At 46.4% G+C, this 277,282-nt stretch overlaps 1 protein-coding gene across 1 annotated transcript; it reads left to right on the forward strand.

The window, feature by feature from the left end:
- The first annotated feature begins 48,088 nt into the window (after positions 1-48,088).
- On the forward strand, positions 48,089-207,848 carry LOC144823647 (nicotinamide N-methyltransferase-like). Its single transcript, XM_078682335.1, has 3 exons — positions 48,089-48,270; positions 135,627-135,834; positions 203,592-207,848. Exons 1-3 carry the CDS (start codon positions 48,117-48,119, stop codon positions 204,031-204,033), a joined length of 804 nt encoding a protein of 267 aa, XP_078538461.1. The 5' UTR covers positions 48,089-48,116; the 3' UTR covers positions 204,034-207,848.
- The last annotated feature ends 69,434 nt before the right edge of the window (positions 207,849-277,282 follow it).

The following is a 277,282-nucleotide window of genomic DNA, read 5'->3' on the forward strand; positions in this document are numbered from 1 at the left end:
AGAGTAGCAGTCAAACAGAGTGGCCATTCTTTCAGAAGTACCGCAGTAATTCTTCCTGGCAGAGTCAACAGATCCAGAAGTGTTCTAAAGAGTTGGGGTCTGAGGTCAAACATTTATACCTGGTGCCCACTTTAAAGTGGAGGATGCTTCCAGAGGTTTCCACCCCCTAAGATATTAGGCACTCCCTTCTTCTCTGTCCTGGTCCCAGCTTGTCTTTGTGAGAGTAGTCAGGCAGAGGTGAAAGTAGGTAGCCTGATGCTCTGTGTGCATCCTGTGAGGAAGGAGGCAATCCACTAGAGAGCAGTTTGCTGTATACTGATGTTGCAGAGTCTACTGATGAAGGTGAGGTGGGTTACAGTGTTGAACACAGTAGAGAGGTTGATGAGGATCAGAGCTGCAGTCTCTAAATGGTTGAGGAGGTTTAAGATGTTGTCTGTAGCAGCAATCAGAGCAGTCTCACTGATGTGGTTGGCACGGAACCCTGATTGGGAGTCTTCAAATAGTTAGTTGTGTTCCAGGTATTTGGTGAGCTGTTGGTTGATAGCTTTCTCAAGTACTGTGGCAGAATAGGGGACCAAGGAGATTGGTTGATAACATTTGAGTTCACTTGGGTCGGTGGACGGTTTCATTAGGAGGAGTCTGACTTGTGCGTGTTTCCATCTGTCCAGGATGGCTGCTGGGTGATGGAGGTGTTGGTAATGCAAGTGAGTTCTGTGCTGACTGGGGTGGTTCCGAGGTTAAAGAGATGGTAGGGGCAGGGGTCAGTTGGTGCCCCGGGTGGATGGAACACAAGATGGCTGTGGTGGTGAGGGTAGGGAGCGGAGACGAGGTGCTGATCATTCGTATTGTGTGTTTTGGCTGGTCGAGACTGTTGAATTTGATAACAGTGTGTTTGGGGTCGAAGTTGTTGTAGATGGTCACAATCTTGCTTTAAAAGCAGTCCAAGATGGTTTTGCAGAGTTATTAGGAGGGGGAGGGGTGGATTGTGTTCTTTGTGGCTGCAGGTTTTGAGAATTTCATGACTATTTTGAAGAGTTCTTTTGTGTGGTTGGCTGCTGTGTCGATGCAGGCTGTGATAGCTGCTTTCTTGGCTTTCTTGATGCACAGGTGGTATTTGCTGAGGACTGCTTGAGAGTAACTCAGTCAGAGGGGTTACTGGTGGTGCGCCAATGTTTCTAGAGTCAGTAGCAGTTGTGCTTGGTGGTTCTGAGCACTGTGGCGAACCAGCCAGCTTGTTGTGAGGTTTTGTGGGTTTTTTGCCGAATTCATCAGGCAACTCTGTTAGCGCATTTGTTGAACCATGCAGAGAAGTGCTGAATGGCCTGGTCCAGGTCTGATGAAGCTTTGGGTTGGGGGTTGCTGCCGGGCTGTTTCCACTGTCTCAGTTAACATGCCCCAGCTGTGGTGGGAGGAGGTGTGATGCATTGTGATGGTATGTTGAGCGTTGAAGATATTAAAGTGAACACTTGTGTGGTCCATCCAGGTGAGTTCTGTGACATGGCTGAATTTGATTCTGTTGCTGGAGGTAAAAATAGGTTTAATATGTATCCGGCTTTGTGCATAGGTTTGGTCACCAGTTGGGCGAGCCCAATGTTTTCTCTCTTTCAAAACCTTTCTGCAGGGTTTCCTAAGGTGCCTTCATAATGGTAGTGGTAGTAGTAGCAGGCTAGTGCACTAACAGGAAGGCAGAACATGCAAGGTCCCACATTGGTGAACTCTAACTGCAGAATTAACTAAAGGATTATCTGTCACAGACAACTAGATTGAAAGAAAACACTGAGTTTTTAGGGCATATATATATCATAACTTTAGAAAGACTGAGACTAATCTACCACCATGACACATCAAAGAAGACCTGATATTATACCAAAACAAAAATTTGCAATAGTTACTTCTTATGAGCATTGAGAAACTAACATTTAATTAATCCTTGAGTCAAGAGAAGTCAGTTCAGAGTCAGAAGTGGACAAGGTTAAGTGTTTAGGCAATACACTGCCTGAATGATCATGTTGACAAATGATGTTCAATTTCTAGAATATGGATCATTTTATGTGTGGGTAAGTGGGGTGGTGTGGGCTATTGTTAAGGTAATAGAAGATTCTGCAGTGAGTTGGTGTAGCTTTCACCACATTCGTCCCACCAAGGGTATGATCCAATAATGGTGTAAATTAAGTCTCACCTCCATAAATCACACAGCCTGGGGGAAGACGGTTAGGAGTTTGATGAATAAATTGGAAAGGGGATTTGGGGAAAGGTGTGACAAAGACAAACACTGTTAAACAACAATACTCATCAGTGTGACAATCAACACATCATCAATCTGTTGTGGAAGGAAATGAAGGAACGCCACAGTTCAGGTAAATGCAGTGCAAGCAGTCATTCAGCTCCAGAGACCCAAGATATTTCATTGCTAAATATTCTGTCATCTAGGTTTGAAAAATCTAATTTATGGAGGAGTGAAGTGAACCCACACAGTTCCAAAAATTATGATTCCTAATTGAAAAATGATACTGTAATGACAAGTTGAGATTTGCATCTGCATTATTCTCAGAATGTCCATCACTCTTGGTTTCCTGTCCAGCCTGTTAGTGTAAGCAGGAGTGTTATGGAGCTTTCATCATTCTTGCAGGAGAAAAGAAAGCCTGCGGATTGAAAAATAGAAACAATATGGTAGAGTCAAGGAGAATGACAGAAGGTAAGCTTCAATGGAAGTGTGCCAAGAAGACTGAGAGGCAGAGTAAGAGCATAGGCTGCTGAATTCACTTTCTTTTATGTCTCACATGCAATTGATTAACTGAGAAAGGCCTGGGCGTAGTTCGCAGAGTTTTGCTACATGAAGCTCTGCGAAGTTTCAAAAAACTCTGTGGAGTTCCGCGAGTGGCGGAGTGCAGTGCAAACTGCAGTTTGAGTTGGTATTTCTGCCACGCATGTACAAATTCTACCCTAGTGGCAGCTCGAGGTTGCAAACTTACCGTTCGCAATCAGAAACGTACTGTTCGCAATCGCGAGAGGGGAAAAAACTCCGCTGCATATCACTAAGCAGACTTTTCTGCACTTCGCCACCTCCGCGTAGTACTGAGTGCAGAAAACTCAGCAAACTCCGAGAACAGAGCGAAGTTCACCACCCAGGCCTATGAGAAATAAGAGCAATATACAACCAATCAATGAAATTAGCTGCATATATCAGATTTAGAAATCTCACTATCGTCATCATAACATGTAACCCAGTACATGCGTCATGTGATGATGTGGCATCACAAGTCTGTCTCCGGTTATAAATAACAGGGACCCCAACAACAACCAGATAATGGGAGTTTGCCATTTGAGCCAGCACATACAATCAGCAGCATTTTCCAAATCAACACACCTCTCTCCAGTCTACAGAGCTGCGAATGCCTCAGAGTCATCATCATCATGGTTTCCCTTTGAAGTCAATACCTTTCTTCTTCTGGATGTTGCGGTAGTCCCGCTCTGTGCCCTTCCATCATCCTCCTGACTCTGAGCAATTATTCATTCCAATTCTGTCCTGACCTGAGCAAGATAGGCCTGTAGTGCACTGTTGTAGAACCAGAAAATAATTATCTTCCTTACTGCACACTGGTCCATCTCCAATCTGGCCATACATGTCACGTAAAATGGTGGGGCTGCATAAGTCAGACACAAAAATAACGTTCCACCAGCTATATCCTTTTCTTCAAAGCAGTTCAACAATAAATATTCCATGGTGGCCTACTCAGTCAGTGGCAGAGAAGTAGAGTTCATCCTTACACTCAGGTGGCTCATCCAGGGGCTGGTCAGCTAGCACACTTGAGTCTGACCACTCACCCTCATCCTCCTCCTGTGGTATTTCAGGAACAGTGTGACTGTGTTATATGAATTGGTGGTTAATTTTGATCATGGTCGAGCTCTCCACATTTTGAGAAGAGAGAGTTGTACTTCTCACTGTGACAACTTCATCAGCTGCACTGAAACAGATACACTGGCTACCAGACAAACCAGATACTTTTTTTGCAGTGGACTTAAGACCTGCCACTTGAAACCAAGTCAATGCAAAGGTTGGTGCTGGTTCTTCTGTTCCTGTTTTTGTGACTGTTGCCAGTGTTCTTGTTACTGGTGTTGGCTGCTATGAGAAAATAGGACTGTCCTCTCTGTAAGTGGAAGGTGGCACACCTGAACCTCTACCTGGGAGTGGGACTCAAATTTCCAGCTGTTCTTCTTCAAGGTCTATGACTTGCTAAACAATACCCATCTTGTATTGTGAAACATTCCCTTCTGAAAAAAGAATGAATGTAGCCAGTATTGTTTTGTACCATGAATCAAGTATTATGGCACAGATGTACTCTCTGGATGGCACAATGTCTCTTTGCAGCCTTGTTTTAACAGCCAAGTGAAAGATTAAGCTTTCAACCAAGGCATGAAAATCCCTGTTTTCATTTACTACCTGTGAACCTTTCAGACACTTTATTTAATTGGTCCTATAACAGAAACAACAACAGCATAGTGTGGCCCATTGTATTAGCATCCTTGCTGACTTCTACTGTGAAAACCTCAAAAGGAAGAAACATATGTGTCTGGCATTTTACTAGGTCCCATTTGTCCACCTCTATGGTCGTGCTGTTCCTAGTTGCATCCCCTCCTCTTTGAAGAACATATTAATTGATCAGTTTGTACTGCTCAAACAGACATTGCAACATGTAATAGGTTAAGTTCCCACATGTTAGCACCTCCTGTATGAGGTTATTAACTAGTACTTTATTAACAAGCTGAATGATCCTCAACTGCTTCTAGGCTTTAAAAGAATGGCTGAATTGAAAGCAAAATGCTGCTGCAGGTGGTCATTGCGTTGCTGACTATATGTTCTTTTATGAGAAAGTCCTGCACAATCAGGTAGATGCAATGTTCTAAGCACAGGGCCTTGTAATAGCCACCATCTGACATGGCCTTTACTGTATTACTGTCTTTGTCCATGGCAACAAATCCAGTTCTCAGACCTCTGGGTTGCAGCCATTCAAATGCCTTGTTGTTAACCCCTTCCACGCTCATGACGAGCTGGGCTCGTCATGGTGTAGCCTCCTCGCACGCTCATGACGAGCCCAGCTCGTCATGAATAATGGAAAATGGGCAATCCCAGCACCGGGGGGGAAAACGCATAGCAGCCAAGTGGTTAAAGTCTTTCAAGATGTGTACAGAAGTATGGGAATTCCCCATGGTGATCATGGCTACTGTTGCATGCCACTGAAATATCTTAAGTGCTGAAACCTGTAGGTAGCTGCTGCCTAACCCTCACAGAGGAGATCAAGTGTGTAGTGATACACATGTAATCAGTCGCTTGACAACTGATATACATATATGTCATGCAGCACATCTTGATGAAACGCTGGAACAGCAACTCTGACAAAATAGGCCCTGTTGGGAACCTTCAATTTAGGGCAGATGGCCTCCACAAATTCTAAAAAACCCACTCCTTTCACAAAAGAAAAAAAGGTGAGGTTAATTGCTGATATTTTAGCCAGATTCCCATTTTACAATCATGTTGATAGGGTCCCTCCTGCCTAAATATGACATTAAAAGTTGCCTGGATTTTTTTCTTTTCTGGTGCCACTGAAGCAGGCAACTTCTGGAGAGAAGAATCAGCAAGGAAACTCAATTTATGTCTTGGGGCAGTCACTGTATGGTGTTGCGTCTCGATCTGACTCTTGTGCCTATTTGAGGTTGCTGATGCGAGTATTACTGGGGCATTGCTGGGGATAGTGCTGCTTAGTGTAAATATGTCAACTTCTTTTTCCTCATCACCTTCACCTCATATCATAATTGAAGCAGATTCCCTGCTATCATCACCTTCACCACCACCACCTGTAGCTAGTTTTTTCAACGTGCACCTCAGAGTGAATTGTGTGCTGTTTTTTCATATGGGTTGCTTGGCCTCCAATACCATATTTCGAACTAGGCTTACCTCAATGAACATTTGTGCGGCAAATGGAGAAAATTGCAATGTTAGCATCCTGCTTGCTGATCATAAGGAAGTCCAAAACATAGGAGCGGGTACTGACGGTGGTGGCGGTATCAGTGCCACATCCCTCAGAGCAGGTTGAATAGGAGGGGTAGTGTTGGTCTCCTCTGGGCCAGCTCCCATTTCAATGACTGTCTCATCCTCCTCACCCCCTTCCATAATTGTAAGGCTTTCGGGAACTTTCCTTTTCCCTTGACTCTCCTGGAATTTATCAGACTCAGCTGGAGTCAAATCCATGTGCAGATCATCAGAAGGTGGGCTTAGAGATGATGGTGGAGTACCCTTCCTTTTTCTTGCTGGAAATCTGGAAGCCATTGATTCCAGAATAGGAGGTTCTTGCTCAACTGGAAGCTCAACCTCCTGTTCTGCTCCTACTTCAGCAAGATTTACTATTGCTGACTGCGGGTGTGGCTCAGTATCCTGAGATGATTGGGTACTACTTTACGAAAGACATACATCCAATTCATATTCACTGCTCTCTGGCATCGCCAAGATTGCATTGTCTGCCTCGCTGACAGACATGGGTTGGATTGGATTGGATTGGGGTAGTGCTGTTGATGCGGAAGTGCTGCTCCCAACTTGCTTCCCAGAGGCCAGTGTGGCAGGCAGACCTTCCCTGAAAAGGTTGTGGTCAGCATACAAGTAGTTGAAATCTACTTCTTCTTTTCCTCGCTGGTCACTTTCTTGGCAGCACCTTACTTTGGGACCACCTTGAAGCTGTCAGATGGCACTTATCTGTAAAAGTGGTAGAGACTGGAGGACTTAAGTCACAATGCTGTATGGTCACGACACTTTGTACAGGCCTTCTCTCCAGCAGTACTGTGGGTGAAGTCTCTTGTGCACCTAAAAGCAAACAAGCAAGAAAAATATTTAGTGAACTATGCCATTGTAGTTGTTTCAGTTTAAATTTATACAGATAAAAATAATAATAGGATTGGTGAATGAGTTACAAGCATACTTGAGGTACTTGAATGACAACCCCTACAAAGTTAAGCTGACAATGTCCCACCACCACGAACACATTGACTTCCTAGATATCCATTTCTTCATCAAGGATGGACAGATACACAGCACCTTATTCAGAAAAGCCATTTTGTGCAACAGCATATTACATGCGACGAGTGCACATGCCAGCTCAGTCATCTTTAATATCCCTTATGGTGAGATGGTCGGAACACGACGCATCTGCAATGAGGAGAAAGGGTTCAGAGATAACATCACAGACATTATACAACATTTTGCCAATAGGTGCTACAACCACCACAGCCTCAATAGAGCTAAACAAAGGATACTCGACCTCCCGAGAGCTGACACCCTCCAACTCACCACCCCCAAGAACAGGAGTTGTGGGCTAACTCCAAGCAGGAACAGAGATAAGCTATCTTTCTTCACCAACTACACTGCGCATAGTGATAAAATCTTTAAGGCCTTTAGAAAATACTGGCATCTACTGTGGGATATTCCCTAACTGCGTCCCTTTATCTATGAGAAGCCCACACTTGTTTACAGAAGAGGGCGCACACTGAGGAGAACTCTATGCCCCAGTTATGTCACCACAAAGCCCCCCACAACATGGTTACCCTCAGCACCCATTGGGTTTTACACGTGTACTACCTGCAACGTTTGCCCTTTTGGACAGAACAAACTTAAGAAGTTTTGCTACATCACTACCAGAACACACAAGATTAAGCATTTCATTAATTGCAACACCTAATACGTGGTGTATACCTTGGAATGCCCCTGTGGAATGGTATATGTGGGCAGCACGACACAAAGTCTTAAGAAAAGAATACAGGAACACCGCCGTGCACTCATAAACAACGACACCAGATACCACATGACAGAGCATATTTGTAACACATACAGTGGTAACAACACATTCAGCTTCTGCGGTATAGACCACGTACCACCCAGTAACCGGGGGGCAACAGAGAACTCATGTTAAGCCAGATGGAATCCAAATGGATCTGTAGACTGCAGTCCGTTTCCAAGGGACACAACACAGACAATGAGTTTCACTACTTTTTGAACTGACCCCCCTCTCAACACAGATTGCCACGATAGTTTACATAGCTGCACACTTGAGAGAAGTTACTTGCTCCCTGTATTGGCATTGCCTCTGGACCCTCACTTCCCACTCCACGTGCAGAATGTCCACCCAGCCTGGCTAGAACCATGTGTGCTTCCACCCAGGGAGAGGCTACTTGCTCTCTATGATGGTTTTTTGCCTTTTGCCCTAGACCCACACTTCCCACCTCATTAGCTGAACCCCCAACAGCTCGGCTCGCATTATATTGTTTTCCACTCTGGCAACCCATGCAATCCTTACTCCCAACTGTCCCATTACGCCCAGGACAGGTATAACCCATTTTGCTGGAGGCCCACACAACCTGGCCCGCACTACAGGGCTTTCCACCCTGAGGGCATCCATTGGGAACACCCGCATGGAATCCCTTACTTTATTCTGTCTCACGAGGCATAGTACATGGGAGCTTTACCACACGGTACCGGCGTATGTTTGGGCTTGGAACCACTGGGTTTCCCCAGACAGCCCTCATTGCAGTATTTGTTAGTTTTGCCTTCAGCGGTGTCTCCACCCTGGCCGCACAAATTGGTTGGCCCCACGTTACAATTTTCCCATGTCCCTTTTATTATACAGGGCACACGGTCTTAATAGGCTGTACTACCAGCTCCTGCCCATTTTCTTTATGCACGCACACGCCTGCTCTACCAGCTTTACCATTGCTTGAGCCTGTTTGCCCAATTATATTACTTTGCCCTTTTTCTTCCTGTTTACTGTCCTTGACGGAGTCACACTTTTCTTAGTCACGGCGAACCATCGATTAAGCCTACTTTACTTCCAGGCCTTATTTATCGTTTAATGCTTCACCCCAGCGCCCTGAGGCATTCTTTTATTCCTTTTATTCATTGCGGTCAGACCCGCTTCTTTTAATCTTTACTTACAGTTCATTATCTTTGACAGTTGTACCCCCTCACAGTCTTTTTTCCTTTCCATCACAGCGATCTCTCTTTCAGGTTGCTTAGCAACAGCCCATGGGAGAGCTTTCCTTCCCGCACCGATGCCATGACGTCACTGAAACGCAGGACCATGATCTCTACTGGATTTACACTGATTGGCCCACGGCCAATTGAGTCTGTCTTCATGCATTACCATTTAATTTTCGTGCGTTCTTCAGTTTCCTTAAATACGGCTCCCCGGGCCCTCCTAGGCCTCGCTGTATGGGTAGCTGAGACACCGAGACCTACATCTCAGGTAAGCGCATAATTGTAGCTTTGCTAAACTTTGCCCCGGGGAGCCCTCATCTCCTTCTTCCTTATATTTTACTTCCCACTTTTCGTATTTAGGATGATTGCACCAAGATTTACTGTCCCCGGTGCTGTGCTGTGTTATCCACTTTTGCTCGACCTGTGCTCACCACATCCATTCCTGCATGTGAGCGATGCTTCCTCACAACCCTTTCAGCCGTTTCACACACACGGCCACAGAAAGTGTTTTCTTTCTTATACATTACCTCCTATCCTCCCAGACCATTGTTACCACCTTCGCGCGCACACTGTCTCACACAGTGTTTCCCATTCCCACACTGCCTGACGTCATCCCACCCACGGCTTTCCACATCGCTAACGCCGACTCTGGCCCATCTCCTCTCCCCTTTACTACCGGGAGTGTTCCTCCCACCTCACTTCCGCATCCAGCGGATTTGGGCACCTGCCGTGACCTAACCTCTTGTTGCACATGTCAGGCCCTGGTATGCATCATGGTGCATCGTCACTGGATCATACACAGGTCTACACGGGTCCTCATTTTCTCCCTCCCCAGCGCAACCGTTTATTCCTTTATTTCCGCTCACGGGACAGGCTGCCCTTCTACTTTTATCACTCTGGCCATGACCCTTGCCCTTTTGCCCCCTAGCCCAGGGTCGGCACGAGGCATGGGCAGTGTGGGCAGCTGCCCAGGGCCTCGCGCTCAGGGGGCCTCGCGCCCCTGTGAAAGGTCACACTTCCACAGCCCACCACAGGGCCCCCTGCCTCACCTGATTACATTACGAGTGGGGGAAGGTACAACCAGAATGGGGGACGGCACAACAGCTGGGCCAGCAATTATGTTGGCTCACAATGTCAGGGGCAGGGCAGCGCCTCTGTTAAGTACCGGCCATTATCGGCGCTGTTTGTGCATTTTGTATCTAGGCAACAGAAGCCCTGGTCATGCCCGACGGGCAATGGGTTACAAGGGCTGAGCAAACAGAAGTCCTACTGAACTGCGAGTGTTGGGTACAGCAGGGAAGCAGTGATTGTAGTAGATGGTTGCACTGGATGAACACAGTGAATAACACACAGAGGATTTCTATCAGGCACAGGCTCGCAGGTCCTGACAACCCCCATACATTCAGCTTCTTATAGTGCCCAGACCTCTTCAGCTCTGGAGAGTGTCCAGTCAGAGCGCCGCTTCATGTGTCCATCCAGCCCCAAGGCTTGAGCAGTCTGATTTTGTTGAGAATCACCTTGCTTCTGATATCGCACAGGTTTTATGCCCCTGATATTGTTTAGACAGGTGGTCTTCTTGATACAACAAAAAACTTGAAGGTCTAGAAGAAGCTGAGTAATAAAGCCTACCACAGGGAAAATACAAAAAATCAACTACCACATTGTGGTGAGACACTATCAGGTACTTATATAAGTCCTATCAGCCCACCCATATGGCGGAGCCTCGTCATATAGGACGTCTTGAACTAGGTCTGTGTGTCCAAGCCCTGATGTAGTGGCTTTCTATCACTAGGCCATAGTTCAGAGGATAGATGTGTCCTCACCACAAGAGGTGCCGATATAATGCAGTGCAAAAGAAATGAAAATGTGGTGGTGATTTAAGATGACGGTCAAGGTAAAAAAAAGGGAGTTTAATGGTATTCACCTGGACGTCAGATTAAAAAACAGTGTGATGACAGTGTGAAAATATCACTGTACAGTATGCTTGGAAATTATTAAGGCCAACATGTTTCTGCCGTTAAGGTGGAAGTTCACCGGCATTCTTCAGGGCCAAGCTGACAAAATAGCTACTGCAAATTACACCATTCTAAGTGTTGACAATAAAGAGTGATGAAGATAAATAAATTAAACCAGATTCAGTCTAAGAATTATGGGTGTGGTAACATGGGACCACCCTACCGTGTCCTCGTTATTGATATGTGTGTCGAGGAGCCTTTCCCTGTAAAGATCAAAGAAAAAACTGTATCAAAACACGAGTAACAACTTATGTTCCTGTGATAACATAAGCTGTACGCTCACTGTGGTAGACAACAAAACTCAGCATGCCAGTCATACCTCTGACGGCAACAATGTTCTACATGCGCTCTAAAGGTCGCATACAGCTAATCTGTAAACAATGAATGAATGACTTCAAATGCACTTACCCAGCTCTGTGTGGGAAGATAGCCTCACCTCACCCGGCAACGGCTCGGATAATGAGGCCCCGCTCTAAACATATGAATAAAGACAATTTCAGGGAGGTAATAATTGTCATATTCATTGTCTATACAGTATATGTCTTTAAAAACTCGGTTATCAGATTCGCCCTAATGGCGTCCAACGCAATGAGGACCAGAGTAGTAGCCACACTCGGCGCCAAAGCTTCCGTTCCCCATCCTCTTTTTTAAAAATTGTAAGAATGTTCATTACAACTATGCAGCATAAACTCTATTTGCTAATCATGTGGCAAGTGTAGTGGCCACCATTGGTTATTAGTTGACTGAGCAGTCCTTAGTTTACTTTTAGTGACTATTGGTCCCTGAAAAGAGGTCTGTACAACAGCCCAGTTCTCACGCTTAAGCTTGGAGCATTTAGATGTAAATTTGAGAACAAAGATGGTGCTCCACTAAGCAGCACCATTCACAACAAACAAGCAAACCCGGCAAAAGCTCTTACCTATCCGTCGGTACCTCGCGGCGTGATCCTAAGCCGAATGGGAGGCGCCGACGGAAGGAAGGGCAGGCATTTTTATAGCGCCACTGATTGATAGTTCAGATGATAATACTCAACACCTGTCGGGGAAATCTAAACTCCGGACGGCGCCACTAGGATTCAGTGATGCGCTTGGATTGCGCATGCGCACTCTCATCTCCACTGCCTCAACAACGAGGAAGACGCCTCACACTCGCGCGTGCGTACTCTGTGTCAACCCGGTGTAGAGTCGCTACTATCCCAGGCTAGCACCGGGTGGCGGATACGCCTTGCATTTACACATTAAATTCAGTGACGGCACAACGTCGCGTCTACCCGAGCTAGTCCTGAATGACACTGGTCGATAGCTCATGTCTGTTGGCATCAAATCAGTTCACCCTACGCCGCCTCGACCTCGCGCATGCGCAGAGTGTGAGAGCAACCTTAGAGACACTACATATCTAATACAAACAAGGGGAATAGAGGAATGTTCGCAAGATCAATCCTTCTTACTCTTAAGTAACACAGTATGGTTTTTAATAAACTCAGTGTGTGCTCCCTGATATTAAGTTGATGTTTAGCAGGGTCAGGATTCAGATACTTTGTAATTCCCACATGCTGCTTACTCTTGTGTCATCCTATATCGGTGGTCTGACTGGACCGTGAAATGAGTGTTAGGGTGTCAAGGGGTACTTTATTCTCTCAGTAGACCTGGACAAGATTTATTAGTCTAATCTCCCTCATGAGTTACGTATCGTCCTTGATCGGTAGTATGGTTGGATCAGGAGATTCTATCATGAGTTCTCAGGACTCCTCTCTGCGTATATGTACTTGCCATAACTATAAAATGACTGTTACGGTATCCAGGGGTACCTGATACTCTCAGTGGGCCCGAGAAGATTTACTCATCTAGTCTCACTCAAAAAGGGGGGGGTTGCTACAGTAGATGATAACTGGTTTACAGTACTCGTCCAAGAAATATTGTATGGTAAGTATGCACTTCAGATTGAAACCCAGGGTATGTTATCGTTCAGCCCCTTAACGTCGGTCTTAAGTTTAAAAATCCAACGTTGTTCTTTTATGAACAGGAACCGTGAGATATCTGTTATGTGAGCTGGAATAAATGGCTGTTCCAATACTACCCAGTTTAAGTCATCCGCCTTATGTTTCAGTTCCAAGAAGTGGTTCGTTAGGCAGGTAGATTGTTTGTTGCAGCGAATGGTGCTCTTATGCTCGCTGATGCGTAGCTTTATCTTTCTGGTAGTATGGCAGATGTATTTCAACATGCAAGGGCACGTGATCATATAAATCAGCTTCTCTGAGTTGCAATTCGTATGGGTGTTCAAACGCCACAGTCTGGTTGTTCCAATGTCTATTGTCAAAGTCTTCTGTGTTTGCGGACAGACAGTACATCCTCCGCACCGGACTCGTGTTCCAAAGAGTGTTGACAGTTTCTCTTCGTTGAATTTTAAGTCTGGTATGCACCAAATTGTCCCTAATGCTAGGGCCTCTCTTGTAAGCAAAGAGAGGTCGAGGGACATCTCCTGATACCGTGTTCAATATCTTCCAATGTTTCAGGACTATTTTTTTAACCCCATTAGACAGGGTGCTGAAGGTATGTACCATCGTCATGCGATCATGAGGTGTCGTTGTTCGTTTGTGTTCTATAAGCGCATCACGGTTGTTGTTCGACGCTCTTTTGTACGCCCGCCGCATCAGATGGTTGGGATAGTGTCATTCTTTAAGGTGCGCCGCTAGCTCCTTTGCATGCTGTTGGAAAAGCGTACTGGAGGAGCAATTTCTTCTCACCCTGAGAAACTGGCCGACCGGTTAGTTGTCCCGGAGTGATTGAGGATGGAAACTTTGGTATGACAGCAAAGAATTAGGTGCTGTTGGCTTCCTGTACAATTCACATTGTAAGCCTCCTTCTCCTGGGAATATTAAGATGTCTAAGAATGGGAGCTTTTCTTTACTGTATTCCATCGTGAATTTCAAAAATTGATTCTGTGAATTGAGCCAGCTGTGGAAATCCATCACCTCAGTTGAGGAGCCTCTCCAGATCACTATCACATCATCAATATATCTTTTCCACAGCAACACCTGATTGTAATAGGGGTTGCTGTGGTTGAGGACATGGTCTTGCTCAAACTGATCCTTAGTCACTCCGGGACAACTTACCGGTCGGCCAGTTTCTGAGGGTGAGAAGAAATTGCTCCTCCAGTACGCTTTTCCCACAGCATGCAAAGGAGCTAGCGGCGCACCTTAAAGAACGACACTATCCCAACCATCTGGTGCGGCGGGCGTATAAAAGAGCGTCGAACAACAACCGTGATGCGCTTATAGAACACAAACGAACAACGACACCTCATGATCGCATGACGATGGTACATACCTTCAGCACCCTGTCTAATGGGGTTAAAAAAATAGTCCTGAAACATTGGAAGATATTGAACACGGTATCAGGAGATGTCCCTCGACCTCTCTTTGCTTACAAGAGAGGCCCTAGCATTAGGGACAATTTGGTGCATACCAGACCTAAAATTCAACGAAGACAAACTTTCAACACTCTTTGGAACACGAGTCCGGTACGGGGCCATTACCCTTGCGGAGGATGTACTGTCTGTCCGCAAACACAGAAGACTTTGACAATAGACATTGGAACAACCAGACCGTGGCGTTTGAACACCCATACGAATTGCAACTCAGAGAAGCTGATTTATATGATCACGTGCCCTTGCATGTTGAAATACATCGGCCATACTACCAGAAAGATAAAGCTACGCATCAGCGAGCATAAGAGCACCATTCGCTGCAACAAACAATCTACCTGCCTAACGAACCACTTCTTGGAACTGAAACATAAGGCGGATGACTTAAAGTGGGTAGTATTGGAACAGCCATTTATTCCAGCTCACATAACAGATATCCTCCAGAGTACTGTAAACCAGTTATCATCTACTGTAGCAACCCCCCCCCCCCTTTTTGAGTGAGACTAGATGAGTAAATCTTCTCGGGCCCACTGAGAGTATCAGGTACCCCTGGATACCGTAACAGTTATTTTATAGTTGCGGCAAGTACATATACGCAGAGTGGAGTCCTGAGAACTCATGATAGAATCTCCTGATCCAACCATACTACCGATCAAGAATGATACGTAACTCATGAGGGAGATTAGACTAATACATCTTGTCCAGGTCTACTGAGAGAATAAGGTACCCCTTGACACCCTAACACTCATTTCACGGTCCAGTCAGACCACCGATATAGGATGACACAAGAGTAAGCAGCATGTGGGAATTACAAAGTATCTGAATCCTGACCCTGCTAAACATCAACTTAATATCAGGAGCACACACACTGAGTTTATTAAAAACCATACTGTGTTACTTAAGAGTAAGAAGGATTGATCTTGCGAACATTCCTCTATTCCTCTTGTTTGTATTAGATATGTAGTGTCTCTAAGGTTGCTCTCACACTCTGCGCATGCGCCAGGTCGAGGCGGCGTAGGGTGAACTGATTTGATGCCAACAGACATGAGCTATCGACCAGTGTCATTCAGGACTAGCTCGGGTAGACGCGACGTTGTGCCGTCACTGAATTTAATGTGTAAATGCAAGGCGTATCCGCCACCCGGTGCTAGCCTGGGATAGTAGCGGCTCTACACCGGGTTGACACAGAGTACGCACGCGCGAGTGTGAGGCGTCTTCCTCGTTGTTGAGGCAGTGGAGATGAGAGTGCGCCTGCGCAATCCAAGCGCTTCACTGAATCCTAGTGGCGCCGTCCGGAGTTTACATTTCCCCGACAGGTGTTGAGGATTATCATCTGAACTATCAATCAGTGGCGCTATAAAAATGCCTGCCCTTCCTTCCGTCGGCGCCTCCCATTCGGCTTAGGATCACGCCGCGAGGTACTGACGGATAGGTAAGAGCTTTTGCCGGGTTTGCTTGTTTGTTGTGAGTGGTGCTGCTTCGTGGAGCACCATCTTTGTTCTCACATTTACATCTAAATGCTCCAAGCTTAAGCGTGAGAACTGGGCTGTTGTACAGACCTCTTTTTAGGGACCAATAGTCACTACAAGTAAACTAAGGACTGCTCAGTCAACTAATAACCAATGGTGGCCACTACACTTGCCACATGATTAGCAAATAGAGTTTATGCTGCATAGTTGTAATGAACATTCTTACAATTTAAAAAAAAGAGGATGGGGAACGGAAGCTTTGGCGCCGAGTGTGGCTACTACTCTGGTCCTCATTGCGTTGGACGCCATTAGGGCGAATCTGATAACCGAGTTTTAAAGACATATACTGTATAGACAATGAATATGACAATTATTACCTCCCTGAAATTGTCTTTATTCATATGTTTAGAGCGGGGCCTCATTATCCGAGCCGTTGCCGGGTGAGGTGAGGCTATCTTCCCACACAGAGCTGGGTAAGTGCATTTGAAGTCATTCATTCATTGTTTACGGATTAGCTGTATGCGACCTTTAGAGCGCATGTAGAACATTGTTGCCGTCAGAGGTATGACTGGCATGCTGAGTTTTGTTGTCTACCACAGTGAGTGTACAGCTTATGTTATCACAGGAACATAAGTTGTTACTCGTGTTTAGATACAGTTTTTTCTTTGATCTTTACAGGGAAAGGCTCCTCGACACACATATCAATAACGAGGACACGGTAGGGTGGTCCCATGTGACCACACCCATAATTCTTAGACTGAATTTGGTTTAATTTATTTATCTTCATCACTCTTTATTGTCAACACTTAGAATGGTGTAATTTGCCGTAGCTATTTTGTCAGCTTGGCCCTGAAGAATGCCGGTGAATTTCCACCTTAACGGCAGAAACATGTTGGACTTAATAATTTCCAAGCATACTGTACAGTGATATTTTCACACTGTCATCACACTGTTTTTTAATCTGACGTCCAGGTGAATACCATTAAACTCCCTTTTTTTACCTTGACCGTCATCTTAAATCACCACCACATTTTCATTTCTCTTGCACTGCATTATATCGGCACCTCTTGTGGTGAGGACACATCTATCCTCTGAACTATGGCCTAGTGATAGAAAGCCACTACATCAGGGCTTGGACACACAGACCTAGTTCAAGACGTCCTAAATGATGAGGCTCCGCCATATGGGTGGGCTGATAGGACTTATATAAGTACCTGATGGTGTCTCACAACAATGTGGTAGTTGATTTTTTGTATTTTCCCTGTGGTAGGCTTTATTACTCAGCTTCTTCTAGACCTTCAAGTTTTTTGTTGTTTAGGTATTGTTCAGTATGGGTACTAACTTGAATGGTCGGTAAATATAGTCCCTTTGACCCTCCTCTGAAAGTTGTTTTTCCTGTCTTCTTGATACCACAAATGCGCTCTGAACATGTTATTAATTCAGACACGTTTTTCTCTTGACATTGCACATACTCCTCAGTTCATTTTTCTGCTGGTTTCGCTCAAGCTCAGTTTCTTAGTGTTGTTTCGGCCCACTCAATCCATTCATTAGTCCAGGCCTCTGGTGTCCAGCATGGGTGCAGGAAGGCGGGGTGCATGAAGGCTGAGTGCAGGAAGGCTCGGTGCCGGAAGGCTGGGTGCAGGAAGGCTGAGTGCAGGCAGGCTTTTGTTAACCTTCGAATCTTGATAGGGCAGTGTCTCTAATCTTCATTGAATACAGCTAAAGTTTAGGAATAATAATGCCTGTGACATACAGTGATCGATACATTCTTCCTAGCTCAATAAATTAAAAGCAATTAATTCATTTATGCAGAAACACTATCTGACTCATACTGATCTGACACAGGGGGGCAGTATTACATACAAAACATAAAAATATTTACCGTTCTCGTTGCCATCTAAGCTAGGTACAGCTACCACTTTATTTTCTGCCCACTATTGAAGAACACCCCTTCAACTGAGGTTTTTTTGTTGGTTTTTTTTGTGCACTCTGATGAGCTCTCAACAGTGTCTTGGGAAGTGCCTTGTTACTGTTTGAAGGCCCATGGGAGGGGGCCCCCCTCCCAAGGCCTTCAAGCACTGGATCGAGCTGCAAGGTCATAGTGTGGGGGCCACCTTCCCTGGGCCTTGTAGCCTTCGGTGTCTGTTTCAGAAAGCGCAGCAGGAGTGTAAATTTTAAGCAGGACTCATTCATATATTGGTGCTACATTCGGCAAGTCAGTAAAGGTGGCAATGTATGCCTCTATTGAGCCTGTCCTGGACTACAATATGGTTATCATCTTTGTCATGGCAGTGGGCTCCGTAGCCGGAAACAACGTTCATAAGTTACTAGTAGAACGTAACAGCACCTTGCCGTTTAAGTATAGTGGACCTTTTAAAACAGTGCTCTAAGCTTTAAATTTTGAACTGGGGCTTGCTTTAACATCCTTGGCTACCATGCTCATTCTCCGCCCACAACAGTTTTCAGCTGTGCCAGAGACTTTTCAGCATTATTATATGTATCTTTTGGTGACAAACATCCCCGTGATTCAAATACGTGTTCAGTAATATCCAAATTGATCTTTAGTGCTTCAACATCAACCATATAGTTTTAGAATGTAAATATTTTATTTTTTACTAGATAGTTCGAACACCTTACGTCCCAGGTCTGATGCCTTGGAGATAAGTATGCATCTGGATGCTCTCCCATGATTGTGTTGTTTTAGAGCTGGAATTTCGTTGACACAGGCCAAATATACAATGAAGTGTCTCAGTTAAATGTAGTGATCTTTGAATCCCTGGAACTGACCAGGGTAGTACTGTCTTCTTGACTCCACATGTTTTCATGTAAAAACACACCACTGTGACTGGGTTTGCGTATTATGGGTTATAAAAACAAGCATTGGCATAGCTAATAGGTCTTGCTTTTGGGACCTTCTAAGTATTTAGTTATGCAGCACAATATCTTTGGTGCAACCACATCAACTGTTGCATGACTAAACACTTATAAGGTCCCAAAGGCAAGACCTATTGGCTATGCCAATGCTTGGTGTGGTTGTGTGTGTGTGGGTGGTTGTGTGTGGGTGGTTGTGTGTGGGTGGTTGTGTGTGTGTGGTTGTTTGTGTGTGGTTGTGTGTGTGTGGTTGTGTGTGTGGGTGTGTGTGGTTGTGTGTGGTTGTGTGTGGTTGTGTGTGTGTGTGGTTGTGTGTGTGGTTGTGTGTGTGGTTGTGTGTGTGGGTGTGTGTGGTTGTGTGTGTGGTTGTGTGGTTGCGTGTGTGGTTGTGTGGGTGTATGTGTGTGGTTTGTGTGTGGTTGTGTGTGTGTGTGGTTGTGTGTGGTTGTGTGTGTGTGTGTGTGGTTGTGTGTGTGGTTGTGTGTGTGTGTGTGTGTGGTTGTGTGTGTGTGTGGTTGTGTGTGTGTGGTTGTGTGTGTGTGTGTGTGGTTGTGTGTGTGTGTTTGTGGTTGTGTGTGTGTGTGTGGTTGTGTGTGTGTGTGGTGTGTGTGTGTGTGTGTGTGTGGTGTGTGTGTGTGTGTGTGGTTGTGTGTGTGTGTGGTTGTGTGTGTGTGTGGTTGTGTGTGTGTGTGTGTGTATGTGTGGTTGTGTGTGTGTGTGTGTGGTTGTGTGGTTGTTTGATTGCAATATTTCCTTTTGTCTGGATATTTGCTCACCTGTTTTCCATCCCCTCTACTTTTTGTCCATGTTACTGATATCCACATTAGTTAGCTTCAGTGATGCCAAATAAGATCAATAGTACTGTGATGTTACTTTCTGTGATGTCACTTCTAGTGACGCAATATTCAATTAGGGGGGCCTCACATCTTCCCTTTCGCCCTGGGCCTCAGAAGGCCTAGGACCGGCCCTGGATGCAAAGCGGGTCGCGCCTTCACAGTCATACTTCTTCCCAGGCTCAAGGGCTTCAGCCCCCCCTCCTCCCTCATTGTGTCTCTCAGCCCGGGCTGCTGCAGTGTAACTCGATCTGCTATGGCTCGGCAGGGCAGTGTCTGGAGTCATCTCCAGCACACTGAGTTTTTCACAGGTCTTTAAAGACCATTTGCATATTTACATGCCTTTGTAAACTGATTACAGAGGCTTAGTTTTTTCCTGGTTTCAGTACCCCCTGGGCCCCCACTGTGCCTGTTCCTTACATTTGTACTTTGCAATTACTGCTGTAGTGTGAGAATGCATTTAATGAAAAGGAATACAAGCATTTGCAATGCAATAGGTCTTGCATTAGGAAAGTTTGAGCTATTGGTATTGTAAATGACCCATTTTTTATTTATGTGTTGGTTTTGAAAATTGCGAAATTAATAGCTTTGTCATTTACAATGCCAATAGTTTTAACTTTTGCAAATGTGACACCGATAGCATTTGTAATGCAATATGTGTTGCATTTACGTGACTTAGATGTATTGATATTACAAATAACAATGGCTTTTAATTTTTTCAAATAATTAATACTTAAAAGTTATTGTAATTTATAATGGCAATAGCTTAAACTTTTGTAAATAACTTTTCTAAACATTATGTTCAGTGTATTTTATTGTGACAAAAATCCGAAAACAGAAGTGAAATATTAACATCTTTTTGTGACATTTGTAATAAAGCTTGAAACATAGAGAGGACATATTTGAAACTGATGCTTGTGGATGCCTGATGCTTGTGGACGTCTGATGCTTCTGGATGCTTGTGGACGTCTGATGCTTCTGGATGCTTGTAGACGTCTGATGCTTCTGGATGCTTGTGGATGCCTGATGCTTGTGTATGTCTGATGCTTGTGTACGTCTGATGCTTCTGGATGCTTGTGGATGCCTGATGCTTGTGTATGTCTGATGCTTGTGGACGTCTGATGCTTCTGGATGCTTGTGGACGTCTGATGCTTCTGGATGTTTGTGGATGCCTGATGCTTGTGTATGTCTGATGCTTGTGGACGTCTGATGCTTCTGGATGTCTGATGCCTGATGCTTGTGGATGTCTGTTGCTTGTGGATGCTTGTGGACATCTGATGCTTCTTGATGTTTGTTGACGTCTGATGCTTCTGGATGTCTGATGCCTGATGCTTGTGGATGTCTGTTGCTTGTGGATGTCTGTTGCTTGTGGATGTCTGTTGCTTGTGGATGTCTGACGCTTGTGCATGTCTGATGTCTGATGTTTGTGGATGTCTGGTGTTTGTGGATGTCTGATGTTTATGGATGTCTGATGTTTGTGGATGTCTGAAGCTTGTGGGTGTCTGACGCTTGTGGGTGTCTGACGCTTGTGGGTGTCTGACGCTTGTGGGTGTCTGACCCTTGTGGGTGTCTGACGCTTGTGGGTGTCTGACGCTTGTGGATGTCTGACGCTTGTGGATGTCTGACGCTTGTGGAAGTCTGACGCTTGTGGAAGTCTGACGCTTGTGGAAGTCTGACGCTTGTGGATGTCTGATGTTTGTGGATGTCTGACGCTTGTGCATGTCTGACGCTTGTGCATGTCTGATGCTTGTGCATGTCTGATGTTTGTGGATGTCTGATGTTTGTGGATGTCTGACGCTTGTGGATGTCTGACGCTTGTGGATGTCTGACGCTTGTGGATGTCTGATGTTTGTGGATGTCTGATGTTTGTGCATGTCTGACGCTTGTGCATGTCTGACGTTTGTGGATGTCTGATGTTTGTGCATGTCTGATGTTTGTGGATGTCTGATGCTTGTGGATGTCTGACGCTTGTGGATGTCTGGCGCTTGTGGATGTCTGACGCTTGTGGATGTCTGACGCTTGTGGAAGTCTGACGCTTGTGGAAGACTGACGCTTGTGGAAGTCTGACGCTTGTGGAAGTCTGACGCTTGTGGAAGTCTGATGTTTGTGGATGTCTGATGTTTGTGGATGTCTGATGCTTTGCATGTCTGACGCTTGTGCATGTCTGACGCTTGTGCATGTCTGACGCTTGTGGATGTCTGACGCTTGTGGATGTCTGACGCTTGTGGATGTCTGATGTTTGTGGATGTCTGATGTTTGTGGATGTCTGACGCTTGGGCATGTCTGATGTTTGTGGATGTCTGATGTTTGTGGATGTCTGATGTTTGTGGATGTCTGACGCTTGTGGATGTCTGACGCTTGTGGATGTCTGACGCTTGTGGATGTCTGACGCTTGTGGATGTCTGATGCTTGTGGATGTCTGACGCTTGTGGATGTCTGATGTCTGATGTTTGTGGATGTCTGACGCTTGTGCAGGTCTGATGTCTGATGTTTGTGGATGTCTGACGCTTGTGGAAGTCTGACGCTTGTGGATGTCTGACGCTTGTGGATGTCTGGCGCTTGTGGATGTCTGACGCTTGTGGATGTCTGACGCTTGTGGATGTCTGACGCTTGTGGATGTCTGACGCTTGTGGATGTCTGACGCTTGTGGATGTCTGTTGCTTGTGGATGTATGTTGCTTGTGGATGTATGTTGCTTGTGCATGTCTGATGTTTGTGCATGTCTGATGTTTGTGGATGTCTGACGTTTGTGGATGCCTGACGCTTGTGGACGCCTGACGCTTGTGCATGTCTGATGCCTGATGCTTGTGGATGTCTGATGTTTGTGCATGTCTGATGTTTGTGGATGCCTGACGCTTGTGGACGCCTGACGATTGTGGAAGCCTGACGCTTGTGGACGCCTGACGCTTGTGGACGTCTGACGCTTGTGGACGTCTGACGCTTGTGGACGTCTGATGCTCTGGATGTTTGTGGATGTCTGATGCTTGTGGATGTCTGATGCTTGTGGATGTCTGATGCTTGTGGATGTCTGATGCTTGTGGATGTCTGATGCTTGTGGATGTCTGATGCTTGTGGATGTCTGTTGCTTGTGGATGTCTGTTGCTTTTGGATGTCTGTTGCTTGTGGATGTCTGTTGCTTGTGGATGTCTGTTGCTTGTGGATGTCTGTTGCTTGTGGATGTCTGTTGCTTGTGCATGTCTGTTGCTTGTGCATGTCTGTTGCTTGTGCATGTCTGATGTTTGTGCATGTCTGACGTTTGTGGATGCCTGACGCTTGTGGATGCCTGTCGCTTGTGGATACCTGACGCTTGTGGACGCCTGATGCTTGTGCATGTCTGATGCCTGATGCTTGTGGATGTCTGATGTTTGTGCATGTCTGATGTTTGTGCATGTCTGATGTTTGTGCATGTCTGACGCTTGTGGATGCCTGACGCTTGTGGATGTCTGACGCTTGTGGACGTCTGACTCTTGTGGACGTCTGACGCTTGTGGACGTCTGACGCTTGTGGATGTCTGATGCTTCAAGATGCTTGTGGACGTCTGATGCTCTGGATGTTTGTGGATGTCTGATGCTTGTGGATGTCTGATGCTTGTGGATGTCTGTTGCTTGTGGATGTCTGTTGCTTGTGGATGTCTGTTGCTTGTGGATGTCTGTTGCTTGTGGATGTCTGTTGCTTGTGGACGTCTGATGCTCTGGATGTTTGTGGATGTGTGACGCTTGTGGATGTGTGACGCTTGTGGATGTGTGACGCTTGTGGATATCTGACGCTTGTGGATGTCTGACGCTTGTGGATGTCTGTTACTTGTGGATGTCTGTTGCTTGTGGATGTCTGTTGCTTGTGGATGTCTGTTGCTTGTGGATGTCTGACGCTTGTGGGTGTCTGACGCTTGTGGAAGTCTGACGCTTGTGGAAGTCTGACGCTTGTGGAAGTCTGACGCTTGTGGATGTCTGACGCTTGTGGATGTCTGACGCTTGTGGATGTCTGACGCTTGTGGATGTCTGATGCTTGTGGATGTCTGACGCTTGTGGATGTCTGATGTCTGATGTTTGTGGATGTCTGACGCTTGTGCAGGTCTGATGTCTGATGTTTGTGGATGTCTGACGCTTGTGGAAGTCTGACGCTTGTGGATGTCTGACGCTTGTGGATGTCTGGCGCTTGTGGATGTCTGACGCTTGTGGATGTCTGACGCTTGTGGATGTCTGACGCTTGTGGATGTCTGACGCTTGTGGATGTCTGACGCTTGTGGATGTCTGACGCTTTTGGATGTCTGTTGCTTGTGGATGTCTGTTGCTTGTTGATGTCTGTTGCTTGTGGGTGTTGGACGCTTGTGAATGCTTGACACTTGTGGATGTCTGATGCTTGTGGATGTCTGATGTTTGTGCATGTCTGATGTCTGTTTGTGCATGTCTGATGTCTGATGTTTGTGCATGTCTGATTTCTGTTGCTTGTGGATGTCTGTTGCTTGTGGATGTCTGTTGCTTGTGGATGTCTGTTGCTTGTGGATGTCTGTTGCTTGTGGATGTCTGACGCTTGTGGATGTCTGACGCTTGTGGATGTCTGACGCTTGTGGATGTCTGTTGCTTGTGGAAGTCTGATGCTCTGGATGTTTGTGGATGTGTGACGCTTGTGGATGTGTGACGCTTGTGGATGTCTGACGCTTGTGGATGTCTGACGCTTGTGGACGTCTGACGCTTGTGGACGTCTGACGCTTGTGGACGTCTGACGCTTGTGGACGTCCGACGCTTGTGGATGTCTGACGCTTGTGGATGTCTGACGCTTGTGGATGTCTGTTGCTTGTGGATGTCTGTTGCTTGTGGGTGTCGGGCGCTTGTGGAAGTCTGACGCTTGTGAATGCTTGACACTTGTGGATGTATGATGCCTGATGCCTGATGCTTCTGGATGTCTGATGTTTGTGCATGTCTGATGTCTGATGTTTGTGCATGTCTGATGCCTGTTGCTTGTGGATGTCTGTTGCTTGTGGATGTCTGTTGCTTGTGTTGTCTGAATGAACCCGTCTGGAGTAAAATTAACATCTGACATTATTCACATCAAATAATCAGAATTCTCTTCTCATGATTAGTTAGCTAAAAAAGCTCACTCTTCTGTTCTTCGCTGCTTTGACTCACCACATTTTCGTTGCATTGATAAAAGGCGGAGACAGAGGAAGATACCAAACTGAAACTCTCACATCTCTGTTTTTGGAATTGTCTAGTTTTGATGCCAAATTTTAGAGTATAGGTATTTATCTTTACACTTAATTTGCTGCATTTTGTCTATACGATTTAACAGCTCTGCAGCTGCAGGCCGGCAAAGGAATCTGTTTATTGAAAGTATATCTGTATTCTATAAGCCGTGTCTATCTTTATTTTCGGAGTTTTCACCATTTGTTTTATGCCTCCTATTTTAATTACAATCATTGTTTAACTCTCACCACTCAACACATACAATATATTTTAAATTAATATGCCCTCAATGGTATGTATTTCACTTATCTAAGGCATGTTGAAATGTTATTGTGTCCCAGAATCCTCTGAATGTGGTGCCTTGGAATTCATAACTTCTCATCGCCGTCCAATCTCCTTTACGTTCCAGACAGTGGATACATCTGCCTTTCACATAATCACCTGAGGCTGAAGGTCACATACAGACTTTGGAGAAAAACACGGTGTAATTGACGAGAAGAACCCGATTGCTCCATGTTATCCCCAAAAAATGCAAATTGTTATTTCCCCGCACCTGAAGTTCCCGGGACCCTGGTAACCGTAATTTGAGGCCCCGAAAATAGCTGGGATTTTAACAAGTCTACACGCAATGAGGGCCTTTCTGTATGCAAAGTTTAGGAAAGGGATCGTGGATTTAAAATTCAAATATTCTGTTTATTGACGTAAATACTTTAAAATGTGTTACAGAAAGATGCATCCTGATGACAGTCTATGGCAGTGTAATTTTTTTTCTCACCTTTTACCGTTGACAACAACTCACACCTGACGCCTTGAGTGGCGCATATCCGAGCTTTTATTTAATCCAAAGTTTAAACAGCGGAATAATATTGAATAAACACCTCGATCTGGGCAGAATCATCAAGGCGCATTATCTTCGGGAATAGTAGACAGATCGGGATTGGATATTTAGTGTTTCAGGCCGCACGCAGTCTGTGAATGGAAAGTGATAAAAACAAGCACGAATCACGTGGTGTCCAGTTAACCAATAGGGTGTAGGGTCTCGAGGGCGGAGTGAAACGGCGCTTGGTAGGTCCCGCGGCAATCAGTGATGTCAGGAGAGTATTTCGGTGTCTGCGAACCTTGGAGCACGTCCAGTAATGACCCGTGAGTACATAGAATGGGGGTCTTGTGCGTGTGCGTGTGCATGCCTGCGCGTGTGTGTGTGTGTATGTGTGCGACGGCGGGGGTGTCTCTGTATGCGTGCGTGTGTGTATGTGCGCTCGTGTGTGTGTCTCTGGTGAGGTAAGGGGGGTAGCGTGTGTATATGCAGTGTGTGTATGCAGCGCATGTGTTTTATGCGACGGCGGGGGTGGGTTCTCTGTAAGTATGGGTGCGTGCATGGGTGCTCGTGTGTGTGTGTGTCTCTGGGTATGCGCATGCGTGTTGGAGCTTCCGAGGCAGGAGAGGGGCACAGCGCCGTGCGCGCCCACGAGGTGCAATCTGCGCTCGTGCATATTTCTTGTCCACATTCCCAAATACGGGTGACAATAGGTTTCGAGCCAGACACAAGCAAGCTTCGCTTGCTTGCATGTCTAGGCTCGACCTAATAAGAAGGGTTGCCTCAAGAAAAATGCCTGCCTGCTTTTATTAAAGAGCCTGCAAAGACCTCCTCTTGACACTAAATAGACTACAAAAGTATCTATGCATTAGTTAAGTGACTTTTCTGTCTTTTTTCTCTTTGTCAGTCAGTGATCATTGAGACAGCCCTTGAACACAATTAAAAGTGCTTTCCATTTATATTTGTTGTTCGAAGTATGCACAGATAAGTACTTTAAATACAGCTTTAGGTGTCTGCTTATTTTTGTACCGACTAGGCCATCAAAATAATCTGCTGTCAACCCTAACCATAGGACTGTAATTTTTTTACAGGATCAGCACATTATTTATTCCCTCCACCCTCGATCCCCGATTAATGTTACAGTAGTTTAACTTAGATATTAAACCCTACGTTGCCTTCAAAAACATGCTGAGTTACTTCAAGTGTATGGAAATGCACCCTGCATTCAGACAACTCGCTCCTCATTCTCGCCCTTCACTTTCACGCTCACCCTACACTTACACCGATCACCATGCACTCACACCATTCACCCTGCACTCACAGTAATCACAATGCACTCACAATGCACTTGCGCTGTTCACCCTATACCTCACCCTGCAGTCACACGAGTACACTACTCATCCTGCACTCAAGTGACACTTCACTCACCTGACCCCCTCACTGCTTAATAAGCAACTCACTCAAACAAGCCCATCAGTAATCATACATTCATTCGTCCCATTCTAAACATGCATCCACACCCAAATTCATACACCACCTCACTCACCCTGCAGTCACTCCTCTTAACCGGTTGTATGACGTTACAACGCATGCCTTTACAACACATTTTTCACAACGCAACATCCTTTACAACGCATTCCATTACAACCCATGCCATCACAACGAATTGTCTAAAACTACCTTTACAACGCATTCCATTACAATACATACTACTTTACAACGCATACCATTACAACGCATGCCATTACATTGCATGTATGGTAAGTATTGGATAGTATAGGGGTAAAAATTACTATTCTAACTCCAGGGGGTGCAACAGTAGGGTAAGTGTTGGATAGTGTAGGGGTAAAAATTCCTATTCTAACTCCAGGGGGTGCAACAGTAGGGTACGTTTTGGATAGTGTAAGGGTACTATGTGTTGTAATGGTATGCGTTGTAATGGTATGCGTTGTAATGACTGCGTTGTAATGACATACACTGTAATGGTATGCATTGTAGTGTCATGCGATGTAATTGTTGCGTTGTAATGGCATGCGATGTAAGGGATGTTGCGTTGTAATGACTGCGTTGTAATGGTAGTGCGTTGTAAAAGTTGCGTTTTAAAGGTTGTTTCCCGCAGAGGGTTAATGTGCCTGCTACAAAGAACGTGTGCCATGCAGATCACAGAACTGAGTGTGAGTAAACTATGAAAAGCGCTATATAAAAATGAAATGTTTGTCAGAAAGGTGCTATAGAGAGATGAGGTGCATTGTTAAAGTGAGAGGTTGAATGGGGAGTGTTTAGATGTTGTAAAAAGGGTGAAAGAAAATGGCCTGCAAAGTGAGAAGGATCCGGGGTTAGGAGAGAGGGATGAAAGGGAGGGGGTGAGAGGAAAGCTGCATGGGTAAACTGCTTAACTCTGCACAAAACCGCCAGGTTTTTAAGGGACCCCTGCCTCTCCTGGCCAGGGCCAGGTGAGCTTTTAATGTGGCAGCACGTATTCCTGTGGAGTGGAAGGCCCTTCTCAAAGGTTGACTAGAAATCTTTCTGATGTTAATTGCTGTATTTTGGTCATAAACGGGTACTGATGGGGTGAAATCTTTCCTCCGTGTTACTGTGTGTAAAAAATGTCAAAATAATGAAGCAATGCTATCCTAAAATACGCGGCATCACATAACATCACTTACATTTTCTTCTCACACAATTTAGTCAAGCCTGTCGGGTAATATGTCCTCACTTGCCTCATAATTCTAGTAGCCCTGCCTACAGGTTTAGAAATTTTTGTCAGGAGGGGGCCCTTGCGCCTCAAAATGTTGACAGGGGGGATCTCGGCATCCAAAATTTTGAAGACCTCTGGATTAAGGAGTATCACTCCAAGATGGCCGCCACTTTGAGGATGTTTTCCCAAGCAAGCAAAGGGAAGCCAGCAGATGACGAGCTTAATGAGAACTTGTTACAGAATTAATTACCAATTAAGTAGAGTATAAGAAGAGGGGCAAGCAGCCTTCAGAACATCAGATTGAAAAGGAACACGCTTCAGGATGGTCCACACCAGGGATTTCTCTTCCAAGTAAGTAATTCCAGTAGGAAAGGGAGTTAGATGAAAGGTTTCTTTCACTTTAACCAAAAAGAAATTAGATTAAACTGACAGTAGGTTCCTTTTTTTCCCTAGTTAAAGGCTCCCAGACCAGGAGAGACAATTTATAAGAGGGAGAGTGATTAAATACCTTGGCCATCTTTTAAAGAAGGTAACTTGATGGATTAATGTAACAACCAGCAAGGATGTGTTTTTTTAAGTAGGAGTGTACACACAGAGGCAATAGCAATATGTTTCCTGTTTCCAATTTCTTGGAATTGGAGTCAAAAAGACCAGAAGGAAAAGATTGTTTATAGACCCGTCCTGCGCCCAAGTCTTATCTTAAGTGGAAAGGGTAAGATAAGAAATGCAGAACTATAATATATAAAGAATAAGGCAATAAATAGTATAATTAGAGCAAAATACATCTATAATATGCTTCTTTTTTAACAGTATTGACTCAATAAGATTGAAACTGACACATTGGATTATATGAGACTCTGAAGCCCATTGATAAAGGCAGGAGAACTCAACTATCCAGGTAGGCATAAGGAAAGAAAGAACTATAATAAGTTGACTTTCTCCTATGAGTGACTTGTACTGCATATGCATATAGCAACAGAAGCAACAGGACATAAAAGAAGGAAAGGAGATAAAAAGTATTTTCTTTTGTCTTAGTTTTTCTTCTAATTTATATGAACGAAGAACCCAAGCGAATATTCAAGAACCCAATTAAAGCGGTTTCTACACCCAGTCTAATAAGGTATATCGAAACAGCATTATTAATACGTTTTAAAAAAATGGGATAGTTCTAGTAGTAACAACCAGGCCGTCTATTGAGGTTACCAAAATCAGATCGTTTTTGGATTTTGGATTGTGTAGAAATAAATTCTTTTTGAAAAAACCGCAATATGTGAAGAATAATGAACGATATTATAATGTAACAATCCTTTTGGGTAATGCAGAAGAGAATCTTGTGGATGGGTTGGAGAAAACTCTGTAACTTAGATGTTTGAATCAGGAAAAGACCCTGTGACTTAGAGCTTTAATGTGAATTTCATTGTATAGTAATATGAACATTAGGTGAAAAAAGAGATTAACACCATATTTATGCTCCCACTTAGATGTTTAAATTTGAAAGTATAGTCCTGAAGAAGGTGACGATCTTCATCTGAACACCAAAACGCCGCGTCGACAGAACTTTTTTAACAATTTTGTATTTTATTGTAATTGATTTATTTTTATATTATGAAAATTGATATGTTTGTAATGATGTGTTATGTGCAATGAATTCATGCTTTTTAGCAAATAAAATAGATAATGAATATACTCTAAATGTCCGGGTTTTTCCTGTTTTAATTGTTATTAATGTTGTTTTGAAATACAGAATAAATTCCTTTTTGGTAACCTACTTTAGACCGATTTTATAAGAAATAGAATGGTAAATATCTCACATTAAGAACTGTAAGAGGCACTTAGCCTCATTTTGTACAAAAGCAGGGAAAGGGAGCTCTTTCATTTTTGTAATGCTGCTGACATACTCCTGTCAAGTAGTTGGATACAGATGTGTGGCTCATCACTATTTGACTTCATACCCTTCCTTTCATCCCTGTGCCTATACATGGGTTGCCTTGCTATCTCCCTGATCTGTTGCACTGAGGTGACTGTGGTTTGACTTCCCTCACTGTGCCAGCCATGTGTGGTTTGATAGGCTGAGGGTGTTGTTATATGTTCCTTCTCTTGCATGTATTGTACACATGCTTGGTGGTTAGGTCATTGGCCTTCCATTTGTGTGCAACTCACTTTAGGTTTCCTATTTGTTGTCCTCCATTGCTGCTGGCATGTGGTCTGTGTATGTGGGTGTGTGTCGGTGTGGGGTATGTCTGTGTGACTTGGCAGGCTGTGTGTCCAGTTGAGGGATTGTTCATCATCTGTGTGTGTGTTCATTCACTCTGTTGTTTGTTTCTCCTGTGGATATATAGGCTTGTCATCAGGTAGATGTGTCATTGGTAGGCAGACGCTGCCCTGAAGGACCTGCTTCTGTTGGTCCCATTTTCATGAGTTTTACTGTTTGGTTCCTCCCTGGGGGATATGGTGGATATGATTAGGTTACTCGATTGTTTTTGGCTCCCTACCTCCAGACTTTTTCATTTGTGAGCCCCTGCCATTTGCAGCCCAAAGGTGGGAGGCACTTTTAGCCCTTTGTCCAGTTGTGGCTTGTCAAAGGGGTCTCTGGAGTTTACTCCTTCTTGTGTCTGGTGAGGAAAGTTTCCGGGGTTTTCACCCGGTATTGGATTTGAGGGGGTGTATTCTTTTCTCCCTCTGATTGCATTTGGAATTCTCTCTTTATGGGACGTCCTTCCATTACTGGTTCAGCGGGTTGTGCAGGCTTCCTTGGATCTGCGGGATGCCTACCTCCTTGTGCCCTTCCGCCCTTCTTCTCTGTGGTCCTTCGGTTTTGCACGGGGACATGCACTTCCGATTCTAGATTCTCACCTTTGGTTTGTCTTCTGCCCCAGGGGGTTTTGCGACGGTGTTGGCCCCCTTGGTTGGGATCCATCACTGGGAAGAGTTTCCGGTGTTCCATTCCTTGGTAACTAGCTGATCCATGCCTCTAATTACTCTGAGGGGACTGGTCCTGTCTTGCAGGTTTGCTAGGGCCTGTCATGAATCCGTATATCTCAACACACTAAGCTCTAGAAGAGAGCAGTTTATCCCTTCAGAAAACCCACCCCTGTCCCGTGCATCCAGCACGCCATAGTGAAAGGTATGATGTTTTGATGTGACTATAAATATCTCCTGTTTATTTTTATTATATGTATCATTTGAACTTTCCTACTCACGGTAAATTGCTGTATCGAGGTCTGATGTATAGCATTGCCAATTACTGTGTCAAGTCCTGATGTATAGATTACTAAGTAATAGCGTTATTTAATTCTGGGGATCCGCTCTGGGAAGCTTATTGCTGACTAACAGCTTGGGGTAGACCGGCAAGGTAAAGAACTTTCCAGAAACGCACACGCACGCAAAGAAAAGGTGCGCGGTGCGTCATCATCTCTCGGGTGTGGCTCGACTATAAATAGCCACACCCAACGTTTCTCGACGCTTTGCCTTCCGCCGCCCTCGAGAGGAACTCACCTTAGAAGAGCCCTGGAAGCCTGATCGCCTGCCAACGCCCAAGACACCCGGATTGGAATCCTTTTCTTCTTCACGCAGCGCTGCAAGAAGAACACGGAATTTAAAGCTAAGTGAAACCTTTTCTTATTGTTACAAGGTGCCCAACGCAAGCAAGCAGAAATTTGTTAAAGACTAAGAAACTTACCTGAAAGAATATCCGAAGACATTTGTTGAATCTTAGTAAAGGAGATATCCTGACATTTGATTTCCTGAAAGAAACAAAGAGACTTTGAGATTAATCAAAGAGAAATCTTGGGAAAAGAACATGTGATGTTATGTTTCTTTATTTGCTTTTCTGTTTAGTTTATATTTCTACTTAGGTTGTGAAGAACGAGAGAGACTTGAATGAATACATAGAGTAAGTGATACCAAGAGCTGTAGATAATATGATGTGGTGTAATGCAACAATGGAAAGGATAGTAACTTATTCTTTATGTAATTATATTCTTTAGGAGTACCGAAACTACCCATTTGGCCTCAACTCTCTCGACAACAACCCACACAGATACAAGACTCTTCACAACAACAACACGGACGCGACGCTTAGCTTCGAAAAGTCGCAGGTAGGCTCTCTTAGGGTATAACGAAAGAGAACATTATAGAGTAGATTAGGTGGTGTTTGTTTACAGGAGAAAAAGGGTAAAAATTACAAAAGTTTTCTTTGTTGCCTCGCAGGTCGACAACCAAGGAACACGTAGCGTCCCCGATCCGGCCTACCTCCCTTTTTTCTATTTAACTACCTAAGTGTACAAATAAATCATTGGGTGTTGCCTAGAATTCGGGGAAGTAGGTCCATAACGTCTCTGCGAAATCCATCTACAAGCATCCTACAGGTAAGAGTGCTTGTAACCTTGACAGAAGGGAAAGCCCACGACAATTATTTCGCCCAGACGTTATGGATTCTTCCACCTCGATTTCTCTGCAAGATATAGCAGATATGTTAACTGCTATACAAACTGAAAATGCCGCACTTCGTAGAGATGTTACTGTAATTCAAAACAGTATTCAGTCTGGCCCTAGTACTTGGAATTTTTCCCCAACTCAGAGATCAGTATTGAAACCACCAACTTTCCAACCAGGACTTCAAACCTTGCATTCTAGTTCCCCTACAGCACCAACTCAGATTCAAGTGGTGACTCCTGTACCAGTTCCCTTAGCACAACCAGAAAGATTTTATGGGGACAGTAACAAGTTTTCAATCTTTTTAAATCAATGCCATTTACATTTTATTGCCAAACCCACAGCTTTTCCTGATGATTCCTCTAAGATAGCTTTCATTTTATCCTATTTAGGAGGAGACGCGGCCCTGTGGTCAGTACCGATAGTAGAACGTGATGACCCCATTCTTTATGACCTTAGGCGTTTTAAAAACACAATGAAGAAATTGTTTGCTAAACATGTTTTTGTTCAATCTGCAGATCATGAACTACTTCATCTAAAACAAGGTTCATCAGACTTACTACATTATATATCTCAGTTTAACAGATTAGTAATAGAAGCTCGTTGGCCCGAAGGTAAGAGGGTTTCGCTCTTTTATAAAGGCTTAAAGGATGAGTTAAAAGATATGATCACACAAATTTTAGATCCACCTGATGATATTGAGGAGTTCATTGATCTAGTGGTAAAACTAAATCATCGTTTGTCTGAACGCAGAGGGGAAAAAGGAAAATCTGAACAAAAGCTATTTTCTTTCAAAGATAGAATCAGTGTCAAGACAGAACCAACACCTAAGGTAGATTTAGGATAACCTATGCAGATAGGTACCATCAAAGGACCTCTAACTAAAGAGGAAAAAGTCAAAAGGAGAAAGTTAAATCAGTGTCTCTATTGTGGAAAACCAGGACATTTCGTTAAAGAGTGTCCAGTACGCCCAAATAAACCTAAAGGAAAAAACATTGAGGTAGGTTTAGTTCAACAGTCGGAAAAATAACTGGCTCGACAAATCAAGAGGTCAGATTGTCGAGTATGTTATCTAGTTGGCCTCCACGACTCCAGATGTAACTTCTCATCATCTCAGTATAAAAATTTCCTTACAGTCTCTTTCTAGAAAAGAAAAAGTTTGGTCTGTTGACGCTTTGATTGACTCAGGGGCAACAGGCAATTTTATTGAGCACCCAGAGATAGTTAGAGCAGTTGACGGTAAAGAAATATCATCGGGACTAGTTCAATTTCACACTGAGACTCTTCAAATGACATGCTTAAACAGACATAAAGAAAACATTACATTTGACATCATTGATGCCCCTCAATTTCGTTTGATTCTAGGAATACCCTGGCTCGTAAAGCATAACCCCAAAATTGACTGGGTGAAGAAAACAGTACTATTTGATTCTGAATTTTGTCATTCTTCTTGTTTTCAACCCCAAACTTCAGAGTTACTAATACAAGGAAGTAATTTTCCAATTAACTCAAAGAGTGTATTACTATTGGAAGGAGTCCCAAAAGAATATTCAGATCTCCATGATGTATTTGATAAAAGAAAGGCCAATACCCTACCAACACATAGGGATTTTGATTGTCGAATAGATTTAGTGCCAGGGGCTACTTTACCATGTAGTCGAATATATGCTCTCACCGAAAAAGAAAACGAACACTTGAGGGAATATTTAGATGAGTATCTAGCCAACGGTTTTATTCGACATTCAAAGTCACCTGTATCCTCACCTCTCTTTTTTATCCCTAAAAAGGGAGGTGAATTGCGTGCTTGTATTGACTACCGAGCTCTAAATAATGTGACCATCAAGAATACATATCCACTTCCACTAATTCCAACCTTAATGGACCAATTGAAAGATGCTACCATTTATACCAAATTGGACTTACGAGGAGCCTACCATTTGGTAAGGGTTAGAAGCGGAGACGAATGGAAAACTGCATTCCGTACCAAATTCGGTTTATATGAGTATCAGGTCATGCCATTCGGACTCTGCAATGCGCCAGCAGCTTTCCAAATTTTTATAAATGAAGTTTTAAGGGAATTTTTGGATATCTGTTGCATAGTTTACATAGATGATATTCTCATCTATTCTAAGAACACCACTGAACATGTACAGCAAGTAAGAGCTATTCTTCGAAAACTTCTTGACAATTCCTTGTACATAAAACTAGAAAAAAGTACTTTTCATACTACAAGAGTAGAATTTCTTGGGTATGTTTTAAGTCCCAAAGGTATTGAGATGGATCCAAAGAAAATTCAGGCAGTTGGAATTCCTAGAGGGCTTCATTCCAGCTCACCTCATATAAAGAACTTGGTAAGCGTATTAAATTTACCAATTGCTTCTACCACCTCAACATGTCGTGTTATTACTCTTCTTGACAATTACGTTTGGAACACATCATAATACTGTCCACCTCTAGGAATTCCAAAACATGTCCCAAATTTCCACACTGTGGTAGTCACAGCTGGGAATAGTATTTATATGTCTAGGTCTACATCACGGTAACAATCCCTTTCCTGCAATTTGCGCATTTCTCCCATTTTTTATAAATGTCTATCATATTGAACTTGGAACTATCTGTATCAGTCCTCTCAAATCACAAACTTTTGTAAATAAGATGTATTTCAATATGTGTTACAACAGTTTTTTTTATAATAATTTAGTATATTTAGTGATAACTGTTGTATTTTAGGATGTATTCTAATACCTTTCGTTGGTTGACCATAGATTTTAGTTTTTGTCAGTCGTTGTTTATTGGGTTAGTCTTATTCAGTCTATTGTGATCACTTATGTCTATACGTGTTATGTTAAATGTATATTTATGTATATATATGTTTGTAACTTTTACAGCCCTGACAAAGTTCCTAAAAGGCAAGAGGAACGAAACGCGTTGGCTGTGCCTATGCTTCATGAACACTTTTTTGAATAAAGAAGAAGACACTTTAAATTACTATTTCTATTGACTTTATTTGAGTGCACCTTCCATTTTGTTCTTTGCTGACGAACATCTTGGGGCAGACCGGCAAGGTAAAGAACTTTCCAGAAACGCACACGCACGCAAAGAAAAGGTGCGCGGTGCGTCATCATCTCTCGGGTGTGGCTCGACTATAAATAGCCACACCCAACGTTTCTCGACGCTTTGCCTTCTGCCGCCCTCGAGAGGAACTCACCTTAGAAGAGCCCTGGAAGCCTGATCGCCTGCCAACGCCCAAGACACCCGGATTGGAATCCTTTTCTTCTTCACGCAGCGCTGCAAGAAGAACACGGAATTTAAAGCTAAGTGAAACCTTTTCTTATTGTTACAAGGCGCCCAACGCAAGCAAGCAGCAATTTGTTAAAGACTTAGGGCCCGATGTAGGTAATTTCGATGTCCCTACTCTTAAATACCGAATCATACCGATTCGGTATTTAAGAGTAGGTAAATATGAAGTAGGCAGATGTAGGTAAATTTTCTTTTTAAATTACTGAATCTGTATGATTCGGTATTTACCGATTCGGTAAATACCGAATCAGTATTTGCCATTGATTCCTATGGGCCTTGAAGCCCATGGGAATCAATGGCAAATACCGATTCGGTAATTACCGAATCGGTAAATACCGAATCCTGCCAGGGGGAACAGGGTGTCACTTTGACACCCTGTAGCACCCCAATGTCAGGCTTGTGTGCCATGTGGCACACATACATGCCCTAAGGGCATGTCTGTGTGCCACATGGCATAGGTGTACATGCACAGATGTGCATGTACACCTGAATTCGTTATTTACCATGCAATAGTATTACATGGTAAATAACGAATTCTGAGGGTCCTGTGGCACTGTTTAAAGCGCCACCTACATCTGCATTTACAGATTCGGTATTTTTACCGAGTCTGTATTTACCAATTCGGTAATTTTACCGATTCGGTAAATACAGATTCGGTAAAAATACTGAATCTGTAAATACATGCCCCCTACATTGGAAAAGGCATTTACCGGTCGGTAACGGCCGAATTCGGCCGTTACCGACCGGTAAATGCCTACCTACATCGGGCCCTATGAAACTTACCTGAAAGAATATCCGAAGACATTTGTTGAATCTTGGTAAAGGAGATATCCTGACATTTGATTTCCTGAAAGAAACAAAGAGACTTTGAGATTAATCAAAGAGAAATCGTGGGAAAAGTACATGTGATGTTATGTTTCTTTATTTGCTTTTCTGTTTAGTTTATATTTCTACTTAGGTTGTGAAGAACGAGAGAGACTTGAATGAATACATAGAGTAAGTGATACCAAGAGCTGTAGATAATATGATGTGGTGTAATGCAACAATGGAAAGGATAGTAACTTATTCTTTATGTAATTATATTCTTTAGGAGTAGCGAAACTACCCATTTGGCCTCAACTCTCTCGACAACAACCCACACAGATACAAGACTCTTCACAACGACAACACGGACGCGACGCTTAGCTTTGAAAAGTCGCAGGTAGGCTCTCTTAGGGTATAACTAAAGAGAACATTGTAGAGTAGATTAGGTAGTGTTTGTTTACAGGAGAAAAAGGGTAAAAATTACAAAAGTTTTCTTTGTTGCCTCGCAGGTCGACAACCAAGGAACAGGTAGCGTCCCCGATCCGGCCTACCTCCCTTTTTTCTATTTAACTACCTAAGTGTACAAATAAATCATTGGGTGTTGCCTAGAATTCGGGGAAGTAGGTCCATAACGTCTCTGCGAAATCCATCTACAAGCATCCTACAGGTAAGAGTGCTTGTAACCTTGACAGGACCTGATCCTTCATGGGTCCACATGGATTCCAGTCTGGAGCTAGCCCCTGTCTTGGTGTTCATGGGTGTCTCCTGGACATGGTCAGGGGGTGGTGTTCATGCCTGTGGCCTGGGGGCATCCTTGGAGAGGGATATGGGTGGTCTCCTGGCCTTGGTTTATGCCCCGTCCGTCAGAGGTTGAGAGTGAAGGGGTTGATGTCGGCATATGTCACTAAGCATCTCCTTCTATACCAGTTGGTATACTATCCCTGTTTGGCTACTTGTTCCACAGATTGCGTCCTGACAGCGGTTGTGTCTCTGCTGATTCAGTCAATTCGGGGTTGGTGGTTGGTGGACTCATTCTCTACAGGGTTCTTCCCTTTCTGGTATACCCTTCCAGGGTGGTTTCATCGGAAGCCAGCCTGTGGCACTGGGGAGTGACGTTGGATTCCCGATCTGAGCTGGGTCAGGGTGGTCACCTGTCAGCGGGTTGCTGGTCCACTTTCTGGGACATGTAGGCCATTTATTTGCCCTAGCTTCAGGGACTTTGTGTTCTGGTCCGGACCGTCATTTGGGTACGATGGCCATGCGGCCCTCCCACCGCCTGATCTCGTCTACTCTCAGGGGATGATCTTGTCGGGGCTGGTAAGTTCCTGGATTTGGGACCACCTAGGATTCTAGGGTGCAGCAGGCTTTTGGTTAGGGGCTACCTCGAGTTACTGGGGGGTTGCGAGGTTGGCTCCTTTTGGCTACCTGCACTGGTGGTTCTGTCCCAGCCCGGGGTGAGAGTTTTGTCACTCAGGCAGTTTATCTACTGGGGTTGGGGAACTGCTCGGCGGATCGCCTGTGCAGGTTCTTTCCTCCCATGTCTTCCGTCTCACTACCGAAGGCTGTGTTCCATCTGTTGCCAGCCTGGTTTGGCTACGCGACGGTGGTTCTGTTTGCTGTCCAGTTCTTGGCTCACCTGCGTCACTATTGCCCTCTCCTCCCGTGCACAGGGCGTGGTGGCTGGATGCACTGTCATGCCATTATTCGGGATCCCTGCTTACGCCCTTTCTCTGCTTCTTTTGGTTCTCCTAGTTCTGCACTGGATTCACCAGGAGGAGGTGTTTGTTCTGTTGGTGGTTGTCCCGCTGGGGCCTCTGCACTTGGTTTCCTTCCATCAGGGAGTGCTGGGTGATCCCGGATCTTCCATTCCCTTTGCGAGTCCTCCGCTTCCAAGAGGGGTTCTGCATCAACTTCTGGCTTGTATTGTTGAGCCTTCTGTCTCTGGATTTCTTCCTGGAGGTGGTGGGGTTGCTTCAGGGCTCCTGTTTTCCGGCTGCTCTTCTGGATTGTTTTCTCGCCTTTGAGGGTTGTTTTCCCGTTGTTGCGTTTTTCGGATTGGCCTCTTTCTCTGTTTCCCATTTGGATGTTTGATTTCCTTTCTGATGTCTTTGCCTCCCCTTCAGCTCTTCAGGCTCAGTGGGTGGCCTTGCGGGCGTTCCACAGACCTCCGTTGGTGGTTTGGAAACTTTGGTGGCCTGGTTGCTTCAAAGTTGTTGCCTGCAGTGTCCTTGGGCTTTGCCTTCCGCCTTCCTGTGTTCTTCCATTGGTGTTGCGGGCCCTTCCAGGGTATCCTTTTGTGCTAATTTGTGTTCCATGGCTTTCTTTTTCCTTGCCTTGCTGGTGGTGTTTGTGGTGACCATCGTCTCGGCTGGGCGGAGTGGGGAGCTGGGTTCTTTTGCTCTCTCCTCAGTTCTTGCGGGTCCTGTCTGTCCTTTTTGTGTGGCGTTGGGGTCCTGCGTTTCAGACTTGGGTCCCTTTTGTTGTTGACCCTTCCCAAGGGGTTGAGTTGCTTCCTTAACCTCCCGTCCTTGGGTCTGGGGTAGTTTCTGTTCTCGCTGATTGGTTGTTCATTGAGCGGTGTTGCTGTGTTTGGAGCGGACTGGGGTTTATTGATGGTGTGTCATCTTGTTTGTCACTTTTGGCCCTGTCCATTCTGTTGATTTGACTTCTCTCTCCTGCCTGTGTTGGTTGATTACGTGGCCTCTCGTGCTGGCATCTGTGGCACAGGATTCTGTGGTGTCTGCCCTGGGGCGGGTTGGTCTCCCGGGAGGTCTGTCTGTCTCTTGGGCCTTTTTCTGTAGCGTCTCTACTGTCTGTAGGGCTACTGCCTGGTACTCACCGCACCTGTTCTTGGTTCACTGCCAGGTGGTGTTGGGTAGTCCTTCCACAGGGGGATTTGCTTGGCGGTTCTCCTTGTTGAACTTGCCTTCTGTGCTTCCTCTTGGTTGCTGTTCAACTGTTTTGTTTTTGGATTATGCCTACTTGTTTTGCTTTGTCCCGTTGTCTGTGGTTTCTTGTAAGTTTACATGAAGCTGCTTGGCTTGGGTATGTGCTCACTACGTAACTCTGGTGGTGAGGAATACTTACAAGGAGATAATGCCCCAGTTACTTACCGGTAATCTTTATTACTCCGAGTATTGTCTTCCTCACCGCAGGAGTTCCCATCCTTCCCTCCCTGTTCGGCTATCAGTTTCATGTGGTTCTTGGAGCTTGGTAGTTCTACAGGAAGTGTGTTGGGTCGCCCCTCCCCTTATACTGGGTCATGGGTGACAGTGGTCAGCCATGTTGGGGAGGGATTGGAGGCACGGGATGCTAATTTGCTTTGTATGGTTCTGGTGTGGAGCTAAATCTCACTACATAACTCGTGTGGCGAGGAAGACAATACTCAGAGTAATGAAGATTACTGGTAAGTAACCGGGGCATTACCGCACATATAATCGAGGTCTGCAAACCTCACATACCCAAGTCATAAATAGCCACATGTGCAGGCTTCTGTTCGGTTGGCCAATTATATATGGCAAGTTGTGAAAGCCTCTGCATTTGTCCATCATATGAGCAGCTGATATGGGCCCACTACTACAAGCCTCTGACATATTCATATTATATGGCCAACTGATATCAGCCTAGTGCTTCAAACCTTTGGCAAATGCATATGTTTTGGACAATGAGAGCCCAGTAGTGCAGGCTTCAGGCATATGCACGGTATGTAATCAAGGAACAGTGGTCCACATTTTAAATATGTTTACATTTAATTTTCAGGGATAATATAGCGTTTTCCATGTTTAACACAGCAACAGCGCACTAGTATTGCTGTAAATATTGTCTCTGACGCCCTCCCATTTCTCATTTGAGAGGTGCTGTTTTGGTCTCAAAGAAACTTTTTATGGAAGTTACATGAAACATAAACACAGCATGTCTCTGTAAAATGTCTGTAATATACTCTCACATATCACCCACATTAAAAAGGAAAATGGTATTCAAAACAATTTGTTTAAGAATTAGTCAGGGTAATCCGGGCAAGACTCTACAGAGCTAACTTTATGAGAGTGCCCCCTGAAAGGCCGGGGGCCCTGTGCCAGAGCCCACTTTAAAACATCTCCACTCCCGTGTGGGCCAAGGGTGTCTGACTCTGTCGGTGTAGTGCTTCTAAAAGATATTCAACAGCATGAGCACGAGAAAGGGTACCTGAAAGTACAACTAATGTAAGAAGATACACAGATATGTACTGCAAACAGTAAGCCAAGTCGATGGAGGGAAACTGAATTAAAGGGAGTCAGAAAGGGATGGAATGAAAAAAGGAACGAATTGGAAGCATAGAATGCGAATAGAGATAGAGACCAAGCGAGCGAGAAGAAGACAGAGTCTGAAAGAGACAGTCAAACATGAAGAAGAGAAAGGAATTGATGTACTAATATGGATGAAGACAGAGCAAGTGCTAGGCAGGGTGTAAGCAAAAGAGAGAGCTAGAGACATATGGGAGAAAGAGGAGAAGATCTAAAAAGAGGGAAATGAAGTAGATCTGTTGAATAAATTGAAGTTGGTGAAAGTTGAGCTGGCAAAGAAAGACATATAGACAAAAGTGGATGGACAGGCACAGTAAAAGGGGCGAATACTCAGGAATGGAGGCGAAAAGTTTTTTATTGTTTTGCTAATAACAACATTTTTGTAAAGAATATGCCCTCTTTGATCCATTGGAATTTGGGTTAAAAAAACAATGACACTCATGGCGTGGTGTGCTCTGGTTTTGCATGGAGCAAAAGTTGTTGGCTAGATCAAATGATGGTTTGCCTTAATCGCAGGGAAAAATCAGGGAAAAATGACCCCGACATCACCCATGGAAACCAAGGTTACTTACTTACTGATTTTGACAAAGATCAATATATAGGGACGCTGTTGTGTATTTACTTGATGACTTTACATCAATCAATCAATCAATCAATCAAGGATATTTATAGAGCGCACTACTTACCCGGAGGGTCTCAAGGCGCTGGGGGGTGGGGGTGTGCTGCTACTGCTCGAAGAGCCAGGTCTTCAGCTTCTTCCTGAAGGAGAGGTGGTCTTGGGTCAGGCGCATGTCGGTCGGGAGGGAGTTCCAGGTCTTGGCGGCCAGGTAGGAGAAGGACCTTCCTCCTGTTGTCGTTCTTCGGATGCGGGGGACGGCGGCGAGGGCGTGGCTGGCTGATCGGAGATGTCGTTTGGGAGCGTAGAAGTTGACGCGGTTGTTGAGGTAGCTCGGGCCTTGATCGTGTAGGGCTTTGTGTGCGTGGGTGAGGAGACGGAAGGTGATTCTTTTGTTGACGGGGAGCCAATGCAGGTCTCTCAGATGTCCGGAGATGTGGCTGTGTCGTGGGATGTCGAGGATGAGTCTGGCTGAGGCGTTCTGGATCCGCTGGAGTCTCTTCTGGAGCTTTGCGGTGGTTCCGGCGTAGAGGGCGTTGCCGTAGTCCAGTCGGCTGGTGACGAGGGCCTGGGTGACCGTCTTCCTGGTCTCGGTGGGGATCCACCGGAAGATCTTCCGTAGCATGCGCAGGATGTTGAAGCATGACGAGGAGACGGCGTTGACTTGTCTGGTCATGGTGAGGGAGGAGTCCAAGATGAAGCCCAGGTTGCGTGCGTGGTCTGTCGGTTTGGGTGCGTTGCCCAGGGCGGGGGGCCACCAGGAGTCGTCCCAGGCGGAGGGTGAGGATCCCAGGATGAGGACTTCCGTCTTGTCTGAGTTCAGTTTCAGGCGGCTGGTCGTCATCCACTCGGCTACGTCTTTCATCCCTTCGTGAAGGTTGGCTCTGGCGGCGGTGGGGTCGTTGGTCAGGGAGAGGATCAGCTGGGTGTCGTCAGCGTAGGAGATGATGTTGAGGTTGTGTTGGCGTGCGATGGCCGCGAGGGGGCTCATGTAGACGTTGAACAGGGTGGGGCTCAGTGATGATCCTTGAGGGACGCCGCAGATGACTTCGGTGGCCTCTGACTTGTATGGTGGTAGGCGGACTCTCTGTGTTCTTCCGTCGAGGAAGGAGACGATCCATTCCAGGGCCTTCTCCTGGATTCCGACGTTGTTGAGGCGCTGCACTAGGGTGCGGTGGCAGACAGTGTCGAATGCTGCGGAGAGGTCTAGGAGGATGAGGGCCGCTGTTTCTCCGTTGTCCATCAGGGCTCGGATGTCGTCGGTGGCAGCGATGAGGGCGGTCTCGGTGCTGTGGTTGGCCCGGAAGCCTGACTGAGATGGGTCGAGGGATCCAGTCGTCTCGAGGAAGGCTGCCAGTTGCTTGTTGACGGTCTTCTCGATGACTTTGGCTGGGAACGGGAGGAGCGAGATGGGGCGGTAATTCTTGAGTTCGGTGGGGTCCGCTGTAGGTTTCTTTAGCAGGGCGCTGAGTTCTGCGTGCTTCCAGCTCTCTGGGAAGGTGGCGGTGTCGAAGGAGGTGTTGATGATGTCCCGCAGGTGGGGTGCGAAGACAGCGTTGGCCTTGTTGAAGACGTGGTGAGGGCAGGGGTCGGTTGGAGATCCGGAGTGGATGGAGTTCATCATGCGGACGGTGTCTTCGGTGCTGATCGGAGTCCAGGCGCGGATGGTGGTGGTGGGGGGCGGTGGTTCGGTCATGGCGAGCGTCGGTTGAGCGCTGAAGCTGTTGTGTATGTCCGCGATCTTGTTGTGGAAGTAGGAGGCGAGGGAGTTGCAGAGGTCTTGCAATGGGGTGATGTCGTTGTTTCCGGCGTTGGGGTCGGAGAGCTCTTTCACGATGTTGAAGACTTCCTTGCAGTTGTGTGCGTTGTTGTCCAGCCGGTCCTTGTATGCAGTTTTCTTGGTGGCGCGGATCAGTTGGTGGTGTTTCCGGGTGGCAAGCTTGAGGGTGGTCATGTTGTCCGGTGTTGGTTCCCTTCTCCAGGCTTTCTCGAGGGCTCGGCAGTTCTTCTTGGAGCTCTTGAGTTCGTCGGTGAACCATGGGGCCTTCTTGCTGCCGGGTCTGCTGGGTGGGGTCCTCAGTGGGGCGAGTTCGTCCGCGCAGCTGCTGATCCACTTCGTGAGGTTGTCGGCGGCCTGGCTGGGGTTCGCTGAGCTGGCGGGAGGGTGCTGGCTCAGGGAGGCGGCGAGCTGGTCGGCTGTGATCTTGTTCCAGTTTCTTCGAGCAACCGGTTGCTGGTGGTGGTGGATCGTCGTTTTTTTGAAGGTGAAGTGGACGCAGCTGTGGTCCGTCCAGTGGAGTCTAGTGGCGTGGCTGAAGGCGATTTCTTTGCTGGATGAGAAGACGGCGTCGAGTGTGTGTCCGGCGAGGTGGGTGGGGGTGGACACCAGCTGCTTGAGTCCGAGGTTGGCGAGGTTGGCGAGCAGGGTGATGGTGTTTCGGTCGTTGTTGTTCTCCAGGTGGAAGTTGAGGTCCCCCAGGAGGATGTAGTCAGCGGAGGGGAGGGCATGTGGGCGGACGAAGTCGGCGATGTCCTCGCTGAAATGAGTGCAGGGTCCCGGGGGTCGGTAGATCAGGGTGCCTCGGAGGGTGGTGTTCGGGTTGGTCCGGATCTGGAAGTGCAGGTGTTCGGCGGTTGTCAGGGTGTCGTCGGTGTTGGTCGTGATGTGGATGGTGTCCCTGTGGACGATGGCGATGCCTCCTCCCGTCTGTTTGATGTGATCTTGTATCCGTCCGGGATGGCAATGGCGATGTCGGGTGCTGAGGAGTCGTTCATCCATGTTTCCGTGAGGAAGGCAACGTCAGGAGCTGTGGTGTCGAGGAGGTTCCAGAGTTCGATGGCGTGTCTGTGGACGGAGCGGGTGTTGAGCAGGATGCACTTGAGGTGGTTGCTGCTGGTGTTCGGCTTGGCGGGTGCTGGTGCGAGGCAGGTCCGGATGCAGGTGAACTTGCAGGCGTGGCAGCTGAAGGGTCCGTGGGTCTGCTTCGGAGTGGCTCGGTAGCATCTGTGGGTCCCGCCGGAGTTGAGTGCGATGAGTGTTGCGGCGTCGTAGGACAGTCGGGTCGTCTTCCGTCGGTGGGGGCCAGGGGTCCTGGCACTGGGCGCGGTCCAGGCGCGGACGGGCGCAGACGGGCTTACCTTTGGCGCGCCTTCGGCGCGCAATCGGCGCGCCCGCTGCGCGTGATCGCTGCGCGTTCGCACGGTCGCCATATATGGCGAAGTGCGAGGGAGGGCGGAGCAGCTGGGAGGCGGGAGCGGGGAGGGTACAGAAAGAAAGGGGGCGTGGTTAGCGGCGGTGGCGGGAAGCGGGGAGCGGGTGGGAGGAGACCGGGGGGAGCGAGAATCAGGCGACAGAACAGTTAAACAACAAACAATAATACAATTTCACAAAGCAAGGCAATACAAATGAGCAAAGGCTCTTAAGCAGAGGGGGACACAGCAAAAACGGCAGCAGGTCAGGCGAGCACAGCGAGACCACGCCGCTCGGTGGTAGGGGGCGTGGTCACACGGCGGCGGCCGAGGCAGACGAGGCAGGCAGGCGGGAAGCGCACGCAGCAGCTGGTGGCCGTGCGGCGCGGGGGGTGACCTAAACATCATTACGGAAAGGCTAATCCAGTCACGTGCTTTTGTTTTAGTAAACTGTGTAATCTTGTTTAATTAAAGTGAACCAGGATTACAGATCCTACAAAGTAAAGGGATGTTTAAAAAAATCCAAGGTTAGAGTCCTGTCTTGCAGGTTACAAGAAGTCATTCAAATCCCGTATAAATAGGCCACGTATGAAACTGCATGAATGCCTTAGCCATGCCTCTGAGCACCATAAGTGGTGGGCATGGTGAAAAAAGCAGGCTCATTAGATCAGGTGTTCGTAATCAACCCAGCTGCCCACCTTTCCAAAATTCGGAACTGGTGAATAAGCCACGTGATTAGTTTGCGGAACCCTCTTAACATGGTTACCATTGCTGGGGAAACCACTTCCTTTGTAACTATACTACACCTGACACTGTAAAGCCAATGTCCTGATCACAAAGTAGATGTTATTGTGTGTAGAATTTATTAAATGTGCCTTATAATGTGTGTTATGGTTATTGTATAATTATGTACTGTAGTGCTTCTTAACTACTTATGCAATTATAGTTTATTTCACTCTACCTTACCCTTACGTTGTGGTCTCCCTTCCTTTGTTCCCCTTCCCAATTGTGATTTATTTCATTGTTTTTGAATTGTTCCCCTTTTTCTAATAATCTCCAGTTGAGACATTGTTTTTGTTGCCTACTTCGCCCAGTCTCACCTGGGTTAACGGGCCTGACTCCTGTTAATTGTTACTCTGATAGTTAGCCTGAGGCATGGACCTCAACCATGCAGTTTTGGGGAGGGGTTGCAGTCCATGTGCCTCATTATAAGGCGGGAGGCCATGGCATCTAAATTTGAATATTTTACAAACAAATCCAGCCCAATTAGGCAATGAGAATCATTCAATAATGGAGCACGAGGCCAGCTGCCTGTCCCACCCAGTTGATGTATATCTAGTTTGTGTTGACAAAAAGACATGCAGTCACAATTCTATGACCTAATTCCCCCACCCCTTACCCGGCTAAGTATGTGCGGTTAGGAACAGGACGTATACCTACTGGTCGGCATAATTTAGTAACAAGACCTTCCCCCAACTCGTGATTGAAGCTGTAGCTGGATTTGTTGGCTAGCACTGCTTTATTCAAAGATGAGGAGAATTGTGAACTCAGAGGTCACATACGTTTTCTTTGCAGTGGTGTAACACAGGCCCCTGCAACCACGGCGTTGGGGAGGGGGTTGAGAAGCAGGGGGCCCCCTCAGCACACTACTCTGGCCTGAGAGCTCCGGATTAAATCCGGAGCAGTGGCCCCTCCATAAACCTCGGGAGGGGGGTTGCAGGGGGGTGGGGGGGGGGTCAAGTTTCGTTACGCCTCTGATTCTTTGGCTTTCACAAGGCCCATCACAAGCCTGGCAGAGTATTAATGATCCATTTCCAACCCTTATGAAAGGCGCTTTGAGTTTTTGTTTTCGATATTTAAACTAACACAGTGGAATCTGTATCCGACTTGAAAGATTTCTGTGAAAAGGATTTGATACTGAGAGCTCATTTCAAATGTACTACAATCTACATTCTGATGCATATGCCCAGGGCTGTTTTTTTCCCTTTCGAACTGGAAATTCTGCATAAAATCTTCTCATAAGGGAGGGAGCGAAATGGCTGCTTTTACTTCTTATTTTTATTTTAGCAGGTTGAGTAAACTTTACGGTTTATTTAACTGTTTCTGATTTATTTTATTACATTAATCATTATTTCACCACGTTTCACTAGTTCGGTGTCGTAATGAAATATCCTCTTAATTTGGTGGCATGAACCTTGATTCCTCTCTGGTAAACACCCAAAAGATGTTACCCCATGCAATCATATTGGATACAGTCATTTATTATAATTGTGCCACAAAATAATACATAGCACTGCCAAATAGAATTGGCGGTGTGACTATGTATTCAAGTCAATTACTTACCTAATCTGAACATAGTTAGGAGGTTCCATCACGGCTGTCCCCGTGTTTACAATAATGTTTTGTTTTTCCCTTGCTAGGATGGGTCTTTAAGCTACAGATGAACACACATCAAAGCTAAAACAAGGAATGGTAGAGCATATTAGTGAAATGACACAATGAGATATGATTTATTTGACATTTAAAAAAAATATGATTTCTTCAGTTCTGTTTAGAGAGCAGCAACCAACCTTCAGTATAAAAGATAAATGAGACGTGCAAATGAAATAAACTGAGAACTACTGATGCATATAATAATCATCAATGAAAATTAAGTGCAGCACTTTGATCATTCTCCTGATCGTTTTATTCACTTACTACCCTTGATGTCATGTTGATGCAATTGGGCACAAGAGATGTACGGAACACAAGGGCAAAATTAGGTGGATGTATAGAGCATTGTTTTCAATATACAGTCCAGCTCAAGTTTGTAATCGTGCCTAGCTTCCCCCTTTGTCCTGGCGCCATTAGACGGACCTCTTCGCTGCACGAGATCGGCTGCCTGTCCTACCCACTGATTGCAAAACCAGACTGCATTACCCAAAAGCTATTTCAGTGACTTAACTCTCCACGTCCCACTAGGGTGCAGTATGTGTACCGAGTCAGCAATTACTTGGCCTAACTCGTGATTGAAACAGTTGCTGTGTTTTTTCTGGCTCGCCTCACTTTGCTCAAAGCAAAGGAGCATTGTAAACGGAGTGGTTACATAAGCTCCATTTGGCTGCCTCCACTATAAAAGGCGCTGTATGAGATACAATTTCCTCATTTTGTTCCAGATATTGAAGCTATGGAATCCGTATCCGACTTAAAAGATTTGTATCAGAAGGAGTTTGATACAGAGAGATTTTTTCAAACCTACTACAATCCAAACTCTGAAGAATATGTCGAATATCCCATTTTGACCTTCATACTGGAAAATCTACATAAAACGTTCTCATCAGGCAAGTAGCAAAATGAATGCATTGATTTTGCAATTTTATTTTAGCAGGTGAATGTGTGCACGTGAATGCGACATTTTATTTAATTGTTTCAGAGTTATAGTGTGCGCACAACTTGACACTTTTTCTCTCCACCCAGCTCCACTTCCCATCATCCTTCACCGCCCAGGCCCCTGTCATGCCCAAATACGGTACTAAGCCCAAGGAATCACCAGACCAGTTATTAGTGTCCAAGGCGTAGAATTTATTCAAATCAAAACATGAAAATACTCCACCATCTACTAGGAGAGTACCATTATCCTACTTGGATATATATATATATATATATATATATATATTCACTGAAAAAACCATAGGTTATAGACCATATATAGTTAGGAATTAGCATTTACAAAACCTTGAAAATTCACTGAAAAAACAATAGGTTATAGACCATATATCGTTAGGAATTAGCATTTAAAAAACCTTATTTTACTCACACAAAACCATTGAAATTCCATATATAGTTAGTTGCACTAACTATATATCGCGCACCCGCAATCCACTGCTGATGATGTCACATATTACATCATTCATGATATGGTCAGTGACATCACTGATGACATCACTGATGACATCTCAAATGACATCACTGATGACATCACTGATGACATCACTGATGACAACATCCAGTGACTGTATGTTTCTGTAAAGTTAAAATGTGTCTTACATATTGAAGAATGAGTGGAAGTATAAGTGTCTGGACAAAGGATTTAGTAGGTGCATGACTGAATGTATGAGTGAGTGATTAAATGTGTCTCACTGACTGCATGGGTTAGTGACTAAACTGTCTTAATTTGTGCATCATTATGTCTGTTGTTCTGTAAACTGCTGCATGTGTTGATCAGTAGCTATATGATTAACTATATGGGTTACTGATTGATTGTCCAAGTATTTGTATGGGAGACTGAGTGTGTGTGTGGCTGGCTGGGAGGTGTGTGACTGTGCAGATCAATGTGTACTTGTATCAATGATTGTATAAGAAGGTAAGTATGTGTTAGTATATGTTTGAAAATGTAAGGTGCTCTATGTTTAACTGTATAGACAAGAAAATGGAAGTGTCATTGATTCTTTACAGGACTGACTAGGTGTGTGAGTAACTCCATGGATGAGTGGCAGAGTGTGAGTGTCTGTATAGGTGTATGAGTGCATATGATAGTGTTGTAAAGATGAGTGATTGTATGTATGAATGATTGTATGGGTGAATGAGTGAATGTGCGTGTAGACATAGGAATCAGTGAGTGCGTATGTAGTAACTAGTATTGGTGTGCCAATGGTTTCAAAAATTATACTCTGTATTTAACACTGGGTGAAACAGAGGTTATATTAAAATGTGAGGAGATGCATTGTATTGTCACATGAATGATATCATCAGTGATGTGGTCATTGATGTCAAATGAGATGTCATCAGTGATGTCATCAGTGATGTCATTTGAGATGTCATCAGTGATGTCATCAGTGATGTCACTGACCATGTCATGAATGATGTAATATGAGACATCATCAGCAGTGGATTGCGGGTGCGCGATATATAGTTAGTGCAACTAACTATATATGGAATTTCAATGGTTTTGTGTGAGTAAAATAAGGTTTTTTAAATGCTAATTCCTAACGATATATGGTCTATAACCTATGGTTTTTTCAGTGAATTTTCAAGGTTTTGTAAATGCTAATTCCTAACTATATATGGTCTATAACCTATGGTTTTTTCAGTGAATTTCAATGGTTTTTTAATAGCAAATATCATAAGCTGTCGAATGTCAAGTACGTGGTAAGTAAAAACATTTTCGTGTTTATGCACACTGATCTGCTTTGAATGCTGCCCCCCCCCTCATTTCTATTAGGAGTACTCTCTCTTTGCAGATAGTGAAATGTAGTTAACGCAGGCCTTTGCCCCCGTTGTAATACGTCGTGCCTGCTTCTCTCTCCATTTGATTGATTGTTATCCAAGCATTTACTGTTTTAGAATTGGTTCTCTTTGGTTCATTCTCTATTTACAAACAAACACAGAGTCGCAATACTCTGTTTAGTCTTTGCAGATAATGAAAAATCGTGTAAAAAAACAAAAGGAATCGAGCAAAATCAGTAGGCCACTAATGGGATCTCTTTTTGACCTCGCTAAAATAGAAACATTAGGAACAACCCCTCATGACAAATACGAAACTAGTCAGATGAACTGAACTCCACACCATGATGGCTGCAATACAGCTCGGCACCGCCACCCACCCCGCCCAAAATAACGATAAAGAGCGGATGCCATGATTGCTCGCGGAATGGCCACGACGGAGCTACGAAATGGTGGTGCTCTCATGCTAACCCCAGCTTCGGTCTGAAACATCCAGAAACACTGTAGACTACCAATTCGATCAGTTCCGGTAGCGCCCCAACGTAACCCGGTAGAGAAGAACTAGCCCTCCCCTCTTTAACTGATGGTTCTTGTTGCCTGTCCCTTCTGTTGTCATTTAACAGAACTATTTAGCCTGCTGAAAGGGGTTGTGTTCCGACCGCTGGTTGGTGGAGACATTTTGACTATATTCTGGACCTGCGTTGTCGCGTAATGCGTCATATGACGCGCCGCGTTAGGGCATCCGGAAGTCATCCGGGGCGCGACGCGCAGCGCGTAACGTAAGCATAACAGGTCATGTGACTTGTTAATAAAACTTTTCATTGGTTCATTTTACTTTTCTTATTCTAATGATGAAAGGCTTGGTCATATGACCTAAAAATTACGCTTTTTATTACTTCCGAACATTATTTTTTCTTAAATATATATTATAATGTTCCAGGCTAATGTACTTTCCCGGAAAATTTACAACTGTCCTGCAAGTAAAATATATTCTTTTTTCGAGAAAAAGGGCGTTTCTTCGTCCCATGACGGAGCCGTTGAGCAAAAGAGGGTCGACCTGCTGTCTTAGTCGCCGATACGCCTGAATATGAGATTCTTATCGATCACTTTATGTTGCAGGAGTAGAAAACACAACAGCCCTTGACCATTTATCTTTACTGCGTTCCTGCGTATTATACCTTTTACCCTTTATGTAATTGGTCTGCTTTATTTCACTTGCCTTTTACTGATTCTAAAACAGTGACTATTATTAAAAACTTTACCAATGTATATACTACTACCATGTTTTCTTTTAAAAACCTTTATTGTGAAAATTTCATTATACAAATACGAGCCTATAACCACGTGGGCCGGCCACGGAGCAAACTGTAATCGTATATGATGAGTAGACATTTACACTGTAGAGGAACGTAATGGGCGGGCCATTAGGTTGCAAGAACTAAGGTGTCTAACAGTTGCGGAATCGGTGGACGTACATTTTATAATTAAAATACGACAGGGCCAGTTACAATAAAATTATCTAGATATACATTTGCGGGCAAGTACCATGGGTGACGTTAATTCGAACTTTCAATAGTACAGTAATCAATAACACATCAGAACTTAATATCAATAGAGATGTCGAAATATTCAATCAATTCTCGTCCCCGCCCGCCATGTGCTTCAAAACTGCATACGTATCTCGTGATATCAAGGTTGTGCAACGAGTACACAACAAGGAGTTACGAGTCCCATTTATTCCGGCGCCATTTTGGGCGAGGACGGGCAGGTCCAGGATATAGTCAAAATGTCTCTACCAACCATCGACTATGATGATGTTCATATGCTGTATTTATTAGAGTAACACTCATCTGTCCACATGAAATTAATTTACCACAATCTAAACATGTCATTTTAATCTTTCCAAAGTTCTTCTAAATATTTGGGACCGTTTCACTTGCCTCTGATGCTGTCAGTGCCACTTCTTTGATGAATGTACTGGCAGGTCGGGGGTTCTCCTCCAAATCTCTCTTTTATGCAGCACTATAATTAATTGGTGCCACCTCTCCATATGACGATGCATGGTATAGTTACCATAACTATATTTTTTTTCGGTTCCTCTGGAGAGTACATCGTGGCAGATGAAGCGTGTAACGTACCGGGCATTTACCTTTTTTTGCATGTAGAGGAAAGGAAAAAAATTTGAGCGTCCGAGTTCTAAGGTGTCCCAGGGCCATTTTAGTGGACCAGGCCCCAATCCAAAGAACAGGCCGCCATTTTGAGAGTCCTGTTGCAGCCGCCTGTCGCTGTAGCATCAAGAGCGGCCGAAACTCAGCTAAATGGCAACTGAAACGGTAAAGGGGCGCCCCACTACAGCAGACGAGCCTCCACCTAGGAAGGCCCGTTCACGCCGCCTCCCCCCCCCCCCTTTGGGCACCCCACGCCGTTATTCGGAGCAGTATTGTAGGATGGCCACACCAGTGCGGCAACTTGCTAGACATCACCTCGGTGGTAACCGAATCTCAGCGCCTTGTGGTGTCTTCTATTCAGAAAATATTGTTGCGCTGCCTTTGGCCCCATTCGCACATCGGTCCGCTACTGACGCCACCTCACAGGCCAACGGGGCGCCCCACGCCTACTTTCAGCATTGTAGGATGGCCACACCAGTACGGCAACTTGCTAGACACCACCTCGGTGCCATCCGGATCTTGGCATCTCAGCGCCTTGTGGTGTCTTCTAGTCAGAAAATATTGTTGCGCTGCCTTTGGCCCCATTCGCACATCGGTCCGCTACTGACGCCATCTCACAGGCTAATGGGGCGCCCCACACCGACTTTCAGCATTGTAGGATGGCCACACCAGTACAGCAACTTGCTAGACACCACCTCGGTGCCATCCGGATCTTGGCATCTCAGCGCCTAGTGGTGTCTTCTATTCAGAAAATATTGTTGAGCTGCCTTTGGCCCCATTCGCACATCGGTCCGCTACTGACACCATCTCACAGGCCAACGGGGCGCCCCACGCCGACTTTTACCATTGTAGGATGGCCACACCAGTGCGGCAACTTGCTAGACACCACCTCGGTGCCATCCGGATCTTGGCATCTCAGCGCCTTGTGGTGTCTTCTATTCAGAAAATATTGTTGCGCTGCCTTTGGCCCCATTCGCACATCGGTCCGCTACTGACGCCATCTCACAGGCCAACGGGGCGCCCCACGCAGACTTTCAACACTGTAGGATGGCCACACCAGTGCGGCAACTTACTAGACACCACCTCGGTGCCATCCGGATCTTGGCGCGTTGTGCTGCCTTCGGCCTATTCGCACATCGGTCCGCTACTGACGCGAACTCACAGGCCAACGGGGCGCCCCACGCCGACTTTCAGCATTGTAGGATGGCCACACCAGTGCTGCAACTTGCTGGACACCACCTCGGTGCCATCCGGATCTTGGCGCGTTGTGTTGCCTTCGGCCTATTCGCACATCGGTCCGCTACTGACGCCGCCTCACGTGCCAACGTATTTTCTCCGCATTTTATCCCCTATGCCGCATAACAGGTCATGTGACTTGTTTATAAAACTTTTCATTGGTTCATTTTACTTTTGGTTTCCTAATGATGGAAGGCTTGATCATATGACCTAAAAATAACACTTTTCATTGGATGAAAACTTTTTTTTTTTCCCAAACGATGAAAGCCCCACCTTGTTTCTGGATGTTTCAGACTGAAGCTGGCGTCAGCATGAAAGCACCACCATCTCGTGGCTCCGTCGTGGTCATTCCGCGAGCAATCATGGCAGCCGCTCCCCACCAGAAGCCTGCAGGAGTCGGGGGCCCCCAAAACTTTTGTTGAATCCTCAAGGCGGAGGGGACGCTTTCGAGAATGGGGTCCAAGACCTAGCAGACAAGCGTCCGATTTCCAAGATGTCCCAGGGCCATTTCAGTGGACCAGGCCCAAAAAGGAAAGAGCCTGCTGCCATTTTGAGAGTCCTGTGACAGCCGCCTATCGCTGCACCGCAAGAGTGGGCGCAACTCAGCTGAATTGCGGCTTTTGACACAGTGGACCAAAAGCTGACGGAATGGCAACTGAAACGGTAAAGGGGCGCCCCACTACAGCAGACGAGACTCCACCTGGAGAGGCCCGTTCACGCCGCCTCCCCCCCCCCCGGGGCGCCCCACGCCGTTATTCGGAGGGCGGCAACTTACTGGACATCACCTTGGTGCCATCGTTCTGCTGCCTTGGAACTATTCGCACAACAGACCGCTACTGACGACCCACCCCCCGCGACGCCCCACGCCGGATACCAAAATCAGTGCGGCACCCAGACAACATCACCTGGGTGACGTCCAGAAATCTGGACGTTGTGCTGCGTTGGGACTATTCGCACAACCGACCGCTACTTCCTTCTTTTTCCCTAAAAATGTTTAAATGTTTTTACTGTTTTTGTTTTGTTGTATATATTTATAAGTTATTAAAGTTTTATAATCCTACTACTTTGTTGGAGTGCTATATATTTTTAATGTGACACATAATTGTAAAAACTTTGATGTACAAAGAGTCATCCCTGGAATCTTCCGCTTCAGGCTCGGTCCCCTCCCCAATCACAATACAGGATGGTTTTCAGATAGTAGGAACGCGTGTGCTGTGACGGATCTCATCGAGTGTGGGCCTTGATCTACTATAACTCCTTTGAAGAGCGGTGATTCTTTACAGCTGGGGCCATAAACTACATCTGCAGGACTAGCTGATAGCCAAGGACCGGCCTGGACAATCGGACACAGAGGAAAAGGAGTGTCAGAGGGTGCGGTAGTGAATAGGGCGAAAGGGAGGTGTCGGGCGGGCACAGGGTGTGATTCTCAGGGAAGAGCAGCGCAGATGGGGGGAGGTTTATTACCCATGCATAAGACAGAGAGCGGGGGTGACCAGTGCCTGAGGGAGATGCTTGCGAGGGTGGGGAGCCATGCTAAGGATCGACAGCGTGCAGAGAGTGGGTCTGGTCAAGGCATCTAAAATGACTGCCGTGCACGACAAAAGTGTGGCATTTGAAAAAAGGCAAGATGGCGCAGACAATGTTTTTCAACACTTCCTGATTTCCTTCGAATCGAACGTTAACAGACGTTGGGGCATATTACCAAAGTTAAGCGATATTTATCCCTAACGATGCTTAGCAACAAATTTTTTACCGCTAAGCATCCTCAGAAATTATCGCAGATAAACCTTGCTATTATCAACGTTTATCGCAAATGCGATAAAAAACCACCGCAATGCATTTATATCGCTGAAAAGTCAGCGATATTCATGCATTACCGAGCTAATGCTCTTAGCCATGTTATCCACCTCCCATTGGATAACATGGCTAAGAACTGCTCAGGGCAGGTGTTACTTTTTGGAGATATTCGCGCTTAGCGCGAATATCTCCAAAAGTTGGTAATAGGAGATAGCGATGTTAGCGACTCTTTCCAGTCGCTAACATCTTGGCATGCCCACTTTGCATGTCATTAGTGATAAATATCACTGACATGCAAAGTGGAGCCCAAGATGGTCGCTATCTCCTACTAGCGGTCGCTAACTGGTGTTAGCAACAGCTAGGTAATACAGAGATAATTTTATCTCCGCGAAGCGGAGCGCTGTTACAGATATATATCTTTTTTTGAACGTTAATTTCTCAAAATCCACTGAAGCACATATATTGAGACATAGCAAAGGCACATCGGGCTACCAGTCCCTACAATTTTGCCAAGTTTCGTGCAAATCCATTCAGCCGTTCGATTATTATTTATTTATTTTTTTTGCCCCGCGGGGTCCTTTTAAAACCTCCACACCAAACCTAAGAGGTCAAGGAAGATCAACTATGCCCCCTTATGGTCATTTGCCCCTTTGCTTTGGCCTCCTCTTGTCTCTCGATCCTACTGAGAGACAAGATGGCGGCCGCTACGGACTGTTTGCAATGTTTACAGACGCCGGAGAACCAATCAGCTTCGCAAAGCTCCGTAACGCGAAAAGTACGCGAAGCGGAGCGCTGTTACAGATATATATCTTTTTTTGAACGTTAATTTCTCAAAATCCACTGGAGCACATATATTGAGACCTAGCAAAGGCACATCGGGCTACCAGTCCCTAATTTTTTGCCAAGTTTCGTGCAAATCCATTCAGCCGTTCGATTATTATTATTATTTTTTTTTTTTTGCCCCGCGGGGCCCTTTTAAAACCTCCACATCAAACCTAGGGGGTCAGGGAGGATCTACTATGCCCCCTTATGGTCATTTGCCCCTTCGCTTTGCCCTCCTCTTGTCTCTCGATCCTACCGAGAGACAAGATGGCGGCCGCTACGGACTGTTTGGAATGTTTACAGACGCCGGAGAACCAATCAGCTTCGCTTCACAAGGCTCCGTAACGCGAAAAGTACGCGAACTGGAGCGCTGCCCGGTCCGCTGTTACAGATATATATCTTTTTTTGAACGTTAATTTCTCAAAATCCACTGGAGCACATATATTGAGACCTAGCAAAGGCACATCGGGCTACCAGTCCCTACAATTTTGCCAAGTTTCGTGCAAATCCATTCAGCCGTTCGGGCTAAAAGTGAGGCCAACCGCCCTATGGAAAACTCAATGTTAAAAACACGTTTTGGGACCCCCCTTTTTTCTCGGCCCCCCCTTGACGAACCCCCCCCACATTTTCAGGGGCTGCTCAGAAACAAAATGTTCCATTTTCCTGACAATTTCAGCCAATTCCGTCCACAAACGCCAAAGTTATCAGACATAAAATTTTCAAAAATCCCATAGAGAAAAAATCCTAACTATATATACCTACTGGCGACCGCCAGTAGGTAATATATATATATATATATATATATATATATATATATATATATATATATATATATATAGATGATTACACATAGCATCACACTCCGTATCCTATTTTGATATATATATGATTATCATGGCATCACACTCTCATGTCAGTATCATTGTAAGGCAGTAAGGAATTAAGAATCACTTTACAGTTAATCATTGTATCAAGTTGACCATACACTTGAACGCTCCACTGCGCACATTGCGCCGTCAGGCCCCAATGCGCTACAGCAAACAATTACAAATTGTTGAAAATTACATCTTGAAATCCAGGACACCGCATAGCGCACCGGCCCGCTGGGGATACCTGAACACAGGCAGCCTCCCCAAGATTGACCTCAGTCCATAAGTGGCAGGTTAGGGCAGTAGAGTCAAGGACCACCGTCAGGCCAGTCCCTCCTCCCCACCAACCTAAAGCACACTGCAATTTTACCCCCTCCTGGGGGTCCCTCCAGGCACTGAATCGCTATTGTTGTGTCTGCCCCTTTGTTGTTAACTGTCAGCGTTCCGCCCCCAGACACGCTATACTGCCGGATGGGTGGGTGGTTGTTGACGCTCCTGAAGCTACCTCGAGAGGGTCCCGGGAGACAAAGAGGAGGAGGCCCAAGACGTACCCTCTTAAATAGCCCCCATAAGATTCTGTTTCCTTTTCGTCAGAGGGTCCATCCCTGTTCATAACGTCACCCACAGTCCCCCACCTCTAGCCTACAAGGAGCTCAGCTTGATCCCATGCCGCAACTAAGGGCGCCCCTCCTCTAGTCGTGGGGGGAGCCTGATCATTTCCTTGCAATTACCATTCTTATTTCATCATGTTTCATTACTGCATTTTCATGGACGTAGATTCACAAAATGCTAGGGATTGTGGAAGTGACTTCACATGCCCTTTGACCTTCACTTTCAATCACACATACACATGCTTACACACACACACACATACTTATTCACACATATGCAATACTTATTCACACATATGCACATTTACACATACACACATATTCTGCCTACACACACAGACATTCACACACTCTCTTCCATAAACACACTCAAAACTGCTAGCAGGCACATGACATATATATCTATATATATTTATGAGCATTTTTTTGCTTACCTACGCTGCCAGTGAAAGTCAAATTCCAGCTATTTGTAATGCTATTTTTATTAAAGTAATAGCGAATAATGTGATATTATTCACTAGTAGTATTATAAAAAAAATTGACAAAATACAAGGAGAGAAGTCCCCGTTGACGTTCATAAGGACAAAAAGCTTCTGTTCCTGGCACTGATTTTGCCATTGGGTCGCAAAGACACTGCCATGAGTCACAAGGGGCATGCCAGGGGTCGCAGGTGGGACCTCTGATAATCCCTAATGTCGGCCATATTGTAATTAAATATCCTCTTAATTTTCTGGCTGGATCTTTGATCTGTCTCTGGTTTTCACACAGAAAGAAGTGACCCATGCAACCAGATAGGATACAGTCATTTACTATCATTGTACCAAAAAATAATACATAGCCTTGACAACTGGACTTGGTCATGTGACTTTGTATTCAAATCGATTACCTCATCTGCCCAAATGTTTGGAAGTCCCAAAACGCGGGTTCCATGTTTGCAATAATTTGTATTGTTTTTTGGCCTTGCTAGGATGCGTTGTCGTGTTATAGATGCATACAAATCAATGCTGAAAAAAGAACTTTAGAGCATCTTAATGCAAATACACAGACAGATAATGATATTTTTGGCATTTAGAAAGAAATATGTATCCAGAGCGCTGTTTGAGGGCAGCAGCTAGTATTCAATTACTGTATAAAGGTGAAGGAGATAGAACGATCACATGATATAGACCTTTTCCTGCCAATTCTTAAAATTGCACTTGTGGTTATGAATAAGTGGGGAACCACTAGCTGTCTTCCTGCATGTAATATGTATGGGGGAGCAGATGTGCGAAGCACCAGTACAAACTGCTATGGATATGGGCTCTGATTCACAATAACTTTTATGCAGGCACTTTTTAATAAAGGGCACTAAAAGGGCCATAAACTGCGTATGTGAACACGTGCTGCAACACATGGAAATCACACCTGTGAAAACCCATTCATTTATTAGGTCTCGCTTGCGTTGCAGCTCATGCGCCGCTTGCTTGCGAGATCTATAGTCGTCGGTTTTCTGTCCGGTTTCTTTGAAAGTGGGGTTGGTGACCACCCTGTCTCAGTTAGGCCCGCCCCTTAGGACTCGCCTGCGTTGCAGCTCATGCGTGCTCGCTTTGGAAGTGGAGTTGCTGAACTCCCTGTCTCCCTTAGGCCCCGCCCCTTAGGTCTCGCCTGCATTGTAGCGCATGCGCAGCTCACTTGCGAGAGCTATAGTCGTTGATTTTCTGTCCGGTTTCTTTGGAAGTGGGGTTGGTGACCGCCCTGTCTCCCGTAAGCCCCGCCCACTAGCCTAGCGGTGCAGCGCATTCGCGCTGTGTCTCTTCACGTTGTGTCCTTGTCTCCAGTACCCCTTAGTATAATATCATTATTATGCCGTCCGTGTTTTTTTGCACCTCCATCCACCCGTGAAATTCTAAATCTATTAGCGCATTCGGGAAACCACCTCGACAGGAAGTAAAAACCACGCAACAACACTGAGCACCACGCAGAAGCTGAGAGCACAGCAGCGTGTGCACGAGCCCACCTAAGTGCCAGTGCACTTCATGCCTCATCATCATCTGAGAAGGGCTGACTTGGGAGGCGGGTGAACAGGGTTCACCTCCTGTTCAGGGCAGTATGAACCAGGGTTCACCTCCTGTTTAAGGCAGTATGAACCAGGGTTCACCTGCTGTTTAGGGCAGTATGAACCAGAGTTCACCTCCTGTTTTGGGCAGTATGACCCAGTGCCTCTGTGCACCTTCTCCATTTGCGACCCTGACAGTCTCCTGGTTACTATCAGAGTATTTTATGTTTAAGGCTTCTCTTCATTCTTCCTTCTGCTCACTGCTCTCTTTGTTATGCACAGTGCACAATTTCATTGGTGATACTACTGTGTGATTCATTGTCCCTCAGCTGCTGCATGAGAGCCCTGGTCTGTAGGTCCTGTCTCTCGAGTTCCTTGTTATAAGGAGGCTTTCAGGAACAAAGCACTCAAAATGATGTCCTTTAAAAAACGACTTAATCCAAAGAGAAAATTAATGAAACAACAACTACACTGTCCTCATTATTACCCACTGAAAGAAAACAACAACTATTGGGGAACCCCGAGCACCCAATCTTATAATAAATAAAGGGTGAGTGGAGCCTCAAGTGTACACTCACTAGAAGAGTGACGTCATCCAGCCGCTGCTCATTGGTCACCACTCCTATGAATGAGGTGGTTTCATCGGTTGGTAATTCCACTTTGGCTTAAGCTCTGTTGCAGACCACAGGAGCATCAGCCTTTATACTCACTCTGCTGTGCAGGGATGAGCCTTGACTAGGGCTAGGGCCGAGGTCTCCTCTTCTGTTGTTGAGGTACCTAAGCCAGGGTTTTGCTGTTGAGGCACTTATGCCCAGGTTTTGTTGTTGAGGCACTTAGGCCAGGGTTCTGCTGTCGAGAAACTTATGCCTGGGTTCTGCTGTTGAGTTTAGGGCTGGATTCTGTTGTTGAGGCAATTAGGCCAGAGTTCTGCCGTTGAGACACGTAGGCCAAGGTTCTGCTATCGAAGCACTTAGGCCAGGGTTCTGCTGTTGAGGCACTTAGGACGGGGCTCTGCTATCAAGACACTTAGGCCAGGGTTCTGCTGTTCAGATACTTAGGGCCGGGTTCTGATGTTGAGGGATTTAGGGCCAGGTTATGTTTTAAGGCACTTAGTGCCAGGTTCTGCTGTTGAGGCACTTAGGGCAGCCATTAGGTCAGATGCAACCAAACCGCCTCTTACAACCATGTAGCAAAGACCGCCCAAATAGCACACACTATATGTTTTTGAAAACCTACGCGCATAGCTGACACGTTTTTTCCCATTGTGCGACTTTGCAATTTTTTCACTGTGCTTAGGTGTGACATTTCAGTGCCTTTTTTCATGACACACTCGGGTAAACATTTTATTGTCGTAAAATGCAGTTGAATTAAAGTTATTACTACAGTCATTTAAGTTACCACTGTTTGTGACACTTGTGAAGTAGAAAATCCCCTAAAACAGCCCTTCGCTTGACATGCATCCCATTTCAAGCTGGATGGTTCTGGATTATTTTGTGAAATATCAACAAAGAAAGCATCTAAAAGCAGCATTTAAATGTGTCCTAAATCCCTCATGCTATAAACCTTACCCGCAAATGTTGCTTTTTGCACCACTCAGAAAGGCTTTGGAGGGCTGTCCGGGCCCAATGGCGACAGCCCGTTCTTCACAGCCTGGGTAAATACAATTCCGGGCACCAAATGTGGTCTTGTGACCACGGCTGTATGACTCACCACTCAGGGGTAGAAGCCAGGCTGAGAGGCGCTGCCTTTGGACATGGGGGAGGTGAGAATTAAACTTTTGGTACCTTTGTGTATGTGTTTGTCTGGTGGCCCGAGAGACCGAGGGAAAGAGAGAGCTAGTGTGTGTGCAGGTTTTTTTTAATTTGTGTTAGCTTTTTATATAGGACTGTTCTCAACTTTAAATCGTTCAACCAATTGAAACACACACAAGCATTTGCAATGCAATTGGTCTCGCATTTACACAAGTTTGAGCTAGTAGCATTGTAAAAGACAATAACTTTTATTTATGTTTTTGTTTTTAAAACATAAATAAAAGGCATTGTCATTTACAATGCCAATAACTCAAGCTTGCGTAAATGCGAGGCCTATTGCATTGCAAATGCTTGTTTGTATTGTTATCGTTGTGATCGGAAACTCTGGGTCTGGTTTCCGTAAAGTGACAGATGGGCGTCAAGTGGGAATATTTTTCGGCTCTTAAAGGTCGAGGTACAGGCTTTACCAATGCTTTTTATTTTGTATTACTTTTGATAGGCAGTTCCAGCATTTGACTGCAAAGGGAAGGTGCAAGTATGATAAGAAGTCAATGCAGAGACCTACACTTCATTTAATGTAGGGGTGGGCGTAACTCGCGTGATACAGCATGGAGTAATCATGCAGAATTAGTCAAAAATTCAGCAAGATTATACAGATTTGGCCGGATGATCTCACTGCAGTCTATTGGGTCTCCATAACGCTTCCTCTATTTACCCCTTCTGCTCTCTCCCTCCTCCCCACTGCCGCTTGTTTCCGCTAGCCGTTCCCTCCTCTCTGTGCTCAGCTCATCATTGTTTGGCATTTGGCTTTTTTTCCAACATTCCAGCTTTTTATTCTGTTAAGCCAGACTTTCCTTTCCTGTTTAGTTAGTGATATACCATGACTAACCATTTTTCTTCCTGTTTAGTTAGACTTGTGGGGGCAAATTTACAACCCCCTCGCGTCATTTTTGTGCCGCTATTGCGTCACTTTTTGTGATGCAGCAGCAGCGTAAAAATTTCGTCCATTTATAGCGTGACACATCTAGAGAGATGCGTCACGCTGCCGTCCCCTGCATTGCTGGACTTGCTTTGTGCTTGCAACACAACTCCAGCAATGCATGACTTTTGCATCAACAGATGCGTCAGAATTTCTGAAACATCTGTCAATGTTTGCGCCATGGTGCACTGTATTGTAAATACAGCACATCCATAGTGGCGCAAGGGTTTCTAATGGTGGCACAGGGAAAGTGACGCATCTAAGAGATGCGTCACTTTCTTGTAAATCTGCCCTGTGATTTTTATATCAGCCTTATTATAGTTGTCTCTGAACTCTTTTGTTTTGCTGGATAGCGAGCCGGCCCTAAGCTCGCATTTTCCACCGGTTCTATGCCTCCCGCTTCCCACCACCCAGCCCCCGCCCTCTCCCAGGACCTACGTAATGGATGCCGCAGTGCAACCCCATTGAACAGGACCTGTGACAGTGCCCCCGCTGAGTCTAGCAGGTCCCCCTGACTCTGCCGCTGCTTAGCAATGCCACTCTCTCCCATCTCCCGACTGCTGCTTGCCACCGCCGGCCGCTCCACCCCGTGCACACAGCCTTGTATGGTATTGTTTTCCAACATTACAGCTCTTTAACCTGCTTAGTCAGACTTTCCTTTCTTGATATGGTAGCAATATACCAGGACTAACCATTTCTTTTCCTGTTTAGTCAGCCTTGTGTTTTTTACTTCAGTCTTATTATTGTTGTCTCTGTTCTCTTTTGTTTTGTTGGATAGCCAGCGGGCCACCTAACCACTAATGTATCGTGCTGTTTTCAGAGGCACCCGCTTGCCTCCACCTACATCCCACCTCTCCCAGTACGTACTTAATGGAGGCCGCAGTGCAACCCCATTGAGCAGGTCCTGTACCAGCTCCCCCTCTGCAGTCTAGCAGGTCTATCTGACACTGCCATTGTTTACCTCTGCCACTCTATCCCTCCTCCCTGCTACCACTTGCCACCACCAGCCGCTCCAGCCCCTCTGTGCTCAGCTCAGCATTGTTTGGCATTTAGCTTTGATTTCCGACCTTACAGCTGTATAGCCTGCTAATTCAGACTTTCTTTTCTTGTTCAGTTAGCAATATACCAGGACTAACATTTCTTTTCCTGTTTAGTAGGCCTTGTGCTTTTTTTTTATAGCAGACTTATTATCGTGCTTCTGTTCCCTTTTGGTGTGTTGGATAGTAAACCAGTCCAGCTCACCGCTCACTTTTCCTGATGGTTTCTGAGCCTCATGCTTCCCGCCACACAGCGCGCACCCCGCCTCCCAGGACTTACTTAATGAAGGCCAAAGAGTGACTCCATTGAGCAAGTCCTAGGCTAGCTCCCCCCACTGTAGTCTAGCGGGTCTCCCTGATGCTGACACTGTTTACTGCTTCCGTCTCTCACGCTGTTTACTGCTGCTTGCCGCTGCCGGCCGGTCCTGCTCGTCTGCACTCAGCTCAACATTGTTTGGCATTTGTCAATGTTTTTCGACACTACAGCTGTTTAGCCGCCTTGGTCAGACTTTTCTGTTTTGTTAGCCATATACCAGGAACTAACCATTTCTTTTCCCATTAAGCCACCTCGTGTTTTTTTTATCAGCCTTAGTGTTGTTGCCTCTGTTCTCTTTTATTTTGTTGGAAAGCGTGCCAGCCACCTTGCCGCTCACATATCCCACCAGTTTCGAAGCCTCCAAGTTACGAGCACCCAGCCCCACCCTACTTAATAAAGGTCATAGCGTGACCCTTGAGCAGACATTCCGAAGTTGCACCAAAAAGATGTCTGTCTGCCCCCATCTGCGCACGTCTGTGCCTGGACTGCACCCAGTGCCGCAAACCCTAGTCCTCCTGCTACCCAGAGTAACTCGGCTGCAGAACTCCGGGACATGGACCCCACACGCCATGACAACAACTCCTGCATCACATCCCCATGATCAACGGTAGGACCGTATACCTGCTACCCATGCCACTTCACGTGAAACTCAGGACCTCAAGCCTGCACCGAAAGCCTCTCCACACCCACACCACCGACCGCACCCACCACAAATGTTTTCCAATGCCTCCTGCTCAATGCCCAATTCCTCTGCAATCACACCACCAAAATCTGGGATACCATCAATACCTTCGCCTGATGTAATCTTCATCACAGAGACTTGGCCCAACCCCTCCTCCAACCCTGACATTACCACCAAAACACCCAATGGATACAAAATGGTACACGAAGAACACACCACAAACACAGAGGAGGCATTGCCATCATCCACAAAGAAGCAATTTGTTGCCGCTCCACTGATGATGACATCACACCCAGTATGGGACACCTCAACTTCCAACTCCAAACTAACAACAGAATGACCATAAGAGGCACCTTCACCAATAGACCCCCAGGACCACGGCACGGCTTCTGTTATGCCATCACCGAATTCATCACCCCTTTAGTGATTGACTCCAAGCACTACATCTTTCTCTGTGACCTCATCTATGCCTCAATGACCCAAAAAACACCAACACCACCAACCTTCTGGTGAACTTGAGAAACATCGGACTCAACCAACTGGTCACCAACCCCAACCACATTGCTACCCACATGTCAGCATACCCTATCTTCATCGCCAGTGCCAGAATCAAGTACAGTTATTTCATCAAACTCACACGGTCTGACCTCACCAACCTCAAATTCACTATCACAGGACCCACACATTCCATAACCAAGCACTCCAGTTTCTCCCACCGGAGCTGGAACAAGTGACAGGGACCCAATAGACGTACACTTCCAGCACCAGCCAGCCAGTCCCTGCAACTAACCTGGAACAGGTCGACCAGAACTTTGCCGACTGGGTCAACAACTGTGCTGACAGAGTGGCCCCCCATCAAGACAGCCAAGTCCAGCAGACCGACCAAACAAGCCTGTTGGTAGCAGAGATCCAACATACCCAACCACCTTGAAGTCAGCCCTCAACATTTACCACCAATACCTCAAGGAAATGAAATAAGACACCCTGGAAGACTTCATCGAAGGAAATGGCAACAACAGAAAAGAACTCTTCACCATCGTCTGACAGTTCTCCTGCCCATTAGCCACAGAGAACACAATCCCCCTTCCCAGGAATTCTGCAACACCCTACTAAGCTACTTCAACAACATGACATCCAGCATCTACCGCAACTTAGAATCCCAACACACTTACCACAGCAACCTCCTCACATCAACACATGCTACCCACAACCACACGTTCAACACATGCGAATAGCTCACCACCCAGAACATCACTGCCATCATAACTCTATCCACGCTGTAGCATCTATGGACCCCTGCCTCATCACATTTTTAACCTGGGAAGCAAGAAAATCAGTGCCAAGCTCACCTCAATTCTCAACTCATCCATCTCCATTGCTGCATTCCCTGAAGGATGGAAGCAGGCAGAGGTCATATCCCTCCTCAAGAAACCATCTGCCAACCCCAGTGAACTCAGAAATTACCACCCCATCTACCTGCTTCCCTTTCCTGCCAAAGTTCTTGAGAATGCCATCAAACCCCAGCTTGCCAAAAACCTGGAGAGACACAACCTGCTGGATGTCTCCCAATCCGGTTTCTGTGCCAACCACAGCACTGAAACCGCCCTGATTGCCCCCAACGACGACATCAGAACCTTTCTCGACTGAGGTGAAACAGTAGCCCTAATCCTCTTTGGCCTCTCAGCTGCTGTCAACACCGTATTCCACCACATCTTCATCAAGAGATTCCACCATTCGAGATCCAAGAAGACACCCTAAATTGCATTGCTTCCTTCCCCACTGAACGTACCCAGAGATACCACCTACTGCCTTTCATGTTTGAACCTAAGAGCATTATCTGCAGTGCCTGAATTGAAAAGCAATTTGTATTGCGCAACTAAAACCCAAAGGTATCAAGGCCCCTATCAAAACAGATCAAAAAAGGCACAGCACATCTACATATAGGTCTGCACAAAAAGACAGGTTTTCAGGGCATTTCTAAATAGCTGAAGGGTGGGAAGAGACCTTAATTCCAGTGGGAGGGCGTTCCACCACTTAGGTGCCAAGATGGAAAAGGCTTTACCACCCCATTTGGTTCTCCGAATACGGGGGACTGATAAAAGGAGTCTGTTAGAGGAACGTAAGTTCCTAGAGGGGCTGTAGCGGGACAAAATGGATCCAATTCCAGTGGGGGTGCCTTTTGCTAAAGCCCTGTAGGTCATGCACATGGTCTTAAAAAGTATACGGTATTCTAAGGGAAGCCAGTGAAGCAATTTCCTGGCAGAGGTAGCCGAAGTGCGCCGGGGTAGATCCAGAACGAACCTGGCCGCTGCATTCTGGACCACCTGCAAGCGCTGCAGCGGACTTCTATTCAGTCCCGCATACAGCGCATTGCAGTAGTCCAGCCGTGAGCTGATGAGAGCAACAGCAAGTTGTTTCCTTGCTTGCTGTGAGAGATAATGCCTAATCTTCCTCAGTATGTGAATAATACCCCAACGGGTAGATACAGTTCTATTGACCTGTTGGCACATACTGAGGCTGGAGTCAATCACGACCCCTAGGTTTTTTGCAGACGAAGCAGGAACAGGACTAATCCCTCAGCCCCACTCTGTTCAACATGAACTTGATGCCACTAGATGACATCATCAGAACTCACAGCCTTAACATAATTTCCTATGCTGATGACACCCAGCTTATCAGGTTGCTCTCGGAAGACATCTCAACCACTAGAACAAACGTCCACAACTGCATGACAAGCATTACTGACTGGATGAAGACCAAACACCTGAAACTCAACACTGACAAGACAGAAGTGCTGATCTTCCAGAATAACACCTCCTCATGGAACCAGACCTGATGGCCCACCAAACTCAGGCCCTCGCCCATACCGACAGACCTCTCCCACAACCTCGACCTCATACTGGAAAACAAACTCACCATGAAATGCCAAATCAATGCAGTCTCCTCCACCTGCTCCTAAACTCTTTGGACGCTGTGAAAGATCTTCAGATGGCTCCCCATCAGCACCAGAACACTGTCACTCAAGCGTTAGTCACCAGCCAATTGGACTACGGCAGTGGTTCCCAAACTTTTTTGACCCGTGGCTCCCTTGACCTAATTGGCAGTTGGCCGTGGCTCCCCACCATTTTTTTACCCGCGCACCGGGGTGCCACAGCGCACCCTTTGGGAACCACTGGTCTACATGAAGAATCAAGCCTAGACGTGATGAAGGATTCAGAGAGTAGCCATCACTGTCATAAAACTTTATTTGCAATCACAAATATATTATAAAGTACATCTCAATGCATACATAGAGTAGTATAAAGCACTCCCACTAAAAGTAACCAGGCTAGAGAAAGGCTCAAGGAGCTCTGTGGCGTTACAAGAAGTTTACGTGAGGTGGGCTTTGATCATGGGTATCCGCAGAAATGTTTTCGGGGGGGGGGGCACATTTTTAACTTCATCATCATCCCCCTTGCACCCTTTCCCCCTCTACCTTACACCCTTCTCCCCCTTCCCCTTGTACCCTACTTCACCTCAACCTTGCACCCTTCTCCCCTCTGCCTTGCACCCTTCTCCCCTCTGCCTTGCACCCTTCTCCCCTCTGCCTTGCGCCCTTCTCCCCTCTGCCTTGCACCCTTCTCCCCTCTGCCTAGCACCCTTCTCCCCTCTGCCTTGCACCCTTTTGCCCTCTACCTTGCACCCTTCTCCCCTCTGCCTTGCACCTTTCTCCCCTCTGCCTTGCACCCTTCTCCCCTCTGCCTTGCACCATTCTCCCCTCTGCCTTGCACCCTTCTCCCCTCTGCCTTGCACCCTTCTCCCCTCTGCCTTGCACCCTTCTCCCCTCTGCCTTGTACCCTTCTCCCCTCTGCCTTGTACCCTTCTCCCCTCTGCATTGCACCCTTCTGCCCTCTGCCTTGCACCCTTCTCCTCTCTGCCTTGCACCCTTCTCTACCTTGCACCCTTCTCCCCTGTCTTGCACCCTTCTCCCCCTCCCCGTGCACCCTTCTCCCCTCTGCCGTGCACCCTTCTCTCCTCCTCCTTGTACCCTTCTCTACCTTGCACCCTTCTCCTCTCTGCATTGCACCCTTCTCCCCTCTGCCTTGCACCTTTCTCCCCTCTGCCTTGCACCCTTCTCCCCTCTGCCTTGCACCCTTCTCCCCTCTGCCTTGCACCCTTCTCCCCTCTGCCTTCCACCCTTCTCCCCTCTGCCTTGCACCCTTCTCCCCTCTGCCTAGCACCCTTCTCCCCTCTGCCTTGCACCCTTTTGCCCTCTACCTTGCACCCTTCTCCCCTCTGCCTTGCACCTTTCTCCTCTCTGCCTTGCACCCTTTTCCCATCTGCCTTGCACCATTCTCCCCTCTGCCTTGCACCCTTCTCCCCTCTGCCTTGCACCCTTCTCCCCTCTGCCTTGCACCCTTCTCCCCTCTGCCTTGTACCCTTCTCCCCTCTGCCTTGTACCCTTCTCCCCTCTGCATTGCACCCTTCTGCCCTCTGCCTTGCACCCTTCTCCTCTCTGCCTTGCACCCTTCTCTACCTTGCACCCTTCTCCCCTGTCTTGCACCCTTCTCCCCCTCCCCGTGCACCCTTCTCCCCTCTGCCGTGCACCCTTCTCTCCTCCTCCTTGTACCCTTCTCTACCTTGCACCCTTCTCCTCTCTGCATTGCACCCTTCTCCCCTCTGCCTTGCACCCTTCTCCCCTCTGCCTTGCACCCTTCTCCCCTCTGCCTTGCACCCTTCTCCCCTCTGCCTTGCACCCTTCTCCCCTCTGCCTTGCACCCTTCTCCCCTCTGCCTTGCACCCTTCTCCCCTCTGCCTTGCACCCTTCTCCCCTCTGCCTTGCACCCTTCTCCCCTCTGCCTTGTACCCTTCTCCCCTCTGCCTTGTACCCTTCTCCCCTCTGCATTGCACCCTTCTGCCCTCTGCCTTGCACCCTTCTCCTCTCTGCCTTGCACCCTTCTCTACCTTGCACCCTTCTCCCCTGTCTTGCACCCTTCTCCCCCTCCCCGTTGCACCCTTCTCCCCTCTGCCTTGCACCCTTCTCCCCTCTGCCTTGCACCCTTCTCCCCTCTGCCTTGCGCCCTTCTCCCCTCTGCCTTGCACCCTTCTCCCCTCTGCCTAGCACCCTTCTCCCCTCTGCCTTGCACCCTTTTGCCCTCTACCTTGCACCCTTCTCCCCTCTGCCTTGCACCTTTCTCCCCTCTGCCTTGCACCCTTCTCCCCTCTGCCTTGCACCCTTCTCCCCTCTGCCTTGCACCCTTCTCCCCTCTGCCTTGTACCCTTCTCCCCTCTGCCTTGTACCCTTCTCCCCTCTGCATTGCACCCTTCTGCCCTCTGCCTTGCACCCTTCTCCTCTCTGCCTTGCACCCTTCTCTATCTTGCACCCTTCTCCCCTGTCTTGCACCCTTCTCCCCCTCCCCGTGCACCCTTCTCCCCTCTGCCGTGCACCCTTCTCTCCTCCTCCTTGTACCCTTCTCTACCTTGCACCCTTCTCCTCTCTGCATTGCACCCTTCTCCCCTCTGCCTTGCACCTTTCTCCCCTCTGCCTTGCACCCTTCTCCCCTCTGCCTTGCACCCTTCTCCCCTCTGCCTTGCACCCTTCTCCCCGCTGCCTTCCACCCTTCTCCCCTCTGCCTTGCACCCTTCTCCCCTCTGCCTAGCACCCTTCTCCCCTCTGCCTTGCACCCTTTTGCCCTCTACCTTGCACCCTTCTCCCCTCTGCCTTGCACCTTTCTCCCCTCTGCCTTGCACCCTTTTCCCCTCTGCCTTGCACCATTCACCCCTCTGCCTTGCACCCTTCTCCCCTCTGCCTTGCACCCTTCTCCCCTCTGCCTTGCACCCTTCTCCCCTCTGCCTTGTACCCTTCTCCCCTCTGCCTTGTACCCTTCTCCCCTCTGCATTGCACCCTTCTGCCCTCTGCCTTGCACCCTTCTCCTCTCTGCCTTGCACCCTTCTCTACCTTGCACCCTTCTCCCCTGTCTTGCACCCTTCTCCCCCTCCCCGTGCACCCTTCTCCCCTCTGCCGTGCACCCTTCTCTCCTCCTCCTTGTACCCTTCTCTACCTTGCACCCTTCTCCTCTCTGCATTGCACCCTTCTCCCCTCTGCCTTGCACCCTTCTCCCCTCTGCCTTGCACCCTTCTCCCCTCTGCCTTGCACCCTTCTCCCCTCTGCCTTGCACCCTTCTCCCCTCTGCCTTGCACCCTTCTCCCCTCTGCCTTGCACCCTTCTCCCCTCTGCCTTGCACCCTTCTCCCCTCTGCCTTGCACCCTTCTCCCCTCTGCCTTGTACCCTTCTCCCCTCTGCCTTGTACCCTTCTCCCCTCTGCATTGCACCCTTCTGCCCTCTGCCTTGCACCCTTCTCCTCTCTGCCTTGCACCCTTCTCTACCTTGCACCCTTCTCCCCTGTCTTGCACCCTTCTCCCCCTCCCCGTTGCACCCTTCTCCCCTCTGCCGTGCACCCTTCTCTCCTCCTCCTTGTACCCTTCTCTACCTTGCACCCTTCTCCTCTCTGCATTGCACCCTTCTCCCCTCTGCCTTGCACCCTTCTCCCCTCTGCCTTGCACCCTTCTCCCCTCTGCCTTGCTCCCTTCTCCCCTCTGCCTTGCACCCTTCTCCCCTCACACTCTCCAACATGCAGCTGTCACGAGTGACGACCCCTCAACGAGGAGTGAGGCAAAGACAGAAGTTGGCAGAGTGCGGCTGCATCAGGGCATAAGGCATCCACCCAACGCTCTCCACCAGGCCTCTCACCCTGCACACACCCAATGCTCTCCACCAGGCCCCTGAACCTGCACCCACCCAACGCTCTCCACCAGGTCCCCCACCCTGCACCCACCCACCCAACGCTCTCTACCAGGCCCCTGACCCCGCACCCACCCACCCAACGCTCTCCACCAGGCCCCCCACCCTGCACCCACCCAACCAACGCTCTCCACCAGGCCTCTCACCCTGCACGCACCCAACGCTCTCCACCAGGCCTCTCACCCTGCACACACCCAATGCTCTCCACCAGGCCCCTTAACCTGCACCCACGCAACGCTCTCCACCAGGTCCCCCACCCTGCACCCACCCACCCAACGCTCTCTACCAGGCCCCTGACCCCGCACCCACCCACCCACCCAACGCTCTCCACCAGGCCCCCCACCCTGCACCCACCCAACCAACACTCTCCACCAGGCCTCTCACCCTGCACGCACCCAATGCTCTCCACCAGGCCCCTGAACCTGCACCCACCCAACGCTCTCCACCAGGCCCCCCACCCTGCACCCACCCACCCAACGCTCTCCACCAGGCCCCTGACCCCGCACCCACCCACCCAACGCTCTACACCAGGCCCCTGACCCACCCACCCAATGCTCTCCACAAGGACCTGACCCTGCACCCACCCACCCAATGCTCTCCACCAGGCCCCTGACCCTGCCCCCACCCACCCAATGCTCTCCACCAGTACCCTGATCCTGCACCCACCCACCCAATGGAGGTTAAAGACAGTCATTTTATGCGTATCTGTGCTCCCAGAGAGAACACTGGGATACCGCCACAGGTTTATTAAGCAGCACACAAACACCCTCTCTCTCTCTCCCAATCATTAAATTATTCCACCATTTAAAGAATCCAAAATATATGTCATCATTAATGTGATTTTTCTGCCTGATAATGGACTTGGTACAACGTTGCACATGAATTTGAAAAAGCCGTCATAACAGGAACATTCGTGAATGTCATTTGACAGTTGAAAAGTTTTCCCCTTTTTCTGTGTTTTGGCTGGCTGGATTTTTTATTTTTTTTTGCTGCAGATTTATATAGCGCAAACTCGACCCGAAGAGCACCAGTCACATTACACAAGGAAAAAATAAAAAAATTAGTTTCATTTACTCTTTCAATGCTATTTGCATCTAAATAACCGAAGGTGATCATGACTCCACAAGGAACATGACCCCCTCCTGTGCTGCAACACCTTCCTTTCTGCCACTGACCAGCATCTCTTTCACAGCTCATCAGCAGCTGAAAGAGTTGATTGCCTTTTTAATGGTTAGAACTGCAAGGCGCCAAAATGCGGGATTATGGGCATCATCTTTTGCCTTTGAGTCAGAAGTGCCTCAATCTTCATTGGCAGGCGGGCCTCACAGCTATGTCTGTAGCCGAGTCCTGAGTGCGCTGTATGTGCACCCCCCCCCCCCCCCCCCCCGCCGCCGTGATGCTCTGCTTCAGAAAGGCAGAGACCAGGGACAGAGCAACCTATTCATCACGGAGGCGAGGGGCGAAAGTGACACATTCTTAGTTTCCCACATTGTGCGCGGCGCCCCTGGCTCCTGATAACGGCGCACCAGGGCGCCGCGGCGCACAGTTTGGGAACCACAGGACTACGGGAATGCACTTTATGCTGCAATCACCACCCAGCACCTACAGAGACTCCAAACGATACACAACTCAGAGGCCAGACTCAAACTCCCTAAGTGGACCCATATCACCCCCACCTTAGGAGCCTCTACTGGCTCCTGGTCACGAAGAGATGCCAATTCAATATGCTGGCCCACACATACAAAGCCCTCTGCGACGGGGACCAGCATACATCCACTGCCGCCTGATCTTCCACCAACCATCTGGGGACCTCCGATCTGCCTCAATTGCCCTCAAAACACACACCCTCATCCACCACAACTACCAGGTAGGGCGCTCTTTCTCCTACCTCGCCACCAAGTCGTGGAACGACCTGCCCCCCCACCTCCTAACAGCACCTTCTCTCACGGAAATCAGAAAGGGACTCAAGACCTGGTTCTTCTACTGAGCCCAGCCACATCCTAGCATCTGGATGTTCTCACGGGTGATTAGTTGAGTTCCACAAATACTGATTGATTGATTGAGAATTGTGAGAGAAGAGTAAGCCATCATTAAGCAATATTTTCTGAGTACAAAAATGCCCTATCTCATCGAAAATTAACAGAAGGATGCCTTTTTCGCTAAGAAATAGCAATAAATGTCACAAAACAGGAACAGCGAGCCCAAGCATCTCCTCACCCTCGCTAAATGTGCAATGGGAAAAGATTTTCCCCTAACTTACTCCTGACATTTAGAGCTAGTTTCTAAGCGAAAAAATGCACCCTTGCATTCAAAATGGACTTGAGGATACATTTTACGCTCAGAAAATAGTGCTAACTACAACATAACATTAACAGGAGCATTAGCAGCAGCTGGGACTCACTAAATCTGCTTTTGTGGTAGGATTTATTCCTCAAAATTACTCCTAATTACACAGGTAGGCTTAATTGTGCTAATATTTGTAATTCCACCCTAAAGAGTAAAGCTGAATTACCAAATTTATTCTGATTACTCCAGTGCAATTGACATTCCTCCCAGGCCTCACTTAAAGCACTGGAATGAGGGAGATCGCAGAAGCCGGTGAAAGGGAAGAGGCCCCTTCTCTGCCGCTAAAATGTCCACATAGAGAGGAAAGAGCAGAGTGGAGGGGAGTGATGTGCAATAGGGCCTCACATGGCCAGCATAGAATGAAATAATAGACTGAGGGTTCCTGCTCAATTCTGTAATGCAGTGCGTAGCCCTAAGGGACAACATGGGGTTTGATCAGTCTGATCACAGGGTTAAGGCAAGCAGCTCTCTTGTGATGCAACGAATTGACCCTACAAAATGATCTGGACATATTTACACAGTCTGCTAGATAGGGGATGGTATGCAGTTCCACACAACACTTTACAAAGGAGGAAGGGAGGAACATGTAGAAGCAGGGATGAAGCAAGGCAAAACATAATCCATTGGAGTACTGAAGGATAAAGAAAGACAAAAGCCATTCAATTATAATTAGGCTTTCCTGTTTTCAGTTTCTTTTTTTGGTAAATTCTGGTTGGGTTTTTGCAGTGTTTTCAAAATCTTAAAAAACAGTTGTTATCAGTGGTTACACATTTTCGCGCCACTAAAAACAACAGAAAAAGTGTTTTCCCGGTGTTTATGGAACGTTTTGCTTTTATTATTGCTTGCTTTCTGCACTGAAAGAACATGGTATAAAGATAGTGTACTTATAGTGTATATGAGGTCCAAATAGATTTTTGCAAATTAATCTTATTGTAGTACACCATACAATACTTCTTCAGTGAGTCTTTGTGTCATGTGCGCTCGCTCTTTCCTTCCCATATAAACTTCTGTGAAAAGGCCCTCTCAGCATTCTTAGCCCATTGGGCTGAGAACCATCAGCTAAGGGACACAGTTGGGATGACTCTTTCTTTGATGCCACATAAAGCACGGAATGATAAGTATTTGCGTTTTAGTCCCTGTGCATTAGAAACCAGTGCACCAGAATGGACTAAAAAGTCAATAGCATCCCTCATTAACTCTTAAGATTGTAAAGATACTTTCAGCATACAATCTAACAAGTGGTAGGGATCTACTACAGGAAATCACTTCAGCTCGGGTATCAATTTTGACAGGTCATCACACAACTTTTTTATATACGTAGCTGAATCACTGCAAATACAAACAATATCACTCCAATCTTTGTCGAACTTGGAAAGAACCTTTTTTGCAGAGCATTACAAGTGACACTGCGTTCCATGTTTTCCAAAGGTCTGGTGTCATGTTTTCACCACTATCCCAGATGCTTGGTGATATATATACTTGTCACTATACCTTGCATTAAATGTTTAAAGCTTAAAGTGTTGGCAATTCACCTACTATCAATACTGACCCACTAGAAACTATGGTCTGATGTATTAAGGGTTTTTACCCATTCTCTGTGGGTAAATGTGATGACACATATTAGGAAAGAGTTTTTATGAAACCAGCCATTGAACCTATCGGTGAAAGAATCAAATGCAGCCAAAATATCAAATATGAGTTTGATATTTCCTGATTCTCTAAAGTTTATAAAATAATTAAACTAGACCTAAAACAAGAAACTAAACCCTGCATCTTTAGACCAAAGGCCACAAAACTGCAAAAGTAAAAGGAAGAAAGAACAATATTTTAGTGGCATCCCTAAAGAACAAAACTCAAGCAGAATAATGTTAGCCAGTCTTTCTTACTGCTACTTGTATAACAAAGTTACATTGTATTGACCCATTCAGGAAGAAAAAATGACTTTAACTCTCTTTTTCTTTTCTTTGAATGGCATTTAGTTTGTGGTTGTCCAGGTGTTTTTTCAGTGTTTATATGTTTTCACCGGTGAGGGCTATTTTTCTTTCAGTGGGGTTTTGTCAGTTATTATAGGTTTAAACCTGAAACCCCACAGCCTAATTATAATTAAGGGGCTGGGCCACAGCCACCTATATGTATTGTATTGTTCACAATGAGTGTTCAAATAGAGACAACTAAAGCTCTCTGTAGATGAGGTCAAAATACTGCAATCACAAAAATGCTGAGACTAAAAAGGTTTACTGAGTGAGCTACAGTCTACTTTCCTGAATTGGGATCACTTAAGATCTCTACAGACCAGACTAGGAATGATTCCAGATAAAACTTAAAACACAGGCCCACACATGCAGCAAAGAGTATAGATAACTTCTAGGATGAATACTATATAAATGTCCACTAGGGAATGGAAGAAACCTAAAACAATTCCAAAAGCGTGAAACCATTAATTGAAAATACTGTGAATTCACAGGGAGACTTGTGTTAGACTTGGCATCTCTTGCGTGTTTCCCTGAGCTTTTGCTTTCTGACCTCCCGGTTTTGACTCTGTTTTTGCTGGCATAGTGTTTCTGCGCACTTTTCTCACTGCTGATCAGTGGTAAAGTGCAAGTGCTCCTGTGGTAAAATGTGTTATGGATTGGTGTTTCCATGATTGGCCTGTTTGATTCATGTGTCAGTCCCTAGTAAAGTGCAATGCGTGTGCCAGGGCCTGTAAATCAAATTCCGTTGGTGGGCTGCAGCACTGGATTGTGCTACCCACACGAACGGCCGTAAAAGGTAACTCAGGCTGACATCGCAGAGCCTGTGTGCATTCTGATGACGCCATGTCAACTGGCAAGTGCCCACACATGCCAGTCCCCAACCTTCCCTTTTCTTATATGTGCGCCACCCGTAAGGTAGGCCCCAGGTACCCCTGTGGGCCTGGTGCAGTGTATGTGATAGGTAGGACATGCCCTGGTGTGCGTGGCTGGTCCTGGTAGCAATTCAGAGCCCATTTAGTTTCTCGCTACTGCAAGGCTACCTGTTCCGCATAGGACAGAATGGAAGGTTTGTTTATGAAATCTTATGAACATAACTGGCCAGGGGAACTAGGTAAGAAAATAAAGTTTAGTATACCTGAACTCAGAATCTAAAGATGCATCTTTTAGAGAAGTGGATTTTTACGTTCTGTGTTTCAAAAAATACCACTTTTAGAAAGTAGGTAATTTCTTGCTCAGTCATCCTGTGTGCATCTGCTGGAATGTGGATTGCCAGTCTAGGTTATGGATGACAGAAGGCTGGGGAACAGGAGTGGCTCCAGATAGTCTAGGTGGGTCAGGAAAGGTCTAAATAGACATGGGCTGTGAGGGGGGAAGAGGGAGGAGATTTCCTGGCACCTCAAAGCTGTCTCCACCACCTGCCAGAAAGTCACACCAGATAAGGCAGAACTGGTTCTGGCTGGGCACAGACATTCTCTGACTAAGAGATCAAAGGATTTTGGGATAAAAATATTGGGGCCCAGACCCCTGAAACTTGAGAACTCTTTTGGATCAAGAAGACTGCCAAGAAGAAGAGCTGGAGAAGCTGTGAGGAGGAACTACCACTTTGCTATGGGCTTTGTTGTATTGGCCTGCAGTGGCTGCTTCTGTCTTGGGCAGTGAAAGGACATGACTGAACGTTCTGCAATCTACTTTTGTAAGTTTCTCCAAGGGCTTGAGGTAGAGCTTGCCCCCTGTTCAAGAAGTCTCATGAACAGCAAAGACTTCAAGCTCTTCTGCCCTCATCACTGGGGACTGTGTGTTTTGTGCTGTAACAGAAGAAAAGCAACCCGACAACATCTACGACGTCGCTGGCGACTTGGTGTCCTGAAGGCACCGCAGAGGGCACCGTCGCAATGCCTCACCGCAACCCTGATCTCACCGATGATGTCTGCTGATGCTGCCACCGAGCCACAGCTCGCACCGCGACCTTTGGGCAGCACACTCTGCACTGCCTCACTTCACAACGGCGCCTTGGTATCCCTGGCGAAGCCGCTCCATGCTGAAATCTAAGCAGCTGCTTGCACCGTGGTTCGAGGGCACCGCTCATAAAGTTACATGACGCACCGCACTCATCCTACACCGCAACCTTGGCCTCCCGACGCCGGCTCCATCGACTACAGTTCGTCAGCTGACGTCAGCACTTTAGCCACGATGCTGCCGCTGCTTGCACCATGACCTGCCAGCATCGTGACGAGCACTGCCTTCACCTCGCACTGCCACCCTGGTCTCACCGATGTTGCCATCGCCACTGAGCCGCTGATCGCACCGCGACCTGCGGGCACTGCACGCTGCACCGCTGCACTTCGCACCACAGCACTTGACACCTGCCGACACCAGCGCTCCTGACTTCATCAGGGAGGAGTTCGATCTGCAACACGTGTGACTTCAAGGACCCTGGCGACTCCTGCACCGATCCCCGGAACCGACGCCTGTAGATGTCTTGCTTTCGGAAGCTCAACGAGAGGTCGCCGACACCCTGCATTTCTAAAAGGTACAGTTTGCGAGTCTTCCCGACACCACAACTGGCCCACAATGCTGGGGTCAGCCAGAACTGTTTGGATTTGTTTGTTCATGACACCACAATAGCCCTGGATGGAGTTATCAACATCAAGGAGCTGTTTCTCAAGCATATTTTGATAACTGAAGATTTTTAAGTACTGTATTGTAGATATAAGCACTGTATCGTGGAATTTTATCATTTTTGGTGTTGTCTAAAGTATATAAAAATATTGGATATTTTTCTAAACTGGTGTGGTGTTCTTTTGGAGTGCTTTTCACTGTATTAGTGTTGGTTACGTGCAAATGCTTTACATTCTGCCTCTAAGATAAGCCTGACTGCTCGTGCTAAACTACCAAGGGAGTGAACAGGGGTTATTTCAGGAGCGTAATTCCCCTATCCTGACTAGAGTGTTGGTTTCTGCCCGACTCATGCCCTAGCCTACCAAAAATCCCATTTCCAAAATTGGTTGTCAGCGGTGAAGATAGGACTTGTCTTTGCACTTGACTTACAGTGATTGGTGCGCACCACTACCATATCACAGACCATTACGTGCCACATACTGGTTGTTTCTCTTTTTGGCCTATTTTTGATCTTGCCAGTTTGAACTTGCTACTTCATCATGCCTGAATCAAGAGCATCATCTGTCACATCCCTGGAAATTTCCTTTGAGGATGATAGGTTGGATTCCTACAATGTTAAGGAATTACAATTTTTGCAAAAAACCTAAAAGTCCAAGTCAGAGGCCTCACTAGGAAGGAGGAGCTACAAAAGGCACTGAGGGCCTGGGTAGCAGCCAGACATGCCAGTGAGCAGTCTGAGGATCTCAGTGTAGAGGCGTTGGAGCCTTTTCCTAGGGTGGATGTGCTTTTGGGAGGGGGGAACCCTCCAGGCCAAGCAGCAGTGGCCTGTCCCCAGAAGAACTGGAGGACAGGCGGGAAGCAAGTAGAGTTGCAGTAGAACTGAAGAAGCTTAAGTTAGCCATGGAGGAGAAAAGGATGATAGAGCATGAGTTCAGGATAAAGGAGCTTGATCAGAGGCAGACAGAATTGTGCACATCCCTAAGAATGTAGGCAAGGAATTCAAGAAGGAGAATGACATACAAAGGTGGTTTCAGGGTTACGAGGCAGCAATACACAAGGGGTCCCTGGTGAGAATTGGGGAGCAGGAGCAAGGGATACTTTAATAGCTTTAGGTAAGGGGTATCACCTCACCTATGCTGACATGAAGGACTCCCTTCTCACTAAGTATGGTCTCACTCCTGAAAAGTACAGGGTTCAGTTGAGGTCAAGTAAGAAGTCTGATTCCAACACTTGGCTGAAATGTGTGGGTGTGTTTTGCCGGTCACTGGATGGCTGGGTGAAGGGTAGTAATGTGACATCAGGCAACATTTCATTGCATAGGCAACAACATCCCTTTAAAAATCAGGCAACATTTCATAGGACACTTCAATGTAATACATCTCTTAGACACGAGGTTCATTAAAATGCATAAACTCCTACTTAAATGGCACATCCAACAACAGGAAAACGGTTCCCTGCTACAGGGCAGGTTGTAAAGAACTCTTTAGGCCCAAAACAGTCAACAATTAGACTAATGCCTAGTTCAAGGAGCCTGTGGTCACTGTACCTCCAGGTCGTCTTTATCAGGTTAACTAGGGCCAACTGGGCCCAACTACAGTTCCCTGAGGGGGGGGGGCGGTCGCGGGGATGCCTCATTGCTCACTTGAGGCCCCGCTTTCACTCCAGTCTTCTGCCCTCCTCCCTGGGGGTATTACCTTGCTCTTCGGCCTCTTCGGAGGCTTGTGCAAGTTGTGGGCAGGCGGGGGTGGGGGGGACGGGTGGCTCGCGCTCTCTCGGAAGCCCCCTCGCCAGTATTCCAGGCCTCCTTGTGGTGTCGCGGTCACCCCGGGCTGGTACCGGCTAGTGGGGGGGTCTCTCACCCTCTGTGGAGCCCCGTGCTGTTATCGAGCCGGGCCCGGGCCTTCTGGGGCTTCCTCAGCCTCAGGGCCAATCCGGGAGCAGTCTCGTGGGGGAACGCCCGCAGCAGCCAATTACAGCGCGGCCTGCGAGGGCTGGGCAGTCTGGTCCAATGACTGCGCAACTGGCGGGCGTGCCCTGTGACGCGGCCGACACCCCCGTCACTTGATGGTGGATTCTGGCTTCCTAGGCCGAGCGTGGCCTTCCTCGGTACTGCGGCGGCCCTCTCCTGGCTCCGGTGGCCACCATGAAGGATGAAGGCAGCAGCGGAGTCTTCGCTAATGGGGCGCCGGGGCCGTGGCAGTGGTGACAGGCCCCCAGGCGCCTCCCACGTGGCAGCGCCGCACCGCCGACTTCCTTAACATGGCGCCGGGGCCGCAGCGGTGATTTCAGACCCATGCTCTCTCCTCCCCCAGTGCCAGGGGTTGCAGTGGTGATTGACACACAGCACTTTCACGGGCACAGCGCTGGTCAGGTACTGGGCGGCGGCGGTAATTGGCAACATCGCTTATCAGGGGCAAAGCGCTTAAAAAGCACAGCACTTGAAGTAGTACAGCGTGGTTGGGCACAAAGGCATCCTCCTGCAGCTGCCGGGATGGCAATAGCGCTTTGAGCAGCGCAGCGCTTTGGGAGAAAGCAATTCAGGTAGAACCCAGTTCTGGGTAGTCCAGGGCAAGACAGCTTAGGCAGGACAGCACGGGGGGCACAGTACTGGCAGGGAAACGCTTGGATGGTGCAGCGCTGTTACCTGGTTGATCCCCCAGCAGTCCTTACAGTAGATAGGTGCTTCCTTGCGGCACCTGGTAGTTTCAGCGCCCTTCTGGTGCAGTTTCTTGGGGGAGGAAAAGGGGGGTTGAGTAGGTGGCTCAGAGGTAGGATGGTTTCTCTTTGCTCAATGGAGGTGGTTCCCTGGGTTTACCAATGCTGGGCCAGATCAGTGGTTTGGCAGAGTCCTTCACCTAACTTAGAAAGCAGTGCCTAGGCCCAGTCAGTTCCAGTGGTGTAGGTTCCTCCCCCTAGGCCCAACCGCCTAAACTCATGCAGAGGTTCCCCTCGGTTCAGTGATGCCCCAACTGACAGGCAGATTTCCCTCCTTTCCCCTTATACCCTGAGGTCAGGTGACCAGTCTCTGAAGGTGGCAAAGAGTAACCCCTCCCCCATTCCGGAAGGTTCCATGAGCTTCCACATTCTAGGCAATAGGCAGAAAAGGCGGGATGGCAGTGCTACTGTGTCCTAATGTCCCAGCCTGCTCCGGACTACTAGTGTGTGTGTCTAAAAAGAGCACTCTGCAGTAGCAGGGGCCTGTGGCAGCCATGTTGTTGGGAGAGAGCACCTTCACCTCAGCACTGTTTGGCAGTGGTAAGGCACCCAGAGACCTAGGTCCAACAAAAAAAGATGGTGGAAAAAACAATGCAAAAGGGCAAAAAAACGGGGTAAGACCACCCTAGGGCTGACAGGTCTATCAAGGACCTTCCTACTGGGTCTGGCTCATGACGTGCCTTTGGCAGGACATTTGGGGCAGGACAAGACCTTTGACAGGCTTGTCTCCCACTTCATCTGGCCCCAAATGCGAAGGCAGTCAGATAGACATTGCTGGTCTTGCCCAACTTGCCAGGCAAGTGGTAAGAGTGGAAGGAAGGTCAAAGTTCCTCTCTAACATTTTCCAGTTGTTGCGACACCCTTTGAAAGGGTAGGGATGGACATTGTGATGCCCCTGGATCCCAAGACAACCATTGGCAATAGGTACCTCCTGGTCTTGGTGGACCATGCCACCCGGTACCCAGAAGCGATCCCTCTCAGGATACCAATGGCGCTGGTGGTGGGCCTGGCGTTAATGGGGATCTTTTACCGAGTGGGGTAGAGAGATTCAACCAGACCTCGAAGGGCATTATTAAGGGTCTAGCAGAACCCATGAGGCATAAGTGGGATGTCCTCTTGCCGTGCCTTCTCCTTGCATACAGGGAGGTACCACAGAAGTTCCTTGGGTTCAGTCCCTTTGAGCTTCTGTATGGTCACCCTGTGAGAGGACCTCTGAGTTTGGTGAAGGAAGGCTGGGAGGCAGCTCCCAGTAAAGCTCCAACGGATGTGTTTAGTTACATGCTGGCCTTCTGAAGCCAAATTGCCCGCTTCAGGAAACTCGCTCAGGCGAACCTGTTATGGTATGTTATGTTAGTTAGGTATATATAAAGCACGTGGCTACTCCCGAGAGTGTCCCAGCGCTAAGCAAAGAACCACATAACAGGCAAAGGGAAAGGGACGCGGAAACAGCCAGCAGCTGAACAAATTACAGTTGGAAAAGCCAAGTCTTGAGCCTTTTCCTAAAGGTAAGACAGTCCTGAACCTCTTTAGGGTCGATGGGGAGGCCATTCCACAGACAGGAGGCGTTAGCCTGGAAAGAACGGCCACCAATCCTGGCGAGGGAGACCTTCGGAACAGGGATGAGAAGTTGAGAGGAGGATCTCAGAGTACGTTGGGGAATGTAGTGGGGAAATCTTAGTCCAAGGTAAGGAGCTCCAATCTGATTAAAAGCCTTAAAAACCAAAGTTAAAGCTTTAAATTGAATTCTCTTCTGAATAGGCAGCCAGAGTTGGGATGATAGCATAGGAGATACATGAGTCCTAGGCGCTGCCAGAAAATTTGCCCTGACCACTGAATTTTGGATAACCTGCAGGCGAGCAATTAGATAGCTGGGAAGTCCCAGGTACAGAGAGTTAGTGTAGTCCAGGCACAAGGTGACCAATGCCTGGACAATGGTTTTTCTGTGAGGGACAGATAGCAGAGGCCAAAAAATCCGTAACATTCCTAAAATCCCAAAACAGGTCCCTGCAACAGATTGGATCTGGGGTCTCATAGAAAGCGTAGCATCCAGTCTTACTCCGAAATTCCTAACCATAGTTACGGAAGAGCTAGGGGAGATAGATTCTGTGGCCACCAGCTAACCTTGATTACCAGACCGTCAAACTTGCCCCCCTTCTCACACGTGAACAACAGCTGGGTATCGTCATCATATGATATAATTTTAGCCCGTGTTGTTCAGCCAAAAGTGCAATAGGGGCCAGATATAGGTTAAATAGAGTTGGGCTTAAAATAGATCCCTGCCTGACCCCTAAATTCATAGGAGGAATATCAGCCGAAAAAGAGGGGGACCATATAGTCTGGTGGCGATTAGTGAGAAAAGACCTAATCCATCTCAAGGCCATGCCACCGACACCACCCTCCGCTAGTCTTTGAACCAGAACCTACAAGCAAACCAGGAAGTAATGAAGAAGTGGTATGACCAGAATGCCGAATTTCAACCAGGGGAAAAAGTGTGGGTCATGGCCCCAGTGTAACCATGTGCCCTGCAGGACAAGTGTACTGGGCCATTTTAGGTGGTAGAGCGCAAAAGTGGTGTCACCTACCTGGTGTATTTGCAGCCTCCAAGGAACCCTTTGAGGGCCCTCCACGTAAACAGCCTCAAGCCCCACTTGAAGAGTTCTGAAGTGAGCATGCTCTTGGCAACAGATGATTGGGTGGAGGAGGAGAGTAAGCCTCTCCCTGACCTCCAGTCTACCAAGGAGGGCGATGGGTCAGTGGAAAGTGTGATCCTCTCCTCTACACTGACCACAGAGCAGCAGAGCAACTGTCACTGGTTGTTTGGACAGTTTGCCCCACTTTTTTACCTGCCCCAGGCGTTACTCACTGGCGTACTTATTACGTGGACACCGGTGATAGCCCTCCTGTGAAGCACAAGATTTACAGTTTGACTAACCAGGTCAAGGCCAGCATCAAGGAGGAGGCCTCAAAGATGTTGTTGTTAGGGGTGATCGAGCCTTCCAACAGTCCTTGGGCCAGCCCAGTGGTCCTGGTCCCAAAGGCAGCTGCACCCAGGGTCACTCCTGAACTGCGGTTTCGTGTGGACTATCGTGGGCTCAATGCCTTCACCAGGACTGACGCACAGCCCATCCCCAGAGCCGATGAGCTCATTGATCAGTTGGGAGCTGCCAAGTTCCTCAGCACATTTGATTTAACGTCTGGGTACTGGCAGATTGCCTTGACCAATGTGGCGAAGGAAAGTTCAGCATTTACAGCCCCAGAAGGACATTACCAGTTCCGGGTGATGCCCTTTGGGTTGAAGAATGCCCCTGCCACCTTTCAGAGGTTGGTCAACCAGGTGTTGGCTGTTCTGGAGGATATCAGTGCCGCCTACCTGGATAACATTGCAGTGTTCAGTTCCAGCTGGAAAAAACATGTGTAGCACCTCAGTGAGGAGGGCATAGACCAGCCTGTAGTCTTCCTTAGCCGGAGACTACTCCCCAGGGAACAGAGGTGGAGTGCTACAGAAAGGGAAGTTTTCGCTGTGGTCTGGGCACTGAAGAAGCTAAGACCATACCTGTTTGGGACTCACTTCCGGGTTCAGACAGATCACAGGCCCCTCAAATAGTTGATGCCAATGAGGGATGACAATACAAAACTGCTGAGGTGGTCCATCTCCCTCCAGGGAATGGACCTTACGGTGGAACACAGTCCTTTCACAGAAGATGGTCTGCCCAGGTTCTTCCACCTTAGTGAAGAGAACTCCCAGTAGGGTGGGTAGTTCTCCCTACTTTCAGCTGAAGGGGACATGTGTTAGACTTGGCATCTCTTGGCATGTTTCCCCTGAGTTTTTGCCTTTTGACCTCCCGGTTTTGACTCTGTTTTTGCTGGTGTAGTGTTTCTGCGCACTTTTATCATGCTGATCAGTGGTAAAGTGTAAGTGTTCCTGTGGTAAAATGTGTTATGGATTGGTGTTTCCATGATTGGCCTGTTTGATTTATGTGTTGGTCCCTAGTACAGTGTACTATGTGTGCCAGGACCTGTAAATCAAATGCCGTTGGTGGGCTGCAGCACTGGATTGTGCCACCCACATGAATGCCCCATAAAAGGTAACTCAGGACTGCCATTGCAGAGCCCATGTGCAATCTGATACCGCCATGTCAACTGGCAAGTGCCCACATGTGCCAGTCCCCCACCTGCCCTTTTCTTACATATTCGCCACCCCTAAGGTAGGCCCCATGTACCCCTGTGGGCGTGAATGTGAAAGGTAGGACATGCCCTGGTGTGCGTGGCAAATCCTGGAAGCGAATCAAGCCCATTTAGTTTATCGCTACTGCAAGGCCACCCGTTCCCCATAGGACAGAATGGGAGGTTTGTTTATGACATCTTATAAACATAACTGGCCTGGGGAACTAGGTAAGAAATAAAGTTTAGTATGCCTGAACTCAGAATCTAAAGATGCATCTTTTAGAGAAGGTGATTTCCTACGTTCTGTGTTTCAAAATACCACTTTTAAAAAGTAGGTATTTTCTTGCTCAGTCATCCTCTGTGCCTCTGCTAGAATGTGGATTGCCTGTCTGGGTTTTGAATGACAGAAGGCTGGGGATCGGGAGTGGCTCCAGATAGTCTAGGTGAGTCAGGAATGGGCTGAATAGACCTGGGCTACGGTGGTGGTACAGGGAGGAGATTTCTTCACACCTCAAAAGGCCTGGTCTACCTCTGACGAAGCGGTCTCCACCACCTGCCAGGAAGTAACACCAGAGAAGGCAGACTGGTTCTGGCTGGGCAAAGACACTCTCTGCCTAAGAGTTCAAAGGATTTTGGGATATAAATATTGGGGCCCAGACCTCTGAAACCTTAGAACTGTTTTTGATCAAGAAGACTGCCAAGAAGAAGAGCTGGAGAAGCTGTGAGGAGGAACTACCACTTTGCTGTGTGCTTTGCTGTGTTGGCCTGCAGTGGCTGTTTCTGTCTTGGGCAGTGAAAGGACTGGACTGAACTTTCTGCAATCTTCTTTTGTGAATTTCTCCAAGAGATTGAGGTAGAGCTTGTCCCCTGTTCAAGAAGTCTCAGGAACAGCAAAGTCTTCAAGCTCTTCTGCACACAGCAATGGGAACTGTGCGTTTTGTGCTGCAAAAAAGAAAAGCAACCCAACGACGTCTACAACACTGCTGCCGACTCCGTGTCCTGAAGGCACCACAGAGGGCACCGCCACAATGCCGCACCGTGACCCTGGCCTCACTGACAAAACCTGCTGGTGCCGCCACTGAGCCTCTGCTTGCACCGCGACCTGTGAGCACCTCACTCCACACCGCCTTTCTTCAAGACAACGCCTTGGTATCTCTGACGCCGCCGCAACACACCGAAATCTACGCCGCTGCTTGCACCGTGGTTTGAGGGCACGGCTCGTAAAGTTACACGTACCGCCCTCATCCCGTACCGCAGCCTTGGCCTAACGACGCCGGCACCATCGACTCCAGTCTGTCAGCTGACAACAACGCTTCAGACACGACGCCACCGCTGCTTGCACCGTGACCTCCCAGCACCGCATTGAGCACCGCCTTCACCTCGCACCGCGATCCTGGTCTCACCGGAGACGCCATCTGACGCCGCCACTGAGCCGCTGCTGGCACCGCGACCTGAGGGCACCGCACCGCTGCACTTCGCACCGCTGCACTTCGCACTGCAGCACTCGATGCCTGCTGATGCCAGGGCTCCTGAATTTATCAAAGAGGAGTTTGTTCTGCATCGCGTGTGACTTCAAGGGCCCCGACGCCTCCTGCACCAACCTCGGGAACCGACACCTGTGAACGCCATGCTTTTGGAAGCTCAACTAGAGGTCGCCGTGCCCTGCCTTTCTAAAAGGTACTGTTTACAGGTTTTCCCTACAGCGCAACTGGCCCGCAATGCTGGAGTCAGCCAGAACTGTTTGGATTTGTTTGTTCATGACGCTGCGATAGCCCCAGACAGAGCTATCGACATCAAGGAAGTGTTTTTGAAGCATATTCTGATAACTGAAATTATTGAGCACTGTATTGTGGACTTTCATCGTTTTTGGTCTTGTCTTAAATAAATAAAAATATGTGATATTTTTCTAAACTGGTGTGGTGTACTTTTGTAGTGCTTACACTGTATTACTGTTGGTTATGTGCAAATGCTTGACACACTGCTGCTAAGTTAAGCCTAACTGCTCGTGCCAAACTACCAAGGGGGTGAGCAGGGTTTATTTGAGGAGTGTAACTTCCTTATCCTGACTAGAGTGGTGGTTTCTGCCCAACTTTGGCGCATGCCCTAGCCGACCAAAAATCCCATTTCTAACAACTTGTATATCCATAATTTATGCACGTGCCATGTTAAAGGGCTGGGGGTATGAATGACACTATATGGATTGTCAATACTGCTTCAGAACTGCCAGAAGTGCAAGTGGCGTGGTAACGGGGCGGCAAAATACCCCAATGCCTGCATCCCACTCACTCCAGTGTATTGGAAAGTGCACATCAGGTGTGGGAACTAAGAGGCATATTTACAAGGGCATTGCTCCACAGGAATGTCACTTTTAACGACGTTGCTGTGGTCTACTGTCCTGCTCCATATGTACAAAGTAGCCATAAGCCAATTTTTTGACCTAAAACCTCCTTGTAAATATGGTACACTTTCATGCAGATATCTGCGTGAAAAAAGCATGCAGTAGGTGTTGCTGTGGGTGTTCCACCCCAACACCCTTTGCTTTTTGAGGCTGCCCCAGATTTACAAGGATGTGTAAATCTGAGGCAGCACCAAAAACTAAAACCATTCAGGAGCAGGCCTTACAATGGCAATAGAAGGAGAAATACAATTTATTTCTCCTTGTTTTTGCTTTTTATATGTGTGCTGCAGAGCACACATAGAAAGACCAAAATGCCAGGAATTATTGTTTATGTGAAGGGAGGGACATCACAGTGCATGACACCACGGCACGTGACACCACATGTGGCATAACAGGAAGTGGCAACACAACCGATGACCTACCAGGAAGTGTCATCAGAACTTAAGACGTCACATATGTTTAGCAGGTTTATCATAATTACATTTGAGCTCATTACAATATATATATATTTTAAAATCTTTTTATTAACAGCTTAGGAACCAGTGGCAGTCAACACAGTCGTACATTATGGTTGTTTAAGCGCACCTTAAATAGCACAGAGTTTACAGATTACCATCAATATTAGAGTGAATACACCAGCATTTCATAGAACAACTTACACTACTACCTCTATTTCTGTGTGTGAGGGTTGAGGGGGCTCCCATATGTTGCCTCTGTACTCGATCCACTTGGACCACACCTCCTCCCATTTTTTGGGGCACCCTCGTGCCATGTACACAGTCTTCTCCTGGAGCATGCACCAGTCCATGTCCTTTTTCCATGCACTGATCTTCGGAGGCGTGACTGCCCCCCAAAGTCTAGCAATGTTGCGCTTCGCCACTGCTTGTCCAAGCGTAACCCATATCCTCCCCTTTGCTGGCAGGTCTGTTGGCTCCCAGACGTTCAAAAGGCATCTCTTAGCCTCAAGGCATAGCTCAACCCCCCACACCTCTTGCATACAGCGTATCACTCGCCTCCAATAGTTCTGTAGCACTGGGCATTCCCACACAACGTGGAAAAAGGTTCCGACCATTCCGCATCCCCTCCTACAAAGCCCCTCTTCCCTATGTCCCATCAGCTTCAACCTAGTACAGGAAATATGTACCCGATGTAATACTTTGAGCTGGATGAGTCTTAGCCTGGACGATATAGCCACCTCCTTAGGGGAGGCAAGCGCACTCCTCCACTCCTCCTCATCAATCTCTAAACCGTCAGCCTCCCACTTCCCTTTGTTCCCCAAAAGAGGGTCTGGAGAGTTGTTTATTAGTTGTTTATATGTGAGGTAGATCTCGTGCTCCAGTAGGAGTCCATCTAGCAGTCTATCCTCCAGAGGGGAGGCTTGTGGGGGTGTGGTACCCGGTGGAATGTTCTTCTGAAGGGAGTGCCTGACCTGCAAGTATCGGAAATATTCCGTTTGTGCGAGTTCATATGTGTCTTGTAGTGAGGCGAAGGACTTGACCCCGTCCGAACTCCAAAGGTCTCTAACTCGGGAAATACCGATTAGGTCGCAGTTCCGGAACCCTTTGGTGCGACCCATGGTGCCCAGCTTCTCAGAGACCCAGAGTGGAGTGGCCGTTGTGAGAGTATTGAACCATCCCAGTTTCCCCTGAACTATGTGCCATAATTGTACCGAGTGTTGAGTTGGCCCCGCAAGCGTGTACCTGCCGGGTTTTGAGTATAGTGCCACTTCAAAATTCCCCCCGGGAAGAAGCCACCTGTCCATTCCGTAGCCCGGGTCATTACCGTCGCAGTATGTGCCCTGGTTAATGGTCGAGAGGTGTGCAGGGACAAGGAGTGCTATCCCCCCATCGAACCATCCCAGTGTTCCCTTTTGCAAGGCTATCCTAGGTGTGCCGGACCAGAGGAGATCTCTTTGTGCAGCTTCGACAGCTGCAAAATACTACTGTGGTACCAGGTCAGGATAGTTTTACAGAGCATAGAGGAATCTCGGCAGCACCATCATTTTAAAAAGTGCCGCTCAGCCCAGCAGGGACAGCAGAAGTTTCTGCCAAGTCGCGGAGTCATGTTTAAGCCGCTGAAGGGGCAGGAGAAAATTCCTACCGTACATGGTGGTCTTGTCTTTGGAAATAAAGATGCCCAAATATTTAAAACCCTCTGTGACCACGGTAATCGGGCAGTCTCTGGGGGGGAACGGGGGGTCGCCGTGGAGGACATATAGGAGAGATTTGCTCCAGTTAATGCTCTAGCCCGAGTTCTTCCCAAAGTTAGTGAAGAATAAGATGTCCAGGGCCACCATGAGGTACCTCCGAGGTCGTGAGAGGTAGAGGGGTAGGTCGTCCGCATAGAGCGAGATCCTGTCCTCCCAACCGTCCATCCACCAAAGCCTTTTTAGGGACACGTCCTGTCTGATCCAGGCTGCGAGCGGCTCCAGGGAAAGGGCGAACAGGAGAGGTGAGAGTGGGCATCCCTGCCGCGTCCCTCTCTCTAGGACGAAGGCCTCCGAGGTTTGATTATTGACGGTGACTTGAGCCAGGGGTTCTGAGTAAAGGAGACACACCCATTTGATAAAACTAGGGCCAAAGCCCAGTTTGTGAAGCACTGCCATCATGTAGGGCCATTCCAACGTGTCGAATGCCATAGTGGCATCAAGGGACACCACTACCACGTCTTCCTGGAGAGTGTGACATCTTCCCATCACTCCATTGAGGCGACGGAGGTTGAGTGCTGTGTTTCGGTGGGGCATGAAGCCCAATTGGTCCGGGTGGACCAACGTGGTCAAGACTGGCTGGAGCCTATTAGCCAGGACTTTGGCCAATATTTTGGGCTCCGCGTTTAGTAAAGATATCGGCCTATAGGAGGCACAGGACTCTCTGGGTTTCCCCTCCTTCAGATTGGCCACAATAGTGGCCAGGCGTTGATCACGCCGCAATACCCCCTTCACCTTGCTTTCCTCGAACATTCGTTTGAGGTAGGGGCTAAGACCATCAAGCTTAAGCTTGTAAAGCTCAATCAGAAGGCCGTTGGGCCCATGAGCTTTACCGGGGCGAAGATCCCTAATGGCCCGCTCCAGCTCTGCCGGGGTGAGCGGCGCCTCCAGGATTTCTCGCTCAAGCACAGAAAGAGCTGGCATCCGATTGCCAGCAAGCAAGGCCACAGAGTCTTCCTCTGGGCGGTCAGATCCCCTGCTATATACCTTCTGAAAGTGCAGTGCAAATTCCGTGACTATCTCACGGGGTTCAGTGACAATGGTCCCAGAGGCAGTCTTAAGTTCAGCCACTACTTTGTTTTCCTGTTGTTTTTGTCGAGCCAGGCGATGAGCTTACCCGCCTTATCGCGTTGATCGTATTTTCTGCCCTCCCTGTCTCTTGCTAAAGTCTATCCTCCTCTGTGGCCAGAGCCTTGTATTCCCGTGTCTTAAGGAGCAGCCGATGCTGAGCCCCGGGGTCTCCGTCTGTATGCGCCGCCTCCTCCAGTGTCCTAAGGTCAGTTTGAATGGTCGCCATCTGCACCTCCCTGTCCTTACGCATGCCGGCAATTGCCGACAGGGCCTCCCCTCTGAGGACGGTCTTAAAGGCTTCCCACAGTACCACCGAGGAGTCAACAGATACGTCGTTGCTCTAAAAATAGCGATCTATCGAGAGAGTGAGCGTCTTTCTAAGGTCTTCGTTACGAAGATACCAGGCGTTAATAGGGGCAATACACCCTTCACGCCTGTTCCCGATGGTAAGGTGAGCCAACACCGGTGAGTGATCCGAGATACCCCTAGCTAAGTGTGTAACATCTTGAATCGTGGTGTCGTGATGCTGGAGAGTGAGAATACAGTCTAACTGGGAGAAGGAGCGGTGCGGGCCTGAGAAGAAGGTGTATTGTTCGTCTGTCGGGTGTTTAAGACGCCAGATATCAGCCAGACCGAATGCCTCTATGAAGTCCGCAAGCCATTTACGACCCTGTGGCATGTCCCTGGGTGGATGTCTGTCCAGAGTCCCGGAAACAACAGCATTAAAGTCGCCCCCCACAAGGAGTTAACCGTCCGGGAGGGAAAGGAGAAGCTTGCCCAGGTCCTGGTAGTATTGGGTTTGAAGACCAGGTGGGATATAGGTAGAAACAAGGTTTAGCCTGCGTCCCTCCCACTTCCCCAATAAAGCCGCAAAGCGACCCTGCGGGTCAGTTTCTGTATGATCTATGAGGAGGGGAAGAGTAAGATGGAGAAGGATTCCTACTCCCCGGGACCCCGAGGTGAAGCCGGAATGAACCGCCAAGGTGTATCCACATCTATTTAGGGCGTGGCAAGTGTTACCCAACAAATGGGTTTCCTGCAACAGTACGGCATCAGGGAGGTGGCGTTTAACCACTTGCAATACAATGGTTCGTTTAAGCTTGTCCCCTAACCCATTAACATTCCGGCTCAGTATCTTGAGGCTCTTATCCCATCTCTTGGCCATACCCACTTCTAACTCAGGAAACGGCCCTGCGCATTCTGCTGCCTCTCACGAATCTGTACGTATGTTCCTTGTGTGACCATACCAACCTACTCCCCCTACCCCCCACCATCCCTGACCCCCCCCTCCGCCCCAAACAATATGCAAATAAACATCCATACATTTCTGCTATGACCCTTCCAAACGTCCCCTCCTGCCCGCCACACCCCCAATCCCCCCTACCCCAACAACTGGTCCCCAGTGGTTCCTTCTGGTCCAACGGGACTCACCTCACCCCTGAACAATCCTCCCCCCACCCTGCTCCCTACTCCGTAGGCTTCAAACTACCCACAACCCCAATTAGCAGAGCGCCTTTCGCCCAACCCCAACTCGGGAGTGAGAAAAACCTCCCCCTCCCGCAAAAACTGCAGCCGGGGTAGTGTGTGCCGGCCCCAACTCCAGCCGCCGCCCGACCCTGCCCCCTACCCCTTTCAGTGCCCCCTAGCTGTGAAGTACTCGAGGCACACTCAAATAGTAAAGGAGGTAGAGGGCAGAGGTACACTCAGCACACAGCTAGTCAGTAGTCCGCAGTCCCCCAATAGCACATTATACATTACAGTTCAGCAGAGTCCTCGTCCTGTGGTCACCATTTTCAATGGGCTGCATTGTCACGGATAGCCACCCACCTGGGGCTGGCCAATCTAGAGCGCCACGAATGCTGACTCTGGACATCCACTTCGGATCTGTCCGCCGCGGACCCAGGCGAGGCGACCCGAATCTCCCTTTAGGAGCCACGTTCCTGCTGTGATTGCCCGGGTGGAGATGCTCTATCAAGCTAGTTCTGGACCTCCGCTGGCATGGTGAAGAACAGGGATTTACCTCCCGCAATGACCTTCAGTTTGGCCGGGAAGAACATCATGTATTTGAGGCCTCTTTCATGGAGCGCCGCCTTCACCCCCACAAAGGATCGCCGTTCTTGCTAGACTTGGAGCATGACGTCGGGGAAGAAGCGGATCACGGCCCATCATGTTGCAGGTCGCCTTTCGGCCTTGCCGCCTGGAGGATGGCGTCGCGGTCCCTATAGTTTAGGATTTTAGCAATGATAGTCCTGGGCGGCGCCCCCGGCTTAGGCTTAGGGACCGGCGCGCAATGGGCTCCCTCAACTGTAAAAATGTTAGACAGACGCTTTGGCTTGAGATGGGCGAGGACAAGGTCCTCCAGGAACAGCTCTACGCTGGGCCCCTCCATTCCCTCCGGCACTCCTACCACTCGAATGTTGCTCCTTCGGGCCCTTCCTTCCTGGTCCTCGAGCCTGAGGGCCATCCGGCGGTGCTGGTGCAGCAATTCATTCACCCGACCTTCCAACACTTTCGAAGAGGCGTGAAGTGATTTAATCTCAGACTCGTTGGATTTGGATCTCTCCGTTGTCTTGCCCAGGTCCGCGCGGTGGAGGTTCACTTCTATGGAGATCTTATCCATTTTTGTTTCCAATTTGGTGCCCAACGCCTGGATCGCCTCCATTATGGAGGTCAGGGACGGCTCCTTCTGGCCAGCCTGGTAGCTCATAACAATATTAAACAAATTAGATTTTGCTCTGGGTTGTGCCAAAAAATTGACGCAAACCTGACACAACATCTGGGCCTCAACTTAATTATATATTTTTTTAAACTCTGCAACAAAGAAATTGCCAAAAAGGAGAAATGTGGCAGTTAATCTGTTATGCTTAATTGGCTGCAAAGTCTGTATTTTAAAATATCGTATGAGGTTCAGGCACCTGCTGCAGCTATCTTTGTGTGCCAGCTTAAGCTCAGGGAATAATCATAATGGTAAGATAACTCTGGCGGATAATGCATTTGCTGGAGAGATCTGTGTTTTGTCTAGTCCCAGTTTGACTCAAAGTAACATAGAGAGTTATTGTCTCCTGAAAAGCACATTATGTAAGATAGAGATGAGCGATTTTTATATTATGTAAATGGGTTGGTGGGTTACTGCTTTTAAAACCAAGATCCTTTTTTTTACTTTTACTTTACAGTTCATAATTTGTAATCCTTCTAATATAGGACAGTGAACTACGATAAACATGTGACTCCTACACCTCACTGTCTTATGTAACACCTCCTGTACATTGATTTACACCCATATGATTTGTTATCAATATATAATGTGTATGTGTGATGTAAGGCGTTTTGATACCCTGCATTTGGATGAGTTGCACTAAAGCACTATAAAAGAAATAAAACAAAATAATAGCATCTAAATTGTTATTTGTGTACATACTGGGACAGACCAACACACTGAGATTCTTACAGTGTTTGCATATCTCTTATATACAGAAACTGAACAAAGTCAAAAAGGTGCCCCTCAAGTGAAGTGATAAGCTCTGTGCCTTTTCCCCCTATATTACATTTAGGAGTGAGACACCAGATTGTACTGTTCCAGGATACTCAACAAAAAGAAGCCTGATCGTCACTTAACTTTGGCATTTGTTATGGACAAGGTGAACTCCTGCACATTGCTGCTTGGAACAAAAGCAGACAACCTGCAGGCGCTGCTGAAATTGTCCCAGTGTCTTAAAATTACACTAGGACAAGTTTGGTGTATTTCTGTGGGACAGCACCCACCCTGTGAAAATCTTGGGTAGACACCATCTACCCATGTGTACCTCCACTTGTGCCCTGCTTCAGGGGTTATGTGCATATAGCACGGCCAGAGGGAGACAAGATGCGCTGGACATTTGCCACCAGGCTCTGTATTGAAGCCAAAGTTCGGCAGCTGTTAAGACTGATATCCCCCTGCTCCCTCCCTGTGAATCTGTTTTCTTTTTACCCTAGCTGCTAGTGCAAAGGAGGCAATGGAATCTACTAAAGTGTCAATGCAACTGTGGAGAACACCGTAAGCCCTGTGGATGATCTATAGGGCTGGAGGCTGGGGCTGGGGTGAGCTTCGAGTTGACAGATGCAGAGGCAGGAGAAAGGAGATTGGTGCTGACTCTCTCGTGTGGTTGCATGCTCTATCATTTTGGGGATTATTGCTTTTTGAAGTTCCTTTATTTCTTCTCCTAAAAGTGTCCTTTGTGAATTGTGTACTCCTGTTTTAGCTCAGACACCTAGGTTCCTTGTGTTAAACTTTTCTCGAGAACGTCCGCCAAAATGGAACCTACTTTTGATCTCTGTGGTCTGCTTAGATACAGTGTGTTAGAGTTGGTAAGGGTATGTGAAGAGAGAGACATAGAGGTGGGTGAGTCGGACACCCAGTCCAAACTGAGGGACAGCCTGATCCTATGGCAAAAGGGTCAATGGGATCTTGAGCGCAGTGAGGAGGAAAGGGCCCGGGCCGCACGCCATGAGGGTGGTGGGTCTGTGGGGTAGCCCTGAAGAATCTGAAGAGGAGGAAGAACATGTCAGTGCATGGACGCCAGTAGATAGCGAAGACCCAATAGATAGGGAGTCCTTTGCTGGGTCCTGTGTTGGAGGCAGTGCCACATCCCTGTCCCTGTCCCCAGAGGAGTGGAAAGATAGGAGGAAAGAGAGGGAGCACCAGCTGGCTTTGGAACAGCTCAGGTTAGAGCATGCCAAGGAGATGGCGCAGCTGGGTGTTAAGAAGCAACTGCTAGAGACTGAGAGGGTCATAGCGCAGGAGAGGATAGAGGAGGCTGAGAGGGCCTTCACCAGAGAGAAATTAGCTCTGGAGGGTAGATTATCCCCTGCGCGCAGTTATAATTTTCTGGACTCCCCAGGGAGGGTTGAGTCCAGTGGTGGCAGCTATATAGAGCCCAGTGCAAGAAGTCCCATTCCCAGTTCCCAAAGTATGGTACCTGTTTACCAAGAAGAGGAGTTAAGGTTGAAATTCAGGGGCAGTAAGAAACGGTCTCACCAGGATTGGGGGGAGGTTGTGGATGACTGTTCAGATGCACTGGTTGTTTGGCTGGTGACTAACCCGGACCAGAAGAGGTATGGAGTAACAAATATGTTTCTCAAAGAGCAGTTGCTCAGTATTTGTTGTCCAGGGTTGCGCCAGCACCTATTGAGGTTTGAATGCTTTTGTCCTTGGGAGCTTGCAGATGAAGCAGACCACTGGGAAAAGGCCAGAGGTTCTGCAGAGTCATTGGTGAGTGATTCCAAAAGTAGTGGTTCAGGTATCTTCCAGCCCAGCGTGGTGGAAGAGGTTCAGAGTAGCCCAGCTAGGTCCCAGAGTAGTGAGGAGGGTGTATGGGCTCACGACCTGTCTCAGTGGAGCAGGAGTGAGTGTGTGACCGAGAGTCCCCAGATGCCCGTAGCCCTGTCTCAGAGCCTATTTAAAACAAGAACTGACAGGAGGGAAATTTATGCGCAAAATATAGTGTTTTCTGGTGACTTTCAAGTAAAGAGAAGGTTATTCTCCTCTTAAAGAGAACACAATCCATTAGATACTACTCTACAAAACCTTTTTTGTTAACTTCCCTGACGAAGTCCTTAGGCTTATTAGCCGGCCGAAACACGTGTTGGCAACAAATTGTACATTAAAAAAATGATTGGAAGAAGTGTGCGTTGTGACTGCATATGAACTGTTGAAGAAATAAAGAAGAATATATTTTGAAACTACTTCATTGGAAAATCAGTATTTGTGATTGGACTTTATTGACTTTTTTACCTAGACTTGCTCAGGTTGAGAACTGTTGAGCTGTCTCAGAGCCTAGATGTTTCTTAAGGGAACACCAGGTTGGGGACCTAGGCAGTCCTGTTAGTCCATTTGAGGAGGATCGCCTAGTGTATAGAGGACCTGGAGCGTCTGTAAATAGAGCTCCAGTGGTTCTAGTGTCCGGCAGTGCCACTCCAGTTGGGAGGGCACAGAAGTCCGAAGTGAGGAGTGAATGGGGGATGTGTTCCCCAGTGGAAGAACCAGTGGACCAGGGACTAGCCAGTTGGGCTAGATTCCCTTGGGGGGACCCGGGTGACACCACTTCTGTTCTGGGGCATCTTCGCGCACTGTCAGATGGACAGGGGACGGGAGATCTGCACCAGACAGACAGTCACACAACATATGAGTCATGTGTTAGCATCAGGGGGATGGTGTGTAAGTCCCCAGAAGTCCTGGAGTGCCAGGCACGTATTCCGCCAAAGGTTTTCAAACAGAGGTTGGAAGGTCAGGTTCAGGATCGCCTGACCTGAAGGGTAGGACGTCTGTAACTAGCGTCCTGACCGGTTCATCTTCCAGGGGTACCACTCCAGTTGGGGGGTGCAGAACTCTGGAAGGGGGTGCAGAGGGTGGAAGAGCCCGCCTCTGACCCCGGTGCAACCTGAGGGGTTAAACCCTAGGTTGGGAAAGTGGTGTTCTAAGGGTGCCTCTCAAAGGAGGAGGAACCCTAGAAGGAGAGCTAGGGGGAGGAGAGCCTCCCCGGTGACTCCTGGTCCACCTGAGGGTGTAGACCCTAGGTTGGAGAACCAGTGGCAGTCTAGCCTTGTCCTGCAGAGAGGAAGAGTGGAGAATGTCTACTATGTGCCAGGGGTTACTACCCCCTGCTCTGCGAATAGGCAAGGACCAGTGGCACCTGGGTGGCCCAGGGCCTGGTCCTGGCCGCGGACAGCTTGGGAGTACCAGTGGGATAGCCCAGTTGTTCCAGACAGTGTTCTTAGAAGGAACCCCATGGGTTCACCGTGGCATAGAACAGGAGGGTGTCCCTGCAGTTGCGGGCCCGCGTCCGTGTTCTATCACCCAAAGCAGGGAAGCCCATCATGGTGGTGATTGGTCTAACCTGCGTTTTAGCTGGAAGGGGGTTGTGTTGGACTTGGCCCTTCTGGCAGGTTCACCCCTAACCTTTTTGCTTTTAATTGTGACTTAGTGTTAGTGGTAAAGTGCGCAGAAGCCAAAAATCACTGTGTCCCAGGGTAAAGTGCGTACATGTAGTGAGGTTGGCCTGCCCTCCCATAGGAATGCATGGGGAATGTATGTGTCACTGGTAGTTCCTGATGCGTGGGGAGTGCAGGGTCGAGTTTGGTTTGTGCGGACTTGTGTGATTAAATGCTGCGCGATGATGTGTGCGGCATAAATGTGTCTAGTGCGGAAGTGCCACTTCTAGAAGTTGGCCTGTCTGTGTAATAAAGGTGAATTCCCTGTCTGGCTTGTAATTGTCTGGAGCTGGCTGCTGAGCCTGGCTCCAAGAGTCAGGATGGGTCTGGCCCGGTGGTGAATAGGGAGATTGACAGCCAGATGGGTGGGAGGAGTACACCAGGGACCTGAATAGGGATGGGCTTTCCCCACACAATGCTGGCTCCACTCCCTGTGGTGTGACTGATGACCCTAGCCTGACTAGTGAATGGGGAGAGGGGCTGAGCATAAAAGAGTGCTCCAAAACCAGCTGTGACTGGTTTCCCCCCACCCTGCAGCCTAGACAAAGGAATTCTGTGTATAAGACGGCGCTGTGACCCCATGAAAATGTTCTTCTCCTGATCCTAACTTGAGGGGGGCCTGCTGCTGCTTCTGGGTGCCAGGAGGACCGCCTCCCTGCCTGGAGGACCCTGTGAGCTGGCCCCTGGGCCCAGCCTTTGCCCCCCTTGCATGCCTCTCTTCTCAGACTCTTCCTGGACTTCTTTTGCCTGCATTCTAAAAGGAGCTTTGTCCTGGACTGGAAACTCTGGGCTTGTTGTAGTGCCTGGGAGCGCTTTATTTGCATCCTGAGAGGGGCAGAGATTCTAAATTCCCCCTGCAGCCCGGCGCTGCGATCACCTCTCTGAGGGATTCCCCGGCGTGGGGATCCCCCTGCCTTCAATCATCAGAACGGGTGCCCACCCCGTTCATCGCCGTGTTCCTTGTTATTTAGGTAGCGGGAGCCTACCCCGCGTCTTTGCAGCTGCTGGCCCCCTTGCCTACCTCGCTTTCTATAGTCTTTAATGAGGGAGCCTACCCCTCGAAATCACCGCCAGCCCGGGAGCTTTGGGACCCCCCCCTGTTGCCGACGTCATGAGGCCGCTGCACTGGGATTGGTCCCAGCCGCGGGCGTTGCCTCGCAACGAAGAGGAAGTGACAGGTGAAAGTGAGGACAGGAGCCAACCCCACCTCGCAGGATGTCCCGACACGAGAGAAGTGCAACCGGAATCCAGCGCCGGCTCGAGCAGGCCTCCCCTGAGGAAAGGGAGAGCCCCGCGTGGCGCCTGAAGACCGATACCAGAGTAAAGACCCAGGCGGGAGCCTACCCCGCGCTGGGCCGCACCGGAAAGAAGACCCTCCCCAGCATGCTGCAGATGAAGCCCCAGTGAGTAGTGCAGAGGAGGGTGGGGCATCTTGTCAGGAAGTCGGGAGTCCCCGTAGACAAAAGGGGAGCTCCCTGTGCCCAAGTGCGGTGCCTTGTGAGGCATCATGCCTGACTCGCCTGTTTCTGAGCGGGCCCACTGTTGCGGGCCGCTCCAATGTCTGGGACATTTTGTTTAGAGCCCCGTGGCTCCCACTTCTTTGGAGGCATTTCTCAGAGCCCTCAAGACCCAAGGAGGGCATATTTGGTTCCGAGCCCTAGAGGCTCCAGGCGGCATTGTTGTGCGAGCCCGAGAGGCTCCAACGTCATGGGGGCATATTTGTTGTAGAGCCCAAGAGGCTCCTGGGCCCATTATTGTTTAGAGCCACAAGGCTCCTGAGGCTCCAGTTGTTTGTTCAGAGCCCACGAGGCTCCCACGTTGTTTTGGGCCCCATTGTCCCGGTAAAAGCCCTGAGGAGATTCCCAGCTGCCCAGCACTTAGTGGGTAGCTGCTACGTTTAGGCCCCTTTGCGCATCCTTCTGTTGGCTGCCTGCACAGCCTGCCCTGACTTTGCTGGACACAGGGCATTTCGACCCCTGAGAGGCCAAGTTGGCCTAGGGACAGTTTCATGTGTTGTGCCCTTGCTAGGGGTAACTGTGGATGCTTAATGTGATTGTTATGTCATATGCAATGCTTTTATCCTATACTCCTAAATGTATGTGTATGCTTAGGAGGTTGTTTTTCCTAGTATAGGTGATACTAGTGAGTTCATGGTTCCCTGTATGATATTTGCCTAAGGTGTTTAGGATTGCGTAGGTGGTACTTACCTTTTACCAGTGGTTACTGGTTGTGTGCTACATTTGCTATTTGGTGCTACAGTTATTATATGTTCTATGTGCTAAGCGTTATTCCTACAAAGTGCTAATTCTACCAAGTGCTAGTTCTAAAAGTGCTTATTCCTGACAGTGGCCCACGCGGCCCTGTCCCATGTAGATAATCCCCTGTAAATTCTGCCCGTGCCTATGGCACATTGTAAAGTGTGTGTTTGTTATCTAATGTGTTTGGTATAATACAAAGGCTATTTTTATATATAACCTTGTGTGCAGTTCCTTTTGTTGGGGCCTGGAATGTTGTTGCTGGTGCGTGCGTGCGCAAATACTTAACTTACATTGCCTCCGGGATAAGCCTTACTGCTCGTGTCACATTACCTAGAGGGTGAGCAGGGGTTATCTTTGGCGTGTAACTCCCTTGCCCTGACTAGAGTGGTGGTTTCTGCCTGGCTTTGGCGCAAGCCTTAGCCAACTGGAAATCCCATTTCTAACACTCTACTTTTCCCCCACCTTACTGTACCCAGCTCCCCGGCTCACTTATTTGATCAAGTGTGCTCACCTATGCTGCTATAAAATGACCTTAATATCTGTCATAGGACTTTTAAGTGTTTCAACCTGCTAACTGATGAACTGATGACTAAGGCCAATAATACGTTCAGGCCTGCTACTGGTAGGAAAGGACCAGAAAAGCAAGTCAAGCAAAATAGAACTGCTAAATCACACCCTAATAAGCCTGCATATGCTGGGTGTAGATTTTATATGGATGCCCGAGCACAAGTAGGAGAAAGTAAGAGAGACCAGATTTCAATGATGATGCAGGAGCTCCTAAAGAAGCAAAAGACATGGAGTCTGATTCACAAAGGTAATCTTACACTTCTGGTGTAAGTTTGCTACTTTTTGCTATTCAAAAATTATGTGTAGCCCTAAATGTAGTATCTTTACAACAGGAGAGTACTCTTCTTATAAAAACATAGGACAGCCTCTGCAGTCGTGAAGATAATACAAGTAAAATGACTAATGTATAGATGGAGGTGCAGTGGGTTTTCTCCTCTCTTTTTTTGCCTAGCTTATGGTGCCTATCAGCGCATCCTATGTAGGGTGGGAAGGAGCTTGGTGAGGGAAAGATGAGCCCTCATCTTTCTTATCAGTGTCTTGTAGAGCGATCATACACCCGTTGCTATCATGGCGCTGAGAGAACTAGGAGTTGCCAGTCCGGAACAGATTATTCATAGGCCTGTGTGAATAACCAGCTTTTAAGGGATTTCCTGAAATTGAGCAGGTTGGTGCTGAGTCTGATTTCCAGGGGAATGGAGTTCCACAATCGTGGCGCTAGGGTCACAAACCTGCAACCCCCTTGGTTTTTCAGTTTGTAGGTGGGTGCTGTCAGAAGGTGGAGTTGTGTTGAACGAAGGTTCTGAGTGGGGTGTAGCAAGAGATTAAATTGTTGATGAATTTGGGGCTGCGTCCAATTAGGGACTTGAACACCAGGCAGCCAACTTTAAAGGCGCAGCGCTGGGGGACAGGAAGCCAGTGCAGTTTTTTGAGGAGGTGGGAAGCTTGTTGCCATCTGGGCTGTTTGTGTATTAGTCGAGCCGCTTGGTTTTGTACCAGCTGAAGTTGCTTGGTGAGGCCAAGTGGGAGTCCCAGGTAAGTAGTCTAGCCGAGACAGGACCAACGCTATCACCACCTGGCCCAGTGCCTGCTTATTTTTCAGATTTTTCATAACTGGAGGAAGCATTCGGAGACCACCGTACCTACGTGTGTTTTAGGGACACGTCATTACCTATGGTGATCCCTAGGCTTTTTACTGAGGTGGAAGGGATGGGAGTCCCAAGTTGCTAGGCCAATATTGTGGGACCCACTGGTTGCGACCTCCGCCTGTCAAGATTAGTTCTGTTTTGCTGGGGTTGAGTTGTAATTCGTTGAGGTTCATCCATTGCTGGATGAATGTCATGGTAGATTGAAAGTCAGTTATTGATTCGGGGGAGTTGTCGATTGAGAACATGAGTTGGAGGTCATCTGCGTAATTAAAGGTGGTGACTTTCCTGTCTTTTAAAGATCTTATCAGTGGACGTAGATAGAGGTTGAAGAGATGTGGTGAGAGCGAGGAGCCCTGTGGGACCCCACAAGTTGTTTTTAACTTGGGGGCAGTGAATTGCCCGATGCGGACTTCCTGGGTGCGGTTTTGTAGGAGAGAATTAATCCATCTGAGGGCTGGACCCTGGAAATCTGGTCCGCTAGTATGTTGTGGTCGACCGTGTCAAATGTGGCCAAGAGGTCAAGCAGTACCAGGGCCTGGTGAATGCCTCTGTCTGCGTTTTCTCGTAGGGAGTTGAATATTGCTAAGGTCCCTGTTAAGGGAGTTGCAGGGAGGATTTGGTCAGGGACTGGGACACCAGGCTTATGGGGAAGGATCGGGGAGCAAGTGGGAGGGACAAGGGCAAGAACAGCTGCTGTGAGGGTTGGCGGAATATAAAGCAGAAAAAAGGTCCAGAAAGACCATTATTTCAAGGCATACTATAGACAGATTAGGGCATGGCTTTCTGGATTGAAATATGCTATCCTTTTTATCAAACTTATAAGACTCAAACAAAGTTGTTTTGGTTAGTGTCAAAGGAATCAATAATCCTCAGAAGAGAGGAGCCCTGCTCTCTTTGGCCATAAATAATAATATGTCACTATTGGGGCTTGGCCTCATCAACCAAGATATTGGTCATCCCTCAGTGAGCTCCTGTCTCCCTGGTGGATACTTTAGCCCCCTTTCCGGTTGGCGATGCTTCTTCACTCTCCGACTGGAACAAATTGTCCTGCTACATCTGGCAGCACAGGATATGACTACTGAATCATTAGAAGAGCACAGAGTGGATGTTGTGGTCCCGGGTTGGCATTGGCAGTCCATACCTAATATTGGAGATGCTGCAAGTTCCTCACCCTCGATGGTGTGTCTCCATGGGTTGAAGCTGCTGCAGGGGCCCTCTCTGCATGGTGTGGAGGTCACAGCTGGAGAGTGCGGCCATAACAGCATTGGGCCCTCGGCTGAAACCTGCAGCTGTGCTGATGCTTCTCTCAACCCCATGAGGGTCCTCAGGCTTTGAGGTGAGCATGAGCCGCAAGGTGGGACCGGGGATGCCATTGTTCCAGACCAGATAAGGCATGGGTTGTCTTCCCCATGGAGCATCATTGTACTCATCTGACTGTTCTTTGGCACTGTTAAGGACTGTGAGGGGAGGGCACAGGCGTTTCTGTGTGCTCAGAACTGCACTGCCTCTGCTACCACTGTATGTTTTTGACTGCCTACCCCACACACCACCTGGCCTCTCAAGAAGCCTGCCCTGGAATTATTTGCCCACCTTGTTAGACTTTTGGGGACCTGGTGGGGGCCTGTGTACTGTCATTGAACCAGGGAGTTGCTTTGTCTCTTGGACTAGTCCCTGGTGACACAGCGCTATGCAGTGAGGGACTTTCTGCTTGTGCTGCTGGAGCCACAGACAGGTCTCTGTGCAAGTGGGTAGGCATGCCCTCTGTTTGGATCATTCTGCGGACTGGTGTAAAATCATCATGGGAGCTCAAGTGACACAAGCTGGTAACCTCCACTAGGCCTGAGAGGCCTAGTGAAGGTTGCTGTGGATGTGCTGTGGTGGACCTTCCCAACCCAAGCACAGATTAAAATTGACAAATGCATGGCCTCCGAAACTACAGACTCCAAAAGTTATATGTGGACACTGTTACCACATCACAGGCTGGTCACCCTAATGCCTCAGAAATCCTTTTTGCTACCCATGCCTTCCAAACAGCTTTGGAAACCAAAAGTAGAGAGGTCTGTAGGATGTCTGCACAAGGACCTACGTAAAGTTAATAACCGTGTGGTAGGTATGGAAGGGTGCATTTGGGATCTGTTAGAATATCATTGCTCTCAAGGCCGAGGAAGCCCAACTGACCAGAACGTCCTGTACCTTGGAAAATTGCACTAAGGAGACGTAGAATCATGATTGAACAAATAACCTATGTTTCATGGGTTTTGCTGAGGGTGCTGAGGGGATGTCCACCGAGAAATGTCTGAAACAATGGATCCTATCGTGGATCCCAGAGGAGCAGCTGTAATCCTGGGTCATTTTAGGGAGGGCCCACAGATCGCTGGTAGTAGCACCATCTTTTAGAGTTCCTCCCCTTCTGATGATCGCCAACAACCTTCTACAAGGATAGGGATAAGATCCTCCACACTGCGAGAGAAAAGGATCCAGTCCTCCAGGATCCTCATTTTCCTGGATTATACACGGCTGGTTCAGCGGCAATGCAAATCTCTTGAGTCAGTCAACCAAAAATTGTGAGTTATTAACTTATGATATGTGCACTTCTTCCTGTCCAGTTTATGGGTCATGCGTGCCTCCCATTCCTTCTTTTTTTTATGCCCTTGGGCAGCCTGGGAGTGGACAAGGGAGCAGCGGGTCATACATAGCAGCTCGTCCCCCCTGTGTGTATCATAGTACCAATATAAAGACACATGGAGCAGATTTTTTCCTTGGAGTCGGTACCAGCAGAGGGGACCCCGCAAGCGGAGGTTGAAGACCTGGGGGTGCCCATCTCCTTTGACCAGGGGCCGGGGCTGCTCACAGTCCAGGGCACATGCGCAGCTACACTGCCCCCAATGATGCTATATACTTCCCAGACCTTTACATGACCCATTTGGATAAATGCAGCTGATCCTGGACCACTATGCCCCAGCGGTTCCCCTCGGCAGTCTGAGACATTTTCTGCCAGCAGCACAATATTCTTATTAATGAGTTTTCTCTAGAGGGGTGATGTAGTGAGATTTTCCCTAGAATTTTTGTATTTTTTATTTTTAGGGTGACCGTTGTTTCTGGGGTGAAAGTGTGTGATGGAAGGTGGGTTCGGAGGTGTTTGGTTGGGGTGGTTTGTCATGGTTGGGCACAATTCACTGTACATTAGGCAACAATCCCAAAGGTATCCAATCCTATCCTAGCACGCACATGGAACACTGCTGATTCGAGTTACACCTTACATCATAAAAACCATTAGAGTAATGACGTGGGATGTCATTTGCCTGAATGACCCAATTAAGCAGATCGCAGTGATGGCCTTTGTGAAGCGTCATGCTCCAGACCTTTTATTGCTTCAAAACACACATCTCCTGCACACCCGATGTTTCTTCTTTGCTAGATATGGCTATGAGGGTGTTTACCATGCTGGTTACACAAGAGGGTCTGGAGGGGTGGCCATTTTAATTCATAAACATCTGCCAGTGATGACTTCCCAGAGTGTAGTTGATCAACAGGGTAGATATGTCATGGGGTGCAGGGATACAATATCGAATTAAAATATCCATTATACAAATATTGAGTTAAAAATATTGTGGGTCAGAAATATCGACAGAAAAAATGTCATGGTCAAGAATATCGATTTTAGCTACTATCGATGTTAAAAATATCAAAGTATAAAATATAATTTGCAAAAATATTGTTTTTTTATTATTGTTATGTATTTTAGTATATATTTTATATGTATGCGATTTTCTTTTTTTGTATACCAATTGTGTGTATGTTTAATATATGTGTTACATTTTTAATAGTTATTACATTGTTTTTATTTGATTTTAGCATTTTTAGTTCCGTGGCGGGTTGTGGGTTTATAGGGGAATAGCGTGGAAAGTATTTGTTATATAAAGTTAATTGATTATTTTTAGTAGTTAATAATATTTTTTTATTTGAATTGTGCGTTTTTAGTTCTGGAGCGGGTTGTGGGTTTATAGGGGAATATGGTGAGAAGTAATTTAATTATATTAAATTTCTTAAATATTTTATATTGATTATTATTTGTTTAATTTAGAAGTTCTAGTGTTAAATGGGTAAAGTAATTTATTATTAAATAATATTTGGCGGTTAATTTTAATTAGTTAATTGGTAATTAAGGTAATTGTGTACTTAATTTTAGGTGTGTGTTGTGGTGGTATACGTGTAAAGGGTGGGAAGTAATTTATCTTTAACCGATTAATTAATAATTAGTGGTTCATTATTTTTAACTAATTAATCAGTAATTAATTATGGTAATTGTGTATTTAATTTTAGGTTTGTGTTGTGTTTTTAGGAGTGAAGGGTGGTAAGTAATTTGTGTTTAATCAATATATAGTTGTTAATTAATGTTAATTATTTGATATTTATTTTGTCTAAATGTTTATGTTTTGTGTGTTGTTTTTACTTTTAGGGAGTAAAAAAGGTGGGTATTAAATACATTTTAAATATTTAATTATTAGCTGTAAATAGTAATAGATTTTCTTTTAAAAATAATATTGAATTTTGTTTTATTATTTTATAGTTTAATTTAGGTGGATGGTGTGGATATTATAGTGTTAAAGCATGTGTACTAAATGTTTTTTTTATTAATAAGAATTTTTCAGTTGATTATTAACTATGTTAATTATGGAAATACATTTAATTAAAAAGGTTGAAGTGTTTTGTTATTGGTGTGGTGTTATAGGGTAGGAAATAAAAAAACATACATTGATGTTCTAAATATTTTTGGTTAATAGTTGCTACTTTCAAAAAATTATTGTTTATAAATATATTGATTAATTTATTTGATATATTATTTGTAGTTTTTTTGATATGTAATTAGTATTATAATATGTGTTCTTATATGTTTAATTAGTTTAATTTTAGACTTTTTTTATATTGTGTCTTTATGTTTATCTTTTTCAAATGTTGTAATATTTTTTTTTTTATTGTTTAAGTGTTATTAGTAATTTTTGTTTCTCTGCTATCCAAAACTTTTCCTAATGTTGCATTCACTGGAGTGGAACTTTGGACGTAAAGATATGACTTATAAATGATCTCTGTGAATACAAAAAGTCGTAAAGTTAGACTTTTGTCTCAGATTGCCTTTGTGAAACGGGCCTTAAATGTCGGTACCAGGTGATGGAAGTAGCTAGGGACACCTTTCCTGCCACAGGCTATCTCTCTGTCTCGCACTGCAGCATACATTTGACGCTTTAGGCTGGGACTACATGCTTGCCACCTTCACTAAATTTGGCTTACCTCCGACCTATATTAATTGGATCAAACTCTTTCACACCAATCTGATGGCGTGGGCATGCACTGGTTTCCACATATCCTCCAGTTATTCTATCTCCTGTGGCACTAGGCATGGTTGTCCACCGTCCCCTCTCCATTTCATATAAGAGATAGAGCCCCTAGCACAAAGCATCAGACAGTCTGCAGCTGATCAGTGCATTTTACAAGGGCCCGTCAACATGCTGTATCTATGTTTGCAGACGATATGATCATATATGTGCATTATCTTATCATGGACCATGAGCTTCAAGCCTCCCTGCTCCATTTGTTTGATGATCTCTCTGATCTATGTGTGTACTTCAACAAATCTCACGCTTTTCCCTTCTGGGACTGGCCCTTGGGGGATACCCTACCACTGGGCTCACACACAATATCCATAGCTCCATATATGTTATTGTACCTTGGGCAAAGGATAAACAGGACTACAGGGGTTCTGCTGGATGGTGACTCTCTTAAGTCCCTTACCTCCCTCTCCTCACATGTGCCGTTGTGGGTCACAATACCCCTTTCTATGGCCGATGGTGATTCTATCCCGTCTAGTATACTTTTTTGTAATATGTCTGTAGTGATTCCAGTGGTCTGTTTCAAACAACTTAACACTCTAGTTATTGATTTGATCTGGGAGCCGGGCAGGCTTAGAGTGAGCCGAACCAAATTGCAGCTACCCGTAACTGAGGGAGGGACGAGCGCCCGGGACTTTCGGGCTTATTGTTATGCAGGCTAATTGCAATGGCTGTCTTTCTGGCTGGCAGGACACCACCTAACCGAAATAGACTTCACTCCAAATATGCTGCGAATGGGTATACTGCACACACTGCTGATACCAGGAGTAGCACTCCAACTAACATTACTCTTAACTAATGCATTCATTCACCTGTTGAAAACAGACCTTGAAGTACAAAGCATCCCCTTTTCCATATATATACCACTGAGGAGACTGCTGACACCTCTGGGTTCACTCACGTCTTCTGGGTTGGAGCCTTGGAAATCAGTTGATAGCCACACGATTGGGAATATGTTTCTTGACAGAGGGCTTGCAAGGCACCAAGACCTTATTCTCAAACATGACTTGCCAAATTCCCTCTTCCTCCCCCAATGCCAACATTACTCAATACATTTGCAGGCACAAGGTGCTGATGGGGGTGAAACCAGAGACACATTCTTTTTAATACAATTGTTGTACGAGGTGGGCACGGGTCGTCGTACAGTGCAGTGGCTTTACAAAGGCCTGCATGCACATTTCCTTTGCTCCCCTCCACTCGGTGGGAAGGATACCTAGGTCATGTTCTACATGACAAAGTGTGTCACTTTATCCTCGAATACCCCACCAAAGTTGCCCATAATTCCTTGTTCAAATTCATCCAATTTTCATTCCTGCACAGAGCTTATTTTACACTACTCAAGATACACAAGATATTCCCTATGGCACTCTCGGGTTGCCCCAGGTACCATAGCAGACCTAGTTCACATGCTTTGGTCATACCCCTCTTTGCAAGCCTATTGGGCTGAGGTACACAATCCACTGGCGGATGTGTGGGGGTCCCCCACTGGAACTAAATGGAACATTGTCTGCTGGGTTTGTTCCCATGCCTTAAATCCTCCAAAACCCTGTCTTGCTTCATGGATCTTGCACTTTTGCTAGCAAAGAGACATATCACTAGGGGATGGAAATCCCCTCATGCCCCCTTAGCGACTAGTTGGCATGAGCAAGCTATACATTGCGGCATAGCTAAAGGTCAGCCCTTGCCTAGGGAAGAATGCAGCAGACTCAGGAAGCAGTCCATAGCCATGGTGTGGGATGCCTTTCTAGAAACATTAATGTCCCCGGTGGATGAGAGTTAAACATCCTTCGAAAATGGGGCAGAATCTTCCAATACATTTCTCATCCCCCCCACTGGTATCCCACTGGCACTGCAGCACATTATTGAGGCAACTTACTCACTCGGTGGGACCTCACTGCCCCACTACTTAACTCTGATGTTGTTTTTATCCTTTTTCTTTTTTCCTTTCCCTTGTATTTTGGAATTTCAAGAGATCTAGATATTCTGGGTATGGATGCAACATACAGTCTAACATCAGCCTTTGAATACATGTTTATGTATTCTTGTGTTAGATTATTTTATGCAGTGAACCCTGAGGCTGTGCGATACGTTTGTTCTGGATCTACAAAAATTACTGTGAATGTCGATATCAAATGCGGATATGTATCTTTTTTTCCCCAGAAAGACAATAAAATCAGTTTTTAACAAAAATCTGTAAAACAGTCTAAATTAATCCATATTCACCCTCTGAAAGCTTGGCACAGAGCAGCCAGGCTTAACTAAGAGCCAATGAGTAAAGTATTTGTGAAAAAGACACACAGTAATGCAGTAAAAACACCACAAATGGACACCACACCAGCTTATAAAAATAGCCACATTTTTATGTGTAAAACAAGACCAAAACGGCGAATATCCAATTAGTAGAACTGGAGTTATGATTTTTTAAATATTAAATGACATTATAGTGTTTAGAGTCATAAAGCACCAACCGGGGACATCTGCTTACATTAGACTGGGGTAAATCCAAACTTCAGGCTTACTGCCATGGAGGGCAGGCCAGTTACAGGAATCATTCAGGTCCTGCTGAAAAAGTACCTTGATGGAAGATATATCGATTTCCCGATGCGAGGAGCAGAGGGGGCGATGCATTGTCGTCAATCAGACAAGGCATCAGGTCTGATCTGTGCAGTCAGTAAAGCCTTATCAATGAACCCCTTTGCGATGCAGGTGATGCGTCATCGTTGAGCCGCACATTCCATTGTCATCAAGCCACACAGTCCATCGGAGCAGATGCATCGGTTCGGATCAGTGCAAAGTTGTTGATGCATGGATTCTGCTGGATCATCACAGGAAAGTCACTCCCAAGGCCCCAGGACTAGGCCTGGGCGGTGAGCTTAGCTCCGTTCGCACTCCGCCTTCTGCTCTGAAAGTACATTGCACCCTGCCCATGGGCTGTCAAGTGTATACATTATGGGTGACCTGTATGAAATAAAAGAGAAGGTTTGGGCCTGTCAAGTAGATTAACTTGCCAAGTCAATATAGTAGTTTAAAACTGCATATGCAGGCTCTGCAGGGAAAGGCCTGAGCAATGTATAAAGTGCTACTTAAGTGAGTGGCACAAACAATGCTGCAGGACCACTTGTAGTATTTGATTTCTAGGCCCTGGGCACAGCTAGTGCACTGTATGGGGACTTTTAAGTAATCAGATAAGCCAATTGTGGATAGACCAATTGTTAGCATATTTTAGGCAAAAAGCACATGCATTTAGCACTGGCTAGCAGTGGTAAAGTGCCCAGATTTCTAAAGCCAGCAAAAACGAAGTCAGCACAAGCAGTCAAAACAGGAAGTGAGAAGGTAAACAGTTTGGGGGAATTGTGCAAAGGATGTATCCAACACTGGCCACTCTGCTCAAGTACGGGTGAACAGGGTTCCGTTGCAGGCCTTCCTGATACAGCGGGGCACCATACGGGGATACCCCCATCCCCTCTTCTTTTTGCCATCACAATGGGGTCACTGGTAACATGGGTATGTGCACTGCCTGATATACAGGGAATCTGGTGGTGGGAGGGCCTAGAAGACAACATTGCATTATATGCAGATGATATTCTGCTCTTTCTCTCTGACCTGGAGGCTGTGAGCCCTGGACTGCTTCATGTACGGGTAAGCATCTGTCCTGCGATAGATCACTCCAAGTCCTCCATGCCCCATTGACTGGCAACCTGCGAGACCAGGCCTGTCGGACACAGGTTCCAATCCACAGACTGAGCTTAATTCATCTCTGTATTTATATTTCTTGCCTTTTCATATTTGGCTGGTCCCTAAACTTGACTACCCTGGTTAACAAAAAGAAGGAGGACATGGAGGGATGGACTCCCTTGCCTCTCAACATCCCATGGAGGGTGGCCTTGTTTAAGATGATTGTCTTGTCACGCTTTTCATATGTTTTGCAAATTTCTCCACATCCGCTCCCCAAACATTGTCTCACCGGAGTACAAGGCAGTGGTGCATTCCTTCCTGTGGGCCAGTCAAATATCATGCATCCCCTTTGGGAAATGTGTGCAATCAATCTGGAGGCTGTAGATTTGTGACAGTACTACTGGGCCTCCCAACTCGTTATCTGAATCTGTGGCTTCATGGCAGCAGGAGTGACTCGTCTTCTAGCGCTGAGCTGGCTTTTATGACCTGGGAGCCCATCACGGACCAGTTATATGGATCAGCTGTCCTCTGCTGTTTCCCTGAGCTCACAAGGGTGATGTTTGGGGTGTGACGGTCTGTGCTGATGTAGACTGGCTAGTATGGGAAACTTAGACTCCAGCCCCCCTCTGGAGGGGCACCTAGCTCAGCCAGGTGGCCAGCTTGACCAAGTTTGGGAAATGGGACCTTATTGATATTTCCAAATTGGGTGATGTGTGGCAGAGATCAAACATGAGGTCCTTTCTGGACTTGCAAACTGAATTCGAACTTCACCTTTTCCAATTTACCAAATTCCTGGAGCTTCGTCATGCCCTCACTCCCGTTGAACATCCAATAGGGAGGCGCCTGAGTTTAAGTCCTGGAGAGTTATCTACTCATGGGTCCCCTTGGTCAAGACAGTTTCTGTGTCGACAGACAGATGAAATACTGCTCTATCTCCTACTGGCATGTAGGGTATCCTGGGTTGGCAGCCTAGATGACCGGGAATGGAGGGATGGCCTTTTGGCACTGAGAGAGTTAGCAGTATCCTCAAGGCTTCCCATGATAGAAGTGAACTTCTTGTATGTTACATATTTGATCCTTTTGTGGGTGAGCCAGCAGCTGTCATCCACTTGCCTTCGGTGAAGTGAAGAGGCAGATTCTACCTTGCAGTCTGGATGTGTTCTATTTTAAAATGCTACTGGGCCTTGGTTTTGAGGGCTCTCTCCAGTGTATTGGGGAGGCCAGTGGACGGCTCACCCAGCATAGCCTCCTTGGCCTTCTGAAGACCTTGGTGGAAGGAGGCGCAACCAATACCTTGTGAGACTTGGGCCATTTATTGGCAAGAGGGATATAGCCCGGAAATGGAAGTCAGTAACTGCACCAGCCATAGAGCCATGGCGTGGGGCCATGGACTGATGTGCGAAGATCTACCCAGTGCTGGGTTGCCTCTATAAACATCGGAAGATTTGGGGGAGATGGTGGGATCACTTTGGATTGCAAGACTCTCTCTCTTGGTTAAGCATGTCTTTTCTAATTAGCGATCATCATGGATTGATTACCGTGTACTGACTGATTCATGGTTTGCTTTACTAAAATCAATAAAGAACAGTTTATCTAAAAAATAAACAATGTCACTATTACATCGGTGAAAGACCCATCCTAAAAATTCAAACCAGAAACTCTCTTTTGAACGCCTTTTAAATTGATTGTTTCTTCAGGCTACACTGCACATTGAGGGTCACAATAGTAGCTGCAAACAAAATCTTATTGACAGTTAATAAAACTCTCCATGATAGAGCTGGGAGATGGGTAGTTGTCACAGTTAAAATTCCTAACATCTGTTTTACTATAGTTTCGCATAAAAGACAACCCAGAATCACTTTATGAATTGAGGCTGGCTTTAGTGGATTTTCACAATCCAGTAATCATAGAAGGCGATTTTAAAAAAGTTTAATAAAACTCTCCAGCATTTAAAAAAGGTATTAGGCATGATAGCTCTGTGGAGAACTACTCAGCGATTTGGTAATTGACTGCTCTTGCCTGTGAGCAGAACTTTTGTGTCACACGCCACATTCAAGTGCTGTTCTGAAGAAGACGGACAGGCGTGGCTTCCACTAAAGGAGTGCTCCATCAAAAGGACCCTACTGGCCCCCCTTACTCCATCGTTCTCACTGGGCCCATAGATAGGTGTGGCAAGTCCTTGGGGTCCTTGGGCAGAGCTTGCCCCCCAAAGCATGGCTCCTCCGGTGCAGTAAGGCAAGCCTGTGCCTGCAAGTGTGGTGGTCTAAGGCAGCCACTGTGGAGGGGGAGCCCTTGGCAACTGCGGCGGTGGCTCAGTTAGATCTGAGTGCTCCCACTTGCAAGGCACCCCCATTTTGCCCACACCCAAGCACTAGGTACCCCCAAGGCATCCACTGGACAGCAGGCATAATCGATTCAGCTTCGGGGGTGCCAGGCGGAACCCTACCAGAGCAGCACGAAGCCCCCCAGTCACAGTTTGCTATATACTAGGACTAGCACCTATTGCACTGAGGAGACTGGTGCAGGAGGAAAACATAGCAAGGCACAGTAAGCCACTGCTGTGCAGAGCAGGGCTTAAAGGGGGGGGGGGTGCCAAGAAGGTGAGGTGTGACTGGGCCTCTGGGCTGCAGAACAGCCCTCCTGAGAGCCTTACTGCTGCAGGAGGCCAGGCCAGGCTATCACTCTCACCGACCCCCCCACTTCACCAATCCGCCACCGTTCCAGCCTAACCCCAGTCAGCGGCAACCCTGCTGTAGACTACAGATCCCCGCCCTCACTGAGTGTTTGACTGTAGAGGATTGATCCTGATCCAGTGGGTTGTGAGTCTCGAGATTTTGTGGATCTTTACTGTCCAGGGGGAAATGGATTCGGTCTGCTGGCTCCCCTCATGCTTGGGCAGGAGTAGGATTGGCTCTTCAAAGCCTTGTGGCCCCGGTCTTGGAGGTCCAGGGACAAGCTGTCTTGGTGGTTGAAGGTAACAATGGCCTCCTTTTTGGAACACTGTTCAAAAGGAAACCTGTTAGTAGGTCAAAGTCTTCATCAGATAGAAAAGAGGGAGCAGGCACAACGTTCACAGCCGTTACAAGCACAAGGTGCACCAGCAATTACCACAGCCATCAGGCATTGCCAAGCATGCCAAGCATGCACCATTTTTGGAACTTAAGTTGCTGTCTAAGAGATCTTTTCCTTCTGATGATGGGAGGCCAACTGGAGGCTTGAGACATAAAAATTTGGTAATCAGACTGGGAGCTAAGTGTTTTGCGTTGAGTCTCGTTTGGGGAGATCCTTGGATCCTTGGATCAAGCTGGTGCACATCGTGAACACCTTGTATTTTTGGGGCGGGGGGGGAATGAGGTTCATTTTATAATAATGCAAAAGGTTTTCCCCGGTAATTGCAAGTTCTGATTTCCCTGAAGAAGACTGTCCTGTGTGCTGATGTGCATGTGATTCTCAGGTCATCATGTTGGTGCTGCTTGTTGGAAAGACAGTTACCTGTGTGGTTGCTGTCGGCGCCTTTGAGGATGGAGTATCTTGCTGGTTTTTGTGCTTCAACGGTAAGGATGTGGGGGATCTATGAACATCATTTCTACAGAACATAGAAACCACATTTGAACAAACACTGGAGCACACTCCACAGCTGTTCAGATATCGGCAATAAATCGGAAGCTTCGAAAGGCCATAAAGTGTAGTGAGGATGTGGGATTCACTGCGGACATTGCACGTTAGCATATGTTAGTACACACTTGGCTTCCATGTTGCCGCTTGTGCACACGTTTCTACATGACTTTGTTTTCGTAAATCCTCTGCTTGTGCTCGTTCACATGAGAACCGTCTACCTTTGACATTTCTTGCTGTATTCTGTGGGTTTCATCTGCACATCGTGTTCAAGGTAAAAAAACATTGTCCCTTGTTAATCTGCTTTGGTCAGTCCCCCGCATGTTAGACATAATACACACACAGCTGCACTACAGAAAACCGAGTGCTTTTATTATGGCATTTCATGCATGTTAGGCACTTCAAGAATACCTTTCCAGGGAGAAGAGCTGTGCTTGAACGGAGATGTAAACTTTTGCATCTAAACCTGGAGGTATGTGGTCCCCCCTGACAAAGCCCAGAGGTCTTCTATTTCTATAATAAACTAGTTCCTAGCACGGGGAGGGTGGCAAGGCACAATAGACCTTTTTCCACTATCTTTATAGAATGATATCCCGTTCATTTTCTATGGAATTGTACAATGCTTACTATCTTATGTTTATGCATTTTGCTGCTAGTATTGGCTCATATACTGCATTATAGAGCACATTATTTAAAATAAACATTTTAAACTATACAGTGTCTTTGATTATTCATGTTGTGGACAAGTATGAGTGAGTGAACGGAAGAGTGTTCTTGCTCCCGCGATTCCTGGGAGAATCTTGAGTTACATGTTCAAGGATATCTAATCATTGGTAGCTTCGCTGTAGTACGGATAACGAATGAGACACTATAGCTAGTTGGATTGGGGTTCCGTGCACTAAGATGAGTTTTTGGTACACCACTATACACTGAGGTCCTGGTTTCCTGCGCATAGCTCTGTATATGTGCAGAATCCCTTCAACAAAGGCTAGAAGGAGAGTTGCACACACAAGCCAGGGTCCAGTACTCACAGCCCTCCAAGCTGAGTATAAGAAAAAAGCTTGGGAGAAACTAACCAAACAGATTGAAGCACAATGGCAACAAATATTTTCTATCCTTAAAGAAAAAAATACTGCCTTATTTTGGAAGTATGTCAATAAACTTAGTAATCACGTGCAGTGCAAGGAGAACAAAGTAGCATACAGGGTATGGGTCAACTATGTCAAACAACTTTACGGCGGTGAAACTGAAGAAACACCAGTGAAGCGTTCCACGCTGACATCTAATCTTCCGGGCATGCAATTTTTTTAAATCTGAGAAGCATCAGTAATCAAAATCATTAAACAAATACGAAACAACGGTGCGCTGGCAGCAGTGGCAGCTCCACGAGGGAGTGCTCCGGGGCAGTGGGGCGGGGAGGGGCATGTTTGGGGGTAGTAAACTCCGGCTCACAGCCGAACAGAGTAATGTAAAGAAAGAAAGAAATAAAACGAATGACATTGCGTGCGCTGCCTCGCCATTTGGCGTTGCAGCGCGCGTAAGGTAATTTTTTTTTTTTTTTTTTTACAAGGCTGCATGCTAACCCCACTCTTCTTCAATCTTTTCACCGCAGATTTACTGAAGCATGTAAAACACAAATACTTAATTACACCAAGACTAGGGAGCGCACGGCTGCCGACACTACACTACGCAGATGACATCATCATTATGGTTCACACAAAAATGTGCTTACAGAAAGCATACATCTAATTTGGTGAATAAACTCTGGGTGAATCAGTCTAAAACTAAGGTAATGATCTTCGGCAAGTATCCCCAAGGAAATCCGTGCTGTGGGAAATAGGCGAACAGGGAATATCCACCTTCAACAGTTACAACTTTCTGGGAGTCTGGTTCAATGAAAGGGCAACCCATGGTGCCCACCTCAAACCCCTACGGCCAAAGAGTGCTGGGGTCATACATGTGGGTGTACTTGTAAAGCGCACTGGGACTCCATGGAGTATCCTGGCGCTGAAGACCGCTGGGGAACCCGTCCTGGTTTTCCCTGTGAGATGGTCCCTTTCTGGGTATCTCCAAGGTGAAACCAGGCATCCCCGGCGTCTGTGGGGGGCCGTTGTAGAGATGAGGCAAGCTTAATGCCCAGAGTTGCCGAGTGTGATCCCTGATTAGAGTAGGCACAGAGGCGAGAATTATCGAGTCCATCACCTGATGCGGGCCCCCAGGGACGAGCATGCATCCTGCAGACTATGGGATTACCACCAAGAGTCCTGGCCACATCTGTTATGTTTCTGGCCCTATTTTGCTAACGATCACAGGCACCTCCTAATCCCACTCTGTCGAAGCAACGACCTTAAACATTGTACGGGTGTATCCGACCTTTGCTTTACTAAAAACACTGCACAAATTCTTGCAAGACTAGAACAAATCACCCAAAATATTCAAGCCACGCTGCACACAGTCAACCTTAGTGCATGAAACAAGGAAAGGAATGGCAAAACTTTTGGTGAAGAAGATCCAAGCCTGCTAACAAATTGCTAAATTGCACCTCTAGGTTACCGCCTAATCTCGGGCACCCACATGTAATGATATTAAATAATTCATCATGAATAAAGAAATGAAATACTAATTTGTTAGCCCAGCAATATACCTATTTTTCAAGCAAATAAAGCATCTTTTTTAGAGACATTTTAAGGATATTTACACAAAAACATCTGAACCACCTTTCTCTGCTAAAGTTGATATTCTAGAAAAAAGTCCTGTCCCTAGGTTATCGACATAAGAAGTAGCAGGCCAGGTCAAGCAAATCATGCAGGAAGAGTAAGCTGATACAATCAAGAGCTTATCTAGGGATAAAGCCGCCAGCGATGATAGGTTTCCTTCAGAATTGCACCATGTCTTTGTAGATCAGTTGAAAGCCCCAGTGGCACAGGTCTTTAATTATATCTTATCTGGTGGTAGCATTCCTTTACAATTTTTGAGAGGTAATATTGCTTGCTGTCTGAAAAGAGGGAGGGAGCCCGGCAATTTGAATTCTTATCCAGGGGCGGCCTTAGGCATGTGCAAGCTGTGCACCTGCACAGGGCCACCAAACCCCAGGGGCCCCCACGCCAATATATATCCTTAATATATTAATCCTCTGAGGATGGATACATATTTGCGCTGCGGCCCCTGGCAACGATTTGGCGGCCTCCGGCTTTGTTCCACTTCCAAATACCTTGACCCCCCCCCCCCTCTTCACTGGCCTCTGAGCCTGCGTTCCTCCAGCGGGCTCCCTACCTACGCTCCCTGCCCAGGGCCGCCATGAGCCTAGAGCTGCCCCTGTCTTTTCCGATCAATAACACTTCCTGACACCTATTATAACATTTTGACTCAATTATTTGCGACAAGCCAGCTGTTGTATGGCCTCAGATTATCCATAAGGACCAGAATGGATTTATGACAGGATGACACGCACCTGTATGCAAATATGCATTTTTTTGGTTGAAGCCATTAATTATGCTTCGGTCAATAAAATTCCAGCTGACTTCATTTTTATAGATGAGGAAAAAGTATTTGATGTGGTTCGTTTGTCATTTCTGTTCGAGGTACTAAGGAAAGTGCAACTACGATCTCAGTTGATAGGTAGGGATCTTGTGAAATCTTTATAAAGGTGCTAACACCTATTTGAAGTTTAATGTTAAGAAAACGGGTATATTTAATATCTCTAAGGGCACCAGGCAAGGGTTACCTGTGTTGCCTTTTCTTTTTGCTCTCTACCCCGAGCTTCTAGCAATGGCTATTAGAACATCACAAGAGATTGAAGCAATAATCTAATTTTCTCTGAAACTCAAGCTTTTTGGGGGTAATCTGATGGAATCCTGTTTGCAACGGCTCACTCAATTGAGGAATTGTTTGAAATTAATGGGAATTGTGCTGAATTAGGGGCATTTCAAATGTACAAATCAAAATTTGATCTTTTTTATTGAATTATGTGATAGGTATTTCCCCCAGGGTTCTGGGTGCTAGTTATAACAGTAGCCTTTTAGAGGTATTTGGTAATCTATTTTTGCATGATCCTAATGATCTCTATTAGTTAAACATTCGTCCTCTTTTCTCTAAAATGAAATTGCTTATAAAGAGTTTGTCATCTGCCTAATTCTATAATTGATAGAGCTGGACTGATTAAAATATATTGTCGCTGGTTGCCTTCCAGATGTCTGTTCTTCCAATAGGGCTCCCTGAAAAAAGAAACAGATGGGTTGTTTAGTTCCTTTTTTTGGGAACAAGCAGTCTTTCCCACATAAGCATTGGGAAACTCAGCCTGCCTAAAAAAAAAGAAGGTCTGGCGGTCCCTAATCTGTGCTGTTACTGCCACCCTAACTTTCTTATTCCTTGGATGTTCAACCCAGAAATCACTGTATTCGATAACTTCTTTTAGATAAGATTCTGGGTAAATTGTGCTACCTGGTGGTTAAACTGCAACCAGTTTGCAACCCCATATTGGTTTGGTATCGATTTTCAAACATATATAGTCCACAATTTACAAAGCTGGAGGATCCTGGAAAAAAATCATAATAAAACAATTGTATTACCATTTTATTTTTCTGGATTTTTGCAAACGGAGAGGGCAGGGTGGGCCAGTACATCAATGCTGCTGATTGGCAGAAAGGACAAGGGGCCCCTTCAGTGTGAATTGCCCATGCTGTTTTGTTGGGCTACCTTGCTATGGCTATTCAAACTCTCAAGTTGGTGAGCAGGTACAAGCCTCCATTGCTTCCGGAGGGCTGAGGCACCCTTCTGCAGCTAATCTTAATGCTTCATTCATGCTGTTTCACAGCATGAGAGCAGCGTCTGGACTGGATAAGATTTTTGGCTGTGTAGCATCAGCTCACACCACAAGGAGGAGTCTGGAGATAAGGACAGGAGAGCATTGAGGATGTGCTGCAGGAAAAGGTAAATAATTATTACCTCTTGTTTCTTGAATGTTTACTTGACTGTGTTTTAATTTAGTTCTTTAATGTGTGTGTGTATTTTTTAATGTATGTAGCTGTTAGAAATACGGGCTTCTAGTTGGCAATGATTTGCACCTTTGTCCAAGGAGGGACTCTACTTCCCAGTCAGTGTAAGAGGGATACATTTCTAAAATAACCCCTGCTCACTCCCTTAGTAGATTGACACAAGCTGACAGGCTTATCTCAGAGGCAGTGTGTAAAGCATTTGTGAACATGTACAATATCGCAGTGAAAACATTACAAAAGGACACCACACTAGTTTAGAAAAAAAGGAATTCTTTATCTACACCAAACAAGACCGAAATGACAAAAATCTACAGTACACATATTCAGATATCACCAAAAATTGGGTTTTTACAGAAATAGCATGTGCAGTAACAAATAACTCCACCTGGAGCTATTACAACATTGTGACAGATAAAAATCCCAAAGTACAGCGCCGACTGTCAGGTGCGCGGTGACGGGCCTGGATGAACCTTTTTAAACAATGAAAACAAAGAGGGTGCACGGCATTGGTGAGATGATGCTTCGTTGGCGCCAGGCAGTGTCGGTTCCCTAGGACCACAGGGAAGGTGAGGTGTCTGTTCCTTACTGTGATACAGGGTGGGTGAGGCGTCAGTTCCTTACTGCTCCAGAGCATGGTGACGTCACGTTGGCGCCCAGTTGTCGGTTCCTTACGATGGTATGGGGTCGATGAATTTGGAAAGTCACACACATCTGGTATCAGCTTTGTGAGGATGAAGCACCTGCATTGGTGAAGTCAGGGCTGCTGTGCAAGTTGGGAGATGCATCCTGAGCATCACGAGAGGTGCCATCAGCTCCAGTGCTAGCAGTGGCCTCGGTGTGAGCTTCGGAGTCAACACGGTGCGGTGTCGGCAGGCATCGGGTTGCTGTGCAAGTGGGGTGGTGCGTTGTGCACTTCAAGAGTGGTACCCATAGCTTCGGTGCAGGACGTGGCGTTCCTCGCTGACGTTGGTGTTGCTTTTTCCCAGTGTGGCAGCTGAAACAGCAGTTCTAGAGGCAGGAAGACAATGGGGATGAAGTCTTTGTGTCCCTGAGATTTCAGACAGGAGGCAAACTCTACACCAAGCCGTTGGAGATTTTCACAAGCAGGATACACACACAGTTCCTCTTTTTGCCAGAAACAACCACTGCAGGCCAAGCAACCCCAGACAGCTAACATCAAAGGGGCAGCACTTCTCCTTCAGTTTTCCCAGCTTTTCTCCTTGGCAGAGGTTCCTCTTGAATTCCCAAGTAATCTAAAGTTCTGGGGTCTGGGCCCCTATTTTTATCCTGAATTCCTATGTGTTATCTGTGGGTGAGAGGCTGTGCCTTCAGTCAAAACCATTTCTGTTCTCTCAGGCCGAGCTTTCTGGCAGGAGGTGGAGACAGCATTGTCCAAGGCAGAACAAGCCTATTCAGGTGCAGGGAAATCTCCTCCCAATACTCTAAATGCAGCCCAGTTCCATTCAGCCCTGCCCTGAATCATCCAGGAAAGGCCAGACACACCACAACCCCCCCCATTGGCTGTCTGAAGAGAATGTACATCCCCATCTACTGTCACTCCAAAACCAGACAGTCATTCCACGAACCAACAGAAGCACACAGGATGGCTAAGCAAGAAAATAGCCATTTTCTAAAAGTGGTATTTACAAATAAAATGCACAATATAAAAATCACCTTCACACAAAGATGCAATTTATATTCTGAGTTCAGGCATACTTTTTTCTATATTGCCCCTATGGCAGTGGCAGATCTGAGAACCGTTTGAATGACTGCTTGTGTGGGTGGCACACTCAGTGCTGCAGGCCCACTAGCCGCATTTGATTTAGAGGCCCTGGGCACACACAGTGCACTGTGCTACGGACTTAGTAGTAATTCAAATATGCCAATCATGGAAACACCAATTTAAAATAACAATTTACACAGAGAGCATATGCACTTTAGCACTTAGCAGTGGTAAAGTGCCCAGAGTCATTAAACCAACTAAACCAGGGTCAAAAACTGGAGACCCAAAAGCAAAAAGTCTGGGGATAAACCCACTGGAAAAGCCAGGTCGAACAGTTGTGATAGTGCTTCACCATATTTTTGTTTCAGCAACTGAAAACTGTATCATTTTTATCAATATCTATTGTGCACGCTCAAACTGCAATAGCTGCTATACTCCTCCCGGAATGACTAAAGATGGGCTTCAGCGCTTTAAGTCAGTTGGCCTGGCTAAAGTGGGCAGTTGTACCATCAATGGCAATGTCACCAGTTCTGATGTTTTGCAGCAAAAAATTGTAGGCTATGAAGGGTGGTTTCAATTTGATTTTAATCAGGTACTAATCGCTTTGAACACTATAGGCTTGCAAGTATTAGAAAGATCTAGAATATTGGTCTGAGATAATCTTAAAACCTTTCATTGTCACTCAAAGTTCTCTACTGGGTTTCCTTTCGAAAAATATAAGGATGTGGAAAATTTCATATCTGAATCAATTGCTAGACGAATGAAAAGGGAAACAGTAGCTTTGATCAGCCCTCAAGACTGGCTGGAGGTTAGCCAATTTGACACTAGGGGACAGATTCATAAGAAACTGACACATCTGAAGAGATGCAGCAGTGTCCCTGTGCCAGTTTGCGATACCCTTGCACCAACATGGATGTGCCATATTTCTAATACGGCGCACCATTCCGTAAGGATTGACAGACGAGTCAGAAATTCTGATGCATCTGTTGCCCCAAAACTCATGCATTGGTGGAGTCGTGTCGCAAGCACGATGCAACGCCAGCAATGCATGTTGATGCCTATACTTATTGTACTGCTCCAGTCCTTCCGCCTGCTTAAAGCAGGCGTACGATTTTGAAGCAGTGGCGTCCTAGAAGTGGTGCAGTGAAATCTTGTAGATTTCACTGCTTCACCTTTTATGAGGCTTTCCTGCATAGAAACGCCCACCCTACATACATTATAGCTGATGCAGGTATAATGTGACGCAGGGCATTACAACATGACGCATCTCCCCTAGTGTGTCACGTTGTAAATTGGCCAGATCGTGTATGCCACTGCTGCTGTATCACAAAAGTGACGCAATGGCGGCGCAAATGTTTTGCAAGGGGCTTGTAAATCCACCCCTTTAACTGTAATATTAAATAGATGTGGTATTTGCACAGTGGTAGGTATATTATGCACCGCCTTTTCTAAATTTAAAAATCCTAAGATTTTTTTCCATCTGCCCAAGATGTGGGGAAATGGCCTGCATATGATTTGGACATATAGACACTACGAGTTTATTGTGATTGCTATCAGCAGCCTAACATTTGCCTACTTGTGGCAAAACGAATGCACTAGCCAGTTTACTGAGAGGATCCGGATAATAAAATGTATCTTCCAAGTGAGTCAGTAGAGCTTGGCTTATTGCCATCTTGACTGCTAGGTCTATTATTACAGCCCATGGGAATCAGCGGTACCTCAGTTTTTGAATGCATGGAAAGATAGTCTGGGAGTCATCTATAAAAAAAAATGCATAATGCCAAAAGGGTTGGTGCGCAGTTTGAATTAATTAGATATGGGTTTTTTTTGCATCCCTATCTGTAGATGTTGCAGCTCCTTTTACATGATTCCGAATGACTATCTATTGGTATTTAGAATCATAATGTAAACTGGATTGTTGATGTAAGGTGTAAGCTGCTTTTTGTATCAGTTCCTGGGATGATTTTAATAGTGCAGGGCAGATGTATGTATTAATGTATGTTTTCTATTTGCCTTTGAAAGATTGTAGCTTAAGATGACTATATATTGTGATATAATTTTGGATGAATTGGTATTTTTCAACTGCAATTTAAATACCCTGCGATAGCATATGGTAAGAAAAAATCTGGTTGCAATGTAGGCAAAGTCAAGAAAATATGCCTTTGCCATGTAGAATAAAGCCTATTTTTATATATTCATCAGTCACCCTTAAGTGTATTTTGTAAGCCCATAAGGCAAAGAGCGAATAGAGAAAAATGGGACACACTAAATATTGGGGTTAGTGTGTTGTCATAGTGAAATAAAACTTAACAGTTATTTCACTATGTGGGGGTTTGCTGATAGTATTTACCTGAGCAAGCCTTAGTATGAATGAAAGCATTATTTCTTTCCTCCACATGGGAAAATTCTATGAGAACTCTTACCGAATTTTCAAAATCTGATGTAATGATGACATTAGATTTTTAGTAATTTAAATGGAAAGGTATACCAATGTAGTTTGTGCTGGTGAGCCAAAACAACTATTTTTGACACTCAGCTCCTCCTGAACTGAAGCCTACATCCTTGGCTGGGAAAGTTAATGACTCCAGCTCATAGGACAACAGCCTGCCTCTGAGTCCCAGGGTACTAACTGCTGACCACATAGCATGCATTTGCTATCTAAGTGGGGACGTTTACCAACCAGCTAAGTAGTTCCAACATCTGCTCCACTGTGATGAGCCTGAAATCACTTGTCAGTTCGAGTCAACCCTAGACACTGACATTTGACTGTCATTTTACTTTTTTTTGGTGCCTTTGATTTAAAATGTCAAAAATCCTATCTCCGGTGCTCCTTCGCCTATTTTAAGGATTTGTGGTGTCTATTTGCGGATAACATGTTCTCTATTTTTTCTAAATTAGTTTGGAAATCATTTTGTGTTATGATGTTTACTTCAAAGCTGGGTACTACTTAAACTTTGCACATGCACTTGTTTGGGGATTGTCAGATGCTCATTCCTTAGCTACCAGGGTTTAAGCCGAGCTTCTCAGAACTGTGTTGTGACCTAACCAGAGTAGATGTGTTAAGTTGGTAGGGGTACCGCCTCACAAATTAATAGCTGCATTCCGAACTCATTTCACATCATTTTTATAAAATATAACTGAAGTTTATAAGGGAGAGTTCACTGTTGAAAACTTGTAAATTTAGAGTTCCTAACTCAGTAAATGGCTGCATTTTAGTGTGAATTAACTGGCAGCATAACTTCTTATTTTCTCAACATGAAACAAATCTTTCTAAAAAATATGAACCAAATCATGAATAAAACGGAATGTGTGGTAGGATAGAAAATATTCTGCCTAAAACCATAAACAGTGTTTGTAAAGAAAACACACGAGAACAGCAATGAACCAATTACCATTAACAAATTCGGAGACAGGCACACTAGGAGTATCAAATGATAGATATTGCAATTGAGTAGAGAAAAAAGTGGCAGAAAATATCATATAAAATGAACTACAAATTTCTGAAGACAGGATACCTCATCCAATCAGAATACCGAGAGACCTTAATGCTCCTGGGTGGAAGAAACTGAAGAATACCAGTAACAAGTAAGAAATGTAGACTACACAAGACTGAAATCTTGTGCAAGGCATGGCCAAACATCTACTGTAAGTATATGCAATGCATTGGAAACAATTGACCAGACCACCAGACACCTAAACCTATCTGTAGCCAAGACCTAAAAACAGATCTTCAGTTGGGCATTCAGTCAGTTACTCGGATTCTCGTATCAACAGTGCAGATAAACTATTTGCCTAAGCAGTCTAAACAACAAGGTTTAGACTGAAGTATGCCTACAGTAAACATTCTAGGCTACACACCACTGACATGAAAAACATGCATCAAACATATGTCCATATATGTACACATCCTCCTAAAATGCACCTTCCCAGATGTAATAGTTCTTTTTGGAAAAGCAGATTGAACTTAATTTCTCCTGAGTCTCTTCATCCAGCTCCCGCCCATGTTCCTGTCATCCTATCAAGCCTCATTTGCTTGGATCCTAGTGTAAATTGAATAATAACCATTTCAATTGTCTAATGGGTTAATACATTTTCTGCTAGATGAATGAATGGCATTTTTATACCGCGCAAAACTTAGCCCCAAGGGGCATCAAGGCGCAATCCAGACAAACATGAAAATCCAGACTCCAGATAACTAGACCAAAAGGCCATTGAGAGAGCAAGAGCCTAATATGCCTGAGAGAAAAGCCAGGTCTTAAGTAGTTTTTTAAATATTGCTAAGGATGATTGACTGGTAAGCCCAAGGGAGAGGAGGTTCCACAGCTTGGGTGCCAAGGTGGAAAAGGCTCTACCTCCCCATCTAACATTAGCAAACCTAGGAACCACAAGCCTATTCTTCGAAGATGAACGAAGAGTTCTAATGGGGGTGTAGGCACACAAGAGAGATCTAATGCCTTCAGATCCTGTGCCATGGATAGCACCATGGGCCAGACAGAGAATTTTGAAAGAGATCCTAGATGGAATCGGAAGCCAGTGAAGGTCCCTTCTGGCAATTGTTACAGATGCTCTCCGAGGAAGGCTTAAGACCAATCTGGCTGCCGCATTTTGTACCATTTGGAGGCGATGGATAGAACCTTTATTGATGCCGCCATGAAGGGCATTACAATAATCTAGCCTCGATAGTACTAGGCCAGCTGTTGCTTGTTTCCGGGCTGCCAAGGATAGGTAAGGGGCAATTTTCTTTAAAATTCTAATAGTGCCACAACAAGTTGACACTGTCCTGTTTACCTGGGGGTCAAAAGAAAGGGCAGGATCAATTTGTACTCCAAGGTTCTTAGCAATAGGAGTGGGGGTCGGACAATCTCCCAGGGACGTAGGCCACCAATCCTTCGACCAGAGATCTTGGCTCCCTCCGAAGACCATAACTTCGGGGTTTTCCGCCGTTTAGTTTTAAAAAATTACACGTCATCCATTTGGAGACTGCTTCCATACAGGCTCTAAACTTGGGAGCAATCTCACAAACTGGCTGGGTGATGGATACCAAGATCTGTGTGTCATCAGCATACGATAGCACATCCAGGCCAAAGGATCTTACCACCTGTGCAAGTGGGGTGACATAGATGTTAAACAGTAGAGGGCTCAACGAGGAGCCCTGAGGAACCCCACATTGCACCTTTTGGGGATCGGAGAGGAAGTTGCCCATTTTTACTCTCTGCTCCCTGTGATGGAGAACAGAGGAGAGTAAACTAAGGGCAGAGCCTCCTAATCCGATTTCCTTGAGCCTGGAGATCAGTATTGACGGGGACAGGGTGTCAAAAGCTGCTGTGAGGTCTAATAACACAAGCAGGGAAGGGTGTCCCCTGTCAACCTCAGATCGAATTTTGTTTGTCACAACAGTGAGAGCAGACTCAGTGCTGTGAGCTGATCGAAAGCCGTGCTGGGAGCTGTCGAGCATGTTGGAATTTTCAATGAAAGTGGACAGTTTTTGATTTATATAAGATTCCAGAATCTTGGCTGGGGCCAGGAGTAAGGAAATAGGACGGTAATTCTTCAGGATCCCTGGGTCTAGGGAGGGTTTTTTAAGCAAGGGCCTAACAATGGCGGTTTTCCAGGAAGAGGGAAAAATACCCTCTCGAATCGCCAAGTTCATGACTTCCAAGAAAGGGGGAAGCACCGACCCTCTGCAAGTTTTTAAGATTTTTAATGGGCAGGGGTCAAGAGGCGAGCAGGACTTTGTGGCATCCAATAAAAGATTAAGATCTTCTAGAGACAGAGGGGGAAAACATGTGAGCGATGGTTTAGGCTAAACATCAGTCTTTTCATTTATATCAGGGATTGAAGAAGAAGATCCTAGTGCCTCTGCATTTAGCTCTTGATTTCTAATTTCAAGCGTACTGTAGATCTCAGCAATTTTATCATGGAAGAAACTCGCTAGGTTATTACAAAGTTCCTGGGTTTCGATGGTAGGGTCAGCTGGTCTGGGTGCCGAGAGAGTGTCGATAATGTTAAAAAGGTCTCTAGGGGATTTTAGGGATGTGGTTAGGTTAGTAAAATAATGCCTTTTTTCTTCCATTATCACCTTCTTATAGTCTCTAAGAAGGGATTTATGCAGGGCTTTCCCCCGTGGATCAGGATGAGCAGTCCAGGACCTTTCTTGTTGCCGACATTTCTGACGCATGGTTTTTAAGCGGTCTGAAAACCAAGGCTGAGAGGGGCTCTTTCGGGCTGAGTAATGTCGTTTGGCCGGGGCTAGAGAGTCTATGGCAGTGGCTAGGGCATTAGAGAGGTCAGAAGCAGCCCTATTTGGATCCTCCAAGGAAGGACACCTAAGATCATTCATAAAAGGTGAAAGAGTGTTATCATTTATAGTTTTATAGTTCCTTCTTGTGGACCAAACATCTATTTTTGGTTTATTGCCTAGATTGGAGTTTACTTTAAAATGAAAGGGAACTGCCAGATGGTCGGACCAAGAAAGGGGAATAGGGGTGCCAGTCCTAAGTCTAGCATCATTAGAAAAAATGCCATCCAGCGTATGGGAGGCCAGATGTGTGGGGCCATTGACCAATTGGTCAAGTCCGCATGCAGCTAGACCCTCTACAAGTGCTAGCGTATCCTTTGAATCCGTGGCCTCTAAATGGAAGTTAAAATCACCCAGAATAGTAAAATAGGGTCTGTCAACATAAGGCTCAATAAGTTTAAGAATTTCATAAGGAAAAGTCGTTTTAGGACCTGGAGGTCTATAGCATAGGATTCCAGAGAAAGAATCAGAAGGAAGGAAGTTAATGGAGAAATATAGTGCCTCAAAGGTGTCTGAGGGCAAAGAGAGAGGCTTGGTACAACAAGTAAAGATATCTCTAAACAAGATTCCCAGCCCACCACCCCTGCACCTTGTCCTATCGAGTCTGGACAGGGAATAGCCCTCTGGAACTGCCTCAACAATATCTGGGCCAGAGGTTTCTGAGCCCCAGGTTTCGGTGATAAAAACCCAGGGTGGTTTATTTTGAGAGACAAAATCGTTAAATGCAACATTATTTCGCACAAGGGACCTAGCATTTAACAGCAGGCCCACCTCACTAAAAGGATTGAGAGCGGGCAGCTGATTTCCAATTGTGACAGGATTTTTGTGACGAGGATAGCGAGGGCGCCTAAAACTTAGAGTCCTCTTACAACAGTGGATATTAACCAGATCATCTGGAGGTAAACTAAAATGGCACGATCTTGGCATAGGTCTAAGAGCCAAAAGAGTAGAGTAAGAGTACAACTCACAATTACCATGAAGGGGGAAGCGAGGTCCAGCCCGTCTGGCCCCTGGCGCGTCCTCAGCACGGACGGGCGCAGACGGGCTTAACTTTGGCGCAACTTTGGTGCACATTCGCTGGGCGCGTCCGCTGGGCGCGGAAAGAAATTGCCCCTCTTAAATATGGCCGCTTCAGGAGCCTGGCGTCCCACCTGACCAGGATTCAACCAATCAGCTCGGGGAGCAGCTGTTCGCCTACGCGCCCTCCACACAATCGGGAAACACCCGTGGTGGACCGGGGCACACGGCAATTAAATTGGTACTTGGCGAGATAAGAAGCCAAATGTGCTTACAGTGCTAAATTCGATCTTTTAAAATACGGCGAAAACTTGTAAGCTAGATAGCTAGAGAACAAGCAAAACGGCTGATGCGCAGTAGCACCTCTCAGGTGTGCATTAGGACAGATCCACCGCTGATGCCATTTAAGTCTCCAAAGCTCCCCTCCAGCCTGTTGCATCCTATTCACACCTCCTGGAGAGCATATGCACTCCTCCGGCATTGACTCTCACCCATCCAGTAAGTTGCATGTGGCACTTTGGCCTTATTGCAGTGCCTAGCTGCTTAGTGGGTCAATGCCTGCTGAACCCAGATTTCTGGACTCAACATGATTTCAACAGCTTTAATTCGAGTTGCAGATTGTTCACCCTGCATGTTGGTTGAGTTGGTTTATGCAGTCTTCTTTCCACCTGAATGTGGACAGTAAAGCCAGATTTAGTGGCCAGCCATTAAGTGAGACAAAGGTGTTTGCCTTTTGCGCTCATTCATGATGGCCATGTTTATCATGTGTATTTGTGAAAAACTAGGACCCAAAAGTAATAATTTTTTATGCTAGGCAGCGCAACAATCAAAGTTGCTGCCCTGCCTTATGTAAAAGGAAGAGATACAAATTAACAATATCTACTAAAAAGTGGTGCATTATTTTCTCTCCCCCAGAGCTGGTACACTTTTGGCTCTCATGCACCAACACACAAACCTTTGCACAACAGTGAAAGTGTACGTGCAATTTCTAAACCATAGATTTTGAACTTAAAGAATACTCTTCTAGTAGAGAATCTGGGGCATATTATCAAGAACGGCGTTAAAAAGTTATTGCCGGTTTAGCGGCAGAAAACTGCCGCTAAAGCGGCGATAATGGGCTTGATAATATGCCCTTGAGAATTCCAATAGAAGCCCATGTTCACACCAGAACATGGATTTCTATTGGAATACTCCAGGGCATATTATCAAGCCCATTATCGCCGCTTTAGATGCAGTTTTCTGCCGCTAAACCGGCGATAATTTTAATGCCGTTCTTGATAATATGCCCCTAAATTCGTCTGACTTTTCCCACTTTTGCCTGCTATACAATGCAAAGTTAACCTAATAAGGAGAAATGAAAACATTTCTCCACATTATGCCAGCCTCGAGGAGGCGTAAGATTTTGGTTCAAATACTGGTCTGGAAATGTTAATAGATTGGGTTTTACTTCAAAATCAATGGACGGTTGCATGAGAATGCCCATGTACCATGCATGGAATGCCCCATGAAGCAAAAAAATACATATAGCTAATTTGTTTGTTTCGAAAACTTTCTCAATACAAATCCGGGTTTGCGTTGGATAGTAAGTCCCATCAATCAATCAATCAATCAATCAGAACATTTGTATAGCGCACTACTCACCCAGAGGGTCTCAAGGCGCTGGGGAGGGGGGGGGTCCGCTACTGCTCGAACAGCCAGGTCTTGAGCTGCTTCCTGAAGGCGAGGTGGTCCTGGGTCAGGCGGAGGTGGGTCGGGAGGGAGTTCCAAGTCTTGGCGGCCAGGTAGGAGAAGGCCCTTCCTCCTGTGGTGGCTCTTCGGATGCGGGGGACGGCGGCGAGGGCGTGGCTGGTCGATCGAAGCTGGCGCGTGGGAGCGTAGAAGTTGAGGCGGCTGTTGAGGTATCCTGGTCCTTGGTTGTGTAGGGCTTTGTGTGCGTGGGTGAGGAGCCGGAAGGTGATTCTCTTGTTGACCGGGAGCCAGTGCAGGTCTCTCAGGTGTCCGGAGATGTGGCTGCGGCGGGGGATGTCCAGGATGAGTCGTGCTGAGGTGTTCTGGATCTGCTGGAGTCTCTTCTGGAGTTTGGCGGTGGTACCGGCGTAGAGGGAGTTGCCGTAGTCCAGCCGGCTGGTGACGAGGGCCTGGGTGACCGTCTTCCTGGTTTCGGTGGGGATCCATCGGAAGATCTTGCGTAGCATTCGCAGGATGTTGAAGCACGACGAGGAGACGGCGTTGACTTGTCTGGTCATGGAGAGGGAGGAATCCAGGATGAAGCCCAGGTTGCGTGCGTGGTCAGTTGGTTTGGGTGCGCTGCCCAGGGCGGGGGGCCACCAGGAGTCGTCCCAGGCGGAGGGTGAGGATCCCAGGATGAGGACTTCCATCTTGTCCGAGTTCAGTTTCAGGCGGCTGTTCGACATCCATTTGGCTACGTCTGTCATCCCTTCATGCAGGTTGGTTCTGGCGGTGGCGGGGTCGTTGGTGAGGGAGAGGATCAGCTGGGTGTCGTCTGCGTAGGAGATGATGTTCAGGTTGTGCTGGCGTGCGATGGCTGCGAGGGGGCTCATGTAGACGTTGAAGAGAGTTGGGCTGAGCGAGGAGCCTTGAGGGACGCCGCAGATGCCTTCGGTGGCCTCCGATCTGAACGGGGGGAGGCGGACTCTCTGTGTCCTTCCGGCGAGGAAGGAGGTGATCCACTCCAGTGCCTTCTCCTGGATTCCGACGTTGCTGAGGCGCTGTACTAGGGTGCGGTGGCAGACAGTGTCGAAGGCCGCGGAGAGGTCCAGGAGGATGAGGGCCGCTGTTTCTCCGTTGTCGAGCAGGGCTCGGATGTCATCTGTAGCTGCGATCAGGGCGGTCTCGGTGCTGTGGTTGGCCCGGAAGCCAGACTGCGAGAGGTCGAGGGAGCCGTTCGTCTCGAGGAAGGCGGCCTGTTGCTTGTTGACGGTCTTCTCGATGACTTTGGCTGGAAACGGGAGCAGCGAGATGGGGCGGTAGTTCTTGAGGTCGGTGGGGTCTGCTGATGGTTTCTTGAGTAGAGCGCTGAGTTCGGCGTGCTTCCAGCTCTCCGGGAAGGTGGCGATGTCGAAGGAGGTGTTGATGATGTCCCGCAGGTAGGGTGCGATGACAGCGTCGGCCTTGTTGAAGACGTGGTGAGGGCAGGGGTCTGTTGGAGATCCGGAGTGGATGGAGTTCATCGTGCGGATGGTGTCTTCGGTGCTGATCGGGGTCCAGGCGCGGAGGGTGGCGGTGGGGGGCGGTGGTTCGGTCGTGGTGTGCGTTGGTTGAGTGCTGAAGCTGTTGTGTATGTCCGCGATCTTGTTGTGGAAGTAGGAGGCGAGGGAGTTGCAGAGGTCTTGCGAAGGGGTGATGTCGTTGTTTCCGGCGTTGGGGTTGGAGAGCTCTTTCACGATGTTGAAGAGTTCCTTGCTGTTGTGTGCGTTGTTGTCCAGTCGTTCCTTGAATGCGGTTTTCTTGGTGGCGCGGATCAGCTGGTGGTGTTTTCGGGTGGCGAGCTTGAGGGCAGTCATGTTGTCCGGTGTTGAGTCTCTGCGCCAGGTTTTCTCGAGTGCTCTGCAGTTCTTCTTGGAGCTCTTGAGTTCGTCGTTAAACCATGGGGCTTTCTTGCTGCCGGGTCTGCTCGGCTGGGCCTTCAGAGGGGCGAGGTCGTCTGCGCAGTCGCTGATCCATTTCGTGAGGTTGGTGGCCGCTTGGCTGGGGTTCGTTGTGCTGGTGGGAGGGTTCTTGCTCAGGGAAGTAGTGAGCTGGTCTGCAGTGATCTTGTTCCAGCTTCTGCGGGGAGCCTGTTGCTGGTGATGGTGGAGCGTGGTCCTTCTGTAGCTGAAGTGGACGCAGCTGTGGTCCGTCCATTGGAGTCCCGTGGCGTGGCTGAAGGCGATGTACTTGCTGGAAGAGAAGATCGGGTCGAGTGTGTGTCCGGCGTAGTGGGTGGGGGTGGTCACCAGTTGCTTGAGTCCGAGGTTGGCGAGGTTGTCCAGCAGGGTGGTGGTGTTGCGGTCGTTGTTGTTCTCCAGGTGGAAGTTGAGGTCTCCGAGGAGGATGTAGTCGGTTGAGGGGAGGGCGAGCGGGCTGACGAAGTCGGCGATGTCCTCGCTGAATTGTGCGCGTGGTCCCGGGGGTCTGTAGATGAGGGTGCCTCTGAGGGTGGTCTTGGGGTTGACGTGGATCTGGAAGGGCAGGTGTTCGGCGGGTGCGAGGTTGTCGTCGGTGTTGGTCGTGATGCGGATGGTGTTCCTGTGGATGATGGCGATGCCTCCTCCTGTCTGGTTGACGCGGTCCCTCCGGATGATCTTGTAGCCGTCCGGGATGGCGATGGCGATGTCGGGCGCTGAGGAGGCGTTCATCCAGGTTTCCGTGAGGAAGGCGACGTCTGGGTCTGTGGTGTCGAGCAGGTTCCAAAGCTCGACGGCGTGTCTGTGGACGGAGCGGGTGTTGAGCAGGATGCACTTCAGGTGGGTGCTGCTGGAGTTCGGCTTGGTGGGTGCTGGTGTAGCGTGGGTCCGGTTGCAGGTGAACTTGCAGGAGTGGCAGCTGAAGGGTCCGTGGGTGCGTCTCGGTGTGGCTCGGTAGCAGCGCGGGGTTCGGCCGGTGTTGAGAGCGTTGAGTTCGGTGGAGTCGTAGGTTCGTCTGGTCGGCTTCCGGCGGTGGGGGCCAGGGGTCCTGGCACTGGGCGCGGTCCAGGCGCGGACGGGCGCAGACGGGCTTACCTTTGGCGCACCTTCGGTGCTCAATCGGTGCTCCCGCTGCGCGCGGTCGCTCAGGGGGCGTCATAAGAAGGGGGACGGGAGGGCGGGTCTGCTGGGCTGGGCGAGCGTCCGGGCCAATGGGCCGGTAGTGGGCGGGGCCGCAGGGGCCAGCGGCGGGAAAAGTGGCGAGCGGCCGGCTCAGCTGTGGCTGGGCCGCTCGGGGGTGCTGGGGGGGCGGCGGCAGGCAGGCAGGCAGGAGGCTGGCAAGGAGGCTGGCTAGCAGGGCAGCAGGTGAGTGAGGGGGGTGACCCGGCCTCGAGAGGCACAGTGGTCACTCCCGCGGTCACCCAGGCGCTCCCCTTAAGAAGGGGGACGGGAGGGCGGGTCTGCTGGGCTGGGCGAGCGTCCGGGCCAATGGGCCGGTGGTGGGCGGGGCCGCAGGGGCCAGCGGCGGGAAAAGTGGCGAGCGGCCGGCTCAGCTGTGGCTGGGCCGCTCGGGGGTGCTGGGGGGGCGGCGGCAGGCAGGCAGGCAGGAGGCTGGCAAGGAGGCTGGCTAGCAGGGCAGCAGGCGAGTGAGGGGAGTGACCCGGCCTCGAGAGGCACAGTGGTCACTCCCGCGGTCACCCAGGCGCTCCCCTTAAGAAGGGGGACGGGAGGGCGGGTCTGCTGGGCTGGGCGAGCGTCCGGGCCAATGGGCCGGTGGTGGGCGGGGCCGCAGGGGCCAGCGGCGGGAAAAGTGGCGAGCGGCCGGCTCAGCTGTGGCTGGGCCGCTCGGGGGTGCTGGGGGGCGGCGGCAGGCAGGCAGGCAGGCAGGCAGGAGGCTGGCAAGGAGGCTGGCTAGCAGGGCAGCAGGCGAGTGAGGGGGGTGACCCGGCCTCGAGAGGCACAGTGGTCACTCCCGCGGTCACCCAGGCGCTCCCCTTAAGAAGGGGGACGGGAGGGCGGGTCTGCTGGGCTGGGCGAGCGTCCGGGCCAATGGGCCGGTGGTGGGCGGGGCCGCAGGGGCCAGCGGCGGGAAAAGTGGCGAGCGGCCGGCTCAGCTGTGGCTGGGCCGCTCGGGGGTGCTGGGGGGGCGGCGGCAGGCAGGCAGGCAGGAGGCTGGCAAGGAGGCTGGCTAGCAGGGCAGCAGGCGAGTGAGGGGGGTGACCCGGCCTCGAGAGGCACACTATTTGTGCTGGGTTTGCGTCACTTTTGTGATCAAACCCCAACACAAAGCACTAGTAAAACTGGGCCTGGCACAACTGCTGAATGCACCAACTACACACTAACAAATTTTCACAAAAACGTACAAGATCGTCGGGAGGAGCTAAGATTTCAAATAACAGTAAAACACTGATAATACCATACTAAATCAGTAGTCTTTGATTGCGTGTATGTGCAACTTTATTTTTTTGTGCAATCATAATGGACACTCATGTTATCTAAACTGCTCTTACACAATATGAAAATGTTAATGTTTGTAGTCTTCTTACATACACCGCTCTTTTGAAGTATGTCACTGTTGTGTAAAGTGTTCTGGCACTTACAAGTCTTGCTCATGCTATATAAAACCGCAACTTAACATTATAATAAACAACTGTGTGTCATATCCAAGTCATAAGTTAAGATTTAGGCATGACTTACTCTGCATTTCATCCTTCTGAATTCCAGTACAGGGGGGCCATATAATAACAGTAATATGCAGCACTCAATCGAATAGCACGTGATTTTTTCTTAGGCTTTGATGCCAACTGGTCTGAGATATTTCTGTACCAGATCTTCCCATCTATTTTTGCAGTAGTGCGAATATATGGCACATATCAACATTGCACACTCTATTGTGTTATTTTTTTTATCAACAGATGAGTCCAAAGTCTTTGTGCACACAGCACTTACTCTTGCAGTGAAGGTTTTCCCGTGATTCACTGTGTGACTTCTTGAGCATAAGCTGGAAAATGGTGAACAGCTGCAGCTCCGCCCCCCCCCCCCTCCACTCCCCATGGCCACTCGCCCCGGACTGCAAGTGCGTGTTCTTCCTATCAGCACCTACAACAGCACCCCAAAAGAGAATGATGAAGGATGCTTCGGTGAAAAATCAAGCAAAGGAACAAAGAAAGATTTTTTATGAGAAAGAGCTGAGGAAGTGAGCATAGCTGTTGGAGTGAGAGAAGTGTTAGGAGCAAAGGACTAAAGAGATGGGCGAGCCTGAAACGGAAAAAGAAAGTGAAGGAGGAGGACGAATATGTGAGAAGGAAGGAGATTCATGTTAAGGAACGAGTGAGAGAGAGAGGGGAGACCGTTTTGACGGAACAGAAGCACGTCTGTGAGAAGGACCCACATTGAGATAAAGAAACAATGTACAAATCCCCCTAGGGAAGTTGTCCCATCCCTGTCTAGCTCACGAGTACATTTACCATCAAGTTATTCTACAGTAAATAGCGCAATTGGCTTTCTTTATTGAGTTTTAGTCATTCAGTTACTTAATATGGTAAATCAACATTTCAGAAGAACTAGTTTGTTGAAAACTGTCTGCCTTTTCCTTCCAGTCTGGCCTACTCCTCTTTTGTATTCCAGGTGAAGTGAAAGGTGATCTCCTTATTGACATTGGCTCCGGACCCTCCATCCATACGATTATATCAGCTTGTGAGTGCTTTAAGGAAATCATCGCAAGTGATTGGACAGACACCAACCGCCAAGCATATGAGAGATGGCTGAGAAATGAGCCGGGCGCTTTTGATTGGACCCCAGTTTTAAGCATGGTGTGTGAACTGGAAGGAGACAGGTAAATATAAGAAAGCATATTTTGGTGGTTATACATTCAAAATGACTTTAAAACAATCTACTTTACTAATTCCCATAGTGTGGAGAACTGTACGGTGCAAATCTCACATTGAGCTCCGCTCAGAAGGAAGGGATTGTGACCATTCCATGGTGCAAGCACACCTTGCAAGTTTATAGATACGCAAAGACGTGAGCACCCAGAAAATGTATAGAGATTTAAGGGCATATTATCAACAAACTGCGATAAATATCGCAGAGCGCGCTTAGTGCGTTTTTTTCTATCGCCAGCTATTGCTGGATTTCATCGCCGAGTTAGCGCATTATTATCAACGCTTATCTCAAAAGCGATAAGAAATCCAGCGATAGAATGCGATAATGATCATTAGCGTCTGAAATCCAGCGATGATTTCACAGCGCTAATGAAAAGCTTGGTAATAGGGAAGTGGGTGCTTAACCATACAATCCACCTCCCCTAAGCATTAATGCTAAGTCAGGTTTTATTCAGGCGTTAGGATAATGCGATAATGGGGGCTTAGCATGCCTTTTCTCTTCGCTTTGTGGGTCCGGGGCAGCGTTGATAATACTGCGAAGATGAGTTTGCGACGTTATTCAATGGAGTTCTTGTAAGGAACGCCTACTTTTCATCTGATTAGTGGTGTACATCGCTAAGATGCGTAGCATTAGAAATTCGGCTGCTAACATGTGCTGATGCATGTTAGCGCCGCCTTGTTAATAGGGCGATAAGAATATCGCCGCTTTAGCGGCAAAAAGTGCCCTTGATAATATGCCCCTTACTCTTCAAGGATAGAAGTATATCTGTTTCAAGGGTGAGAAATAGGAGGTAGCACCCTTACAATTAGTGGGTCCTAGGACAAGCAGTTTCTCCTTCGAGCAACAATAATGAACAATATGTCCCTTCCGGAGTTACAATAAAATACTGTATGGCGAAAACATGAACTTCACATTTCCACATGTGAAAATGCATTTTGTACATTGTAATATGATAACATGCATGTATGTGAGTAACACTGGGCATTTATGACAGTTATTCTTAGGGGAAGTACGTACATTCTTTGAAAATTCAAATAGAAACTGAAACTTACTAAAACCCTCTGTGCAGGTAAAGCAGATACACGTAAAATTGATTCTTGTGATTGACACCCATGATTACTATGGAGGATATCGTTACTGCTGAATTATGCACTGTTTCATTAGCCTCAACACTCAGTGACTGTTCACATGATCATTCCCCTTTGAGCTTATTTTGGTCTGAATTGGTTGATAGACGGTGGCAGCTGAGTGGCTCCTTTCAGCACTGACAGACCAACAAACCCCAACAAATGGTATGATACAAGAACATTTTGTGAATGTAACCTTCGATTAGGCCCACAGAAGGTGGTACTTATTACTACAATAGCATTCCCTGATTCATAAAATCAATACCTTAATATATTTCTCTCACACATGAAACCGAAGAGATAATCAACCAGGTGGATGGGATTGAAAACACTTTTACGTTTGATTTGTTTCATTCAAATATCAGCTTTAGATATATTTAGGAAATCAACCATTTCCTCCCCACATCAGCTTATGAGTTCTGAAAATGCACACATTTTGTCTCCAATACCTGCGTTCTGATTTTGGTACATGTTAGAAATGGGATTTTTGGTCGGCTAGGGCATGTGCCAAAGTCGGGCAGAAACCACCACTCTAGTCAGGATAAGGGAGTTACACTCCTAAAATAACCCCTGCTCACCCCCTTGGTAGCTTGGCACAAGCAGTCAGGCTTATCTTAGAGGCAGTGTGTAAAGCATTTGCACATAACCAACAGTAATACAGCGTAAGCATTACAAAAGGACACCACACCAGGTTGGAAAACTATCCAATATTTTTATATACTTTGGACAAGACCAAAAATTATAAAAATCCACAATACAGTACTTAAAAATCTTTAGTTATCAAAATATGCTTGAAAACCAGTTCCTTGATGTCTCTAGCTCCATCTGTGGCTATCACGGCATTGTAAACAAACAAATCCAAACAGTTCTGGCTGACCGCAGCATTGAGGGCCAGCTGCAGTGTCGCGAAGACCCGCAAACAGTACCTTTTACAAAAGGAAAGGTATCGGCGACCTCTTGTGGAGCTTCCGAAAGCACGGCGTCTGCAGGCGTCAGTTCCAGAGGTCGCTGCAGGAGTCGTCCGGGCCCTTGAAGTCACACGTGTTGCAGATCAAACTCCTCTCCGATGAAGTCAGGAGCGCTGGCGTCGCCAGAGTCACGGTGCAAAGTGACTGCACTGCTCGTCGTGGTGTTGGCAGGTCGCGATACAAGCAGCAGCAGCGTCGTTGTTGCTGAAGCGTTGCTGTCGGCTGATGACCTGGAGTCGATGGCGCTGGCATCGGTGAGCAAACGCTGTGGTGCAGGATGAGGGCGGTGCGTCATGTAACTTTATGAGGGGTGCCCTTGAACCATGGTGCAAGCAGTGGCGTGGATTTCGGCGTGGAGTGGTGTCGTCGGGGATACCCAGGCGTCGTCGTGAAGCGAGGCGTTGCGGAGTGCGGTGCACACAGGTTGCGGTGCGAGCAGCGGCTCAGTGCTGGCATCAGTGAGACCGGGTCGCAGTGCGGCGGTGCCCTCTGCGGTGCCTCCAAGACAAGTTGCTTTTCTTCTGTTGCAGCACAAAACAAGCAGGCCCCAGTGCTGTTCCTGAGACTTAGTGAACTGGGGGCAAGCTCTACCTCAAGCACCTTGGAGAAACTCACAAAGTAGATTGCAGAAAGTTCAGTCCTGTCCTTTCACTGCCCAAGACAGAAGCAGCCACTGCAGGCCAACACAGCAAAGAATGCAGCAAAGTGGTAGGTCCTTCTCACAGCTTCTCTGGCTCTTCTTTTTGGCAGTCTTCTTTGTCAAAAGAGTTCTAAAGTTCAGGGGTCTGGGCCCCAATATTTATATCCCCAAATCATTTGATCTCCTAGGCAGAGAGTGTCTGTGCCCAGCCAGAATCAGTTCTGCCTTCTCTGGTATGGCTTCCTGGCAGGAGGTGGAGACGGCATTGTAAGAGGCAGACCAGGCCCTTTGAGGTGCAAGGAAATCTCCTCCCCATTTCCCAATTGCAGCCCAGGTCTATTCAGCCCTTCCTTGACCCACCTGGACTATCTGGAGCCACTCCAGCTTCAAAGGCTTCTGTCATCCAAAACCCAGACAGGCAATCCACATTCCAGCAGAGGCACATGGGATGACTGAGCAAGAAAATACCTACTTTCTAAAAGTGGTATTTTCAAACACAGAATGTAAAAATCAGCTTCACTAAAAAATGTGATCTTTAGTTTCTGAGTTCAGGCATACTAAACTTTATTTTCCTACCTAGTTCCCAGGGCCAGTTATGTTTATAAGATGTTATAAACAAACTTCCCATTCTGTCCTATGGGGAACAGGTAACCTTGCAATGGTGAAAAACGAAATTGGCAGTAATTTACTATCAGGACATGCCACACACACCAGGGCATGTCCTACCTTTCACAGACACTGCACCCTGCCCACCCGGTACCTTGGGCCCACCTTAGGGGTGGCTGACATGTAAGAAAACGGAAGGTTAGGGCCTGGCAAGTGGGTGCACGTGCCAAGGTAACATGGCAGTACCAGACTGCGCACAGGTTCTGCAATGGCAAGCCAGAGTCATATTTATGGGCTGTTTTGTGGGTGGCACAATCCAGCACTGCAGCCCACCAACAGCATTTAATCTACATGCCCTGGCACACGCAGGGCACTTTACTAGGGACTGACACGTAAATCAAATATTTAATCATGAAAACACCAATCCATAACACAATTTACTACAGGAGCACCTGCACTTTACCACTGATCAGAAGTGCGAAAAGTGCGCAGAAACGCTACACCAGCAAAAACAGAGTAAAAAAACGGGAGGTCAGAAAGCAAAATCTCAGGGGAAACATGCCAAAAGATGCCAAGTCTAACAGTACACATATGAATTCAACCATGCACAAGCTTCCAGGTTAGTTGACTAGGCCGTACACAGGAGAGATACTTATAGGTTGCTGGAGAGCTACCAGTAGCTCACGAGCTACTTGGAGAAGCCTGTTCTAGAACAATCATGTAATTTCACATCACCAAAAATTCAACTATTCTTTCCTTCCTGTTTCCACAGTAGATATCAGCAACATTCATTACATTTCCCATCCTACATCCTGGACAGTCACTGTAACCTTGAGTATCTCTTCATTCCTGAAACGTGATGAATAGGAGGTTTCCTCAGCTTGTTAGCTCTTCATGATGGTGCCAAAATTTCTTCTCTAAGGCCTCACCATCAATAGTACAGCAATACTCTTTTCTCTAGTTATGAAATCATGAGAACGCACCTGCAAAGAAAGAACACGCAAAACAAGGAAAATGCATTTGAGATTTAAGGCCTTTAGTCAAGCTAAGATTAGACAAGCATTTCAACTTCGAATATGTGATCATATATGCTCATATAACTTCAGATTCAATGCATAACGCAAAGAAATTAATTTATGCTTGCATATCCAATGCTCTTTCATTAAATGTAATATAACTTGAAACATAGGTGCAAATATGAAGGAGAACTACAAATATTCATGTTAACCTAAACATTAGAACACACACATTGATGAATCCCTAAGTTACACAGTGAATGCACTTCAGTAATGCGTAAAAAGACTTCCCTTCACATAAATACAGTTGAGGCACACAAAATGTATAGTATCTAGTGCACATAAATACTGCACTTCTATGACGCCTAAGGGTGGAGTCTAAATTGCACTGCTCCAAACCCCCCTCTGATGACAATTTTAGCCATCACAGTCAAGATATGACTATTATCAGATGGACCAATCAAAAGTTCATGGATTTCATACATTTTTGTCTGGACTCTTCCAGATGTTTCATGTCATCTTAGTATCTACACTGACTCTCCTCTAATTCTACATCAGCTCTATTCCTATTGACTACCTTTCTTGCGTGCACCCACTTATATCCCATAAACATTAGAACAACAAATATTGTTTAAAAAACAATTATCACAGGGGACTTCAAAATGGACCCAATATTCCAATTCTTAGGTTTTCAAACCATCTACCTATTGCTGAAAATCCATTTCCAATCTCTCCCAAGCACCTGTTCTTTCTAACTCATTCACATCTGCCTTCTAATGAGTATTTGTTAGAACTGGGGGTCTCTAGTTGGCAATGGTTTGCACCTATACCCAAATAGGGACCTTTGCTTCTAGTCAGGTAGAGGGGGATACACTCCTACACCAGCCCCGGGTCACCCCCTTGGTAGCTTGGCACTAGCAGGTAGGCTTATCTCAGAGGCAGTGTGTAAAGCATTTGCGAACACATACATTAATACAGTGAAAACACTACAAATGGACACCAAACCAGTTTAGAAAAATAAGTAATCTTTAGTAGACTTAACACAAGACCAAACAACAAAAATCCACAAAAAAATATCAAGAATATGACTTTAAAATGGTAGAAATAGCTTAGTTCAGTGTAGATGGTAAATGCAACACCATACACTCAAAGTACCGGGGATGGTTAACGCAATACAAATAAAAGGGTAGCAGGGAAGGTGATGCGAAGGTTCCTTGCTTCGGGGAAGGTGATGGGTTGGCTCCTTACTGCAGCGCAGGGGAGGTGATGCGTCTATTTCTTACCAGAGAGGAGGTGATGCATCGGTTTCTTACTGCGTTCCGGTTACGATGCAACAAGATGTCGCCTCGATGCAATGCGATGATCCGGTGGGATGCGAAAAAATGGCATCTTTGATGCGACAACTTGGATGCGATGCGATCACATCCGATGGCCGTGCGGCGAATACAATGGACTCTTGAGCAGTGACAGTCCCTGAAACGTTCTTCTCCGGTGATGCAACAGCAATCTCTGCAGCGGTGACACGCTTCTCCGGTGCTGCGATACACATCTTCGGCGGTGCGTCGGCAAACAGCTGCTGTGGCGGCATGCTTCTTCGGCGATGCAACAGTAACAGCTGCGCCAGCGACACCCTTCTTCCTCGTTGCGTCGTGCTTCCAGCTCCCAGCGACACATAGTCTCTAGAGGTCCCAAAAATAGCAGCAGACACCTCTCTGCAGGCAGAATTCCCAACAAGGAAATTCAGGGGAGCTGGGAGTGAAGTCTTTGTGTCCATGAGACTTCAGAACAGGAGGCAAGCTCAGCTTGAAGCCCTTGAAGATCTTCCTCAAGATGATAAAGTACACACAAAGTTCCTCTTCTCCTTTCCTTGTCAATAAGTAACCACTGCAGGCCAACCCCAAACAGCAAACAGCAGAGGGTAGTCACCTCCTTCAAAGTCAAAGTCAAAAAGCTTTATTTCGATAAAAGTCATTATCATAAAAGCAGCTCAATGTACAAAAGGTTATAGTTAAGAACAACAGTAATAAATTTTAAAGGATTTTATATCTCTATACCAAACATTTAAAAGAGACAATAGTTTCGATAAAAGATATTTATACAATGTTAAACTAGCCAACTAATTGATTAAGTTAAACAGGTTAAGCAATTTTGGCAGTATTTTCAATTTAAGAAATTTTTTCTAAAAAAAAAGAATTAAACAGATTGTTTTAGCTTTTTGGCTCGGATAGCCCAGGCCCAAGATAAAAATTTGGCTATTGCGCACGCATAAGGTATGCTACTGTTCGAAATAAGTATCCTGATTGCCACATCATGACTCCTAGTCCCCAACTGACGGCATAGGTTTTTGAGCCAGACCCTCCTTGGAGTAGCATACTCGCCGCACACAAACATAAAATGTGCTAGTGTTTCCGGTTTAACAAGACACGATGGGCATAGCTCAGATATTTCCATACAGGATTTCCATCTTTTAGTGAAGGTGTTGAGTGGTAGAGTTCCCATTCTAAATCTGAAATACAAGGCCCTATCAAAAGGTTTTCCAATTGCATCCAAGTAGAGTTCCCGCCTGGGACAGTCTTTGAACCTCAGGAAGTCCTCTGTTAGCCTGCCCAGGGAGGTGCTAGAGTTTCTTTGAGAACAAATCCAGTCCCAATAGAGGTTTTTGAGTGTTTGCTTTGGGGGTGAAGTTCTATTTAGCCATGATTCAAGTTGACCCAAGTTAGTTAATAAACTTTTCATGTCCTTTAGCCATTTGATTTTTTGCCAGCTTGGTGATGACATGATTTCCTTGAGGCCTCTGGCATATCCGCTTAGTTCTTCTACCCGCCAAATGTGGGCCCATAGTAGTAAAGGGCGAAATTTCGCAATTTCGCCAATCTGGGTACAGCCAAGGTCCATAAATAAAGGAAGTGTCGGGGTACCTTGTGGAAGGGACATTATTTCTCTGCAGAATTTGTTCTCGGATCTCTGCAGAGCATCAGTGGACGAAGAGCCCCAAAGTTCCGCCCCGTAGAGGGCAGAGCTAACACCTTTAGCTGTGTAAATCTCAAGGACTGTTCCTATAGGCCTTGTTGTGCTGGAACGTTGCTCTCTCAAAAGGGCACCTGTAATCCTTTTGTGGCTCAACAGCATTTTGTCTAGGTGTGGCGCCCAGTCCATTTTGGCCGATATGCGTATCCCAAGGTAATCGAAGACCTTTACCCTTTCCAGGAGCTCATCGTTAAGGGTGGGGGAACGCATATGTTGTTTCGGTGGATTGAGGACAAGGTACTTCGTTTTGTTTGTGTTTATTACCAGACCTCGTTTGGTACAAAAGGATTGGAAATTGTCTAAAATTCTCTGGAGTCCCATTGGGGTTTTGGAGATTAAAAGCGTATCATCCGCAAAGAGGAGGGTCGGTATGCGTTCGCCAGCCAGGGATGGCTCATCAGATGGATGTTTGAGGAGATGCTCGACCACCCCGTTGATGTAGAGAGAAAAAAGGGTGGGAGCCAGAACACATCCCTGGCGGACTCCTCTCTCTACCGGAATACTGCTCGTTTTCTCACCTCCAGGGCCCCACCTGACTTGGGCAAAGCTGTCCTGGTGCAATCTGGCTAATAGAGATAGTAAATAATATGGCAGCCCCATGTCAGCAAGTACTTTCCATAACAGGTCCCTAGGTACAAGGTCAAAGGCAGTCTTTAAATCGATAAACGCGAGATAAAGACTGCCCTTGCCTATGACCACAACCTTCCAGTATACCATCATGAGCCTGAATGCTTGCTCAATCGTTCCAGTACCCACTCTAAATCCTGCCTGGAAATCGGAAAGGATTTTATTTTCTTCTACCCAATTTAGGATTCTAACTAACAGGACTTTACCGACAACTTTTTGGCTGGTATCTAGCAAGCTAATCGGCCTGTAGTTAGATGGGTCATCCCTCGAACCTTTCTTGTGGATGGGGACCACCTCAGCCCCTTTCCATGATGAGGGTATAGGGGCACCCTTACAGATGGCAACAAGGAGGGAGTGAATCAATTTGCCCCATTTGGCGCTATCGGATTTTAGCAGGTCCCCGGGAATCCCATCAAGTCCGGCCGCTTTGTGTGGAATGATAGTGCTTATTGCGTATTCCACTTCCTTTAGCGTAAAATCAAAATCAGTGGGGCAAGATACATACTTTATGGATAGTTGGGATGTAACAGGCCCTCTCCCGTCGGAGCCGTCATGGCAGGAGTAGAGTTTAGAGAAGTGATCCTCCCACGTCTGGCTCGGGATATTGCAGGTTAGCAGGTCACTGTCTGGTCTATTGCGTGCCCTTATAGTGTCCCAAAACCATTTAGAATCTTTTTTCAGGCTGGCTTCTTTAAGGGTTAACCAATAGGCATCTTCCCACTCCCTTTTGGCTAACCACAAAGCCCTTTTATATTCCCTCCTAGCTATTTGGATTGATAGGGGGGTCTTCCCTTTAACTGCCTCAATTAGACATGTTTTGGCCTTCCTGCACGATGCAGAATACCAGTCATGTCTGCCTTTGGGTTTAGTTGGAGATTTGGTTTTCCCTATAGTCCCTTTTACCCAAAAAAGGTCCCCTATAGTTTTTATGGCTACTTCGTAGATAGTTGTTACCTTATCTGCTGCCATAAGTAAGTCTATAGAGCTGATTTCATCTTGTGAGCCTTTAATCACCTCTTCAATAGTGGACAATTTATTAGTATTACCCAAGATTTTATACCACTTGAGGTGTCTTCCGCAAGAGGAGACAGTAATCTCCTGCGGGCAGCTCGGTGGCACTAACGGCACTCCGGTGGACCAGGGATTCATTAGGGTTAGGGAAAGTGAGTTATGGTCACTCTCTATGGTAGGAATAACAACCATATCGATGACCGAACTCCAAAGCCCCCGTTCTAACAGAATATAGTCTATCCTTGTGGAGTGACCAACCCTGTTGAATGTTGGGGCACCCATCTGGTCAGAACGTGTGCGGCCGTTGGCTGCTCTTAGGCCATACTCTAATGTAAGTGCATTGAGCTGTATTGCACTGCGAGTCCAGCGCTTAATGGGTGGAATGGAGAGGATGGGAATACCCCACCTACTGTCCTCTTCTCCTAAATCAGGTATTCCTTCTAAGGGGAGTGGCTCATATGTGTAGTTAAAATCTCCTGCTATTATGGTATGGCCAGGTTCGCTATGGTCCCCTAATTGGGCCTCGAGCTCCGATACTGTAGGTGAGATGCACCCATTTTTGGAGCCTCTAACGTAGACATCGTAAAGATCTAAGAGTAGTCCCCCACGTTGGCCCGATAGAGAGATGCCAAGGATATCTGGGTTTCCTGCCTTCTTTATTGTTATCCGACAGTTAAGCGAAATGCTTACCCAAATGATAAGCCCCCCTGATGGCCGCCCCTTCCCTGTCTTAGGTTTTACAGCTGGTGTAAAAAATGTAACAAACCCAACACGGTACAGTGGCTCAGTGACCCAGGTCTCTTGGAATGCACAGATCTTGTGGGCGTCAATCAAGACGTTCCACTCCGGGAGGCCTAATTTCCTAGAAATCCCCGCAAGGTTCCAACTAAGAATTTTTATCTCACCATGTGTTGGATCACCGTCGGGGATGGTAATAATTTTAGAGTTTGGTGGGTCTACACTGTCCCTAGTTAATATATGCGAGAGTGGTATTGGGAATGCCACTGTTGGGAATTCGGAACGTATGGGGAAGGGTATGGCTGGAAGAACACCCTCCATATCATTATTGGTGGTAGTGAGATTTGGATCTGAAGCTTCCATGAAATTGAGTCAGTCTACCTCATCTAGCACACAATATCTGTTAGGATGAGTGAATTGTGAGTACGAGGGGTCAAAAGGAAAGGACAAGTCCTGCCATGGCTGTTGCCACTGAGGGTTAGCGGATTGTGGGGGCTGAAGAGGTTGCTGCCACTGCTGAGCAGACTGAAATAGGGGTGGTGGATATTGAAAAGGTTGTTGCCACTGAAGACTAACATGGTGTGGAAATAAAGATGAGAAATGTGGTGGTTGCTGCCAGTGTTTAGTGGAATGTTGCGGGGGATACACAGACCCTCTGTTACTTGGAAAAGTAGGGCGAGGGGGATTTGGTCTTGGTGGCATATGAAGAAAATAGGACAAAGGAAGTGGATTAATTTGGGTAGCAGGACCACTGTTGGGTGTATTACATATGTAGCTGGCTGCCCCTATATCCCTAAAGTTAACTGTAATTACATCCCCTGCTATTGTTTTCTTACTCCTGCCCACCCAGTCCCCTCTACGCACAGTAAGAATTTCACCACTCATATTGCTAGGTAAAGGCTTATGTAAATGGAGCCACTGGGCACATTTGTTTCTAAGCTCTACAAAGGTTTCTTTTACTCCCTCCTTCAGTGGGGGAACGGCTGTCAGCACAACCACAAAAGGAGAGACTTCTGGTGGCAGGCTGATTGACTTAAAACGTGCCTGCTTTGGCCTAGAGCCTTCGGGCTTGTTTATAGAGAGAGGAGCTGTAAGGTTAGTAGACTTTCCTGCGACATCTTTTGCTTGTAAGGTGGTAGTTTTGTTTCCATCAGCAGATTGTTGCAAAGCCGAGGTAGAACCCACCACCTTCGGAGTAGATAGGGGTGGGGGTTGAGCAGAATTATTCCCTGTTTGGGACAGGTGTAGTGTGACTGGATCCCTGGAAGCTGATGGTATTTTTGCCTTATTGGATGCATCTTTAGAGAGCTGGACGCAAGGTGAACACTTGGGAACTGCTTCTTTAATCCCTTGTGGCTGAATAGACCCAGGCCCATTCGTCTTATTAGGCCATTTCGAATTCATTAGTGACGTAAGTCTGTCAAGTTTGGAAATTAAGGGCTTGATTTGTGCTGCTATTGTGGCCTCAAGGTCCAATTTGAGATCTGTTACCATGTTTTCAACCCAGCAGGGTATGCCTGGCGCCAAATGCGGAGTAGGCGATATCAAGTTATGATTCCTGGCTTTAACTTTGGGTTTTTCCTTAGACTTAGTCTTGGGCGCAACCTTTGTAGGAATAGTAACCCTTCCCCCGGAGACAATAGGTACAGGAGCTGTTTCCTTATCAATTTGCCCATCAAGACTCGGCTCCGCTTTGCCAGATGTCTGACAGGCTTCTAGATCTGGGGTAGCCTCAAGATCAACATAAGACGGATCCGAGTCAGATTGGGTAACTGACAAATCGACAGCATTCGGTACTGTAAATGCGCCAGCGGTGATCAAGGATAGGGGTAAGGAACAGTTATTCAAGGCCTGCTGGGAGGGTGAATTTGCGTTTGCAAGAGAGTCCAAGGACGAGCGCTTAGCGTTCGCGAGATCCAAGGAGACTCTTTTTTCCAGCAATACAATACTTTTATTGATGGTCTCATTCACCCGTGAAATAAAAAGATCTATAGGTCCAGTCACCTGTGCTGCCGCCATGGCTTTTTTGGTACAGCTTCTAGTTCTATTGCGCATAGCTGACATCTGTGATACTAGACCAGGTGCAAAAAAGGACCTCACAAGGGCGGTAAATAATATGACTGGGAGGCGGCCACCATGTGTTTGAAGAAGAGATGAAAATCACAGTTCCGCCTACCTTGCCGATGGATTGAGGGCGATGAGACAGGGGTTCAGGGCCAGGGCCGTCCTCTGCCGTCCTTGAACGGCCTTAAACGGCCCGCTCTTTGCCCGGTCTTCGCCCCGGCCTTGGCCCCGCGCGCGTCCCGCGTGCGCGTTACTGCCACAAATTATGTAGGAAGGTCAAATGAAGGGGGCGGGAAGAGGACCAGCTGCGGCCGATCAGCTCCGCTCTGCACGCTGGTCCTCGCAGTCCCGCCTCGAGCCTTAGCGTCCAGGTGTAGGCTCACTGAAGTCGCATTGGTGCTCCTATGCACTTGGGAAAGCCCAGGGAAGGATTTCAAGCAAGGTCTTTAGCCTACGAGCGGCTCCCGCGGAGCGGGGGCCGCGAGGCGTAGCTTGTCAGTCAGAGAAGAGAGGACACGAAGGGAACAGCACTCTCTGCACGTTCAGTGGAAATACCCAGGCTGCTCACACACCGCGATGGTTTTGACGGGTGGAGGGGGCGGGAAGAGGACCAGCTGCGGCCGATCAGCGCCGCTCTGCACGCTGGTCCTCGCAGTCCCGCCTCGAGCCTTAGCGTCCAGGTGTAGGCTCACTGAAGTCGCGTTGGTGCTCCTATGCACTTGGGAAAGCCCAGGGAAGGATTTCAAGCAAGGTCTTTAGCCTACGAGCGGCACCCGCGGAGCGGGGGCCGCGAGGCGTAGCTTGTCAGTCAGAGAAGAGAAGACACGAAGGGAACAGCACTCTCTGCACGTTCAGTGGAAATACCCAGGCTGCTCACACACCGCGATGGTTTTGACAGGTGGAGGGGGCGGGAAGAGGACCAGCTGCGGCCGATCAGCGCCGCTCTGCACGCTGGTCCTCGCAGTCCCGCCTCGAGCCTTAGCGTCCAGGTGTAGGCTCACTGAAGTCGCGTTGGTGCTCCTATGCACTTGGGAAAGCCCAGGGAAGGATTTCAAGCAAGGTCTTTAGCCTACGAGCGGCACCCGCGGAGCGGGGGCCGCGAGGCGTAGCTTGTCAGTCAGAGAAGAGAGGACACGAAGGGAACAGCACTCTCTGCACGTTCAGTGGAAATACCTCCTCCTTCAGCTTTCTTGGTTTCTCTCCTTGGCAAAGGTTTGCATTGATTCCCAGAAGTGATCTAAAGTTCTGGGGTCTTGGCCCAAATATTTATACCATTAAATCCTTTGTTTTCTGAAGGCATAGAGTGTCTGTACCTAGTCAAAACCAGTTCTGTCCTCCCTAGTGCAGCTTCCTGGCAGGAGGTGGAAACATCATTGTTGAAAGCAGACCTGGCCCAGGTAGCTGAAATTAAATCTCCACCCCTACTCTCTATTCGATGTAGGCTCATGCAAGTGAAAGGGAATCTCCTCCCCCTACTCTCTATTCAACCCAGGTCCTATACAGCCCAGCCCTGACTCATCAGACTGCTGGAGCTTAAGCCCTCTCCAGCCCCCTGTCACTCACAAACCAGACATGGAATACACAAACCTAGCAGAGTAATACTGGATGGGTAGGCAAGAAAATACCTACTTTTTAAAAGGGGTATTTTCATACACAGAATGTAAAAATCACCCACACTAAAAGATGTATTTTAACATTCTGAGTTCAGGAATACTAAAATCGTTTTTCTACCTTGTTTCCTGGGTCAGTTATGATTATAAAATGTTATAATCAAACTGCCCATTCTGGCCTATGGGAACAGGTAGAATTGCAATTGTAAGTTACTAAATTGGCTGTAATTCACTATCAGGACATGCCAGACACACCAGGGCTGTCCTACCTTTCACATCCAAAGCACCCTGCACATTGGTGTACTTTGAGCCTACCTTAGGGGTGACTAACATGTAGAAAAGGGAAGGTTTAGGGACTGGCAAGTGGGTGCACTTGCCAAATCGACATGGCAGTCCCAGACTGCACACAGGCTCTGCATTGGCAGGCCTCAGCCATATTTCACAAGCTGCTTCTGTGGGTGGCACAATCAGTGCTGCAAGCCCACCAGTAGCATTTGATTTACAGGCCCTGGGCACTCATGGTGCACTGTACTAGGGTCTGACAAGTAAACCAAATAAGCCAATCATGGAGTCACTAATCCATTACAGCAATTTACAACAGGGAGCACTTGCACTTTGGCACTGAACAGCAGTGTAAAAGTGCCAAAGCATCTAGACCAGCAAAACATAGCAAAAACATAGGAGACAACAGCAAAAAAAAATGGAAGGGAGGCCCACGCCGGTGGTGCCAGGTCTAACAGTAATGTTCATAATATGCTTCTTCAAGCCTTTGCTCTTTTCAGGAATGTAAGTAGAGCTTTGTTGGACATCTAATATCCTGACAACTCTTCCCTCTTTTGCAGGGAGGCAGGCTAAAGAAAGCCTGTTTTGTAAAATTTCAGTATCTACAACCAATAAAGTACCTGCTGTATTAGTTGGGCAATGTATCCACTAAGGTGGACAACTTTCTAATCTTGATGTCATTCAAAATCACAGCTAAATATGGGATCATTGCACATACATGTCTTCCACAAAATCAGCACCACTAATATTTCATGTAAGGTTGGAATTTGCATCCCACAGAAGATCATAAAAATATTCCACTTGATACATTTTTTGAAAAACTATACCTAAATAGCACACACCATACCATCCTTAGGTTAATTTGTAGTATGAATGTTCCCCACAAATATAATAAACTTCAGGAATAACAGGGTTCTGATGTCCCATTAATAATGGCCAATTTCCTCCATATTAAAAAGTGTAATCATATTCTCTGTCTCCATCTCTTAGGCATTGGAATGATGATTTAAATGCTTAAACATGGGAACCTCTGAAAGGTCTAAATCAGAATTTGAAAAATAATAATGGAAATGACCTTGTCCATACAAAAGACTCATCAAAAGGCTACAGGCAACCCCATAAGTCAGAGAAATGTAGTAATATGTGATGCCCTTTGCAGCTGCTGTTGGTAATTCCGTGCCGGCATAGCATTTCCTTGAATCCATAGTGTCAATGTACTCATGGAGCATTTTAAAATAAGCTTTTGCAGAAAAATCTCCCCTTGATTGATCTACCTACAATTTTTTACCATCCAGTGAATGTAAACTACTGTCTGTAGGAAGTGGTGTTTTAGTAGTATTTCTAGATCTTGTCTCCACTAAACCAGAAGATGTTGGTGAATACAATCCCACTAGTAACAAAATCTGTCAGTTTTCACCTGTGCAAATGGCAAAACAATGTATTATGGAACTATTGACAAAGTCTTTGTGCGTCTTCCCTAGGTGTACTCCATGTTCTTCTAACAGACACCCTTCATCAGCCTAGGTAATCTTGTTAATTCACTCAACAAAGTCTATTTAAATGTCTTTAGCAAATGAACAGTTCCAAGTTCAACGAGCGATCATGTTAATAATAAATCATGTCAGTCTATTCAATGGCAAGGTAAATTCAATTTTGGCTCACTGAGGTTTTCTTTGATTTGCACTGTTATCCTCATAATCCCAACATTTTCTCTCTCTGTCATCTGGAACAAACTATGTCTATTCAGAGGAAGTGTCCCTCCTATAGTGTACTGCAGCTTTTTTTGATCTCATGAGTGCAAATCCTTCGTCCTCACTGCCACTCAGGCTAGATTCCTCCGTACCCTCCGAAATAGTATTTAGCACGCATCTCTCACTCAAACTCAGTTCCTCCCTCTCTTGCCTTCTTGACCAACATTCTCCAGCTCCGATTTGTGTTACAACAGCAGTAGACCCTTTGTCATGGTCAGAATTTGGCTCAGTCAACACCACATGAAGAGAGTCTCCTGCCTCATCAAGGTCCCCTTCAGACCAAACGAGCTGTTTTAGAGACTTGCTGGACCCCTACAGCTTGTCTAACCTGATCTTGCTGTCTCTCAGTCACAGCTGGCAATTCTGGGAGAGGTGGTCATTACCAGAATCACCTGGTAAGTCCCTCTTCATTAAGGTTCCAAGCCCCTTTTCTAAACATGTTTCCTCACCAGAACCTATTTTATTTCTTTATGTATTTTATTGGATGAGTTTTAAATAGCGCTGGCTAGACCCGGAGGTTTCAGAGCGCTTTACAGAGTATCAGCACGCAGCAAGTTACACAAGGTTACAAAACAATTACACAAAGTTACAGAGTAGAAAAAAACACGATTTAAGGATATGCGAATACTCGAGGATGGCAATAAGAAGACGCATGATGAGGCAACAAATAACAAAAGCTATAACAGTAAAGGCGGAAGTTGAACGGAGGCAACAGACAGCTTAAGGGGCAGGGTGTGAAAAAAGGGGGAGCACAGAAAGGAAAAGGGAAGGAAAGCAAATAAGATAGGAAAGTGAGAGGGAAACAAAAAGGAAAAGGCACCAGAGAAGTCAACAAAATCAGAAAAATGAGGAGCAGGTACGTGGCGAATGAGAGACAATCGCAAAGTCACCCAGCAGGAGACCAGCGGGAATGGAGGATGGGATAGGGATTGCTAAAATGGCGAATAGAGGGTAGGAGAAGCAGTGGAAGATAGTCCCAAAATGGCAGGGAGCATAAGGGTCCAAGTCCAGAAGCCAGGGGGGGTAAGTCCAGAGAAAAAAGAAAAATGAGAGCTGGTTTCACGGAGAAGCATTAGATGGGGAAAATAGCCAGATAGTCATGGGTGGGGGATCAGAGAGGCAGCGGTAGTATTGTAAAGGGTTCAGCCAAACATTGCTCACCAGGGACTTCAGAGAGAAGGCGTGGGAGGATGAAGATGAGCAGCAGAGTTGAGAGGGGAGCTGTGCCCTGCTGGGTAGGTGCCGGCCACGGAGAGATACCTGGGCCAGACTCCTCATTAGCTGAACGGAGCGGCTTCACCGGATTTCAGCCATTCTGGTCCTGGAACTCCACGGGAGAAAGCCTCAATCACAAATTCTGATGAGAATCTCATGCTCACAAGCGCAGAAATGGAGCATTGAGGACAACAGTTGAGAACAGAAACCCAGGTGAGTAGGTTTATCCCCGGAGGAGGTGGGAATCCAGGGATTTTTGCAAAAAAAGGCTATGTCTGGCCGGGAGCCCCCGGTGGAGCTCTTCACCGGATGGTAATCTTGGCTCTGAGCTAGTCGCTGGGACTCAGGTCATGGCACTGCTCCTGATGTGGCAGGGCAGCGGCTGTTCCAAGCTGGTGAGAAACAGAACACACGTCAGCCAGTCCTTTGGAGCAATCAAGAATTATGTCAGTTGTAATGTTCACAAGCACAGTTTTAGGTACAGCTGGCAATCTCATTGCTCTGCCCATGATTATCTCATGGGGGGGGCATTCCTGTCCTCCAACCAGGACTGCTAATGCTCATCAACACAAAAGGCAAAGTATCGGGCAACTTCAAAGACATCAAAGCACACACTTTGTATAGTCTAAACTTCAGTGTGCCAGTTACCTGCTCCTCCATGCTAGATGCCTCTGGCCGAAAATGGCAATGGTGTCGCTTGTAATGTTGCACACAATTTCAGGATCGCATTATTGAAATGATTACCTCGGTTTGATTCAAGAGAAGTTGGGAAACCAAACTTGGAGAATCAGTTCCCTCAACAACAATTTGTCTACTGTAAGACTGTCATTTCTCCTGGTCAGGTAAGCTTCCACCCAACACAAGAAGATGCACACAACCACCAGGACATATTTCAGCCCATTGGGCACATGCATTTCAATACAGTGCAACTGCATACTGTTGAATGGACTCCCCGATCTCCCAATCTGGCTCCGTATCACTGCAGTTCTTTTTCAGAAATTCATCTGTTGACACATGTCCATGGGAAGCGGGGTTTCTGGAGGGGAAAACTTTACTTATCAATCTTCTTCTGGCATAGCTTTGACTAAAAATCAATGAGCCTGTTTCTCATTATATATCCCATATAAGTTACAACCTACTTTCAAACTGCTCCCACATCACTCAGGTCCTCCAATGGATCTGGCGCTGAGCTACAGGGGACTAGAATATTCGGGGAAAGCATAATTATCCTATGAGGATAATGAATAGATAATTGTTATATCAAACCAAGGTTCAACATAACTTAGCACCTTTATCAGCTATGAATATAGCTTCCTAGAGACAAAGAATATCACCAAAAGAAAGAGACAGAATTAATAAAGGTAATTTAGTAAAACATATATTTATGGATTGAGAAAGGGCCTAGGAACAATTGAGCAGTGTCTCAACCTTCACTTAATTGTGTCCAAATATAAATATGCTAAAGGAGTTTCCACCCATTTGGCATTTAGGGACCTGTCAAGCACCTTTGACTGTGCTTCCAGAGCTAAGCTGTGGTCTATTTTAGAGAACATGGGCACTGACGAGCGGCTGGTTTCATTTTTTAGACTTCTTCACTATGACCTACCGGCACCAGTTAAGTATGGTAGTGCTGGTGAATGCACAGTACCATTTAGTATTAAGTGGGCCTTGGAGCACTCCCCACTTAATACATTTTCTCCTTTACACGAACGATTTAGACAAAAACCCTGAATCTGTTGGGGCAGACGTACCCATGTGTGGAGAAAAAGCCAGTTTCAGCACTCCTATATGCTGATGATGCGGTGCTCCTGGCAAGGACGGACAATGGTCTCAATATGCTTATTTCCAGCTATGTTAGTTTCAGGAGTGAGCTGGGTTTGGAGACTGACTTTAAGAAAATCTTTACCATGGTTGTGGTCCCAGGAAAATGAAAACACGCACTCTCAACATCACTGGTAAAACATTAGACAGGGTTATCTCCTTCCCTTACTTGGGCTTGGACTTTGATGATGGCTGCACTTGGTCCACCCATATTGAAAACAGGATAATGCGTTTTACCCAAGCTGTTGGCACTTTTTCCACGCTTGCCATGTCCATTGACAAAAAACCTATTGTAGTGATTGTAGAGATCTATAATCGGAAGTGTTTGCCAATTCTGACATATGAAATGGGTCTCTGGGTATATAGGATGCCCTTGCTATGCAGACAGAAGAGAACAGATTTTGTCGCTGGCTACTAGGTGTCCCTCCATCAACCCCGCATTTTCCTCTGCATCTGGAGCTAGGTTTGGGATATGTTCAAGACACTATTAATGCAACACCCATGGATTTTTGGTGTTCTATCTGGTACAAGAAAGAAGCTGAATTTATTCAGGCAGACATCAGAGATTTAATCAATCAATCAGTTCTTTCTTAAGCACAACAACTCACCCGTAAGGGTCTAAAGGTGCTAGGGGTGTACAGGGGGGTCGCAGGTTCCAGTCCGTCAAGGAGGGGGGTATTAAGCATGGGCGTAAAATCCGCTCCGCTCGCGGATTTTTCGGATTTTCGGCAAATCCGCAATCCGCGAACGCTCGCGAATTTGTCGAAAATCCGTGAATCCGCTCGCGGCGGATTTTTTGCTTGGTTGCGGCGCGCGGCGTGGTGCACGGCGTTCACTTTCCGTCATTTTAGCGTTTGCCGAGTTGTTTTTCTTTGCGAGTGACGCGCCATTTTAGATCTTGCTGCGTGTTCCCGCGGGAGTTTGTCACCCGCGAATACGTACTCGCGGCTTGCCACCTTGCACAGCACACCTCGCGAGAGTTCGCAATTGCGAACATGTAGTTGCGGCGGAAAGGAACAATCTCGCACTTGCGAAATAGAGATTTTGCAATTTCGCACAAGAAAATCACCAGCAAACAGGATAAACCTTCAGAAAATTATGATTTTTATCAGAATCACTCCTCAGGTTGACATTTGCATGGCCTTTTTTTTTGCAAGGAGTCCATTTTGGGGGGGGGGGGGAGGAAGGAAGTGCCCCACAGTCTCCAACTTCCTGTTCCTGTCCAGCAGGCTCCTCCCAGTGCTTTGTCCATCTCCTGGTCACTTTCATTTGGATCTGGAGCTGGAAGGATTACTTTTTGTGGGTGCTGCTGGATATTTGGATTTGAGGCCTTTTTGACTGTCTTTGGATCACTTTTGGATTAGAAATCAACTTTCACAAGTAAGTTTGTTTGGGGCATTACAGTTGCTGCAAGTACAATTTTGGAACTTTTTCAGAAAATTAAATAAATTATATTGTGGGTAGCCACAGTATCCAGTAGGACCAGGGTTGGTTATGGGTGCATGATACAACTGTTTTGTTGAATTTAAACACCATTGAGGCCATGGATGGGCTGGGATTGTGCAGATTTTATTGTTTTTTGTCGTTTTTTTGGGCCTGCTGGTGTGGCCCTTTGCCCAGGGGTGGTGAGTGTTGCATGGGCCTAGTCTTTCTGTGGGGTGTCTTCTTGAATTTAAACATAATTGAGGCCATGGATGGGCTGGGATTGTGCTTATTTTATTGTTTTTTGTCGTTTTTGGGGGGCTGCTGGTGTGGCCTTTTGCTTGCCCAGGGGTGGTGGTGGTGCATGGACTGAGTGTGCCTGTGGTGTTGTCTCACTCTCTTTGATGTAAACATCATGGATGGCATTGGATTGTGGTGATTTCTGGCTGTTTTTCTGTTTTTTGGGGGTGTACTGTTGATGTGGTCTGGCCATGTGGGTGGTGGTGGTGGCCATCTTGAGTGCTGGCTGGTACAGGCAGCAACATGTGCTTGGGGTGTAAGGGGGCCATTTTGAGGAGAGGCAGTGTCTGAGGCCTGCACTTATTTTGCCTACTTTTCATCCCTTATGCCCAGGGGTAGTGAGTGTTGCATGGGCCTAGTGTTTCTGAGGGGTGTCTTCTTGAATTTAAACACCATTGAGGCCATGGATGGGCTGGGATTGTGCAGATTTTATTGTTTTTTGTCGTTTTTTTGGGCCTGCTGGTGTGGCCCTTTGCCCAGGGGTGGTGAGTGTTGCATGGGCCTAGTCTTTCTGTGGGGTGTCTTCTTGAATTTAAACACCATTGAGGCCATGGATGGGCTGGGATTGTGCAGATTTTATTGTTTTTTGTCGTTTTTTTGGGCCTGCTGGTGTGGCCCTTTGCCCAGGGGTGGTGAGTGTTGCATGGGCCTAGTCTTTCTGTGGGGTGTCTTCTTGAATTTAAACATAATTGAGGCCATGGATGGGCTGGGATTGTGCTTATTTTATTGTTTTTTGTCGTTTTTGGGGGGCTGCTGGTGTGGCCTTTTGCTTGCCCAGGGGTGGTGGTGGTGCATGGACTGAGTGTGCCTGTGGTGTTGTCTCACTCTCTTTGATGTAAACATCATGGATGGCATTGGATTGTGGTGATTTCTGGCTGTTTTTCTGTTTTTTGGGGGTGTACTGTTGATGTGGACTGGCCATGTGGGTGGTGGTGGTGGCCATCTTGAGTGCTGGCTGGTACAGGCAACATGTGCTTGGGGTGTAAGGGGGCCATTTTGAGGAGAGGCAGTGTCTGAGGCCTGCACTTATTTTGCCTACTTTTCATCCCTTATGCCCAGGGGTAGTGAGTGTTGCATGGGCCTAGTGTTTCTGAGGGGTGTCTTCTTGAATTTAAACACCATTGAGGCCATGGATGGGCTGGGATTGTGCAGATTTTATTGTTTTTTGTCGTTTTTTTGGGCCTGCTGGTGTGGCCCTTTGCCCAGGGGTGGTGAGTGTTGCATGGGCCTAGTCTTTCTGTGGGGTGTCTTCTTGAATTTAAACAACATTGAGGCCATGGATGGGCTGGGATTGTGCAGATTTTATTGTTTTTTGTCGTTTTTTTGGGCCTGCTGGTGTGGCCCTTTGCCCAGGGGTGGTGAGTGTTGCATGGGCCTAGTCTTTCTGTGGGGTGTCTTCTTGAATTTAAACACCATTGAGGCCATGGATGGGCTGGGATTGTGCAGATTTTATTGTTTTTTGTCGTTTTTTTGGGCCTGCTGGTGTGGCCCTTTGCCCAGGGGTGGTGAGTGTTGCATGGGCCTAGTCTTTCTGTGGGGTGTCTTCTTGAATTTAAACACCATTGAGGCCATGGATGGGCTGGGATTGTGCAGATTTTATTGTTTTTTGTCGTTTTTTTGGGCCTGCTGGTGTGGCCCTTTGCCCAGGGGTGGTGAGTGTTGCATGGGCCTAGTCTTTCTGTGGGGTGTCTTCTTGAATTTTAACACCATTGAGGCCATGGATGGGCTGGGATTGTGCAGATTTTATTGTTTTTTGTCGTTTTTTTGGGCCTGCTGGTGTGGCCCTTTGCCCAGGGGTGGTGAGTGTTGCATGGGCCTAGTCTTTCTGTGGGGTGTCTTCTTGAATTTAAACATAATTGAGGCCATGGATGGGCTGGGATTGTGCTTATTTTATTGTTTTTTGTCGTTTTTGGGGGGCTGCTGGTGTGGCCTTTTGCTTGCCCAGGGGTGGTGGTGGTGCATGGACTGAGTGTGCCTGTGGTGTTGTCTCACTCTTTTTGATGTAAACATCATGGATGGCATTGGATTGTGGTGATTTCTGGCTGTTTTTCTGTTTTTTGGGGGTGTACTGTTGATGTGGACTGGCCATGTGGGTGGTGGTGGTGGCCATCTTGAGTGCTGGCTGGTACAGGCAACATGTGCTTGGGGTGTAAGGGGGCCATTTTGAGGAGAGGCAGTGTCTGAGGCCTGCACTTATTTTGCCTACTTTTCATCCCTTATGCCCAGGGGTAGTGAGTGTTGCATGGGCCTAGTGTTTCTGAGGGGTGTCTTCTTGAATTTAAACACCATTGAGGTCATGGATGGACTGGGAATGTGCAGATTTTATTGGTTTTTGTCGTTTTTTTGGGCCTGCTGGTGTGGCCCTTTGCCCAGGGGTGGTGAGTGTTGCATGGGCCTAGTCTTTCTGTGGGGTGTCTTCTTGAATTTAAACACCATTGAGGCCATGGATGGGCTGGGATTGTGCAGATTTTATTGTTTTTTGTCGTTTTTTTGGGCCTGCTGGTGTGGCCCTTTGCCCAGGGGTGGTGAGTGTTGCATGGGCCTAGTCTTTCTGTGGGGTGTCTTCTTGAATTTAAACATAATTGAGGCCATGGATGGGCTGGGATTGTGCTTATTTTATTGTTTTTTGTCGTTTTTGGGGGGCTGCTGGTGTGGCCTTTTGCTTGCCCAGGGGTGGTGGTGGTGCATGGACTGAGTGTGCCTGTGGTGTTGTCTCACTCTCTTTGATGTAAACATCATGGATGGCATTGGATTGTGGTGATTTCTGGCTGTTTTTCTGTTTTTTGGGGGTGTACTGTTGATGTGGACTGGCCATGTGGGTGGTGGTGGTGGCCATCTTGAGTGCTGGCTGGTACAGGCAGCAACATGTGCTTGGGGTGTAAGGGGGCCATTTTGAGGAGAGGCAGTGTCTGAGGCCTGCACTTATTTTGCCTACTTTTCATCCCTTATGCCCAGGGGTAGTGAGTGTTGCATACTTGCATGTCCCTAGTCTTTCTGTGGGGTGTCTTCAATGTAAACATCATGGATGGCATGGGATTGTGCTCATTTTTCTGTGTTTTGTCGATTTTTTGGGGTGTATAACTGAACTGATGTTCCTCTGTCTTCCATTGCTTTTAGGTGCACAAGAAGACTCAATAGAACCACCAGTGCCAGGAAGAAGTCCTGCAGCGGTGTGTGCAGCATAACGTCACGCGACGTCACGTCTGGACACAGAACCCTCTGCAACTCGTGCAACTGCTGCCTGCTGACCTGCTCTGAAGAAGATGGCCCCAAAAAAAGTAACCCGTAGCTCCTCTAGCAAGAAAGGTGCCAGTAAGGAGCAGAAGAAGCAAGTTACCAAGGACACTGGTGTGCCGCCCGCCCCTTTTTTTGTGAGTAAAAAAAAAAGTATGCCTGCAGCAGCTGCAGCGGGATCTGCTGGGGACCAAGCTGGCAGCAGCACCCCCGCTCCATTGGGCTCAGTGCCACCACCACCACCACGCCAACTTAAGTCCAAGCCCTTGAGTGCTGCAGAGGCAGCCAGTATACTTCTTCAATCACCATCGACCAGTGATGTTGGCTCATCGCAAGAAAGCAGCAGCAATGTCCCTCAATCAACACAGGTTGTTGTAGCTCATCTGACGAGTGTTGAACAACCACAGCGGCAACAACAATCACATGTGCAAGTACAAGCCCAAGTACATGTGGAAGGAGAGGCAGCGCAAGGAGATGCGCATGCAGAGGTGCATGGAGGGTCACAACAAGTGCCCACAATAGTTGTTCCTCCCGAAGTAGGGGCACATCAGGAAATCGACAATCAAGGCGAGGTATCATTTGAGGAAGCCACTCCTCCTGATGATCCTTCATTGTCTTCCACAACCCTAGCAAGGAAGAGATCAAGGGTGGTGTCTACATCCTCTTCAAGCACACCTCCTTCTGATGATACGGATCAAACTTGGGAACCAGCACCACAGCCGTCTGAGAGTGAGGCACACCATGATCCAACAAAGGTACTTAAGCGTAAAAGGAAGCTCGTCCAAAGTCTCAGACTTATGGAGTGTGATGAGGCTCAACAAGAAGTGGCGGATACTGCTGCTGATGAAGACTCTGCCAACGACGACCCAGTCATCATAAAGGTCACTGCAGCCCCAGCGGGCATGCAGCAAACAGACATTTTGACCCTAGCCCGAAGAGCTGCTGCGCGTGATGATGATGATGATGATGTTGTCGATGAGGAGGCAGTGGAAACACCACAATCATTGGAGTTAAGTAGTACACCAACTCGTCCCGCTTCCATATTTCTTTCTGGCAAGAAGAGACCTGCGTCAACCTCGACCTTAATTAGTGGCGGTGAAAGTGGAAAACGTACAAAAGTTGGCCAATCCAGATCCTCCACTTCATCTGGCATTAGCTTCATGACCACCACCACCACCAGTATCGCCGCCTCCTCCAGGTCCCACAGACACTTCAAGTCCCCAGTTTGGGACTTCTTTACTGTTTGTCCCAAAAATCCAAGGTTTGCCATTTGTACCCTTTGTAAGCTTGCAGTTAGTCGTGGTAAGCCAGGTAGCAACTATGGTACCGGCGGCCAGAGTGGTCATCTTGACAGAAAGCACGGTGTCCAATGGTTTGCGCACCTAGCTGCGATCAAGAAAGGCCAAAATCAAGGAAACGTTGATGTTTCATCTGATGTTGACGAGCAGGAAGAAGACGTGTCAAACACTTCCCTTACACCCAGTACCCCTCTCAGCAGCACACCCAATGTGAGGCACACTAAGAGTGTTGGAGCGAGTGAGACACCAACGCACAAAAGTTCACCAGCGAGCAAAATTGGGTCAACGAAGTCATTATCAGCCCGTAAATGCTTGGTCCAGGCCAACATTAGAACAATGCTTACTTCAGACGTGCCATATGAACGCAACCACCCACTGACGCGTCTGTATAACACTAAGCTGGCTAAAATGCTAGCTGTGGACCTTCTACCTTTTTCTTTTGTAGAAGCGGTAGGTTTTCTTGAATTAGTTGCAACGCTCTGCCCTAAATGGAAGGTTCCGAGCCGGTTCTATTTTGCCAGAGTTGCGGTTCCAGCACTACATGAAGATGTGCTGCAGGCGATTGGGGCAGCTTTGCAGAAGAGTGCTGTTCACACAATACATCTGACAACAGACATGTGGACCAGTGGCCCAGGCGATGATTACATGTGCATCACTGCACACTGGGTCTCTTTTTCAGGTGTTATAGCAAAGCTAAACGCAGGTGTTGACCCGGACCAAGTTTTCAAAGCTGCTCGGAAACATGCAACACTAGCCATGTTTGCCTTGGAGAAAAGTCACACAGCAGAAAACCTTTTGGAAGAGTTTGACAAAAAGGTGTTGTCAATGCTATCCCCCCTAAAACGCAAGATTGGTTATGTTTCCACGGATAATGGCGCCAATGTAGTTAAGGCCATGTCACAGGGTCACCATGTTAGAGTGCCGTGTTTGGCGCACTGTATCAACCTGGTAGTTCAAAAATTCTTGAGTGATAAAGAGAGTCCAGCGTTCGAGGTAATGGCCACCTGCCGCAAAATGTGCAACCATTTCAGCCATTCTTTTAAGGCCCGGAAGCATCTGCGGAGACTGCTACTTCAACGTGGAATGCCAGTGAAAGCACTCATCCAGGAGGTGGCAACACGTTGGAACTCAACCTTCTACATGCTTGAGCGTCTGCATGAGCAGTATACGGTACTCGATCACTATTTCTTGACAGAGGCTACATCTCAGAAGGAGGACCTGCGGATGAGTAAGGCGCAATGGGCCATAGTTAAAAGCCTGACAGACATGCTTCGTCCTTTTGAGTTCTTCACGCGTGCAGTCAGCCAGGAGGACTGTAATTTGGGAAAAGCTATCCCATTGTTGTGCATACTGGAGCACCAACTGATGGCGGTTTCTTCTGAGTTTGAAAAAGATGAAAAAAAAAAAAAACATTTCATTTTGTCTGAGAAATTATTACATCGCCTACGTGGTGATGAACGTCTTAAAAACATCAACTCAGATCAGCATTACATTTGTGCTACTATTCTGGATCCACGCTACAAAAAGGCGCTGGCAGACAACGCATTCTTTCCTTTCGCTGATGCAGATGTTCAAAAGTACAAACATTGGTTAGCCTGGTCAGCCAAGAGGTTTGAAAAAGAACGGCAGGTTATTGAAGGAGAAGCCAGTACATCAGCATCAGCATCAGCAGGCCATCCGCAGTCACAAGAATCCACTTCTGCACCTGTGGCTGGGGCACAAGTGACCTCTCAGCCGTTAAAGACACCGGCAACTGGATCATCTGCACCACACACAATGACAACACTAACAGTGGCTGGGGAGGAGGATTGGCTAAGTTTGATGGGGTATGGTTCTCTAAAAAATGTCACAGGCACAGCAAAAAGTAAGCAAAGTGGAGGAACAGTTGATGACCTTGAGTCGATGGTGCAGGACTATCTGAATGACTCAACAGTGGTCTTTCTTAATGAGGAGCCATTGCAGTATTGGCATGGCAAAAAACAATTGTGGCCACAGCTCTACAACCTGGCTATAAACTATTTGTCTTGCCCACTCGCAAGTGTGTCTTCTGAACGTGTTTTCAGTGCTGCTGGTGGCATTGTAACTGCCAAACGGAGCCGCCTATCGCCCAAAAATGTGGAGCGGCTGACAATGATCAAGATGAATCAGCACCTCATACCACCAGATTACAAAGTGCGAGAAAGCACGCCACATGAAGACGATGAGGACAGCAACGTAGATGAGGGGATTTTTTCTCTGTTCGGTGCCACTGACCTCATCCAGCCTGAATTCGCAGAGTATGATGACGAAATCTTGTTCTTATTCCCTGACACCGAGCCCTGAAAATGAGACAATCAATCAAGAACTTTCTTTTTCGTCCTTATTCACTTTTATTCCTGTGTGCTTTGTGTCTCTCTTTCTTTGTTTTGCACAGTTAATTTAATTCAAACTTTAATCACCTAATCCCAAAAAGAAGACCATCATCAGAACTGTCTTCACTTGTTTGCTTATTGATTTGAAGGTGCCGCAGTCTACATTCCTCAGGTTCACAAGTTCTGAAGAACATGCTCCTCTATCCTCCTCCTCCAGACTGCGATTTCCCTCCAAGCAGAGTGCTGGATTACGCACAATGAAGAAAGACTCAGCACTTGTGGGGGTGTTGTACTTCTTTGCGGGTGAGTTGACGGTTTTGGGCCCATTGCTGTGAAGCTCTAATAATGGACAAAAGTGTTTTGGACCAAATATGAGGTGAAAATTTCTTGCCGTTTTTGCTGACTTGCTTGCCTTTGAGGTGCTCTTTGGCGGGGTTCCGGGGGTTTGTGTGTAATTTTTGGTGTCTGTCGAAGCACTGCTGCGACAGTCTAATCTTGATTGCATTTGCTTTTCAGGAAATCCGTGGTGGAAAACAGGAGTTATGATGATTGATGATGACCTAGCTGCACAGCGCGTTACTTTGGACCGAAGGCCGAGAGATATTGTAAGTATGAGATTTAGCTTTTTCGCTGTTTGGGGGTGTTGTCGGGTGTTTTTTTGCGGGTGGGTTGGCGCCGGCGGGTCTTGCCTGGGGCATTCCTGGGAAGGTCTAATACCGGATACAAGTGTTTTGGACAAAATCCATAAGGAACAGCCTTTTTTTTGCCATTTCTTCAGACATCTTGCTCAATGTAGCGTTTTGGGGGGCTTCCTGCTGTTCGTGGGTGGGTTGCGGCCGGGGTCTCTGTCGAAGCACTGCTGCGACAGTCTAATCTTGATTGCATTTGCTTTTCAGGAAATCCGTGGTGGAAAACAGGAGTTATGATGATTGATGATGATGATGACGACCTAGCTGCACAGCGCCGCGTTTGGACCGAAGGCCGAGAGACATTGTAAGTATGAGATTTAGCTTTTTCGCTGTTTGGTGGTGTTGTGTCGGGTGTTTTTTTGCGGGTGGGTTGGCGGGTCTTGCCTGGGGCATTCCTGGGAAGGTCTAATACCGGCTAGAAGTTAGTTGGACAAAATCCATAAGGAAACACCAGTTTTGGCACTTTGTAAGTTAGGGTTCGTTAGGGTTAGCCCTAGCAGCAGGATTGCATGTGTTTAGGGGGGTTCTATTGCAACGCGGTTCTGTTGTTGTAGAGCACTGTTGGAGCGATGCTGTCTATGGATACTTTTGCTTGCAGGCAAGTGGTTTGAATACAATCCACGGTCTGTATTTGGGTCTACTGTTACTTTCAAAGTACGTTTTGTAACCATTTTTCTGCTAGGCATCATCAAAGTGTGACTTTTTGAACCACACAGCGTACATACCTTTTATTTATTTATCAGTGGTATTGTAATAGCACTTCCTGTTTTCCGTTCAATAATTACAGGCCGGGTTTCAGTCAACATCCGCCAGGCAGGCAGTGGACAGGGTGTCTCTTCTGTCAGTGGTCACCACCACATTGATGGACGAAGCGTCAGCTGGAATGGAGGAGTGCCGCCAATAAGAGGAATTGTTTGCTGCATGCAACTTACTTACCAATTTCAACAGGACAACTCCAACAACATACGCAATACAGATACAGTATCCATTGTTGTCTTTTATTCTATGAGTGTGACTGCATGTGCTTACCTTTACTTTGTAACCAAAGATTGTCTGTAAACTCTGTATCTTCAATTATTGTTTGTCCATGCTCTGCTTTTTTTTTCTTCTCTCAACAAAACCTACCCAAAAAGAAACCCCCATTCCCATCCATTTTACAAACCCTAACCCTCTTCCCCCGGGCTGTGTTGTTTTGCTTGATGTCTGACTAAAATGACATCAATAATTCCACACACTTGCTGGGGAGGATAAGGTGATAGCAGCAACAGGCTGGTGAAGGAATACGAGGATATCTTCTAGACTTACTCAGCTTCAGTACTATATCTTCTAGTAGTAGTAGCCAATGTCAAATAAATTCAACGCAAGTACTAGTTATACTTGCAATACTTTACCATTTGTTAGGCTACATTATGGCACTGTTCTAGTGTACTGTCACCTGCTATTTTCTCGATCGTACCGTCCGTAACCGTTGTAATGCTACAGTAAGGAGTACAAACAAGGTTTCGTTTTCTTTTTTTCCATAGGCATGCAACTGCCACTGTGTCACACCACTAGTAACACCGCAATGAGGAAATGTCACCCGCCCAGGAATGACAACGTTAATCCCCATTTCACCTGGAGCCAGCCCTGGGCCTAGCCCTAATTTCTAACACAAATTACAGGTAAGATAAGCGTTTGGTGGGAGGTAGTATAATGGAGTATTATTTCGGAGTAGACAAGAGTTTGACGGTTGTACTACTAAAGTCCTACGACTGTTCAGGAAAACAAAGTTACTGTTACACCCCCGCCCCCCACCCACCAGACTGAAAAGCAGTAAAAAACAGGTATGGTCAGATAAAGTAGTTGAAAAATATATTTATTTATCCCTAACAAAATAATCTCCCTCACCCACCCTAACCCCAACGATTGTCTCTGAAACGTCCCAAAACGATCCCAACTCCCAAATCCCACCCCCCAAAAGTCTATAAAAAAAGGGCAAGGGACACTCCACTACTGGAGGGTGCTGGTGCTGGTGCATGATGCGGCATGGGCATCATACTCCTTGCGGAGGGTGGCAAGCTCGGAGCGGAGGCCCTTAACCAAGGTCTTATACCTCAGGACCTCCTGCTCCAGGTTGGACATGCGGACTCGTAGGCGGTGTTGGCGTTCCTTGCAGATCCTGTGGGGGGCAGCTGGTGTTTCGGGTGCTTGGCGGTGGCGGTCGGCTTTCTTAGCCCGGCTCGGTCCCGCTGGTTTAGTCACGGAGGAGGATGCAGTCGAAGATGTTGCCCCGCTCGACTGCATGTCCTCCTCCTCCTCCAGGGCCACCAGCCGCCGATACTCGGCGACTGTGGCCTCCAGCCTCCGTTGCCGGGCCAATCTAGCCTGCTCCCTCCTTGTTGTTGATTTGGAAGAAGGAGCAACTATATGAAGAAAGAAAGACATAGTCTGTAACCAATGCTCCTTATTAATAACACAAAGTGATTGAGCCGAAAGTTGGGTCACAGAGTACAAGTAGCAAATTGAAAGCACAGTACATAACTATTGAGGACAGTATCTATGTAACCCTCCCACTTCTGCATCCTTGCTCTAACAGTAGTGGTAGTTTAATGAACTAATTCTACGACCACTATGGACTTCCATTACAGTCGACTATGACAGTACACCAGTCTTATTCTTCTTCTTCTCTCTTGTTTAGGGAAATGGGTACGTTATCTTATGCAAGCCGGCAGAATGACATGGACACAGCACAGTGAAGTTGCACCCGAGAAAAAAAGTTGCACACCATGATGATGGAGACAGACTTGCGTTACTGTACCGGTCCAGTACATGCAGGTGGTGAAGCTATTACTTTTCTATTACGGGTGGCACTGAGAATACTCTGTTACAAGGGCTACTGCTTAATTAATTTACCTTTCACCCTACAGTGCAAATGAGTACTAGAAAAGGAAACTGAAGAAGCTAACTAATTTGATTATCTATCACTTCACATGGGACGTATTTAATGACAGATGAGATGACTTTAGGTGCTTTGCTTAATATTGAGTGAACACAGTGATACACCCACACATGAATGACGTACTACAAGTAAACTAAAGTTATTAAGAGAGGTACGGAGTGTCCACCGTAATAACCAGATATATGCTGTGAATGCAAACGCAATACAAAGTACTGCTACTATTCATGGTAGTATTGGACACATTTACAATTTCTTTTCCTTGCCTTCCCTGCACTGGGACGGACGTGCGGGTGCGGTGGTACATGCTCTTCAAGGTAACACTTACTTCACCTGGCGACCATCTACTCTCTCTAGATACACATTTGCTATGTAAGAGTCAGAGAATACCATGCTCCAGGCATCCATTCATTCAAAGTATACGCACACATACAGTTTCTGTTTCACCCACCCAGGCTGCTGTCCTTCCACCCATCCTTGCTTCATCATTGACCCAGCCATGCACCATACCATATTCTTTCCTTCCCAGCCACCTCTGGGTCCAAGCAAACACATATCGTTCTTCTTTGCCAGCCATCATACAAGTTCGCGTCCCACTTACTTACACCCTTCTTTCGCTTTTCGTTCATCCCATCCATCACGTTCGTCTAAGAACTTATTGGGATTCTTCTCACCAAAAACTTCACAGCTAAGTCGAAGTACATTTCGAGGAGGCTACTACCTGGTTGATTTGTAATTGTAATACACCCGTGCAGAAAGCACACTATGCAGTCTTCAATCTCAATAAGTAAGGAATATATAGCTTACCTGTTTCCGCCACCACCGTTTGATCCCCCACAGGAACGGCCACCAGCTCTTCTACCGCCGCATCCTCCCCAGAGGCCTCCGAGTCCAAGTCCAACACATCAGCCACCTCCGCGCTGGCCCCGTCACCAGATGTTACACCTACAAAGTACATTTAAGAAAGTTAGAATACACCACTCACTACTATATAATATTTGGTCTAGGAGAAATGTTAAAAAAACAGAATACAATGTAATAATTTGTGACTGTCTACTCCATAGTAAAAATGTCCCATTTTCCAGGGAAGGCTGTTGTCTTGCTGCACTTTTATGCACAACTGATGAATGCTTGCTTTTGATTTTTAACACGCACCACTTTTTCTCCTAACAGACAGAAGCTTGACTCCTGAGTCCTAAGAACACGACCAGGATCAAGTTCAAAGTAGGTGAGAGTTCGGATCGACCACAAGAAATGTGTCCAATTAATCGTCAGCACTAACCACTTTTCCGTTTACAGTTAAATAGTTTTACGACAAAGTAGATTTCAATAAATGTGTTTACTTTTAATAAAGCTTTTACACTTAAATAGACTCTGTGGTTTTTGTTCCTCTAGACTAGAGTGGATGAGCTAAAGGTTTTGGAATTTTTGCAAGCATGAGTGCCTCTGACACTTCTTGACTGTGCTGTGACTCCGTACTACTCTCTTGTCCTGCGTACGATAATCTAGAGATCATTGGGGATCTATAATCGGTGACTTCGGGAGCTGAATGACTCTGCCACACTATCTAGTCAGTAAGGAGACAGTGCATAGAGGTATTGCTGAATATAATGGGAGTCCAATGGAATTGCCAAATGTCCAATCTTAGTTAGCTACACAGACAGACTAATAAGAATAGTCTAGTAATACCACAGGGAGTCATCATATTCGAGGCAGGATAAGAATTTATATCCAGTCTACAAGAAGATCAAAGACGATTTAGAAAAAATCGAATGAGGAACGCTAGGAAAAAATAGGTACTGTTTAGTAAAATGTAAACTTACTGGGGCCAGCAAAGGAGCCCTCGCCTGCCCGATCCTGGCCTGCATCCTCAGCACCCTCCTCCTGTGTCCTCTTGCCCTTGGGGGGAGCTGATGTACAACATGAAAGAAAGAAAAACCATAAAACATGGATGAGATTTTTCAACCAAATCAAACATTTCAAAAGAACAATAACAACATATTTTGGAAAAATAGCAAATAGATAGACAACTATTCCACGGGATCTATCTCATGTGGTATACTACGTTATTCGTATTGCCTGATTTGCGGAACGTTGACTTAGAAAGTTCCTATGTAACTCAATAAACAGACTACTAAAGAGGTTTGCCTAGGCCTGGCACTGCAGGCAGTAGTGCACAACACGTGACAGACAAAGTCCATCCTGCTTGCAGATCAGTGAATACTCAAACTATCAATCCACCCGCCACCACCGCCACTATTTCTTCTGATAGCCATGTGACTGTCTAAAGGAAGGACACTGGACTTCAGTCTGTTGGGGCTGATTTATAAGTCCCTTGCGGAAGTTGCGGCTGATTTTCCTCCATTGTTGCGTGCCTTTTCTGACGCAGCGGCAGAACAAAAGACTCGCCATGGTGTTGGTGCGGCGTATATATTAAAAAAAAAAACACATATGGGCATATGGGCGATGCATCACGTTGTAAAGCCCTGCGCCATCAGGGGGCGTTCCGGCGCAAGGGAGGGCGTACCTGCGCAGGAACGAATCCTAAAAGTGGCTGAGGGAAATCTACAAGATGTCAATCAGTCATTTTTATGACAATGATGCATGACTCAAACCCTGCGCGCTTGAAGCCGACGTACGGCTTGATGCAGCATTGGGGAGATAGGGTACCCCAGAGCATTGCTGGAGCTGCGCCATCGTTGGCACGCAACTCCAGCAATGCGCTGCCTTTACGGCACAGATGCGTAAGGCTTCTGTGACGTTTTGGGCCAATGGGTGGTGGTGGCATGGCACACAATTACTGCCGCATCCCTGCTACTTTGCAGGGATGCGCCGGTAATTGAAAATATGACCCTTACTGTCTAGCATTACGCAGTTCTTTTCTTTACAGTACACTGATACATAATTTCTCAGGCCAATGAAATGCTTCTGAACACAACATACAAAACAAAGAAGCATAGTAGCAAGCAAGGCTACTGAGAAGGAGAGCAGTGCACCTGAAAATGAAATGCATAGAAGATTTTGAAATATAATTTACCTCAATGTAATCGGCAGCATTATTGCTCTTGGTAAAGAACAAAGATTTGCAAATAACAGAGCAGGATAAAACAGAGTAGTAAATGTACTACTACTACTACTCACCAAGCCCGGGGACCTCTACGCCGAGCGCGTCCAGCAAGTCCCGCTCCCGGTCCATGACATCGGTCCAGCGGTGGGTGGCCTGGTTATATGTGCGCCGGACCCCAGAGATCTTGTACATGGCCCGGCACACCTTCTCCCACCGCTGGCGGCGCTCCCGGATGCCATAGCCGGTCGCGATCTTGCCGCCTCCCAGGATCGTCTTGGGGAGGCGGCGCTGGACATGGAAGATCAGTGCCGCCACTTCCTCCGCGCTAAAGATCTCCCTCGGGACCACTTGCTCCCCCCTTAAACGCCCGCACGGGAGCCGGGCACGGGGTGCGGGACCCTTCCCCTTCTCAGGGTGCTTCCCGGCTCCCTTTACCATGGTCTGGGCAGAAATAAACTTAAATGATAAAGAAGAAATAGAATAGTGAAGAAGAAAATAAAAGAGTTTAAAAAAGTAGTTTAAAAGTAACTAAAAGCTGCAGAAAACACAAAAATATAGAGCTAGAAAAATAGAGGGTTAGATAATAAGTAAAATTAGATCAAAAAAACTTCAAACAAGCAAAGGATGGCAGAGATTGAGAGAGGATAGAGAAAGCATGCCCAGAACCATAGCAATGAATGAGAAACAAGATGGCCGCGCCCGTTCACGACCGCGTGGGTAAGTTCGCGCGAGATTTTCCTTGCGAGTACGCGCGAACTTGTACTCGCGAGCAGCACACTTTGCGAGATTACACATAGCGGGCGGAAACGGAATTACGTCACGCCAACAAGATGGCCGCGCCCGTGTACGACCGATAGGGTAACTTGGCAAACGAATAGCTAGAAGCGCCTCGCGAACACGCGCAAGATCACGCGAACATACACGTCGCAACAAAAACAATTTTGTATTCGCACGTATTCGCGGCTTCCGAAATCGATCTCGCACGGATTCGCGCCCCAAATAACGCGCGAAATTGCAAAAAAAACGATTTTAGCTAAAATGAAAGCAATGAGCAGGTGCAAAAGTTCAAACTTAACATTAGTAACATTCAAGGTAGTGCTTCCTGATGGGCCCCTCCAGAGTTTGCAACAATTCTATGACCCTGCTATGACCCAAACAGCAGGCTCATAGAATAGCACCATAAAGGTCCTGTAAAAAAAAAATTTCACTGCAACAAAAAGCAAATTACAGATAAGGAAGGAAGCAGGTGCCAGCCAGACTGGAACTTTCAAAATTACTGACACATTAATGAAACACAAATTAATTGATGGCAGTTGAAGAAGGGCAGGTGTGCTAGCTTTTTTCAACCACCATAATCTACAGTAATAAATAAACCTAATAGGTGCCTGTGAGGATGTACTAGAGGGTGGCATGGGTGTCCCAGAGGGTGGCAGTGGTGAAACAGAGGGTGCTGTGAACCTGTGATGATAAACCAGACGTAGAAACAACATAGTCGCGGCCGTTGCAAGCCGAAAAGTAAGTTCGCAATTGCGAACTTGTCCCAAAATCGGCGCGAACACGCGCCAACACAAAAAACGGAAAAATCCGCAAGTCCGCTAGAGTTCGCGGATCTTCGCGGATTGCGAATCCGTAAATACGCAAGTTCGCGGATTGCCAATCCGCAAAATCCGCCCATGCTTAGGGGGTATGTCAATGAGCCAGGTTTTGAGGTTTGTTGCGAAGATGGGGAGCAATGTTATCTGTCTGAAGTGGAGCGGATGGTGGTTCCAGGCTCTGGCCACGCAGAAGGAGAAGGAGCGGCCTCCCGATCTGGTCTTTCTGGTGCGGGGCACCACGGCGTAGGAGCGTTGGGCTGATCATAGGGTCCTTTGGAGTGCGTGGAATTTGAGTCGGCTGTTAGGTATGCTGGTCTGGTGTCGTGGAGGGCCTTGTGAGCGTGGGTTAGCATCTTGAAGGTGACTCTAGCTTCGATGGGGAGCCAGAGGAGTGTGCGCAGGTGCTGGGAGGTGTGGCAGAGTCTTGGCAGGTTGAGGACCAGTTTTGCGGCAGCGTTTTGTATGTACTGTAGATTGGGGGTGAGGTTTTTGTTTATTCCAGCATAGAGTGCGTTGCCGTAGTCGAGCCTGCTGGTGACCAGGGTGTGAGTGACGGTCTTTCTGTGTTCGAGGGGGATCGATTTGAAGGTCTTACGTAGGAGGCAGAGGGTGTGGAAGCATGAGGACGAGACAGAGTTGATCTGGCGGTCCATTTTGAGCTCTGAGTCCAGGATGATTCCCAGGTTGCGTGCGTGGTCCGTTGGCGTGGGCGGACTTCCGAGGGCAGGGGGTCATCAGGTGTCATTACATGCATCAGGGTTTGGGCCCATGATGAGTACTTCCGTTTTGTTGGTGTTTAGTTGTAGGCAGCTGTTTTACATCCCTTAGGTGACAGCTTCCATGCCTTCTCGAAGGTTGTGTCTGGCTGTGTTGGGTTTGTTGGATAGGAGAGGATGAGTTGGGAGTCGTCACGTATGACACAATGTTGAGTCTGTAGGTTCTGACGATGGGGGCGAGCAGAGCCATGTAGAAATTGAAGAGTGTAGGGCTGAGGGAGGACCCCTGGGGGACTCCGCAGGTGGTAGGTGTAGGGTACGCGAGGAAAGGGGGAGTCTGACCCACTGCATTCTGCCAGTGAGGAAGGAGCGGATCCAGTCGAGGGCCTTGTCTTGGATTCCTGCATTGTGGAGTCTGCGTATTAGGGTGCGGTAAGAGACTGTGTCGCCACTGAGAGGTCAAGGACGATGATGGTTGTTATTTCTCCTTTTTCCAGTAAGGTAAGGATGTTGTCTGTTGCGGTGAGGAGGGCGGTTTCCGTACTGTGTTTTTTTCTGAAGCCAGATTGGGAGGAGTCGAGGATGTTGTGCTCTTTGATGAATGTGGCGAGTTGGGTGTTCATGGCTTTCTTGATGACTTTCGCTAGAAACGGGAGCAGGGAGATGGGTCTGTAGTTTTTTAGGTCGGTGGGGTCTCCCAAGGGTTTATTCAGGAGGGGGTTGATCTCAGAGTGTTTCCAGTCGTCGGAAAACTAAGCAGTTGCCAGGGAGCGGTTGATGGTGTGGCAGAGCATGGGTGCAATAGTATCGGCGGCTCTCTTGAAAATGTGGTGGGCAGGGGTCTGTTGGGGCCCCGGAGTGGATTGACTTCATCATCTTCAGTGTGTCTTTGGTGGTGAGGGCTGTCCAGTTGTCGATTGCAGGCTTCAGGGTGTCGGAGGTGGTTTGTGATGGTTCTGTGTGTTGGTTGTCTTTGTTGAAGTTGTCGTAGATGCTTTTTATTTTGTGGTGGAAAAAGGTGCTGAATTTGTCACAGAGATCTTGTGAGGGAGGGATGTCGGTGGACTCGCTGGTGGGTTGGGCGAAATCCTTGATGATGATTATGAGTTCTTTGCTGTTGTGTGCATGAGTAGAGATTCTGTCTTCAATAGCTTTTTTCTTTGTTTTTCTGATGAGTTGGTGGTGGGTGTTGGTGGCGGCTCTGAAGTTGCTGTGGGCTTCTGTGGATTTGGTGTTCCTCCAGGCCTTTTTGAGGAGGTGGCAAGTGCGTATGGACTCTCAAAGTTCGGTGGTGAACCATCTAGCTTTCTTGGTGTGGGTGTTGTTGTTTTTCTTGAGGGGGGCTATAGTGTTGGTGCTGTCGAAGATCCATCTGTGCAGGTTCGGGCTGCGGTGTTGGGGTTGTCGTTTTCCACGATAGTTGGGGTGGAGTTGCTGAGTGATAAGGTTCGCTGGTCGTCGGTGATTCTGGTCCAGTTTCTTCGTGGGAGCAGGTGCTGGTGTCTGTGGATGGTGGGTGTTCTGACGGTAAAGTGGACGCATCGATGGTCAGTCCATGGGAGTTTGGTGGTGTGGCTGAAGGTGATGGAGTTTCCTGTTGTGAAGAGGGGGTCGAGGGTGTGTCCTGCTGAGTGCATGGGCTCGGTCACGATCTGGTAGTGTCCAATGTTGTGGAGGTTGTCCAGGAGGGATGTGGTGCTGGGGTCCAGTTGGTTGTCGGGGGTGGAAGTTGAGGTCTCCCAGTAGGGTGTAGTTGGTGGACACGATGGCATGCAGGGAGATGATGTCCATGATGGAGTTGGCAAAAAGTGTGCGGGGTCCAGGCGGTCGGTAGAGGAGGGTTCCTCAGAGAGTGGAGGTAGGGCTGGCCAGCATCTTGAAGTGAAGGTGTTCCATCTGGTCAGTGGGCTCGTCAGGGAGTGTGCTCAGGCGGAGGGTGGATTTGTGGACGATGGCGATTCCCCCTCCCGGGTGGGTGGGGCGGTCCTTCCTGGAGATCTTGTATCCTTGGGGAATGGCGATGGCGATGTCCGGTCCCGAGGTGGTTTTGGTCCATGTATTGGAAATGAATGCTACATCCAGGGTGATGCTGCCGAAGAGGTCCCAGATTTTGGTGGCGTGTTTGTGGAGGGATCGGACGTTGAGGAGGATGCATTGCAGGATCTTCAGTTCGGTTGTGTTCTTCAGGCGGGTTGCACTGGGTCCGTGGTCTTTTCGGTGCTGCAGGTGTCCCGGCAGCGGTACCAGCTGAAGGGTCCGTGGGTGTCAGTGGGTGATGCTAGCTTGTAGTTGTTGTTGCGGCCTGGGTTGAGAGTGGCGTGCCGCAGGGTCGTACCTTTGGTGGTGCAGAGATCCAGGATTCCTGGCGCTAGTTGCAGTCGGGTAACTGACAGGCGCAGACAGGCTTGGCTTGGTGCGCCGGCAGCGTGGCCGCTGCAAGACCACACATCGCCCGCCATTATGAAGGGGTCGGAGAGGGCTGGACAGCTGGGAGGCTGGGGATTGGGGGCTGCAAAACAGGCTGAAAAAAGCAAAAGGAAAAGGGCAAAATAAGACAGCAAAAGTGCACGAAAGAGTGGAGGAAAGACACAGAGGACACAGAAGGGGAGTGAAAGGGGGAGATTGAGTTGAGGGTTAAAAACAAGTGAAAAACTGAGGAAAGACCCAGACTGGGAGTGAAGGGGGGAGATTGAAGTGAGGGAAAAAAACGAGTGAAAAAGGAGAGAAAAAGCGGAGCAAGTGAATGGAGACAGAGGTCCACTGGACTACCAGGGATGAGGCGCAGGTGAAACCTGCGGTGGAGGAGGGCCTCGAATACCAACACTCGAGAGTTCCGGGGCTCGGGGGAAGGCCTCATTTAATGGTGGAGCTGCGAGGGATGGAGAGCAATTTCACTGACAATGAGTCAGTGGGATTGCTCCTAAGAGAGGTTGTTTCTCTTGTGACCGTGGTGCGGCAATCCCATGGTTAAAATTTATCAGCGAGAGTTTCTCGGTGCTGGGATGCGCACACTTGTCTCAGCATCCCGAGACCATTGTGAAGAAAGATAGAAACTGGGTCCAGGACTGATTTTTTAAGTATAAACAAGCAACCAGGGAACAAACGGAAGTGGCCAAACCTGCAGTCCGAGACTACTGTATTTTCCAAATGGTCAAAACTACTGCTCTATACTTATTATATGTGTCGAATGTGTATGAGATAACCCTGCTGGCAAGGTTCAGGTTAGGCTCCTTCTGTTGGTTAATCTGTTTTCCCCTAGTTCAGTATTCCCCGGACTCCATTTGGATTTGTCCATGTGATGAGCACTCTTTACAAACTATTTTACACTTTGTCTTTTTTGTCAATTTTATTTGTTATTTACAAGGAAATTTTTACCCCCCTGATACATAGTCATACATGTTCTAAGTGTAAAGCCGCCCTATTTTACCTGTTGCAACTCAATGACTCCTGTGTATGTCACTCAGTCGCCAGCTTCTTGGTGTGTGAATTAGCCAAAAGAGCATGTTGTTTTGAGCAAATAGTTTTTACATTCTTTTTGAATAGCGTTGTGGGTCCTGTACTCTAAAGGGAAAGTTTGTACCTGGCACCTTACCTGTACTCATTTTATTATTTTATTAGATTTGATGTCCTAGGACTTCAAATGTATGCTCTGTCACTTTACATATAGAAAATTATTAGAATTTTTAGCTTATTTAACATACATGTCTTAAACTGCATGATTTTTCCTATTGTATGTACCCTTTATGATCCTTCGGTAGATCGAATAAAGATGATGATGATGATAAAAAAAAGAAAAAAGAAAAAGAAAACATTTATCTAACGCCTCAAGAATGCAGAATGAACAGAAATGCGTTAAACATCAGATTTAGTAACAGCTTGCCATTGCGCAGAAAACCACAAAGTGCATGAGAAATTACAGGTTCAGTGATGCTCATGCAAATCAAATCAATGCCGTTTCATGTTCCATTCTCAAGAAATCAGTCTGTGTCTGTTATGTAGCTTCGATAGTCACATCAGGAGTCATAACAACCCTTCAGCCAGGAACGTTTATCTTCCTGCGCCCGATTATCAACCAACAATAGCACACGTTATGTTCGTTAGCATCTGAGCCACTGAGAACGAGTGATTAGAGGCAAGGAAAGACTAAAGTTCAGGACAAGCAACGTGCGTGGATCAAAGGAAAACCCAACAGCATGACGAGCAGGGATTGTTCAGACAACCAGCCAGCCTTTGACTTCTCCTTAATTTTGGCAATTATACTCCAATACATCCAAGTTTACACTGCTTAAATGATTGATTCCATCAGTCCATGGAGTTTCATTGGACACTCACAATGGGCTGTTATGTGATGATCTGTAAAATATACAAATCCGGAACAACTAAGTAATCCTTTTCTCGTGTTTTCTTTAGCATCATTAAATTCCAGTTAATTAGTGTCTAGTAACATCCTTGAAAGTAGGCAGTACATTTTGTCATCTATCCTCAGTCCGTTCCCAGATGCTTTTCGGCTGGGATGCAACAAAGTTGTTACAATTTCAATAGAGAGTTCTACATGCGAGAAGTGAGTCCATTGTAAACAAGAATACAAATGTAAAATGGGGAGAGCATGTAGTCTTACAGCTAGAGTGGTCAACCTCAAAGCTGGGGAAGTGGGTTTGAGTCTCAGCAGGGTCGCTCAACATCCTGTGATTCTGGACAAATCACTTAATTTCACTGTGCCTAACAAAATGAATGGGGAAACATCCTTTACAACGCAACTTTTACCACGCAGTACCTTTACAACGCAACTTTTACAACGCAAACCATTACAACGTATTGCGCTGGGGGGGCGCTCTAGGATAGGGAATAGGTTTAATTTACTATCCAACACCTTCCCTACTATCCACGGGGACTGGAGTTGGAATAGTAAATTAAACTATTCACTATCCAGCGCCCCAAAGCACTATGCGTTGTAAAGGCATGCTTTGTAAAAACAGCGTTGTAAAGGCATGCGTGGTAAAAGCATGCGTTGTAATGTCATACATCCAAATGAATGTGTCCATCTGTAACAAAACGGGTGCTCATGTAACGTGCTCTGATATCTTCTGGTCGAGTCTGCGCTATATAAAACTGTAAACAAAAAAAACTTTAAAGAAAATTCTCATGGAGCTGGGGTGACAGTTTACACATCACTTAACCTTAGCTAAGAAAATAAAATCTTTAGAGGCCTAAGCAAAAATCTACTAAATCACGAAATATTAATATTATTCAAGTGCACACATTTTCTGAATGCAGTTAATCTTTTCTCATCAATTCAAATATGGTTCTTTCATGAAATACATGTCCGTATTAAGTACTTCTAAAATGTTCTCTCTCTCAAGTCATTATTCGTACGTTACTATGCATGTTTAAATTTCAACAATTCACTTTTCAATGTGTGTAATTATATGTGTTACATTACAGAAGCCCTTTAACATTCTATGTCAGTTTTCTGTGTTAAATGTACTCTTTACATTCAATTAGTGTAAATACACACGTTTCTGGTGCTGTTAAAGGTAATGCATTATTCAATGCACATTATTATTAGTCTAAGAATGTTTCTAAAGTTTACAATTTGATTTGAATCTTTTCTTCTAAAACAAAAACAATGCTTTATCATAACTTTATTGTTTCTTTGCATAGTTTCTCATTACTATGTACTGCATGCTTTTACAATGCAGTATCTGAACATGAGTGTGCATATGGAATTTCTCTTAGTAAGAAAACCTATCTTTATTTTGTCTCATCCATTACAAAGGGTGTTGTACATTGATTTGTCAGAGGAATTTGTGAAGAGGGATGCATGATAACATCTATGTACCATCAATGCCCGCTTTGATGGTGAATCAAGCCATCACATAATCTTTATCTCACCATCATCTGATGTTTATCTGATGGAACGTTAGAATGCAGTTGTCTTCATTCATTTAAATCTAGACTGTTCTAGATTTTTCATTCTTCAGAGTATCCAAATTGCCTATCCTCTAGTTCAATATCTGCTTTATTCCTCTTCTTTCCCTACTTGCGTCATTTAATTGTGCTTGTTTGCAATAACAATAAATTGTTACTATTTTTAGTAAGCCAATAGCAAATGTGAGTAATGGTGTCAATATTCTCCCCACTGAGCTACCAGCCAATGAGGCAAACCAATTTCTAACTGATGAAAACCCCTTCCCAATTGATACCCATGCAGCATCTGCTTTCGGTTTAGTTAATTCTTTTCCTGGGGTAGTAATGTTTCTAATATATGTCTGCAAATCTTTGCTTTTCTCAGGGATTTGTATGCAACACTGTTGAACCTTTAACATGCGGCAGACTCTGTAAGAAGTACATCTATAGCAAGTCTGTTTTGTAAAACCATAGATCAGATATCAACTATTTCAGTATCCATAACAAGGGATCCCTGTGCAGTATCAGTTTATAGCCGATCAACTGCAGTTGAAAGTTTCTGAAATTTGTGTGAATTTAGAATTACCCCAACTGAGGGTATTATGGCACCAAAAATATCCCCTATTTTTTCAGCAGCACTAATTCAAGCGTGTGTGTTTTCTTTCATTGGTTCCACTGTTTTGTCCCCACATGGTAAATGTTTGGAAAAACAATACCCATGTAACAAGATCCATATCATTGTTTTGGTAGCCTATAATAGGCATTTCTCCCACAAACATAATATACTCCTGGAAATACAGGATCTACTCCTGCTAAATATTGACTCCACCATCCTACAAGTAGGAAGATATTATCACATTCACTGGAACCAGCAAGTGTATTATTATGATCTGTTTTTCATTATGCATTGTTTTTCCTTATGTTGCCAATCTAGAGCCATGGCAGCATGTGTTTACCCTTTTTTTCATTTCACCCTCTCTGTGTGGCCATGGTGGTATCCTTATTTGCGATTCAGATTTCCTCTTTATTTCCCCAGAATTAATTAAATCCTTCGGTATGCTATGTAAAGCACACTTCAGATTGTGCTGATGTGCATACACTGTATCTATACTTAACCCCATCCCTGTGCATGATGGAACCACGCCGTCATGAGCCACGGGCAGCGTGTGCTCATGTGGGAGTGGTTCCGTCATGCTGCGGCCGCTCCGCCCACGCGGCACTGATTCCCCGCCTGTGCGGGCGAATTAGCGAGTGGGTGGGGTCGTGACAGAACCACGCCGTCATGAGCACAGTTCGCCCGTGACTCATGACGGCGTGGTTCCATCACGAACATGGCGGTGCCGCGCTCACCGCCCCCCCCCCCAGCGCTGCAGCGGAATTACCGCTGTGGCCAAGGCGTTTATGTAGGTTGAAAGAATTCTCCCAGTATCTCTGCATTTTGTGCATCCGGTGCAACATTTACATTTTCCTTGACAGGCACTTCAGATAAAATTAAGTTGTAACTTGAATAGTAATATTGAAATAGTCCTTTGTGATGGAATAAACTGGTTAGCACACTACTAGACATATGATATGTTAATGGAAGGTAATTGCATGAACACATAGCAATTCCTTGCAAACATGATAAATGCATATTCATACCGTAATTTTGTAAACACATTTAATGAGAAGCCATTATTAGACTGATCATGGTGTAAACTAGCATTGGTTAATCCATTAGTTACACCCAGATCCTTATGTTCTTCCATCAGTTTAGTACTTGGGTTTGAGTTAATATTAGACTCCAACTATACAGTGTGTGGTAAGTTTAGTATTATCAGGAACAATACAAATAGTATGACAGATATAGTTAAGAAGCAAGCATGTATGCATTTACGTCTTAAAACTGATTTGGATTTTCCAACTCCTGGTGAGGTAACTCATTTTTTTTCTTAAAGAATGCTTTCTAATGTGAGGTTTGCAAAAATGACCTTATTTGTACCTTTGAACAATCTGTGTCTTTTTCTTGTCTCTGCAGTATTTTAGTTCACCGTTTTGGCATATTGCAGTGTCACATGAAATGTTTTCACAGCCTTTCTCCTTTACTTTTCTCGTAACAGTTCTTTCAAGGTGGTTTTTGTAAGCTGCAGTCTTTGAAGCAAAAAGCCTAACATGCTTTCTCAGAGTCATTTCCAGCTGCTATATACATCCACTCTGGAGCAGCATATCTCTAACTTGGTACATTTGCTCTTTTCATTCTGTGCACTGTAGGCTCATCTGTGTCACTTTGCTCAGATTGGCTCAAAACTTTGATCACAGGTATTCTCCCTTCAATCAGGATGTGCCTCAGCCTTTCACTTTTTCTGGGCCATTGGTCGCCTTCTGTGCACTTACTTTTCACTTACACTGTTCACGTTAGCTGTGTCAATGCTTCACCTAGTTTGATACCCTTCAGCTAGACCCGTGTTACCAACTAGGATCAACTCTCCTTGACTCTCGTCTGAACCCGTGTTTTGAGACCCAGTAGCTGGTGCCCCTTCTACACAGTGACTGACCTGAGTTGGATATCTCTCTGCTACCATGGCTCATCCACTACAGGTCCTGCATTTTCAAGGGGACATTGGACTTGGCGAGTGTGGGCAGAGTCTACCCAATTCGGCAGACCACCACATTTAACAGCAGTTGTGGTTACAAGTATCACTTGATATGGCCCATGCCACCGAGGTTCTAAGCAAGTTTTTCACAAGTGCTTCTTCACCAGTACCTAGTCACCTGGGCACAGATAATGGCACTGCTCCTGTTGTGCTGGGGTTACAGCATTCGCGACCTGGTGAGTCACAGAATGCACCACATCAGCCAATCCTTTACAGTAATCGAGTACCAAATAATCAGTTATATTCACAAGCTGATTTGCTGGGACTGCAGGCTGTCTCATAGCCCTCCCCATGATTATCTTGACAGGCCTGTTCTTCTGTCTGCGATGGTTCTCAAACTCATCATCATCAAGGGTACAGCGTCAGGCCATTTCAGAGGAGCAGACACACACTCTTTTGCCAACCGGAACTTTAATGTTCCATTGAGCTGTTAAACCAATCCTGGCACTTCAGGTCGATAGGCACAATGCAGCTTCTGTTCAATCTTGAGAGCTGCACAAGGCATTCCTATCACCTCATTATTAAAATGAGATCATCTATCTGATTCCAAAGAGATCCGAAATCCAAATCTTGGTATTAGCTCTCTAAGTAGCAGTTTAGCTACTGTTAAGCTGTCATTACACCTTGTAGGGTAGGCTTCCACCCAACGAGAGCACAGACACAAAATCACTGACACATACTTTAATCCATTACATGGGGACATCTCCATTAAGTCAATCTGCATCCTGCTGAACGGACCCCCTGATTTTCTAATATGACTTGTGCTGACAAATGTTTTTCTCACTGCACTTTGTTGTTGACATACCACACATCTCTAACATAGGACTTCTGCAATGGCTCTGAATCAGGGATTAAACCAGGTTTGTCAAAAGAGGCACAACATAGCATCTCTTCCCACATGGGCAGGACCATGGTTGGATAAGACTGGCCTCCCGTCAAGGGATACCCACAACTCATCTTCCTGTCGATGTGGGCACCCTGCTTTAATCCATCTTCTCTTTCAGTTTGTGGCACTGCATCCTGTAATTCTTTGATCTCTTCCCATGTTTGTACAACTGAAAAACATTAGTCTGCATTCTGTGGTATCAGATTGTTCCTTTAACGGATACCCATTAAAAACGTGTGAATTTAGAGCGCAATAGCGTGTGGTCTCATCCACATAGCAGTTTCCAACTGTCACATAATCCTTTCCCTGGCAGTGTGCAGTGCACTTCACTACTGAAATTAGTGCCGGCAGTTGTTGGTGACACCAATAGGTTTTTCATGGTTCTCCGTTTCGTTTGGGTGAAACAAATGCAGCCTTGATTTAATTTTACTCATTATAGAGGAATTGTCTACTATCCTGATTGATTTAACTAACGAAATAAAAGAAGTTGAAAAGGAACTTGAAGTATTCACATCATCCGAAGAATTGTCACAAATGTTGGAGGATATTAAAACACAATTAGATAAGCACACCAAAGACATCAATGAGAGAAAAATCAGAAAATTCCGACGTGACACACTTGATTACCAACTGGATGAGGTTTATACCTGGGCTGACATTTATGCCCAACGCCGACGGAACAAACCATTCAGCCAACATACAGACACCTCCTCTTCTGGGAGTGACACATCCAACCGACCACCGAGAAAGACAACTCCCGATGTAAATAGGAATCAAGAACAGGCGAGAACACAACCGGAAGAGAACGCTACCACTTCTGGTCCTTTTTTAGAGAAAGGCCCACCAGAAACCGAAGACTCAGGCGGAGTAAGAGAAAAAGAATCAGAAGCACCGAATACAAGAGGTTCCAAGAAGGACAAAAAGAAAACAAATCGCTAGTTATCAACATTTCTGACATCAAATTATCTGAATACGAGACCAACCTTTTACAAAAAGGCACATCATTCATCCCGACTACCTCTACTAACCAACTTGAATTGGAGACTAGTACATTTAAGCTCACAAGGAAATTAAGGCTACGCCATTTTTTTGAAAATGTGCTCCCACCAATTACTGATAAGAAACCGGATCAACTGCGTGGCTTACGTCCACCAAGTTCATATATACCACCTGTTAGCCACAAGAGTATTGATACCTTCGAGACATTAGTGAAACAGGACCTGGAAAAGATCAACTTCAAGAAAAAAACAAAAACTATGAACCTTACACTAAAAGATAAAGATACATTAAGAAAGATCGCTGATAATAAGACCATCCAATGCATAAAAGCTGATAAAGGCGGCGCCCTCGTCGTAATGAGTTCCAGCATGTACGAAGCTAAAATGCATGAGCATATTTGGACGTCAGAAACGTATTCATTACTAGAAGCCAATCCAACCAACCAATATAAATCCACATTAACATCAATTGTCACCAAAGCGTACGATTCAGGAACCATCGATGAACGTACTAAAAAGTATCTACTGGTCGAATTTCCAAGAAGTCCAACTATTACCTTACTACCAAAGATCCACAAATGCCTAATGGATCCTCCAATGAGGCCGATCGTATCAACTAAGGGGTCACTCCATGAGCCCGTAGGAAAATTCCTTGACCGGTATCTTCAACCTTCAGTCAAACAACTTGAAAGTTATATTAAGGATACTAATGAGTTTTTACTTAAGTTGTCTGAAGTTGTAATCAATGAAAACGACAACTTGATATTCTGCACGGCGGATGTAAACAGCTTATATACATCCATCCCACACGACGGAGGAATTGATGCCATTGAAAAAATCCTGTTGAACAGCGATATTCCCGAATCCATGCAAGTCCTGCTTATGGAACTGATGATTTTTACACTTTACCATAGCTACTTCACCCACGATGGTAAATGGTTTCAACAGTTATCTGGTATGTCCATGGGCAATTGCGCCGCGCCAGCATACGCTAATATATACATGGCGGACTTCGAACAAATCCACATCTACGACAACTCCAAATGGACCAACAACCTATTGATGTACGTGCGGTACATCGATGACCTGTTCTTCCTGTGGAAAGGCACAAAAAATGAGTTAGAAAATGAGTTGAACATCCTCAATACCAAAGACCACCGAATCCAAATGACCTGGAATTTGAATGAACACAATATCAACTTCCTGGACGTGTCAATCACTAGGTCTAGTACAGGCCTAGAAACAGACCTCTACAGGAAACCAACGGATCGCAACAACACGTTGCATTTTGCTAGCTTCCACCAGAATTCTCTCAAACGTCATCTTCCTTTCAGCCAAATGTTGCGAGTTAAACGCATAGTTTCAGACCCAGAAGTTTGCACTAAACGCATCAATGAAATGAAAGTGAGATTCATCGAGAGAGGCTATCCACCTGAAATTACAAACGAGGCTATGAATAAAGTCTCTTTAATCCAACGTGAAAAGGCACTAAAAAAATCAACAAAAGGTGAAGACAATAGGATGGTGGTAGTATCCAGATACTCCACACTGAGTGGACGATACAAAAAAATCATACTTGGACATTGGAGAATCTTAACATCGGAACCGGATTTCAAAGACCTTTTTAAGTATCCTCCGATCTTTGCATATACTAGAGCCAATAACATAAAAGAGATCTTATCGAGAGAAACACCTCAACAAACCATCTACAAAGGCACTAGACCGTGCTTTAACTGCAACAGCTGCAACAACATCATTCCAGGCAACAAAATCAATCACCCCATGAAGGGGACAGAAATCAAAGTAAACACCAATGCAACCTGTGATTCGTCTAACTTAATATACCTACTCAAGTGCCCTTGTGGTAAAATTTATGTGGGAAAAACCGAGAGAAAGATCAAAGTACGGCTAAATGAACACAAATCAAACATCAGAACCAAACAGGCCAAATCCAGTGTGGCCATGCACTTTATGGAACATAACCACAACGTGGCACAGCTAAAATTCATGATCCTTGAAACCATAGAAAAAAAAGAAGGAAGAGACAACAACAAACTTCTTTTACAAAAAGAAACAGCCTGGATTTATCGCCTTCAGTCTTGTAAACCATTTGGTCTTAATGACCGTATCGAACTAAGTTGCTTTTTATAAATACCTATATGGTACATAAGGACACATATCTCAATGTGCGATGTCATTACAATGTTCATTCATGTTTCATTTATACACATCCCATATGTGACTCTATAACTATATCATCCATGGTCCCGGGTTATATTCTTTCTAGAGTACGCCACCACTTGACTCTATGATACACTTCGTGTTTATCTTCATGTTTTCACCCTCTTTTCACCCTCTTTCTCACTTTCATCTATACCCGTCTAAGATGGCCGACCCCCTTTTCTTTATTTGTTGTCTTTCGCCTAGTCCTATGTTTATGTTGACACAACGCCAACGCGCCAGAAAACCACTCACATCAGCTCGGCCGGTCGCGTCCAGCCACATATACGGAGACCTTCATAGTCCCGACTTTGAATCATTTCCCGGTAAGCTCGTTTGAGATTCCCTCGACCCGCTTTATGTAAATGCGTCACGCATTGGCTTAAACGGTCCTCATTCCCCTTTTACTTTTACAGCTCTAATGAACGCTGTGAACACACGTGAGCTCCTCTTTTGGTTTTTTGACATTCGGCATAACCGTAACTGCTTGTTTTTTCACTCGGGGTGTTCCCTTTTTTTTATTTTTTTTTAAACATCTGGCGATTTCACTTTCTTCTGGCTGTTACTACACCTGGTTACTTTTCTTCTTTCATGCTTCCGTTATTCTCCCTTTATACCACATGTGTACCACTTGTATTTATATATTCACCAGTATTTGGAACTCGTTGTTATGGACCACCTTCTATGATTTAACTATGCAAATTGTCATACCTTGATGTCTTTAATACAATGATGCTCGTTCTTGCTTTCAGAGCTCCTTGAGAAAGGGCACCTGGCCCGAAATGCATTGGAGCCATATTGATTTGATTTAAAACATGGAAAAAGCCAATTGAAGTTGATGAAATGAATCTACATTCACTAAAGGCTTAAAACTATAATCAAATAAAAAAAACTTTGAAATCAAGAGGAGTCTACCTACGTTTGTAGAACCAGAGGGAGTGCCCACACACTGGGATGTGCACACAAGCTGTGTGCACACACATTGAGATTCTTTGATCTCTTCCCATGTTTGTACAACTGAAAAACATTAGTCTGCATTCTGTGGTATCAGATTGTTCCTTTAACGGATACCCATTAAAAACGTGTGAATTTAGAGCGCAATAGCGCGTGGTCTCATCCACATAGCAATTTCCAACTGTCACATAATCCTTTCCCTGGCAGTGTGCAGTGCACTTCACTACTGAAATTAGTGCCGGCAGTTGTTGGTGACACCAATAGGTTTTTCATGGTTCTCCGTTTCGTTTGGGTGAACGAGGTCATGTACCCACGTTGAGACCACAACTGCCCAACATCAAGGACAACCCCAAATCCTTATTGGCTGTCTGTGAAGATAGTGACTCTCAATTGCTCAGTAATGCTGCAAGCCCTGGTTAGTACAATTAACTCAGCCACTTGAGGCGAATATCCTCTTTTCAACCATGACCCTTGCACTACTTCCACTACCATACAAATATCATATGCAGCTCACAAGGTACATCCAGACTCTCTCAAACATGATCCATCCACAAACTACGCATGGTCTGATTTGATAAAGTAACATCCATAATATCAAGATGTTGTTTAGTGCACAATTTAGTCACATGAAGTCAATGATGACATGCCTCATCAATCACAACTTCATGTCCGGGTAAGGGCATCAAGGTAGCTGGATTTAACCTCGTACATGCTGTTAGAGTCACATTCCCTGCTTCCAAAATCACTTGTTCATACTTAGTCAATCGACTACTTGTGAGATGTTGCGTTCTGATATGTGTAAGCAAAATATCAAAAAAATGGGTCACGCCTACTTTCATAGGATGACCCATCACAATGCTTTTGCACTGTTCCAGATTCACACAGGCTGCATCAACAACTTTTAGACATACAGGCAACGCTGCAGCTACAGAATCTGAAGTAGCTGAGAGGTATGCAACAGGTCTGTGAGCAGTTCCATTCATTTGCATTAGAACTGACTGTGCACAACCTTCACACTCACTGCAGAACAGAGTAGAACTCTTGATAAAGTCAGGAATTCCCAATGCTGGAAAACGTCACAATTTGACCCTCAATTCATTAAATGAGCACATGCATTCATCATCCCATGGCACTGGATCTGATACATCTTTGTGTGTAAGCCTTTGAAGAGGATTGGCTGCCAAGGAAAAGTTTGTAATCCATTGTCGGCAGTAGCCAACCATTCTCAAGAACATACAAACTTCCTTTTGTGTGCTTAGTGGATTCATCCGCACAATGGCAGTAATCTGGTCTTGCAACACTTTCCCACTGTGGTTTCCCAAGTAAAGAACTTCTCTTTTGCAAGATTATATTTTCATTGGTGACACTTTATGGCCACTTATTGTCAAAGGATTCAACAAAGCAATAGTGTCACAAACGCAAACCTCTTGGGTACCTGAAGCCACAAATCAATCATCTATGTATTGTACTAACACAGAGTAATTTGGCTTCTCCAATGATTCAAAATTTCTTTTCAATATCTGGTTGACAACCAAAGGAATTTCTGTATACCATTGTGGAACTCGGCACCATGCCAAGACACAGTTTCTGAACCAGAATGTAAACAAATATTGGCTATGTGGATGCAAAGCTATGCAGAAAAGGGAGTGATACAAATCAATAACACAAAACCACTCAGCTTTGCAAGGGATCTGGTATAGAATTACAGCAGGATTTGAAACAACCAGACAACACGGTGTCACAATCTGGTTTATTTTCCACAAGTCCTTAAAAATCCCATGTTTTCCATTTGGTTTTCGAATACCCATGATAGATGAATTGCATGGACTTCCCAAATCTCGCTTAAGATTCCTGTTCGATCAGGGGGTCAATAAAGGATGATATACCTGCAATGGTTTCCAGACTCATATTGTAAGAAAGCATTCTAGGAAACTCTGCATTTGGCTTCAGAGTTATTCGGTTATGAGCTACTCCCCTCTTCAATCCGATATCCTTTCCTGTAAAATCCCAAACGTCTGGTAGCACTGTGTCTCTTAATTCAAGCAGCAAATTATTTTATGTGAGAATAGGAAACAATCTGTCCACTTCTGTTTTCTGTTTGGCCATTTTGAATACCACATCTTCATCATTAGTGTTGAATTATATTTCCTTAGGTTTTCAATAGATGGAACAATGCAGTTTACACCAGGGATCTCATCCTAACAAATTTACTGGAATTGAGTCACACACCACAAATTTATGTCAAACTTGAAATGACCCAATCTGTACCTGTACAGGTTCAGCCACAGGGGTTGATATCAATTTGTTAAAAACTCCCACAGCTTGGATTCTTTCTCCCAAGCAGGGTAGGTTTGGAATTTTCCCACTTCCCACAGTGGAACGGGTAGCACCAGTGTCTACAAGGAATAAAATAGGTGTTCCATTTACCTTACCATCCACATAGGGACCACTCTGGTCTTCCCCTAAGGATGTGCCAAGCACACATTCTTCTACCCCCCAGGCACGATCATTGGCACATTTCACTGTCACCAATTTGCACTAGGTACTGTGAAGCTAATTGTACATTCAGATTTATCTGATAATTTTTATTTATTTATTTTTATTTAATGCGATTTTATATAGCACAAACATTACCCGAAGGTGTCAGAGCGCTTTACATAAGAACCAGTTGCGATACATAAGGACTCATGATTACGTGCCGTTGCATAAAAGATACAAACAGAAAGAAATTGCAAATGTACAAGTTATAGTCACACAAGGAGGAGCATTCAAGGAAAGGATATCAATGGATATACTCTAAGAGTCACATAGGAATGGTAGATAGTACAAAAGGTCTACTGCATATACTAGTGATTAGAGCTATCTCTATATACATAGGGAAGGGATACAAATGGATATACTCTAAGAATCACATAGGAATGGTAGATAGTACAAAGGTCTACTGCATATACTAGTGATTAGAGTTATCTCTATATACATAGGGAAGGGATACAAATGGATATACCCTAAGAGTCACATAGGAATGGTAGAGAGTACAAAGGTCTACTGCATATACTAGTGATTAGAGTTATCACTATACACATAGGGAAGGGATATAGATGGATATACTCTAAGAGTCACATAGGAATGGTAGAGAGTACAAAGGTCTACTGCATATACTAGTGATTAGAGTTATCTCTATATACAAAGATATACAAATAGTAGATTTTCTCAGGTCAAGACACAAAAAACCAGGAGAGCAAAGTTCCATTAAGTGGGGTCGGAGGGGGGACGCAGTCACAACACCAATCGGAGCGCTTTACAAGAGTAACCACAGCAGTACAATAAGTTACACAAAATTAAACATTACAAAACAGGGGGTAGGGAAATGAGAAAACTCGAGGATGGCAAAAACGAAGGCGCTGGGTGAGGGAATATGAGAAGCTATTGGAATTGACAAAAAATACAGATTCTTCTCCACAGTAAACAAAATGATCTTGTCTGCAATATTCTTTCTCAGGTGTGAAGTGCCCCAGAAGCATTAACCCTTGCCCCAATTGAGTAAAATCCGGCCTGGCCCGCCTGGGGAACGTGCTTCTGAGACTTTAAAGATGGCCACCACGCTCGGCCTCCATTCCGGGTTCAGCATCGACTGAGAAAGAGGACTAGGTGCAGCGCTTTAACAGCTCAGCCAATCAGCAACCGACTCCTCGCGCAGGCACGCCTTTCAGACGTTGCATCAATCTCATCTGAAGAGACTCCTTCCGACAGCGAATCGAATAGAGCGAGATGAACAGATCGGAGCCAGTCTATTGGTGGCTGACTTTGGGAGCCAACCAATCCCGGACGCGCAGCCCGCTGTGCCTCGGACGGTGACCCCGGCTCCCAGTCAATGCTCCGCAGCGGCTCATGTCTCTGGCGGGCCTGCGACTGTGCGAGGCGGCGCCCCCCGGCGGGGCACGGCAGCCCTTGGCCCCGACATAGCTGGGGCTCCCGGACACCTTCCGCCTCACCTCCTTCTCGGAGCTGAAGGGCTGAGGGTGCAAGGTCCCACAGGAGACGCTGCTCGGTCTCCTGGTGGGACTTCAGCAGCTTGCAGCATATTCACATTTTGATTTCCCTGTCCATGCATTGGCTCATTCTGCATCACATCACCTGTCTGAGACTGCATCACCTTTCCTGGTATGGCTGTCCAGTCACCTGATTTGCTATATTGAATTTACACTTACGCTTTCAGTGCCCGCACTTGCCACAAATGTGACATGCATAAGTCTTTCTCAATGTCTCTATAGAAGTCCCTTTTCCTTGAGGCACCAATTCTGTGGAAAGCTTCCTGCTGCACCTTGCATTCCAATGATCGTTTGACCATTTCCCTGTATCATTCCTAAAAATTCCATGTAAAAACCCATGTAACTCTTTTTTGCTGCCTTCATCTGAGCCAACATAAACCTTTCCTTCAATTTTTTATGCTGAGAATCTATGTCATTTCCACAATATTCCGCATACCGAAGAATTTCATTGAGCAGAATCGGTTTACTCTGCCAACAAACCAACTGCTGCTGTATCATTACTGTATCATTGCACCTATTTGAGGTCTTATACCATACACAAACCGCTATACAAAATGTCCCATATCGTTTTCTGACACACTGTTAATTCCACTATATTGCTTGAATGCCTGTAGAAGTGGCTCATATTAAGCATGCACAGTCTCCTTTAATTCTTAAGTCATCCTGTCTCTTTTCACTCAATCTGTTTCTTTTGGTAAAATCGTTCCCTTCAAATAGGTAATGAACTAATTGTATTTTCTCATTACATCTGGTGAAGGTGCATTCATTTTCGAATCTCTAGCAGAATCTGTTTCTGGCCAATCACCGCAATCTTATACCCTATACATAAATCAGTTAGGACTACAATGTGAAGTAAGGTATCCAAAACCTTTATTAAAACCTTTGAATCATTTACAAATCTCTTGACTTGCATATACCACTCAACAGGTTTGTCTCTCAATTTTGGAAAATCATTTGTGAATGACAATATGTCTGACCTAGTCCAAGGGACATGAACATAACCTCCACCTGGCACCTCTTTCATGGGATATGCCTTTGTCTCTGCTTCCCCATTTTCTCTTTCAGTAATGGAATACAGAGGCATAGTCACTACTGTTTCCTCTTAGTTTTTTGCCCATCTGCCTTCCCATCTCTCTACTTCTTCCCATCGTTTGAGGGTACTTAATAACCCTTTAATCTGCAATCTTATTCCTGATGGGTTTAAACTTTCCAAATCTTTGTCATTAAAATCCAAATGATATGTCTTCTGCAATGCCTTTGATTTCTGTACATCCACTACTTATTTTTGAGCTACCTCAACAAATTGCTCATGTATGTTCCTAGCTTTTTGAGTAGTACGTTTGCACATGAATAGTACCTCATTACCACAGTATTTTGCTTATCTCTCTTGACAAATAGTTCCCAATATCATCTCTTCTAGTTCTACATTTAGCCTACCTATTTCTAAGGTACTACTTGTACTATCGTCCATCTCTTTACAGGTTTTTCCCTGCACTCATCATCTATTTTAGGACATCAATTCAACACCTTGCAGCTCTGACGCTCCCTTTACAATTTAATTTTTCCTCTTTTTTTCAACATGATTTCACGCAGCACATAAATTAAACATAAATCAACTCTTGTCTTCTCTACTAAAAGAAATTACAGATTTTCATACAGTCACAAATTTTCCATTCAAACTCTGTAAAACATCGTGCAGCGTGATTTCACATTAAAGAAAATATTTAGGATTCTTCCCGGTGCACTCGAGGAAAAATCCCAATGATCTTAACCTGTCACACTCTCGCAAAGTTTCTCTTCACTGGTGGCACTGACAATGATGTCTCATGCACAGCACTCCTAAAACAGCAGACAAATGTACTCAGTGTATGACACACTGAAACCTACCTGTAGGTGTACATCCCAGGATCTTAGGCCACGTCGGAACCATTCTCAACTTTAAGACAATGCATCTATAACAATTTTCTGATAAATAAAAGACATAACACATATGGGATCACAATTACACAATCCTATCTATACTTTCAATACCTGGTCTGGTGGTCTCTTCGTCATCAGGATTATCATTCAATCAAAGATTCTCACTGAACCTTAAGCTTACAGGAATCTATTCATCAACATCAACCTTACATCCCAATTTTGATTGTCAATGCTAAACCATCCGTCAAGCTACCAGAAAATTGATGCAGGGGATGCAGGGGAAGCAGGGTCTGGGGAGGGAAAAACTTTGCGTATCACTTATTCCCTTCTGGTATAGCTTAGGCTCAACAGCAATACACATTTGAAGAATGGTCAGAGATTTAAATAAAGCACTCTATCTCTAGTACAACTCTCCCCTTCTTGTACCCTCAACAGAACTATGGCAGGGATCAAATGTATTTTCATTTTTAGCTTATCATTGAAGAATTTAGTACTTTTTTCCTTTATAGTCGACAGTACTCAATTGGAACCTTGGACATCGTGATCCCTTACCATATATCCATTTAATAATCTTGCTGGGTGTATCATAAAGAACAAAGCATGCTTTATAATATTGTACTTGCAACTTTGAGGTCAATAAAGTGATTTTTGCCATTGAGAAGGATTCAAGAAAGCTATATATTCCGATTTGGCCAATTTCTCTTGCCATTTCCGGGAATGTTTATCTAAATCGTCTTTCATAAGTTTATTTAGAAAACTATAAATAACCCCAATGGAGCATTTTTATCTGCTAATTAATAAATCCACAAAGTCGAGCCTTTGTAACCCAGCCAGGCCTCCTCCTTTACATGTAAAAAAATCCCATATTTCAAGATACTTAAATAAATCTCTTTGATGGGTATTAAAGTCATTCTTGAGCTCTTGAAACAAGATAATCCCCACAGAAGAAAACAATATCATACCCTGTTTAATCCAGGGCTCACCCAGCGTAAAAAATATTGATCAGCGAAAATCTATGGTAGATTCCCATTATTACCTATTGGAGTATTGAAATTCAATCTTCCTAACCCATTGTATTTAAAAGTGCTCTGAAGGGTCTTAAAAAGAACTCACTCTCACTTAAAATAGCTAACCTTGATTTGTCTCTAAAGACATCCCCTTACGTCTTTACCAATCAATACCTCAAAGGGAGTGGGAGAGTAATCCGCCCCAACTTGACCCGGCAATCTTTCTTGCAATAACCCCAGACAATTTTGAAGCATGGTAGCCCAATAGTATAATTTAAAATATTGTAGACCCCACTCCCCTCTATCCTTTGTCACTGTCAGAAATTTTAAAGCCCTTCTGGGTTTAGAGTATGCCCAGACAAACTGAGAAATCAGATCTTCCAATCTTTTAAAGCATATATTCTCACGCTCTAGGGGATGGTGCAGAAAAATATAAGATTTGGGGGAAAAGGATCATCTTTAGTATATTACACCTCCTTTCTGGTGACAAATGTAAGTTAATCAATCTGTTCAGATCTCTTTTCGCTTTTTCCATAAATGGTTCTAAATTATTTTTAACAATTACTTCTAAGTCTGAGGAGATGGTTATTTCTAAATATACTGCACTCTTTTCTACACAGCAATCTGATAGTGTAATTTCTTTATTCAATACCTCCAATGTTTCTCCATTTCCTCGAGATACATTTTGAGAAGGCAAAACACAATTATTGTTCTTAAGTCCTGACGAAGACCCAACGGTGATGCTTTTCAAACTCACAATTATTTTAAGGGGTCGAAACGTCAACGTTCATATGATAAGCGTTGTTCCCAACCAGACCTTTACAGCAAATAGGATAGATCATAGGTCTTGTTAGGGTTTTTCAATGATGATACAATGCTGTGCTATTGATTTATGTTGTACATATATTATTTGTTATGTATATTTTGTATATATATATATATATATATATATATATATATATATATATATATATATGTAAAAAAACACTGTATTCACTTCCCCTGTTTTCCACCATTGTGTAAAAAATACTTTTGATAGTTGTGTATTTGTCCGGTTTTGGATCACTTATTCTTAAAAATATGATTTATCAATGTATCGATTGACACTATTAAATTTAGTTGAAGTTGTTTGTAAGTCATTGTTGTGATTTACTGTATCCGTGATTGGAGTCGTACCATCTGTGAGGGCAAAGTAAGAAATGTTTTAAGTTCATTTTGTGCAGAACCACTACTCGTATAAAGTACCCATCCCCAGGTTCTGCATGTTACTGGGTTACCCCATTGGTATTACCGCTTGAGTGACTTTGGCACACGGGAAACTTCTGAGTCACAGCATCCTCGGCCACTCCAGGGGTTTGTGTGTTGAAACACCTGCAAGTCAAGACATTGCGTTCTCTGCAGATCAAATGAGTGACATTTGCATGTTGATGACTCACTGTGTCACTCATTAATTGATGGAATATAGGTCTGCTTACTATATGTTGCTGGTACATCACACGTATACCGAGTTAAGTCGATGTTGGTCATTTATGAGATGTTGCTGCTTAAAAAAGTTTGTGCAACATCTGCGAGCTTTGTCGAAAATGATCCACATCTCCATGATCTGGGGTGTCTCCATGGTCAGTGGAGTGTCTGAAGTCTCCCTGTGCTACTCTGCTAGTTTTAACCCTTGCTCCAGAATGTTACCACAAAGGATAATATAGCAAAAAACACTCCGAGGCACTTTAAACATGGCTATTTCAAAGTGAAATAGTCTGTAAAAAACAGTTTCCATTGATTTAAGGCAGGAAAGGAATGATCACAAGTAAAATAAAGTGTTGCAATAATGCTGCAAAATTTCAATTTTTGTGCCATTACATTTGCTTTTTGTGCCGCTAAATTTTCAAATCCATGCACAATATACTGGGGTCACAAGCGCTATTTCGTCAGCATATGCTAGGGTTTTAGTACCCCATCCCCTAACCCCTTGACTGCGGCGAAAATTTCGCCGCGGTGCGGGTGATTTATGGCGTGGGCGGGGTTTGGACGGCCCCCGGCCGTCCTCCGCACATGCCCACCGTGGCGTCGGACGGCCGCCGGCCGTCCGACGCATGCAAGGGGTTAAAAGACATAGGAGAAAATAAGTTATTTTGCTCAAGCCTGAGAAAAAAACGGATCAATACACATCACAAATAGGAGTGGGGAACAAGGACACCCTTGTCCCCTAAGGGATCTTAAGCTACTTAGAAAGTTCTCCCGCAACAAACAATCTGACTTCTTGGCTATGAGATAGAGCCTTAACTGCTTGTAGATGTATTTGGGCTCAAGATCCTCTCTCTGCATTACAGCCCATAGGAACTGCCAGGAAACCCTATCAAACATTTTCTCTCCATCCATCAGAATTAAAGCCATAGCTTCTCCTGCAGCTTGAGCAGCTTTTGATATGATCCGTTTTACTTTTGCCGGGTATAAACCTGTGCTATCGTTCAGACACCACCTTATGTATTATTGGAGATAAACAAAGGTCCAAAATCTTTGAGTAAGCTTTAGAATCCACATTAATTAAATTAATTGGTTGGTAAAAGCCGAGTTCAGAAACAGGCTTATTCTTCTTGGGAAACACACCTATGTTTGCAAGTGACCAAGAACGCGGTGGACTAATCCATTAAATATTTGTGAAAACAATGGAGTTAGGCAATCTTTCAGTTCTGGCTCAAACAACTTATAAAATTCAGTAAGTGAGCTGTCTGTAACGGATTTACCTGCAGGGAGGCTACTCAATGCAGTTAAGATTTCCTCCCATGAAGGGGACCCTTTCATACCCTCCCATTCATCCCGACACAGATAACATAGTTGCGGGATTCGTAAAATATTCTGGGTGACCAAGGTCCTTCATGAAGCTACTTATAAACCTAATCCAGGGGATCTTTACGGCCCCATCCAAACTCAAACTATCTTGCAGGATATCTCTATTTAACTTTGTCTGCTCCTTGGTCCAAATCCTATGCCGTAGGAGTACTGGTTCCAGTTTAATGAGATCGGAGATGAAAGAGAGACCCAGCTCTTCATGGCAAACAAAGGAGGACGTGCTAGGAGGAGCGGACAAAATATACAGCAAGAAAGAGTTTTCCACCTGCTGCTGTGGAAGGGTATTAACGAAGCCCCACACTCCCTTGTTTGACCTTCTTGGTTTTGAGTGGAGGCAATTTAACCTCCAAACAAAGCAAGAAGTGGTCACTCATTGGGTTGTCCCCAACCTTGAAAGAAGGCTCCCTAGGTGCAAAAGAGTATGAAACTAGCATACAATCAATTGTAGAGGCTAGTCCTCTTCCGTTAGAAGTGCATGGCATGGGTACAGGGGGGTTGATAAATAATTTACAAAACCCAAATAATTGGTATACATGAGCTCATTGAACAAATTGCCCACCAGCGTGTGGCAAAAGTGGGTATTACGCACCCCAACATCATTCTCAAATCCACATATTCTTGTATCAACAGAGTTACACATTGAGCAATTAAAATCCCCCATCAAAATGATCATACAGTCTAAAGTGTCCGCATTACAGATATCTGACAAAGTCCCAGTTAAATCCCCAACCACGGTACTAATTTCCCCAGGTGGCCAAAACTATGCAGTGGGTTGCACTCAAAGAAAATTCTAGTATATGATAATAGCAATCCCCTGCATGAAGGGCAATATTTTCAATCACCAAACTATTCGAGATATTTGTGCAGAGTCCACCCTTAGGTCTGCCTCCTAAACCCTTTATCGCTTGGGTGTTAAACATCTTGAAACCATCGATGTGAATTGAATCCAGGTACCATGTTTACTGCAGTCCCAATATATCAATGTTTGGTATGACCTCCCACCAGGCGGGGTCTTGGATTTTAGAGCGCAGCCCCAAGATATTTCATGAGGTAATCATCTAGATGGGGTCCGTCGGAATAGGCAAAGGACTAGTTGGCAACACACCTAAGGGGATGATCTGGTTGAGACATCTTCTCTCCCTTGGGCTAATACAATGCACACATGGCTCTGGTCGCTGATCCAGAAATACTGGGTCACCTTTGCTCAATATTGGGTCAGATTTTGACTGCATGTAGGGAGCTCTTTTCGCTTCGTTGCTGCAAACTGAGCTGTCTGCCTGTTCTGAGGGGCCCTCTTCTAGACCCAATGCTAGCCCACCACCCGGTTCTGACTGCTGGGAAACTGGGAAATACGAGACAGTCAGTCAATATCTTCCAGGTCATTGAGGGGCTCAAAATAGTTGTTAATCGGGACAGCATATCCGTACCATAGTGGCCCCCAATAAAACCCTGCGCTAAGGGAAACCGAGGGGATCTAGGAGGTTGGTGAAAGAAACCTAGAGGGGCAACACTTATCCCTTTACTCCTGACTGGCCAATTTCCCACCCTATCTAAAATTATTCGGACTAAGGCTTGGGATCTAAAGGATAGCACAACACAGTCACCGGACAGGTTTTTATTGGATAATCCAACCCACCCAATCCGTCGAGCCATCTTGAATTCTGTGAAAAGTTTAGAGTTCAGTCCTGTTTTTCCACTTAAGAAATGCAAGGCTTTGTTTCACAGGGTAGACCAGTGCTCGACCTCTTCTAATGGCAATGGAGGAACATTTACCAGCACTACAGAATACGGTGTAGCTTCGACGGAAGATGCAATCCTCCTAAACCCTGTGAACTATCTTGGACAGACAATTGGGTACCCAGCCTGGTTCTATTATGAGCCCCTTCACCCGGCAATAGACCCTCCCTTCCTACTGTCACCCATTCAGAGTCAGATGTAATATTGTCACACCCTTGGGAGCTGCCCCGCCCAGGATAGGGAACCTCCTGTTGTGTTACCTTCGCGGGTGCTGGTTAAGTGCCCCGGGGTTGTACAGGGTTGCCTGATGTAACTTGGTGGATCAACTCAAGTTGGGATGATGGTTCGCTCAGTAAAGAGTTACCCGGAAAATGATTTATCCCGTGATCACCTCAATTAGTAAGAGAAGGGGCTATAGAGCTACCTGAAAGGCCATCAGCCCTCACTACTGGAAGGCAAATAATATGTCTTTCCATATTAACCAGTCTCCCCTCAATGTTAGCTAAAAAGGTATATAGAGGCTTTAAGAGGGTTGAGAATGTTTCCTCCAACTTTTCCCAGAATACCCCTTGAATGTAGGCTATAGATCTACAAATTGCTACACTAACATTAGGGGAAAGAGCAAACTCCAGATTTAAACCACTCACACCAGCCGTGGCTTCACGTCCACATGTTTTTTGCCTGTTGGAACATTGCCCTTTTTCTTCTTCGCAGGAGGAGTGACGCCCCTCGCGTGACTATTTCTCTTTTTTTTACCCCTGGTAATGACGATTGGTTTAACTGAATCGACATAAGACACCTGGGCCTCAAGGGGGTTAGAATTTTCTCTATCAATTTCTGGGGAATGGGGCAGAGTAGTTTCTTCAGGGTTGGATATTTGGGAGATGTTAGTTTCCTATGTAAGGGGTAATGAGTGAGACGGGCTGCTAATGGCTCAAGCGAGAGTCTACGTTCAGTTAAAACAATTTCATGCATTAACCGCATGCGTGCGGCATGATTTCCGCTCCTGTGCTGAGATTTTTCATATCGCACTTTACATGACGAGCTGGGCTCGTCATGAGCGTGCGAGGAGGCTACCTCATGACGAGCCCAGCTCGTCATGAGCGTCGAAGGGGTTAAGGCAGACTCAGCCCTTGTCAAAAATGCATCCAGCATTTAAACAAACCCCTTCCCTGCTAACAACTTGCGTTTACTCATGACGTGGCCAGAAACAAACAAAATAGATTAGATACTATTTCCTAAACACACATAGACCAAATACCAATGTATTACAAGTGTGCTCAGGGTGACAGAATAAGTGTCAATAACCTGGCCAGGGCCGGGCCTCTTTGGTCTCTGATAGGCTCAGATGGGCCCTTCTTGGCCGGTCTTCGCCCCGGTCTGCATCCCGTGTGGGTCCCGCACCGCGGGGAACATCAAGAGTTTTTATGGCGTTCCTGCGCCAGTCGGATCTCGTAGCTCCTTCTCTTGGACCAGAACTGGCAAGGGATGAAGGACAAAGTGCAATGTGCAGTCAGTAAAGCAAAGGCTCCCGCCCCGCAGCACACTTCGGGCATTTTTATGGCGCTCCTGCGCCCGATGGATCTCGTAGCTCCTCCTTTTGGACCGGGACCTCCTGCTGCTGCAGTATTCACTCTTCCTACCTACTTGTCACAGCTTGTTCCCTTGGCTGCAAGTCAAATAACCCGGAGTCATCTGATATAAACCCATAGGTGAAACATAACGTGAATTTTGCAACAGCGATTGAAATTCTGCGATAACCCACCTCCCATGACTATCTGTATGGACTTGTTTGAAATGCCCTAATGGTTTACATGCTAGAATAACCACACCATATATGCGTGTCCCTTCCGTTGTCTCACCAATCAAGTTAAATGCAAGAGTGACTAACAGTGGTAGCAGTGACTCTTCAATATGCGTCTCCTGAAGAGAAACAATGTCAGCATTTAATATTTGTAATTCAAAAGCAACTCTAGAACTCTTTTTCCCGTTACTAAACCCGCAAATATTTATGGTTGCAATTTTCAACTCAATAATTTTTAAACTTGATTCTTGCCATCCAATTAAGTTTCCCCACCCCTAAACACCTAAAATCAGGCAGATACACACTTTCTTCTATGATAACAAATTCCTGAAATATTAATCTGTTTGCTTGTGTAGTACCCCCAACCCTCACCCTCCCAATGCCAACCCCACCCACCCTCTGACTCCGACCCACAATCAGGGCCCCACCCACCCCTACCACCAAATCAGCAATCAGGCAACATGCCTGAATAATTATACTGGAGGGAACTGACATCTCCTGCCGCCCCCCCCCCCCACCCAGCCCCCTGTCGAAAAGAAGAAATAAAATAACAAATAGAAGGTAGGTGCCCAAAAAAGAAGAGAGAATAAAACACAGCATATAGAGTGCGGTTCATCCCCAAACCCTCAATCATAGAGGGAAGACAGCCCATTTATGCCTAACTTCGCCCATGAGGACCTAAGTATTTTTAGAAACAGTGCCTGACCCTCCGCTAAGTTCTTTTAGATATTACTGGGCCTGAATCTCAGACGTAAAACTATGAGTGTAGCCCTTATAAAAGACTTTTAGCTGGGCAGGGTTTTGGAAAAATACTTCAGCCGCCATTTTCTGAAATGGGCTAAAAAGCGGCTGTAGCCACCATCACCTCTCTACCATGGCAAGCGCAAAGGCACGTCTAACAAAAAAAGCAAAATCCTCAACCTCTCTCTTCGCACTGGGGTGAGCTAGATCATATATTTCTTGATGTAACAAGAAGTTCCCGAAATAAACCAACATAGCCCAAGACTTCTCAGGATCATTAGGCTTCAACCTCTTCCCCATCAGAGGAAATCTATGGGCCGATTGGAGTTCAACATACCCTTACCAGTTGCACTTTTCTGAGAAGGCTCCTTTTAGTACATTGACCATATAGACTCTTTTGTTCTGTCCCACCAACCCCTCGGGGATCCCCAAGAATCTCAGAGTGTTCTTTTGTTACCTTTTGTCTTGATCTTCAAGCTTCCAAAGGACCTTCACCATGACTATTTCCAGAGAGGATTTCTGAGTTCTTAGTGCATTCATTTCAGTGTCTAAACACTCTGTGCGTTTCTTAACCCTAGTAATTCTTACTGCAATTTCCGAGCATGATTTTTTTTACTTTCTTAATTGTTCCATGTAACTTTTAGCAGCCAGCCGTGCTCGACGACTTTAGTCCTATCACAGATACTCCAATGAAATAACCCCCTGCTCTTTCACTACCCTCTCGAAAAATCTTATGGTGTGCAAGATAAGATGGATATCTGGGCCACTACTAGAGGAAGAGTAAGACACCAGCTCGTCAGTTAATAATGAAACAATATTACACAAATTGGAAAGGTCTGAGTCATCGGTCAAAGAAAATAACTTCTCCCCTATATAAGGAGACCTAACTGTGGCTTGCAACCCTGCCCCATCTAATCTCCAAATCTGTGCTCCAGTCAATGGTATTTACAGATTGATCCATGTGTTTCTTGACAACCCTACGCTTCCATTACCAAGAGTCGAGACTTGATCCTCAATCTGTGCATCCTCTTTATATCTCTGAAAGATACTTGCTTCATCTAGCTGCAGCTGGCTTTCTGGGGTTTGAATTGTTCCTCTTACACTTGCATATGCCTTAACCAGAGTCACAGGAGAAGCCAGTGGAGAGGTAGGCTTATCCCCAATCAGAGGATTTCTGCTCACATTTTTTTCCCTGATACTTGTTTCTGGACTGATACTAGACCCTTCAGTTTTGGGTACATTCCGTATTTCTGTGGGACTGCTGGAGCAAAGAAAAAGGGAGAAGACCTTGAAAGTCGACAAATTATTTTTAGAGCCGCAGTAACCACAAAACAAAGAAAACTGCCTCGGACGCTCTGAGGGTTCTCTCCCTTTACACCCAGCAGGGACCGCCTCAGATGCCAATGTCTGATCTCATTCTCCGGACCGTCACGCATCCACTAACAGGAGACTCAGATCAAGGAGCTGTAGGTTGCTGGCGTTTTACTCGGGCACCAACTTGCCCAGCACTCATCTCCCAGCTTAACTTCCACTGAATATTTTTTTTGTTACTGCAGGGCCCTTGTAGGGCTCCCCAATAGGAAAGTGGTTGAGGGTGTTTCTACCCTACCCTATCCTTTTTTGTTTATTTTTAATGTTTTTTCCTGTGACTTGGTTTAATCGAGGCACAAGATAGCTACCAATGTTTCCTGGTTTGAGGGGTTGGCAGCCAATCAGAGCACAAGATCTCAGGTGGGTACACTGATCCTTCACATCCCCAGTTGTATATCTGAAAAACCTTTAAATACCACCTGCAACTACTGAACTTCCCTGGACCAACATCTACATTCCTGGCATATTTGGTGTATTTCCATTCAGTAGTTTGGGGTGTAGCATGTCGAAAGGTCCTGTGGGAATTATTAATAATAATAATAATAATAATGAGTTTTATAGAGCGTGAACAGCTGCCTCACAAGGAGGTGTCCCGGCGCTGTGAGAACAGAGTGGCCAGAAATTGTGTGGCAGAACTTAGCATTGTGAAGTGAAAAGCCAGGTTTTTAGCAATCGTTTAAAACAGGTTTCGGAAGGGGCCTGTTGTAGAGCAGGAGGGAGAGAATTCCATAACCCCGCCGCATTGGCCGAGAAGGTTCTTCCCCCCAACCGTGCCCTTCGCACTCGAGGGACCACGATCTTCACCCGCCCGTTGGAGCGGAGGGTCCTAGACTGATGATACCTGGGAGTCTAGCTCTCAAATAGTTAGGGCAGATGCCAAACAGGGACCTGAAGGCCAGCGTCAGGGTTTTAAACTTGATCCTACTGGCCACTGGGAGCCAGTGCAGTGCCCGAAGATGCGGAGAGACTGGGTGTTTGAAAGGAATGCACCTCAGCAGTCTCGCAGCCGCATTCTGCACCGTCTGAAGGCGCTGGATTAAATAACGGGGAAGGCCCAGATAGAGTCCGTTTGCGTAGTCCAGCCTTGATGTTACCGTGGCGTGGACTACAGTTTTACGACACTCTTCTGGAAGAAGTCTCAGGATCTTGCGCAGATTCCTCAGCTTGGTTAAGCAGCATCCGGCAACCTGCCGAATATGGGAGGCGAAGGAAAGACTGCTATCCCAGCGGACTCCCAAATTTTTTGCGCTCTGGCTCGGCGACGGGGGCATACCCATTTCCACCGGCCACCAGAGTTCTGCAGGGGGGGGCAGCCCTTTGCCTAAGAAGATAACCTCAGTCTTCTCAGTATTCAATTTAAGTTTATTGGCGTTCATCCATCTGGCCACATCTCGGAGGCACCCCTTGAAAGTTGCAAAAGCCTCTTCCGACACCTCCGAGTATGGAAACACCAGCTGGGTGTCGTCAGCATACGATATTGCTTTGACCCCCCAGTTGGAAATAAGTGTAAACAGAGGTGCCAAGTAAACATTAAATAGTAGCGGGCTCAGTGCCGACCCCTGGGGAACACCGCATTTTATCTTGGAGGGTTTCGATACAATATGACCCAATGCCACCTTCTGTGTTCTCAGTGACAGGTATGACTGAACCCAGTCCAATGCTTGATCTTTTAGCCCTATCTCATCCAGCCGTTGTATGAGCCTATCATGATCCACCGTATCAAAGGCGGCAAGGGGAAAATTGCTTATAGGCACTCCCTACTCTCTGCCCCCATTTGATGGATCACCCTGAAACTTTCAAGATAGCAGCTGAAGGGAGGGTCATATCAGTTTAGAAAATGTTAATGAGATTCATCAAACGGCCCTAAAGTTATTGCCAAATGTACAAATGCTTTTCGTCTGGAAACTAGGTCCTAACTATAAAAACCTAATGGCAACTGCCAGTAGGTAATATATATAGAATGCACATGCACTTATGCAGAGCGAGTCAACACATATGTAATTATGTACAAGAAGGAAGAGTGCTAACAGAAGGACAGTACGTTGTTGGTGATGACAGTGAATCCCCCTTTAGCCAATTGATAGAATGATGCCTGCAGGTCAAGCTATGTTCTGGGTGACTGGAATATGTTCTTGGCTCCCTCCTACCACCACACAAATTAACCACTGACTCAGTGAGATGTGGAACTCAGCAGGGTTTCCAGTGTGAGAATTTTAGGTGGTTCGATCAGCAAAAAACCCTGCCCTGATGGACCTTAAGCCACAGAGACACCAGCTCACCGAAACACCTGTCTCCGGCAGCTTTAAGTAGACAGCAAGGCAGAAATACTCTAACAGGCAACATTATTCAAGATACCATTGCTTTAATAGAGACAGTAAGGTAGACAAGAGGTTGTTTAGTAGTAAATGAACATATAAATTAGATGATATTGAACATTTTTAAGCAATGCTTGCATACTCAGTTAATTCAGTTGAAGATCAACATGGTAATTGTGTACTATAAATGTTGCCAATTCATTTTTAGGACCAAATGTGCTGAGAAGGAAAAGAAGATAAGAGCAACAGTCAAGCAAGTTCTTAAATGTGACGTCACCGAGAGCAATCCACTTAATCCAGTCATCTTGCCACCAGCAGACTGCCTGGTCACTTCATTGTGCTTAGAAGCTGCTTGCACAGATTTGAACACCTACACACAGGCCCTTAGAAATATCACAACACTCTTAAAAACAGGTGGGCATCTTGTATTGATTGGAGTCATTGGGTGTAATAATTACCAAGTTGGTCAAAAACTATTTCCTGATCTACACCTTAGTGAAGAGTTTGTCAAGACCACAATTACTAGTAATGGGTATGTTATCAAAGATATGAAGATGAATCCCATTGTTTGTAACAAGAAGCCTGATTGTGCTAACGATGCTCACGTTTTCGGGTTTATATTTTTCCTTGCACAAAAAACGTCTAAGTAAATCAATAGTATAAAATCAAACATTTTGGAAAGGTATAAGCAAGTGGTTAAATTAGGGCACAACGAGATTTAGGGGCCCATTAGTATCACAGGCGGATCGCCACCGCCCACATGGCGGTAGCGATCCTCCTGTGATCCGATCCTGCCCGCCACCCATTTCCCCCACCATATTACTATTGCGGGGGAACGCACCGGACGGAAAGACCGTCCGCCGCTTTTTCCGCCCGGTCATCGAGTTGACTGGGCGGAAATGGGTTTAATATGGTGGCGGTGTTCGTTAGACACCGCCAGCCATATCACCATGACAGGTATTTTTAATTCTAACTAATTAGAATTAAGAACACCTTTTCTATTGTCTTGATCCAATTCATTTAACACTCTTTGTCATGAGATATTGAAATGGATATTTCTGACCTTATTGCCTAACAATGTTGCAATATGGCAAAACATCTTTAGCTTTACTATTGAGATGTCTTATTGTGTCTGACTTTAATATATTTGCCAAATTAAGCCAACCTAATAAACTAAAATCCTCTGTAAATGCCTGAATGGGTCAGTTTACGCCTGATATCGTGGATGGCAGTCACACCACCTCTGCCACTCCACGCACTGCGCCCCTCCATTCTTATAGTTTGTCACTCAATTTGAAGCATGTTTACTATGAAGTGGTTCCTGCTTCCATAGCTGGAGCCACTTTAGGGAAAAAAACGGACCACGGGACTGGCTTTCCATTTCAACAGACAGGCTGGCATTCCGATTTTTCCCCAAAGCTAAATCCCCAAATCAGCCGAAAATCTTGATGTTATCCCATAATAAGCAATGTCAGTCTCAAGTGCATTGTGTTTCAGCTTGTGGTCGACATTTGTGAACCTTTCCTGTCTGAATATTTCAAGAGAAATAACTCCTTTCAAGAGGTTAAACAATCTCCAGAAATAAAATCTGTAGAATTAAAGTCTAAAGCCTCACTATTTGCCTTTCGAGTAATTTTGTATTTTGAATTATGCATTTGTTCTGAAGAATGCCGAGTGTAAACAATGGTGATGGCTAAATAATTTCCAATGCCTCGATCTCAAGAAAAGAGAGGCAGGGGGAACTATGTAAGTAAAACTACTCAATCCTCCGCACTCGTGGGGGAGGCAGAGTCGTGGGGGAGTCTCCACACTCGGGTGGAATTTCCTCAATAAGTATACTCATAGGGTAGATTCCTCCCAGAATGCAGAGACTCCCCCACGACTGTAGGGTTCTAGGTCTCACAGCATAAGAAAGCAAGTACATCAGTAGATTATGTATTCCATTTCCTTAATGTACCTGGCATGTACCATAGAGTTTTCTGACACCTGTATATTTTCCATAGCAATCAGGAGTCACTAATAAATTGATAATCTCAAGAAAACAACATTTTAATTCCTAAATATATTAAAGAGTACCACTATATGTGCCCTTACATCAGCTGCAAGAAAACCAATGAAACAACTCTTGTGTTATTTAATATTATTCAGAAATACAAATAATAGTATGCTAATTCTGTTGTGCGAAAGATGTTCAATTTAAACTAGTTTAGGAAGTGTCAGTGACTTTTGCATAATAGTATGCTTCTATTTTATTCAGTCTCTAGAGTTTCTTGTATAAACAAATTAAATGCGGCCTTTATGCTGTTTCCTTACTGCTGGTGACCAATTTGCTACTTGCATAAGTGACCAACGTAGAATATGCAATTAGTGAAATGCCATGGTGAGGTGGCCAGAACGGGCAGAGATTTGGGACATACTTCATTAATAAAACAAGATGTGCAGTTACTGGGGCACCCACCCGTAGCACGAGGGCACTGCACTTCCAAATCCAAATACATCTGTTTGATTTCCCTGTGCAGAAGAGAAATCTGCTCTGCAAACCTACTGTTACTAATGAAGTGGCGGTTGGTTGGAGCTGCCCTCCAAAAACCGCACAAGGCAGCACACATAGAAAAAGCAAAAACGAGGAGAAATAATGCATTTCCCCTAGTTTTGCCAACTTAAGACCAGGTTTTTCCTGGTCCTAATTTTGGCGCTGCCTCCTATATACGCCATCCTTGTACATAGGGGGCAGCGTTAAATACAATGGGTATTGCGGTGGAAGGCCTACCACAACACCTACTGCACACCCCTTTCATTCTAAACATAACGTGAAATGGTACCTTACGTACAAAGCAGCGTTAAGCCACGTGAATTGACTTAACACTGCCTTGTACATAAGGCACGGCCCCTATCCCCACGGGAACGTCATAAAAAGTGACGTCCCCGGGCGATAGGGGCTTGTACATATGCCCCTGAGTCCCTTATTTTAGGGACCCAGTATTTGGGCATATATTTATCGTACCCCAAAGCATCTTATTCCGTTGTGTCTGAATATATCGGATGTGATACATGACAATTCATTATGAGCATTTGGCCTTTGGTGTTTACTACATGAAAAACCGCATGTCTCTCTCATTATTGGACATTTTTCCTGTGATACATTTCGACAGGCTTGATATGCCGAAATAGATTCTCGGTAAACAGCAGAAGAGTGGTGCTAGCCACTAAACCCATAATTCTGGTAAGTGTGATAACCACCTGTACCTACATACAGGAATTAATCAGGCCAGCCCTGTGTGCAATGGAGTCCTGAATCTTGACGTATTGCTGAAACATCCAATAGAAATCGCAGAACTATCAAACATTTTTATGATCAATTTACTTAGGGGAAAATAGTTTAACTCGGATTAAAAAATGTTATATGAGAAGATAGAAAAGAGTGAGGGCAGGAATAATCCCTTTGTTATTGTCTTATACTCAAGGGAAGAAAACCTATCCTATTTTCCTTAGTTTTTCTCTCATGGAATGAGGTAGTGAAGGTCTTGATCAGACCATTGCATGTGGAGTCCATGACATTTAACTAGCAACAAATACATTGGAAATGGATCACAAGTACAAACTCAGCATCAACAAAGGAGCTATATTGACGTGCTTTGACTTCTCAGGGTGACACCTGGTATCCCGGAATACCTGGGAAAACAATATATTCAACTGTGTAACTGGATAAATCGTGTCATAAAATCAAAAAACATTATTTAGTGCCTTTATGAAATATTAATTCTGGGTTTATGTTATATGTGATGAAAAAAACACCACTATTCTATTGACAATTACTCACTACAAGTGCTCAGTGTGGATCATGCCTCAACCAGCCAGGCCTGTTCCAGCTCCCAGAAAGGGCTCCAAAAAAGTGCTGTTGAACCTCCCATGAAAGACAGAAAGAACCACAAGAGGAGCAGAAAGGAGAACTATTCCATCTACATTTACAAAGTGATGATGCAAGTGCATCCGGACCGGAATCTCCGCCAAGGACATGGTCATCATGAACTCTTTTCGAAATGTTGCGCTATGCCATGTAGAACAATAAATCTCTTTCCTGTTTCCTTATATGATGTTCACAATACTTTCTCTGCTTTTACTGTATTAAATGATTGGCTTCAGATTATTTTGTTTCATGTTTTAAAGTTTTTTTAAATGCTTTTGCAAGGAATTGACTGCTATGCATCTCTTTTAAAGTCAGCACACTCTATTGAGATTTTCTTTGTGACAGCAGTATTTCTCATAAGTAGTATCAAGAAGCTTGCATTTAGATTACCTGTGTTTGTGTCTATGTAGCATTAAAGCCTGCCTTCATTAACAATGTAATAAAAAAGTTACTGCTGGTGCTCAAAATCCGTAACAGTTTGAATTAACTTGCAGCACAAAATATTAAATGACCCAAATTAATACACTGTTAAATATAATAAATTCAACTTAGTATGGACTTACTTTTGGCGTCATCGCATTGAAATACAAGATCATCGGTTATGTTGGGCCTAGCTGTGTCAACAATAGCTTCTTCTCTTGGATAGCAGCAGGCGTTGATGGCATTCATTTTGACCAGTTGTTTACCCTCGATTATTTTTCATTGATAACATTTATTTCCGGCAAGGACCAACAACAGTGAAAATCTGCCTTCAGAGTGGTCAGCTGAGATTTCCAAGGCGCAAAAAGTTACATCCATTCTGAAAGGGCAAGCAAAATATAATTTAGAAGTGCATTGAGTATGACATATGCGATATAGCTTTATAGGCTGCAGTAGTAAAGTGGTGGGCTATTGTGGCCATTAAAGGCCCACTATAGTGCTAAAGGACCGAGCCAAGGCAAAGGCCTTTAACAAGAGAGCAGGCCTTTAATAGCTGGAATGGACCAGCTACAGGAGGCTATAAAGCTATTACAGCATTCCTCTCCATGAGGGTAGAACATCATAATTGAGAATACAAAGGCATCAGAGACTGGGGAGGTAGACTAGAGATTACAATCATTTTTAGATCTTCATGGGGAATGAAGGGTTTGATTTTTTTTAGATGTTTCAACATGTAGAAGGTGCTTTTTGCTGAGTCATTGACATGGTCCTTCATGCTTAAGTTTTTGTCAAGTGTAATCCCTAGCGATTTAACTGAAATAGCGATGGATGGTTTATAGTTTAATGCAGTTAGGTTGTCAAGCAAGTTAGGGCTGGGATAAGGCCTTCCTTTTGGCTGGATTAAGAGGAGTTTAGTTTTTTGGGGGTTAAGCAACTCCCAAATTGTTACCAGAAGACACACAGCTAGCTTAATTGACTTTAAGCCTAATGTCCATAGAGCTAGATACTATGGTTTGAACACAATACTTCGACTTGTGGCACTATGGCAGGGCTGCCATGAGTATTCGTGAGAGCGTAGTCTTTGGAGATGTATCAACATGTGTGCGTACGATCGGGATATATGTGTATGAGTGACTGAGAGACTGTGTCTAATGTACATGTGGCACAGGACATACCTTTCGCCATATGTGGCACCGTTACATGTATAACTCAGATGGGAGAAGTTTAAAGTCAAGAAACATGTTCTGCAAAAATGTTCAGAAAATGTAACATTTTTCTGCACTTATATTTTTCCCACCTAAAATGATGGCTGTATTTTTCACTTATAGATATGGCACTGTGTCTAGAAAATGAAACTGAAGCGTTAACTTTGTTTATAAGCATTCCATTAAACTCATCATTTAAATTTTCTCCCATTTCCTAGTGTCACATTTACAAACACCAAGTGTCTTGCGCCCAGTGTCCTGTAGACATGGTACCATATTTATAACAAAAATAATAAGTTTGTTTAAATGGGAGGAATTTTAATTGAAGAAATATTCCTAAAACATTAAGACATAATTGGCTTAATTGAAAGTGGAGAAAGACATTAATACTTGATGTTTCATAGAAAAAGTTGTTTTACCTTAAATTTCTCTCATTTGAAAAAAATGACTATCAGTTGTAAAAGTGACATTTTTATGCTTGTAAATCTGACACTTTCAAAGGGGGAGAACATTGAAATGAAGAGCTCATCATTAAGGTAACATTTAATTTTATTTTTTTAAATCATTCAGAAATATCATTTTGTTCTCAGCTACAATATTCAGTTGACAGGGACTTTTATTTAAGAATTGCCTCAGTGCTTGAGTTTTTCACCTCTGTGCTCTGGGTCATAAATCTGAATCCAGCACTTTTCATCATCAAGCTCTGGTATCTGCAACCTGATGATGATCATGTAAAATAAACACAACCTTCCCTTAACTTTAAAAGAAAAATGTTACCCTGTGCTTATTTGAAAATTAACTCAAGGCTGCAAGCTACTCTGAAAGTGCCTGGGAACTACTGGTAGCTTGTGATCGTCTGGTTGGAAATACCTGGGCAAAGGGTGAAGGATCTGTGTGCCCTGCTTTACTGCCTCCACATCTTGTTTCCCCTGCCCAATCCATTTATTTTCGAGAGGCAGGGCAAAGAGAAAGGCAGAGGACATTAGGACATTGGAATGTTGAGAGCAGCAGGTCATATACCAGTTTATTGAGGCCTTTGCTGCTTCATTGTCTTCAGTGGAGCTCTCAACATTCTAAAGTTCTAATGCGGCTTAGAAATCAATATCTTTGTTTTTAAAAGTAATTCATGAGCACCAGGATTTGATATGCCAAAACAGGTGCAACTTCTTGAGGAAATCTCAGGTGGATAACCTGTCGCTCCTTGCTGAAATTCTGCGCGAATTATGGGGACTGGAATTATATGTTCCTTGCTACTTCAGATGTCGAGTTGGTAACCAGTGTTCAAAAATACAAGTCCCAGAGCTCAGAGGGAGGATACTGCCAAGAAGAATTTTGAAGCAAAACAAACATACTAGTTCAATGAGAGTCTAAGTTAGATCATGCATGAATGGAACCCAGAGAATAAAAGGACAGAACTCATCAGACTGCAGGAGGAAGGTAGGGCACATTTCTAAGGTACTGTCGATCATTTAAGGCGTGAGGTGCCAGGAAAACAAATATATTAAGGGGTATAAATCTAAGGGGCAGATTTACAATTACTAGCGCATCCCTGCATATCGGCAGGGATGCGCCAGTAATTGTGCGCCGCAGCTCCGCCACCCATGATGTGCCGCATTTACAATGTGGCGCACCATGGGGCAAATACAGCACAGATGCGACACGCATCTGTGCAGTAAAAGCGGTGCATTGCTGGAGTTGCGTCGCAAGCGCGACGCAGCTCCAGCAATGATCAGGGGGGCCCTATGTGCACAATGCTGCGTCAATCCTAACGCCTGCTTCAAGCAGGCGCAGGGTTTTGATGCAGCATGGGCCCAAAAGTGACTGAGTGAACTCAGCCACTTTTGGCCCATAGGAATCAATGTAATGCCATTCTTTAATTGCGATTCGCAATTAAGGAATCGCAATTTCCAAAAATTAAGAAATCCTAAAAACTTTTAGGATTTCTTGATGCATAGGATTTTGCATTTCCTAAATAGCGATTCCTTAATTTTCGCTATTTAAGAAATGCAAAATCCTAGATTGATGCATGTGGGGGTCTGTGTCCCATCTTTGACTAGGGTTTGAATGACATCTGATGGAAAAAGCTGGAAATATTTAAGCCTACATAGAAGATACATATGGAAATAGAATTAAGATCAAATGTTCTGTGTGAAAAATAAAGCCTTGAAGTGAGCACCCTAAATGAATCCTTTGCATTTTTCTTTTCAACGTAGTTTTGCTATAAAGGTATCACAGATAGAGCTCCTTTCTGTACCAGTGATTTAGCCCTTGGCAGGATCATATGACCAATATATCAGTGCTATCTATGGCTGTGCTAGATACTATTGTCATATGAATCTAATGCAATTTATTGAAACACTTAAAACTAAGGGGCAGATTCACAAGCCCTTTGTGCTGCCGATGTGTCACATTTTGTGACGCACCGCCAGCACATTTTTCTGCCCCATATTTGCAAGGACATGAAAAGCCACCCTGCATGGCTTTTCCTGTCCTTGTAAAAACTGTCCCTTTAAACACAGCACTTTGCCTGAAAGGGGTGTTCCATGGGTGTTGCTGTGGGTGTTCCCACGTAACATCCACGGAACTTGACACATTTCCTAATCATAATCTGGAAATGTGTCTGAATTCTACACCTGCCCAGGGTAGGCATAGGGGAGGTGCAACAAGGAGAAATGAAAAGGAGAAATGTATTCATTTCTCCTCGTTATTTTCTCTTTCTATGCTTTCTGCATTCTGCAGCATACATAGAACAAGGAAATCACCTCTAATGAGTGTTTATGGACAGGAAGGTGTCCCTTCCTGCACATAAACAATCCTTTAAATAAATGACGTTTTGCAAGTTCTGTGTGTGTTAATGCAGCACACATAGAAGTTGAAAAACACAATTTCTCTGACCTATGTGGCCAAAATATTTAGTGTAGGAATTCTTAAGGGGAGATAGTGTCCCCAAATTTATGCCTATATTTCCAACTGTGTGCTAACATCTCAAGAGCCCTGCTGTGTGGTCTGCTCGATTTGTCAACTCGCGTTAAGAATTTGTAGTGGGAGGGGCATCCAAACTGGGAACACTGCATCTGAGTGCTCTTATCATAACAACAGGCAATGGAGGATCAGATGTAGAAACATTTAAAGCATGAGACTATAGCAAGTGGATATGTATATAATTGGGGAAATCGGTATGTGTTTTGAGGTTCTGGTGCTAGAAAACTAAAGGGTTCAGGCAGCATTTTTTGGAAGATCAGGCTTTAGCTGTGCCGGGAGTAAAGAGTGCAACTTAAAAAGTCTAGAAGAAAGTGCGGAGAGTTTGTGTTGAAAAACAAAGAATGAAATCTACTTCCATACTAAACGAGCATGAGACGATGGCTAGAATCATCAGATAAGTTTATGAGTTTAATGCACTTAAAAGTACTTACAGTTAAAGTGCCTCTTTACTAATAATCATACACCATGATGAAAATCTGTTTCAGTGAAAGGCTCTCCGGCTTTACTTTACATACAATTTGAGCCCCCAAGTGATACTTACATGAACAAAAACATTTTGTTCAGTTGTTGTATGAATCAGAATTAGTGGAACATATGTTCACTGAACTTACGAAAACCAAAAATGTGTCAATTTGCCATATAGGTTTCGGGTTAGGGGCACTGCCTTGGGGGAAGATTTTGTCTGACACCCTGTAAAACTTGTTATTCCCCCCCCCCAAAAAAAAAAACCAGAAGCAGATAAACACCCGCTTACTAATATTTCTAGAAGGAAGACAAGTATGTGGAATATTTTCAGGATTACTATTAACTTAGTTCTGTGCTGCTATATTGTATGTGAGTTGGTAACATCATGGAATTGTTTGCTAAAACACGTTTTCTAAAGTTACTTTTGGAAAACGTCTGCAACAAATGCTGCAAACTCCACAAATGTAACATTACCCTCGAAAGCACACACACAATATTTTGTACTGGACAGCGTAACTTCAAAGGTGTGGTATATTACATTTCAGAAAACTAAAGCTTAAAAATATTTAAAGTAGTTTTTTAATCTGCAGTAACATTATATTTACAAATATAAAAGCAAATAACATAAAAATTCAGTTCAAATGCATACAGCGTTAAAAAATTGTTAAAAAGATTGAACCTCTTCACAAAAGGTAAACCTACAAAGGGCCTTTTAACAAGCTGAATTTTGTAGGATGTTTAGTAGTACTAGAATAGTGCTACTAAACGCACTACAAAATGCTACTCACAAACATACACGTGGAGGTTCATCCTCAGGCTCTCCTATCTTTTTCTGTGTAAAGATTGCCTCCCTGACTGTGGAGTCTGCGCACACATAAGTATACGCTTTTAATGTTAATGTGGTAATGACAGAGGGGAGCGGTTAGAAAATATTAGGGGATATTTACCACTAAAGAGAAAGGTTTATGGGATGAGGAATTAGGGGTTATGGGAGATGGAGGAAGGGCTTAAGGAAGGTTTAGGGAGTGGTTAAAGAAGATTTAGGAAGGGGTTTAGGGAGTTCACCCATCCACAAACAAGTAAGCCCATCACTATTTATAAACTACACCCCACATGGAGATCTCCCTATGACACAGTATAGCTAACAATTAAACTGTTTATTAAACTTGAAAAAAAATGAGTACAAATAATTTTATGTTAAATATTATTGTAATGTATTTTATCATTTTTAATGTAGAACTAAATACAAAAGCTACATCATAAACAAATTAATTTGAAAGTAACATTTAATATTCTTACATGTGTTAAAATAATATAAATAAACATATTTTACTAATGTTTAAATAGAAGAAAATTCCAGCTAAACTAAAAACAGTTATATTTGTAATGGAATACTAATGATTGCATGTGATGTATAAAACCAATAAAACATTATTTAATTTGTATGTTATTTTAATAAAACAAATGTTACAGTAATTATTAAATAAAAAAGGTTATTAAAATATGATCAAAACAAAATAGGAAAGATGTTTTATTGAACAAAAAAGTTATTTTAAAATTGAATGCATTTATATTTGTTATCTTTCTAAAATTATTTAATCTACTTTAAATGCACAGTATTTTCTCTGGGGCTTTATATAAGTCGTGTACTCTGTTACTTTCTATGGGAGTGTGTTGCTGGTCTTGCTCTTTTTAGGCAGAAGTGGCTTTACACGCATACATTTTACACCAACCCCTGTCTCATGGGGTTGAGACATGTAAGTCTACACTTTTGAGTAATCTTACACTTGTAAATAGTGAGTAGCCTAAATTAGTAAAGTTACTGAAAAGCGAAAGAGTAAATGTACAAGTGTAGATTTACACCTGCGTACATTTATCTATGTGAATAGGCCCCACATGTGAGTAAATCTACATATATCAGTTTACTCTGACACTCTCATACTGCAATAATTTCCAACCATAATACAATTTCTCTCTGTTCCATCCTACCCAACGACTGGACTGTCCACCACCTAATTCTAAAAAATCTCAATATCTTCCAACCTAAGCTCCTTACCCAAAGTAACCATCCTAAGCACGGGTGAGAAATATACACCACATCCGTCAATCACAGTTAGAATCCCTAATCAGTTCCTGAATTCGACCTCCACCCAACCTCACCTCACCTCCAACTGTAACCAAAAAATGGCAGAATTTCTCGACACTGTAGCCCCTTTAAAACCCCAAAAATCAGGAAGTATACCCTTCAGATCCTGGTTCAATAACGACCTTAAGAACAACAACTTAGCCTGGCCGAAACAACCCTCACTGGGGCCCATCCCTTTCTCCACCAAGCTGAACACCTAAAATACAAAAAACATTTCTACAGAGTAAAATCCTCCTTCTTCTGAGAACATCTGGACCACTCCCAAAACAAACCTAAAGACATTCTTAATATCATACATCATCAAACCTCCTCCTTCCCACAACATTTCACTGATGACTCAACTAAGCGCTGTGAAGTGCTCTCCAAATTCTTCTCTGAAAAAAATAACAAAGCTTGAACTCTCTCTGGACCCCATTACTTCTTCACTCTTTACCAATGATGATCCCTCTATGAAGGATGATGTTCCCACTGCCACACCTCCAATCAATGGTGGTCCCTCCAAACACTACCCCCTCTAGTGAGCCAGAACACAAACCTCACTCACATACAACTGAAAAACACTACAACCTGCACAAAGTTTGAAAATATCACAGAAAATAAAATCAGAAAAATACTTGCATGCATAAAGCCGACATCCACCTCTCTGATCCTCTTCCCTCCTCTCTTGTCAAAAATATCATACACGACATCCCTCCTACTTGCACTAAAATCCTTAACCCCTCTCTATCTAGTGGTTCCATGCCAGCCTCCTTCAAGCTTGGCAGTCACCTCATCATCAAAAAGCCAGACGTTGACCCACATTACTTAAAAAAATGTACGACCTACAGCCAACCTCCATCTCCTTGCCAAGACTACTGATAAATGTGTGCTCCTACAACTCAACAACCACATAAAAAAATTCAACCTACAAGACACCTTCTAATCTGAGTAGCAAGAAAGGCTGCAGTCTGGAGACTGAAATCTTGAACATCACAGATAACTTACTGATATCTAGACGTTGGTCGGGCAAGGTTCTTAATCCTCCAGGACCTCTCTGTGGCCTTTGATACTATCAACCACAACATTCTACTAAACACACTCTCACAGGGTGCCAGCATCAATGGTACTGTCCTTCAGTGGTTTGCCTCATACCTTAACCCACAGATTTCCAAACTTTTGATGTTAGTGACACACTTTCTAGACATGCATCATTTCGCGACACTGTAAAGTAGTGTAGCGAGCGAGCCCGAACCACCTAAAGAAATTTTGGGGAAAAAAATGGGCAAATGGTGCATTTTCAAGCAAATTTTAGAAAGCAGGAAGGTTAATAAAGCAATTGTGAATCGGTTCTAACAAACACGGTGACTGGCAAAACTGGGTGTTAATCAGTTTTTCACTTATTTTCTTTTGCCTCTTGTTTTGGTGTCTTTTGTGTCCTGATTTATTTCTTGCTTTATTTATTTCATTTCCAGGGTGAGAGAGCTTTAGATTGAGGTTTGAGAATGCCCACAAATGTACGAACTTTGGGCGTTCCCAAAATGTAAAGGCTAACCATGGCTTGAGTTTGAGGCTGGAAATGCATGTTTATGGTACCTTTGTGAATTGAACCCCCCAATCAATACATCTGTCAAATGCATCTTCTTTCAAGTTTCTCAAGTAGTAACTGGAATGGGAATTAAGGGTTGGCTTTGTACAGGCAGATTAGGACACAAGGACAAGGTGAATGTAGGACTGTACCTTATTGCTCAACACTGCAGTCACATACTTGTATATTTCCACTGGCCCTAACCTTTGTATGTTTTTTTTTATTAACAATCTATTCATGAAAGTTTAACACAACCTCAAAATTATTATCTGCACCTTGAGGACAGCATCATAAACAATAGCTCCCATAACGCAAGGCTGTTTTTTTTTTTATTCCACACCTTTAACCTAAAATCTCAAATCTTGTTCTCTTCATTTTGCTGTAAGCAGCCAAAGGGCATAGTGTAGTATTTCACTAACGATTTTCAGTAAACTTTTCCTCTCGCACTGCTAGCTAAAGCTGTGCTAGCAGACTCACACTCACTCACAGGGCCAAATGAACTTACTAGTACCTATCCTCGAATAATCTGTGATCAAATCTCTGTGTACTCATTGCAAATGCTGCTCCATGCAACCCAAATATACTCTCTGTAGATCCTTCAGATGAATGCTCCTTCAGGGCTTGATGAGTCAAATACAGAATTTCACCCTTTGTTGTCACTATTTCTGAAATTGTACATAGGTGCGTCGATTCCGCTCCGGTAAAAAGCACTCCGAATTGCCGTTCGCAGCGTTTTTCCCCGTACGAATCGTACCCGTATGCATCCCCGTACGAATCAGCAAGTACGATCCCAACCAAAAGCGTCACTCCGTACGCCTCATAAAAAACTCCGTACAAATCGAAAGTCCATACGAATTGAAGTCGGCTTACGCTCCACGCTATGTCCGAACGTAAATAGACCGTGTCTTCCGAACCAGGAAGTACGATCCGTGTTGAACACACTCGTACGGCTCTTTTTCTACGAGAGCTGAAAACTACCGTAAAACCAGACTCCGGCACGAACCGCACCACGGTACGCGACAAGTAGGACATGAACGCCATCGTCCGTGTCATCCCAATCCTGTATGGCCACCACCTCGTACATAGAAACCGACGACGGTGCAGACGGTGAGTACAACGAAGTCCAACATACCTGTACGTGGTGTCACACGCGCACATCTCCATTGCACAACTGTAATGTCTGGGTACGTTGCGCCACACTCTCCCGCGCATCACCAGTGTAATACGGAGACGTGCCGCACCTACGTCATCGACCTCGGGGTACGGTACGTCACCGCACATCACCACTGTAATACGGAGACGTGCCGCACCTTCTTCATCGACCTCGGGGTACGGTACGTCACCGCACATCACCAGTGTAATACAGAGACGTGCCGCACCTACGTCATCTACCTCGGGGTACGGTACGCCACCGCACAACAACAGTGCAATACGGAGACGTGCCGCACCTACGTCATTGACCTCGGGGTACGGTACGTCACTGCACATCACCAGTGTAATACGGAGACGTGTCGCACCTACGTCATCGACCTCGGGGTATGTTACGCCACCGCACAACAACAGTGCAATACGGAGACGTGCCGCACCTACGTCATCTACCTCGGGGTACGGTACGCCACCGCACAACAACAGTGCAATACGGAGACGTGCCGCACCTACGTCATTGACCTCGGGGTACGGTACGTCACTGCACATCACCAGTGTAATACGGAGACGTGTCGCACCTACGTCATCGACCTCGGGGTATGTTACGCCACCGCACAACAACAGTGCAATACGGAGACGTGCCGCACCTACGTCATCGAACTCGGGGTACGGTACGTCACCACACATCACCAGTGTAATATGGAGACGTGCCGCACCTACGTCATCGACCTCGGGGTACGGTACACCACCGCACAACAACAGTGCAATACGGAGACGTGCCACACCTACGTCATCGACCTCGGGGTACGGTACATCACCACACATCACCAGTATAATATGGAGATGTGCCGCACCTACGTCATGGACCTCGGGGTACGGTACGCCACCGCACAACAACAGTGCAATATGGAGATGTGCCGCACCTACGTCATCGACCTCGGAGTACGGTACGTCTCCGCACATCACCAGTGTAATACGGAGACGTGCCGCACCTACGTCATCGACCTCGGGATACGGTACGCCACCGCACAACAACAGTGCAATACGGAGACGTGCCGCACCTACGACATCGACCTCGGGGTACGGTACGTCACCGCATATCACCAGTGTAATACGGAGACGTGCCGCACCTACGTCATCGACCTCGGGGTACGGTACACCACCGCACATCACCAGTGCAATACGGAGACGTGCCGCACCTACGTCATCGACCTCGGGGAACGGTACACCACCGCACAAAAACAGTGCAATACGGAAACGTGTGGGACATACGTCTGCCATGTCAGTGTAAGTGTAAGAGGTGTTTAGAGAACACACCCAGCAGTGCCCAGCATTACAGTGTGTGTGTGGCTAAGACCCCCGCCCACCAGTGCCCAGCATCAGAGTGTGTGTGTGGCTAAGACCCGAACCAGTGCCCACCAGTGCCCAGCATCACAGTGTGTGTGTAGCTGAGACCCCACCAGTGCCCACCAGTGGCCAGCATCAGAGTGTGTGTGTGGCTAAGACCCCCACCAGTGCTCAGCATCAGAGTGTGTGTGTGGCTAAGACCCCCACCAGTGCCCACCAGTGCCTAGCATCACAGTGTGTGTGTAGCTAAGACCCCCACCAGTGCCCACCAGTACCCAGCATCAGAGTGTGTGTGCGGCTAAGACCCCCACCATTGCCCACCAGTGCCCAGCATCAGAGTGTGTGTGTGGCTAAGACACCCACCAGTGCCCACCAGTGCCCAGCATCAGAGTGTGTGTGTGTGGCTAAGACATCCACCAGTGCCCACCAGTGCCCAGCATCAGAGTGTGTGTGTGGCTAAGACACCCACCTGTGCCCACCAGTGCCCAGCATCAGAGTGTGTGTGTGGCTAAGACACCCACCAGTGCCCACCAGTGCCCACCAGTGCCCAGCATCAGAGTGTGTGTGGCTAAGACACCCACCAGTGCCCACCAGTGCCCAGCATCAGAGTGTGTGTGTGGCTAAGACCCCCACCAGTGCCCAGCATCAGAGTGTGTGTGTGGCTAAGACCCCCACCAGTGCCCACCAGTGCCCAGCATCAGAATGTGTGTGTGGCTAAGACCCCCACCAGTGCCCAGCATCAGAGTGTGTGTGTGGCTAAGACCCCCACCAGTGCCCACCAGTGCCCAGCATCTGAGTGTGTGTGTGGCTAAGATCGCCACCAGTGCCCACCAGTGCCCAGCATCACAGTGTGTGTGTAGCTAATACCCCCACCAGTGCCCATCAGTGCCCAGCATCAGAGTGTGTGTGTGGCTAAGACCCCCACCAGTGCCCAGCATCAGAGTGTGTGTGTGGCTAAGACCCCCACCAGTGCCCACCAGTGCCCAGCATCACAGTGTGTGTGTAGCTAAGACCCCCACCAGTGCCCACCAGTGCCCACCAGTACCCAGCATCAGAGTGTGTGTGTGTGTGGCTAAGACACCCACCAGTGCCCAGCATCAGAGTGTGTGTGTGGCTAAGACACCCACCAGTGCCCAGCATCAGATTGTGTGTGTGGCTAAGACACCCACCAGTGCCCACCAGTGCCCAGCATCAGAGTGTGTGTGTCTAAGACACCCACCAGTGCCCACCAGTGCCCAGCATCAGAGTGTGTGTGGCTAAGACACCCACCAGTGCCCACCAGCGCCCAGCATCAGAGTGTGTGTGTGGCTAAGACCCCCACCAGTGCCCACCAGTGCCCAGCATCAGAGTATGTGTGTGGCTAAGACCCCCACCAGTGCCCACCAGTGGCCAGCATCAGAGTGTGTGTGTGGGTAAGACCCCCACCAGTGCCCACCAGTGCCCAGCATCAAAGTGTGTGTGTGGCTAAGACACCCACCAGTGCCCAACAGTGCCCAGCATCAGAGTGTGTGTGTGGCTAAGACACCCACCAGTGTCCAGCATCAGAGTGTGTGTGGCTAAGACACCCACCAGTGCCCACCAGTGCCCAGCATCAGAGTGTGTGTGTGGCTAAGACCCCCACCAGTGCCCACCAGTGCCCAGCATCAGAGTGTGTGTGTGGCTAAGACCCCCACCAGTGCCCACCAGTGCCCAGCATCAGAGTGTGTGTGTGGCTAAGACCCCCACCAGTGCCCACCAGTGCCCAGCATCAGAGTGTGTGTGTAGCTAAGACCCCCACCAGTGCCCACCAGTACCCAGCATCAGAGTGTGTGTGTGGCTAAGACCCCCACCAGTGCCCAGCATCAGAGTGTGTGTGTGGCTAAGACCCCCACCAGTGCCCAGCATCAGAGTGTGTGTGTGGCTAAGACCCCCACCAGTGCCCACCAGTGCCCAGCATCAGAGTGTGTGTGTGGCTAAGACCCCCACCAGTGCCCACCAGTGCCCAGCATCAGAGTGTGTGTGTGGCTAAGACCCCCACCAGTGCCCAGCAGTGCCCAGCCGTTAAATCAAAAACATACCATTGTTAACATCATTATCATCAGGAGATAGACACATGTTGACATACCCAAATTTGAACATCACACTAGCTCCCAGGCACACAGCAGTCACAGACATTATCAGCCAAACTAAAGATCAGAAACCGAAATAAATAGCTTTATTCAGCTGGTTCAAAATTGAAAACGCAAATAAGAGTCCTTGCTCATAAAAGGCCAATGGCCAGTCCAAACAAGTCTGAATAACAGTTTGTGCCTTCATGGATGTGCTCACACCCAAACTTGCCTGCACATGGAGTTCAATCCGCTGTGGTAAGTTTGGGGACATCATCTGTGGAATCCTCCGGCACCGCATGGACAGGAGAGGGAAGGACAGGTGGAGTGGGTGCAGGTGTTGTAGATTCATCCACACTGGCCGGTGCATCGCTGAAAATAGCAAGATAAACTTGGCTGCACACCTCAGCCAGTTCGGAAAAACTACCACCTGAACCAGGGGACACATTGGGGGTGGAGGTAGAGGGCTGTGAGTCTGTTCTCCTGGGTCTGTGGATGCGTGTGTGAGATGAGTCCCCTCTCCCTGTGGGTGTGCCTACATCCCCTTGAGATTGTGTGTGTGGAGATTTGAGCTTCTTCTGCCGTGTGGGTGTGCTGGGTGTGTCTGGTGTTGTGTCTAACCTGTGGGGTCTGCGTGTATGTTGGGTAGGTATGGGAGAGGCAGAGGTGGATGGGTCTGAAGGATGGGGGGGACAGATGCTGCTGGGTGTACAGAGCTGCCGTCAGTGTTGACTCTATGGCAGCCACACTCCGACGTAGATCAGACATGGCAGATGACATGCCCTCCATTAACGACACCAACTGTGTAATGAGTCGTGTATGTCCATGGAGGACAGTCAACATTGATGTCTGACCTACTACAAGCTGCCGGAGTAGGTCCACAGACTCAGCACTGAGGGCAGCAGGGGACACAGTGGGAGGGGCTGCGGTGCCGGGAACAAAGGAGACACGGGGGCTAGCACGGACCCTAGGGACACTAACAAATGGGAGGGTGGAGATGGTACTGGAGGAGGGGAGGCCAGCCAAAGATGAAGAAGTGACCATTGCTGCATATTCCCCCTCCTCCTGAGAGGCTGATTCGAAGCCGTCCGCATGGTAGGATGTGTCAGTCACATGTGGTCCGGCCTGCAGATTCTCCTCACCCTCCGTGCCACTGCCTCCCTCTGACTCCTCAAAGCAGGTGGCACTGTCGCTGGGTCCCCCTGCCTGGTCCGCGCCTGTGTCTCCTCCAGATTCTGATGATGATGCTGTTGGCAAGGAGAATAAGAAAAATATATCAGTCACCTGTACACATCAGACATATCAGCTACAAATCATTTGGGCACATTTATAAACATGGCATGCATCATGAGTCACATGCCACAGAACTCTGCACAATGCTAAGTCTAGTTTTGGCCAATTGTAAGAGAGACAACGCTCAATGTATAGTAGGATACAAGCAACAGGCAAGGCAAAAACTTGTATGAGAGACACAATGATGAGCCCCTGCTTGACAACAGGATAGCTGATGATGCATCACAGTTCATTTGCCCACCCTGCCACCCAAAGTCAGACCTGGTCATGTTTGTTTTGCTTTGACCTTGTGCCACATGGGAAAAGTCCTGCCTGAACTGCCATGTGATGCCATCCTGGGACCTGAACCAAGTGTCCCAACACCTCACACTGGCATCACAGCTGTCTACACCCAAAGCCACATTGTGTGGCTGACCATAAATATTATTTACAAACTACATGCAACATATTTAGAGAATATGCACACACGCACTGCCCACTGTGAGTATGCACAAGCCAAAATTAGTGCACTTGTACAGTGTGCACCTGTAGCTAACACATGACAATTACAAAGTGTACCATGGACAAAGGCCACTGAGGCTGACTTGTGCAGAAAACACATGCTGAGACTCAAGATCAGTGCCAAAATATGAAGAAGGGCAGACACAGTGCACATGTGGTGCTACATGTAAGGTACCAACAGGTGTCACAGACCCCCCTCCAACACGATGATGTGCAAAGGAAGATGCATACTAAGACATTGCACCATAAGAGTACATGTCAAAAACAACCATTAGCCAAAGCACTGGTCAAATGTGGAGTAGGGCAAGGCATGTAAAGAAGCAGCTGATTAAACTGGGACATTCTTATGGCAATGCATTAAGTGCCTGTCTGACCACACAACTCCAACTATGGGAGTGTTACCATGCCTCGGAGCACTGCAGGTAGCATGTGACACACATGACAACAAACAGACATGTACCTACCCCCTTCTTGCTGCTGTCCCTGCTGGAACTGCCTATGGAGGTCAGGGAACACCACTTCCAGGACCCGGAGCATGTGGGGGGGTAAGGTGGCGGGTGCCGCCATGCCGGCGTGGAGCTTCCAGCTTCAGCTGTACTCTGGCAATGCGGCGGGTCCAGCACCGGATGTCCTGCCACCTCTTCTTGATGTTTCTGAGCCTCCAGCGAGCCCCCCCCTCACTCCTGACAGCCCTAGCGATGTCCACCCAGATTTCACCCTTCTCATAGGCAGATACCTGTCATGAATGTAAAGTAAAAGAACATCAGTACACCTGGTCCATGTTTCAATGACACACATATGAGCACAAAATACTTGAGGACAACAGTGCATCGGATGCTCCACACATTTGCATCATTGTCCAGGAGTATGTGGCCTGTGAGCAAACACAACTGCATTACATGCCATTTAAAGGCTACAGATGACATGAGGGGTGCAAACCACTCTTTGAGCATGGCACTCACTGAGCAATATATGCTACATCTGTGTGCACTGCAGCACGTGACATGCTGTCACACACCCCACTACAACTTAGAACTCTCTTTAAACAACACTGTACACCCTGGCACTCACTCCCAACAACATAGCATCTATCCCCTACACATACACAGTGGCTATAATGTCACACACACAACAGGTGCACACTCCAAGGTATTGCACACATCACTCACCTGATCCTCTGGTCTCCCATACAGCTTGCTGTAGTTAGGCCGGAGGGCATCCAGCAGGGCCTTGTTCTCACCATCAGTGAATGCAGGTGCCCTCTCCATGCTCAGCTAATCAGGGTCCAGAGGATACAGAGACAGCAGCTGTGGTTACCACTTCAATGTTGTGCAGGCAAGTGCCCTCCCACAGCCACATGCTGCCTTATATTTGTGCTGCAGAGGGTCTGTGAGTCCAAGGAGTAGTGTGTGAAAGGCCACCATAGTTAGCATCCTATGTTTCATCCAATCACATCACATAAAAGGCCATGAAACACATATGCATGGTTTTAAAACTGAGCCAGAGCTGAACAACAACTTTTGCAACATTGTATACTTTTGCCCAACTGAATTTTCTAGAACACCTGTAGGAGGCTCAAAACTCTCTGTATCCATGACAACCTGGTTGCATTCTGATCATTCCACTGTTCCCCTAGATGTTCCCTATGTATTTATTTGAATACCAAATAAACAAGAAAAGAGAGGTTAAAGTCTCAAGAAGCCACAGAGACGGAGCGAAGCAACTGGGGGATCACACACCCTTTTTGGGTGGAAAAGAAAGCCCTCACACACCGACCTAGTCAGTGTCATGCTTTATCATTGGGCCCCACCAAAGAGGCCGAATGCCTCTTTGGTGTGCTACGACGCCAGAAGACTGCGGAGCTGGTTGTGTGAAAAGGGCGTGTTGTGAGGTTTAAATTAAAGATAAAAAGTGTCTAAAGGGTATCTACAAAAATGTTTAATGGTTGATCCCTAGGACACGGATAACAGGGTTATGTGTCTGAATTTACTGCCAAAGGTAATGGATTGGTTAATTCAGAATCTACATTAGTCAGTCAACATGTTTCAGCCTTAACAGTGGTTTTAATTTACCTAGGCATTCATCAGGACAGGATTAAACCCCGGCGGTATGGACTCTCTAATCGTCCACCCTGACCTGGGGGCGTGAAAGTGAAAAAAATCAAAAAAGGTGATAAAGTGCATAAAAAAGGGGGAAGAGCAGGTTGCTCATTCCAAAAATACTCCTGGTTGCGGAGTGTTTCTGCACCTGTAAAGCGAATAACACAGACAAACACAGAAAACATACATACAATTAATTGTAAATATGGGTCATTGCGTTTCGTCCAGGGTGCTCCATAGTTGTGGCATAAATTGTGTTCCCAAATAAAGACTAGAATTAACACCATCCATATAGCCCTATAGGGATGATACCACTAACTCTGGGAAGTGGACTGGACTACTGCAACGGTCTGCTGCTAGCCGCCAATGAAGGCGTCATCGCTAGACTTCAAGTTGTGCAGAACACAGCTGCTCGCCTTGTTCTTAATGCCCCGGCCAGGACCCCTTCAAAACCGCTTCTTAAAAAACTTCACTGGCTCACCATAAAACAGAGAGTGCTGTTTAAAATCTGTTGCACTAGCCACAAGTGCCTGTCTGGTAGTGGCCCAGAGGTCTTAACAGAGAAATTCATTCCATATATTCCCGCAAGAACTCTGAGATCTGGAGACCATGAACTACTATGTGTCCCCAGATTCTGGAAAACACGACAAGGTGGTAGAGCTCTGTCAGTGGCTGGCCCAAAACTTTGGAATGAACTTCCATTGGAAATCAGAGCCTGCAGGGAACATTTTCCTTTCAGGAAAAAATTAAAAACTTTTTTATTTAACTACTGATACTGTGGAACACTATTTACACATGACTGGGCTATTTGCTTTCTGATGTTGCCAAAGGCGCGGAGATACTCCCCAGGGAGTCGATTCCCAGCGCGGTATAAGCTTGCAAATAAAGTGAAGTGGAAAAAAGGTGTTTAAAACGCACAAAATAGCTAGAAAGGGGTTAAAAACACAATACATGTACTCCATAGGAGGGATCAATGGACCAAAGGTCTGTGACCCCACTGAAAGGTTCATAAATTCAAATCATATCTCACTCTAGAATATGGCGCTAACTGCACCATGGGTCTCGGGAGGGGGGTTGGAGCGTACCTGGCACATCCTGAAATTAGAAAGCAGAGGCTAGAAATACACAGGATCGGGTTTTACTTAGCTCGATCTTGTCGAAGTAGGCAGATCGTGGTAGTGGTGTAACTCACGCCCTCAACGCTCTCAGCCTGTTTTTGCACCTCGCATAGCCTCAGAACCGGACCCCAACGATGGAGAGCGGGCCGGTGAATGGGTTTAAATAGCGTTTCCTCGTTCTTCCGCGCTCTTCCGGGTGGGCGTGTCCCAAGCAAGAGCGAGGCTTGGAGCGCGCCGGCCCTGGTTGAAGGGGCGCGGCGTGTCTCCACAACGAGGCTTGAATATCATAACCAATAGGGAGGCGGATTCAAGGTAGAAAGCTTTAATCGATCTTAACACTGTAATAATGCAAGAAACGATGCGTGAGTAAAAACAGCCATAGGGGCGATGCTGCGAATCATCACATGCTGAGAATTGTACGAGTTTAAATCATGGGATGCACTGAGTCCAAAGGTGCAGACCTTATTAAAATGCCCCTGGTGTCAAACCCGCTAAGACTAACCCAGCAGATGAATAAATACATGAGGTGCCATGGATGTGCAGATCTTGTGATAATCGAGTTACGAAGGAGTGGGAGTTGTTGCAACCATTCCATGCCAAAGTGCCTAATACCATAAATACATAGTGGGGCAAGCTGTCTAGACTGTTAAAAAATGGAAAACCTCATTGGCTATGATACTGCTACTGTGAGGGTTTCACAGGCAGTGTTCATAGCTATGCACACATTTTAAAAAGGGAGGGGTGCGAGTATGCAAACATTGTGACAATAAGGTTATTCAGTGGTGGGATGGTCATTCATTTAGAGAGTAACCTTACGGAGAAAGAAGGAAAAATACTGGGTTTTAGTTTGCAAATATAGCTGTACATGAGCACAAATAGAGACTCTGGGGTAGTTGAGACAATCTAGTTAACCCAGAACCGTATTCCACGGGATGTCATCATTCAGCCCAATGATGTTGGTACCTAGACGGTACACCCAGCGCTGCTCCTTTTCAAAAAGCCTGCTTGATACATTAGTGGTACCAGTGATTGTCTCAATAATTGTCCATTTCATGTCATTGGAGGTATGATTAGAATCCAAAAAGTGACGACTCAGCTTTGTTGTTGCTTTTTTGCACCTGATATTACTAAGGTGTTCACAGATACGCTGTTTCACTTTGCGTGTAGTCATGCCAACATAACGTAAGGCACAGGGACATGTGATTAGATACACCACATTCATTGAGTTGCAGTTGGTGGGGGCAATCTGTGTCCAGGTTTTCCCTTGTTCCAATGAGAGTGTTTTTGAAGCCTCCGTTAGATGGCACACGCTGCAATCTGAACAGGGGTAGTGCCCTATGACTTGAGGCAAACCCCATGCCGCCGTGACTGTAGGAATTTTGGGGGGTGTCTTTTCTTTTGGACGGGTGTGGACTAAGGCATCCTTCAGACTACGACCCTTTTTGAAAGAGAAGAGAGGCTTATCCCAATCCTCTTTGGCTGATGTTATGATACTCCAATGTTTATTTATTGTCTTCTTCATGAGGTTAGACAGACTGTTGAATGTGGTTACACATGTGAGTGGTACTGCTTCTTGGTTGTTGGTTTTTTCTTCCAGCAGGGCATCTCTCGGCTGGTTTCTTGCTCTCTTGAAACCCTTATTGAGGGTTGATATTGGGTACCCCCTATCTCTCAGTGTATCAGTTAGTCCAGAGGACTGTTCTTTGAAGTCTGTTAATGTGCTGCAATTTCTTCTCAGCCTTAAGTACTGCCCATAGGGAAGATTCTCCTTTAGAGGGCGGGGATGGAAGCTGCTGAACTCTAGTAGATTATTCTTGGCTGTTGGCTTGTGATGAGTTTTTGTCGTTAAACACGTGCCGAACACAGAAATTAATACATCGAGAAAGACAATGTCAGTTTTGCTGGTGGTGTTAGTAAACCTAAGGTTATGGTCAAGGGTGTTGATCCACACCAGGAATGACTCAAGGTCACTATCACTGCCTGTCCATAGGAGCAAAATATCATCAATGTAGCGCTTCCATAAAAGCATGGAAGGCCTGAATTCTGCGGTTGGCGGCAAGATGTATTTGGCTTCAAAATCTGCCACATAGAGTCCGGCCACACTAGGGGCAAAAGTACTGCCCATAGATGTCCCTGAGCATTGGATGAACAGCTTGTTCTTGGAGGAGAAAAAATTCTCTTTGAGTGCTATAGTAGCACACTCGATGATAAACTCCTTGGGTGTCTGATATCTCCATTCAATTGAGTTGAGTGACTCACCCAGGACTTTAATGGTATCGTCCTGGGGGATGCAAGTGTAGAGACTTTCAACATCCAGTGTCACCAGAGTGACTGAGTTTTCTTCAAAGGTGATATCTGCGAGGAGCCGTAATAGGCTCTTAGTGTCTTTAAGATAGGTCGGGGTTGACTCCACCAATGGCTTTAAGAATTGGTCGCAGAAACGCGACAGTGGCTCCAAAAGGGAGCCTATCCCTGACACTATGGGACGCCCAGGTGGTGGCAACCGATTTTTGTGCATCTTTGGCAGTGTGTAAAAATATGGTATGACATCACTGCTGCATTCAGAAATTCTGCTTCATTTTTGGACAGGTGTCCTCTTTCTTCAGCCTGTCTTACTAGGGTAGTGATCTTTTTGGTTAGGTGTTGTTATTTTGTTGTTTATTTGAATACCCACACAAGTACGGTGCCATTGCTGTTGCAAATGCAACCCATTCAATGGTGTAACGAGGCGTACACATGCACGTACCATTGGTGTACGCTGTGCTCGCGTATGGCCAAAATGCAATCGGGAAACGAGGCGTACACACGCACCTACCATTGGGGTACGCTGTGCTCGCGTATGGCTAAAATGCAATAGGGAAACGAGGCGTACACACGCACGTACCATTGGGGTACGCTGTGCTCGCGTATGGCTAAAATGCAATTGGGAAACGAGGCCTACACACGCACGTACCATTGGGGTACGCTGTGCTCGCGTATGGCTAAAATGCAATAGGGAAACGAGGCCTACACACGCACGTACCATTGGGCTACAGTGCATCAGACATGCTCAAGTGAACGCTTGTGTAGGCTGTGTTCCTGACCTCCTTCATGTCACCATTGGGAGAGTGACTCAAGTAAATCACATTCCAGGGATGTAGTCTACACTCATGTTGACGATGTGGATGTTTACATCAGCATGGCATCCTTACATCAGCATGCCCCAGGTGTGGCAGACATTGAAGAAGCACATGGACTGTGACCTTGTGGCTCAGTTGATGTGTGAAGAGCTGTTGAGACATGTCAGTAATCATTTTGCACATGTGTATCACATACATTCAACACTTCACACCTGAGTAACGTCTGCAACATATCGTGATGCACATCAACATTGGAATGGCAGGAGGAGGAGCCGAGATGGCGACGGGGATGGCTGCGTAACCGCTCGGCTCCGTGAGCCTCCTCACCCCGCGCATATATCCTGGCACTTATCCTGAGCTGCAACGGCATCTACATGTAGGCGAAGAGTCACTTTCACTTACCGCTTGCTCCTGAGGCTTCTGCTTGCTGCTGACCCGTTGGAGTGTCCCTGAAAGTTTTGAGGCCTTTGCAGAGCTGGATCCGGGGTCTCGAGTGGGGGGAGTGGCCGGCCGCGAGTGCAACAACAGCGGCCTCTGGTGTTGGTGAGGACCCGGCCGGAGGAAACTGTGGACATGATTGCCGATGGCGACATTGCCGATCCAGCCCGACTGGCGGAGACCCGTGTGGGGAGTGTGATGCCGCTGGGTAGAGAGAGGTACATGATTATTGGCCCCCCACTCCGGTGTTGTGCCCGGGCCCATCGCTGCCATTGCCAGGAGTTTGCGTGCTGCCCCCAGGGTGCAGCGGAGTTTTTAGCCTTTCGGTGACTCTCCTTTGAGACACCTGCCCTGGCCTGTGAGATTCCGCTGAGAAACCTGCCTTGGCCTGTGAGATTCCAGTTGTGAATCCTGTCCATCCCTGAAGTGAGACCCGGTCCCGTGGTGAGGTGGTGAGGGACGTTGCCGGAGCAGCCGAGATGGCGGGGAGCGCCCTCGTGTGCACACCTCACCCGGGCGGAGAAACCTTTCTGCGAGAGAGTCCTGGGGTCTGGCGACTCGGGAAAGAGAGCCCACGTTCAGAGATGTTCTGGCTGCATTAACAACTCTGCATGAGATCGTGATCCGGGACGCCCGGGAACTGGAACGGAGGATGGCCGCCATTGTTGTCCCGGCGATCCACGTCGGTGGGGATGAATGGCAAGGAAGCGCCGATGTGCCCGCCTTTGCGTCTGTGTTGAACGTTTCAGCTGCGCCTGTGTTTGTGGAGACGCCGAAGGACCCGATCTGTTGCATCGCCCTGGATGGCCCTGTGGTGTTTGGGAGTGACTCGTCGGGATCTGCATATATACGGCGGCGGAGGAAACAACGCCGATCCATGGTTTGGGTCGCCTCGGTGGTGCTTCAACAATTGTTGGATTGTGTGTCTTTCGCCTCCTGGCCGATGAGACTGTGTTCTGTATGGGGGATGCTTCCGGCAACGGTGCCGCCACGCACGGAGTTCCGCCATGCGCCCTTGACTGGGAGTGGGGGGCTACGGTCCCATGGAGTATTGGCGCCTCTCGGACCGCCCGGTTCAGCTGGACCCGACACATTGTACTGTATGCCGATTGATGAATGGTCATATGTGGGTGCCATTGATAGAGAAGGTCAGGGATGATATCGTCTAGGATATGATGGAACGCATTGTCCGCTGACTGTGTTTTGGAGGGACACTCCACGGGGATGATACCGATTGACTATATGATTTTTGCTACTGTGGCTCTTCTGACTTTGCTTCTTCTGAATATTGTGCGTGATAGGAGGGGGGGGGCGGGTGGTCTGATTGATGGCCCTTCTCCGTAATTTTTCCTTTCTTTTTCTTCCTCTTTCTTCTATATTTCGGGTCTCTTTTTAGGGCGATAGGCACGCTGCGGGGGGGGTCGGCCGAGGCCTTCTGCAGGGGTGCAGGGTGGGGGGAGGGGGGAAGCGGGTTGTTTCTTTGTCCCTTCTTTGTCTCTATGGCCCTTTGCTTCGTCTTTTTCTGGGTGACGTCGTCTTCATGTTTCCTACAATCTGTTTTGTTTTTCAGGGTTGGGGTGCTGATTTGCCAATGCCGTGTCTGTGTTGCTTACTTTCATCCTGACTCGCATTCCTTGCCCCGTGTCCTTATTTGTGTTCGCACTCATTCCGGGGTTCTGTTTCATGTTGCTATTGTAGGATCGTGTGTGACTGACTGGCACTTCTTCTGATGTTTTTCTGTTTAATTTTTCTTCATTGTAAAATTGACCTTCTTAAGTTCTGTATTTTACGCTGTACGCTTCAATACGAGTTATATCCTGGATACTTAACTGCCCCAGCTTATCGACCGCTGTTTCTTTTATACTGCTCTGCTTATCTTGCGACTTGCATAGCGGTCAGCCGAGATGGTTGTAGGCCCATGCTCGTATTGCTGTGATGTGAAAATAAAGGTCTTTAAAAGAAAAAAAAAAAAAAACACTGGAATGGCACACCATTCAGTACAGGGAACTGTCACATGATGACAGCAACATGCCCACTGTCACAGAGGTCGAATTGACGCACAGCATGACCCTGTGTGACCACATCATGTGTGTGCCCTGTGCGACATTGCGCATGCTGTTTGCATATAAAATAAACAGGTTAGTATTATATTCCTCACCTTAGAATATCCCCAAGTGTCATCCTGGATATGGCAATTTCCGCTTAGCAGTACACTTGTGTGTCTGTAAGCATCTCCTGCGGCTCCGCGTGTGTCGTTGACGTTGTGTGCGCCGTGATGACGTTGTCTGAGTACTCATACGTCGCCTCTGCGTGCTCACGTCAGGTCCTCTGTTTTCACACCACCAGCGCTGTTCCCGTATAAGTGTAACCGTACTCATTTTTCTTTTTCAAATCATAGTACGATCACTTCTGACCATTTAACTTGGATTGTCCGACTCAGGACGGTGCTAATAGGGATGGCCATTTCCAAGCCTGGGAGGATTGCGACCGACTCATGTCGGTGACTGACCCTCACCGTCGGTGTCTCCACTGTTTTGACGTCAAGCAGGACAACAAGAGCTGCTCCGACTGCCGGGACCGGATATATGAAGCTAGGTGTGAGTGGTCCCACAAGCCGCTCGGACTCCAGCAGTAGGCCCTGCACCGCAATAGCTCATGGTCTGGACGTAGGTCGAGTGCCTGGGCGTGGGTGTTGAGACATCAGAGCCCCGGGATTTGACATCAGTCCTCCAGGGCAAAGTTGTCAGGTAACCACAAGAAGTCAAAGAGAAGTCATCGCAATTCAAACTCACCACAATGCACGTGCAATGCTGCATGGGATTTGGGTGACACCGCCCACGCAGCTCCGTCAGATTTTCAGCCGTCGTAGCCTGTCCCACGACCTCCGGTCCCTGGCCAGCATGCGACGCAGGAGGACTAAGTGCGCTTCCTCATGGCCATGATGTCCCTCGCTCCACCGACGGCCTATGCCGCGGCTTAGGGCCCAGCGGACCCGTCTGGGGGCACTAGCGGGTCTGGTGCTTTGCCCCCACCGCCGTCACTCGCTTTGGCTCTGACGTTGGCGGCGCCTTTGTCCCGGCCCCGCTGGGACAGACAGGATCCGATTGGTGATCCTGGTCCTCGCTGGTTCACCTCACAACCTCACCGGCAACAGTCCCCCAGGTGTCACCGTTGGCGCCGTCCTCGGGTGGTGCTGTCCCGGTAGCACAAATTATACAGCTCTGGCGTGGGAACTACGTGGCAGAACACCGCTTTTAAAGCTGCATGGGGAGGTAAACTTCAACGAGCCGGGCACAGCTTATGACAACCCTGATTATCAGGGAATGGGTGATAAGGAGTATTGGGAGGGTTCAGAAGACCCACTGACACGTGAGTGTCAGTCCCAAGACGACAGGACGGGTGGACTGGGGGATGTGAGTGGTCTGGACACCTCGTCAGACACTGGTAATGTCTCTACTCCAAACGTGTCTTCGGATGAGCGGGCAACGTACAGTGTTGTGTTTACGTGGGCGGCCGAAGCCTTGCCCCTTCATCTCCCCGTTGCGGCCGTGAGGAGCAACCTCCTCACTGAGGTCCTTAAACTGCAGTCAAGCTCTGCTGAGCCTCTGCAGCCGTTTCATGAGGATTTGACTGATGCTATATTGGCCACCATGTCCAGGCCCGCTGCAGGTTTGGCTGTAGATAGGCACGGTGCCAGACACCCACACCCCTCCCGGACAACCCATGTTTCCTGTCCTCCCACCCCACCCCAGAGAGCATGGGCATCCAGGCCTCCAAATCACAGACCGCATTTTTGTTTGCTCCGCTGGACAGGGTATCCAAGAGGTATGAGCAGTACGGAAAGATGGTATCATCCTCCCTGAGTCTGGGACTGAGGTCTTCCAACATCACATGCCTCTTTTTCCGCTACACATACTCTCTGTGGGACACGGTTGTGGAACTGCTGCCAGAGTGCGCGTTGTAGGTACGGGCAATACTTGGTCAAGCCCTTGTAGAATGCCGATCTGCGACACGGTATTCGATCCGGAGTGGGCTGGATAGCACCGACTCACTGGGCAGAGCGATGGCAGCCACGGAGGCAATTTGTTGAAAAGCCTGGTATGTATTCCAAGTTAGGAATATGGTACTAACTACTGTTCTTTACAGATATTTCGTTACAAAAGGTAAGTAACTAGTTCATACTGTTCAGTATATCTGCTGTAGGAGCATCTATGTTGGGTCCTTGCCGTGATGACAGGGTTTCTAATGTACGCACACCATGCCACTTGGGCAAAAGAACCGCTCATATGTGTGATGGCATCACAGACCCTTTGTCACAAATCTCACATTTATGCTGTCTGATGATATCCATGTAATAGATTGGGAAATATCACACCGCAATAGGAATATGTCTGATCTGTGCAAATGATGGCACATGTGATGCAGGTGTGTGTATTGCTGTCAGCTGTCTGGATGTGCAGACAACCTCCTAATGCAATTTACGTGACGTGTGTCACTGACATGATACATTGTCATGCTCACTCAGACCTTCCCATCAGATCATTTGTATGCATGTCATATCCATTCCACAGACCACAGGTCTTTTACTTTTCACGGAGGAGTGGCTGGCAGCTGGCACATGTTTCCTCAGTGTGTATCCCATGCCACACTCAAAATTGTCTAGATTTGTTGAAGCAGTGTTGCTTCTGCCATGTACATTGTTATTGTCTTAGTCTGACAGTTGTACACATTTTCTACTAAATATGGTTTGCACGGCACCCCCTCTGGAAAGGCCGTTGCCAGACTTGGAAGCCATGAGGGAACGTAATTGCATACGGAGTTACCGCTTCGGCAGACAGTTGATCAAGGACCTGACGGACAGGCTGGAAGATCACCTGCAACCACGACACAGGTATCCAACTGCGCTGACACCCAAGGTAAAGGTGATGGCAGCCCTACATTTCTTTGCCACAGGTACATTCCAATTTACCATAGCTGATGTGGGAGGGATGTCTCAGACAATGTTCAGACGTGTATTGTCCGATGTATTGGCAGCTATTGTTGCTGCACATAGATGAATTCATTACATTCCCTACTCCAGAACAGTTGACACATGTCAAGGGTGAATTCTATGCCCTGGGACGCATGCCACATGTAATTGGTGCAATTGATGGTACACATTTTACTCTGGTGCCACCACAGGCTCAGGAGCAAGCGTACCGCAACAGGAAACACTACCACTCGATAAATGCCCTGGTGGTGTGTCTTGCTAACATGATTATCTCACATGTTTCTGCACATTTTCCAGGATCGTGCCACGATGCTTTCATCATGAGGCGTAGCAGGGTACTACAGATGATGCTGCAGCTGCACAACCACCGGGCATGTCTTGTTGGTGGGTAAACTCTGTCAGCTATGTATGTCAGTATGTCAAAACTTCATGGACTGCATCATATTACACACTCATTTCCATGATGTCAATTTGCAGGAGACGTAGGATATCCAAACATGCCGTGGCTAATGACTCCCCTACGCAACCCCTGAACAGCTGCAGACCAGCGGTACAACAATGCTCATGGGAAGAACAGGCGGGTGATCGAGCGAACATTTGGACTCCTGTAGAGCCGGTTCAGGTGCCTGGACAAGACAGGCGGAGCCCTCCAATACACCCCAAGCAAGGTGTGTGACATCTTCACCGTGTGCTGCATGCTACACAACATGGCAGTGGAGAAGGCCGTGCCACTCTACCTTGATCCTGATGAGCTGGAACAGCCACCCGTTGAGGATGAAGGCCTTGCCCAGGATGCCAGTGATGAGGAGGATGAAGATGATATCCGGAGTCACCTCATCCGCAACTTCTTTTCATAATGGTGAGTCATAGGTGCTATTTGGTTAAACATGTACTATTTGGATGGGTAGCATGCTGTGTATGCAACTGACTGTATGCAATGTCACTTGGATGTTTGTTGTGCAGTGTCACACAGGTGCAGATGTAATGCAACACACGTCCGTGCTATGTGTGTACTTGGAATGTACAGGTGTACTACAACATCAGGCTATTCAACAGGACAATGTCAGAATGACATTATACGGAACTTGACCCCTTGTGTGCCTCTCATCCCCAGGTCGCCCTGCATGTTGTCCGTTGGGTTCATCGTGGTCAGCCTGCTATTGCTTATTATGATTGCAACGTCAGCCGAATCAACGGAGCATGCATGGACATGTTGAGAAGTCAATTTGGGTAAGGACTCATATGAGGCTGTTTAGCGTTGGTAGGGTTTCAAATGTGTGGTACATGTTCATGCGCATGTAGTGAGACCATGCATACATGCTACAACATAATGTTTCTTATTACATGTATGCCCACTCCCATGACAGGATAGTCACCCCATCTGACAGTCATCTGTTGTAGGTTTAGACTCGGGTGAATGCATCAATGTGTGTAGACATTGACACTGCAACATTGCATATACCATGGTTTGACATTGTGCTAGAGGTCACAACCACGGACTGTGTGGGGGATTGCAGCCTCACTGTGTGCATTAGAATGTGTCTGGTTCCTCACCTCCTCCTTGTGGGACAGTCCACTTTGTTTACCACTAAACCATGTCGTGTAGGTGTGGCCCAGTGTATGTTCCACATATTAAGACAACTGTCCTGTGATTCTGTTTGCATGGATGCATTGCCCCTTGTTGCAGTATGTCATGTCACTGTCATGTCGTTACCTCAGTGCAGGTTGAGAATTCTGCTACGCCAGCCTTCACAGTGAGTAGCAGTTCTGTTTTAATTCACATGATGCCATGTATGTTTAGCATTAGACATGACAATGTTGGGATGATGCATATGTGAATTATTGTGTTGCACCAGTGGAGTGCGGTCATTCACATGATTCTCTTGTCCCGTGCAGCATTTCTGTGCAATGGTAGGGTATCATTATGTGGCTTGGATCAATATCACTTGCTGTAGAGTTATTTTCAACCTGCTTCTCATGTTTAGCATAGTGAAGCAAAGTTGATAGAGCAAAAGACTGGCTACAGAGTGCCTTCATTGCATGTAGGTCATTAGCTTCCTCATCATATGTGATTCTTACAGCTGTTGTGGGTGATGTCAAGTTCGCCTACATGGCCCTCACGGGTACACATAATCAAATAGAGATATTACACTTTGCGTAAGTAGCATTGCCATATGTTTTAATTTGTTGTTAGGGTCCACATCATCAGAGACAGTGAATTAGTTTTTGTCCACATAGATCTCATTGCATGGTAGCTGACTTGTGAGCGTTACACAAGACTCAAATAGATGACAGACTGTCCTAGGTTTTATGTCTCCGTGTTACAACATCGGATATCATGTGATAGCATGATGACTGATCTCTAATTGGCTACAGTCGTTACACTTCACAGGTGTGACTGGTACAGTGTATCTCATGAGGTATTTGTAGTGTCAGTGATTGAAAAACTACTCCTAATGGTTATTTGCCTCTGTTTCAGGTCTCCCTCCCTGCAGTTCCCATCCTCTCCTTCCCTCGCCTGATCACCCTTTTGTGTCTGTCAGTTGTACTCAGACCAAGGGGCTATTTGGAGGTGGAACTCTTTGAGCATCACACCACTCTGATGAAGAAAGGTACGGCCAGTCCCTGACAGGCTTATAGCGAATGGTTCTGCTGCATTACAGGTGACATCATTCATAGACTTTTTTGGACTTCTTGCCAATGCCAATGCCCATGTATGTTTGATAATGCTCCATGGGCTCACATGGTAAATCATCATGTTGTGCATGACGTGTGATTTTAACTGAATATTGTGCCTCCTTGATGTCAACGCACATGTCCTTCTAATGTGCATGTATACTATATGGCATGAAGTAAGCTTATGCTTGTTATGTGTTTACGTGTACAGTGAGTACATGCATGGTGTTGGTTAAGGCTAAAATACTATATTGTATGTGAGGTAGATGGCTGTGTAGCTGCTGTTTAGCTTGGAACACACTAGCTGTAGTCTACACCTGCTGACGCTGTGCGTCCTGTGCCCCACTTGTCCCTAAGGGCCCTGATCCAGTGACCGTGATCTTTAGTGATTACTGTGCCATTTTTTTGCAGTGACCCTGAGTGAAGCAGACACTCCTGCATTCACATACACATGTCACTTTGTGGCTTGCCAATGCCCTTGCGGTATGTGCTTGTTTTCAAGTTGTCACACCCCTCCTGCCGTCATGTCTTCACTCCTTCCTGCTGCTGCATACACAGCCACAATGCAGCGCACACTATCCAGGACCACACACGCCTACAGCATACCCCTCCTTCCATCCATTTGAAGAGCATGCCCCTGCCACCCTACACACAGAGAACACCAGACAATCATCCTCCTGGTATCACAATGCCTCAAACTCAGCCATTACAGCTTCTATGCCTGTGTGTGCAACACATACTGGCAAGGCTATGCTGAGCCACATGACATTGTGTCTACGTACCACCAGGTCATGTGCCTTGTACAGCACACACACGCCTTCCATAGGCACAATATTGTACAGTGTTACTTTGTCAACACCACAGCAGCAAAAATCGGCTTCCTTACAGTCACGTGGCAGTACACAACCTGGTCACACCACTTCAACATAGCCATCACAGTCAGTCAAGTAGCCACAGGGGACACACAACATGACCACGTCTCTTGGGTGTGGTGTGATTTGCACATTCTGGTGCAGATAATTGTCAGACGTGGGTAGTTGTTCTGGATGCGTTGCACCCATCACAGGAGTATAGTACTTGTAGCTCCATAGGGGGAGGTCACCTAATCAGGTGTGCTTGGGTAGCGTGGTACAGCCCATTGCCCACAGTCTGTCCTGCCACCCTTGTCCTGTGCGCCATTCATCACATCCACAGTACAGCATCATGCTGATGATAGTTCACATACCTGAGGACACAGATGTAGGTACTCCCTACGTGGACAAACTCGTTTTGTCACACTGATCTGTACACCTAAAAGTGATTCTCCTGGGCCTGGCTGTCATTGCAGTTTTGTGATCCAAACCCCCCCTCCAGCATTTACTATCCCACACAGGTGTGTCTTTCCATCCATGTATCTAGTTGTTAGGAATTTGTGAACGATGTGTGTCCTCACCCGGAATCAGATCCAAGTGTGTGGATGGCTGCAGTTTGTTGAATACCCTTGCATTTCATACATTTGCACACACATATCATTTTATACTGTGGGTACAAGATAACTCACCAAATGCGTATGATGTTTAGAATATTTATTGTGCAGGAAACGTGAATAGGTGCTCTACAGAAAGGGGTGGAATCCAAAGTTCACTGCTGGAGATAAGATACCTTACAGTTTGAGTCAACAGAGTCCAGGCAACAGTGCTTGGCATCATTGGGCAGACTGTGACCAGCAAGTCCATGTGGGGGAGTCTCATAGGTGATGCTGTTGCACCCAAGGGCAATATGCCAGGTCAGGTGTCCTGGGAGTTGTGCATGGCCCACTGCCTCTCACGTTTTAGCCGTGGACGACCCACCTTCCTTGAGGGACCCTCACGTGCAGGCATGGACGATTAATGGGATGCTACATCAGACAGTTCCTCCTCCTCCTCCCTCCCTGTGGCTGGTGTTGCACTTTGCCTTGATGTAGCTGGCCTTGTGACACAGGGAGGGTGCTGCATGTTGGCAGCAATCTGACGTAGTGATTGGCTCATTTCCCGATGCACCGTCAAGAGCTCAGCCAGACTTGCCTCCACCCCTCCATAATGTTGGTCTTGCCTGGCATTTTGCTCAGCCTGCTGTTGTTTCACCTGGTTGAGGGCCTCCGCTAGCTGGCTTACCTCCCTGGTGTCCCGCCGGTATGCCTCCAGGATGTTAGTTAGTTCAGACATACCAGGCCTGCAGCTGACTGGCCAGAATATTGCCTCCGCCTTGCGCCACTCCCACCACCCTGACCCATACGAGCACGGCCTGCGCTTGTGGGCACATCCGATCGACGGGCCCCCCGAGTGCTGGCAGAGTGGAGGTTGTCTGCCATCTCAGGGGTGCCCGAAAAAGGGTGTCCCTCATTTTCAGACAGGCTCTCTGGTGGATCATGGGCAGGGCTCTGACCTGTCTGCTGGGATGTGGTGGGAATGGTTCCGGTGGTTGGCACAGATGTCGCTGGTACAGTTGCTGCAGGGGTTTGGGATCCAGAGGAGCCAGGTTGGTTGGGGTCATCCACAGTGCGTTGAGTGGCGTCGCTGTCGGTGGGGTCAGGGTCCTGCTGAGCCTGGGACTGGGAACCTTTTCCCCCCTGGTTGGGGGGGTCTCCACACGTTGCCCCGTGTGTGGGAGAGACAGACACTGTTAATGCACTATCAAGTGACATCTCAATTAGTTAGCCATTATCAGCATCACAGTTCCACAAGCTTTACATTGTCGTCATTGTTCAGTTGTGTATGTAGTGGTAGTAATTTGACATGTACTCTGGGGTATTTTCCTTCTTCCATTCTCTTGACAATGACTGACACAGCCATTGCTGTGTCTTGTCTTGCCAGCTCAACACATATACAGCAGTGCTCAGGTTCACGCAACATCCAGGATACGGTGTTAATCCTTATGTCTGCGTCAAGCATGCACAGAGTTTAGATGCAGCATGTTCATGTAAGAGATAGAGCATTATTTAATTGCATTAAATCTTCTACTTTGGATAGGTGTTGCTGTTCCGTGATGGCCAAACAATGCCAACACCCCTGACCTGTACACCCACTTCTAGATCATGGCTTTGGAACGTGGCACTTCTCCAAGACGCATCACCTTGTCAATACCCATATCCATGTTGGTACTTAAGTGCATCCACAACGTTCATTAGATGGGGCACGTGCATTGTGTGAGAGGCACAATGGACAGGAGCATCTGCAATGTGCATGTAAAAGTTGTATGCGTATTCATATGAGTGAGTGTTTAGTTGTGGTACATGACAATTGGGACAGTGTTGCACTCCATTGCCTGTCCCCAGGGGATGAGTTTCTGTAAGGGGGGTGTATGACAGGCCATGCTAGAAGTTTGCGTGTAATTTGCAAGCGTCCATCCTTCATGATTTGGCTGTCCCCTCATGTAGTATGCTGCCATAATCGTGGTTGTGTGTTCCAGCACAGGATGTGTGACCTTGTCCTGGTGTTTGTGTTTGCAATGATCACAGGAGGGACTTGTGCTGCCTACACCTGTGCCCATTGTATACTACAGAGCTTTCCAAACTGTGTGTCCTGACACAGTATAGTATCGCATGCAAATGGTTAGTGTGTTGCAGGCACTTAGTAGATGACTACTGGTAATTAGGAGACATCCCTAAACACTCTTGACAAAGAATAACGGTGTGGCAGCTCGACACCGCTTCTTAGCGCTGTGTTGGTAGCGCGCTGTGATATTTTAAACTTCCCTTTTGATTATTTTATTGAATTTTGTTTTGTTTAGACCTTGTTCTTAACTGGGATAGCTGGCCGCTTACCTGCATATAAAAGTAATTATCACCGCTGCTTTGGCGGGTCCGGTTCTGGGGGCGCAGTTTCGTTTTTGAAGATCGGGCGCCATCTTGAGAGGGGTTTTGACGCTTTTTGGGCGCCATCTTGTGTGTCCTAATGGTGGCGGCTCACACGTGGGGGCCCTATTTAAGGCGGCGCTTCCCGCAGCTCTGCCTTGACAAAGAATAACTCGCTCGGTGTGGCAGCTCGGCACCGCTTCTTAGAGCTGTGTTGGTAGCGCGCTGTGATATTTTAAACTTCCCTTTTGATTATTTTATTTAATTTTGTTTTGTTTAGACCTTGTTCTTAACTGGGATAGCTGGCCCCTTACCTGCATATAAAAGTAATTGTCACCGCTGCTTTGGCGGGTCCGGTTCTGGGGGCGCAGTTTCGTTTTTGAAGATCGGGCGCCATCTTGAGAGGGGTTTAGGCGCTTTTTGGGCGCCATCTTGTGTGTCCTAGTGATGGCGGCTCACACGTGGGGGCCCTATTTAAGGCGGCGCTTCCCGCAGCTCGGCCTTGACAAAGAATAACTCGCTCGGTGTGGCAGCTCGGCACCGCTTTTTAGCGCTCTGTTGTTAGCGCGCTGTGATATTTTAAACTTCCCTTTTGATTATTTTATTTAATTTTGTTTTGTTCAGACCTTGTTCTTAACTGGGATAGCTGGCTCCTTACCTGCATATAAAAGTAATTGTCACCGCTGCTTTGGCGGGTCCGGTTCTGGGGGCGCAGTTTCGTTTTTGAAGATCGGGCGCCATCTTGAGAGGGGTTTTGACACTTTTTGGGCGCCATCTTGTGTGTCCTAGTGGTGGCGGCTCACACGTGGGGACCCTATTTAAACCTGCTCTTAATCGCGCAGCGGTTCCCGCAGCGGGCGCGCCTTCGCTGCGCCTGAGTCGTGCCAGAGTCCTGCCCGTCTGCGCTCGTCAGCGTCTCGGAGGCGCATGGAGGCGGTCTCTGGCTCTTCTTAGTATTCCCTAGGTAGGTGCTGTCTCGCCTCTGGAATGCTTTCCTACTCTTCTTCTGAGCTCTTGGCTTTACGTAGGTATTCCTCGTCTTGTAATCATATTTTTCCGGGAGGGCGTGTTCTTAAGAGAGGTAGCGTGGGCTGTGGCTGGCGTCTTTTGAGCGATATTACTAACCGGCCGGCTGTCTCACCTACTCTAAATGAGTGCCTTCTTCTCAACACGAGGTCTCTTGACAAACACTCCCTTGATATCTGGAACCTACTAACGGAGTCCAAACCACCTTGTCTGTTCCTTACGGAGACATGGCTTGGAGAAGACTCAGGTCCTGATCTAGCTAACGCTATCCCTCCTGATTATACTATATTTAGGAAGGATAGGGTGATAGGCAGAGGAGGGGGGGGTCGCCCTGGTTGTCAATAAATTGTTCACCTGCACCATCTTTTCGATTGACAATATCTCTAATTGCGAGGCACTTGGTTTCATCTTATGTTGTCTCCTCATCAAACGGTCGTTGGGATTTTACTCTACAGAGCACCTGGTCCTTTGGGCCCCTTCTTTGATGATTTACAGGTAGCACTTTCTGTGCCCTGTTTATCCCGCCTTCGATCGTGACTCGGATACGCTTATCGTACTAGCAAGCCTCCACACGCTAATCCGTCTCTCCTTAAGCAGTACTGGCGCGTTTATCCTCGCTAGCCAGCTGCACAAGACTTGACAAGAAAATATCTTTTGAAACAAACGTAAACTTTTAGAGCATTGGCGCGTTCATCTCCGCAATTTAGCAACGCACGAATTGTCAAGAAACCACCCTTCTTAATAAACGTACACACTCAGAGAAACGGAAAAATTGAACCAGAGCTAACTTATCAGGGCCGGTTCAGGACAGTGGAGGCGAGGCATACTTGTTCTATACATATGTTGACCACTTGGAAAAGGGCAAATACCGGGGCAGGAAGATAAGGACATACAAAGCAGTGCAAAATCTTGTTCGGCACAACGCCTTGGTGGATATGTGGGCTGAGAAAAATCCCATAGGTACAGGCAGCACCTATTACTCAGCTCCTCATAGAAAGGTTACTAGATTGGACTATTTCTTCATCTCGAGTTCACTGATGGGAAGAGCTGATATTGAACGACTTCCTAGATTAGTTTCGGATCATAACCCGTTAATTTTAAGTCTGACAGCTGGTAGAGAAAGGGATAGGACGCTCAATCAATGGACGTTCGAACGGGGGCTACTAAAAGAGGAGGAGTACGTGAAAAGGATGAAGGAATGGATTATACAATATTGGGATATAAATAGATACTCAGCCTCAGCAGATATGGTGTGGGATGCTTTTAAAGCTGGGGTAAGGGGAGAGACATTAAGTTATACTATGCTAAGAAATAAGAAAGAAAGGGAGAGGACAGAGAGGAGGCTTAGAAGCCTGGCATGTTTAGAGGAGGGCCTTGTGGATGCAATAAGCAGACAAGCACCTATTGAGCAGATTTTATTGGACATAGAGTTACAGAAAGCAGAGATAGGAGTAACGTTGGCGCAAAAAGCAGCAGGGAACTTTCTGGCAAAAAAAGAGAAATGCTACGAGTTTTACGAAAGAGTAGGCCATTTACTGGCAATAAGAACTAGACAAACGTTAGCTGCAGGGGAAATAAAAGAAATTAAGGACAGTACAGGGACTATAGTTAATAAGGTGGAGGAAGTGCAGGAAGTCTTTAGGAAGTTCTACGAATCACTATATGACCAGGAGGCAAGTAATGATATGCCAAGGATGACAGAATATTTGTCACAAATACCAAACAGAGGCTTAAGTACGGAAGAAAGGGAGAGGTTGGATCAGCAGTTAACACTACAGGAGGTAAGAGAAGCAACATTTAGCCTCCCCTCTGGCAAAGCAACAGGACAAGATCAAATTCCGGTAGAATTTTATAGGACTTTCTGGGATGTACTGGGTACAGATCTTTGGTCAATATGTTGTATGGCGCAGGGGGGAAGGGTGGTTCCACAGTCCTGGGCCGGGGCAGATATAATCGTAATATTAAAAAAGTATAAGCCACCAGTAGAGCCAGGGTCATATAGGCCAATAACGTTATTAAACGCAGATGCCAAAATATTTTCTAAAACACTAGCAAAAAGGCTTAGTAGGGTTATTGAGAGCCTGGTGTCCCCAGAACAACATGGCTTTATACCGGGTAAGGGAACCACCCAGCATACCAGACAGATGATCACCGTTCTGGACGCAACTGAGGTGGCAGGAGACCCTGTCGCGGCTATTTTTCTGGATGCTGAGAAGGCCTTCGACAGGGTCTCCTGGGACTATCTGTGGAAAGCTTTGGAATGGGCTGGGATAGGTGATGGCTATATAAAGGCAATTCAAGCACTCTATAAACATCCAACGGCCAGGATAAGAATCAACAAATCATACACAGAGGCAGTACGGATCCGACGTGGGACTAGGCAGGGATGCCCAGCTTCACCTCTCTTATTCGCCATATATCTAGATCCACTGCTAAGAAGACTAACATGTAATAACAGGATCCCCCAGTTAGACTACACGAACAGGAATATAAGTTGTTTGCCTATGCAGACGACGTAGCAATCATAACTCCAAAGCCAGAGGGAGCCCTAACAGAAATAGAGCAAGAGGCAAAAAACTTCGGGACTTTTTCAGGGTATCTTATAAATAGAGGTAAGACGCAGATAGTGCAGAACAGGTTTGCCAATTGCCAGGATACTAGAATAGTTCCGGAAGCAACGTATTTGGGGATCAGGGTTTCAGCAGAATTGGACAGAATTGTAGAGATTAACTTAGAGCCACTCCTAGGGAAAGTTAAAAGTAATCTAGAAAGAGTCAATAATTTACATCTAACACTAATGGGGCGAATTAACATGATTAAAATGGTCACGTTTCCGAAAATTCTATATATCCTTAGAGCAATTCCTTTATATATTGAGGGCACATGGTTTAACAAAATAGAAGCAGTTATGAATAGGTTTATATGGGCTCAGGGGAAGACACGAAGGGCTTATCGTTTTTTGACACTATCAAGGGAGAAGGGGGGGTGGGGTGCACCTGATTTTAGACTGTATTACTGGGCAGCAGCTCTACAATACGCGCAAGGACTATTAGGCGATAGGAGCCAGGGTGGAGAGAGTTCGGGCAGGGTGAACGCTTATGAAGCAGTTCTGGGCAAGGAGGCAGGGAACGCCTTGGTGAACACACTGGATTATGTATATTTTAAACATACTAGGTTCAAGACACTGAGTGCAATCTTCAAAATTTGGAAGGCTGTCGGGAAAAAATTAGGAATCGGGAGATATAATAGATATCTTAGGTTGTTCTCGAACAATGATCTCCCCGCAGAAATCTTCAGAGATACAGTCATGAAGGAATGGGATGGAAAGGGGATTAAAAAACTAGGTGACCTGTTGGATGCAGAAGGGATATTCCTGCTATTTCAAGAGATTCAAACTAAGTTTAATATTCCAGGCTGTAATTTCTTTAAATATTTACAAGTTAGAAGTTATTTTTATAAAAAACAGGGCGGGACAGCAGGGATGTCTCATTGTAGGATAATGGACTACCTGGAGCGTAGTACACGAGTAACAATTAGACAAATTTATGCGGAATTTTATGCACTAAAAGCAGATGATAGAGAGAAATTCTCCAAGAAATGGGAGGAACAAGTAGGGGCGCATCCTGACGGCCTACAAAACTCATTAGACTTAGGACGATCGGTGTTGTGTTCAGCCACGCTACAAACTCAGCACTACAAAACGATTTATTCTCTTTATCATACGCCGGCAAGAATTGCCCAGTGGGGGGGCATTACGGGCATAACATGTCCAAGATGTAATTCAAGTGGTGCCAACATTGTACACATGTTGCGCAATGCCCACAACTGTATGCATTAAAGCTGGCAATAGAAAAATTTATGGAAGCCTCATTAGGGATAAAGATTAAATTGTCGGAAGAACTGATAATACTAGGGGTGAATACAAGAGATTGCAATGAACATCCTGAATGTTTGTTTATGGCCACAGCAGTTCTAAGGATTATTATTGCAAGGACTTGGCTTGATAAGACGGCACCCACATTTCAGACATGGATAGCAAGGCTTCTCTCCATATATAACCTAGAGAAGGCCATTTATGATAGGAAAGGTAGAAGGGCAAGGGCATTGGGGGGCAGGATCTGGTCACCCATAGAGAAATGGAAGAATAGGAGTAAATAGAGGCTAAAAATATATGAAGGTTGATTTTGCTCGTATTTGAATTTTGAATTTTGTATTTGTATCCGAACTTTTTGAAATGTCTCTATTGATATTCTTACAGTCATTTTCTGTACTGCTAAAATATATTGGTATTATTGGGAAAAATGGGGGGTAAAACTAAATAAAAATATTTAAAAAAAAAAAAAAAGGAAAAGGGCATACAGGGAATTATAATTTTATCAAACTGCCGATCCTTGACAGCAAATACTAAGATATAAACAACCTCGTGAGATATCAGAAAACTACAAAGATCACTCTGACTGCAATTAAAAGCTACGGATGTTGAAATAAACATATGAATCATTCTAACACGCATCATTCTAATTCGTCCTAGGTTTTTCCCTATATGAAAAGTCGTGTCAAACAATATTAACTGTGTCTACGTATTAGCTTACAAGAACTTGAAAATCTGTTTGTCTTGAAGAAGGCGCTGGTCGCCGAAACGCGCGTCGACAACATATTTTATAATTAATTCAAGAATTGACATTCTGTTTTTGGTTTTATGAAATTGTGATTATTGTGTTTTATTTGTTTTTATTGTAATTCCTAATTGTTTTTGTGTTTATTATATTTCTGTTCAAACCAATTTTTAAATTAAATACGAATGCCTTTGTGGCTTTCCATGTATTTTGTTTTATTAAAATAAACTGTCTTGTTTACGGAAGTAGGTTGTTGCGTCCTATCACTATTATGTGGGCAAGTCTTGTTCTTGACCGCCTGGGTTGATACCTACACATTGCTGTCTCAAATCAGACCATTGTATTTTATTGGGTGATCTGAACATCCACATGGATAATAACATCGATCCAGATGGTCTTAAGCTGCGGGACATCACTTCGTCTTTAGGGTTGATTCCTTATATTTTATGGCCAACTCATAACAAGGGCCACACCATAGATCAAGTTTTCTCCACAAAAACAATTAGTGTACCCACGCCACTACCTGTTTTGTGGTCTGATCATTTTTTAATAAAGTTTGTTATACCTCTTATTTCTGTGACTGTCCCTAGAGCACCGAAAGACCAGAGAAGAAGTACACAAGCTTTTCATCAGGTATCCGCTGATATGGTGTCTGATGCGCTCTGTCGTCATCCTTGTTTATCTTCTGGCAGTTTGGAGGAAAATCTTGAATCAGTGCATAAGTGGATGACTGCTATCTTTGAGGAGTTAGCCCCAGGGAAGCCGGCTAAGTTTGCCAATAGGCGTGTATCGGCCCCGTGGTTTACTTCATCCTTGGGTACGATGCGGCAAGAATGTAAGAGAGCCAAAAGGGCCTGGAGACGCCTGTATGACCCTCATCTCAAGGCTAGCTACAGAGAGACCATCAAGTTATACCATAGGCACATTCTAGCAGGAAAAAAGTCTACCTTAAGCGTAGAATAGATGATGCAGAGAGCACCGGTAAAGAGATATTCAGGATAGTTAAGGAGTTCATTTCTCCCTCTACTGGTGCTCCCTCTCATGTGCACACCGAAGTCTGGATTAGCCAGTTATCGGATTTCTTTGTGGACAAAATTAAAGCTATTCACGATTCCTTTCGCCGTCCTTGCTCTATGTCTGTGCCGGATTTTACATCTAGCCTGGAAACATTCATATCGGAGGAAGGTCCACTTCTATCGGAATTTCCGGTAATGTCCCCCACGGTCTCCCTCGACCTTCTGTCTCGGCTTAAGTCCGGCTCCCCACTTGAACCTTGTCCGGCGAAATGTTTGGGGATAGTAGCTCCGGCCTTAAATGCGGTGCCAATCCTTTACTTAATGCTTCACTGAGCACGGGTGTTGTCCTTCAAGCGTGGAAGCATGCACTGATTCTTCCACTGATCAAGAAGACTACCCTTGATCCTCTCATCCATGCTAACTACAGGCCTATCTCTCTCCTCCCTGCTCTGGCCAAGGTGACCGAGAAGTACGTGCATAGCTCCATCACCAACTTCATTGAGAGTAGTAACATACTCCATGACTCTCAATCGGGCTTTCACACGAATCTTAGCACAGAGACCGCCCTTCTCGCGGTCACCGATGCCATCAGGGAGGTTTTGGATACTGGAGGAAAAGCCATGTTGGTTATGCTGGATTTGTCAGTGGCTTTCGACACCGTCCCCCACGAAGGTCTCCTTTTAAGACTCCAGGAGATCGGTTTTCGCGGGACGGTGTTGAACTGGTTTAAGTAATTCCTGACCGGCCGCCGGCAAGAGGTCTGGGCACCTCAGTTTTCCGCTGAAATGCCGCCGCTGGAGGTGGAGGTGCCGCAGAGCTCCATTCTAAGCCCTGCGCTTTTCAACATCTATTTGGCCCCTCTGGCGGCGGTTGCGGAATCTTTTGGTGCCCAGATCATAACCTATGCTGATGACACCCAGCTGCTCTTTACATCTGAAAAGGGTAAGGATTTTGATGGCCTGCGGATTAGAGACTGTTTGGGAGCCATCTTTACCTGGTTCCAGCGACACAGTCTAAAATGCAATCCCGGATTTGCTTTTTTTTTATGTCCACCTGATCCTGGCTGGTAGGCCTGGTGGCCTTCAGATATGTCTCCACCGGATGCTGCCTCTTCCAAAGCTAAAATCTGGGCTTTGTGATTGATGATGGCCTTGCCTTTGGCCCTCAGATTATTGGGCTGACCGGTAAATGCTTCGGCCTCCTGAAAATGTTACGGAAATTTCTTCCGCTGTTGTCGCTGAAGCATAGAAAGATCATCATGCAGGCCTTGATAGGCTCGCGTTTGAATTACGCGAATGTTCTCTATCTTGGCGTGCCAAAATATCTTCTGACGCGACTACAGATTGTTTAAAATTCTGCGGCTAGAGCCATTTTTGGTCTCCAGCGCAGGGTCGGAGCCACTGAGTTGCTAAAAAAACTGCACTGGCTCCCAGTCGCCAAGAGGATTGTCTTCAAAGCGCTTACCTTTGCCTTCAAGGCCCTTCATCGAATCGGCCCCAAATATCTACAGAAGCGCTTGGCTTTTTATGTGCCTCGAAGGACGCTACGTTCCGCGACTTTATTCAAAGCCCTGATTCCCTCCATATGCCGAGCTAGAATTGGAGGACGGTCTTTTCGTTTTCTAGTATCTCAAGGCTGGAACGACATGTCTGTCTTGCTCAGGAAAGCTGAGGACCTGCTTTCTTTCAGGAAAGGACTAAAAACCTGGCTTTTTTCACAGTAATTGTTCCCCTGCTTTTTTCTATTTTTGTAGGGTTATGTTTCTTTGTATTGAGGGCTCTTTGTCAAAGCGCCGGGACACTCCTAGGAGTAGCTGTGCGCTATAAAAGAGCATTTTTAACATAACATAACAACTCTGCTCTATGGTCTTTATAAGGCCTGTGCAGTGCTTGTGTGCAACTGTGTGTGTGCCCAGGGAGCTGGGGTGAGGTGACAGAGGGAGGAACACTGAGGGATGGATACAGAGGGAGGGAGGGACACAGAGGGAGGGAGGGAGACAGAGGGAGGGAGGAGGGCAACAGAGGGATGGAGACGGGGATGGAGGGAGTCAGAGGGATGGAGGGAGACAGAGGGAGAGGGCGACGGGGATGGAGGGAGTCAGAGGGATGGAGTGAGACAGAGGGAGGGAGCCAGAGGGAGTGAGACAGAGGGTGACAGACAGATGGAGACAGTCAGAGGGAGGGAGACAGACAGAGGGAGGAGGGCAACAGAGGGATGGAGACAGGGATGGAGGGAGTCAGAGGGATGGAGGGAGACAGAGGGAGGGAGACCTAGGGAGAGGGAGACAGAAAGAGAGGGTGACAGGGATGGAGGGAGACAGAGGGAGGGAGGGAGACAGAGGGAGTGAGACAGAGGGAGGGAGCCAGAGGGAGTGAGACAGAGGGTGACAGACAGAGGGAGACAGTCAGAGGGAGGTAGACAGACAGAGGGAGGAGGGCAACAGAGGGATGGAGACAGGGATGGAGGGAGTCAGACGGATGGAGGGAGACAGAGGGAGGGAGATATAGGGAGAGGGAGACAGAGAGAGAGGGCGACAGGGATGGAGGGAGTCAGAGGGAGGGAGGGAGACAGGTTGTTTGTGTTCGCTTGCTTGCTACACTGCCTTACTGTGTCACAAAATGATGCATCTCTGAAAGGTGTGTCAGCAACATGAAATAGTTTATGAGCTGTGGTTTACTATCTTGTGTGATATTTCCCTATCCCTGTGCATTGGGCATGGTGCTTGGGTATGTCCCTTGGACATATGGGATGGGAGCAGCCTCTTACCCTACACATTCCACCCGTTGTGCCTCCCCCTTGCAACTACCCCCATTTGGTTTTGCACTGCTGGGACTCATGGCCACCCACCCCATGCTGCTGGGCACTGTTGCAAGTCCACCCTTAGAACATTTGTTTTTTGTACACTCACCAGACTCAACGGCTCCTTCAATTCTGTGTACTCCCATCGGTGGCAGCAAGGCCATGACGTTCGCCTCCCAGGGATGGTATACAGGAGGTCTGCGGGGACCACCACCTCCAGTGTGGTGTGCAGAGGCGTAGTCCTGGTCCATTTTCTTCTTCACCATCCTCCACAGCTCATACCACTTGGACTGGCTTTCCACCCTGGTGCGCCTGATGGGTGCAACAGCATTGACCCGGTCTATGATCCTCTCCCACAGGCGTGTTTTTTCTGCCATGCTGGTCTGTCTGACCAATGCGCCAAACAGCTGTGGCTCGACTCTGATGACTTCATCTGTAAGTATCTCATTCTCTGGGTTAGTGAACTTTGGATTCTTGGGTGTGGTCATGGTGTGGGGTGTATGTGATTGAGGGGGTGATGGTGTGTATGGATGAGGGTGTGTGGGTCTGATTGTGAAGGGGTTGGTGTGGGTGTAGATGAAATAGGGTGTATGTGTGAAGGTGTGTGGCTGCAATTGTTGGTGAGATGTCTGTGTCTTCGCAAGAATGGGTATCTTGCAAAGGATGATGGGTTGTATGTGTGGACCCTTTTATTGGTCAAATAGTGGGTGTGGCTTAATTTGAATTGGTGGTGTGTGTGTTATATGGGGTGGGTGTTAGTGTTGACCTCTGTTTGCCTGTTTGGCTGTGACCAGGACATTGATTCTCAATGGTGTGTACACAGGAGACATGTTCAGTGTTGTTGTGCGACTCGTTAGCAAAGTCCTTGTGCTGGTTTAGGTGTTGGCGTTATGTGTGCGTGTCGTACTTGTGCATGCGATTGACTTGTACGGGCCGTTGGCGGGTGGGGGTGTTCGTGTAGGCTTGATGGGGGGGTGTGCGTGTCGTACTTGTGCATGCGATTGACTTGTGCGGGTCATTGGCGGGTGGGGGTGTTCGTGTAGGCTTGATGGGGGGGTGTGCGTGTCGTACTTGTGCGTGCGATTGACTTGTACGGGCCTTTGGCGGGTGGGGTTGTTCGCGTAGGCTTGATGGAGGGGTGTGCGTGTCGTACTTGTGCGTGCGATTGACTTGTACGGGCCATTGGCGGGTGGGGGGGTTTGCGTAGGCTTGAGCGAGGGGTACACGTGTGATATGTGTTGATGCCGCTTGCTGTGAGGCGAATAATCCCGTACGAATCAATCTTCATGCGTGAGTACTTTGGGCCGTACGAATCGCAGTCAGGCTTTTCGTACCGGATCGTAATAGTGTGTTTGTACGGCCTGGTTACGAATCGTACGGTAGGATTCACGAGGCTTATTCGTACGGGTCAACGACTGTGGTTCGTACGGTTTGCTGATATTCATACGGAAATCGACGGAAATGGATCGGAATTCGGAGGTCGGACGGTAGTTTCCCATTCGTACGGATTCGGCTACGAATACGATTCGTACGGCGGATTATTTTACCGGATCGGAATCGACCCCATTGTGTAAATCATTTAGTCGTTTTTGACTGCGGTCAATAGTTTCTGCATTCTAATCTGAGCTTCTCATTGAAGTAAATTTTGTGATCTTGGGCAAATCTCTTCGGGCCCATTTATAATGTTTTCTCACATGTAAGTTGCGGTTATGTGCACAAAAAACTGACCTGCAGGAAGAAATGCTACTGATTCACAGAATCAGGATGAGTGGACATTTCCACTCACAGACTGGATTTACTTCAGCAGTCGATCTGTTAGTTTCACAGACTGTCAGTTGTAGTATGCAATTGCGCCACCAAGAGGAAGGACGAGCCACATGCTCAGCTGATTGGTGAGCTGGTAATTAAACTGCGGCTGCACTTCTTTCTGTTAGCCTTCGCTCACAGTGCACACCTTGAGGAAACGAAGAAAACAAAGAGTCCGGTTTTTCTGCTGCTTTCCTCGGGAGAAAGTGTCTCTCATACTCGTTGAAATGTCACTCATCGTAACCCTGAAATTATGAAAACGTCACACATGGCAATCTGAAACCTTGGCACCTAAGCATCATTAGGCGACACACCCACACATGGCAGGCGACACAGTACTGTGTCCCGACACAGAGTTTGGAAAGCTCTGCCTTAACCAATGATCTCATCTAATCAAACAAAACAATTCCACCTAACCCGCAGCATCAGTTCCACAAGGAGTCCCCGCAGGACCAATCCTGTCCCCTGGCTTGTTCAACCCTTACATGGGACCCCTTCCAGTGATCTTGTAACAAGCCAGAATTGCCCACCATTTCTATGCAGATGACACCAACTCTACATTTTAATCTTGTCATCTAAAGACATCCATCAACTAAACAACATTCTCTCCCTTGGTACAATCCTGGCTGACCAACAACCACCTAAAGCGTAACCCCCAAAAAACTGAACTTCTCTTAATCCAGCCAAAAGGAAAGTCTTATCCCAGCCATAACTTGCTTGACAACCTTACTGCATTAAACTATAAACCATCCATCGCTATTTCAGGTAAATCGCAGGGATTACAGTTGACATCAACTTAAGCATGAAGGACCATGTCAATGACTCAGCAAAAAGTGCCTTCTTCATGTTGAAACATCTAAAAAAAATTAAACCCTTCATTCCCCATGAAGATCTAAAAATTACTGTAATCTCTAGTCCTCACTAAACTGGACTGCGGTAATGCAACAATCACCAGTACCCAAAAAAAACACCATATCCCTATTTAATCAACACTCAATGCATCAGCTAGACTTCTCCCTGGGGAGAGGAGCTTTGAAAAAATCACTTGCCTCTTAAGATACTCAACTTTCTCCCAATCAATACAATAGTCATATTCAAAAATAACCTGCATAACCCATAAAGCTGTCAACACTGAAAAACTTAACTACCTCACAACAAACTTTCAAAAGCTGGTTGAAAGAGTCCTCTGCGAAGCTCAAACAAAATACTTCTGATTCTGATCAATCCCAGAGATAGAAAGTTGTACCACAAATAGGTCTGAGGAAATTGGCCCCTAGAAAACACATTTGGCCAAGGGCTGGCATCCCCCCAAAAATACCATAATGAAAGATACTACATGGAGATAGAAACACTCAACCAATCAGGATACGACATGCAAACCACACGCAGTGACCCCTGTCCCTCAAGTTGGACATCTGGACGCATATACACAGGCACACACTAGATCTCCCCGAGGTTCAGAGACATCTATGGCCTTATCAGATGACCGCCCTTGTTGATTGATGACTGAGAAGCTTTTTTGGAATGTAGAAAATTGCTTTCTGTACCTTATGAACTGTATATAATAACAATCAAAACTTTGTATACTGAGAGACTTTGAGCAGACACACTCTGTTGTGACTCTCCCAGCCACAGCGTTTAATGAAACCAACTTGCTCCAGTTTTGCCAAATGCCTCTTGTCTTTTCATTTATTAAAGGTAAATTCATATCCAAGCAACAATACTTTGAGTCTTGCGTCTCTGCACCCTTTGCACTTACCCCCCCCAGAAGCCTGGGGCTGCTCAACCCGCACTACCACTGAGAGTCAAGTGCTGAAGCGGTAGTACTCGGTTGAACGTGCAAGGTACATATGTTTTTCTTCATTGACTCTATTGGTCGTGTCCTGGTGCATCAGAAGTGTACTGAGATATTGGGAAAAAAACACCTCACCCACGATTCTTTGTGGCATATTTCAGCATTGATGTACTCGCCCCATTCAGGTAGGTAAATACTACCTCCTCGGCCATGAGAAGTGATGGGAGTTCCAAATAAGTTCTTCTGGAAATAAACAGGGATCCAGTTAATTAAAAATGTCTTAGGATATAACCAAAATATTTCTCTTTTAGTCAGAGGGTACCCAAGGCATGAATAAAATCATGAGCAAAGATGTGCGTTGAAAACAATCTCTCATAGATACATTTATTTCAACCACATGTTTTGGCCATCTTTGATGCCCAAAGGGGTCATTTGACTACTTTAGGGCTGAATGATTCCTATCTTCTTTGCATTCAGTCAAATGCACGACAAAATGTTGAGAAATAACACTCATACCTGTTATTTGAATGTTTGCTTACCAGTGGTATTAAAACTAATGTAAAAAATAATTGCTGAAAACATTCAATTGTCTTCCTTTTGCCATAGAACTTCATCAACACCTTTTCGTGGACACTGCAACACACAATTTAGTGAGGTACCCAATTGTGAAGTGTGTAAACAGTATGCTTAATTAGCACAGCAAATTTGTAGGCACGTGTGCCAGTAATAATCAATGATGCTGAATTACCCCAACATGCAGTCATTTTCACTTCCTGGACATAAGAAGGGGCACTTCTGTAGTCACACTCTTATAAACATAGAGTATCATTGCAGACATATTGGTATTATTTTCTATAATGACTGTTTCATATTTTTCAATTACTTTCTCTCATCAATGTTTATGAGTTGTAATTATGAATAACTTACCGCCATGCAAGACAGACAGACAGAAAAATGAATATTTGCTTGGTGAAAACCTCTTATTCGTTTAACCACGGCCCGTTATTTCGCCTTCACATTGTCAGTGATTCTCAAAGTAAACTTTTTTGGAAACTTAGTTGAACTTTTACAAGTATGATCTGGAAAAGGCACTCATATGTTATATATATACATGGCCCAGTATGACTTGTGCGACTAATTCCATTGCATAGATGCCCTACATGATTATGTCATACGTTTGTAAAGCTCATGCTCGTTCTCACACTTTTGTTAATAATGAGCATGTTTTTGTACCCCCAGTGCATAGGTGAGGTCATCACTCTTTATCAGCAACATACAGGCACTAAACCCAAACATTCAGTAATTTTGTGCAGGACTTTGATCATTCCCTTTAGGATGTTTTTTTTCACTTCTCTTTATGTTATTTCGACCCAATTGGGCACAACAGATAGATGAAACACATAGGCGAAATTAAGTGGATGTATAAAGCATTGTTTTCAGCATACATTCCAGCTCCACCACCGGAACTTCACTTTTCTGACATTATGGTGGCGCAATGTGCCACTGGTATATTTATAAGGCCACATGCTATGAGGCTTTTCTTGGCCTTATTAATATGTGCCCCTTTCATGCAAAAAACTGCATGAAAGGGACATTCCATGGGTGTTGCTGGGGGCCTTCCCAGCAATATCCTTGGCTTTTTGACACTGCCCCAGATTTACGAGAAATTGTAAGCCTGAGGCAGCCCAGGGGAGGCATAAGGGAGACACAAGGAGAAATACTCAATTCTGCACCATACATGGAAATAGGACAAAAAAAACTCTTGTGACTGTTTTTGTGTAGGAAGGGTTCCCTTCCACCAGTAAAGTAATCACACCATCAACGCAAGCATCCTTGCACCATGGTGCAAAGGTGCCTGCGTTGGCGCATGGCAGCCCATCGTAGGCCGGCGCAGAGTAAAGGGACAGGAATGCACCATATCTAATACATACTGCGCATCCATTCCCTTTTCTTTTGCAGTAGGGCAGCGCAGTAGCAAGGCCTGCTGCGTTGCACTACCAAAACAACGATAAATGAGGCCCCAGGTTTTTTATCGTACCTAGCATACCTTCTAAATAAAAGAGAAATCTTTTGGGCATACCCTGTGACAGTGGCTCTTAACACGTGTGATAAAAACACTTGAGTGTCTGAGATTCCTCCTTAGGTGGTTAGTAACTGCAGTACAAAATTAAAAATATTAAAATTAACTCATAAAAGAGAATAAAGTATATAAAAATAGATGATTGAACATGTGTTTAATGTATTCTTGTTTTTTTGTATTTGTGTGTTTTGTTTTAAAGTTCAAATAACAAGCAAACGTCTTCCAGTACTGATTCAGTGGGGTACCCAGATTTCAGCAATGACTCAATGCGAGTCCACACACGTGAAAATGTTATTAAACTGCTTACTCAAGACATTTGATTAAATAAGTGGGGAAAAAAAGGTTTACGTTAAGGGCCAAAGTCCCACAATCACAAGATTCTAAAATCTGTTCCTGGCATGAACCACAGCATTCTTGGGCAAGGGCACGAACTCTGCTGCTGAAAGAGATGCGCTGAAGACTATCTTCAGCGCATCTCTTTCAGCAGCAGAGTTCGTGCCCTTGCCCAAGAATGCTGTGGCAGTGGGCCAATAATGGGTATGGAAGACGTTCTGAGACATGATTTACGCGTTTTTTTTTTCATTTTCTGCCTGTTTAGTTTGCAACATTTTGCTATCAGTGGGTCGTAAACTCTAATAGAGTTACCGCCCTGGACGGCTGAAAACTATGCTGATTACGCACCGGGTGTAAACTGGTATGAATAAAAAATGTAGGTAAGTGGGAGAGCATTCAATCGGGACGGGTGATGTGAATGTACGCGGAGGTGGGGGGTGGGAGGCTGGTGCCATCAGAAGGACCCCTTCTCTGCACCCACACACACAATGAAAGGCATTGAAGATTGCCTTATGATGCACTTGACGCATATATATATATATATATATTCTAGACTGCGTTACCAAAAAGATATGCAATCATATTTCAGTGACTTAACCCCTCACCTCTCACCAAGGTGCAATATGTGAACTAAGGATCAAATCATTCACTTAATGGGTCAGGCGTACATTGGTAACTAGAAGAGTTTCCCCAACTCCTGACTGAAGCTGCAGCTGGATTTGCTGGTTGGCCCCACTCTGTTAAAAGCTGTAAACTCAGGGGCTAACTTACAAGTCCCTTGCGCCGCCGGTGCGTCCATTTTAATATAGGATAAAGTGACGTAACAGCGGCGCAAGGGGCTTGTAAATAAGGATCCAAGTGGTTACAGAAGCACAATTTGGCTGTCCCCATGACTATCACACGCTTGGCAAAGTGTTAAAGTGTTATAGATGCATCACTATAAAAGGCGCTTTATGAGGTACACATATTGAAGCAATGGAGTCTGAATCCGACTTAAAAGATTTGTATCAAAAGGAGTTTGATCCAGAGAGCTTTTCTCAAAAGTACTTCAAGCAAAGCTCTACAGAATATTCCAAGGATTCATTTATTCCCAATGTACTGGAACATCTGCATAGAACGTTCCTATCAGGCAAGTAGCAAAATTCCAACATTAATTTAGCATTTTTATTTTTGTAGGTGATTGTGTACACGTAAATGTGGCGTTCTATTAAATTGCTTCTCTTTTATTGTCTTACACTAACCATTATTATTTCATTAAGTTTAATCAGTTCCTTTTCGTAATTAAAAACGCTTTTACATTTCTGGCATGAGCTTTGATCCCTCTCTGGTTAACACCTAGAAATGTGAATTGTAATTTAGTATCATTGTGTCACAACATAATACATTGCATTGCCAATTGGAATCGGTCGTGTGTCTCTGCATTCAAATCGATAACCTCAACGACCCCTATCGTTGTAGACCCCCTTAACGCTGTTTTCATGTTTGCAATAATGTTTTCTTTTTCCCTTCCTGGGTTGGGTCGTAGGTTTTAGATGAACAAAAATCAAAGCGGAAGAGAATCTCAGAACAAATTAATGCAAAAACCCAATCAGATAATGATGTATTTGACATTTAGGAAAAACTATGATTTATTCAGAGCACTGTTTAGGGGCAGCAGCCAGTCTTCAATACCAGCATAAAAGATAAAAGTGACAGAAAACGTGTAAATGATACAGGCTCATAACTGCACGGCCGGTGTTGTGCAATATCTGGTATCCCCTCGGGATCTGCATCCGCCTTCTCGTCGGCAGACTCCGGAGGTCTCGCCTATTGGACAGCTGGACGAGCCCCCAGCTACCCCGCCCACCCCAGGAGAGAAGAACCTCGGCTCCAGCAGGCAGAAGGAGCAGCACGCCCATGGGCGTCCGCAAGGGGGGGGGGCAAGGAGAGGCGTTTGCCCCCCCCCCCCTGGAGCGCCCCTCCTTGCCCCCTGCCAGGGCTCGGCTCTAGGGTGGTGTGACTGGTGCCATCGCACCGTGTGCTGTATTCCTAGGGGCGCCGTGTTTACATCTTAATTATGATTTCAAAAGCACCTGCTGCGCGTTCCTCTCCCCCTGCAATTACGGGGCCTCACAAAAATGTCAAGATAACTCCTGTGATTAATGTTCCTCCTGGCCAGAGATCAGAGTTTTGTGTAGTTGAGGTTTTTGACTTATGTGAAGGTAGTACAGAGGGTTAATATGCCTGCTGCAAAGAACGTGTACCAAGTAGATTAAAGAGTGGATTTAATGTAAATAGATCAGCAGGTTACGGCTTTTAAAAGAGCCATCCTTTTCTTACTTGCAATTTATAACTTAAAGTCCTAATATAGAATAGTGAGGTATTAACTTTCATCGTAGAAGTGCATACACTCTGCTAAGTATAGAACATTGGTTAATGTTGCAAAAAGGGTTAATTTGGGTAGAAATGGATTCTTATTATTAAAGAAAACTCCCAGCTATGCTGTTTCTTTTTGGACACTGAGTTTGTGCTTCTCCACACCAAGCACTCCTAAACTATATTGCATACCAGTATGGATGACATGTGACTCCTACACTTTTAGGGGCATATCATCAACGGCCAGCGATAATTATCGCTGGCCGTGTGTAGCGTGCAAAAAAGTTAACGCCACATGTCGCCTTATTCTATCGCCTGGTGAGCGCACTATCAGCAAGGCAAATCGCCCAGGTGATAGAAATCCAGGCAAAAGCGGCGGAAAGAGTCGAAATCGCTGGAATTCCAGCGATAGAAAACCGCGTTAGGGAAAACCTAATCTATAATCGGAGGCGTTGACTCAGCATAACAATCCATATCCCAATATAGAAATGGCTTAATAAGGAAAATAGCAGGCGTTACAAACCGGCGAAAAACCCGGTTAGCGCTGATTATAATACCGCTATGTGTGTTAGCGATACACTTGAAAATAGAGAGAATCAGGGTTAGTGATAATATCCCATGTTGTTTCACGGGACACACCTCCCTTGCATCTCATTAGCGATGCAAGGCGATGCGATGTTGAAACCAGCGCTAATCCCATTGAACACGCGTTAGCGCGCTCTTGTAAATAAAGCGATATTTCTATCATCGCATTTCGTCCAAAAACTGACGCAAACGCGGCGATAAGAATATCGCTAGGCCTTGATAATATGCCCCTTTGTCCTTTGGCTTATGTAACATTTCCTAACCACTGATTTACACAAGTATGATTGATTGTCTGTGTAATGTGTGTGTGATGCAAAGTTCTCTGACATACTTTAATGGTATGAGTAGCGCTATATAACAAATTCAATGCATCTGAGAGAGAGTGGTTATGGAGACTTGGTCACTGTTAAAGGGTGCTAGTGAGAGAATCTGTGGAGGAGGTGGTCATTGGGGGCGCCAACTAACATTGTTGCACTGGGTGCCACCAGCGCTAAAGCCGGCCCTGCCCCCTGCGAACGCCCATACCACTATGCATTACACATGGTGCTCCAGCCACGGTTCCTCTCCAGCTCGCACTCTGTTCTATTCTGAAGCTCCTCTGCATTTCAGGGCTCAGTAGGACAAGACACGGGCTTCATTTTCCTGCACCGTCCCTTTGGCACTCTCTTCTAGGTGAACTCCTGTGCATCTCATCGCATGTCACATCTAGACAACACCTGGAGACTCTGCTCTTTTCTAGATCCTTCTGAGTACCCTCTGCCCCCCCATCTTATAATTTAGTCAGAAGTGCCAGGAGACCTCGGACTTCATAGCGCACTCTGACACAATAACAAGATTGAGGCAAAGTCTTTTCAAATAATTATTGGATTATAGTGATTGACTACCTAGAACAGTTGCTCTTAAGTAAATTACTAAGCAGAAAGAATAGTCACATTTGAATAAAAGAGTAGCTTCTGCCTCTTGCTCTGGTGTTGTTTTTGTCCTCAGGCTGCTCCCCGCCCCGTCTCACCTCTCTGAGAGCCAGTGCCCCCTTTGACGCTCAACCTGCCGCCCACCCCCTCCCCCGCCTCTTCTCCTGGTTCACACCTTGGTGCTTTCACACTTAACATCACCTTCAGCTCGCATTTCAGAGAGGGCTCTGCGCTCCCTATCACCGACATGAGGAGTAGGAAGAGAGAGGGAGGACAGGGGAAGACTTGGTGGGGTCGGGGAGACGGATACAGTGGGCGTGAGAGTGAACGAAGAGGGGGTAGAGAAAGAGAGAGAGAAGCAGTGGAGAAAGAGAGACCGAGAAGTAGGGCGGAAGGAAGATGAGAGAGCAAGTGGAGGGGGAGTGGGGCGTCTGGGTGAGGGAGAGCAGCTTCAGAGAAGTGAGACCTGTGTTCTAACTCCGCCAGTGAAGACAGCAGGTCCAAAGGAGAAAGAATCAGGCCAGACAGAGTAGGTCCAGGCAGTGTGCACAGAGGCAGGCTCGGTGGGTCCGGAAGAGGAACAGGGCAGGCAGAACAGCTCCAGAGAAGGGCGAGCGGAACCGGACCAGGGCGAGCCGATCCGGACCAGCAGATCCTCCCTGAGCAGAGAGACGGCGCGATACACAATCAGAATGTAGTGTTCAGCTTTTGTGGTGCCAGGGGGTAACTTGAGGGTTCAGGGTTTGTGTGGATTTTAAGGTGCCAGGGAGTAATTTTAAGGTTCACGGTTGGTTAGGGATTGGGGTGCCAGGGGGATAATTTTAGGGTTTAGGGTGGGTATGGGTTTTGGGGTACCGGGGGGTAATTTTAGGGTTCAGGGTGAGTACGGGTTTTGGGGTGCAAGGGGGGAACTTTTAGGGTTCAGGGCGGGTATGGGTTTTGGGGTGCCAGGGGGATAATTTTAGGGTTCAGGGTGGGTATGAGTTTTGGGGTGCCAGGGGGACAATTTTAGGGGTCAGTGTGGGTATGGGTTATGGGTGTCAGGGGGGTAATTTGAGGGTTTGGGGCAGGTATGAGTTTTGGGGGGGCAGGGGTAATTTTAAGGTTCAGGGTGGGTATGGGTTTTGGGGTGTTAGGGGGTAATTTTAGGGTTCAGGGTGGGTGTGGGTTTTGGGGTGCCAGGGGCGTAATTTTAGGATTCGGGTAGGGTATGAGTTTTGGGGGGGTGGGGTAATTTTAGGGTTCAGGGTGGGTATGGGTTTTGGGGTGCTAGGGAGTAATTTTAGGGACCAGGGCAGGCATAGATTTTGGGGTGCCACAAAAGAAAGAGATGGCGGTGGCACAACAACCCAATGGTGTATGAGATCATATGCGGCATGCTTCCTGCCCCCCATGGCTCCTCCTGTGCCCCAGTGTTTCTTGTGCCCCACCTGGCACACATCATGTCGGAGGATGGTGATGATGTTAACATTTTGCACCCCCTTTAAAAAATTCTGCGGACACCCATGAGCACGCCGAGCAGAGCTGCTGATAGAAATGCACGCATTGCAGATGGGTGATTCTTAAACAGCCATTGAATCCCTTACGTCTTGGAGACAGGAGAGGAAATAATTCACGGTGCTGAAATTAGCTCATATTACAATTCTTTTCTGGGCCATCTCCAACCGCTGGCTAAATTCTTATTACGTTACCGGATGCAGAGTTGTTTTAGGAAGCACGAATAAAGCGTGATTTACAGGAAAATCTTTATTGAAATGGTATTCAAGTTTATGTACGCCAATATGTCTGTGGTATGTGAGCATATATTTGTGTTTCTGAGAAAAATCATGTATGCCTTTGTGCCACTTTCATCGTGGGCGGTTGAGGGCACACGTTTGTGTATCTACTTACTTTAGTTCAAGCACATAGCTGGCAAGGTTTCAGATTGCTATGGCTGATATTTTCTTAATTTCAGTGACAATTTAATGACAATGAGGTACACTTTCTTGCGCGCAAAATTAAGCAATGAAGACATGAAAAACTGATGGGTGCCACCCCACCTAGGGGGCGTGGAGCCTTTAGGTGCAGCAAAGGGCAGAACAGGGAGGAATCCCTTCTGGGTCAAGAGACCCAGAAAAGGAAGGTGAGGGCTTCGTAGCAGTGAATTCCGGAAAACGCCACAACCGACAAGCGTCACGCGGGGTCCCCATGAGACAGGAACTGGCGCGGCGTTTAAAAGCCGGAGGGGCAATAACGCCACCCTCTTTGTCCATTTGCCTGCCCGAAGGTCGTCGCGGAAGAGTTACACGCGAGGCCGCGTTAGCACCGGCGGTCCGCGTGGAGCATTGGCGGCTGTTCGACCCATTAGCAGGTGAGTGGGCCTCATAGTGATTGCATAGTATGGGTTCAGTTTCAGTTCTAGTGTGAACCGATTCGGAATATAAATGCTGAATTGGCGATGGATTGAGATTCGAAACACGAGCGGGGGGGGCGAGTCGCATGAATGGTGCGAGTCGCAAGAATGGGGGGGCGGAGAATCTTATCCAGATTCCCGCATTCAGGACAAAGTGTGAGAGTGGTGCTCCGGTACAGTAGGGGGCACGAAGTAACAAGAGCGCTGTGCCTAACACGAGCATGGGGGGCTGTGGCCGTGAGCCATGGCTCTGGCCAAGGTCAAGAATCTTGCTGTGGGTGAGTCGCATGAATGGGGGGGGGCGGAGAAGTTTATCCAGATTCACGCCTCCGGGATAAAGGGTGAGAGCAGTGCTCTGGTGCAGTAGGGAGCACGGAGTAACGAGAGCGCTGTGTGGCAATGAGAATAATACGCTCTTACACGCGGTTGTCGGAAACGCAATATGTAACACGTGTGCTCCGGTATCAACACGGCTCTGGCACAAAGCATGGAGTGACGGTAGCGCCGCGCTGCAGGCAGGGCAAACTGCACGTTCATCGCCTTAGCGAGTCTGGGCGCAGGCGCTCGTGGAATGCGACAGTAGATCTGAGCGTGGAGGCGTTCAGGGAGCACGTTTTTTAAATGCATGCAATAAGCATTGGCTAAGCCAGCTGATCCCCGCTCATGAGTCGTTGGGGAAGAAAGCTCATAGATTGTACGGGCAGGTAGCAGGGCGATATAGGGGGGACATGGACACTGTAATGGAAGAGGTGAGTGTGAATATTAAAGGCACCAAGACAGCCTGCACGTCGGCATGTGCCTAATATGTATGGTAAGTGTGAGATGGCGGTGGGATGGTCAGCTCCCTGAGCAAAGGCATGGGGAATAACAAAGGCTTGCGGGCATAGTTGATCCTTGAGCAATGCATGGGTACCAATAGGGGCATGAGAGCGAGGCTGCTTTTGGAGGGGGATCGCAGGATCAGGTTAAGCGGGTGACACTGGCGGAGTAGGTATCGTCAGTGCCCGGGCAAACGCATGGAGTAGGGTGGGCAACTGACGGTGGGGAGCCACAGGTTCCATGGTGAAAGGGGGCTATAGGGGGAAGAGAATGAGGACTAATGCTTTTCTGTCTCCATTTAGTGCAGAATGCCTCCTAGATGGGCTCAAAAGGGCAAGGTTGTCCCGGCCACAAGGGATAATTTTCACACTCTGGCAGAGCTGTTGGAGGTCACTAAAGAAAAGGCATTGACTGGGCGTTACGGACATTGTCACAAGGGGCCAGTACGAGCACGCAGGAAGACGAACCGCGGACCAAGTGAGTACAGCGTACACCAGAGAGGTTCAACGAAGCGCAACCAGAGAAGCTCAACAAATCGTGGGACTCTTAAACCACTACCTCAGGTGAGGCAGGGGTGAGAGACAAAACAGTCTTGGTGGCTGACACGGCGCAATTGATGAACTTGCCCTCCATGGCCTGGCTGAGGGGCCCATTGCAATGACAGGCACCACAGCATTAAATAATGTTCCGCAGATGGGGGGTTACCAGTCACAACGGGTGCGGTGCCCCCGACACCTATCGCTGCGCAAGCCACTCCACCGGTGGTAGCACATTAGGGCAGTGGTATAGCACAGGTGTGTGTCCAGTCAGGGGTGTGGCTCAATCTCCAGTGGTGGTGGCGGCAATGTCGCAAGGGCAAGCACATAGTAATAGTGCAGCAGGGCCAATAGTTCCCTCAATAGCATCCCCTATGGCCGTAGGGTCAATAGTCCCAGGGCAGCCAACACTAGCGTACAACCCACTGATCTATGGGGCGGCATCCATGGCGATAGCCCCATTAGCGGGGATCACGTGGCACGTGCCAGTGGAGACCAGGGAAAGAATATTCAAGAGAGAGTATGTGGATGTGTTTGACCTAATAAACGCCGGGGTGGTCCCGGGGAAAAGCAGGACTGGGAAGCAGAAAAGAATATCGGTAGATTGGTCGATCAAGAATTGGATCACAGGGTTGGCTATCTACGCTGCGATTATGGTAGAAAGGTACCCCACAGTGGCAGCCCAATTCATCAGTTACATGTCTATGATTCATGCGGCGGCGTCAGAATTCCCAGAGACAGGGTGGCTCCAATATGACAACAAATTCAGGCAAATGAAAGCTGTTCATCCTGAGGTAGTGTGGGACCAGCGTGAGATTCATATATGGCACTCTGTGTTTTACTCAACAATACCTGTGAACAAGACGAGTCAGCCCTTTTGGGGGGACAGGGGGTCTGGAGATAAAAAACTGGCCTGCTGGCAGTTCAACAAGAACGAGTGCAACCGGGGCACAGCATGTAAGTTTAAATACTGCTGTTCCTTCTGTGGTGTTCAGGGTCACCCAGAGATTAGATGCTACAAGAAGTTGGGGAGGCCAAAAGAGCAGTCTCCCCACACCCAAACCCAAGCCAAGGGACGCCCTGACCAAGCACCCTAGTTGCCCTCCAACGCCCATCCAGCTTCACGCCCTGACACACCTCCTTAGCAAATATGACAAGTTACAAGAGGCTCAGTTTTTACATAGTGGCTTTAGTTCTGGCTTTCGCATTCCATCCTCGGCTACCCCGTCCTCGGCTCCACCGCGCAACCAACGCTCAGTGCTCCAAAACCTAGTGGTGGCTAGGCAGAAAATCGCGAGGAAATTATCTATGGGCAGGATGTCCGGCCCCTTCCAACAGTTGCCGAGGCCCGACCTAGTATGCTCACCATTGGGGTTGGTACAGAAAAAAGAGAAAGGGAAATTCCGTTTGATCCAGAACTTGTCAAGCCCACCAGGATTGTCAGTCAATGACAAACTGGACACAGAGCTGTGCACAGTGCGTTACATAACTTTTGATATGGCAATCCAGAAGCAACAGGGGCTAGGGGAGGGAGCGTTGATGGCTAAATCAGACATCGAGGCAGCCTTCCGCCTCCTGCCGGTACACCCTGACAATACCAGGTTCCTGGGGTTCACCTTTGAAGGGGAGTATTTCATCAACCTCTGCATGCCAATGGGGTGTTCCATCGCGTGTGCGGTCTTTGACACATTCAGAAGGTTTCTAGAGTGGGCAGTGCAGCAATTCCTGACATCAGTGACATCTGTGGAGGTGGTGCATTACTTGGTTGATTTTCTGTTCCTGGGACCACAGGGTTCCCTTGCGTGCAGGAAGGCCCTTCTGGGCTTCCAGCATCTGGCAAAAGCGCTGGGCGTGCCTTTAGCAGCAGAAAAAACGGACGGACCAACCACCTGGGTAACTTTCCTAGGCATTGAAATAGACACCAGAGAGGGGGTATGCAGACTTCCTCAAGAGAAGGTAGCAGCATTCAGGTTGGCCATTGAGTCTTGTTTGTCAGCAAGCAAGGTGACGCTTCAACAATTGCAGGTCCTGGTGGGGCAGCTGGACTTTGTGCTACGAGTGATACCTATGGGCAGGGCCTTTTCAAGAAGTATCGCGAGGGCGATATCTGGCTTGCTTGGCGAGCATCATCACACCAGGCTCTCGGCGGATGTCAGGGACGACTTAGCCATTTGGAAAGGATTTCGGGAAGAATTTAATGGGACGGTGGTCTGACAACAGCAGAGTCTCCCCAATGCTGAGTTGGAATTGTACACAGATGGAGCGGGCAGAGTGGGTTTTGGGGCGGTCTTGGGTCCCAGGTGGTGTATGCAGCACTGGCCGGAAGAGTGGGTGTTGCCAGGCCTTACCCGCAATATTACCTTCTTAGAGCTGTTCCCATTTATTGTGGCATTGCATCTATGGGGTGACATTCTGACAGACAGACATATTGTATTTTGGTCAGATAGCATGTCAGTAGTGATGGCGACAAACAACCAGAGGGCAAAATGTGCCTTGGTCCTGCTCTTATTAAAGTAATTAGTCTTGCGATGCTTGCAGCGCAATGTACACTTTACTGCCGAACATGTGCCAGGGGTGGGCAACACAGTCGCTGACGCCTTGTCCCATTTTAAGTTGGCAGAGTTTCGCACCCGATGTCCCCAAGCAGATAAACAGATGACAAACTTCCCGGAGGGACTATGGAAGCTTGGTGCCCCGCGGCCCCATAGTTGATAACGGCGTCTTTGGCCCCCAAGACCAAGAGTATGGATGAGAGGTCATGGCAATCATACCTGATTATCTTAAAAGGGTCAGGGACAGTAGAGAGGTTCTCACCACAAAGTGTTCTGGAGTTCATAGTCCATCAGAAAGGGAGCGGGAGATCACTAGCTATGGTGAGGAGACAACTTTCGGCAATAGCATTTTATGCAGGTTTAGGGGGGGTGGCGGATCCCACAAAAGACCCAAGGGTGAAAAGAGCAATGAGGGGTTGGGAGCGCTTGGCACCCGGGGTTAAGGACAGTAGGAGACCCATAGATACGAGCAGACTTACAAGTATCTTGGAAATACTGCCCCGAATCTGCTTCACACCTTACTAGACGCAGTTACACAGTTTGGCATACTCATTAGCGTTTTTTGGGGGCATTTAGGATTTCAGAATTGTTACCAGCGTCAAAGTCAGACAAGGAAAGGGGCATACGCTGGGAAGACGTAATCCTGACCAGGTCAGGGTGCGGAGATCGAAAACTGATCCGTTAGGTAAGGGAACCTGGGTCCAGCTAATATCAGTTGCGGGGGCCACTTGTTGTCCGGTAAGCTTGGCCAAATATTTTTTCCAGATTAGACCGGAGGGGAGGGAAGGGTGACGGCAGGGTATTACTGCATGCTGACCGCATCTCTCTCACCGGGTTTCAGTGCACTAGGATATGTAAGCGTGCTCTGCGACGTTTAGGGGTGGAAACAACACATTTCACATCTCATTCAATCCGCATCAGTGCAGCCACAACGGTGGCTGCCCTAGGCCTCCCTGAGGAAACCATTAAGAAGGTGGGTTGTTGGAAGTCAACATGTTTTGAGCGTTACGTACGCCCCCAGTTAACATGAGTCGTCAGTCAGTCTTTCTCCACTTGTCCCGTTTCCTGCTGATTGTATCCATTTTCAACTTCAATCTAGGTGTACTGTGTCAGAGGGCCCAGATATACTGGTGTGGCCATTCTTTTATTCGCAGAGCAGGGCACCTCTTCAAGAATTTGCGCGAGGAGAGAACACAGAGTGCGAAAGGAACTGACCACCATTGGGTGGGAGTAGGCGGACAGCGACTAGCGGAGGTGCCAACCAATCTGCAGGGCGCCATGGCCAATGGAATGCCGGTTCCCGATATATTGGTGATTCATTCAGGTGGCAATGATATGATCCCAGCGGGAAGGAGGGGTATAAAGGAGGCCCTTTTTTCTGTTTGTCCGTGGTTAAGAACATGTTGCCTAACACTAAAATACTATGGTCCAAGGTGATACCGCGTCAGGTATGGGTGAAGGGAGCGCCACCAAAGGCAGTTAATAAATCAATAAGGAGACTGAATCAGTCAGTGGCCAACATTTTAAAGAAATCTAGCATTTGTACCATCAGGCACAAGCTGATACAAGTGTCAATGGCGGAGTTGTACACATCGGATGGGATACACCTGTCCAGAGCAGGTTTGGAGTTGTTTACACAGACTGTTTTGGGAGACCTTGCTGAATAGTTAGAAGGCACAGGGCGGGGAGGTCGAGTCCGCCAGTGAGCACCCCGCCCTGTGGCGGGGTCCTGGCCAAGAGAAATGACAGGGACTCTATTTGTCGGTGGCTGTTTGGCCCCAGAACAGGGCTTGCAGTATATCGGGGGCTCCGGGCTGGCGGGAGAGGGGGCTGACCTGCTGGTGGCTCTGGACTCTCTGGCTCTACCCAGGAAACCGGCGCTTGTCACTAGCAGTGGCAAATTACCTGCTGCTCTGTTGGCCGGGGGGCGGTCAGCATTAGGAGAGCAGGGTATATTGGTTGTGGCCTGCTGGCACAGCCCGAAGATAAAGCAAGAGGACCTGTGGAGAGACAATTGTAAATACAATGGAAATGTATAACCTTGATATCTTATTTGTGTGCTGTGGTATTTTAAATAAAGCAAGAATAAAGGATGGTCACGAAATTAATAGAAGTGCGGCCAATGGAATAATTGGCCGTATCTGAAGTTAGTAAAGTTTACACTGTGAAGACCAAATAGTTACTCAGGTGTTTATATACGAAGGGAACGGGAAATGTGAAATGTACTTAGTCTGCCAGCTAATGTAAATATCAGAAATGACTCTCATTTGAGCAGCGAGAACCTCTAGGGCCCTTGACAAACATTAAATTATGACACCCAGTGACAATACCCGCGTATCACAAGTTCAGTGATAGTAGCATAGTGATGCAAGCAAAAATGCACAGGTTAAGGAACAGTCAAAAAGAAGAACTTACATACAACAAGAAGGAAATATAAACTTGTATCGTATGAGAAACAGTACCAGAGTGATAAGCATAGTCGTACACGATATGCACAATTGTATAAAAGGTCAATTTGTATGCCAGCTTTTGTTTGGAATGTTGAGTGGAAGCTATTATGTAAAGGATCTACGGCCTGTCACCCTAAGTGCATTACAATTAAACACTTCTACTCATTCACTGTGTCTGTGTTCACTTACATTCTTACTCAAACTTGAAGGTTTTGTACCCTTTAATTATTTTTTACTTAGTTCATGAAAAATTTTATTCCGACGCTAGTTCAAAAAGGCCACTTTTTGCTGAGATTGAGTTTCCATCCTTTTTTAAGCTATCAAAAATATTGCACTATAGTAGTGTCAACTCAATTATTACATTCAGCCTACTTAACGAAAGTAGTATTTTGTGCAACACAAGTGATACATGCGAAATACACAAGAACGAACACACAGTTCATACAGCTTAGCAGCTCGTAGGAGGCTGCTCTATTACAGAAAGAAGGTGATTGGAGGAGGAAATGATCCCTGCACGACCAACGCTGGGAGAAGTGGCTCTGATTTACATGCACTCACAGAAAGCAGACATTTTTTGCTGCAACAGACAAACAGAACTTGCCACATATTAAAGATTGTGGTCACCATCGAATAATGCTTTGCTTTTCTCTTGGGTGCCAGGGTCGGGCAGGCTTATAGGAAGTGCCGCAGCCCCAGAAGGGCATTGGTGCACATGCTTTTTGCCAGTGGTATAAATGGATCTGCTGTGTTGTTTTTGCACTGGTGTAAAGTTATCACAGTACAGCCCTCGATAACCTAAACAAGAACGGTTCCGTTGGTTAAATGCCAACCTTACGTGTAATACTGGCATAATTCATAGTTCCTTCAGTCGTGTTTGTTGGGGTAAATAAAATAATAAACATTGTAGGAACTAAGGATCACTAGCCTTGTTCCCATATTTACAACCTCGTGCCAAACCTCCCCTCGACTGATGCTTGCTTAAGTTTGTCATTACTCTTTTCTATAATTTAGTGTCATTTATTAGAGCTTTGGGGAATGAGTGGGAATACTCCTTTTGTTTAAGGTGATGTGGATTTAAGCACCAGATTGGAGCCCAGGCCACATGTGGAATGGTAAAAGCTGTTGTTCGCATTTAAAGTAATACAATATTTAGTTAAACGTGAAATGTAAACAGAAGTGTCCCTGACATTGATTATCTATGGGGCTACACTGAACCACAGTCTCTGCTGCACAGTTAGTTGTTGTGCTGGCTCGGCTGCCGCTGCATCACTGCTCTCAGTCAGAACAGTCATCCGACCTGAAGGAAAGAAGGCTGAGCATATAGAAGTGAGCACCTAGAACTTCTCAGGCCAGTGCCGCCAGCTTGCCGCCCAATGACTCGCCTTTACGTATCCCCTCTTGGCTGCACAGTCATTGGACAAATCCTGACAGTCGCTCTCATGACGCAGGGTCACGTGAATCAGAAAGTTGGGACCAGGTAAAATTTATCTAGAACGGAGCGCAACTGAGTCTGCCCCCAAGCCGCGAGCAGCATGAACCAGCGCAGGCAGCTTTGCTCAGACAGACACTGCAAATTACTATGTTGCAGGGTCTGACACTGAGGAAGCGCTATAATGCGTAATGATTATTTTTAATGCAGTGATGAGGATACTTGCCTTCAAATGCGTTAGGATCACACATGATGCTTGGCACTTGGCAGGCAGGGCTGAAAACACCTGCCTTTGCTTGTTTCTGTAAGCTTAGTAGCGTGTGCCTTTGTCTTTCATGGCACGTTTCTGTGTGTTTGCATGTGAGCGTGTTTGGGCAACTGTATGCTTTTGTCTTGTTTGTGTAAGTGTATGTGTGTGTGCCCTTATCTTCCACAGCAGTTCTTCATGCTTATGTTTGTGTTTGCATCTGTGTGGGCATGCAATGTGAGTGCGTGTGTGGTCGAATATATGCCTTGTGTACAGACTTGATTGCAGCAATGTATCTTTCAAAGTTAAGCTATTAGATACTAAATTATATCCTGAACCGTTAAGTTCTGATAAATAAGAGCAAATACAACAGTCTAAACAGTATGAGTCTTATTTAAAGTTTTGAAATGGATGGAGACATGCAGGTTCCTGCTCACCTGAAAATTAGCTGTTCTGCACAAAACCAAATGAGATGCACATTAAATGTATCATATGGAAATGATTTAGATGATTATCATGAAAAGATTCGAAAAAGAGAGCTTCCTGTTTTTATCAAGTATGTTAGTGGCTCTAAGTGTTGTGCTCACAGAGTTTCTTGGGAAGTGATTGGCATTTAGCCATGAACTTGTAATGAGGGCCTACAAAGTTTAACTTGTTTGTCCCGATTTTTCCTCTCTGTCTTAAGTTTCTATGGGAAAGCCCTTGGTCCTGTCACACCTTAAGTGCCCCTCCACATGTGGGCCATAGAAGAGGTTCACAGGGCAGTAAAGCCCAGCTATTTACAAGATGCAAGCGGAATTAGTGAGAAAACCATTTCATGCTGCACAAAGCTTTCTCATATTTCAGAATGGAGGGAGCAGGTGTGAACCAGGACTTCCTTGGGCATGTGCAGAGCCAAGAAGTTGGGTGCTTTATGTGAACCTAGATATTTAAAGGAAGTGCTACCTGTTGCAATCCAATATGGTGGGCTAATGCATCTGCAAAAGAAACCTGTGTATAATAAAGAAATAATGCATTAGAATGAAGTTGGAACTTCTAAACCTTGTATCGTGGTGTCTGCATTATAAGAAGGCATTGGAAAAGTCAGTTAGTCGGGCTTACAACTGAAAGTACCTCAATGCTTTCATCCATGCAGTCACTCATCCGCACTCACATGAAAGTAGTCACTCTTTAACATACAGTCAAGCATCTGGCCTCACCTTACCAACCTATGAAAACCTCATGATAGGACAGTGCTCTGCAGCTCATTCAACAAAAGCCCAGAACACTGACAAGTGAGGAAGGTGCTTGATGTGCGTGAGTCCTCACTTTGGGAGCGACCTGGACCCTTTTTATGAGAAACCTGGTAAAGTGCCTTCAGTTCAGAAACCACCTTAGAACCTGCCTTTTCACAGATGCATTCAATGTTCACCTTTTAAAACTTAGTCAATATAAAAAACAGACAAAAATCTCTTCCTTTTTTTAGGATGACCATTTACGTGTCTCCTAATGTGTACCATATCCAGGTGGTCCAATTCCTTTTCATCACCATATTATTCTATTCCTTTCACCTTATTTACTTCCATTGTGTCCTAAAGTAGACATAGGGCAACACCTAAGAGCTTTGTAAAACTATTAAATGCATAAACACATCTGCACTTTAGTTGCGTTCCCATAACTAAATAAAATGATATATGTCCTATTTGTCTTGCTTGCAGAGGGGCTTAGACTCCATAATTCAGTACTTTGCTTGATTGCCCAACAAGTGTGGAACCTGCTTTGTCCATACACAGTTCCTTGCTGTCAGCCTGGTTGGAGAGAGTTGGAACTGCACTACCCACAGTCATCCATTCATGGTGGTCATGTGATGGCTGCTGGTGTCGCTTACATAGGCGGGGCCAGTGCGGGAACAAGGAAAGTACAGGTATTCCTGCTGACTCTCCTGAAGCACTATAACATGTGACACCAATGTGTGCTACCCCAGCGTTCCAAGGAGGCATAAGTGACTTACCGTCATTGACACTTGTCATCGTCCCTAACAAGTGCCACCATCCATCATAACATTCACTCAGCAAGGCTGAGCCCAAGTGCATGTCTGTGCAGCACCTGGCGAATGCAATGACTAGTCTGTTGTTGTTGAATGGATTGGAAGCAAGCTGGCACACAAGCACCGAATGATTGGCAGCACAGAAGAGCAGTACAAAACTAAAATCATCATTTTAAATTAGTGCTGATTTTACTACTAAATTAGTAGGCTGCATGGGCTAGCCTCATGCACAGTGAAAGTGCTCGTACAGGAAGAATAGAGACATCCCAATGACCACCAGCCTCACCCAATTGTGGGTAAAAGCACCGATAAAAAGTGACCGGTAGACTGTCAGGGCCCGAGGTTTTGCCGACTGGGAGCTGTTTTAGTGCTTTGGCTATTTCTTCGTGGGCGATCGGAGCATCAAGCAACTTCGTAAAGTAGTGATCCACAGGATCCCAGAGACACACACGAGGGCAAGTTGCAGGTGCATACAGATCCCTGTAGAAGTCCTCTAGCGCAAGATTCTTGTCCGCTTCTGAGATGTCCCAGGAGCCATCTACTCTCTTGAGCCTAGCAATGTGAGATTGAGTAGTCTGGGCCCGGAGGCGTCTTGCAAGGAACACCCGACCTTTTCTCCGCCTGTATAGAATTTTTGTTTGAGTGTGACTGTAAGCCGCTTCGCCTTATTGTTTCACTGCAAGCGTGACTGGCTGCGGAGATCTGTGAGGGGTTACTTATAACTAATGGACCGATGTGCATGGTCCTTACATTCCTAATCTATAATATCCCTGGAAAGGGTGGATTTGACAGGGGCGCCTCCCTGGACCAGGCGATGGGTATTGAGGTAACGACCCCTCTAATAGTAGTTTTGAAGGCGTCCAAACGGTCATCTTCAGGGGAATCGGCAAGAGAGTTGGCAAAGAAGAAGGCCTCGATCTCCCTGCAAATGTCCGCCACATCCACAGGATCGTGGAGGAACTGGAGGGGCAGTTGCCATCGAGGGAGAGTTTCTCGCTGAGCGTCGGGGGGGGGGGGTTAGAGTGTAAGCATGATGTGGGTGTGGTCTGAGATGGATATATCAGAGTTTTCCGCACAGCTTAGCTTATGGATCAGTGGAAGCGATAAAAAGAAATAGCCAATACGTGAGTAGGAGCGGTGCACATGAGAAAAGAAGGAGTAATCATATTACAGCAATGAGTGAGCCATAATATTTGGTATCCCCTAAGGGAACCAGATGTAAAATATTCTGGAATGATGTAAAACATCTGAAAAGATACGGAAGCCTACTATCAAATTGAAGACAACTTGAAGTGGCCAATGGCTAAAGAGTAACCCATGAAACATGGGGGATATGAGATATTACAGCAATGCTTGAGCCATAATATTTGGTATCCCCATCGTAAATAGTGATGTAGAGCAAACGGAAGACCGCTATTTGGCATAGAAGTCCTGTGCTCATCCAACTAACTCATGACCATATCAATTCGAACACTGGTAAGTTCAACCCCAGAAACACAAGGGATACTATATATTATAGTCGGTATAGGCCATTAGATATGGTATCCTCTAAAGGAACCAGACACATAATCTTTTGAAATAATTTTAAAAAATGGTAAAAATTACTGTAGTCTGCTATCAAGTAAAAGGCGACTTCAATTGGTCACGACTAAAGGTTAACCCATGAAATGTAGGGTATACAAGATATTACAGCAATGCTTGAACCATAATATTTAGTATCCTCTAAGGGAACCAGACGTACAATCTTGTGGAATGATGTAAAACATCTGAAATTATACTGTAGCCTGCTATCAAATAAAAGACAACTTGAAGTCACCAATGGCTAAAGCTAAACAGTAACCCATGAAAGGTAGGGGATACGAGATATTACAGCACTGCGTGAGCCATAGTAAACGATGTTGGAAAGCAAAAGAAAAGGTGCTATTTTGCATAGAAGTACTGTGCTCACCCAGCCCACATAAGACCATGTCAATTTGAATACTGGTAAGTCCTAACCCCAGAAACACAGGGGATACCAGATATTATAGCTGGTATAGGCCGTTATATATGGTATCCTCTAAGGGAACCGGACATACAATCTTGTGGAACAATGTTAAAAATGTAAAAAGTGTCCCGGCACTTTATTGACAACCTACAAAAAAAGACAAACACAACAAAGTAAAAAAAGGCAGAGTCAACAGAACACAAGAATCTAAGAAGAAAAAAGCCAAGTTTTCAGGCCCTTCCTAAAAGACAACAGATTGGAGGTGCTACCTAACGACAGGGGCAGAGAGTTCCAGAGCTGAGGGGCCCGGAGCATAAAAGAACGGCCTCCTATGCGAGCCCTCCTCACTCGAGGGACAATCGCAAGGAACTTCGACTCTGATCTCAGAGATCGAGAAGGACGATAAGAGATGAGCCTCTTCTGCAGATATTTAGCCCCTGTGGAGTAAAAAGCCTTATGAGCAAGGGTTAAAGCTTTAAAAGCTATCCGCTGTCGGATAGGCAGCCAGTGAAGCGACTGCAGCAAGCCAGAAGCATTGACTTGCCTATGCAGGCCAAAAATGGCACGTGCCGCCGCATTCTGGACCACCTGCATCCGTGGCAGGAGATATTCGGGCAGGCCAGGATATAAGATGTTAGAGTAGTCCAGTCTTGAACCAATCAAGGCCTGCACCGTAATCCTCCTGTGGTCCTCCGAAAGCAAAGGAAAAAACTTCCGAAGCATACGGAGAAGACCAAGGCAGGTACCCGTGAGGGCAAGGATCTGAGATCTTAGAGTCAGACCGTTGTCCCCCAAATTCTTAGCCAACTGAGACGACTGCCCTGGAGGAGACATATCAGCAGGCCACCATACCTGCCAGTCCAGATCGGATTGACAACCGAAGAAGAGTACCTCCGAATTATCTGAGTTGCACTTGAGGCTGTTCAGTTGGAGCCTTTCAAAAACAGCCCCAAGGCACTCACGGATACTCTCTCCATCAAAATCCTCTCCTTTCCAGCAGGTAAAGAGCAACTGGGTGTCATGTAGGATAAGATCTGGGCCCCGAAAGATTCAGCCAGAGCCGCCAGAGGGGTCATAAAGATGTTAAAAAGAGTCGGGCTCAATACAGAGCCCTGCGGGACTCCGACTCCCAATGGCGGCATCTCAGCAGAGCTAGAGGAGGCCCAGACCGTCTGTCGGCGGCCGGCCAGAAAAGATGTAAACCAGCTGAGCACCGCCCCCCTCAGACCGATCTCCTGAAGTTTGATGAGCAGACCCTCATGGGGGACGGTGTCAAAAGCCGCCGACAGATCGAGCATGATCAACATGGCTCTCCCACCCGAGTCTAGCGTCTCCTTGATGGCCTCACTTCAAGTGGTCAATGGCTAAAGGGTAACCCATGAAACAAGGAAAATATTAGATATTACAGAAATACACGAGCCATAATATTTAGTATCCCCTAAGGGAACTGGATGTCAAATCTTGTGGAATTTTGTAAAAAATGTGAAAAGATACTGTAGTATGTTATCAAGTAAAAGACAACTTTAAGTGGCCAATGGCTAAAGGGTAACCCAGAAAATGTAGGGGATACGAGATATTTACAGCAATGAGCGAGCCCTGATATTTAGAATCCCCTTAGTAAACGAAGTTGGAAAGCAAAACGAAGGGTGGTATTTAGTATAGCAGTACTGTGCTCACCCATCCAAAATAAGACCATGTCAATGTGAATACTGGTAAGTTCTAACTCCAGAAACACAGCGGATACCGAATATTATAGTCCATATAGGCCATTATATATGTTAGACCCTAAGGGAACCGGACGTATAATCATGTGGAATGATTACAAAATTTGAAAAGTTACTGAGGTCTGCTATAAAGTAAAAGGTGACTTCAAGTGGTCAATGGCTAAAGGGTAACCCATAAAAGGTAAATGATGTTGGAAAGCAAAAGGAAAGACGCTATGTGGCACAGAAGTACTGTGCTTTCCCGTCCAACATATGACCATATCAATTTGAATACTGGTAAATTCTAACCCAAGAAACACAGGGGATACCAAATATTATAAGCGATATGGGCCATTATATATGGTATCCCCTAAGGGAACTGGACGTACAATCTTGTGGAATGTTGTAAAATTGTGAAAAGATAGCGTTGTCTGATATCAAATAAAAGACAACTTCAAGTGGCTGATGGCTAAAACGTAACCCATAACACGCAGGGGATATGAGCTATTACAGCAAAGCGTGAGCCCTAATATTTGGAATTCCCTTAGTAAACGATGTTGGAAAGCAAAAGTAATCGTGCTACTTGGCATAGAAGTTCTGTGCTCACCCATCCAACATAAGATCATGTCAATTTGAATACTGGTAAGTTCTAACCCTAGAAACACTGGGGATATCGGATAATATAGTCGGTATATGCCATTATATATGGCATCCCTTAAGGGAACCGAATGTACCATCTTGTGGAATGATGTAAAAAATATGAAAAGATACTGTAGCCTGCTATCCAATAAAAGACAAATTCAAGTGGCCAATGGCTAAAGGGTAACCCCTGAAACGTGGGGGATATGAGATATTACAGCAATGCTTGGCCATAAAATTTGGTATCCCCATAGTAAACAATGTTGTAAAGCAAACAAAAGGCCGCTATTTGGCATAGAAGTCCTGTGCTCATGCATCCCACATATGACCATATCAATTTGAACACTGGTAAGTTCTAACCCCAGAAACACTGGGGATACTAGATATTATAGCCGGAATAGGCCAATATATATTGTATCCCCTAAGGTACGGGTACTCATAGTATGACCCGCGGGCCGCCAGCGGCCCGGCAAGCCTTCCTTGGCA

This window comes from Lissotriton helveticus, chromosome 3_1 (genome assembly GCF_964261635.1).
Source record: "Lissotriton helveticus chromosome 3_1, aLisHel1.1, whole genome shotgun sequence".
Lineage (NCBI taxonomy): Eukaryota > Metazoa > Chordata > Amphibia > Caudata > Salamandridae > Lissotriton > Lissotriton helveticus.

Bases quoted from the DNA above. Each gene is read 5' to 3' on its own strand.
- LOC144823647 (XM_078682335.1), top strand. From the start codon at position 48,117: ATGGAATCCGTATCCGACTTAAAAGATTTGTATCAGAAGGAGTTTGAT. The intron at 48,271-135,626 runs GCAAGTAGCAAA...TTTGTATTCCAG, and splicing joins ACATAAAACGTTCTCATCAG to GTGAAGTGAAAGGTGATCTC. The intron at 135,835-203,591 runs GTAAATATAAGA...ATTCATTTTTAG, and splicing joins TGTGAACTGGAAGGAGACAG to GACCAAATGTGCTGAGAAGG.